Consider the following 288,358-nt stretch of genomic DNA (forward strand, 5'->3'; position numbering starts at 1 on the left):
AAATAACCACGGGGTCATAGCAGAGCGGTGTGTTGGTGGTGTTAGTGCTTTAGGGACACACTTAGGTTTAAGTTAAGAAGTTTGCCCAGTAGAATAGAAGGAAGGAAAGTCAGGTCATGGAAACACAGATACAGAAGCTGAGGCCAAGACTGAATGTTGCCCTGCTCAAGCAGCTGAGGGTAGCTCCAAGTAGGTGGAGTACATGAGGAGAAGAGGAGGATGTAAGACCAAGAAGGAAGATTTAGGCCAGGTTGCAAAGGGCTAGCCTTGAATATTGTGCCGAGGAGTCTAGACTCGAATGCGGAGACAATGAAGAACCAGAGAAGGTTACTTTTATGCACACCCATACCTTGATAGGATACTGTGAGTTCTTAAAACCATTATAGGGATTCAGTTATTCTTTCCTTCTGTCTCTTGGGTAAATTAATAAATGATTCAGAATGCGAGTGAATCTAAGTCAATCAGCAAGTTTAGGGCAGAATAGGAAGAAGCCTGTCTTAAAAACATCTTTCACTTGGATTATTGAAAAAGCTTTTTGTAACTGGACTCCTTGCTTCAGTCTGGTCCTTCTCAGATAGGTCTTCCTTTGCTGGTTCTGAGACATATTTTTAAAAGGACTGGCACACATCCTTGCTTAAAATCTTTCAGTGGTTCCCGGTAGTTTCCACAGAATGATAAAGTTTCATCCTAGCCCAGTGTGCACAGGTATTCATGAACTGGTATCATCTTAGTTATAGTAGTTTTTATTGCTTTTCTGTTTGTTGTTGGGTTTTTTGTTTGTTTGTTTGTGTAAACTAAGTTTATTTAAGGAAAATAAATGAAAATTGATTTGATGCAAGGAATAGGGGTGCAGGCTGGATACCCAAGAGAAGTGAATAATCAACTTGGCTTCAGAAAGTGTCACTCTATAATTTTCTATGTCTTTACTTTTTAAATTTTTCCATTAACTTAAACAAACTGTATTTGGGAGTACATTCACTGGCAGTCTAGTGGTTAAGAACCCATGCTTCCAGTGCACGGGGCATGGGTTTGATCCCTTGTCAGGGAATTAAGATCCTGAAGCTAAAAAATAATCGTAATAAAATTTAAAATGTTTTTGATGTCTGGAGAAGGAAATAGCAACCCAGTCCAGTAGTCTTGCCTGGATGAGTCCATGGACAGAGGAGCCTGGCGGGCTGCAGTCCATGAGGTTAAATGACTGAGCATGCATGTGTGAGGGTGGAGGGAGATGGGTTGGTAGCAATAAACTGGTAGAACTAAAAAAAAAAAAAAAGATGTTTTTCATGAAAATATTATGCATTCACATTGTAATATACTTCTAACAGTATGGAAGTACACAGATGACAATTGAGTTGTTTTTCACATGCCTCCCACTCTCTGTCCCCAGATGTAACTACTGTTAGTTACAGATCTATCCAATCTTCTATACATTTATGTGTCTATATATTTACACTGCTGCTGATGCTGCTAAGTCGCTTCAGTCGTGTCTGACTCTGTGCGACCCCATAGACGGCAGCCCACCAGGCTCGCCCGTCCCTGGGATTCTCTAGGCAAGAATACTGGAGTGGCTTGCCATTTCCTTCTCCAATGCATGAAAGTGAAAGTCAAAGTGAAGTCGCTTAGTCGTGTCCGACTCTTAGCGACCCCATGGACTGCAGCCTTCCAGGCTCCTCTACCCATGGAGTACTTTCCAGGCAAGAGTACTACATATATCTAATTTTTTGTTTTTCCTAAATGTAATTGTGGGCTTCTCTGCTGGGTCAGTGGTAAAGAATTCGCTTGCCAATGCAGGAGACCAGGATTCAATCCCTGGGTAGGGAAGATCCCCTGAAGAAGGAAATGGCAACCTACTCCAGAATTTTTGCCTGGGAAATCCCATGGACAGAGGAGCCTAGCAGGCTTAGTCCATGGGGTTGCAAAAGAGTTAGACATGATTTAATGACTAAACAACAACAACAAAAATGCAGTTGTACCATATGTATTTTAATCTAGCTTGCTTTTTTTCACTCAATACTTTTCTTAGCTTTTGTTTTTGGTGAGGGGTTGGGTATTTTACTAAATTTTTTAGACATTTAAATTATTTTGGAAATGTCCAACCTTGTCTCTGTGAATAAATAAATTTTAAAATGTGTGTTTCTATACCTGATTCAGGAAAGAGGATCAGGGTGCCTCTACTTTGGAGGTGCAAATTCTTCTATCTTTAGTGCCCAGAGAGAGATGGCCGAGGGAACACAGGGCCGTATCCTTGGGACTAGTATAAATTCTGGTCAGTCCTTAGCCAACATTTCTTTTCAAGTTGCTTAATATTTACTTTTTAAAAAACTGTTATAATTTGCCATCTGTTATCTCTTCAGTTAATTTTCCAAAGGCCTGGGCAGACTCAGTCTTCACGTTTCTCAAATTTGCACGATTCCTGGTTTCTAAACATCTCCAACTTCCTGTTGTTGAAAGTCTCACAGGCCTGAATAATCACCTCTCTCCCTTTCTTTAACCTAAATAATCTTTTCTCACAGAAGCCCCCAAACCTTCATCTGCTTCTCCCTGACAAGAATTCTCGAGGGCATAGGGGACTTCCTAGTCCATGACCCGTAAGACACTAGACAGCTGGGATTTTGGAAGTGGGAGCCAACATATCGGAAGGGTCCTCAGGCAATAATACCATTTCTCTTCATATTTGAGTCGTTTTCACCTTTCCAAATTTTCTTTCTTTTTTGAAAAGTTTATTTATTTACCGACTGTGCTGAGTCTTTGTTGCTGTGAGGGGGCTTTTCTCTAGTTGTGGCAAGCAGCGGCTACTCTTCATTGCCGTGCTGGAGCTTCTCATTGTGGTGGCCCTTCTTGTCGCTGAGCCTGGCCTCGAGGATGCGTGGACGTCAGTAGTTATGGCACGTGGGCTCAATAGTTGTGACCCATGGGCTTCATCACCCCAGGGCATATGGGACCTTCCTGACCCAGAGACAGAACCCGTGTGCCCTGCCTTGGTAGGCACTTTACCACTGAGACACCAGGGAAGCCCCTCTTTCTCTCCCCCTCCATAGGTAAGTTTTGGCATTGTTATACCCAACTCCCCTCCCACTGCCCCCAAATTTTCTTAGACAGCTTGTGCTGCTAGAACTGAATACCATAGGCTGGAAGCTTATAAACAACTGAAATTTATCGCTCACAGTTGTGGAGGCTGGAAGCCTGAGATCAGGGTGCCAGTAAGATCAGGGTCTGATGAGGATCCTCTTCTGCAGTGCAGACTTGAGTCTCACATGGCAGGCAGAGGGCCAGAGAGCTCTCTGGGGTCTCTTTAATAATGCCATTCATGAAGACTGCACTCTTGTGACCTAAGTATCTTTCTGAGAGCCCCCACCTCCTACCACCATCACATTGTGGGTTACGATTTCAACATAGGACTTTTGTAGGGACAAAGATTATTCAGTCCATAATACCAAAGTTATTAAAAAAAAACAAAAAAGGAACTCAGACAATGAGCTCTAATTTACCCTTTGTCTCTTAAAACACTTCTCTCTGTTGAATTTAAAGATAAGTTTTACAGGGGACATGGCTGCCCATCTCTATTTTCAGCTCTGGAGGCCCAGAAACTTTATGTGTTTATGCTAAACTAACTCACAGGAAACTCTTACAAAAGCTAAAATGCCAGCTTATTGGGAATTCCTTGGTGGTCCAACGGTTAGGACTCTCTCTCTTCCGTTGCAGGTGGCACAGGTTTGGGGAACCTCTGGTCCGGGAACTAAGATCCTCCAAGTCCAGTGGTGTGGCCAAAAGTTAAAAAAAAAAAAAAAGCTGTTTATTCAACTTTAGCCACTATTATCCTTCTAACTTAATATAAATGTAATTATGTTCGGGTCCCATTGCCTCTAGGTCCTATAGGATTAGGTCAAACTGCTTAGCCTGGTATATAAGGCCTTTGCAATCTGGCTTTGAACCAAGTTTCCAGTTGATTCTCATGTGTCCTCCATGTACTTTCTACATATTCTTCCCTCTGTCTGGAATGTCCTTTCCGACTTTTTACCAGGTAAAGATTTTATTTTTAACTGATGCTTCAGATGAAATAGCACCTTCTCTCAAAGTCTTCTCTGACCAGCCCTGCCCTTACAGCAGGGCATATTAATTGCTACCAACTCAGGGTAATTATGGCTTTTATTTTATTAGATTACAACTCATCATACTCAAATTGCTTGCTTCTCCCATTGGACAGTGAACTCCTTGAGGATCAGAAATCCATTTCATCTATTAAGATAATCCAGAGTATCAGCTAAACACAGGATCTCAATAAACGTTGAACTGAATTGAACTTCTGTCTTTGTACTTTTTGCAATTACTTCCTTTTATTTCCTAAGTTCTTATAAAAGTTAATTTTGAAAATGTCAGCCTGTCTCAGCTGTCTTTAGACGAAAGGAAGATAAAGGTGTTTCTTCATGCAGGGACTGGGAAAAAGCACATCCCTGGGGACCAGGAACAGTGACTGCTGTGGAAAAACAGGTGAAGGATCCCACCAAGACGGGAAAACACAGCAGAAGAAGCCAGGCCAAACCACAGCTATTTCTTTCCACCAGGAAATTACCTTTGGAGACCTTGTCTTTCCTCATAGTTGGAGATTTCTGTATATCAAAAATGAAGGGCCCTAGGACTTCCCTTGTGGTTCAGTGGCTAAGACTTGGTGCTCTCGATGCAGGGGGCCAGGGTTTGATCCCTATTTATGCAACTATATCCCACATGCCTCAACTAGGAGTTTCCTTGCTGAAACTCAAGCTCCAGCATGCTGCAGCTAAGACCCAGTGTAGCCCCCCCAAATTTTTTTTAGTGGAGGGCCCTACTCCCCCGTGTTCCTTTCTGTACAGGATGTCCTCTGGGTTTGTGTGCAGTGGGTGGAGGATGGCTTCCTAACTGGGACTGTCTCAGGTGGGATAAGAAGAATCAACACAAAAGGGTTGGTTCATGGTTGCCCAGCATCACATCATCCTTCTTCCAGCTAATCAGAAGGTGAGTGCGCTCAGCTGAGCAGATGCGATAGACCAGATCTCAGGAAACAGGGACATGGACAAAAAGGATACAGAGGAATGCGTCCGGTTGGACCTTGTTCTGGTGTCTCCAGATTTCATTCCCACAGAGCCATAATAGGGTGACCATGACTGAATCAATACCTCTGCTCCTCCAACTCCCCTTTCCTCCTTCAATTCCGAAGTGCCTTGCCAACCCTTTACATCTGCCCTGGAGAGGAACTGGGATCTGAGAGTGGAGGAAAGCCGTGGACCGGGAGCCCCCAGCCTTCCCCTATGGTCTGGTGTTTACCAAGTTCTCAACCTTGAAGTTATTTGTGGCCCTCTCTGCTTTACTGAAGAAAAATGGATTTTACCTCAACTCATGATTCCTGTTTAAATATTTAGTTTCATCAGCACAGGCCCAAGTGCCTTTTCCATTTCCCCTGGTGCCTGGGAGCCACGCTGACACCAGCATCATAAATAATGCATCAGATACCAGCAACATGCCACTGGCTGGGAATTGCTCCATCCCTCACATCTCGGGGCCTGCCCTCGACTGCAGTTGCTTTAGGAGAAGCTGGCTACCATAGAGAAGTCGGCATGGAACTTTGAAGGCTTCACCTCAAATCTTCTGGAGGCAATAATTGTGATGGGCAAGCAGTCCCCTACTCCAGTCCAGATCTGAGGGACTTTGTGGGGGTGTGCAGAGGTGTGTGTTGGTGGGAAGACTTGGGAACACCACAGTCACACAGTCCTCAGACTCTCTGCCTTTGAAGTTGCTCTTACCTAGTGAGAGACTTCAGGCCACCAACAGAAAGGGTCCAACCTCGGTTTTGTGTAAATGTGGAGAAGAGACTGGGGACACTTGACAGGAGGAGGCAGCCAGGTTTAAGGACACAGGAAGAAGACTCAGTGAAATGCTGGAACCTTCTCTCTCCCCTTCACTTCCAGAATTCTGACTCCTAACTGGGAGGAGGGCTCCACCCTCTCCATCGTCTATTCCATGAACACAGTCCAAATTTCACCCACCAAATCAGAAGCCTGTGGGAGGGTGGAAGGGAGTTAGGACTTCCAGTGATGGACGTTTCATCTCCTCTTGCAGAAAGCAACTAGTGATGGGATTTGACTGGACAGTTTCTGGGCAACCTTTACCAAAACTTCAAAAAGGTTAAGCTGCCTCCAGGTGCCCTCTATTTGAAGCCAAGTCTTCAATGCTCTGATTGGTGCAATTAAATGGGAAACATTGCATTAGTTGCCACTAATAATATGGTCCTGGCCTGGCTTTGTAAAAGAAGCTCCTTGGGGCAGCTCTGAACTACTCACGGTTTATCCTCCAAAACTTCACAGAGATAAAAGGAAACATAAACAACCATTTATTTATCCAGGAGTTCAAAGTTTCACTTTGAGCTCTCCAACATTTTCTGTCCTTTTTGAAATCAAGACTGCAAATAAACTTCCCTTGGTCTCTTGCAGAAAGGGCAGCAGCTACCCACCTATGAATAAAGATAACCGGGACTGATGGAAGAGCAAATTATAGTACTCAACTTTCATTCTGGGGGATTCATGAGCCTCTTCTCTGCTCTTTGGAGCCATCCGCGCTGTAGAATATCTAAGGCCAGACCCTACTAATTTGGTTCAAACTGCCTAGGATTTGGACAGTCAGGAATTACCAAAAGAGAAGACGGCAAGGGAGCTGGTCTCTGAAGACCACCATATTGTCAAATCCAGTGATCGATTGGTTGCTCTGGTTTATCACCATTGGACCCCACTATTTATCACATGGGTCCTGGAACCTGGGCTTCTCAGACTTTTTTCCTAGCTCCCTACTCTGTATTGAAGTATGTTAGCCTCGAAACAAGTCTCTGTGTTTCCACTCTCCACAGTGGAGTGTGGGTTTGTGTTTGTGTGTGTGTATAAACTTTCAGGAGGCTTTGTTTCAACCATGATATTTTATATAAGGCATCACTTATAACCAAGACACTTTATTTAAGATGAAAAAAATGCAGCAAGTGGCTCATATTCATGGAATTCACATGCTCCCCGTGACCCAGATGGAGTTCAGCTGAAACAAAGGAGAACGGCCTAGGAAAACCTCAGTGACAGTATTAGGCATGAGGGGAACTAACTACAGCCTACACGACTGGATGCTGTCCAATATGATTTGGAAGAGGATTTAAAAAGGTAGCCAGTGTATATTGTCATTTCTCTCACAGTCATTAATTATTAGCACAGGTCTCAGAACCCCAGTTTGAGTTGGAAGGGGTCTCTTTCACTATCACATCAAATGAAATACAGGAGGAATTTTGGTTTTCTAGTACATAAACTTCAGATTGGTGAGTTTTGAATCCCTAGTGCTCAGAGGAGGTTTGATGCCTCCAGAGAACACAGTCATGCTGCTTTGGTTTTTTGTTTGTTTGTTTTGAAGCTGTGGGATCTTAGTTCCTTGACCAGGTCCCCTGCAATGGAAGTGCAGAGTGGTAACCACTGGACCGCCAGGGAAGTCCCCAGGCATGCTTTTCTGAATTTTAAGTCAAGACTGGCCCCTTTCTATCTTGTGTTCTTCATGTTCCAGGCGATCTTTTAAAAACGTCAATCAGATTCCTGTCACTCTTCTGCTGAAAGAGTTGACTTAAAAAATATTCACAACATAAAAGTTGCAAGTTATGCTTTCTTCAGGGGAACTTGTTGGAATTCAGGCCCAGGAGACAGCACCTCAAGTGACCCTGAGAAAACTCTGAAGAGGCAGAAGGAGGAGCCTGGTTATTATATCGAAGTGTTGCAACAAAGGGCAGATAGGCTGAACATCAAAACAGTATTGTTAATTAAAGAAAACCAGATATCCCAAGTTAAGGAATTTAGTGCTTTTCTCTGTATGAGAAGATGCGGGAGTCTGGGCTTACTGAAATCATTCCTTTGATAGGAACCTCAGCTATCTGGGGCCAGTATCCTGTGTTTTTCAGGGTTCACCTTAGGGAGTGCCTGCAGTCTGGTGGCTACTAGATAGCAGGTATTCTTTCCTTCCTGAGTTCCCTCAGGGTTCATGAGCTTACCTTCCTTGGTGGCTGCAGCTGCTGATGACTCTGACATCCTTTGCTTACTGATATGGCAGGAAATATTCCATTTCTCTAAAGCCTTCCCAGTATGCTTAGAACAAAATTCAAACACTTTACCAGGACCTCCCAGGCTCTACATGGTTGGACCCTGCTCACTTCCCTGACCTCATCTCCTACCCACACTGGTCTTCCTAGGTCACAGTCAGGTCAGGCTGAGTCTTGCTTTCTGGAATTTGTGTTTGCTCTTCCCTTGTCATGGCATGTTGCTCCCCACATGTCCCAGCAGCTCACTCCATTCTATCATTAGGTCTCTTTTGAGTTCTTACATCCAAGAAGTCTTCTCTGACCACCATCATCATTTTTGGTTTCCCTATCCTGATTTACTGTTGGTAGTGCATTGATCATTGTATACTAGCACATCTCTTGATGGATTTATTATATCTGGTCATTCTCTGACTTCTTCACAAGAATATAAGCTCCAGGGGGCAGGTGTTCTGTCTATCTCCTTCACTGGTGTGTCCTTAAAGCCTTTAACAGTGCTCATTACTTATTTGGTGAATGAAAAGGGCATTTTTGTAGACAAGATTATATTCTTGAAAGCCCCTACTCTACTCTCCACTCTAGAAGCATTGATTGGGATCTGAGGAGCCAGAGCACTTCCTGACAAAGGAATGGAGGGGTAAATTTGTGTATTACCTTCTTGGTAATCTGTTACTGCTTATGGGAATGTGTGATACTCTACATGTGTGCCGGGGAAGGAAAAATGGAAGGGGAGAAGGATTATTCCACTGACAGCTGAAGGGCGTAGCATCTGGGTGTTCTTTTCTGTGAGCACTAAGGCAACCATGTCTAAAGGACTTGAGCAGGACTTAAGTGGAGTGGTGTTGGGCCCCTTCTCTCTGTGTAACTCTATCTTTTTAAAAAAAATATTTAAAATTTCATTTTATTTACCTATTTTTTGGTGTTTTGGGTCTTTGTTATTGCACAGGCTTCTCTCTAGTTGTGGCAAGCGGGAGCCACTCCCTAGCCATGGTGCTCAGGTTTCCCCTTGTGGTGGCCTCCCTGGTTGCAAAGCACTGCCTCTTGGGCACACGGGCCTCAGTGGTTGTGGCTCCTGGGCTCTAGAGCACAGGCTTAATATTTGTGGCACACGGGCTTAGTTGGTCCGTGGCATGTGGAATTCTCCTGGTTTCTCGGGGATGGAACCTGTGTCTCCTGCATTGGCAGGTGGCTTCTTTACCACTGAGCCACCAGAAAAGCCCCCTCTTTTATTCTTTTATTCAGCTTCCATGTTCCTTAGTCTCTGCATATAGTGCTCAGTGTTTTCTGGCTGAATCCATGTTTACTTAAAATCAAGGGGTGGTTACCATCTGCATGAGTTTCCTAGGGCTGCTGTAACTCATTACCACAACTTGGGTGGCTTCAAACAACAGTAACGTATTGACTCAGTTCTGAAGGCCAGAAGCCAGAAATGAAGGTGCCTGCAAACTTGATTCCTAAAAAAAAAAAACAAAACAAACACCTTGATTCCTCCTGGGGGCTTTGATGGAGAATCTACTCCACGCTTCTACCCCAGCATCTGGTGGTTGCCTGCAGTCTCTGGCGTTGTTTTGGCTTGTAGCTCATAACACTCATCTTGGCCTCCACCTTTCCACGCCTTCTCTTCATTCTGTTCCCTCTCTTCTTCTGTTTCACACAAGTACACTTGTTGTTGGCCAACCCTAATTCAGGATGATCTTATCTTCAGATCAGTAATTTCATCTGGAAATACATTTTGGCTAAATAAAGTCACATTTGCAGGTTCTGGTTCCAGGTAGACATATATTTGGGAGGACCACTGTGTAACCCTCTATGCCATCTTAGAGGCAAGAGGGTGAGGTAGAAAGAGACAGATTTGTTTTTCAGGCTGTGTCCTTTCCCTGCCCCCCCCACCCACGCCCCCCCGCCCCCCCACCCCGTGTTCTTTTCTTCCCCCATTCCCACCCTCCCACCCCAGCTGCTTTTTTCACTCCGAGAGCAGACTTCTCTTTCCCTAGTTGAGAATTTTGCCCGTGGCAGGTCAGCCCTGGGGCATGCCCCCTTGTCTTCACCATCTGTCCTGGTGGTGACTTGCGTGGCTCTCTGCCTACACCCTGCCTGTTGCACATTTGGACCTGGACTCTGATCTCCTGGACCGAGACCGGCTAAACCTGTTTTCTCCCAAGCTGAAGGATTCAGGGAACCTGCTTCTTCCCCTGGGGCCAGGGTTTGGCTTACTCCTCAGACTAGACAGACCGGGCTCTGAGCTGATGGTGACATAGAAGAGGGTATTTCTAGCCCAGATCAAACTCTGGGTCTGTTCATCCACCTCTTTTCTAATGAGGAAACATACCTGCATGTTTCCAAAGGCACCTGGAACACAACTTGTCTAAAATTGAACCTGTCAGCCATCCCTCTTCCCCCAGCTTGCCTCCCCTCCCAGACTGTCAGCTCACTGAATCACACCTCTTTCCACCCAGTTGTTACCTTTTTTAAGTCTCCCCAAAGGCACCAGATCCTGCATCTCCCACACCTCTGGGTTTCTCTCAAACCAATCCACATCTCTCATACCCCATGACCTCTTACCCTATTCAGCAGCCCTTTCCCCCAACCTGTACTCTCTACCATCTCCAATTCACTCTCTTTGCCCTTGTTGTAGTTCAGTCACTAAGTCCTGTCTGACTCTTTGAGACCCCATGGATTGCAGCACGCCAGGCTTCCCTGTCCTCTACCATCCCTGGAATTGCTCAAACTCATGTCCATTGAGTTGGTGATGCCATCCAACTGTCTCATCCTCTGTCACCCCACTTCCCATTCTGCCCTCAATCTTTCCCAGCATCAGAGCCTTTTCCAATCAGTAGGATCTTCGCATTAGGTGGCCAAAGATCTTTTTTTGCTGTGGTCTGTGTCATTCCTACAAAGGTTCCCTCTACACTTCCCATTGCCTTTTAGGATTCTACTTCCTGACCCCACAGCATATGCTGTTGCTATCTCCCATTCAAATCCACAGCACTCTAGTGCTCCATAGGTTAAAAAAAAACAAAAACACCTCACAAAACAAAAACACACTTAAATCATTTAGAGTACCCTTCCAAAGGCTCATCCCTGTCCACCTTGTGATTTCCAGTCCCTTTTCCAGGACCTGGAGGCAATGCTGAACCTAGAGAAGGAACCTCTTTGTGGATGCCACCAAATGGCTGAGCTTGCTCTCCTTTGAGACCATGAGAGCACCATAGACTCCTAAAATACGCACTTTCAAAAGTCAAGACTTTCTGAGATTGGCCCTGGGTTTTCATGTTTTTAGCCCAGAGGATCAATGGAAGAGGTGCCAGGACTGAAGAAGCTAGGAAACTCTGACTCTGGTTTTCTTTCCCTTAGGAGCTCAATTGCTTTGATTCTTGCTTTCTTCTGGAATAGTCATCTGCTGGTACAACCCGGGACCACCTTGCAATAGCTGAGACAGATTGGCATTTTTCCAATAGAATTTTGCTAAATAACAACATAAGTTTTATTATGAAAGAAAAGAAAGGAAAAATAAAAGAAGATCAAAGAAAGCACAAAGGACAAGCTATGGTACTTTATCTAAAGCCTGTTATCTGGTTCCAGATTAATTACATTCTAGACCCCCAGGCTCCTTTCTCTTTCAGGCTCCTTTCTTGAGTTCAATATCACAGAACTCCCAGACTCTGGACAGCCCTATCTTGTTTTTTTTTTTTTTTTCCATATATAAAAACTCCATCTTGATGTTGAAGCAAAAACTAACACTCTGTCTTATCTATAGCTTCCTTGCAGCATCCACTTTTTCAACTAAGCTGTGGGACTCTGGGGACTGACACAGAGAACATTCTGGGCCTTTTGGCAATCCCTTATCATGATTCTTTAATCACAGCAGTCATGCCAGGAAATTTTACCCATGGAGAGGCTGGACTTTTCCTGGAGTTTCTGGCACAATCTGAGAGACCCCTCTGTTTTAGTAATGAGGATGACTGGAATAGAGAGAAAGCACCTAATAAGTATAAAGCTTAACACGTGCTCCAAACTTTGTATATTTCACTTTTTAGTACAAGTGTTAGAATTAGGTGTCAGCAGCTAGTCGTGATTTGTAGAACTTGAGGATCAGAGGGGTCAAGCAACTTTTAAAGCCTAACAGCCAAGCTAGGAGTGAAGTTTGGGCTAGTTGGTGACGTTTGTGATCTGAACCATGCAGCCTGAGTAGGTAGAAGTGCCTGGGGTTCTTTGAAGCTACAGCTTATGCACCCTTCTTTGTATGGTTTTTTTTTTTTCTATGTACAAACATTTGCTGAACTCTTTTATATGCATACTTCTTTGCTATTTGGAAGTATAAAAGTTTCATAGACAAAAGTCCCTGCATTTAACTCTGCACCTGGTTCTCTAACTATGTTAAGTCCATCATTCATGGGCACTTATTCTTCCAGATACTGAGCACCTATTATGTAGAAGACACTGGCCCAGGAGCTAGAGATGCAAAAGGTTATACACACAGAATCTAGAGGAAGGAAAGAGCCTGGGTTCTGCCACATCATTACTTCCACCATCATTACTTCCACCATCATTAACTCCATTCCCCCAAATTTCTGAGGCCTTTCATGGGGGAATGGGGTGGGTTGGGGCTTCTGGATAAGGCTGTTCCTAAGGAGATCAGTGTGGATGGAAGACGTTTTCTTGGCACTTTTTGCCCATTTATTGTGGTTAGTATCCGGTAAGGTGCACAAAGCTGGGGAAATGAGACAGGCAGGCAAGGAACTATCAGAAATACAGAGATATTTTGAAGGGGAGAAACTGCTTACTTATTTAAAAATAATGGGAAAACCCTTTAATAGAGCTTGCAACCTATTGTTCCTTTGCAGTTTGTTTCCAGGTGGCCTTTCCACTTGGAGACAATCTTCCTGATTTAGAGAATTCTAGGCCAAAGGAAAGGGCTGAATTATCCCAACACTGCTGCCAGTTTATGGTTTAACTCCAGCTAAATTATGCAGCCTATTTACGTGTCAGCTCAGAAATGGAGAGAGTGATGTCAGATACGTCACAATATGTTTTCTGTGGAATCTCCAGTAAAGGGATTATGGTAAATAATAGCTATGCAGTGTGCATAACAGAACAGCTTTACTTTTTTCTCTAGGTCAAAAGAGTTGACGTGAGATCACAATTTGACTCACAGCGTAAAACCTTTGGGAATCTGAAACTTGCTTGAGTTTAAAAAAAAAGCGGCAGACACCTGTTATTTGCATAGTGCTCTTTGCTGAATGGTTTACAAAGCATTTTAAGATATAATCACAACTGTTCCTTACCCCACCTGTGAGGTGCAGTTAGTGTGTCCCCATTTTATACTTGAAGAAACTTGAGTTACACAATCAAGGTAATTCAGGCAAAGATGCTTTATTTTTTTTTTATTAAAGTGCTTTATATTTTATTTTTTGCTTTCCATTAGCTAGCCAGAGAACTATTTTCACCTCAATTTGTGATAATGACAATCACAAATGCCATCACCAGACAGAACACAGCCTTCTTTTCTGGGGACACTTCTCATCCACAACCGCAAAACCAGAAACTCCAAACAACCCACAACAGTAAGGGATCCTCTTCATGTTTATTACCCAACAATATCTGGGAGTAGTTCAGAATGGATTGGCTTCCCTAAAGAAAGTTGTTTGTGTTCATTTAGGGGACAACCAGCTCAGATTCAACTCAATTTGGCTCTTTGTTTCTGTGAGGGTCTGAAGGCTGAGAAAACAGGGGTTGTCTAGAGAATTTGCCTGGGGAAATAATAACTTTAAAACCATTTGGCACATAACCAGTTAACAGTCCATCATCAGCAAAGCTGACTGGCACCATCTCTTCCTTTGAGGAGTTGTGGTGACATGAACTGTAGGGCCCTGTTCCCCTAACGGCAAAGGAAGCCCCCCTCCTCTAATGGTCTCTTCTCCCAGCCGGGCTGCACTGCTTATATGGCCTGTCTAGAGGCAAGGCCTCCAGGTGTGGGGAGTGAGTTCTGTTCATCCTGGTTTTGGGGTGAACGCGGATTGGCACGCCAGTGCAGTTAGGGTGGAGTTGGAAGGGGGTCAGTTTTCCTAGTTCCACCATCCTCTAGGTCTCTGCCCTGAGAAGCTGCAAGCACTTGGCATCCCCATGGCTCCAGAGCCTTCGGGCTCCAGGCCGGTTGCCTTAACCTCACCTAAAGGAAGGCGCCCTGCTGCGAGCACTTATTTGCATCCAAGTGTTTGCATCCAGATTGATGCTCACGTGCTGGAGGTCACAGAGCCTGGAGGTCTCCAGGGACAGAGGCGGGGAGGGGAAGCCCAGTCTCGGGGTGGGCAGGTGCCGGAGTACGCTGGCTGGGGCGGCAGGCCTCAGCCTGGGCCAGGACCCCTGCCCTAGGACCCTCCACTTCCAGCAAGGTCCCCCCAAGCCGCACCCCGCTCCCCAATTCCCTGCTGGTCCCAAGCGCTCCGGCCTCCCCTGGCCGGGCAACTCGGCCCTCCCTAGCCCCGCGCTGGGGGCGGGCACCTGCCCCCACCCTTGGGCGTCCCCTCCCCTCCACTTCCCCCTCCCCTTGTTCCCTCCCTTCTCTCCCCCCCGCGGCGAGGAGTCGGCGGCGGCCGAGGCTGAGGCGGCGGCGGTGGCGGCGGCGGCGGCGGCGGCGGCGGCGGCGGCGGCGGCGGGCGGGGCTCGGCTCGGGCTCCGCGGGCGGGCGGGCGGACATGGCGGCCAACATGTACCGGGTCGGAGGTAGGAAGGCTCGGCCCGACCCGGCCCGTCTGGGAGCGGGCCCCGGGAGTGGGGGGGTCGGGGCGAGTTCAGCCTAACGGCTGGCAGCCACGGGCGCCCGGGCTGAGGGCGCAGGCGGCTGGGGGCCTGCGGTGGGGGCCGGGGCTGCCCGCCCCCCGCCCCTCCCCCTCCCCCACCGTGGCCCGCAAAGGGACCGGGGCCCATCCACACCCCCCGCGCCCCGCCCAAGGTTTTGGGGCCAAGCCTGTACTTGAGGGTATGAATTACCACGCACCCTACCCTCACCCCCCACCCATGAAACCCACACGGGGGTGGGGGCCGTCAAGCCCCTTAAGAGGGTGGTTCATCCTCTCGTGGCATCTAGGCATTGGGTATTTGGAGAGGGTAGAGGGACATTCGCCCCCTCCTGTATACCTCCCCTTCCTTGGGGGTGTGGGTGGGGGCGATGGGGGCCCAGCCAGGGGCACAGCTGGATAGGCCTGTTTGCGGGGACAGGGCCCTACACCTCTCCGTCGTCACTCTCCCTTCGGTTTCTTGTCCGGTTCCTCCCCGCCCCCCTCCCCTCTCCCCAATAATGGGGCTTAGAGGGGCCAGGGCACCGCAGCCTAGTCTGGGGAGTTGAGCTCTGCCTGGACGTTCGCTCTACTGTCTGCCTCCTTCCCAGCCTTCTGCAGAAGAGAGAAATAAGGTCAAACAAACTTTCTCCCTACTCACGACGCCCTCCTGTCTCTTTGCTGGTGAAATAATAATTCAGATAAGTGGCGTGTTTGTGTGTGAGACGTGCTCCTCTGCTCATTAGCCGAGCTTCTTGATGGATGGTGGTGAGAATGGCCTGGCTAAATGAGGCCACTTTGCAGAAGGGAGAAGGGAAAGAGCCGCTAAGATAGACAATACAGCTCAGCCTCTCAAATAAACACACAGTGGGGAGTTTCCAGTGAGCCTATTAGATGACAGGAAAAACCACACTTGAAAATTTTTATCCTTTTGGTTGAAGGGCTGCAGCAATTTCATTATAACAAGACCCTAAAGGGGTCTAGATTAAATTTGTTAAATGAGGTATTAAAAAAAACCAATATCACCTCCAGAGAGCTCTGCCTCTCAAAAAGTGACCTGTCTCCTTTCTCCCCGCCCCCATCCTCCTAGATAGAGCTGTGAAAAAGTTGGTCTGTGTGCTTCTCCTCTGCTCACCTGATTTTTTTTTTTTTTAAGTTGGTGATTGAAATGTGCTTTGGGCTGCTAAGCCTTTCAAGATGCTCTGAATTTGTCTTAGGTCAGTAGTTTTATGTGAGAAGCATACTCCAGGGCAAATGGATTGGAGTGAAAAGATGTGGAAGCAGTTACAGTATGAAAGACACATGTTTAGTCAGCCCTGACTAAATGATAAGAGGTGTCTTTTTGTTTATTATTAAAAATTTGACACATGTGGGACAAGAGTCTAGGAGAACTTGAATAAAACATGAATGGAAGTGAAAATGCCAGGAAAATAAGGATCTGTGAATGGTAGGCACAGGAGGGAATATATTAAGTTTGCATTACTAAGTTTGCTTTTACCAGGGAATGAATTATGGGCGTGCTTCATTTTGAATGTGAATTACCTAATATAAAAAGTCACAGATTGGCACATGTGAACTTTCTGTTGAAAAGATTAAGCTCTTTACTTCCTTTACTTACAGATTATGTCTACTTTGAGAATTCCTCAAGCAATCCGTACCTCATCAGAAGGATAGAAGAACTCAACAAGGTATACACCGAGTGTTCTTGATTCTAATATTAAGAAATACTTGTTTCCTATTGAAGGATAAGTGGGTAAAGGGCATAAGAGGTGATTTTACTTGCAGTTCCAGACTCTTTGAAAGTATGGATTTCAGATTAGAGAATTGTGCAGGATTCCAAATATTTTGCTTTTTATAATTACCTCTGATATTAAATATTGATATTGAATATATAACATCTGCAGATTTCTTTAAATTGCTGGGAGCTTCTCTGAGCAGGCCACTCCAGTAACTCAGTCTCTTTTTATATTTGAAGTCATAATTTGTGTTTCTCCCTTTTTAGTGAATTAATTTTTTCCTGTTTCAGCTTGAGAAGGAAGAAGTTAGGAAATAGAATATTTAAGGGAATTTGTAAAATTCTAGACTAGGCTAACTAATAAGAATTACAGTATTGGTATAATTATAAAGTGGCTTTTTTGGTACTGTAGGCTGGAATAAATAAAACTTACCCATTGTTTTGTCCATGATCAAGCGTGTCCAGGACAGCAGCAGCATAATGACTGTTGGCAATAGTTCAGCTTTTACAACGGAGGCACTTGAATAGTCATAAGTGACCTGACCATAAATTTCTGATGGTTTTGAGAGTTGCCTGTGTAACTGGTGAGGATTCTTGCGATCAAAATGTTTGGGGGCTATCTAGCTTATACTTTTCCCCCAAAATACCATCTGGAGACTGGTCCAGTTTTGAGTCCCTGGAAGCCAAGTCTGGCCAAGGGCATGCCTGACTTAAGAGCTTGGACGTCCTGGTTCACTTTTGGGGATACCCTGGTGATGTTGCATTTTAAAAACTTAGAATTTTGAGATTGCCAACCACCAAATGAAGCAAATGGCTGCAGGGTTAGGTCAGTCTGTGGGTGGAAACTGTTGAGATGTCTTCCTGAAGTGCTTCTCTTTTATGTTAATTGATGTAAGGTTTAAGAATTTAGGCAATTCCAGGAAATTCCTTTGTAGTCCAGTGGTTGGGGCTCAGCGCTTTCACTGCTATAGCCCAGGTTCCATCCCTGGTCTGGGAGGAAAGATCCTGTAACCCATGCAGTGCCGCTAAAAATTTAAAAAAAAAAAATTGTTTTAAATAAAAGGCTTAATAAAGATTTAGGCAATTCCACCCTGTTTACGGTATCAGTTTATTTAGAAAATTAACTAGGATTTAAAGAAAAATACTGGCCTGTGAGATTGCTATTCTCTGGCTGCTCCCTGCTTTGTTCATTTGGCTCTAAGTGGAGTAAACTCTTTCTTGCCTGATACTGTTTTTTTATGGCCACGCTGTGTGTGTGTTGTGGGATCTTAGTACCTGACCAGGGATTGAATCCAAGGCCATGGCAGTGAAAAGAGTCCTAATCCCTGGGCCATCTCGGCTCTTTCTCATAGGCACTCACCTTAGTACTGTCTTGTTGTTTCCAGTTCCCTGTCCCTTGCTTTTTCCTCCATATCATTTATAACCTTCAAATATACTTTATGTGTTTATAGGCATACCTCAGAGATATTGTGGGTTCGGTTCAGACCACTGCAGTAAGGCAGATATTGCAGTAAAGCAAGTCACATGAATTTTTTAGTTTCCCAGTGCATATAAAGTTTAGGTTTACACCATATTGTAGTCTATTATGTGTATAAAATGATGTACATGCAGGGATTTCCCTGATGGTCCAGTGGCTGACTTTGAGGTCCCCAGTGTAGGGGGCATGGGTTTGATCCCTGGTGTAGGGATGATCCCACATGCCACGATTAAGAGTTCTCATGCTACAGCTAAAGATTGCCACGTGCAGCAACCGAGACCCAGTGCAACCAAAGAAAAAAAGATGTGCATGCCTCATTGAGAAATACTTTATTGCTAAAAGAAATGCTAGCTGTCATCTGAGTCTTTAGTGACTCATAACATATATTAAAGGTCACCATTACAAATGGGTCATAATAATGAAAAAGTTTGAAATGTTGCAAGATTTACCAAAACATGACAGACACTAAGTGAACAAATGCTGTTGGAAAAATGGCACTGATAAACTTGCTTGACCCATCAGTTTGTAAAGAAACACAGTATCTGTGAAGTTGAGTGAGCCCAAGTGCAGTAAAATGAGGTGTCCCTGTATTTTCATTGCCTGATTTTGCAAACTAGAATGAAAGCCCTAGGTGTGTAGTGATCTTTTCTATTCACTAATGGATCCTAAGTGCTTTAGAATAGTGGCTGGCACATAGTTAAGGCATTCAGTAAATATTTCTTGAATTGGTGAATTTCTCAGATGTCTGATGTTAATACTTGTACACGGCTTTACTGGTTACAAGTACTTTGGTTCATTCATTTTACAAATGTTTATAAGAGCCTGCTACCTGCCAGGTACTTTTAGATACCCATTTTTAGGAACTGAAGAATGAATGAGATAGGTCTAGTAGTGAAGATGGACATCAGCCAGATAATTCCACAAGAAGAAGGAAAATTGGATCTGTGCTAAATTTACAAACACCAGAGCATGGTGCACTGGAAGCATATAATCCAGGGATTCAAGTTTGTCACCTCTTGAGCCTCACAGTACCTTAAACTTTTAAAGTAGATGCATCATGGATTGTTGGGAAGCACCCCATGGTTAAGTAACTTAAATGTCTGGGTTACGCATTTAGCTAGAACCGGAGTTATTTCAGACTCCATCATTATATTACTGTTTACTTTGAAAGTCCCTCTCCTCCTCCACATCCTCACCTTCTCCCTCTCCCTCTGCTTTCATAGGAAGTCGTTAATATACTAACAGTCCTTAGGGGACTAGGGGCCACCGAATTGTGAGAGATGAGACTCTATAATTTCAGAGAATGACAATTTGAGTGGATGGAGTATTGATTAAAAGGAACTGTGATTGAGTAATTAATTATTAGATATGTACATAGGACCTTTATTTCTGAAGGGATGTGAAAGATAGATTTCATTTTAAGTAATTCATTAAATATTTCTTGAGTTTTTATTATACAGCAGGTACCATGCCAGGCTCAGAGATACTGTGGTGACCAATATGGACATGGTCTTTGCTATGGACCTAGTCTTTGGTCTACGTAGTGTGGACCCACACAGGGTCTACATTCTCATGAGGGAGACACAGAAGAAGATGAATGCACAGGGGTAAAGAAAATGATTATAAATGGTGTTAATGTCTACAAAGGAATAAGCAAGAGTCTTGACAGAATAACAGATTGCTTCCTTGGAGTAGGGATTGGACTTTAAGGACATTGAAACTGAAGCTTAAAGGATGAGAAGGAGGTAGTCTTGGGATCAGGGCCATAAGAGTTCCAGAAATGCCCTGAGTGGGTCAGAGGTCAAGTTGGCCAAGTGGGGAAATTTAACACGATTGGAAAAATCCAAATAATGAATTTAAGAATGCTTGATACATTTTAATTGATAAGCTAAGAGAAAGAACATTAACCTATTTTATTAACTTTCTTCTAAATAGTTAGGATGTGTTTTAGGATTCTCTGGTCCAGTGGTTAAAACGTGGTGCTTTCCCTGCTGGGCCCCAGGTTCAGTCCCTACTCTGGGAACTTAAGATCCTGCAAGCTGTACAGCATGACCAAAGGAAAAAAAAGAAAAAGAAATATAATTTTTTTTTTAACAAAATTCCTAGGATAAGCGTTTGTCACTATTTTTGTATGAAATTCACTTTTATAGGTTGATAGTTCCTTTTTTAAAAAATCTTATTTGAGATGTTACTTGTCAGTTAAAAAGCAGAACTAAGTATTTTCTCTTTTTGAATTAGAGAATAGATTTTTGTCTCATTTTCCCCCCCCCCAGAACTTTCAGTTGCAAAACTAAATAATGGGTTGATGAAAACAGTTCAACATTGTTATCTTATTCCCTCTTTTCCTCTTCTGTAAGTTGTACTCAGATAGACTGGTGATGATCTTTTGGAGGAAGACTATAAAGTTAGAATAGAAAACAGCTTTGGGAAAATTTTAGTTAGTCAGTCTAGTCTGGGTGTTGCTCTTCTAAAGATTCAGTCTGCACACATGTTGAAAGAAAGCTTTGTGCCTGTAATAATGAGGGTACAGTCTCAGGAAGTTTTGGAAATTATGCTTGTGGGTAAATTTGATGTTATTTGGTATGGATATATTTTTTGGGTGTATTATGTTGTATAATTTGTGTGTATCTTCATATTTTGTATATTTTATTAGACATCCAGCTTGCCCTGAGATTTATTTTAATGTTTAGGGTCTTTTTTTTTTTTTTGGTGGGGAGAAGGGAGCCACCAACTTCTTTGAGCATCTAATCTTGTCCCTCATCCCAATCTATATTTGCACATATAAGATTTTACACATAATTTCAGGAGATCCCCTCAAAGCCCTTTTGATGGAACCCAAATTAAGGCCCCTCCTGACATTTAGGATTTGTTGGGAATAAGGAGAGAAATTGGGAAAAGAAAGTTCCTTTCCATTTGTTCTAGTTGAAGCAGACTGTGGACTTTCCATGTTGCAAAGTGTTTGGTTATTTTGTTTTTTAAGAATGTACTTTCTTAAATTGAGGATAGAAATGGACATGAGTATGAGGTGGACTCAAAGCCCCTTATTGCTGGAGGATGTTTTTCTAACCATGTTTGACAGACTAGAGATTTAAGAGGCTGCAACCTAAGTGGAGAAAAGAACATAGTACGTTGCTGTTCATTGTATGTTCTTCTTTATACCTGTCTCCACTTTTCCAACCCGGGGGTTTGTGCAGGTCTTTCTTTTTTCTTAGACTGCTCTGTCCTCCAGGCTCCACCTATTGGACTTTTCTTCTTTTCTAGCCAACTAAGGACCCTGTACTCCTTTCCTCCTCCTTGAAACTTCTGCTTTTTCCCCAGGAAAAAAACTTTTTCTGCTTTTCCCTTACTTCCTGCCTCCAGGAGTAAGAAATGGAGTCTGGAGGGGAAAAGAAAGGAGTAAAGGAAAATAGTGTTGGTAATTTGTCAGGAATGTTCTACTTTTATACTTAAGTTATGGGGAACTGGTGAAGGTTTCTGGGCGAGGGACATGATGCCCGCTGGGCTCTGGAAGGTTGGAGAGGAGGTGACATATGAACGGCCATCTCTGCTGGAGTGGAGGCTACATGAGGGTGGGCACCATGCAGAGGGTTGGCATCCCTAGTGCTTAGCACATGCTGAGTGAGGCACAAGAAGAGGGCAAAAGAGCTTTGGTGACTGTGTATACACCAGCTTTTAGCCTTGGTCTTCACAGCTGTGCTTCTTAAATTATTTGTGGTGGAGGAGTTTTAAAAATCTTCAATATCTTAGGCTGCTTTTGTAAAATTTAAATGAGAGTAGAAAAATTAAATTTAAAGTAGGCTTATAAAAATGAAGGCCTCTTTTTTGTTATTAGATTCAAGAGATAGGAAATTAACTCTCAAATACTATAATACACTTAATATCTGTACTGATTTCTGTTACACAGTAACAGTTGTGTACTGGGCCTTAGACTGCAGTTTCAGTAGTTCAGCTTTAGAGGAATTCTTGAAGGGTGTGTGTGTGTGTGTGTGTACATGCACGCACGTGTGTGTATAATAGAGAAGAGGAATGCTATAGCTGTAAACTACCTAATAGCCAAGTGTATACATGATTCAGGAGAGAATATTTGTTTTGAACTATGCCTGTCTACCACAAGCAGGTTTAAATAAGAATTTAATTGGCTTTATAGAGTATCCGTGTTGAAGGAACTCATCAGTGAGGCAGAAAAAATGTAAATCTTAAAACTCTTGCTTTAAGTTTTTAATATGCTTTTGTCTCAAAAAGAGAAAAAATGATAAAGTATGGGTAATTGAAGTCATTGATAGATTTTATTTACATGGAAATATTGGCCTGTTCATTTGGCAGACTGTGGGATCATTGCTTCAGGAGGATGTATTTGATCACAATATTGTGAATTATAGAAGCACTTTGGTTAGGATTTAATATGATTTCAATTTTAAGGGGCAATATTTCTACAAGACTATTCTTCACTCTAGAGTACTGCTGCTGAACTTCATAAAATTGACACATTTACTGCAGCACATACATATTCTTATTTCTTTGTGTCTGAGTATATCAGTTAGCCCAGAGAAATTCTGAAAATTTGTTCTCAAATTTGTTTGAAATTGGAAGTCACAGAGCATTTTATTGTAATCTGTGTGTTTTTACAGTGAACTTTGTAGTGAACGATTGACCTTGAAAGCTCTCAGAATTCATAAAGAATTGGAGGGTAGGAGCCTGGGCCCCAGCTGCAGTAAATTACAGCCTAACTGAATATTGATTGCATTCTAGACTGTAGTCAAAAAGAAATAAGCACTTCAGTGTTCATAACTCAAGGCTTTTAATACTTTCATATGTGAAGATAGACTAAGTTCTACCAAGAATATTGAGCATTATGGGTTCATAGACTCCCTTGAGCTGAGAATGCTTTCCCAAGCTCTCTGGTCCACCTCATCTGTTGACCTGCCCTGCACCTGCAGAGTGTCACCATCTGTCGAACGCAGGGGTGTCTAAGAGGAGGGGCTGGGTGACATTGCGCTTAGTCTGTGGCTCTGGGAGAGGGTTTGGAGGACTTACATTTAAATGTTTTAAGTTATGTTGTGGCTTTTTAAATTTGGGGGATTAGTTGCTTAAGGCTAATCAGAGTTAACTATGTCTGGCTTTAGTCATTAAAGCTGTCTGATCACTTTAGTTTAATTGATGCCAGTGAGTTATTTTATGTTTGACATTTCAGTTTCACTTGGAACTTTTACAAATGTTGCTAGTCCTTATTTGAATTTTTTAGCTCTCTGTCCTGCAGCTGTGGTTGGCACAGTAAGTGAGAGTGATCTTATAATTGTGCTGTCTCTAGTTTTGTTTTATAAACTTCTTGAGTCTAATATTCAGTCCAGATGACTTTTATTTTTCTTATTTCTTAGACTGCAACTGGCAACGTGGAAGCAAAAGTAGTGTGCTTTTATAGACGACGAGATATTTCCAACACGCTTATAATGCTTGCAGACAAGCATGCTAGTAAGTTAATTGTCTTTTTCTTGGAAAAAACTTAAAATGTGTTTTGAGTCTCTTTTTTTTGTGATATTAGGAAAAATACTGTGTTACCTGTAACTTTTTAGTTTCCCATTTGTTTTCCTCTTAGTTTAGATGGGAGTAGGTTTTTTGGGTGACTCTTGGTTTTAGTATGTATATTTTTAGGATGCAACATACATTTATTAATTAGTCAAAAGGTTGAAATAGAAGTCTTTGCAAATAGGCTTTAGCAGACAATCAGGGCAGTGTTTTCTCATCTCCCGTTTTTCACGGTGGTTTGAAGTTTTGAATATGAGGAAATGAATACTTCACTGGTATTTTGGAGGACTTTTTCCCCTCCTCTATGAAACAGCTGGGTTATATTTACAGTTTGTAAAATTCTGAGTGGTATTATATGTTTGTAGTAGTAGGTATGTGTGGGAAAAAAAGTTTGCTAAAGAAAGAAGTGCAAGGTGATAATGGAAAATTCTTGAAGATAGCAACTCTGAGTATTTCTTTGCAGTTTAATTTTCATTGTGTGCTCTCTCCTCCCAGTCAACAGCTTTGACACATCCTAGCAGCCCCCTGCCCCATTTTTTTTTAAAGCAACAAAGGATCAATAAAAAAGTGATTTAAATTTTAAAAACGAAGTAAAGTAGTTTAAGTACTTTGTCTTAAAAGCCATTTTCGTCCCACAAAACATGTAATGAGATCAGGATATGTATGTGTGTGTGTTAGTCGCTCAGTCGTGTCTGACTCTGCGACCTCATGGACTGTAGCCCGCCAGGCTGCTCTGTCCATGGGATTCTCCAGGCAAGAGTACTGGAGTGGGTTCCATTCCGTTTTCTATATGTATGTGTATTTTTCAGTTTAATACTGTGCTGTGTCAGACTCTGGTCTTGAGGATCCTCAAGCTTGTGAAGTGCTTTGGTAATGGGGGAAAGGAGGCTGTTGTGCAGACAGGTTGGTTCTCTGTCTGAGATTTCCCCACTGTGTTGCCAGTTTAACCAAGCAGATTGGTTGTCTGTAAGTTAAATTCCTACTATATTTTCTGCTGTAGTTTTATATATTTTTAAAAAAATTTCTTTCCATTTTTGTAGAGAAAGTGTTGATTATGATATGGGTTATTCTGTAGTATTTACAAATTATATATTGACAGATTCAGGGCAGTTGTATTTGTTCCTCATGTATGAGATCAGAATATTGCTTTTTAAAATGATGTACTAATCAGTTATTTATCTGTAGCTGAAATTTAGAAAGTCAGCATGTCATTAAAGCATGCAAAACTATTTGGATTTTATTCACCATTTACAACATAACGTTAAGAAACATAAAATGTCTCACTGATGTACTTTTGGATTTAGTTTAGCTTCTAATGTGATTTGTCATTGTAAAGGTAGTGAGGTGTCAAGATTGTTAGGGAGTCTGCTGACCGTTTGCGGGGGGTCTCAGCGTGGCTGCCTTTTGGAGCTGTCTATTTTAGGCTTGTAAATAGAAAATCAGGTTTTTCAGAATTGATTAGGCTCTTTATATTGGCTCATAGAAATGAAAATCTAAGAAAATTAAGAATCAGTCAAACTACACAGTGGTAGTCATGCAGATTAAAGCAAGACCTGGGTTCAGATTCTGCTTGGTTACTTGCTGCTTGCCTTGGCAAAAATTCTTAACTTCTCATTCATCTGCAGTTTCCTTATTTGTAAAATGAGGTTGAAAAAAAATCACCTCATTTTGAATTATATTTTTATCACAGTTAAGAAAAAATTAAAGGAGGGAATTCCCCGGCAGTACAGTGGTTAGGACGCCACGCTTTCATTACTGATGGCCTAGTTTGATCCCTGGTGGGGGAACTAGGATCCCACAGCCATATGGCATGGCCAAAAAAAAACAAAACTAAAATTGCATACTTTAAGGAAAAAAATTAAAGACTAAGGGAAAAATTATGCCAGCAATGATGTGATGACTCAAGGAATGACTTATAATGAGTGCTTAATAAATCTCGGTTTTTCCCCCTCAGTGATTTGTAGATCATCTGTTTGGATGGATTACTTCTATCTACATTTACCTGTTTTCTTCCATTATTTATTGATTTTTATTCTCCAGGTTAACTGTATATCCATGTAAAATAGAGTTAGAAGTATCAACTGTACTTTCGTTTCAATGTTGACTAAACCTTCACACGAAGAGAATAAAAATTGCCTGAATAGTTCATGCTTTATAAAGAGGTTTTTAAGGAGGGATTAATGGAGAAAACATATGAAAAAACAGAGTCCTGGATGTGGGTGCCACTTAATTTTCCTGAATCTTAGTTTTTCCACTTCGTTGTGGACTTCTTTAAAACTTTTTATTGCAGAAAATTTCAAACATAAAAGTACAGGTATAATACACCTGATGTTTTCCATTATTCTGCTTTACCAGTTATTAATACATGACCAATTAATTCATCTAGACCCCTACTTGTCCCATTATTTTGAGGCTTATCAGAGATATCTTACTTTTTTATCTGCCTATATTTCAGAATATATTTCTAAAAGATACAGCCTCATCCAGACTTTCAGGAAATGCCAAGAATATACAAGGAGCTTCAGGATGCTCTTGACGCAGATCCAGCAATTAACATTTTATCATCCTTTATATATATATATAATATATATATATTTCCTGAACCATTTGAGAGTAAGTGGAGACTTTAGAGTGTTTTTCCTAAATGTACTAGAATTCTTTTACATAACCACAGTTTAGTGTAAAGGTCTCAGGAAACCTAGTATTTACAACAAAACTATTATCTCATTCACAGTCCTTATTCAGATTTCATGTCTCAACAGTGTTCTGAGTAGCTATGTATTTTTCCTTAGTCTAGGATGAAATCCAGAATCACACAGTGTTTTATTGTTGTGTATCCTTGATAATGGGACCAGTTCCTCAGTCTCTGTGCTTTTTGACCTTAACATTTTTGAAGAAAGTAGGTCAGTTATTTTGTTGAATATGGTTCAGTTTGTGTTTGTGTAATGTTTCCTCGTCATTAGATTCAGGTTATGTATTTTTTTTGTAGGGATGCTGTAGTGATGTGTCCTCGATCCATAATGGTGGTATTAGGTTTAATTACTTGGTTAAGGTGGTGTTCCTTTGTATCCAGTAAGTTATTTTGAGGGAGGTACCTGGCAACTGGGCTTCCCTGATTCCTCAGTTGCTATCAGGAAAGAATCCGCCTGCAATGCAGGAAACCCCAGTTTGATTCCTGGGTCAGGAAGATCTGCTGGAGAAGGGATAGGCTACCCACTCCAGTATTCTTGGGCTTCCTTTATGGCTCAGCTGATAAAGAATCTGCCTGCAGTGCGGGAGACCTGGATTTGGAAGATCCTCTGGAGAAGGGAAAGGCTACCCGCTCCAGTATTCTGGCCTGGAGAATTCCATGTACTGTATAGTCCATGGGGTCACAAAGAGGCGGATGTGACTGAGCTTCACTTTACTTCACCTGGCAACTATGTAAATATCTTGCTTTTGGTCCAACATTAGCACTTGTTTTAGCATCCATTGATCATTTAGGATTCTGTAAACATTGGTATCCTCAAATACCTAGCTGGTTTTCACATTTTTTCCTTTACAGTATTTTTTCATTTTTATAATTTGTTTACATCAGGATCAGAATAAGGTGATTGGTTGGTAAGACTCTTAAGTTTTGTTTTTCCTCATCCATTTTAATAATTGATAAATACTTCATGTAGCATAAAATACAAGCTTTTAAACTGCACAATTTAGTGGTTTTCTCAAAGCTTTATAGCCATCACCACTGCTAACTTCAGATTATTTCCATCACCCCGAAAAGGAAGCCAGTTACTCCCTATTCTCCCTTTCTGTCAATCCCTGGCAACCTCTGATGTACTTTCTGTCTCTATAGAGTTGCCTTTTTCTGGACATTTCTTATAAATGGAATCATATAGTTTGTGTTTTTTTTGTATCTGGCTTTTTAGTTAGCATAATGTTTTCAAGTTTCTTCCCTTTTATAGTATGAACTACTTCATCCCTGTTTATAGCTAAGTAATATCACATTGGGTGGATTTACTACATTTTGTTTATTCACCAGTTGATGGACATTTGTATTGTTTCCTTTCTGGTAATTATGAATGATGCTGTTGTGAACATTTCTGTACAAGTTTTTGCAGGGACATCCCTAAGTCTTTTTAATCTATGGATACATATTATTTCACATTCTATCTCAGTATTTTGTGGAAGATACCAGGTGGTTCATCCTGTTGAGTTGTCTTTACCTTGGAGTTTGTTGACTGCGTCTCTGTTATGTCCTTTGCTATGTTTAGCAGTACGTGGATAGTTAGATCCAGATTCTAGAGGGTCAGAAATCTAGGGTTTTTCTTTTTTTTTTTTCTCTTTGTGGAATGGGAGTGGGGGTAAAAGATCACTTAATGGGTAGCATTGTGTACTTCTATTATGAGGTCTATAATATATTGTTGCCTGTCTCTTTTTAATAACATTTTACTTTGAAATAATCTAAGATTTACAAAAAAATTATTAAAAACATTACCAGGAATTCCATATGCCCTTCATTCAGATTCCCCAAACGTTAACAATTTTACTATATTTATTCCGTTATTCTATCTTGTTTATTGTTTAGCCACTCAGTCATATCTGACTCTTTGCGACCCCATGGACTATAGTCCACCAGGCTCCTCTGTCCATGGGATTTCCTAGGCAAGAATACTGGAGTGGGTGGCCATTTCTTTCTCCAGGGGATGGATCTTCCTGACCCAGGGATTGAACCTGTGCCTCCTGCATTGGCAGGTGGACTGTTTACCACTGAGCTACCAGGGAAGCCCATTAATTCTATGTACATATTAATATATTTGGATTGTCTGAAAATAAATTGATATATTTCCCCTAACCCCTAAAGATAACTTCAGTGTGTATCTTCTAAGAATGAGGACATTCTCTTTCCTAACACCAGCATGATGATATATGAATATACTCAGATTTTGTAAAATTTCCTACCAATGCCTTTTATAACAAAAAATAAAGAAATTTTAATTTTCTTATTTTGTGGAGATATAAAAACTGTGGAAAATTCTGAAAGAGATGGGAATACCAGATCACCTGACTTGCCTCTTGAGAAACCTATATGCAGGTCAGGAAGCAACAGTTAGAACTGGACATGGAACAACAGCCTGGTTCCAAATAGGGAAAGGAGTACGTCAAGGCTGTATATTGTCACGCTGCTTATTTAACTTACATGCAGAGTACATCATGAGAAACACTGGGCTGGAAGAAGCACAAGCTGGAATCAAGATTGCTGGGAGAAATATCAATAAACTCAGATATGCACATGACACCACTCTTATGGCAGAAAGTGAAGAGGAACTAAAAAGCTTCTTGATGAAAGTGAAAGAGGAGAGTGAGAAAGTTCGCTTAGAGCTCAACATTCAGAAAACTAAGATCATGGCATCTGGTCCCATCACTTCATGGGAAATAGATGGGGAAACAGTGGAAAGTGTCAGACTTTGTTTTTGGGGGCTCTAAAACCACTGCAGATAGTGATTGTAGCCGTGAAATTAAAAGACGCTTACTCATTGGAAGGAAAGTTCTGACCAACCTAGATAGCGTATTAAAAAGCAGACATTTCTTTGCCAACAGAGGTCCGTCTAGTGAAGGCTATGGTTTTTCCAGTGGTCATGTATGGATGTGAGAGTTGGACTGTGAAGAAAGCTGAGCGCTGAAGAATTGATGCTTTTGAACTGTGGTGTTGGAGAAGACTCTTGAGACTCCCTTGGACTGCAAGGGGATCCAACCAGTCCATTCTGAAGGAGATCAGTCCTGGGATTTCTTTGGAAGGACCGATGCTAAAGCTGAAAGTCCAATACTTTGGCCACCTCATGCAAAGAGTTGACTCATTGGAAAAGACTCTGATGCTGGGAGGGATTGAGGGCAGGAGGAGAAGGGGACAACAGAGGATGAGGTGGCTGGATGGCATCACTGACTCGATGGACATGAGTTTGAGTGAACTCTGGGAGTTGGTGATGGACAGGGAGGCCTGGTGTGCTGCGATTCATGAGGTCGCAAAGAGCTGGACATGACTGAGCGACTGAACTGAAATCATTGACTGATTGATAATTACTCTAATTCATTTATTCATCAAGGCTGTAAAAATTATGTGTTTAAAACTATCATTCCCTCATGTATTGGGTAGAATATTTCTGTAAAGAGAAATATTCCCTCTCTAAACTATCAGGTTGTTCTTCTGGTTTAGATCTTATGAGAAAGGTAGGTTAAATGCTTGATGAGGTTTTTGCCCTTTTTAGTTACCAGTTTTTCAAAAATAGTGAAGTGATTCCTGGGCTTCCCTCGTAGTTCAGCTGATAAAGAATCCACTTGCAAATGCTGGAGACCAGATTCGATCCCTGGGTTGGGAAGATCCCCTGGAGGAGGGCATGGCAGCCTACTCCAGTATTTGTGCCTGGAGCATCCCTATGGACTGAGGGGCCTGGTGGGCTACAGTCCATGGGGTTGCAAAGAGTTGGACACGACTGAGCAACTAAACACGCAGGACAAAGTGGTTCCTGGCATTCTCCAAAGATCACCAATTTACTTTTTTAGTTTCATCATGAGTGCAAGTGTTTGTCTATATTTGATATTTATTATCAGTTATCTTCATTGACACTCAAGTTGTCTTATCTTTAGCTAGTGGGGATTATTTCGGTTTGTCCTGGAGTCATTTTGAAATGATCCCAGTGGTCTTTATTATCTTATTTTCTGATATCATAAGATGTTTCAGGCTCATCTTTTATGCTTCTTGCCCTGAACGTTTGTCTCCAGAGTCCTGATTGCTTTTACTGGGAAATGGCCTTGGAGACCACAGTCTGAGCATTAAGGATGGATCTTTGAGAGAGGGTGGTGCTGTTCCTAGGTTGTTGTGCATTTAACAGAATGTGCTATTTTGTGGTATATACTTCAGAATCAAAAGAAATCCTACTTGAGTACTTGTTACTGATTCTTCTTTTCTAAGGTAATTTCACTGGAAGCTGGCATATGTACTTTTGAGTTTTAAAAGCAGCTGTCATTCCCTTAATCTAGAAGAAATGGAGTTTTTCATTAAATGAGTGATACCAGTTTGGTATTGATCTGGTTCTCAGGACTGATGGATTCTTTGAAAATGAAGAATTTCATCCATACTCTTTCACTTATTTTAGATATTTTTGACAAATTCTTATTATGTATTTTGATTCTTAAAATGTAAAGCTTTAAAAAGTTAAACTTTGTTTCACTTTCCTTTTTAACCTGACAGGCAAAAGGGTGAAGTGTTTTCTGTACTTTCAGCTCTCTTCCTTCCTTAGAGTTTTCTTCCCAACTCTTCAGTTGTGTCACTCACTCTGGGCTGAAGTTCGGACAGGGAAAAATGGCTCAAATGAGGACAGTTCGTTTACTTTCTAGTGCTTGTTCTGTTTGCCATTACTTTTCTACTCCAACACCCACATGTGTGGAGCTTTGTGGAAGGAGAAAAGGAAGGAAAATGGGAAGATTTTACTCTTACTCAGATTTGTAAAACCACAGTTAGCTGTTGGAGAGAATCAGGGAGTTGATCCTGCCTACCTTAAGTCCTGTTCATAAAGTTTATCAACTTACTGATATTTCTGACACTTTTTTGTTATTGTAAATCTAGTCAGAAAGCAGGGTTGACATTAAAGTTTTAAATAATAAGACGCTGTGGGATATGATATTGTTAGGCAGTAAGGTTGTGACTTGTTGAAGGTGAAAGGTGAGGTGACTTCTATACCTAGTTCTAATCACCACCTAGTCTGAGTCATATGCTCTTACAAAATGTTTTGGTGTCAGAGGGCATATTGGGAACTTTGTCTTTTAAGATGCATGAAGTATATGATTCAGAGTTATTAAAAAGATGTAGAATGTTTAGTGTCTTACAGAATTTGTGGACTAAAATGGGATTTTATTAAAAAGTTGACACTTCTTTTTAAAAGATTTAGAGCCAGTAATCACAATTGATTGTTACATGATAGTACCAAAATTGGATGTTTTAAATACATGACTTCTGTCCTTTCCAACTTTCTTTCCTGGCTTTAGCACACAGTTTGTGCATTCTGAATGCTTAGTGTTAAGTTTTTTAATGTTGAGACCATGGTTTTGGTTATCTTTACAGCGTTCATGGGTCTTGTTCATTATAGCTGCTCCAAAAGTGTTTGTAGCTTTGAATTTAACAGGGGAACAGATTTAAAGAACAGCCAGGCTACCAGTTGTTTTGATTTAGCATCTTGGTTGGCTGAAAATAATCTGTGGTGGTTTTAAAATATGGCCCTTAGCTTGTTTGGCATTCCTTCCATCGATAGGTGGAGTCCATGTCCTCTCCCCTTGGATCTGGGTGAGGTTGTAGAAGTAATGCTGTGTAACTCTCAAGGCTAGGTCATAGAAGGCCATGCAGCTTCTACTTGGTTTTCTTGTAATGTTTGCTCTCAGGATATTTCTGCTGGAACTCAGCCATTATTCTGCCAGTACATGGAGTCTGCACTGTACAGACTACATGGAGAGGCCATTTGTAGGTCCCATGGTTGACCTGTCTGAGCCCAGGTGCCACACATATGCCTGGAGGAGCCACCAGCTGATCTCGCCCCAGCCATTTGAGTTCGTGTGGAGGTCCCAGTCACTGTGAGCAAAGACAAGAATTCTGTGCTTGGGCCCTATCTGAATTCCTCACCCACTGAACATGTGAGGAAAGGAAAACGGTTGTTTTGTGCCATGAAGTTTTGGGGTGATTTGTAACTCAACAATAGATGATGTAACTGGAACAGGCTCATAATAAGTTTTCCTGTTATGGCATATTTTCAGGGACAGCTTAAAATCAATGTCTAAGCTTATGACTGCCTACTAAAAGTATTTAATGAATTATTAGTTTTCTTTACGTAAACTTCACTTTCTTTTGACAGATTGATTAAATGAAGAGATCTTGCCCCTGTGCCTTACTCCTTCCTTACAAATGATTTTTGGCCACACTGAGCACATCAGAAAAAATGCCCTCTTTATTATCCTGTAGTGAAATTTATTGATCATATAACATACCTATAATGTAAAAACAAAACTAAAACTCAGTATTATGTTCTAAACTTTAAAAGAGGAAAAATTTGTACAAATAGAATATTTTGTAATAGGATCACATATACTGTATTTCAATATGTGTGAATGCTGAGGCATGACAGTAGTGGAAGATACAATGAAATTGTGAAATGTTTGTACAGAATTACTAGCAATGCAGCAGTTATAAATTAGATTGATATTTTGTACTAGGAACTCTAATATTTGCTGAAATTTTTCAAAATGGTACTATTGGTATGTTCTGAACAAAACGAAATACAGTCTTTGCTCTTTTTACGTGACGGCTTTATTGCTGGAAAAGTCAGTTATATTAAAACCATACCTCAAATATTTTGTGTTCTCATATAGTCCCTGTAGCTTAGAGGGTAAAGAATCTGCCTGCACTGTGGGAGATGTGGGTTTGGTACCTGGGTTGGGAAGATCCCCTGCAAGACGGCATAACAACACACTCCAGTATTCTTGCCTAGAGAAAATCCCCATGGACAGAGGTGCATGGCGGGCTACAGTCCATGGGTTGCAAAGAGTTGGACATGACTGAGTGAATAAGCACATACATAAAATGGAATTTGCTCTAGTCTCAGATTACAGAATCGTGTTTTTCACTTACATAAATTCATGCAGAGGAACTTCCATGGCGGTCCAGTGGCTAAGACTCTGAGGTCTCAGTGCAAGGGACCTGGGTTTATCCCTGCTTGGGGAACTGGATCCCACAGGCTGCAACTAAGAGTTTGTATGCCACAAATAAAAATTACTTATGCCACAACTAAAAAAGATTCTGCATGCCACAGCTAAGACCCAACGTGGCTAAATAAATAAATATTTTTTAAAATGTCCCAAAAAAGAAAATGTCTAGAGGGACATTTCAAAGTCATGTGAATCATGGACTGTGCTTTGCTGTATTCCTATATGTCTACAGGATATCTAACATCCTTGTCTTCTGTCTATGAAATATTAATACTGCTCCCATTGTGATAGTACTGTCCACCCACCTCGCCCTTTCCAAAGGAGTCCTTGGGTTATGGAGTAGAACCATGGCACTAAACACATTTTCATAAAACAAAAGTTGTAGCTCATTGTTGACTAATATATTTGTTAATGTTCACCATAATACTGGAACCATAGAAGTTACTCGGTATGTACAAATTAAACAACAAAAAACTCTTAATATTTTCCCTAATTCCCCCAAATTAAAGATTAAAGTTGCAAACAGTAAAAAAGTTAAAGTTATTTATATTCAGCTAGGATTGATACTGTCTTGACCTAGAAGGTAAAAGAGAGTTTGGCAGTGCCTGGCAAATTAAAGCTCAGTGTTTTTATCACTGCATACTAATCATAGACAAGTGCCCAAAGAAGTGTGCCTTGATAATAACAGCAGCAACAGCAAAAGAGAGAAGCGAAGTGTCCAGCAGTAAGATATTAAACTAAGTAATAAATCAACTTTGTTTATATTCTGGAGTGCCTTGTAGCCATTTAAATGAATACATAGATTTGTGTGTATCATCATGGACAGATGGCACAGTATATAATTGAATTAAGTAGTTTAGGTGAATTTCTAGGATATAACTCTAGCTTTGAAACAAATATAAAGTAAAATTTTATAAACATTAATGTGTGAATTTCAATATATGTATGTGTGCATGGTATTCATGTACATATTAACCTTGTAAAACAAAAACAGTTATAAAGAATATTCAGAATAAGGAAATGTTTTGAGAAATTGAAATGCTTATTGAAATAAAATAGTGAATGAATAATAAATACTACTAGATTTAAGTAATAAAATGAGAGAAAGGAATAAATTATTAAAAAGTAGTACACTTCCCTAGAAAAGGGCAAGAATCTTTAGATTCAATGGATAAAAGAAAGATACTTCATTTTAGAACACTAAAGAAAAATTGAGGATCCTAAAGTTTTTATAGAGAAAGTTATCAATGAAGGAAGGAGGATCAGATTTCTTCAGTACATACTAGAAGAGCAAGTTACTTAAAGTTGAGAATTCAATAACTGTGAGTTGCCACATAAAGGTATTTTTCAACACATAAGTATTATATAAATCAATACTTTAGGAATAAAATTCTAGACTATTCAAACATTAGAAATGGGAAAGAGAAATAAAAGTCTTCTAAAAGTCTGACATTTTGAGAACAGGGAAGAAGTAAAAGTTTTCTAAAACTTTTCTTAGAAAGGTTTGAGATAGTTCATATTAGTTATAACTTTTAAGGATAACCAATGGAAGATGCAGATAAAATCATTTGAGGAACTTCCCTGATGGTCCGGTGGCTAAGAATCCCTCTTATAAAGTGGGAGATGTGGACTTGATCCCCAGTTGGAGAACTGGGATCCCACATGCTGTGGGGCAGCTAAGCCCACCCGCCACAACTAGAGAGGAAGAAGCTCATGAAGATCCCATGTACATCAGGGAAGATCTTGAGTGCTGCAACTAAATCTCAATTCAGCCAAATAAGTAAATGTTAAAATCATTTGATAAAAGGAAAATCACTTGAATTTACAATACTTCATCTACATTACTAGATTAATAGATGAGGGTAAAGTGAAAGTCAGTGAGTCTTGTCTGACTCTTTGTGACCCCATGGACTATAAGTCCATGGAATTCTCCAGGCCAGAATACTGGAGTGTGTAGCCTTTCCTTTCTCCAGGGAAGCTTCCCAACCCAGAGATCAAACCCAGGTCTTCCACAATGCAGGCGTGTTCTTTACCAGCTGAGCCACAAGGGAAACCTAAGAATACTGGGGTGAGTACCCTATCCCTTCTCCAGTGGATCTCTTAGCAACTGAGCTATCAGGGAAGCCCAGATGAGGTTAGTTCAGTTCAGTTCAGTTCAGTCGCTCAGTCATGTCCAGCTCTTTGTGACCCCATGAATCGCAGCACGCCAGGCCTCCCTGTCCGTCACCATCTCCCGGAGTTCACTCAGACTCACCTCCATCGAGTCCCTGATGCCATCCAGCCATCTCATCCTCTATCGTCCCCTTCTCCTCCTGACCCCAATCTGTCCCAGCATCAGAGTCTTTTCTAATCAGTCAACTCTTTGCATGAGGTGGCCAAAGTATTGGAGTTTCAGCTTTAGCATTGGTCCTTCCAAAGAAATCCCAGGGCTGATCTCCTTCAGAATGGACTGGTTGGATCCCCTTGCAGTCCAAGGGACTCTCAAGAGTCTTCTCCAACACCACAGTTCAAAAGCATCAATTCTTTGGCGCTCAGCCTTCTTCATAGTCCAACTCTCACGTTCATACATGACCACAGGAAAAACCATAGCCTTGACTAGACAGACCATAGTCGGCAAAATAATGTCTCTGCTTTTGAATGTACTGTCTAGGTTGGTCATAACTTTTCTTCCAAGGAGTAAGCGTCTTTTAATTTCATGGCTGCAGTCACCATCTGCAGTGATTTTGGAGCCCAAAAAAATAGTCTGACACTGTTTCCACTGTTTCCCCATCTATTTCCCATGAAGTGATGGGACCGGATGCCATGATCTTCATTTTCTGAATGTAGAGCTTTAAGCCAACTTTTTCACTCTCCTCTTGCACTTTCATCAAGAGGCTTTTTAGTTCCTCTTCACTTTCTGCCATAAGGGTGGTGTCATCTGCATATCTGAGGTTATTGATATTTCTCCCAGCAATCTTGATTCCAGCTTGTGTTTCTTCCAGTCCAGCGTTTCTCATGATGTACTCTGCATAGAAGTTAAATAAGCAGGGTGACAATATACAGCCTTGACGTACTCCTTTTCCTATTTGGAACCAGTCTGTTGTTCCATGTCCAGTTCTAACTGCTGCTTCCTGACCTGCATACAGATTTCTCAAGAGGCAGGTCAGGTGGTCTGGTATTCCCATCTCTTTCAGAATTTTCCACACTTTATTGTGATCCACACAGTCAAAGGCTTTGGCATAGTCAATAAAGCAGAAATAGATGTTTTTCTGGAATTCTCTTGCTTTTTTTAATGATCCAGCGGATGTTGGCAATTTGATCTCTGGTTCCTCTGCCTTTTCTAAAACCAGCTTGAACATCAGGGAGTTCACGGTTCACATATTGCTGAAGCCTGGCTTGGAGAATTTTGAGCATTACTTTACTAGCATGTGAGACGAGTGCAATTGTGCGGTTCTGAGCATTCCTTGGCATTGCCTTTCTTTGGGATTGGAATGAAAACTGACCGTTTCCAGCCCTGTGGCCACTGCTGAGTTTTCCAAATTTGCTGGCATATTGAGTGCAGCACTTTCACAGCATCATCTTTCAAGATTTGAAAGAGCTCCACTGGAATTCCATCACCTCCACTAGCTTTGGTCCTAGTGATGCTTTCTAAGGCCCACTTGACTTCACATTCCAGGAGGTCTGGCTCTAGATTATTGATCACATCATCATGATTATCTGGGTTGTGAAGATCTTTTTTGTACAGTTCTTCTGTATATTCTTGCCATCTCTGCTTAATATCTTCTGCTTCTGTTAGGTCCATACCATTTCTTTCCTTTATTGAGCACATCTTTGCATGAAATGTTCCCTTGGTATCTCTAATTTTCTTGAAGAGATCTCTCGTCTTTTCCATTCTGTTCTTTTCCTCTATTTATTTGCATTGATCGCTGAGGAAGGCTTTCTTATCTCTCCTTGCTATTCTTTGGAACTCTGCATTCAGATTGTTATATCTTTTCTCCTTTGCTTTTCGCCTCTCTTCTTTTCACAGCTATTTGTAAGGCCTCCCCAGACAGCCATTTTGCTTTTTTGCATTTCTCTTCCATGGGGATGATCTTGATCCCTGTCTCCTGTACTGTGTCACGAACCTTATTCCATAGTTCATCAGGCACTCTATCTATCAGATCTAGACCCTTAAATCTATTTCCTTCTTCCACTGTGTAATCATCAGGGATTTGATTGAGGTCATACCTGAATGGTCTAGCGGTTTTCCCTACTTTCTTCAATTTAAGTCTGAATTTGGCAATAAGGAGTTCATGATCTGAGCCACAGTCAGCTCCTGGTCTTGTTTTTGTTGACTGTATAGAGCTTCTCCATCTTTGGCTACAAAGAATATAATCAATCTGATTTCAGTGTTGACCATCTGGTGATGTCCATGTGTAGAGTCTTCTCTTGTGTTGTTGGGACAGGGTGTTTGCTATCACCAGTGCATTTTCTTGGCAAAACTCTATTAGTCTTTGCCCTGCTTCATTCCGCATTCCAAGGCCAAATTTGCCTGTTACCCAAGGTGTTTCTTGACTTCCTACTTTTGCATTCCAGTCCCCTATGATGAAAAGGACATCTTTTTTGGGTGTTAGTTCTTAAAGGTCGTATAGGTCTTCATAAAACTGTTCAACTTCAGCTTCTTCAGCGTTACTGGTTGGGGCGTAGACTTGGATTTGGATTATGGTTTGCCTTGGAAAGGAACAGAGATCATTCTGTCATTTTTGAGATTGCATCCAAGTACTGCATTTCGGAATCTTTTGTTGACCATGATGGCTACTCCATTTCTTCTGAGGGATTCCTGTCCACAGTAGTAGATATAATGGTCATCTGAGTTAAATTCACCCATTCCAGTCCATTGTAGTTCGCTCATTCCTAGAATGTCGATGTTCACTCTTGGCCATCTCTTGTTTGACCACTTCCAATTTGCCTTGATTCATGGACCTGACATTCCAGGTTCCCATGCAATATTGCTCTTTACAGCATCAGACCTTGCTTCTATCACCAGTCACATCCACAACTGGGTATTGTTTTTGCTTTGGCTTCATCCCTTCATTCTTTCTGGAGTTATTTCTCTGCAGTAGCATATTGGGCACCTACTGCCCTGGGGAGTTCCTCTTTCAGTATCCTACCATTTTGCCTTTTCATACTGCTCATGGGGTTCTCAAGGCAAGAATACTGAAGTGGTTTGCCATTCCTTTCTCCAGTGGATCACATTCTGTCAGACCTCTCCACCATGACCCGCCCGTCTTGGGTTGCCCCGCGGGCATGGCTTGGTTTCATTGAGTTAGACAAGGCTGTGGTCCTAGTGTGATTAGATTGACTAGTTTTCTGTGAGTATCGTTTCAGTGTGTCTGCCCTCTGATGCCCTCTTGCAACACCTACCATCTTGAGTTTCTCTTACCTTGGGCGTGGGGTATCTCTTCCCAGCTGCTCCAGCAAAGCACAGCTCTGCTCCTCACCTTGGATGAGGGGTATCTTCTTACTGCTGCCCTTCCTGACCTTCAACGTGGGACAGCTCCTCCAGGCCCTCCTGCGCCCTTTCAGCAGCTGCTCCTCGGGTTGCTCCTCCTGGCCGAAGCCCCTGGCCAAAGCCCCTGGCCTCGGGTGCCGCCCCTGGCTTCCCGCTTTGGGTGGCTCCTCTAGGCAGCCGCCCATCGCCTCGGGCGCGGGGTGGCTCCTCTTGGCCACCACTGAGGTTAAAATGGTCCTAAATAGGCCTCCACTCAACAGAATAAGGAAAGAGAACAGTTAAGTAACAAAAGAGGACCAGAATGAGTCCAAACATATTGGTGACAAAATATGTGCATGGCATGAATTCTCCTGTTAAGAGACAGACTGGTAATTCATAGCACTCATATGCAGAAGATGCCGAAAGAAAACCTTAACCAATAGTGAAAAGCAGGAACTACACACAGTTTTTTTTCCCACAGCCTCTACTTGTACGATCTTACTTAGTTCCTCAACTAGGAATCAAACCTGCACTCTTAGCAGTGAAAGAGCTGAGTCCTAACCACTGGACTGCCAGGGAATTCCTCACAAATAATATTCTGTTCAAAGGCAAGGGAGTAAAAAATAAAAGTAACAATAAAAGGAAAATAAGCTATGTTACAATCCAGTTTGGTAATTTCAGAAACATGTTTATGTATACCTTTGTGTTGAAGGAGAAATAAAACCTGCAATTGTGAATGATTCCAAAAAGAATGACAATAAAAATAGTTATCTTAGAAACCTCTGGGTTGAGGCCAGAGTCATAAGAAAATTCATAGCCTTCAAAGCAATGCTTGAATAAAATGACTAAAAATAACTATTAAGGCCAGGCATTCAAGGTAGAATTGAAAAATAAATGCAAAAAAAGGAGTTAAATATAAAAGCAAAAATTAATGAAATAGGGAAAAATGTAGACGTTACAAAATCAGAAGCTGGTTTTTTAAATATTAATTTTTCCCCAAATTAATCTGTTAGTTTAGGGAAATCCCAGTCAAAATCCCGGTAGGATTTTGCATGGAACTTGGCAAGGTGCTTCTGTCATATACTGGGAGAAGAATAAAAGCAGAAAGCTGAAAAGGTTTGTCTTGTTTTCTGGTAAATGCTTTTAAGGTTACATACAGGTTTTCTTTGAGAACCTGTGGTCATCTCCCCTAGGTTTTGCTGTGTAATGCTTTATCATTCACTTCTGAGTTGTCTGAATTTTTCAAACAAATGTAGAAGAGTACAATGAACCTGCATTTAATCATCACTTGTCTTCAACAGTTAATCAACATAAGCTTATTTCATTGACACCCTGCTCTCTCCACCTCAGACCCCAACTCAAATCTCAGCACATACGTTTTCTGTAAATACATCTTTTTTAACCTAATATTAATTTATATGAATAGGCTTAGTTTGTCTGTTCTAGTTATTACTAATCTTAATTATTTCTGTTAATTTTATTGGTCCATTTGTCCTTGCATTTCTAATAGATTTTGGTCTTGAAGTAAAGATGCTAGATGCTTAAAAAGTTTGGTCTTGAGATGGATTCTTTTTAAATATAATAGAAAATATTTTTCACTAATGCTTTTTACTTTGAATTCCATTTTTTTCTGTTATTATTTTGGCCATGTGCACTGAGATCTTTGTTGCCTGACCAGAGATCAAACTCGGGCCCCCAGCAGTTGAAGTACAAGAGTCTTAACCACTGGACTGCCAGGAAATTCCCTTTTCTAATGTTATTGCTATTCCCGTTTTTGTTGTTACTAGCATTTGTCTAGTTTATACATTTTTTATTTTTTATTTTTTAGGTTAAAAAATTAATTACTATTATTATTTTTAATTAATTAATTAATTTAAAGTGGAAGACAAGGGCTTCCCTGGTGGCTCAAAGGGTAAAGTGTCTGCCTGCAATGCAGGAGACCTGGGTTCGATCCCTGGGTCAGGAAGATCCCCTGGAGAAGGAAATGGCAACCCACTGCAGTACTCTTGCCTGGAAAATCCCATGGATAGAGAAGCCTCGTAGACTGCCATCCATGGGGTCGCAAAGAGTTGGACACGACTTCACTTTCACTTTCGCTTCACAAGATTGTGGTGGCCCTTGCCACGCATTGACACAAGTCAACCAGGGGTGCACATGTGTCTCCCCCACCCCCTCCACCGCCATCCTGAAGCCCCCTCCTGCCTCCCTCCCCACTGCATCCCTTTGGGTTGTCCCAGAGCACCGGCTATTGAGTGCCCTGCTTTATGCCGTGGAACTTGCACTGGTCATCTGTTTTACATATGGTGATATAAATTACCTGAATTCTCTTAGGTGTTTTTTTTTTAAGAATATTATGCTTTTTAAACCACATGAAGCTGGGTTTTTGTTTGTTTTTTATCTTTTTACACTTGTTCTGAGAATCTTGAACTTCAGTTAGAACATTTAATCCTTTTACTTGTAGTTACATTTAAATTCCTTTCTATGTATGTGTGTTTTCTCCTTCCTTCTGTTGGTTTTACCACATGGTCTATTTGTCAGGGAGGTAGTCATCCTATTTGTAGTCTTACAGTGTTCCTCACATTTTTATTAATTATACTTGTTAAACCTTTTTGCTTTTAGAAAGGTAATATTTGATTATGAATTGACAATTAAAAAGTACAAAAGTGGGGCTTCCCTGGTGGCCCAGTAGTTGAGATTCACCTGCTGATGCAGGAGACATGGGTTTGATCCCTCCTCTGGGCGCGTCCCACATGCCACGGGGACATTAGCAATGGCATGAAGCAGCTAAGCCCGTGTGCCAGAACGGTTGAGCCCACATGCCTCCGCTGTTGAAGCCCCTGAACCTCAAAGCCCATGCTCCGCAACAAGAGAAGCCTCCACAATGAGAAGCCCGTGCACCGCAACTAGAGAAAGCTTACGCACAGCACTGAAGACCCATCACAATAAAGAAATCTTAAAAAAAAAAAAAAGACGAAAGTATATTCAATGCAGAAACTCCCCATACCAGGTCTCCGAAGACCCAGTTCTCCCCCACAGAACACCATTATTCCTAGTTTGTAGCGTCTTTTCCACAGAAAATCAGTGTTCATAGAAGGAAATCATTCGTATGTGTATACACGTATTTTCCCCCAACTTTTTTCTTTTTACAGAAATGATTGTATAGTACAGTGGCTTTCATATTTTTTACTTTAGAATTTCCCTTAGTAATTTTAAAAAGTTTTATTTCCTTAATACATTTGAAAGTTGTCATCTAAAATCTTTCATCAAAAAATTTTAATAGTTGCAGAGAGAAAGTATCTGGTGTGTTGCAGATAGTGACATTTAAAAATGAATGACTAGGGAATTCCCTGGTAAGGACTTTGTGCTTCCACTGCTGGGGGCCTGGGTTTGACCCCTGGTCACAGAACTAAGATCCCACAAACCACATGGCCGAAAAAAAGAGAAAAACAATTTGCCCACTGTCACAGGTTTAAAAAAACAGCATGAAGAAGCTCTTAAACAGTTTGAAATTTTATGTGATCCGTTTGTCTCCTGAAGTTCATTTCCACTTTGCTTTCTCTGCAGAATTTTAGCCTAATGTATTTTGTGCTTGAAAGTTTTGTTTATATCATACTGTTTTCTGCAACAAAAATTTTACATTAATTAAAATTTAGAACCACTTTGTATGTCTTGAGTTTGTAAGACTCAGAGTCTTAATTTCTTTGGGACTTATTATAATTATAGTATAAATAATTACTAAAAATGTAATTGTTCATAATTTAAAGTTCATAATTACTAAACACAAAAGTACATTTTCATTGGAAATCAAGATGGGTGGGGGCTTCCTCTCACCTCATTCAGTTAAGGAATCCTTGCAATGCTAGAATGAGAGGTTTGGTATTTTGTTCCTGATTTTTATGTTTATAAATGTTGGTTCTGACAAATTTATTTCATCTAAATAGATGAGAATGGTGGCATTTTGCTCATTTATTCATTTTTCAAATATATTTTGAGCTCCTCCTACGTTATGGACATCCTTCTAAGCTTGGATGATAAGCATTGAACAAGCAGAAATCCCTGCCCTCAGAGTCTCTTTGTTCTTCTGAGTTGTATGTGAAAAATCATATAGTGGTTTTACATCAAAAGTTATTTTTAATGATTTAGCAGCTGACAATTCAATTATGTCCTCCTTCAGTCTTGTCAAAAGCAGGGAATTTGAAACCAGCGGAGTTGGAAGAGGTTTGTTAACCAGTCATCAGTTATTCACGGTCTCATTTTCTGAGAAGCAGAATGAAAAGGCTTTACCAAAGACCTAACAAATGACTGTTAATTATATTTCTTACTCTTTGACCTGTGTAGATATTATCACTTAGGGTCTACCAGTTAAACAACTAGTTGGAGATTTTACATATAGAAAAATATATAATATCCTATACACATAAAGTAATCTCCAGCTGGTTTATATAAATATATAAAGAGATTTGTTGCAAGTAATTCACTTAAATGATTGTGGGGCTGGCCAGGTGAAATGTTTTCTTTCTTACGGAAATCTGAGGTTTGCTCCGGAGACCTTTCATTTGATTGAACGAAACCCACCCAGTTTATTGAGGAGAATTTCCTTTACTCAAATTCAGCTGATGTTAATCGTATCTACATAACACTTTCACAGCAACACCTAGTTAGAATTTAAATAGCTAGGGACTATAGCCTAGCCAGTGTGACACATAAAACTAACCATCATATAGGAACCTTATTTAAACCAGTATGCTCAGAAGAGTTTGGGGAAGTTGAAATAATGTTCATTTGAGTATACCTTTGCATTTTAAATTTTACTCTGATAAAATGTTTGGATCTAATAACTGAGCACACACACGCACTGTTTGTACTTACGTGTTTAAATATATAACATATATTGATGAATAGAGCATAATATGATCTGTATTTAATGTATTTTCATCAGATCGTTGGAGCTGTGGATTTCATTTATTCAGTGGAAAATGACTACCAGTAAAACTTTAATGGCAAAGCCAGTCCTTATTGACAAAAACCAGGCAGCTAGATCACCCTTTCTGTCAGAAAGCCTCGTTTTTCCAATTTTAATAAATGAGTACTGTGCGTCCCCAAGGCAACCATCTCCTGAATTCTAAGATAGATTCCTGGTTTACACTTAGAGCCTTGTTGTGGTAGACTAAGGGCTTCAGCATTTTTTACAGACTCTTTCCCTCCCCTCCCCCTTGAGACTGTTTTCACAGAAGTGTTTTTTGTTTCTTTCTTTCTTTCTCTTTTTGGGGCTGCAACACACTGTATGTGGGATCTTATACATACAGTGTATATATACACTGTTCCCCTCTCTCCCCAACCAGGGATCACACCCGGGATCCCTATATTGGAAGTGTAGAGTTCAACTACTGGAACAGCAGGGAAGTCCCAGGAGTGGTGTATTTTTTGATTACCATTCAGGGGTTGGAGAAAATGAAGTCTTTTTAATTGTTCGTATATCCAAGAGCGATACTGTTGGAAGAGAGAAGGGAAAATACAGCAATAACAGAAAACTGTCCTGGTATTCAAAGAACCTTTTCTTGTTTCCAATTTTTGTGCTTTGACCACAAATGTTATTAGCAGTAATAAGGCTAAACATATTTGATTTCTAGATGTTTGTGGTATATTCTTGTGTAGTTTCACGATATGAGTACATAGCCCATAGGTCTTAGACTGTGAAGTATGTAGGAGCATATACCTCAGCCTTACACTCTCCTTTAAAAAAAAAAAATTTGGCCATGCTGCCTGGCATGTGGAATCTTAGTTCCCCAACCAGGAACTGAACCATCACAGTGTGGAGTCGTAACTACAGGGCTGCCAGAGAGGTGCCAGCACTCTTCTTTTTTGAACCTACATCCAAGTGTGGCTAATCTGAGACACTGAGTCCTGACTCCATCTGTCCCTGGAGAACCTTCTTAGTCTTTTCCAGGCAGCTACTACTGGTTGATTAGAGTTGGCACAAAGATCTATTTTTTGTCACTGCCTTAAAAGTAATAAACATTCGTTCATAAGGACATTTTTCTCTTGATGTTTTATAGTGTTTTTTATTTTTGTAAGTGACATTTTACAATTAGCAATAACGGCAAGTTTCTGTCTCATTAACCAGATTGTTATCAACTGTAAATATTACAGAGGTATATTGTTTGGCAAGTTAATTATGTTTTATGATACACATTTTCTTTTTGATCTGTTACCTTGAATGTTAATGGCTGCTATTATCTTTTTAAAGCAAGTACTATATTAATACTTTAAAATTGATGTCACGTTGCTTATTGATTATTAAATGAGGCATTCCAGTAATTAAATGAGGATATTCCAGTAATATCCGATAGATACTCTTAAACTTCTTTAAAGGCTTTGGGTTAGCTTAGTTTGTGGGCTGGAAGGATATAGACTTCATGTTTTATATTTTCATACAACTGGTTGAAGGAATATCATTTTTGTAGTCAGAGTAGCTAGAGTAGCTAATCTAAAATTTTCCACAGGTTATCTTTAAAGAAAAATCTTTCCACTGAAGTATATATATTGAATTCTGTAACTTCCTACTGCTATATCTATTTCTACTAGGCTTTTATCTTTATATATTGCCCTTTATTTACAATGGGACTTCCCTGGTGGCTGATTGATAAAGAATCTGCCTGCCAGTGCAGGAGACACAGGTTAGATCCCTGGGTCAGGAAGATCCCCTGGAGAAGGAAATGTCAACCCACTCTACTGTTCTTGCCTGGAGAATTCCATGGACAGAGGAGGACGGTAGGCTATGGTCCATGGGGTCGCATAGAGTCAGGTATGTCTTAGCAACTAAACAATGACAACATAGCCAGGAAGTTGGAAAATGGTCTCCTAAAGCCTCGTCCAAGGTTTTAGAAGTCTTATCAACAAGCTGCTGATGCCTGCTGCATTCTTGACGTCTAGGAACTTGGAGAATGGACCTTGCTTCATAAAAAGCCTCACCTTCTCAACATTGCTAATGGCTAAGAGTCTCAGGAAGATGGCCCCTGTCTCATAGCCTCCCACTATATCTTACCAGTTCCCATGCACAGCCTGGGGTGTATAGGAAGCTGGGAACTTATTTTAAGCTTTCTGATCTCTCCAAAGGGAGAGAAGGAGGTTGAGAAAATCTGAATATTTACTGCAGTGGTATTAAGATGGATGATAGTGTTGCTGGTGGATAAGGATTATTATTGCCATGGTTAGTATACCTCATTCAGAATAATGTATCAAGTGGTAACATTTTAGAACTAGAACTGGAAATTCCAAATCCAGTTATTTTTCAGTGGGCTGTGTAGCTTCTAATATTTTATTCTTTACTAATAAAATAATTCACTGAGCATCTCAGTTTGGGCAGGTGGCTGTTCTGGGTGCTCTGAATATTTATAGTGACCAGACACTGTCCCTGCTTTCAGAAAGCCTTAGTTCTGTGGGTTACAGACAGAAGCAGTTTTACTGCAGTATAGAAAATGCTGTGGTAGAGGGGACTTTCCCAGGAAGGACTTTGAACCCTGGTATAGCTTCAAATGCCATGTGATACAATATCTTAGTTCTAACCAGCTTCTTTGCCTTATCTTGGTTCTAACCAGCTTCTTGGCAGAAATTATTATTATGGCTGTGCCTCATGACATGCAGGATCTTAATACCCTGACCAAGGATTGAACCTGTGCTCTGTACAGTAACGTGGAGTCTTAACCACTGGACCACCTGGGAATTCCCATAATTATGTTTATAAAATTTCTCTCTTAGCACAGTTTTTCCCCCATGATCCCTTGGCTTTGTCTTTTGTTCCTTCTGGCTTCAACCCAGTGTATAAAACTTAAAATAATCTTTAAAGCTACATGAATATTTTTACATTGGTTAGCCAAACTTGCTTTACATTTAAGAGTATCCATAATTCATGCAGGTGAAACTGCAATTCCTGAGAGGAAATAATTAGAACTTGGCACCTAATTATTGAAGGTTATGGTGTTAGACATCTCTTGAGATAAATAAAATATTTTATTTCCTTTTTCTTTTTAATAATTGGTATTGCCTTGAAGGTGTAATATGGTTGACTCTTATTGAGTTTTCATAGTTCAAGCAGCAAATCCATTTGTTCTTTTGACATTGTTTTCAGATTACTCAGTATTCTATACAGTTGGAGGAATGTTTTCCCTATTCTTCCCTATTTTAACAGACTTTTTAACTTGCTTAAGATTGTATATCTTTTTGTATAAATTAGACATCACCAGATGGTAACACCGAAATCAGATTGATTATATTCTTTGTAGCCAAAGATGGAGAAGCTCTATACAGTCAACAAAAACAAGACCAGGAGCTGACTGTGGCTCAGATTATGAACTCCTTATTGCCAAATTCAGACTTAAATTGAAGAAAGTAGGGAAAACCGCTAGACCATTCAGGTATGACCTCAGTCAAATCCCTTATGATTATACAGTGAAAGTGAGAAATAGATTTAAGGGTCTAGATCTGATAGATAGAGTGCCTGATGAACTATGGACCAGGTTCGTGACGTTGTACAGGAGACAGGGATCAAGACCATCCCCATGGAAAAGACATGCAAAAAAGCAAAATAGCTGGGGAGGCCTTACAAATAGCTGTGAAAAGAAGAGAAGTGAAAAGCAAAGGAGAAAAGGAAAGATATAAGCATCTGAATGCAGAGTTCCAAAGAATAGCAAGGAGAGATAAGAAACCTTCCTCAGTGATCAATTCAAAGAAATCGAGGAAAACAACAGAATGGAAAAGGCTAGAGATCTCTTCAAGAAAATTAGAGATACCAGGGGAACATTTCATGCAAAGATGGGCTCGATAAAGGACAGAAATGGTCTGGACCTGACAGAAGCAGAAGATATTAAGAAGAGGTGGCAAGAATACACGGAAGAACTGTACAAAAAAGATCTTCACGACCCAGATAATCATGATGATGCGATCAATAATCTAGAGCCAGACATCTTGGAATGTGAAGTCAAGTGGGCCTTAGAAAGCATCACTAAGAACAAAGCTAGTGGAGGTGATGGAATTTCAGTTGAGCTGTTTCAAATCCTGAAAGAAGATGCTGTGAAAGTGCTGCACTCAATATGCCAGCAAATTTGGAAAACTCAGCAGTGGCCACAGGACTGGAAGCGGTCAGTTTTCATTCCAATCCCAAAGAAAGGCAATGCCAAAGAATGCTCAAACTACCGCACAATTGCACTCGTCTCACATGCTAGTAAAGTAATGCTCAAAATTCTCCAAGACAGGCTTCAGCAATATGTGAACTGTGAACTTCCTGATGTTCAAGCTGGTTTTAGAAAAGGCAGAGGAACCAGATATCAAATTGCCAACATCTGCTGGATCATCAAAAAAGCAAGAGAGTTCCAGAAAAACATCTATTTCTGCTTTATTGACTATGCCAAAGCCTTTGACTGTGTGGATCACAATAAATTGTGGAAAATTCTGAAAGAGATGGGAATACCAGACCACCTGACATGCCTCTTGAGAAATCTGTATGCAGGTCAGGGAGCAACAGTTAGAACTGGACATGGAACAACAGACTGGTTCCAAATAGGAAAAGGAATACGTGAAGGCTGTATATTGTCACCCTGCTTATTTAACTTCTATGCAGAGTACATCATGAGAAACGCTGGACTGGAGAAACACGAGCTGGAATCAAGATTGCCAGGAGAAATATCAATAACCTCAGATATGCAGATGACACCACTCTTATGGCAGAAAGTGAAGAGGAGCTAAAAAGCCTCTTGATGAAAGTGAAAGTGGAGAGTGAAAAAGTTCGCTTAAAACTCAACATTCAGAAAACGAAGATCATGGCATCTCGTCCCATCACTTCATGGCAAATAGATGGGGAAACAGTAGAAACAGTGTCAGACTTTATTTTTTTGGGCTCCAAAATCACTGCAGATGGTGACTGCAGCCATGAAATCAAAAGACGCTTACTCCTTGGAAGAAAAGTTATGACCAACCTAGATAGTATATTCAAAAGCAGAGACATTACTTTGGCGAGTAAGGTCCATGTAGTCAAGGCTATGGTTTTTCCTGTGGTCATGTATGGATGTGAGAGTTGGACTGTGAAGAAGGCTGAGCGCCGAAGAATTGATGCTTTTGAACTGTGGTGTTGGAGAAGACTCTTGAGAGTCCCTTGGACTGCAAGGAGATCCAACCAGTCCATTCTGAAGGAGATCAACCCTGGGATTTCTCTGGAGGGAATGATGCTGAAGCTGAGGCTGCAGTACTTTGGACACCTCATGCAAAGGGTTGACTCATTGGAAAAGACTCTGATGCTGGAAGAGATTGGGGGCAGGAGGAGAAAAGGAAGGCCCAGGATGAGATGGCTGGATGGCATCACTGACTCGATGGATGTGAGTCTGAGTGAACTCCGGGAGATGGTGATGGACAGGGAGGCCTGGCGTGCTGCGATTCAATGGGGTTGCAAAGAGCCAGACACGACTGAACGACTGAACTGAACGGAACTGAACTGAACTATAAGTAAGACAGATTCCCTGGTGGCTCAGATGATAAAGAGTATGCCTGCACAGGCAGGAGATCTGGGTTCAATCCCTGGGTGAGAAAGATCCCCTAGAGAAGGAAATGGCAACCTACTCCAGTATTCTTGCCTGGAAAATCCCATAGATGGAGTAACCTGGCAGGCTACAGTCCATGGGGTCGCAAAGAGTCGGACACGACTGAGTCACTTCACTTTCATTATATATAGGACAGGAAAGGATGACTGGATTAGATGAAAGTTTTAAAAATTATGAAACTCATTAGTGAAAGGCTTCCAGGAGGAGATATCCTGCAGAAATGTAGTTGTAATCCTGTATCCTGATTGATTCTTGTTTCTAGTTTGTCCATGCTAGACTATAAGTTTTCTGATACTTGGTTTCCAGACTATTAAAGTTTTGAAAGGATTATCCTATAGTATGTGATGGCTCATATTTCTTATATTGGCAATTCATATATCATATAATTTACAGTGTTAAATAACATGTACCATTATAGAATTATTTTAGATTATTTAGTAGTTGACAGGAAAATGGAGTAAAAGAAATGCGTGTGACTGGTCTAACATACATTTTCTTGAAGATACCTGTTTTTTCTCTCTTTACTTGGTGGAATGATTAGATCAGAGTGTGTGTATAATTCTTACGATTTTTAATATGTTCCTAAGGAGCCTTCCAGAAACTATGAATCGGTTTATTTCCATACTTCACTATCATTTTGTCCTTTCTTATATCTTCTTATGGAAGTTTCATAGGTTTCTATTTAACTATAAGTTTGTGATCATTTATAGTTGGTCTTTGTGTTATGGTGCAAGGCGCTCATGTTTAGGTCCTTTTGGGGGCGCTGCATCTGTGTTCAGTTGTTTCAGCGGTGCTTGTTGAAAAGACTATGTTTTCTCCATTGTATTGCTTTTGTGCCTGTGTCACTTCAGTTGGTTTTAAATATGTGCATCTATTTCTGTCCTTTCTCTTCTGTTTCTTTCCTCCACGTGTTGCTCTTGTTGCCATTTTCACCATCAACGGACTTTGGATTATTACATCTTTCTACTACTACTTGAAATCGAGTAATATTAGCCTTCCAACTTTCATTTGTCCTTTTTTAGACTTGTTTTAGCTATTCTAGATCCTCTGCATTTTTATATAATTTTAGAATCAGCTTGTCAGTTTTTACAAAAATAAATACTGAGTCTTCTAATCCATGAATACATGGATTAGTGGTTTCTTCCTTTTTATTGTTGAGTAGTATTCTGAAAAAGCAAAAAGATAGGACATTGAAAGATGAACTCCCCAGGTCGGTAGGTGCCCAATATGCTACTGGAGATCACTGGAGAAATAACTCCAGAAAGATTGAAGGGATGGAGCCAGAGCAAAAGGAACACCCAGTTGTGGATGTGACTGGTGATAGAAGCAAGGTCCGATGCTGTAAAGAGCGATAGTGCATAGGAACCTGGAATGTTAGATCCGTCAGTTCAGTTCAGTCACTCAGTCATGTCCAACTCTTTGCGACCCCATGAATCGCCGCACGCCAGGCCTCCCTGTCCATCACCAGCTCCCGGAGTTCACTCAAACTCGTCCATCGAGTCGGTGATGCCATCCAGCCATCTCATCCTGGGTCGTCCCCTTCTCCTCCTGCCCCCAATCCCTCCCAGCATCAGCGTCTTTTCCAGTGAGTCAACTCTTCACATGAGGTGGCCAAAGTACTGGAGTTTCAGCTTTAGCACCAGTCCTTCCAGTGAATACCCAGGACTGATCTTCAGAATGGACTGGTTGGATCTCCTTGCAGTCCAAGGGACTCTCAAGAGTCTTCTCCAATACCACAGTTCAAAACCATCAATTCTTTGGAGCTCAGCCTTCTTCACAGTCCAACTCTCACATCCATGCATGACCACAGGAAAAACCATAGCCTTGGCTAGACGGACCTTTGTTGGCAAAGTAATGTCTGTGCTTTTTAACATGCTATCTAGGGTTGGTCATAACTTTTCTTCCAAGGAGTAAGCGTCTTTTAATTTCACGGCTGCAATCACCATCTGCACTGATTTTGGAGCCCCCCAAAATAAAATCTGACACTGTTTCCACTGTTTCCCCATCTATTTCCCATGAAGTGATGGGACCGGATGCCATGATCTTCATTTTCTGAATGTAGAGCTTTAAGCCAACTTTTTCACTCTCCTCTTTCACTTTCATCAAGAGGCTTTTTAGTTCCTCTTCACTTTCTGCCATAAGGGTGGTGTCATCTGCATATCTGAGGTTATTGCTATTTCTCCCGGCAATCTTGATTCCAGCTTGTGCTTCTTTCAGCCCCGGGTTTCTCATGATGTACTCTACATGTAAGTTAAATAAGCAGGGTGACAATATGCAGCCTTGACGTATTCCTTTTCTATTTGGAAGCAGTCTGTTGTTCCATGTCCAGTTCTAACTGTTGCTTCCTGGCCTGCATACAGATTTCTCAAGAGGCATGTCAGGTGGTCTGGTATTCCCATCTCTTTCAGAATTTTCCACAGTTTATTGTGATCCACACAGTCAAAGGCTTTGGCATACTCAATAAAGCAGGAACAGATGTTTTTCTGGAACTCTCTTGCCTTTTCCATGATCCAGCGGATGTTGGCAATTTGATCTCTGGTTCCTCTGCCTTTTCTAAAACCAGCTTGAACATCAGGAAGTTCACAGTTCACGTTTTGCTGAAGCCTGGCTTGGAGAATTTTGAGCATTACTTTACTAGCATGTGAGATGAGTGCAATTATGTTGTTTTGAGCATTCTTTTGCAATGCCTTTCTTTGGAATTGGAATGAAAACTGAGCTTTTCCAGTCCTGTGGCCACTGCTGAGTTTTCCAAATTTGCTGGCCTATTGAGTGCAGCACTTTCACAGCATCACCTTTCAGGATTTGAAATTGCTCAACTGGAATTCCATCACCTCTACTAGCTGTGTTCGTAGTGATGCTTTCTAAGGCCCACTTGACTTCACATTCCAGGATGTCTGGCTCTAGGTGAGTGATCAGACCATTGTCATTATCTTGGTCATGAAGATCTTTTTTGTACAGTTCTTCCGTGTGTTCTTGCCACCTCATCTTAATATCTTCTGCTTCTGTTGTGTCCATACCATTTCTTTACTTTATCGAGTCCATCTTTGCATGAAATGTTCCCTTGGTATCTCTAATTTTCTTGAAGAGATCTCTCATCTTTCCTATTCTGTTCTTTTCCTCTATTTCTTTGCATTGATCACTGAGGAAGGCTTTCTTATCTCTCCTTGCTATTGTTTGGAACTCTGCATTCAGATGCTTATATCTTTTCTCCTTTGCTTTTTGCCTGTCTTCTTTTCGCAGCTATTTGTAAGGCCTCCCCAGACAGCCATTTTTCTTTTTTGCATTTCTTTTCCATGGGGATGATCTTGGTCCCTGTCTCCTGTACTGTGTCAGGAACCTCCATCCATAGTTCATCAGGCACTCTATCCATCAGATCTGCGCCCTTAAATCTATTTCTCACTTCCACTGTATAATCATCAAGGATTTGATTAAGGTCATACCTGAATGGTGTAGCGGTTTTCCCTACTTTCTTCAATGTAAGTCTGAATTTGGCAATAAGGAGTTCATGATCTGAGCCACAGTCAGCTCCTGGTCTTGTTTGTGCTGACTGTGTAGAGCTTCTCCATCTTTGGCTACAAAGAATATAATCAATCTGATTTTGGTGTTGACCATTTGGTGATGTCCATGTGTAGAGTCTTCTCTTGTGTTGTTGGAACAGGATGTTTGCTATCACCAGTGCGTTCTTTTGGCAAAACTCTATTAGTCTTTGCCCTGCTTCATTCCGCATTCCAAGGCCAAATTTGCCTGTTACCCAAGGTGTTTCTTGCCTTCCTACTTTTGCATTCCAGTCCCCTATAATGAAAAGGACATCTTTTTTGGGTGTTAGTTCTAAAAGGTCCTGTAGGTCTTCATAGAACCGTTCAACTTCAGCTTGTTCAGCGTTACTGGTTGGGGCATAGACTTGGATTACTGTGATATTGAATGGTTTGCCTTGGAAATGAACGGAAATCATTCTGTCAATTTTGAGATTGCATCCAAGTACTGCATTTCAGACTCTTTTGTTGGCTATGATGGCTACTCCATTTCTTCTGAGGGATTCCTGCCCACCTTAGTAGATATAATGGTCATCTGAGTTAAATTAACCCATTCCAGTCCATTTTAGTTCGCTGATTCCTAGAATGTCGACGTTCACTCTTGCCATCTCTTGTTTGACCATTTCCAATTTGCCTTGACTTATGGACCTGACATTCCAGGTTCCCATGCAATATTGCTCTTTACAGCATCGGACCTTTCTTCTATCACTAGTCACATCCACAACTGGGTATTGTTTTTCCTTTGCCTCCATCCCTTCATTCTTTGTGGTGTTATTTCTCCCCGATCTCTAGTTCGATATTGGGCACCTACTGCCCTGGGGAGTTCCTCTTTCAGTATCCTATCATGTTGCCTTTTCATACTGTTCATGTGGTTCTCAAGGCAAGAATATTGAAGTGGTTTGCCATTCCCTTCTCCAGTGAACCACGTTCTGTCAGTGGATCTCTGACAGGTCCACTGGTGGACCTCTCCACCATGACCCACCCGTCTTAGGTGGCCCCACATGGCATGGCTTAGTTTCATTGAGTTAGGCAAGGTTGTGGTCCGTGTGATCAGATTGACTAGTTTTCTGTGATTATGGTTTCAGTGTGTCTGCCCTCTGATGCCCTCTCACAACACCTTCCATCTTACTTGGGTTTCAGTTACCTTGGACGTAGGGTATCTCTTCATGGCTAGGTCCATGAATCAAGGCAAATTGGAAGGGGCCAAACAGGAGATGGCAAGAGTGAATGTCAACATTCTAGGAATCAACAAACTAAGGTGGACTGGAATGGGTGAATTTATCTTGGATGACCATTATATCTACTACTGTGGGCAGGAATCCCTTATAAGAAATGGAGTAGCCATGGGGTTACATGACTGAGCATGCATGCATGAGGGTGGAGAGAGATGGGTTGGTAGCAGTTAACTGGTAGAACTCAAAAAGAAAAAGGAACTGCAAACTCTTTTCCAAGGTAAATCTACTGTTTTACATGCTCATCTGCAATGTGGGGGAGTTATGGTTTCCTCACATCTTTGCCAACACTTCCTGAAGTCAATCTTTTTAATTTTAGGCCTCCTAATAGGCTTGTAGCAGTCATTGTAAATTTTACCTTCTTGTGTCCTGTAATTTTTATGTTACAGGATTTTTTATGTTCCTGTAAATCTTCTTGAGCCTTGTTCTGTGATGCACTTAAGTTACTTGGAAACAGTTTGGTCCTTTTGGTTGTTGGCTTTATGACTTAATGTGTATTTGTTAAGTGGGTACAGAGCAGTCAGTGCTCATTTGTTCCCTATTACTTAGCAAGACCTTTCTGTGTACTCTACCCAATACATCGTGAATTATGAGTTTTACGAGTGTAGTTGTTTGAAAACAAGCACTGTTCGTGGCTCAATGTGAGCACAGGACACTGTTCTGCTGATTCTTTCCCTAGTTTATGGCAGTTTCCTCACTTGCATTCACTGATGGGTTCTATGCTCGAGGATTATTGGCTGTGATCTCCAGGTTTTCTCACTGCGGTACTCTCATCTTCTGAAGGGTGATTACTTTGGTCTCCTTTGCCTCTCACCTTTTTCTCCTCATCTGGGAGTTACCCAGGCTCTGCCTCAGTTTCCCTTCCTTCACTGTTGCCAGGAAACTCTGCCAAGGCAATAAATAGGGCCAGTGTTAGGGCTCACCTTGTTTGCTTTCTGTCTCAGGGTTTACTGTTCTTCGTTGCCTGATGTGCCAGTGGCCTGATGCTCATGTATATTATTTTTGATTTGGGGAAGTAAATTTGTAAAAAAAAAAAAAACAAACCAAATTTATAAAATTTGGTTGTTTCAGAGAGGAGGGTCCCTATTACATTGTCTAGAAGGAAAGATCCTAGTTTTCTTTAAAAATATTTAGAAAGTCAAGGTATAAAATACAGTATAATATGTAAAGTGCAGGTCAATGCATTTTCACAGATGTATACATTTCTATTGTTACCACTCAGATCAAGATAGAAGACTCTGTAATACCTCAGCAGATTGCTTTGTGTTCATTAGTACCCTCTTCCTACTCAGATAACCGCTTCTCTGATGTCTGTTACTGCCTGTTAGCTTTGCCTGGTCTCTGATTTTGACTTCATCTCAATGGAGTAGCTATGGTATTTACTCTTTTCGCTTGACTTTTTTTTCACTCATTGCGGTGTCTGTGGGATCCGTCTATGTTATTGCTTGTATCACTAGTTCTTTGTTTTGGTCCAGTAGTATTCATTCTCATGTTGATAGACATTCAGGTGGTTTCCTGTATTGGCTCCTGTGAATAAAACTGCTGTGAACATTCTTTTGGTATACTTAAGCTCGCATTCCTCTCGGGTAAACACTGTGGGGCAGGTGTAAATACACTTTAGTAGTATATTGCAAACAGATTTCCACAGTGGTTGAACCATGTTTTCACTTCGTATGTGAATTCTTGGGCTATATTCTTGAAGAGACTTGGCATTTTCAGGCTTTCAAAGTTTAGCTGTTATGAGACAGCAGGTTTTCTTTTACGAGGCCAAAGCATAATACTTAGGTTAAGTAATATGAGCGCTGAAGTAACCAATTCTCCTGGTTTGCCTGAGACTGAGGGATTTTCTGCATGTAGGAGTTTAGTGTTGTTTTTTGGTGTCTCAGGTGGTAAAGAATCCACCTGCAGTGTGGGAGACTTGGGTTCGATCCCTGGGTTGGGAAGATCCCCTGGAGAAGGGAACGACTCCCCATTCCAGGATTCTGGCCTGGAGAACTCCACGCACTGTATAGCCCCTGGGGGTCACAGAAGCAGCCGCAGCAGCGCGACTCTCACTTCCGGTTTTGTTTCTTTATGGCTGTGCCGGGTCTTTGTTGCTGCGTGGGCTGTTGTCCAGCTGCACTGAGTGGGGGCTGCCCTCCAGTTGCTGTGCGCGGCCTCTCACTGCAGTAGCCTCTCGCTGCAAAGCAAGAATTCTAGGGAGCACAGTCTTCAGCGGTTGCTCTTCCCAGGCTCTAGAGCACAGGCTCAGTAACTATTGTGCACAGACTTAGGTGCCACGAGGCCAGGGATCGAACCTGTGTCTTCTGTATCAGCAGGCTGAGCCGCTCAGCCACCAGAAAGCCCAAGACTTCTAGTTTTAAAACCAGGATAGTTCCTTAAATGAGGCTCTCGGCGTATTTAGGCAGCAGACTGTGAAGGTAAAAGCAGGAAATTCACAGGGTCCAAGCCAAACCCAAGTACAGACGAGGCCCTACCCAGTGGTTGTGTTCTCTAGTCAGGAAAGACAAGGGTCCACTCACTCCACCACCTTTTCTCTTTCAGATCTCAGCTTAAACTGTGTTTCTTCAGAGAAGGGTCAACTGGCCTCTCAGGGCTGTTTCCTCTGTGTTAACTTCCTTTGTTGTATTTATGAAATACCTTATATAACCTTACACTTGGCATATTTTCATTTGAAATGTTTATCAGAGCAGGACATTAATGTCTTCCTCGTAGATATCCCCACAACATATTGGTAGGAACATCAATAAATTTTTTTTTTTCTTCTCTTGGTTGATAGGGTATGGTTGTTGGGGGGGAAGTAGGTGAAATATGGCAGTGCAGATCATTAGAAGATTTATAAACCGTGAGACTTCTTAAAAATCAAAGCAAGAGAGAAATGTGTTGTAGGAAGATGCTGGCTGCTGTGTCTGTAATGAATGGGAGAGGATGATGGGCCTGGGGTTCTGGAAATTTTGGTTACTTCTAAATCCTTTTGTTTCTTAAGTTTTAAAATTGATAGCAAATGGGAAAATGCATGGTGGCATTTTAAGGCTGCATAAAATTCCAGATGGACTTTGAATATGTTATAAGATTGGGCAGCCTTTGCCAGATGCAGTGTTCTTTGAATAAATAAATGTAAGGCAGAAATAGCTTAAATTTCTGATGGGATCCTAACTTGCTATAAAACAACTTATGAATCATCGTATCTCACTATGTGAAGTTAAAATTTCTGTGACAGGTTTCTTAAACCCAGTAAAGTAAAAGAGCTGTGTTTGAGCCAGTTCATGTTTCTCTGTTCAAGTTATACTTTGCGTTCATATTTCTTTTGGATAAGTCAGTTGTTCCTGAATATCTTTCAGGGTATATGTGGTGAAAACCATTTTTATGATAAGACTAAGCTGTCACTAGACGGTCTTCCTGATTCTCTCAGGAGTATATGGCAGAGTTTTTGCACTTGTATGACAAGTTGATGACATCACCATTCAGGATAATTCAGTATTTGCTTGTGATTTCCTGTGTTTTCAAAAATTTCTTTGTTTTAATTTCTAACACAATATTGATAGATATAACCCATGTAAGCAAAACTTTTTTGAAGTCTTTGATAGGACTGAAGAGATAAAGGAGTTCTGAGACTAAATAGGTTGAGAACAGCTGGTATAAGTATTCTGCGCTCCCCCAAAATGTTTTAAAATTAGTGTTTTATACTCTTTTCAATTTCATATGTGATTTTCTTACTTCTCTTAACTTTTCATCCACTTGCAGTATCTCCCTGTTTATGTCATGCATTTCTTTATAGGAGCAGTAAACTCTTGGTGCTTTCCTGGTTTTGAGCTCCAAAATAGGCCACTTTTCTGTTTTGCTCCTCTCCTTTTCTAATCTTCAAAACTCAGAAGTTAGTTGTGTATTTGTAATCATGTGTATATTTCAGAAATTAATGTTACACAGACTATCACTTGAATTTTATATTTTGGAAAGATGATAGAAAGTTGTAGAGAAGGAAATACAGATAATGAAATGATTATCAACTGCAGTGGTGGTCTCATTAAGAAAAAAAGTTTACCATGGATTAGAGTTGAGTTACAGATTTCCTTCTGTTGAGTCCTATTCATTTTTTAATTTTTATTCAATGTTTATTGAAGTTTCTAGGAACCAGAAAAGAGAATAATGTGCTAACTATGAACCTGCCAGCCAGCTTTGTCCTCTCTTGTAGCCCACATTTGCTTTAGATTCTTCGAGTGCTGTGGGCATCCCTTCCCAGCCCCGTTGCCTTCCTGCTTCCCCCATAGGTGGATTGCTATCTCATCTTTGGTGTATCTTTTTCCATTCATCTGTTTATAACTTTTACATATGTACGTATTTACCTAGAGCATTGTTTTTGCCTTTTAAAAAATGATATTTTACATATGTGTCCCTCTACAGATTGCTTTCTCGCTCAATATCAAGTTTTTGCAGTCCGTTGGTGTGTAGATTCACTCATTAATTTTTAACTGCTGAGTAGAAGTTCATTACATAACTATACTGAAATTTATTGTTCTTTTGCGTTTCATTTCCCTTCTGCCCTTTTTTCCAGGTTTAGCTTGTTCTCTTTTATATTATTCATATACCACATATAACTTATCACTTTGTTTTTGTTCATTTAATTTTAAAAAATGTTTGTTTTTATTTATTTATTTGGCTACACCAGGTCTCAGTTGCAGCACTCTGGATCTTCAGTTGTGGTATGTGAATGGTTAGTTGTGTCATGCCAGATCTAGTTCCCTGGCCAGGAATCAAACCTGGGCCCCCTGCATTGGGAGCCTGGAGTCTTAGCCTCTGGACCACCAGGAAAATCCCCACTTACCACTCTAAAAAGTGTACAGTTCAGTGGTTTTTAGTATAATCACAAATTTATGCAACTATAACTATTATTTAATTCCAGGACATTAAAAAAAAAAAATTACTTGACAAAGAAGCCCCATCCCCATGAGCAGTCCCTGCTCTAGTTCCTCCTCCGCTAATCCTCTGCCAACCACCTGTCTACTTCCTGTCTCTCTATTTGCCTGTTCTGGATTTTTCATATCAGTAGTGTCATGTAATATGTGACCTTTTGTGTCTTTCTCTTTTGTAATATTTCATTTAGTTTAATGTCTCAAAGTTCATGTTGTAGCATGAATCAGCCCTTCTTTCCTCTTTATGGCTGAGTGATAAATATGCCAGTGTGTGGATATCCTACATTTATTTATCCATTTATCAGGCATTTTGGTTGCTTCTACTTTTTGGCAGTTAGGAATAATGCTGCTATAAACATTCACATACCAGTTTTGGGTTGACATGTTTTCAGTTCTCCTGGGTATATACCTAGGAAAGGAATTGCTTGGTTACGTGTAACCCTGTTCAGCTATTTGAGGAAGCATTGAGCTGTTTTACAGTGCAGCTGCACCATCTGACATTCTCACGGATAATGCACAAAGATTACAATTTCTCTACATTTTTGCTTATTATCTTTTTGATTATAGTCATTCTAGTTGATGTGAAAAATCTCATGGTGGTTTTGATTTGCATTTCCCTTGTGACTAATGACGTTAAACATCTTTTCATGTACTAATTGGCTCTTTGTGTATCTTTTTGAAGAAATGTCTATTCAAATTCTTTGCCCATTATTTAACTGGGTTGTCTTTTTATTGTTACAAGAGTTCTTTGTTCCGGGTACTAGACCCTTATGAGTTACATGATTTGCAGACATTTTCTCCCATTCTATGGGTTGTGTCTTTGCTTTCTTGAGAGTACCCTTTTAATCACAAAAAAATTAACACTAATTCTAATTTACCTGTCTTTTCTTTGGTTTCTTATGATTTATTTAGGGGGAGTTGGTGATGGCCAGGGAGGCCTGGCGTGCTGTGATTCATGGGGTCGCAAAGAGTCAGACACGACTGAGCGACTGAACTGAACTGAATGAAGAAACTATTGCTTAGTCTAAGGTCATGAAGATTTACACTTGTGTTTCATTCTAAACATTTTATAAAATTTTTAGCTCTTGCATTTAGGTCTTTGACCTATTTTGAATTAGTGGTGTGAGAGTCCAGCTCTATTCATCATATGTAGGTGTCTGGTGGTTGTTAGCACTGTTCGTAGAAGAGTGTTCATTCCCCTGGGCTTTCCAGGTGGCTCAGTGGTAAAGAATCTGCCTGCCAATGCAGGAGACATGGGTTCGCTCCCTGGGAAGATCCCCTGGAGAAGGAAATGGCAACTCCTCCAGTATTCTTGCCTGGGAAACCCCCTGAACAGAAGAGCCTGGTGAGCTACACAAAGAGTTGGACACGACTCGTTGTGTAGAGTTGGACACGACTCGTTGTGTAGAGTTGGACACAACTGTCTGGAGTCCAGTGGAGTCACAAAGAGTTGGACACGACTGAGCAGCTGAGCACACATGCACCTTCATTCCCCCGATGAATTGTCTTGGCACTCTTGTCCAGAATCATTTAACAGGAAGAGTGGGCTTATTTCTGTACTGCCAGGTATATTCTAATTAATCTATGCCTGCTATTATGTCAGTACCTCATAGTCCTGGTTGTCATAGCTTTTATCTTTTATTTTTTGGCCACACAGCATGCAGGGTTTTAATTCCCCAACGGGGTTTCCCTGGTAGCTCAAACGATAAAGAATTCACCTGCCATGCGGGAAACCTGGGTTTGTTTTGATCCCTGGGTTGGGAAGATCCCCTGGAAGAGGTCTTGGCAACCCACTCCAGTATTCTTGCCTGGAGAATCCCCATGGACAGAGGAACCTGGCAGGCTACTGTCTGTGGGGTTGCAAAGAGTCGGACACAACTGAGTGACTAAACACACACACATAAAACCAGGGATCAAATCCTTGCCCCCTTCAGGGGATGCGTGGAGTCTTAACCACAGGGCCACAAGGGAAGTCACTGGTGGTTGTAGCTTTGAAGTAAGCTTTGAAATCTGAAAGTGTGAGTCCTTCTAAATTTGTTCATAGCTGTGGAGGATTGCTTATGTCCATATGAATTTTAGAATTAGTTGGCCAATTTTTGTGAAAAAGGCTATTGGAATTTTGGTAGGGGTTGCACTGAATCTGTAAATCAATTTAGGGAGTATTGCCATCTTAACCATATTAAATCCTCCAATATGTGAACATAGTTTTTCCATTTATTTAGGTGTCTTTAAAATTTCTTGTAAGAATGTTTTGTCATTTTTAGTATATGAGTTTTGTCTTTTGTTAAATATAGTCCTGAGTATTTTTTTTCCTTTTGACGCTATTGTAAATGAAATATCCTTAGTTTCAGTCTGAATTATTCAGTGCTATTGATGAAACTATCATTGATGTTTGTTTATTGATCATTTGCTTTTAGATTGCCAAATCTTTTCTTTCTTTCTTTAATATTTATATATTTATTTGGCTGCCTGGGATCTTCCGTCTTTAGTTGTGGCATGTGGGATCTTTCAGTTCAGTTCAGTTGCTCAGTCGTGTCCGACTCTTTGCGACCCCATGAAGTGCAGCACGCCAAGCCTCCCTGTCCATCACCTACTCCTGGAGTTTACCCAAACTCATGTCCATTGAGTTGGTGATGCCATCCAGTCATCTCATCCTGTGTCGTCCCCTTCTCCTCCTGCCTTCAATCTTTCCTAACATCAGGGTCTTTTCAAATGAGTCAGTTCTTCGCATCAGGTGGCCCAAATATTGGAGTTTCAGCTTCACCATCAGTCCTTCCAGTGAACACCCAGGACTGATTTCCTTTAGGATGGACTGGTTGGATCTCCTTGCAGTCCAAGAGACTTTCCAGAATCTTCTCCACCACCACAGTTCAAAAGCATCAATTCTTCAGTGCTCAGGTTTCTTTATAGTCCAACTCTCACATCCATACATGACTACTGGAAAAACCATAGCCTTCACTAGACGGATCTTTGTTGACAAAGTAATGTCTCTGCTTTTTAATATGTGGGATCTTTAGTTATAGGCATATGATGAAGCTCCCAGTTGCAGCATGTGGGATCCATTTCCCTGACCAGGGATTGAATCCAAGTCCCCTGCATTGGCAGTGTGGAGTCCTGGCCACTGGGCTACCCGGGAAGTCCCTGCCAAACCTTTTCTTTGTCTTCATTCGGATAGTTCCCTGAAAGCTCAACTGTCATAAAAATCCTTCTAATTTTATTCAACTTGCCTTTTCTTTTTTTCCCTCTTACCAGGCAGGCTTGAGTTGCATCAATACTGAGCTATTTTCAGTCAAATAATATGCCTTCAAACATTTTAGTACTTCTTAAATGTGTCTCTAGACAAAATTTTAACCACCTGCTTTCCTGTATGTTCTGTACCAGCTCACATCATCATTGTTGGCGGATAGTTCATTAAAATGGGGACTTGAGGATGTTGAATAACCTGTGGAAAACTCTCCTTCTACCTGCCCGCACCACACCCCCCATCCTAACTAGCATTTAGAAATTATAATTTTGATTAGTTCTGAAAAATACCCAGTTCAGGCAAACAAAGTGAAAGTCACTCAGGCGTGTCCAACTCTTTGCGGCCCCATGACTATACAGTCCGTGGAATTCTCTAGGCCAGAATACTGGAGAAGGTAGCCTTTCCTTCTCCAGGGGATCTTCCCAACCCAGGAATTGAACCGGGATCTCCTGCATTGCAGGCGGATTCTTTACCAACTGAGCTACCAGGGAAGCCCTTTCAGGAAAAGAACTGAGAAACAGTAAAGACGTTTCCTTGCCTAGGTTCTCACCCTCTTTGTTCAGATACCTAAACTGTCTGTTGCCTCTTCTGGCCCAGTTACATGTCACATGCTCAGTCTCTCTGAAGTTTTGCTTGAGTCCATGACTGTAACCTGCTGTGGAGATTGGTCTGTACCCTGTACCTGGATGCTCTCTTTCTTCACTACTCAGCTAGTTTGATTTCTTCTCTGACACCTGCTTTCTGGACATAGTTTTTGCTAGCCTTACCTAGCCCCTTTGAGGCTGTGTGTGTAGTGCTGACTTGCTGAGCTCTGCGGCCGTGGGTTCTTTCTCATCCTGCAGTCTAAAGCTTTGAAATTTGTAGGACCCTTGCTGGGTTGATCTCAGTTAAGTACAGTGATACTTATTTTATAAATAAATAAATTTGTGTTTATTGTTTGTTAAAACTTCACACAGTCCCTTGGTGTGGTTTCTTTCTGCACTCTGTCTCCAGTTTATGACCCTAGTGCCTTAGTGCTTAATAAACTGCCCTGAAGTGTTGCCACCTGGTGTCAGTCTCTTCTGTTGCTGTCCTGTTTATGTGGGACTTCTACTTTAATAACTTTATAAGGTAGCAAATTTGATATTCCGTCAAACTTGGAAAATGGTTTTAAAAAATTATAAATGTATTACCATGGACATGGTTTTTGATGATAGTCATATTTGATCTTTTAAATTTTTCATTGTCAAAATGTCAGTTTTTGCCATTATGGTTTGCATAGTGTTTTTTTTTATCTTTAATCCTATTTTTATTTATTTATTTTTTAATATTAATTTTTAATTTTTTATTTATTTTTTAAATATTTTTTATTTTTTTAATTTTAAAATCTTTAATTCTTACATGTGTTCCCAAACATGAATGAATGTTAATGGGATGGGAGTCATTCTTGTTCAGAAGCTAATATAAATTTATACAAAAATGTAAATGAAATTTAACTAGTAAACTTGAGAAAATGAGTTTTAGATGCTGTTTTGGTGACTTCTGTGTTGCTTAGATTGAACTTAAGAAATTTTATTCTTTTCACCCAATATCAAGAGATTGTACGAGAAAATAAGATTTGCTGTTGTTACCATTATCTGTAGAGTTTGCTGCTATTTTGGCCCTATAGGGTATACATTAGAATTCAGTTAGCTGTGTTTTATGGAACAACAATGTATCAAATCCTAATTAGGTAATGAGTATAACTTCCTATGTGGTATTTGCTGGTGCCAATGGTGCCAGTGCAGTGATAACGTCATTGATCTCCACTGGTGAAATGTTATTATACTTGCAAGTAAATGGCTCTTTTAGTGTTGCACTTCTATTTGAGTAGTTAATTATAAGGAACATTCAAAGAATTTAATTTAATTAAATTAATTAATTTATTTATTTTCACACTTGAAACAGTTTATTTGAGGGCTGCTTCCTCCCTCCCAGGAGGGCCGGGCCTGTGTCCCCACCCCCAGCTCTCGCACTGTTCCTGGGATCTCCCAGGGGCACCGGGGCCATCCTCACAGCAGCTGAGAGACTGGGACAAGTCTCCTCCTCTATGTCGCTGTAAAGATACCGCTGGGTTCCTAGAAGGGGCCGCTGAAGACTGTAGAGGGCTGCCCGGCACTCCTGGCCCCAGATGTCTCTTTGGCTAGCGAGACGTTCCAGGAGGACGGAAGCCACAACTTCCCGGGAGCCACGCCTCCCGGAAGGCAGGCAACCAGAAGCCACGCCTCCCGGAAGCCCCCAGTGGGGGTCTGATAGGCCCTGGTCCACTGTGGGGGACACCTCTGGTGCTAGCCTGGTCCTCAGGCAGGGCTATCGGTTGGGGAGAAGAGACTGGGTGGTCTGCGGTCCTGCCTAGAATATCCTCGAATATGGGGCAGCTCCTCAAAATAGCCGAGACCACCGAGGTCTGGGGCACTGAGGACTGTGGCTCTCACAGGAAAGTCAGGACCTCAACCTCCGGGATGTTTCCGGTCCATCAGGGTTGGGGGCGGGGAGGAGGCCCTGAGGCCCGGGTGGGTGGGGGTCAGTGCAGGGTGGGCACCAGCAGCAGCAGTAGGGCCCCGGCCAGCAGTGCCAGTGAGGATGGGCAGGCAGCCTGGTGGGCAGCATCCGAGGGACCGCTGGGGGGCTGAGGGTTGCAGTCGGTGGTGTAGGGCTCCACGCAGGCAGCAAAGGCCATGACATGCGCCATGAAGGTCTGCTCCTGCACGCCGTGCATCAGGTGTGCCCACGGGCCTCGTGCAAACACTGCCACGTCCTCACCGGCGTGGGTTTCGCTCCCTAGGGGCACTGCGGCTTGCTGCTGGTACTCGGGGTCCATGCTCTGCTTTTCATTCACATCGGGTCGTGAGCCCATGTACAGCCGGTATCCCGGGCCGTTGCCATAGAGGAGGGAGGTATAGGACTTGCCATCTCCGGCCTTGCCATCAGCCAGCCTGAAAATGGAGGTTCCACGAAGTGGGTAGCCACCGAAAGTGAAGACATGGGAGTGGTAGGCGGTGACGAGGGTCAGTGTGTCTGCTTCACTGGTGAGCTGGCTAGCCTTGGCGATGGCATTGTCGAACATGATCGTCTCATTCAGTGCCCGATAAGCTATGTTGGCATGATGTCCATGGTCAATGCAGCCTCCCTCCACGAAGAGGAAGAAGCCCCTAGGGTTTCTGTTCAGCACACGCAGGGCTGACTCTGTCATCTCCTCCAGGGATGGGTCCGTGGTGTGGTCTCGGAAGATGTCATAGGCCATTTCTCCTGGCTGAAAGAGGCCCATGGGGTGTGTTACACTGGAGTCACTGGCTACCTGAAGGAGCGCTGTGCGGTTCCACACATACTGGGCTCCCTGGTGCTTGGCCTGCCACTCCTGCACCAGGTTCCGCTTGTTCTTCTGGACTCCATTCTCATCTGGGTATTCAGGGTCTGGGGTCCCCTCAGGAAACATGTACTTTCGGCCTCCTCCCAGGATCACATCAATGTCCATGTTGTAGACGAGCTGAGTGGCCATGTCCCGGCAGCCATACCTCTGGGCATCGGCAGGCAGGTCGGCGTCAGAGAACCAGTCTCGATTCACAGTGTGCGGGTAAGCCCCGGCTGGGGAGGCGTCCTGGACCCTGGTGGTGGTCACCACTCCCACTGACTTCCCTGCTTTCTTGGCCCGGTTCATCACAGATGTGACCTCATTCCCACGTGTCATGTTGCACTGGTCGAAGTGGGGGGCTGCACTTACACCAATGGTCCTCATGTTGGTCTTGACCCCACACAGGTAGGTGGTGGACGTGCCTGCGCTATCGGGCACATCTCTGTGCACGTAGTATGTCTGGGGGCAGAGATGCCTTCAGCTCTCCATTCAAAGAATTTTAAATCACGTTATTCAGTTTTTGAACTTGGTGGATCTTTTTCTAAATCAGTTTTTAATTTTTGCAAGTTCATTTTCAATTCAGAGTTTTAAACGTTTGAGGGTAGAAAACATTTGATACTTAGTCTAGTCATTGCCCTCATACCATTTAAAAGAACAACAGCTAGAGGGTCACATATGATAAAATTTCTTGCGGTCCTGGATCCTTATGTAAGGAATTTGTAAGAAAAGGTTATGAGGAGCAGAAATGTGTTACTGTTGGTGCGTGTTTTGCCAGTCAGTGTCCAAAACTTAAAGCCTCTGGGGCCTCACCTTGGGCTTTACTTCCTGTGAGAGAAGCCAGCCACCCCTTCCTTGACTCTTGAGTTCTCAGTAGGTACACAGTCTGTCCTGTTCCCATAGATACACAGTCTGGTCTGGTCCCATAGATACACAGTCTGGTCTGGTCCAGGGAAGGCTGCGGAGCATCTGAACCTCTGCAGGTATGGATCCCAACAAACTGGAAGATTCTTAAAGAGATGGGAATACCAGATAACCTGACCTGCCTCCTGCGAAACTGGTATGCAGGTCAAGAAACAGCAGTTAGAACCAGGCGTGAAATAACGGAGTGGTTCCAAACTGCAGCATGTCAGGCTGCATCACCATCTCCCAGAGTTTGCTCAAACTCATGTCACCATCCATAGTGATTATGGAGCCCAAGAAAATAAAGTCTGTCACTGTTTCCATTGTTTCCACATCTATTTGCTATGAAGTGATGGGACTGGATGCCGTGATGTTCGTTTTTTGAATGTTGAGTTTTAAGCCAACTTTCACTCTCCTCTTTCACTTTCTCAAGAGGCGCTTCAGTTCCTCTTCGCTTTTTGCCATAAGGATGGTGTCATCTGTATATCTGAGTTTATTGATATTTCTCCCAGTAATCTTGATCCAGCTTGTGCTTCATTCATCCCAGCATTTCTCATGATGTAATCCGCGTATAAGTTAAATAAGCAGGGTAACAATATATAGCCTTGACGACGTATTCCTTTCCAATTTGGAACCAGTCCATCCATTGTTCCATGTTCGGTTCTAACTATTGATTCTTGACCTGCATACAGGTTTTGTAGGAGACAGGTAAGGTGGTCTGGTATTCCCATCTCTTTAGGAATTTTCCAGTTTATTGTGATCCACACAGTCAAAGACTTTAGCATAATCAATGAAGAGAAGTAGATGTTTTTCCTGGGATTCTCTTGCTTTTTCTGTGATCCAACGGATGTCTGTATTCCTAACACTAGACATCAGAAATGAAAAAAAAATTGTAAAGAAATTCATATTTATTTATGGGTATAATAATACATGCATTGATGATGAAGCAGCAGCAATATGATTCCTTATAGTAGCCTCCTGTGATTGTGATTGCTTCACAGGAACCTAGCCTATACTTAGGGCAAGTACACTATTGGAAACATTGTTGCATTAAAAAAAATCACTTACCTGTTATAATATGCTTATGAATAGTTTTTCCAAATACAGGAGAGAGGCCTAAGTGTTAGTCACTCAGTCGTATCTGACTGTTTGTAGCCACAAGGCTCCTCTGTCCATAGGCAAGAATATTGGAGTGGGTAGCCATTCCCTTCTCCAGGGAATCTTCTCGACCCAGGGATCGAACTTGGCTCTCCTGCATTGCAGGCAGATTCTTTACAGTCTGAGCCACCAGGGAAGCCCCAGTGTAGCATAATGAATGGTAATGTAATTCTTTGAAAGGAATGTTGTAAAACGCTAAGGAAACTAACATAGTATTAATTTTTATTAAATATCCCTCACCTTATGCCTGTGTAAGGTTAGACTAGTATCTGCATGTTTTATGAATTGATGACTGTTTTTATTAATTTCCTTGATATTTGTTTTTTCTTTATTTTTAAAGTTAATTGTTTATTTTTGGCTAGTTCTTTGTTCCTGTGCGAGGGCTTTCTCTAGTTGCAGCAAGTGGGGACCACTCTGTAGTTGCCGTGCAAGGGTTTCCCATTGCGGTGGCTTCTCTTGTGGAGCACAGGTTCTTGGGCATGTGGGCTTCCTGGTTGCAGAGCATGGGCTCTGTAGTTGTGACACTCGGGCTTAGTTACCCTATGGCATATGAGATTTTCTTGGAGCAAGTGAACCTGTGTCTCCTGCATTGGCAGGCGGATTCTTTACCACTGAGCCACCAGGGAAGTCCTTTCTTGATATTTCTAAGCTACCGGGTTCATCTGTAAATATTTTCAATTGTTGCAAACCTCCAGAAAATTTCCAGTATACTGTATTTAAGTCTAGATAAAAGTGGACCCGTTAAGGTCAAGCTCACATTGTTCAGAGGTGAACTTCGTTCAGTGATGCAAGTTTGACCTTGCTGTTTTCAGAGTTGATAGTTTACCATGTAGTTCTAGGTTGAATGTCATGTCTCCTCTTGGATGGCGCTGCTCTGTATCTTAGCGTGCGGTATTGCTGTTCATCTGTGATTCCAGTGCAGATTCTGGTTTCTTTGGTGTGCTTATACTTTGTTCCTATAAATGGTGGTAGTCTTCTCATGCCATTACTTAAAAAAAAAAAGTTAAGTTTGCTGGTAATTCAATCAGGACACTCATTCTTACTGGACACTTAGTAAGGGGAAATTTTCTTGAATCATTTCTTTGATAAGTCTTTCCTTATCCCCCTTCTCCCCTCCCTGCACCACTCCCCCTCCACACACACACACAAAAGACATAAGAGAGTCTGTTTTCTCGATTGTTTCTTTCTGGAACTTTTATTAGTTGGATGTTGGACCACATGAATTCTTGTTTAATTTTTTAATCTTTTGGTTTTCAGTTGTCTTAATTTTGGGGAGATTTCATTAGTGTTGTCTTCTAATTCTATTAGTTTTTTTTGTGTTAATCAAATTTGAAATGTGTTACACTATTTGTTTTCTGATTATACTATTTTTAAATGGAGTATTCTGGGATTCATTTATTGTGTTATAGACAGACTTTTGACGCTTTTCTCCTGCTTTTTTGATCTCACCCCACTTTTCCCTTCTCGCAATACTTGGCATCTTCGAGGACTGAGTCAGTACATGCCTTGTGCCACACTTCTCCACAGCAAACCTTTCTGTACACACATAGATTGTCACTTCCTCCTCTTGACTGTGTGTAGTGTTTTTTAATTTTTTTAATGTCTCCTTTCCATCTTCTAAAACTGTTATTGTTGAAAATCTTCCATTGTTGCTTCATTTTTTATTGTCATTGAAATGTTAGTATATTTTCATTGCTATTTTGGTGTGATTTCTTGGGGGAAGAAAGATACGTAAGATTTATGCGTTGTTTCATCTGCCATCTTAAAATTGGAGTTCTTCCTTTGAGGCCTAGGTAACTAAATTGGTTGTAATTCATATTACAAGTTAAATGTGTAAGCTTGAAATCAATTAGTTTGAACAAAGTATTGAATTAAAGCCTGATTCAGTCTATCTTAATAACCAAAATAGATAATACAGTTTGTAATAATGCCTTTTTTGAATTTTATTTGTGTAGAAGAAATTGAGGAAGAATCTGAAACAACAGTTGAGGCTGACTTGACCGATAAACAGAAACATCAGTTGAAACATAGGGAACTCTTTTTGTCGCGCCAATACGAATCTCTGCCCGCCACACATATCAGGTAAGAACTTTTTAGATGTTGGTCTGATGTTCTGAGAAATACTATGACAATTGAAAGAAACAAAACTAAAACAACCTTTTGGAAGCATTTTCCAAACTCAACAATCTTGCTCAAATCAGTTCACTAAGGGCTTCATTATGTAGTCTTATCTTGAAAATTTATAGTTTATATTAGCATTTTAAAGCCCTGCACATGTTATGCAGTCAAGTAACCATGTTGGCTTTGTTTTAATCTGGACTTTTCCAATCGTTTAAGTTATCTATTAGCGTATTGCAGAACAGTGTCCAGCAGACACCGTTTTGGGAAGTGCTGGTCTTCTCCAGATTCCTAGGAAAAAATACAGTTATTAGGGTCCAAGAACTAGAACCCAAGATCTGGTTCCCAGACAAGTGTCTCTTGACCTTGTAGGATACAGGACCTCCTATTTATTTATTTTGGAGGGCCTCTGGAACGAAAAATGCCTATTCTTTACTGCTCACTCACTTGAATCTGCTCTGTACATTGATGGAATGAAAAGTGAAATTCAGTCCCTGGTTTGTAGTTTGGGGAGAATGGTGGTGGTCTTTTTCATCTGCTGGTGGCAAGATTTAGGCATAGATTAAGGTCTTTGTAAGTGCTGTCTGCAGTAGGTGCATCTTAGAGGTATAACAGAATGTTTAAACTCAGAAAACAGGCAGTTACTGACTCGGTGTCAGGAAGGCTTCAGAAGGAGTTGGCATTTACTCAGTCTTTGAGAGATTGGGGGGCATCTGGTAAAAGGAAACAGGTGAGCATGAGTGTGGGCAGGGAGCAGCTTGTCTAGGGCGGTGGGTGTCGGGGAATGCAGTGTTTTTGTCCCCTTGTATTAAAGAAGTTCCTTCAACTTTTGTTCACAATCTTTATTCTTTTCTTCACCCTTCACTAGTTATGCTTGTCTTTAAAGCTGTTTATATACAGAAATAAAATGTAATAACTTTATTAAAAAAAATTGTCCCTTCCTCTTTAGTCCTGAACGTCTATATTGTATCTAAGTCTGTCTTCTTCGGGCTCAAACATGTTTGGAGACTTCCTGAAACTCTGGTTTGGTCTTCATAACACTCCACAATTCCCCTGACCTTTGTGTATCTTGTACTTCTCTTTTCAGAAATGGACACAGAGATCTTCTAAGACAGAAAATGTATGACAAAGATATTAGAACCCCTTTTTTCCAAATCTTTTCAGAGATAGCTTGATCCTCCTCAATAGTTAACATCATATATAATTGCTTTTCTTCTTTTTTTTTTTTTAGTTTTTTTAGGGAGCACTGTGCTTAGGTTGGTGAGAGTTAGTATTACTATGTTCTGTGTGACTTAGGGCCCTTTGTTAGAAAAGATAATCAGGCCAGATAATGTGGGAACAGTCATTTAAGCTAAAAATAGGGGTATTTCAAAAAATAGGAAAGTAAGTTACTTTTTGCTGAAAGAGATGAAACATGAATACATATTTTATAATTTTCTTAAAGATACAGGTAACTAATAAATGCTGAAGAGCCATATGCATTTATCATTTAATTGGAAGAAGCTAGAATATAAAGATTCATTTTAAGCTCAAAAAGTTATGTGGCCAGTCATAAGACTCTTGCCAGAATGAGAATCTGACAAATGGTTTTAAAAATGTATCCAAAACACGCAAGTATATTTTTAATTTACCCTCCTGATAGCTTGGAATCTGTTTATAAGAAATGTTGGTTTCCTTTAACAGATTGCTTGGAATGGAAAAACTAGTGAAGAATTTTTCATCTTTCACAAGGACTGAGACAGTATATTGCAAGGGATACATCCCTTTGTTGAACATGGAAATTACATAGACTACATGATCCTTCAGTCATGTTGAACACATTTTCTGAATATATTCTCAGTTAGGGAGCTCACTAACTGCTTGATTAAAAAAAAGACAAGGTCCCCAGCTTGTAAACTTAGGGAATTTACCCTGTGCCATTCTTTCGAATTATGGGAAAGAGATATAGACATTTGAGGCGTTTGTTTTCAGATTTTTTTTGTTCTCAGAGTTGAGGGGTTGTAGTGTTTTCTCACCTTTGGCTCTGATTTTCAAACAGCAGAATGAAATTAGGGGCAGTCTCTGGCCAAAGCATGGCACCGTGCTAACCAGCCCTCATGTTGATGTAGAGCAAGGGCAGTTTGGAGTGATGTTGACATTTTGCTAATGTTGAAGTCGTGCCCTATCTGTTGTGCTGTAACAGGAGAAAATTACTGAAGTCCCATTGTTCTTTGGCAGCAAAGAGGGGTAATTTGATGAATACTGGCTTTTTATTCTCAGAGGCATTGTCGAGTGCCCAGAATCTGCTTGGTGCTGTATGGAACAGAGGAGAAAACCTGACTGAGGCATTCCTAAGGTCTTTGTAGTTTTTGTGATCTATAATATTAGCCAGATGCTACAAACTTCCAAAGCGGCAGGAAGAGACAGCTTTTCAGGACTTCCTTTCCATTTTATTGAAAGAGAATGAATAGGACCAGGACAGTTCTGGGGAGAGTTAGCAATTCACCTTTTGTTTGTGAGATAGGTGGGGTTTGAACATGAGAATTCCTTTGGAACATTATTTGGGGAGTGAAGGCAAGAGATAGCATGCTTCCTGCATAGTGCCTTAGGTCACTAATAATAGATTGTATGCTGCATGGGTTATATAAAGCACTGTAAAATTTATTTTTATGCTAGCTAGACCCATCACAGTGTGTGTGTGGGGTGTGTGTGTGTGTGTGTAAAACACAGTGTTCAGTTATATACAGTCCATGTTTATTGAACTTGGCTTTTAAAAATTGTAATATTTATTGAGCCATTATGATAAGTGTTATTCCATTTGCTTTACGTGTATTTTATTTGATCTTCACGTTGAGTTTGTAACGTGCATATCAGAGACAGAAAGCAAGCTACGTTTTGGTAGCTTGTTGGGTAGAGAGGCTCTTTAATTTCCTATTTCTTTTTTCAAATGATGTTTTTGTTTACTCAAGTTGAATGGTCAGAACTGAATTAAAAACTGAGTTAAGCATAAACTATACTATTGTAGTGTTAGAGATATGAATAGTGACTGGGAACTAGCGACTTGATTTAGTGCCCAAGTTTGTGGATGTGCCTTGCATTTGGTCCAGTGTCACTTTTTCCTTACCTTGAAACCACAAAGCTTGTTTTCTTAAAAGCTAATTACAGCATTGTATATGTAGTGATTAATACCACTTCTCTGCCTCTAGTGTAGCCAGTTAGTCATATTTAATTAGCGCCAATCCTTTCCTGCTTGCCAATCTTGGGATCTGGATCACAGCCTTTGAAGTCATGCTTCATTGTGTCTTAAAAGGATTTTGTTAGGTACCTGTTGATTATTGGCTCCAACGCGTCCTGTCATAAGGGCTTTTGGGCTGGATGATTTCTCCAAGTCTTGTTATGAGCAGTGAGTAGTGACAGAGCAAGCATTATATCTGTGTTGTTAGACCTGGCCCTCGCTCAGAGCATGACTGGTGAGGATCCTGCCTTCCTCATTGCTTAACCTTGACAAAATCCAGAGAAATTCTTACAGAACCTAAATTTAGTGTCAGCAATGACACCCCACTCCAGTACTCTTGCCTGGAAAATCCCATGGACGGAGGAGCCTGGTAGGGGTCGCTAAGAGTCGGACACAACTGAGCGACTTCACTTTCACTTTTCACTTTCATGCATTGGAGAAGGAAATGGCAACCCACTCCAGTGTTCTTGCCAGGAGAATCCCAGGGACGGGGGAGCCTGGTGGGCTGCCGTCTATGGGGTCGCACAGAGTCGGACACGACTGAAGCGACGTAGCAGCAGCAGCAGTAGGTTTTCAGGGCTTCCCTGGTGGCTCAGTTGTTAAAGAATCTGCCTGCAATTAGGGAGACCTGGGTTTGATCACTAGCTTGGGAAGATCCCCTGGAGGAGGGCCTGGTAACCCACTCCAGAATTCTTGCCTGGAGAGCAGCCTGGGGGCTGAGGTCCATGGGGTCCCGAAGAGTCAGACACAGACACAACTTAGTGACTAAGCACAGGAGAACACAGTAGGTCTTAAAGATATGGGTGCACATAGTGTTGAAGCTGTCTCTTAATGACAGGGTGCTTCAGAGAAAGCCTTGCATTCTTTTTCCTCTTAAACAATTTCTAGCTTGGGATTCCAGAATGCGATTATGGTTACACTATCCCCACCATCATTGCCCCATAGAAGACTGGCTACAGCTACAGTTTATAATGAACTTTTCTTGGTTCAAGCAATGCTATGTTGCTTCTGCATTCTCACCTCCAAAATAAGGAACTTTCTTAATTCGGTTAAAAAAGTATGTTTCAGTTCAGTTCAGTTCAGTCGCTCAGTCGTGTCCAGATCTTCCCGGACCAGGGGTCTAACCTGTGTCTCTTGCCTGCTCAGGCCGATTCTTACCCACTGTCAGTCAGTTAGTCGGTTCAGTCGCTCAGTCGTATCTGACTCTTTGCGACCCCATGAATCGCAGCACGCCAGGCCTCCCTGTTCATCACCAACCCCCAGAGTTCACTCAGACTCACATCCATCGAGTCAGTGATGCCATCCAGCCATCTCATCCTCTGTCGTCCCCTTCTCCTCCTGCCCCCAATCCTTCCCAGCATCAGAGTCTTTTCCAGTGAGTCAACTCTTCACATGAGGTGTCCAAAGTACTGGAGTTTCAGCTTCAGCATCATTCCCTTCAAAGAAATCCCAGGGCTGATCTCCTTTAGAATGGGCTGGTTGGATCTCCTTGCAGTCCAAGGGACTCTCAAGAGTCTTCTCCAACACCACAGTTCAAAAGCATCAATTCTTCAGTGCTCAGCTTTCTTCACAGTCCAACTCCTTTAGCAGCTGTTAAACATCTTGGGTTTTATGAGTAATTTGTCTTGGTTCTTCACGTCAGACATCATCTTGGAGTGTAAGATTCTAGAAACTCATTGTCTCTTTTCTTTCTCCCGCTTGATGTGGAACACAGTACCCAACAGTCAGCCAGACTTTGAAGTTTTCATTTAATTTTGTTTTTGTCTTTAAGGAAATAAAAGTCATCAACAGAACAATCTTCTCTCAAGTACTCCTAACCTTCAATGAAGTTTTAGGTTGTGTGCCTTTCTCTGTTTGTGAAAATTAAAGATTGATGTATGGAATCCCAGGTTGCTCAGGACTCTGAGGGAAAGTGAGATATTCAGAGAGTCAACATCGAGCTTTTACATGGAGGGCTAGGCTGAGCATAGGAAGTCTATACTGTATACATATTATTCTTCACCAAACAAAATGAATTTACAAGCCATATATCGCAAGCATGAGAAAGGGGGAAATGCAAGAATTTCTAGCCAATAAGAGGTATTTGGGGGGTGGAATACTGAAGTTCTTGTCTTAACACCCAGTGATCATGAGGGTAGGGAGACAGATAACTCGTAGATATTTAAGTGTTAGTATAGTCAGAGAAATAAAATTGTAATGTGTGAATATCCTTTGATCGAGCAATTCCACTTTTTGATTTTATCTAACAGAGGCTCTTAGGAAAGGGTGTAGAAATATATATACTGATACATTCATTGAAGAATTACTTTGTGTATTGAATTTTAAAGATATTTGTTGCAAATAAATGAGATTTTCATTCCTAAGTATGAGTCTGCATCATAAATATAAATAGGAACTTGGTATTTGATAGATTTCAGGATTATTTTACTATCAGAAAATGCAGGCAACTTTCATATTTATGCTTTTCTATATTTCTACCTTTTTTGAAGTGAGAACATTTTAGGCATATAATGGAAGAAGTATTACTTAAAAATTTGTATATTAGATAGGGAAAATGCCAGTTTTCTGTTCCTTTTCACTCCATGCGTTGCCTGACAGCCTGGCTGGTTTTAATGAAGACAGAATAGGCAGGAATCTACTAAAACTAAACTCTTCTTTATCCCCCCCTTCCCCCGTAGTAGTAAAGTGGTAACATTAGCTACTGTTATATTAGCTACATTGGATAGCTGACCTATTTCTAATTTAGGGGTACATTTTCCAAATATTTTTTGCAAAATGCTGTTTCCCTTGAGAATTATTCTGTCAATTCATATTCCCATCACAGTACATTATGAATATGCCCATTTTAATGTTTTTTGAAAAATACTTCATATTAAAATTGCATATTACTACATATTAAAATTATAAAATAAACTTTTATTGTTTATTTTATGATAATTGAAGAATTATGATTTACTGTTGAAATGGGGGAAAAAAAAAAAACCGTGAAAAAAGATGCAGACACAAACCCCTGTAATCTCTCCACCCAGCAGCACTGACATTTTGGTGTATCTCCAGTGTGGTTTTCTTTTCTGACCTTGTGTGCGTTCTTTGGGTTTGGACTGTGCATTGTTGGGAGTTTCTGGGTATGCACACTCCCCAAGTGCAGCTTCCTCCCTTGTTAAGCGGTATTTATTCTTCAGTGCTGCTATTGTCATCTTTGCTCTTTCTAGGTTGGTTTGTTTTTAAATCTGTGAGAAATATGATTGCAAAATGAATGATGGAACAGTAGGAGGAGAGGGGGAGGACACTTAAATAAAGGCTGGAAAACTTCCATTCTTGAGACAGTAACAGACATGCCTGATAGGTTTGATATATCTGAAGTAGCAGAATGAGAGTAACAGTACTTTGGGCAACTCCCTGGCTGTCCAGTGGTTAGGACTTGGTGCTTTCACTGCTATAAGTGTGTCCTGGACCCCCCTCCCCTACCCCCGCAAAAAAAGAGAATACTTTGTCATTCAGAAAGACTGGTGCTCATTTAGAAACCAATCCAAGTGTTACTGTCTTGGACTGGGCCAAGATTTCTCAGGATCATGAAGATATTCTGTTTTCTTGAAGTTTTACTGTTCCACCTTTTATATTTAGGTCTGTTTTATCTATATGGTGTGAATAGAGGTCAGTTAAAAGCTAAGTTTAAAAAGATACGATTTACAGTATCATCAAGCAATGTCAAACACCTAGGAATAAATTATAAGGATGTCTTAAAAGAAGAAGAAAAGGAAAAGATGTATGAAAACTCCACATAGAAACTATGGAGTATTGCTAAAGGAATTAAAGACTTAGTAAAGTAAACGTGTAACAATATGTCTGTTTTCCCAAGCTGATCTAAAGATTCAGTGTAATTCCAAATAAAAGCTTAGCAGGGTCCTGTGTGTGTGTGTGTGTGTGTGTGTGTGTGTAAATTAAGAAGCTGAGTCCAAAGTCTGTGGTAATGGAAAGGACCAAGAATGTTTCAGAGCATGGTTTGTATTCTTCTGGGTGTCCCCCCGTACACATTCAGGAGGGGCCTTGTGAGATCCAAACTATCTTCATATCAACAGTAAGATGTTACTTACCTTTTCCCTGTATTGATTTTGCCAAAACAAAACCATGTGCAAAAGCAATGGTGGGTAACTGCTGGCACCAAGCCAGCTGTAATCAAGTCATTGTCACCAACCTGTAGTTAGCACTGTATTGTATGTATTTGCAATAAAAACTAAAGGGAAAAAGAGGCAAGTTACACTTAAGAATGTCCTTTGCCCAACAGTACAGTTTTTAAATTTTAATAAGTCTCAAATGCCTTTTTTTAAAAAAATTGAAGAAAAATTCACACAGCATATTAAATATTGTACAGTATACAGGGTATATTTCATTGGCATTCAGGGTACTGATAATGTGCAACCCATTGCCTCTCCCTATTTCAAGAGATAACACATCTTCATTTTACGATGTATCTAAGTCAAATCACTGTGCTCTACCCCTTAAACGTGTATAGCACTGTTGGTCAATTATACCTCCATAAAACTGAAAGGAACAAAAAGAGGTCACACATCTTTTTAGTGTTCCATGTACTGAAATGAGAAGTCTGCATGAATCCCTTTTGTTGTATACGCAAGCATGATGATTATCTTGAGAAGAAAACTCATGGTCTTCTTTGAAATATGAGCTGAACTATTAAATAGCCACCTTTGTCATGGAACACCATGTTTCCCTGAAAAAGCCACTGAGAGATGAACTATGTTTTTCTTTTAAGACATGACCATTTGGTGGATGTTTTTTGGAGATGAAGTAAACTAGTCACTCATGTGAAAACATAGTTGTCTGCTAAGCCAGACATTGAAGAGATTTGTACAACTGTAAAATAATGCCACTATTCTGATTAATTTTGGAGGAGAAAATATAGTAGTTATTAATAGCAAATATTTGCTAGTGTGTAATATTTATTTTTATTTTAAATTAGTTGATGTTAAATTTAAAATTTTAATATCTATCTAAGGTAAATATTGATAGATATAACCCACAAAGACAGGCGTTCTTTGAGGTCTCAATAATTTTTAGAAATGTGAAGAGATCTTGAGATCTAAAAGTTTGAGAATCATGATAAAGTCAGTCTTTAAGAATAAAAGTGTTAGAGGCTTATATCATTTGATATTAAGACACTTGTATAGCTACAGTCGGAGAAGGCAGTGGCGACCCACTCCAATACTCTTGCCTGGAAAATCCCATGGATGGAGGAGCCTGGTGGGCTGCAGTCTATGGGGTGGCGAGGAGTCGACACGACTGAGCGACTTCACTGTCACTTTTCACTTTCATGCCTTGGACAAGGAAATGGCAACCCACTCCAGTGTTCTTGCCTGGAGAATCCCAGGGATGGGGGAGCCTGGTGGGCTGCCATCTATGGGGTCGCACAGAGTTGGACACAACTGAAGTGACTTAGCAGCACCAGCAGCATAGCTACAGTAATTAATGTAGGACAGTATGGGTAAGTGGATTGTGAAATAAACCAGTGGGGTAGAATAGAAAAGCCAGGACTGACTTGCATACATAGCACAAGTTGATAATTTCACGAAAGCTCCATTGCAGTGCGGGCTTCCCTGGTGGCTCAGGGGTGAAGAATCCACCTGCAATGCAGGAGACCCAGGTTCCATCCCTGAGTTGGGAAGATCCTTTGGAGAAGGAAATGGCTACCCAATCCAGTATTCTTTACTGGAGAATTCTGTGGACAGAGGAACCTGGCAGGCTATAGTCAGCCCATGGGATTGTGAAGATTCAGACACAACTGAGTGACTGCCACACATATACACCTGGAATTCCATTAATCACAATTCGTATGGAGTGGTGATATTCTGATTATACTGTTCCTCTTCATATACTAGTTGGAAGGCTTCTGTGGTTTTTAGTTATGACTCTTAATTTTAGTTTTATATTTTAGTGTAAAACAACAGCTGCTGCTGCTGCTAAGTCACTTCAGTCATGTACAACTGTGCGACCCCATCGATGGCAGCCCACCAGGCTCCCCTGTCCCTGGGCTTCTCCAGGCAAGAACACTGGAGTGGGTTGCCATTTTCTTCTCCAATGCATGAAAATGAAAAGTGAAAGTGAAGTCGTTCAGTTGTGTCCAACCCTCAGCAACCCCATGGACTGCAGCCCACCAGGCTCCTCCGTTCATGGTATTTTCCAGGCAAGAGTACTGGAGTGGGGTGCCATTGCCTTCTCTGGTATAACAACAGCAGAGCTATCAAGTTTATCAGACTCAATCTCTGTTTTACATATTTCTTAAAACTTGATATGCTATTGTGAAATGAAATTCATAGATTATTACTACACATGTGGTACATAATTTGGCTTGGAATTGAATTTTGGGTTGAAGATGACTAACCCCATTGTCCTCAAACATCTATTGTCATTGAAAGTTTATATCACATAGGTTCTCCACACTCTGCATATTACCCAAATTTCCCTTCAAGGCTATGGTTTTCCCAGTAGTCATGTATGGATGTGAGATTTGGACTGTGAAGAAGGCTGAGCGCCAAAGAATTGATGCTTTTGAACTGTGGTGTTGGAGAAGACTCTTGAGAGTCCCTTGGACTGCAAGGATATCCAACCAGTCCATTCTGAAGGAGATCAGCCCTGGGATTTCTTTGGAAGGAATGATGCTAAAGCTGAAACTCCAGTACTTTGGCCACCTCATGCGAAGAGCTGACTCATTGAAAAAGACTCTGATGCTAAGAGGGATTGGGGGCAGGAGGAGAAGGGGACGACAGAGGATAAGATGGCTGGATGGCATCACTGGTTCGATGGATGTGAGTCTGAGTGAACTCCGGAAGTTGGTGATGGACAGGGAGGCCTGGTGTGCTGCGATTCATGGGGTCGCAAAGAGTCGGACACGACTGAGCGACTGAACTGAACTGAAAGCTTAAAATTCTCTTACCCATTGTATTCTGCAGTTTCAGCGATGACCTTGGTATGAGGTGGAGGTGGTGGTTTATTCGCCAAGTCGTGTCCGACTATTGCAACCCCATGGAGCCTGCCAGGCTCCTCTGTCCATGGGATTCTCCGGGCAAGAATACTGGAGTGGGTTGCCATTTCCTTCTCCAGGGGATCTTCCCAACCCAGGAATCAAACCTAGGTCTCCTGCAATGCATGCAGATTCTTTACCAGTTGAGCTATGAGGGAATCCCTGGTGGTGAGGTAGATGATTTTATTTGGAAGACAACTGTCTTTATAGCTGAGCTTTTTTTCCCCTAATATTTTATATATTTTTTTGTCTTTGCCAGTGGTTGTGGCCTTTTTTTTTTTTTTTAATTTAGTATAGCCTTTGTTTTATTACTATTTTTTTTCTTGAGATAACACTGGCATCTAACACTATATGAGTTTCTTATGTACAATATTATATTTCTACTTCACTATGCACTACAACGTGCTTACCACTGAAATTTAGTTTTTGTTACCATGCACTTGATTCCCTTTCCCGATTTCAGCCTCCCCAGGCCCCTTTCCCTCAGGTAACCACTCTTCTTTTCTCTGTATCCATGTGTTTGGTTTGTTCCTTTATTTTGTTTTTTTTGTTCATCTGTTTGATTCCACATATGAGTGAAATCTTATAGTATATTTCTTTCTCTAATTTATTTCACTTTCACAGTATCTTCAAAGTCCATCCATGTTGTTGTAGGTGGCAAGCTTTCATCTGTTTTTATGGCTGACTGGGCTTCCCACATAGCTCAGTTGGTAAAGAATCTGTCTGTAATGCTAGAGACCTGAGTTCTATTCCTGGGTCAGGAAGATCCCCTGGAGAAGGCAATGGCAGCCCACTCCAGTACTCTTGCCTGGAGAACCCCATGGATAGAGGAGGCTGGAGGGCCACAGTCCATAGGGTCTCAAGAGTTGGACACGACTTAGGACTGTCTTTCTTTCTTATGGCTGATTAATATTCTGTTGCATAAATATCATACATTTTTATCCATTCATTTGGTGATGAGCACTTCAGGTGTTTCCATGTTTCGGCTATTATAAATAACCCTGCAGTGAACAAGGAGTGGGGAATACACGTATTTTCAAATTAGTGTTTTTATAATCTGTGGATGAATTCCCAGAAGTGGAATAGCTTGATAACATGATAATTCTGTTGTTAATCTTTGAGGAATCAACATACTATTGGGTTGGCCAAAAAGTTCTTTCAGGTTTTTCCATAGCATCTTATGGATGAGTGAACTTTTTGGCCAACCCAAGATGGTAAAGAATCTGCCTGCAATGCAGGAGATCTGGGTTTGATCCCTGGGTCTGGAAGATCCCCTGAAGAAGGGAATGGCTACCCACTCCAGTATTTCTGCCTGAAATTCCATGGTCAGAGGAGCCTGGCGGACTATAGTCAGCCCTTGGGGTTGCAAAGAGTTGAACGTGACTGAGCAATTAACAGTTAACAGTTAATATTTTCCATTGTGGCTGCACAGATTCCCATGAACAGTGTATGAGGGTTCCCTTTTCTCCACATTCTTGTCAACACTTGTTATTTTTTGCCTTTTTGAGGATAGCAATTCTAGCTCTCGCATGTGTGAGTTGATATCTCATTATGGTTTTGATTTATTTTTGCCTAGTAATTAGTGATGTTGAATATCTTTGCATGTGCCTGTTGGCCATCTTTATGTCTTCTTTTGAGATTCATCTCCTCTGCCTGGTTTTTAATCAAATTGTTAAGTGTTTTTTTTTCCCTCAACTGTTTTTACATTAGATCTCCTGGATTGATTGTCTCCTGTTTTTGTTGTTTTGTTTTTTTATTTTTTAAAAACTTGCTTATTTGTTTTTGGTTTTGAGCCAGATCTTTGAATTTTATCGTCTATCTGGTGATGTTTTAATTTTGGAACCATAGTTTTAAAATTTCTCAACCTTTTGTCTTCTGCATGTTCCTTTTCAATACATCCTATTTTTGTTTTATGAATGTACTATCCTCACAAATTTTTTAAACATTCTGATTGTATCTTCAAATTTCTCTTTGTTTTGTAAGTCACCCCTGTTTCCTCTAGTTTCAGGTTTTTAAAAAAAAGTTTTTTGTATTTATCTTTTGTTCTGTAATGTTTTTGCAAATACTAAGTGATTCATAGTTGTCTATACTTTTTTTAAAACTAAGGGAATAGTGAGGCCAAACAGGAGCTACATTTATATGGACAGACTGCTGGTAGACTTCTTTCTGTTAGGCTATATAATGGGCTTTTCCAGGTCCTGTTCTTAAGACTGGACTTTTCCTTTCTTGTCTCTCTTTCTCTTTGTAAAAGCCCACGGTATTTGTTGGCAGTCTTGATGCTGAAAACTTGGCCTTTGTGTACTGGTGCCAAGTTGAATCTTGGAGACAGAGTTTTGGATAAGATAGAAAAGAATAGCCTTATTGTTTTTCTAGGCAAAGTAGGGACATGGGACTCCTGCCTTCGAAAACTGTGTGTCCCATCCTGGAAGGATCTGATGAGGGGTTTTATGGCAGTGGTTTAAGGATGGGATTGCTGACAAGATTAGGGTGTGGAGCAGTGCCTACATTCCTTTAATCTGGTCTCAGGTAGTGTCTTGATGAGCTGCTCTGATTCCTTTAATCTGGTCTCAGATGGTCTGGGGCTTCCCAGGTGGTAAAGAACCTGCCTGCCTGTGCAGGAGACACAGTTTCTACCCCTGGGTTGGAAAGATCCCCTGGAGGAGGGCCAGGGTCGCAAAGAGCTGCATGTGACTGAAGCAACTTAGCAGGCAGATGGTCTACTCTGGAATGAAGAATGCTGGCATTTTCCATTTGGGGGGTTTTAGTTCTGTAAAGAGCTCAAAAGTGATTTGTTACATATATCCTTTGAGGTGGAACCTGCCCCAAGACTGTGCTATTGTTTCTTGACTGTGCCTCCCTTGTCTGTGTATACCCTTCCTTCACTGATTAGCAACTGTTTGAATCTGCTCTTTGGAACTCAGGGAAGGTCAAGGAGGCTGGAGTCTGTTCCTGCAAACAAGCAACAGGGGACTCAGAGGCTTTTGTTCCCAGGAGCTCTGCAGAGCCCTGCTTTGTTCCACTGTCCAGTCCAAGGACTAACTAGGTTCAACCCTGTTTAGCTTCTGAGATCGGGTGTGTTTTGGGTGATATGTTCCTAGATAAGACTGGAATTTCTTCAGGGCTCTGCTGGGTAGATCAGTTTGATTTTCCCTAGCATCGGGTCACTGTGCATGGTTTGGACCTTGTCTCAATTGTTGTCTGTTGTCTGATTGTATTAAGTAAAATGACCAGTGCTATGTTTAATAGTAATGATGTTAAGTGGGCATTTGTGCCTTATTATGATCTTAGTGAAAATCTCTCTAGTGTTTTCCTAGTAAATAAAATGTTCATCCTGGGCTTTGGTTTGCTGTGCTCAGTCTGTCTTACCTGTCCATCTTTAAGAATTTTTTGACATCTTTCATGTGCTGATGACCTTCTTATTGTACTGATTTTAGGTTCTTTTGTTTCTAATGCTCTTGCTATAGTTTTAAAGGCATCTGAGAAAAAAGGAGATAAACCCCTGGGCTTTGTCTGTCATTAATTCATTATTATTGTGAGACTCCAAGTAAAAATACTTTGCAGTATTGGGGTTTATCTCCTTGTATGTCTTTGTGAAACTAGTTAGAAAATTGTTTTGGAAATGTTTTGTGACTCTAAGTTATTCAACATTAAAAAAAATGTTTTCATCCATTTTAAGAGGTGTAATCTGAAAATCTTTTTGGTTCATGCTTTACCTTGAGTAGTTAATTTTTGAAGGTAGACTTTTTCTCTAGGTGGTCATACATACCAGAAACTAATAATTGAACAGAAAACAGCTATATGAAGAATCTTTTTAGAAATAAAATAATATGGGGACTTCCCTGGTGGTCCAGTGGTTCTCCTACAGAGGGTGTAAGTTTGATCCCTGATTGGAAAACTCAGATCCCTCATGTGGTGTGGCCAAAAGACAAACAAAAACAAAAGAAAAAAAAAATATTCCAAAGACTGTAAAACTATAGTTAGTAGTGTTACCAAACAAAATGCAAACTATTTTGTATACCCAAAATAGTGGGGTGGAATAAAGGTTCCAGTTTGGAGCAGTGAAAGGTTTATTGTAGGGCCAAGAAAGGATAACGAGTGTGGCTCATGCTCAAAAACCCAGAACTTCCCAGTGGATTGTGGGGAGTTTTATAGCAGACTTTGGGGTGAGGGCTGCAGGGCATACAATGGTTTTCTTCCGAGTGGTTGATGGTGAGGTACCAGAGTGTTGGGGTCCTTCAATGGACCGGAACCTGGTGGTCCAGAGTCCATGATAAGAAAGTGAAAGAGAGAGCTGGAGGGAGGGAGGGAGAGAGGAAGAGAAAGAAAGACAGAAAGACAGACGGACACGGGGACCCAAGCTCTGATGGAGCAAAGGTGCTTTATTAGCAGAAATGTAGCTTATATATCTTTCATAAGATGGTTACTAAGCTATTACACAGGATGAAATTTTATCAATAGCCACATTATGGATAATCTAATACATACAAGGTCACTGACTCTGAAAAGAGTCACTGAAGGGAGTTACAGAAAGGAATCCAAGCAGATACCCTTTCTCATGATCTCAGTCCTGAGTGCAGCTCTACTCGTTCCTGGAATAGGAACTGATAAGGAACAGAGAATCCTTGAGAAACAGCATGTAGGAATCCTCCCATTAAACATTCCCTGGCACCAGAGCAGTGCTCCAGAAATCTTGCACTCAGCCTAAAGTTGCCATCCTCCACATGGGTGTGGGGGGCCTTGGTGCCTACAAAAGAACTAAAAAATACTCAAAAATATTATTGTATGTATTCCTTGAGGTGGAATCTGGATCCAAGGTTGCACTGTTGTTTCTTGACTGCTCCTCTTCTGATTCTGCATTTCCTCCCTTCCCTGATTAGCTACTATGTGGATGTGTCCTTTAGGATTCAGGGAACTCAGGGAAACTGAGCCATGCTTGGTTTCAGAAGATGGAAGTTGATGGTAATAGATTGTCATAGTGAATTTATGAATTACTGAGATTGGGCATAGTTACCCAATTTGGATTAATGCTTGGACTAACCTATGATCCAGAAGCAGTGAATTTGTTGTCAGGATTAAGGAAAACTGATTTGGCCCCCCATTTATAAACTTTAACATTTTGAGGGGAAGGGATAGGTAATGTATATAGTTCAGAAATAAAAATGTGGGGTAAATAATAAAATGTTCCTCTCCTATACAGTCCCCAGCTCATTAATGTTCCTAGAATCTTATGTTTATTTCTAGAAACAATGTGTATAGAAGCAGTGAGGTGTGTGTGTTAGTGTCTTGAAGTAAACAGTGAAATAAATTATGACATTGTTATGTTGTGCTTGTCAAGTCATAAAGATGTGTCTGATTCAGTCCAATGGCTGTTTTACATTTCTAATTTATTCTTGTTGTTCAGTTGCTCAGTTGTGTCCGAATCTTTGTGACGCTATGGGCTGCAGCATGCCAGGCTTCCCTGTCCTTCACCATCTCTGGGAGCTTGCTCAAATTCATGTCCGCTGAGTTGGCCATCCAACCGTCTTGTCTTCTGTCGTCCCCTTCTCCTCCGGCCTTCAGTCTTTCCCAGCATCAGGGTTTTTTCTAATGAGTCAACTCTTCACATCAGGTGGCCAAAGTACTGGAGCTTCAGCATCAGTCCTAATGAATATTCAGGATTGATTTCCTTTAGGATTGACTGGTTTGAACTCCTTGCAGTCCAAGGGCCTCTCAAGAGTCTTCTCCAACACCACATTTCAAAAGCATCGATTCTTCGGCACTCAGCTTTCTTTATGGTCCAAATCTTACATCCACACATGACTACTGGGAAAACCATAGCTTTGACTAGACGGACCTTTGTTGGCAAAGTAATGTCTCTGCTTTTTAATATGCCGTCTAGGTTGTTCATAGCTTTTCTTCCAGGGAGCAAGTGTCTTTTAATAATGTTGCTGCAGTCACCATCTGCAGTGATTTTGGAACCCAAGAAAATAAAGTCTGTCACTATTTCCATTGTTTCCCCATCTATTTGCCATGAAGTGATGGGACCGGATGCCATGATCATAGTTTTTTGACTGTTGAGTTTTAAGCCAGCTTTTGCACTCTCATCTTTCACTTTCCTCAAGAGGCTCTTTAGCCTCTTTGCTTTCTCATAAGGGTTGGTGTCATCTGCATATCTACAGTTATTAATATTTCTCCCGGCAATCTTGCTCCCTGCTTGCGCTTCATTTTAGTTCACTTTAGTCGCTCAGTCGTGTCCGACTCTTTGTGACCCCATGGACTACAGCACGCCAGGTTTCCTTGTCCATCACCACCTCCTGGAGCTTACTTAGACTCATGTCCATCGAGTCAGTGATGCTATCCAACCATCTCATCCTCTTCATCCCCTTCTCCTCCTGCCTTCAAACTTTCCCAGTATCCAGGTCTTTTCTAGTGAGTCAGTTCTTCCCATCAGGTGGCCAGAGTTTTGGAGCTTCAGCTTCAGCATCAGACCTTCCAGTGAATACTCAGGACTGATTTCCTTTCTGATTGACTGGTGGAATCTCCTTCATCTAGCCCGGTATTTCGCATTATGTACTCTGCATATAAGTTAAATAAGTAGGGTGATGTAAAGAATAAGCAGGGTGATAAAGCTGACCGCCGAAGAATTGATGCTTTTGAATTGTGGTGTTGGAGAAGACTCTGAGAGTCCTTTGGACTGCAAGGAGATCCAACCAGTCAATCCTAAAGGAAATAAGTTGATGATGGACAGGGAAGCTTGTGCAGTCCATGGGGTTGCAAAGAGTCAGACACTACTGAGTGACTGAACTGAAGCAAGATAGCAATATATAGCCTTGACGTACTCCTTTCCCGGTTTGGAGCCAGTCTGTTGTTCCATGTCCAGTTCTAACTGTTGCTTCTTGACCTGCATACAGGTTTCGCAGGAGACAGGTAAGGTGGTCTGGTATTCCCATCTCTTTTAAGAATTTTCCACAGTTTGTTGTGATCCACACAGTCAAAGGCTTTTTGGCGTAGTCAATAAAGCAAAAGTAGATGTTTCTCTGGAACTCTCTTCCTTCTTCTGTGATCCACTGGATTTTGGCAATTTGATCTCTGGTTCCTCTGCCTTTTCTAAATCCAGCTTGGACATCTGGACGTTCTCGGTTCACATACTGTTGAAGCCTGACTTGGAGAATTTTGAGCGTTACTTTGCTAGCGTGTGAGATGAATGCAGTTGTGTGGTAGTTTGAGCATTCTTTGGCATTTCCTTTCTTTGGGATTGGAATGAAAAGCTGAACTTTTCCAATCCTGTGGCCCCTGCTGAATTTTCCAAATTTGCTGGCATATTGAGTGCAACACTTTGACAGCATCATCTTTTAGAACCTGAAATAGCTCAGCTGGAATTCCATCACCTCCACTGACTTTGTTCGTCGTGATGCTTCCTAAGGCCCACCTGACTTCCGACTCCAGGATGTCTGGCTCTAGTCCAGTGATCACACCGTTGTGGTTATTGGGGTCATGAAGATCTTTTTTTGTGTAGTTCTTCTGTGTATTCTTGCTACCTTTATTAAACCTCTTCTTTTCTGTTAGTTCCATACTGTTTCTGTCCTTTACTGTGCCCATTTGCTGAGTTTTCCATATTTGTTGGCTTATTGAATGTGTAGCAGTTTCACAGCATCATCTTTTAGAACTTTAAATAGCTCAGCTGGAATTCTATCACCTTCACTCACTTTGTTCGTAATCCAATAATTGATGGATATTTGCTCCATTTTAGTCTTTTACTGTTACAGATAATACTTCAAAGAGCAAATTTGTGGGTAGGTCATTTCACATGTTGAATTATGAGGCTGTGTACAAATTAAATTACGAAGTGAAATAGTAGAAAATGTCTTAATTATGCTTTTTGTATTTGTATTTCTTTCTTCCTATTTCTATATTGGTCAAAGCAGGGGAATTGAACTGAAAGGATTTGTATTTTGTGAATTTATGATATCTCTGTGGAGACCTTTTTAAAATCTTCAGAGAAAAATTTTTACAGACTTGTGTTTATTGATAAATAAGTAGTAATGAAACTGTAACTCTGATTGGGATTTGAATTTACTGTTTTTTAACTGAGATCACGCACCTTGTATCAGGCTTAATGAAGCTGAAGTTCTTGATGTCTTGTAGCAGAAAGAATTCAGTGAGAGACAAAGTAATAGATAAGAAGTGGATTTATTTAGAAAGAAACACACTCCATTTCAGAAGGCAAGAGGGCCACAGAGTATGGGTTGGTCAGTTTTTGTGAGCGGGGTGCAGGGGGCAATGTTTCATAGGCTAATGAGTGAAAGGAGTATTCCAGCCATTTTGGCAAGGGGTAGGGATTTCCAGAAATTGGACCACCATGCAATTTTTGACCTTGATGGCTGACTTTGGACATGTCATGGTGCCTGTGGGTGTGTCATTCAGTTCACTCATGTGTTACAGTGGGCTTCCCTGGTGGCTCAATTGGTCAAGAGTTGGCCTGCAGTGTGGGAGACCTGGGTTTGATCTCTGGATTGGGAAGATCCCGTGGAGGAGGGCATGGCAACCCACTCCAGTTTTCTTGCCTGGAGAATCCCATGGACCAAGGAGCCTGGCAGGCTACTGTCCATGGGGCCACAAAAAGCTGAACACAGCTGAGTGACTGAGCATACATGTATTACAGTGAGAGTATGCTGAGGCTCAAAGTCTAGTGGACTTGGACCGTCTGCAGTCTTGGACTTGTTTGGTTCTAATCTGTTCATGTTGTGTCCTCGGGCTATGTCATTCTTTTAAAGGTTGTGCCCTGCCCCCTTCCCTCCTGTTTTAGTAATGTTAAGTTTAAAGTGTATAAGTAATAAAATAGAACTCCACTGTGAGTTAGCAATCTCTCTCTAGAGTTGACAATGTTAAAGAAACTAATAAAAGCAGTTTTCTTTCTGTACATTTCGTTGTGCCAGTATTTTTATTTTAAGATGTTAGATTTTTGCGGCTTTCTTGGTATCTGTAAACAAAATTTGAATTAGCCAAAAGAATGCTATTGAGACCATAAGTAGTGCTACTTAAGAGATGAATGTAGCATAAAGAAGTTACTTAGCGTGCTTAGGTTTTTAGGAGAAGCAGGACTAGAGGAAAAACAGAAACGAGAAAAATCATACCACAATTTAACATTTTTAAGTCTACGAGTTCAGCACATTTTTTCTCAACTGTTGTGTTTATGCTATGTAATCTTTTCTTTGGTGGTTGAAGTGTTTTCTTTTGCAACTAAAATGATAATGAAGAAAAGCACTGGGTATATACCACAGTGTAGCCTACATTTTGTACTGGTGTTCCACATGGTTGTGCAAATAAACGCTTATGAGATTTTCTTAGTATCAAAACAATTTATGGGTCATCGTGTCTTGGAGAAGAGGAACTTCCTAGTGCCTTTTGAACATTTCACTTTCTCCTAGTTATAAAAGGGAAGGTGGCACCAAGAGAGGATTCTTTTCCCTTAAATTTCTCTTTGAAAGTTTCTTTCATGTTTGTTATCATATCTCCAGGATCAGGGATTCATATCTTGTTGCTTTGGTTCTCTCCACATGCCATAAACACAAGGGGGCTTTCTAAAAAACACTGCTTGTCATGTTTCTTCACCGAAGCCACTGAGCTGTTAGATTAAGCTCAACCTTCGTTTCTTGGTTTTTGATTCCTTTAGCTCACCTACTCACAGAGGTGTTTCAGCTTTTCTGTTTTGTTTCTTGGGGGCCTGCTTTAACCTTTATTTGTTAACATCTGTTAAAGTAGTATTAACAATAGAAAATATATATTTGAATAGAAATACTTGAAAGTGTCCAGATTTCTTTCTCCTTTAGTCTCCTCCTTTTAATAATCCAAAATTGTATAAAATTATATTTTTTCGCTTATATAGGCAGTCCTTAAATATTTGTTAGTAAGATATAGTTAAGAAAACCATGGTTAGTCAATATCATGTTCTCATCCAGGAGCACTCTTGTCTCCCAAGGAGCATTTGACAAAAGTCTGGACAGTTTTGGTTTTCGTATCTGGTTTAGGACTCCTCTGTCATCTACTGACTCAGCCAGTGGTGCTGCCAGGCTTGAGAAAACCTGATTTAATGTCATCATAACTCTTGCTCCCTTGGTGTATGTACGCGCGCGCGTGTGTATATACACATAAATTTATGTACTTGATCTAATTAGGACCCTCCCCCTTCACTTTAAATATATGAATATGGCTGTCTAATATTCTCGCAGGCAGTTACGTGCCTGGTTCCCATTTTGCAGTTATTTCCAACTTCTCTAACACTGACTTTGGCGCTTATACTACTCTTACACTGCTACTATTCATTTTCAATTTTGAAAATGTCTCTTTGCTTCCTCTTCTCCATTCCCTTTTGTGTTTCCAGCATATCACAGTTTTATTTAACTTAATAATCATCTCTGTATTTTATGAGCACATAAATATTCCTCACATAATGGTCTCTTGTACAACCTTTTGTTTTCCTTGGAATTAATAATTGTTTTGCCTTTTTCCTTTTGCTTAATCTTCTAAAATGTAAAACATTTTAGTCCTTGCTTATCCGAAAATGTTTTTCACACTTGACTGATGATTTGTTTAGGGATATAATTCTGGTTTGGAAATAATTTCCCTCAGAATTTTGAATCTTTTCTTTTGTCCTATCTTACATTGCTGCTGTTGTGAAACATAATCTTCTGAAAGCATTTTGCATTTTTGAATTTCATTCTAAAATACTTGTTCATTGTGTTTAGTGGATTAAATGGTGTATAAAACTATTTGCTGAATTTCCAGTCACAGAATCAGGCATGATTCTTGATATGAAAAAATGTTCAGAATTCAGTTTGTGGCTAATAGCAGACTCATAAAATCAGTGACACACATGCAACTTTTTTGAAAGAAGGGAGTCTTGAAAAGTAAGCCTTTTGATTTGGGGTATTTTCTGGTTTGCAGACAAAGCTTCCAGGATGGCCCAGAGAGCGTCCATGTGCTCTCCACTCTGTTTCTGCTTAATGTTTGCAGTTCATTTAATCATGTCATCTTCATCAAAACTAAGAAATTTACATAGATATGTTACTGTGAACTAAACTCCAGACTGTATCCAGACATTAACCGTTCTCTCTCTGATGTCCTTTTGCCGTTCCCGGATTCACCCTGACATTGCATTTAGGCATCATGTCTTCATCATCTCTGGTCTGTAAGAGTGTCCCAGTCTTTCCTTGTTTTTCATGACCTTGATAGTTATGAAGAAGAATGTATATATTTTTAATAGTGACTGCATTGAGATACTGTGGTGGCTGAAGTAGTGGTCAGCTTGGCTGGGCTCCCGTCACACTCAGATGTCTGGTTAAAAAAACCCTGTATGTGTCCATGAGGATGTTTTCAAATAACCAGAAGAGGTTATTTGAATCAGTAGACTGAGTAAAGCAGATTGTCTTTCCCAGTGTGAGGGAAACCTCTTCCATACAGTTGAGGATCTGAAAAGAGCAAAAGGGTGGAAGAGAGAATTCTCCGTCTCTGACTGACTAAGCTGGGACCTCGGTTTCTTCCTCTCTGGGATTTATAGCAGCAGCACTCTTGATTCTCAGGCCTTTGGACTTGGACTAGAACTGCACGTTTTGTTTGCTCATTCATCAGTTGGTGGAAATGTGGATTGTTCTGCTTTTTGCCTATTGTGAATAATGCTGCTGTGAACATCTGTGCACAAGACTTTGTGTGGATGTGTGTTTTCTCTTCTCATGGTATTATACTCACGTGTGGAATTGCTGGGTCAGATGGCAGCTCTGTGTTTAACGTTTTGAGGAACTGCCAGACTGTTTTCTCAAGTGATTACACAGTTTTGTATCCTCACCAGGAAAGTGTTAGTGTTCCAGTTTTGCCACATCCATGTCGACACTTGTTATTGTCTGTGTTTTCCATTTTATTGTCTGTGTTTTTCATTTTAGCCCATCTTTGTGGTTCTCCGTGAACTGTATCTCACTGTGGTTTTGATTTTGCATTTTCCTCGTGGCTAAGAGTGTTGAGAGTCTTCCCCCTACCACAACAGCAAATTATTTCTTTACATATTTTAAAAAGTGAAATGTAATTGACATACAACGTTATGTTAGTTTCAGGTGTACTACGTAGTGATTTGACATTTGCGTACGTTACAAGATGATCACAAGAAGACTAGCAACTGTCTGTCCCCCATACCAAGCTACTACAGTATCACTGACCATATTCCTTATGCTCTATATTTTACATTCCCATGACTTATTTATTTTCTAATTGGGTGTTTGTACCTCTTAGTCCCCTTCACCTATTTGCCCCCATACACCACTGCCCACCCCCATGTACTGCTGCCCACCCCCATCTCTAACCCTGCCCCTCTGGCAACCACATGCTTGTTCTCTGTGAGTCTGTTTTCCTTTTGTTTTTTAAATTCCACATGTAAGTGAGAGATCACATGGCTATTTGTCTTTCTTTGTCTGATTTATTTCATACCCTCTAGACTATCTATGTTTTTGCAAATGGCAAGATTTCCTTTTTAAAAATGGAAAAATACCTTTCTTTAATAAAGAAATAATGGCTTTCAGTGAACAAGGCAGGTTTAAAATTCATGTTCAGTATGCCTAAGGATCACCTGGTCATGCTTGTTAACCACATAGATTCTTGGAGCCCTTCCAAGATATTTGGATTCAATTATCTTTGTGCGACACTCAGAATTTTCATTTTTCCAGGTCCTGGATCATTGTACTTCTGTGTGTTAGTGAAGGAAAGCCTACAGATAGATAGTGGGGGAAATGGATACTAATTTAAACTTCCACTTGTACAAATGGGTAGTAACATCTCTTGATAAGAGGAAAAATAACCTGGGTGCACATTTTACATAAGGTTTTTGAGTCCTGTGGGAGGGTACTAACATCTTGTTAAGGAAACAGCAGATTTTAGGCTGATCAGTACCTGCCATTAAACATGGGACTGTATTGTGTTGTAATAATTACATTTTTCTCTGTCCCTGTACTCTGCAGTTTCTGAAATAGAATATATATATATTTTTTGAAATAAAATATATTAAAAAAAACCATTTTGAATGGTATGTTGGAAAATATGTTATCTCTAGAAATTCTGTGCTTCTGTGTAACTTCCTGTCGAAAAGCAGTATGAATGATTATATGGGCCTTTCTCAGTGTTGCAGTCTTCCTGTGTTTTATATTGTTAATGTTTTGGTATCTTTGTTCCTTATGGTCTGAAGTGCTGTGGAAGAGACACAGGTTCATTGCTTGAGATTCAGGGTAAAACAACTGCGTTATCTATATTCAGAATTTGTTAATAGTTCCTTTAGTTTGCAGTTAGCTTAAAATTTATCATGTTTTTTCCTGTGAGCCAAGATTTGTTCAGCATAACGGAAGCCAACACTTTAAATCTCTTTTTAAACTACTTTATCAACATCTCTTGGCGTGGTGGTACATGTGTTAATTACATATGCATGTTTACTTCATAAAATAATTCTGACTCAGTCTCTTACTTTGTTAGCTGTTAATATATGTACATGAAAATTTAAGTGTCACATTTTTGTTTTTAATGGGGGGAAAGGTACAGTATAAATACATTAAAGAAAAATTATAAGTTAAAATTGTCTATTATCCTTTCCTTTTTGCATAAAATCTATATTTCCAAAGATATTTTACAGTTTAGATTGATTGGGATGGCTGTCCTTTTATTGATTTTGTAATCATCTTGGGCCTCTAAAACCAGTATAACCAATGTTTCCTTACCTCCTGATATAAATATGAAAATAATGGTTTACTGATTCAGTTTAGCATCTTTTTTCATGGACTTTCCTGGAGGTCCAGTGGTTAAGAGTCTGCCTGCCAGTGCAGGCAGGGGACAGCTGAGCCTGTGCACCTGTGCTCTAGAGCCCATGTGCCGCAACAAGAGAAGCTGGTACACTGCAGCTGGGGAGTAGCCCCTGCTCACTGCAGCTAGAGAAAGCCTGCACGCATCAGTGAAGACCCAGCATGGCCAGAAATAAATAAATAATTCTTAAAAAAAAATCTTTTATCATTTCAGACAGTATGGAGGCACCTTTATGCTGCATTCTTTTTATGAATTTTCAGTGTCTGTTATAAAATTCAAGTGATGCCTATTAAAATAACATTTATAACATCTGTTCCTCCCCATTTTGTTTTTAAACCTGACTATAGAGAACTTAAAAAGATTTTATGATTTCTAGGTGGAATAAGCCTTAAATGTTAGAAATACTGCTTTGTCAGCTGCTACTGAGGCAAGAGAAGTAAATGAAACTATTTTTGGAAATCCCGTTGGTTCCTTAAGCACTCTTGCATGCGTGAGCGCATATTCATGGGTCATAGAAGTTCTTCTATGGCCCTCCTAGATGTGCTCACAGCGGCAGAGCAGTTCCCCTTCTGGTAATTCTGTCCTTTGCATGAGCATATCAGGTAATTATTGATTTTGAGTGTTACATGCACTGAAATAATGATGTTATTTTTTCTGCTTCAGTACTGTGCACAAATAAAATACATGGGAAAAACAGAAAACCTTCATAACTCCCAGTAACCGAATTATGGATTTGACAGGATAGTATAAGAAGTACCACATGCTCTCAGAGAAACCTTTTGAAGTGATATCAACCTAAGATGATTAACAGAGAAAGATATTTTGATGAGAGGAAAACTTTTTTTTTTAATTTAAGTTTAAGGAACATGCAGTTGCAAAATGCTTAGTGTAGTTTTTGACTTACGCATTCATGTTTTACTTTTGCTTTTGGTAATTGTTTCCTTTGAACTGTATTTCACTCTGATAATCCAACAACAAACTTCCTATGTAATGTGCATTTGATGCATTTGTTTTTACATGTTAATTTGTGGGGAGCAAGTCGTGATTTTTGTTTAGAAAACCAAGTGATATTATAACATTTTAAAAGTATTTTGTGAGCCCTGACCAATATCTATAACTTGAATAGTCTCAGAATTGTGTCAAATTTGTAGCTGTACTGAATTTTTCAAACTGGGAAGATAATTTTAAAAGTGGTGTTAAATACCACTACGTGAATAACCATAATTTTTCTCAGGTCTAGACAGGCCTTTTTTAAACAGCATTTCATTTTCAAGTACACACCCAGCTATGATCAAAGGTAAATGCCATGAGACTTCAAGATCCATGAATCTGGCGATTTTTATTTGCCCCTTGCTCTATTGGAGTTCCTTGTGTTTAAATTTTAACTCATCTTTAGAGCAGTTTCAATAAAGGTAAGTTAGCAATAAAGGTATAGTTACATCAGGTAACCCTGATGGAAATGTGTATTTTTGTGTTCTTGTATGCAGTGGCTACTATAAAATTTGAAGGTTATTTTAGGCACTGGTTTACATGGTGATTTCTTTAAAAATCCCTTGTATAAAATTGCCTCATATTAACTCTTTACAGATTCAGAAGCTAACTTTGTCTGAAGATTACATTGTACTGTTCTTTCTTTTCTTCCTAAAGAGTTAGGAAATACCTATAAAATGTTTTATTTTATAAGGATTTGCTACCTAACACTGTTCCTTCCCCAGGTTAGCCTCTCAACAAATGTCTACAGTGTTATTTTTAGGTTCCATAGCACCAAGATGTAGAGTAAGTCCAAGTATATACATGTCTAGATGTTCCCAACTGCCATCTGGTTTCTTAATACTACCTTTACATTGTGAATATTCGTAACTTTGTGCACATCATCTCTGTGAAGGCAAAGTGGCTTTTCTTGCATTTATTCACTTTTTTTCTCTTTCAACAGGGGGAAATGCAGTGTTGCCCTTCTGAATGAGACAGAGTCAGTATTGTCATATCTTGATAAAGAGGTAATTCACAATTATACTTGTGTGTGTTTTTCCCTCTCTGTTTCGTACAAAGCCTATACTTTTGTATTATTTCTTCTTCTAACAAATTATTGCATAATGATAGCAATATTATGGTAAAAGTATCATGATTAGAATGTATTCAGGTAATTTCATTTTTCTGGTTAACTGAGATAAAAGTTGGAAAAAACTCCTACATCTGTCTGTCTGTCTTTGCTTCGTAATGAAAAGTTGGTAAAAGTATAGCCCATGATTGAATTGGTAGTGAAAGAACTTTTTTGTCGGGGAGAAGCTAAATTGGGCTTTGTGAAATAAATAAAAATACTTGGTCCTCTTCCCTTTTTTTGGCGGGGCGGGGGGAGTAAATAGCTTTTTTTTTTAGGCTCTTTGAAGATAAAATTTTACCATTGGTGGTCTGCTTTCTTTACTAGAATCCTAATAAACTTTGTCACCTAAGAAGAATTTTTTTGTAACCTTCAAGAGACGTCATAAATATTTTTATGAAATTGAATTAGAGCATGGACGCCATTGAAGGCAGGAAATTCTCATAAGCAGACTGTTCTACATTTTGCAGTTTTATGTGACTTTTATCAGTTTTATTGTGGGGAAAATACTATTGATGGTTCAGTATTTAACCTTTATAATTTCATAGTGTTTGTTTTCCCAGAATCTTTATTACATATATATTTTAAAAAGCAAAATTAAAGGGACATATTTTCTTTTAAAAAATAGTTTTCTATGCGCGAAAGTGTTGCTCCCTTATCTCAAATGAAGTAAAATTACAGAAAAAGACTGATGCAAACATGTAGAACTACTGTGTACCAGAAGCCTAATAAAATTAGAAGGAAAGTAAGTGTTTAAGGCAGAAAAAAAGGCTAATAGTCTTGTGAAATTTGGAAAAGAAGGGTTTATTGTCAGTCTGTCGAACAGAATGATAGATAATATGGATTGATGATGCTCAGAAATTATCTTTCATTCACAGAAGCAGAAATAAAAAGAAATAGTCAATATATTTTAGTATATTATATTGTATTTGGCTGTTCGGAGAGTGGATTTTTTTTGCTGCACGTGTTTGTGTGGCTTGCGAAATCTTAGTTACCAACCAGGGATTGAACCCAGGCCACTGAATGAAAGTACAGAGAGTTCACCACTGGGCCACTTGGAAATTCTGTGTTGTTTTTTTTTTTAAAGATGATATTTGTTACCTTCTAATTTGTTAACAATTTGTATCTGCTAAGGATTGTAGTAGATGAAAATTTGCCAAGTCTTTAGGATTTTTTTTTTTCCTATCCTCTTGCTTTTTAACCTCAGTCCTTTGTCAATCTACTGTTCTTTAATAGGCCCTTTCAGGGTTTAATACGGAGAGTCATGCAGTAGATGACCCTCACATCCATGGGGCAGGGAGGTTGGGGGGAACAAAAGGCAAGACTTTGCTGGTTCAGATGATTTCTAGTGGTTATGCAGAATTCAGCTACAGACTGGTGGCTATAGGTCATTTTATCCTTTAGGTCCAGTAAGTAGGGTGTTTGCTGTTTTAAGTGATCATGGAAAGTTAGGTAGTATGCTGGTGATGATAGAATGTATAGTTATGTTTATATGCTTACCCATATAGACATATGTTTTAGAATTTAAAGGACAACTGCAGAATTATAATTAATGGGTAATTGTAATTAAATAATTGTAATTAAGTGTATACAGTGTGACGTATTAGTAAACTGCATATAAACTAAGTTCTATCGTTTTAATGTGAAATGTGTCTACATTTTAATATTTTTGATAAAATGTGGGATGGGCACTCTCAAAGTAAGAGTGTCACACGTCAGTAAGGCACCCTTACTGTTTGGTGTGGACTTTACAGCCTTAAAATGATTACTGGATTTCAATGGTCTTTATTTGACTTTAGCTTAACTGTTAGAGCAATTAATGGTTTTCTGTTAGACTAACTAAACAAATAACAGTAACACTTTATTATCCACCCTGTTTTCATTTAATTTTATACTGTTTACCTGATGATAGTAACGTTATGCTCTCCTTAAAGATTTATGAATTTATTCACCAAGATGAAATTTTATGCTCTGTGGAGTTTTATGGTTTCATTATTATGACACTGGATTTATTGCTTTATAAAAAGTAGAAGGAATTACGTTTATGTCGCTATTTCTGTCTTCTGTCATCTTTTTTTCCAGGATACCTTTTTCTATTCATTGGTCTATGATCCCTCAGTGAAAACACTATTAGCTGACAAAGGTGAAATCAGAGTGGGACCTAGATATCAAGCAGACATTCCAGAAATGCTCTTAGAAGGTATGTTTTTCTTTGAGTTTCAAATCCTATGAAAACAAATTTCCTTGAAACTGGAGTATTTTCATCAGATGGAAAAAACAACTTTCAGGCCAAAGTTTAAAAGTAATGACCTCTTCCAATTTTAGAAATACAACAAGCAGCAATGAAAAATAATTTGTTTGATCAAGTATTCATTTTTCATTTCACATTTTCATGAGTTTTCTACCTGTGTTTTTCTTTTAAATACAACTTTAAGAGCGTTAATGTTGTTGAACTTGTATTTTAATGTGACAGACTCATGCTTTGAGATTTTCTGTGCCTTCACATCATCTATCTGAGCCATGGAATCTAGTGAGCACTTATATTATGGTGGGGATTTTGGCTGAACTGGGACTTTTAGACCACAGAGATTCAAAACTTTACATTTTAAAAGCATATCTTCCTAGCAAGACTTAATTTTTCTTTTTTCTGTCATATTTTTGTATACTTAAAACCTTTATTTTCTGATTTGAAAAGTAAAACATTCTTAAAATTTAAAAAATGAAACACAAAATAAAGTATAACATAGAAAATGAACACCACATCCTTTTCTTCCTTCCAAACCCGTGTTTCAGTTCAGTGTAGTCACTCAGTCGTGTCTGACTCTTTCTGGCCCCTTGGGCTGCACAGGCTTCCCTGTCCATCACCAACTCTTGAAGCATGCTCAGACTCATGTCCACTGAGTCGGTGATGCCATCCAACCATCTCATCCTCTGTCATCCTCTGCCCCTCCTGCCTTCGGTCTTTCCCAGCATCAGTCTTTTCTAAGGAGTCAGTTCTTTGCATCAGGTGGCCAAAATATTAGAGCTTCAGCTTCAGCATCAGTCCTTCCAATGAATGTTCAGGACTGATTTTGTTTACGATTGACTGGTTTGATCTCCTTGCTGTTGAAGAGATTCTCAAGAGTCTTCTCTAACACCACAGTTCAAAAGTGCTCAGCTTTCTTTAAGGTCCAACTCTTACATCCATATATGACTACTGGAAAAACCATAGCTTTGACTAGATGTACCTTTGTTGGCAAAGTAATGTCTCTCCTTTTTAGTATGCTATCTAGGTTGGTCATAACTTTTCTTCCAAGGAGCAAGCGTCTTTTAATTTCATGTCTGCAGGCTGACAAAACATGGTTCCCTGGAGAAGGGAATGGCAGTATTCTTGCCTTGAGAACTCCATGAACAGTATGAAAAGCCAAAACCCATATTTTATTTTGGTAATGGCTGTGGCTCATAGTCATTCAGGAATGGTCTTTGTGCAGTGGCAAGTTGCAGGTCACTCTGCAACTGCTTCTTTCAGTTAATGGTGCATCTTTTGCATCTTCCGGAATGAGCAGAGTGACTTCATTCTTTTTGTGACTGTAGAGTTCTTAATTCTGCATGGATGTGCCATAATTTATTTCCTTTACAAGTACCCCTGTTGATAGACATCTAGGTGTTTACATTTTTAAAAAATTTATTGTGGCTGCACTGGGTCTTCATTGCAGTGTGCAGGCTCATCATTGTGGTATTCAGGCTTTCCTAGTTGGGGAGCGTGGGCTCTCAAGTGCGAGGGCCTAGTTGCAGTATGTGGGATCTTAGTTCCTGGACCAGGGATTGAACTCTGGGCCCTCTGCATTGGGAATGCAGAGTCTTATCCACTGGAGCACCAGGGAAGTTCCTACATATTTTGAGCAAATGATAACTGCTAGAAAATCTTTACACATATTTATGCTGCATAAACATTTTTCAAGCATAGCTTCTTGGAAGTATTGAAAATGCCACTTTGCTCTTCAAAAATTTTTGAAATTTTTGTATGAGCAAATCAGATTCATTCACTGATAGATTATTAGCACCCCCATTTTGTTACATTTTTGTATTAGCTTTCAATTTGTTGTCACTTTTTTATTTTTTAAAATTGAAATTATACTTTCCATACTTAATTTTTAGCTATTCTGTAACTTTCTTGTGTATTTTCTATTTGGTTATTTATATGTATTGGCAAGGGTATTTTGCATATTAAAGGTAAACAAATATAGAAGTATTTGTCTGTGAGTATTACACCTGTTACCTCCTCACTTAAAAAATGTTAATGATTTTATATTTAAATGTTTTATTTATTTTTGTTATACAGAAATTTAGAATTTTTGTCATAGGTTTAGAAATTATTCCTAAAGTTTTTATAATTTGCATTCTTTACCATGCTTTCCTATAGGAAGTATATGCAGAAAAGTTAAATCAACTCAAGGTAGAGTTTGTGAACCATAGGCGCCACTGTGGTTTGTGGGTTATCATTGTCAGTGGTGGGCAGATGGGTGGCTGTGGATAACACTAGGTTGCAGACTTCTGCATTTTTATGAACTCAGTACCAAGAAAGGTCAGTCAGTAATGACTAAGCTTTGAGAACAGATTGCCATGTCTGCAATCAACTGTGTTTAGAAGTTTTGTTTTGTTGTGTGTGTGTGTGTGTGTGTGTGTGTGTGTGTGTTTTAAGAGATTGTAAGTAGTGAACTGGTTTATTATAGGCTGCTGCTGTTCGGCTCCTCTGTCCATGGGATTTCCCAGGCAAGATTACTGGAGTGGAGTGCCATTTCCTTCTGCATTATAGGCTGAGAGATTACATTTATTGGCATTCTGATCTGTACAAATCAATTTGTGTTCCCAAAATAATTTCGGATATTTATATAGTCCTTAACGTTTGATCTTAGACTTCATTGTTTTATTTTTGAAAGCATTTGATTTTTAAATTTTACAAAAGTGCACTGAGTATCCTTTCAATTCAGTTCAGTCGCTCAGTCGTGTCCCCATGAATCGCAGCACTCCAGTCCTCCCTGTCCATCACCAACTCCCGGAGTTCACTCAGACTCATGTCCATCGAGTCAGTGATGCCATCCAGCCATCTCATCCTCTGTCGTCCCCTTCTCCTGCCCCCAATCCCTCTCAGCATCAGAGTCTTTTCCAGTGAGTCAACTCTTCGCATGAGGTGGCCAAAGTACTGGAGTTTCAGCTTTAGCATCATTCCTTCCAAAGAAATCCCAGGGCTGATCTCCTTTAGAATGCGCTCAGCCTTCTTCACAGTCCAACTCTCACATCCATACATGACCACAGGAAAAACCATAGCCTTGACTACATGGACCTTAGTCGGCAAAGTAATCTGTCTGCTTTTGAATATGCTATCTAGGTTGGTCATAACTTTTCTTCCAAGGAGTAAGTGTCTTTTAATTTCATGCCTACAATCACCATCTGCAGTGATTTTGGAGCCCCCCAAAATAAAGTCTGACACTGTTTCCACTGTTTCCCCATCTATTTCTCATGAAGTGTTGGGACCGGATGCCATGATCTTCGTTTTCTGAATGTTGAGCTGTAAGCCAACTTTTTCACTCTCCACTTTCATTTTCATCAAGAGGCTTTTTAGTTCCTCTTCACTTTCTGCCATAAGGGTGGTGTCATCTGCATATCTGAGGTTATTGATATTTCTCCCGGCAATCTTGATTCCAGCTTGTGTTTCTTCCAGTCCAGCGTTTCTCATGGTGTACTCTGCATATAAGTTAAATAAGCAGGGTGACAATATACAGCCTTGACGTACTCCTTTTCCGATTTGGAACCAGTCTGTTGTTCCATGTCCAGTTCTAACTGTTGCTTCCTGACCTGCATACAGATTTCTCAAGAGGCAGGTCAGGTGGTCTGGTATTCCCACCTATCCTTTACATAATGGATAATTTTGTACTCTGGATATAACTGGAAAACATGTTCCAAGAAATGAAATTGCTAAGCTGTAAGGTGGTGTGTCTGAAATTTTATACAAAATGACAATTCGCTTCCAAGTAATCATTTACGGATTTTTTTTCCCTTGTTTCAGTTAAGGTATACTTTATATGTAGTGCATTTCTCCCAGTTTTGTGTGCAGTTCTCTGAGTTTTGGACAAATGTATAGCTCTTTGTGAGATATTCAGCAAGTCCATCTCCACATAGACCAAGAGCCAGGGCACTCCTGCATTGTGTCAGCCACACCTGGCCCACATTCTCCACCCCCTCACACCCCTTTGTTACTCCTCCCTGAACTCTGATCTTTCCTCTTTTCAAAACTATGTAGATTGTGTTGTTCGTGTAATCTTTTGTACTATTTTTATTATTTGACTTTTTTTCCTTTTTTATTTATTTTAATTGGAGGCTAATTACTTTACAATATTGTGATGGTTTTTGCCATACTTGCACATGAATCAGCCATGTGTGTACATGTGTTCCCTAACCTGAACCCTCGCTCCTACCTCCCTCACCATCCCATCCCTCGGGGTCATCCCAGTGCACCAGCCCTGAGCACCCTGTCTCTTATTTGACTTTTTAAAATGTAGGACTGTCTGAGCTACTGATTGTGTGGCTCTTTTTCTCTCTTATAGAAAAAATTTGAATATATTTTATGACGTATAGTTGATTTACAATGTTGTATTTTTAATTTCATCTTAAAATTTGTATATATATATTTATTGACATATTTTAATTTTTTATTTTAATCAGTTAATTAAAAAAAATTTTGGCCACGCTTTGGCTTGTGCCATCTCAGTTCCCTGACCATGGACTGAACCTGGGCTGTGACAGTGAAAGCTCAGAATCCTCACCATCTGGGAATGCTCTAATTTCTTTCTTTTCTTTTTTTTTTTTAAGTGTATGATTCACTCTTGGGCACTGAGCATAAGCCTAAGTGTATAGAAAGCCTAGAAAATTTTATGAATTGCTCATGTAAAGATAAATGCTGAAGCAAGTAATAAAGTTGGGATATGTCAGGTTATAGTGGGCAGAAAAATCAGCTCACAAAATCTCATGAGTTCCCACCTACGTGAAAAACTTTTAAATATGATATTGCCCCTGAGATGCATAAAGCTGGTTAGAGTTGTATAATTGGAAAGCATATATACCTAGCTTAAAGTAAAAAAAAAAAAATTTAAGGAAATAAAATCACATATAAAATGCAATAGGTTATTCTACAGTATATCGTAGTGAGGATTTGAAGTTCTTGAGGGTGAGAATCTTGAGGTTCTTGTTTCAGGTAAAAGGAGTGATTCTGAACAGCTTATGGCATTTGGGGAGTTACACCAGTTACCTGTCAAAGGCATTCTTTGTATTTAAAATGTGATGAAATGTTCATTAATATAATAAATCTTTTAAGTCATTAACAAGTATTAATTGCCTTTAATATTGTGTTTGTCTTGGTAGTGTTTGGGTGGTTGGTATACAAACTTCATTTAGTTAATAGAGCCCTTTCTTACTATACAAGGTCACCTTCAATAAGAAAGTCAGGTTGTTATGGGTGACATGGAAGAGATGGGCCCACTGAGTCAATTCGAAGGCCATATTCAGTACTTCACGTCTCTTAGAATCCCATTTCTTTCTCTTGCATTCCTATACACTAATAGTGAGAAAATAGAGAAATTAAGGAAACAATTCCATTCACCATTGCAACGAAAAGAATAAAATACTTAGGAATATATCTACCTAAAGAAATAAAAGACCTATATATAGAAAACTACAAAACACTGGTGAAAGAAATCAAAGAGGACACTAATAGGTGGGGAAATATATTGTGTTTATGGATCAGAAGAATCAATATAGTGAAAGCAAGTATACTACCCAAAGCAATCTATAGATCCAATGCAATCCCTGTTAAGCTACCAACAGTATTTTTCACAGAGCTAGGACAAATAATTTCACAATTTGTATGGAAATAGAAAAAACCTCGAAGAGCCAAACCAATCTTGAGAAAGAAGAATGGAACTGGAGGAATCAACCTGCCTGACTTCAGGCTCTACTACAAAGCCACAGTTATCAAGACAGTGTGGTACTGGCACAAAGACAGAAATATAGATCAATGGAACAAAATAGAAAGCCCAGAGATAAATCCTTGCACCTATGGACACCTTATCTTTGACAAAGGAGGCAAGAATATACAATGGAGAAAAGACAATCTCTTTAACAAGTGGTGCTGGGAAAACTGGTCAACCACTTGTTAGATCACTTTCTAACACCACACACAAAAATAAACTCAAAATGGATTAAAGATCTAAACGTAAAAAAAAAATGTTAAAAAAAAAAAAAAAGATCTAAACGTAAGACAAGAAACTATAAAACTCCTAGAGGAGAACATAGGCAAAACACTTTCCGACATAAATCACAGCAGGATCCTCTATGATCCACCTCCCAGACTACTGGAAATAAAAGCAAAAATAAACAAATGGGATCTAATTAAAATTAAAAGCTTCTGCACAACAAAGGAAACTATAAGCAAGGTGAAAAGACAGCCTTCTGAGTGAGAGAAAATAATAGCAAATGAAGCAACTGACAAACAACTAATCTCAAAAATATACAAGCAACTTATGCAGCTCAACTCCAGAAAAATAAACGATCCAATCAAAAAATGGGCCAAAGAACTAAATAGACATTTCTCCAAAGAAGACATACGGATGGCTAACAAACACATGAAAAGATGCTCAACGTCACTCATTATTAGAGAAATGCGAATCAAGACCACAGTGAGGTACCACTTGATACCAGTCAGAATGGCTGCGATCCAAAAATCTGCAAGCAATAAATGCTGGAGAGGGTGTGGAGAAAAGGGAACCCTCCTACACTGTTGGTGGGAATGCAAACTAGTACAGCCACTATGGAGAACAGTGTGGAGATTCCTTAAAAAATTGCAAATAGAACTGCCTTATGACCCAGCAATCCCACTGCTGGGCATACACACCGAGGAAACCAGAATTGAAAGAGACACGTGTACCCCAGTGTTGATCGCAGCACTGTTTATAATAGCCAGGACATGGAAGGAACCTAGATGTCCATCAGCAGACGAATGGATAAGAAAGCTGTGGTACATATACACAATGGAGTATTACTCAGCCATTAAAAAGAATACATTTGAATCAGTTCTAATGAGATGGATGAAACTGGAGCCGATTATACAGAGTGAAGTAAGCCAGAAAGAAAAACACCAATACTAACGCATATATATGGAATTTAGAAAAATGGTAACGATAACGCTGTATGCAAGACAGCAAAAGAGACACAGATGTATAGAACAGTCCTTTGGACTCTGTGGGAGAGGGTGAGGGTGGGATGATTTGGGAGAATGGCATTGAAACGTATAATATCATATGTGAAACGAATCGCCAGTCCAGGTTCGATGCTTGATACAGGATGCTTGGGGCTGGTGCATTGGGACGACCCAGATGGATAGTACAGGGTGGGAAGGGGATTCAGGATGGGGAACATGTACACCCGTGGCGGATTCATGTTGATGTATGGCAAAACCAGTACAATATTGTAAAGTAATTAGCCTCCAATTAAAATTTAAAAAATTTATATTAAAAAAAAAAGAATCTCATTTCTTCATGGCACAGTCAGAACCCCCAGTCTTCACAGTTAGACATGCTTATGAAGTCTTTTGGAACATAGTATTGGAAGAACCTCCACTGTTTTCCCTTTTCTTCTTCTCATTTTTTAAGTCTTAAAATTTATTTTATTGCAAGCAGTATGAATTATGATAGAAAATGTAATTATACTGGGAACAAAAAGTAGTAGTCCCTTAGATCATCCCTTTGATCACCCCTTCTAACCCTCTAGTAACCAGTTACTAATTTAACATGATCTCACAGACTGTTACATAAATATGTTTAGACACCCATGAAATTATGTTCTCTGCAGTATTCCATCATGTGATAGAGCCACATTTGTCTGTTTCGTGTATGTTTCAAGGTTGGGCAAATTTTCCCTCAATTGTTCTTTAAGATTTCTTGGTTGTGTGTGGGGGGAGTGTGGGCTCTCATGTCATAGTTTCTTTTCATACTGTTGAAGTTTATCATCAATTTTTTCAATTTACTCTTTTCCAGATTTCATTAGGATTCTAATTGAAATTGTATTAATATTAATGTTACTTTGGGAGGTGGTTTATTATTTTATATATATTTTGCATTATATGGTTCTACTTCTTAGTTTTCTATTCTATTACTCTGGTCTGTTTATGCTCTAATAACTCACTGTTTTAATTATAGAAGCTTTGTAGTATGTCTTAATATCTGGTGAGGCTAATTCCCCCTCTTACTTTTCCAAGCTTGAAAAAAATAAAAAAACTTCCTTCCTAGTTTTATGTGAGTTGCAGTTAATTTTTAAGTTAATTTAAGGAAAACAGACATTTTAATGATTTTTGAAATGTCCTCTGTTGAACACTACTTTTGGATTTGTGGAAGTCTTTTGTTTGGTTATAGATTTTATCTATTTCTTATTAAGTTTAATATTTTAAAGTTTGTAACTTATTAGCTTTATTTGTAAGTACTCACCTTTTTCATCATAAATAAAAGTCACTTTGGACTCTTATTTCAACTGGAAGCATTTAACATATCCAAAATGTTTATTTCGCTTGTCATCAGACAACCAACTAGATGCAAGATTTGAAGAACACACTGTTTAAAAATATTTATTTTGGCTGTGTCGGTTCTTTTTGGGGCATATGGGATCTTTTGTTGTGGTATGCCACCTTCTTTCTGCTTGGGCTGCATGTGGCTTAGTTGCTTCTGGGCATGTGGGATCTTAGTTCCCTGACTAGGGATCAAACCTGCATTGCCTGCATTGGAAGTGGACCACCAAGGAAGTCCTAAGAACCTCCTTTTTCTAATTAATGTATTTTCTGAGGAGGAGTTAGGGTGGCAGATAGATACACTGTCAGTTAAAACACATTTGAAAAACACAGACATTGCCATCATAGAAACTTCCATTCACAGCTAGTACCTATTTGCAGAGAAATCAAGTAGTAGAAAACATCATGTTTAAGAACAGATATTTAGGGCTTGATGCAGTCTGTGCTTACTAATAACCCTTTTGCTCCTCTTAAGTGGGTATGTTTAGACCAGTGGCCAGATTCCAGTATGCATTGGCATGGGATGTAGAACTTGAATTAATATCCTAAGTAGGTGGAAGCGTCAGCCACATGTCAGAATATTTTACAGGCTTGCTTTCTTTGTGAACGTGTCCTGGTGAATTTTAAGAAATTGTTGTGGTATTTGTCTCAATGGTGAATATTTCTTTTTTGTGGCTTCAGAATTTAGAAATTCATTTACGGCTACCCACTATCTAACAAACTCTGGAAACGAACACTGTCTAACAAGTTCTGGAAAAATGAGTATGTAGCTTGCAAACGAAGGTGAAAGTTGCTTTTGAGATTTAAAATCTTTATTGAGTTTGAATAAATACCTAAAGAATTTTCCAAAGAAAAAGATGTCATATGTAGTAAGTTTTGAATTATTATTTAGATGTATTGTAACACTGGAATTTTAAGAAAGAAATTGAAAAGTATTATAACATTAAATCATTAAAGAAAAATGACTTTGGATTCACAATTTTGGGTGAAATCTGACTGCACTATATTTTAGCTGAGTAACCTTGGGAAAATTATTTAACCTCTCCAAGTTCCCATTCCTTTTTCTAAAACACATCAGAGTGCTGTGGTGATAAAGGGAAGTAACTCTGGTAATGCATTTAGCACATCGCCCGTTGCTTAGTGTTAGCTACTACAGTTGCTTCTGCTGGGCCACCGCTGCCTGCTGCTACTAAGTAAATAGCTCTTGTCTATATTTGGGAATTTAGGATGTGTCCTTATATGCTTTTAAAACTTGAATTAACCCATATACAGTCAGTCAATAGAAAAGTATCAGTATAGTGTGGAAATGATGTCAGTTATCTGAGGCCTTTCCAAGCAGTTATTCTCACAGGTGAAGAGTGTTTAAGAAAAACAAAGATAAAATTCTACTAAAGTACCATCCTCCAGTGCAAGTAGTAGCCTCAAAGACTGGGGTGCTTTCACTGTGTTGAAAGTATATGTGTCATCTTAGAGTTACAGATGGATGAAAAATATTTTCCCCAATTTTTGTAAAAACCTTCACCCTAGATTTTATTTTCAATTTTGCTGAAAGTGTACACAGTGACCTACATCTCAGTGGAGGAAGTAGAAGTCCAGGGTTTAATGAAATAAAGGACTGACTGACCTTTGTGCTTGGTACAAATGTCAGTAGAGATTTAAGTGTGTTGGTATTTTTATTATATGATTGCTACTTTTTTTTTTAAGTGCTCTGGTTACCAAGTTCATAGGTCTTTAAAGTTTTGTCCTATCTTTTCATAAGCGCTATTATTTTTAAGTGTGTAATTTTGCAGAATGTATTTCCTGTAGTGTGGTGGATGTTAATCAACTGGAAAACATCACACCATAACAAGTAGTGCAGGTAGATAATTGGTTGCAACTGTATAAAAGTACTAATTTGTAACCCAGGACAATTTTGTCTTCCATGGGACATGAGATGATGTCTATAGATGCTTTAGACATTTTTGGTTGTCACAGCTGGAGGATGGGGAGATGATACTGGAATCTAGTGAGTAGAGATCAGGAGTGCTGTTGAATATCTTCTAATACGCAGGATTACACCCACCCAACAGTTATTGTCCTCCCCCCCTAATTCACTATTTACAGAGAAACTCTATTATAAAGGGTTATGGGGACGTAGTAAGCACAAAATAAATGTTGTTTAATATTTACATAATTATAAAAATATTTAAATTTTCAAATATGAATTATATGACCTGGTTTATTTCTGTGGGTTTTGATTCTATCTTTGTGCCAATACAACATGGTTTGGTTACTGTCGATGTATATTATAATCCCACCCAGTTTAGATAATCTTTCATTATTTCTTCCAGTAATGATAATATTCTTTGTATGTAGAGATTAATATTTGAATTATTTTATTGGCTTTCAAAACTAAACTTTGTTAAATTTAAGTTGAAATACTTGTACAAAAACAATAGCCTTAAGATTTTAAGTTTGCCCATTCCAGTCCATTTTAGTTCACTGATTCTTAAAATATTGATGTTCACTCTTGCCATCTTGATTCATTGACTTAACATTCCAGGTTCCTATGCAATATTGTTCTGTACAGCATTGGACTTTACTGCCATCACCTGTCACATCCACAGCTGGGCACTGTTTTCGCTTTGCGTCTGGGCTTCCTTGGTAGCTCAGATGGTAAAGTGTCTGCCTGCAGTGTGAGAGACCTGGGTTCGATCCCCGGGTCGGGAAGATCCCCTGGAGAAGGAGATAGCAACCCACTCCAGTACTCTTGCCTGGAAAATTCCATGGATGGAGGAGCCTAGTAGGCTACAGTCCATGGGATCGCAAAGAATCAGACACGACTGAGCAACTTCACTCTGTCTCTTCATTCTTTCTGGAGTTATTTCTCCACTGATCTCCAGTAGCATATTGGGCATCTACCAACCTGGGAAGTTCATCTTTCAGTGTCCTATCTTCTTGCCTTTTCATACTGTTCATGGGGTTCTCAAGGCAAGAATAGTGAAGTGGTTTGCCATTCCCTTTTCCAGTGGACCACATGTTGTCAGAACTCTCCACCATGACCCATCCATCTTGGGTGGCCCTACACAGCTTGGCTCATAGTTTAATTGAGGTAGACAAGGCTGTGGTCCATGTGATCACTTTGATTCATTTTCTATGATTGTGGTTTTCATTCTTCCTGCCCTCTGACTGATAAGGATAAGAGGCTTATGGAAGCTTCCTGTTAGGAGAGACTGACTGTGGGGGAAACTGGGTCTTGTTCTGATGGGCAGGGCCATGCTCATTAAATCTTTAATCCAGTTTTCTGTTGATGGGTGGGGCTGTGTATCATCCCTGTTGTTTGATCTGAGACAAAACTATGGTGGAGGTAATCCTTCAAAAGGTCCCAAAAATGCACAGACTTCAAAAGGTTCCTTCAAAAGTGCACAAACTCCTGCACTCAATGCCCGTGACCCTGCAGCAGGCCACCTCCAACCCACACCTCCCCTGGAGACTCCTGGACACTCACAGTCTGGGTCAGTCTCTTGTGCGGTCACTGCTCCTTTCTCCTGGGTCCAGTTACGCACCAGGTTTTGTTTGTGCCCTCAAAGAGTCTGTTTCCCCAGTCCTGTGTGGGTACTGTAATCAAATCCCACTCCAAAGTCAAGTTACCTGGGGGTTCTCAGTCCCTTTGCCAGATCCCCAGGTTGGGGAATCTTTTGTGGGTCCTAGAACTTTTCACTTTCATGCACTGGAGAAGGAAATGGCAACCCACTTCAGTGTTCTTGCCTGGAGAATCCCAGGGACTGGGGAGCCTGGTGGGCTGCCATCTGTGGGGTCACACAGAGTCAGACGTGACTGAAGTGACTCAGCAGCAGCAGAACTTTCTTAACAGTTCAGGAGTTCTCTTTGGTATAATTGTTCTGCAGTTTGTGGGTTGTCTTCTCTCAGCAGCACTATGGTGGGGTTAATGGTGACCTTCTCCAAGAGGGCTTATGCCACGGGCCATGTGACCAGGTCTCCTGCAGCCAGAGCCCCTGTCCCTGCAGCAGGCCACTGCTGACCCGTACCTCCACAGGAGACACTCAAAGACAGTTCTGGCTCAGTCTCTGTGGGGTCTCTGGGTCCTGGTGCTCACAAGGTTTTGTTTGAACCTCCAATTGTCTCTGGCAGGTAAGGGGTTTGATTCTAAACGTGCTTTCACCCTTCCTACCATTTTATTGGGGCTTCTCCTTTGCCCTTGGACGTGCGGTATCTTTTTTTGGTGGGATCCAGCATTTTTCTGTTGATAGTTGTTCAGCAGCGAGTTGTAATTTTGGAGTTCTTGCAGGAGATGAGTACACATCCTTCTACTCCACCATCTTGTCATGTGGCGAGAACGCACTGGTCATAGCAAACACCCTCTTCCAACAACACAGGAGAAGACTGTACACATGGACATCACCAGAGGTTCAACACCGAAATCAGATTGATTATATTCTTTGCAGCCAAAGATGGAGAAGCTCTATACAGTCAACAAAAAACAAGATCAGCAGCTGACTGTGGCTCAGATCATGAACTCCTTATTGCCAAATTCAAACTCAAATTGAAGGAAGTATGGAAAACCACTAGACCATTCATGTATGACCTAAATCAAATCTCTTAGCATTATACAGTGGAAGTGACAAATTCAAGGGATTAGATCTGATAGAGTGCCTGAAGAACTATGGACAGAGGTTCATGATATTATATACGAGGCAGTGCTCAAGACCATCCCCAAGAAAAAGAAATGCAAAAAGGCCAAATGGTTTTTTGAGGAGGCCTTACAAATAGCTGAGAAAAGAAGAGAAGGAAAAGGCAAAGAAGAAAAGCAGAGTTCCAAAGAATAGCAAGGAGAGATAAGAAAGCCTTCCTCAGTGATCAGTGCAAAGAAATAGAGGAAAACAACAGAATGGGAAAGACTAGAGATCTCTTCAAGAAAATTAGAGACACCAAGGGAACATTTCATGCAAAGATGGGCTCAATAAAGGACAGAAATGGTATGGACCTAACAGAAGCAGAAGATATTAAGAAGAGGTGGCAAGAATACACAGAAGAAGTATACCATAAAGATCCTCATGACCCAGATAACCACGATAATGTGATCACTGGACTAGAGCCAGACATCCTGGAATGCAAAGTCAAATGGGTATTAGGAAGCATTACTACAAACAAAGCTAGTGGAGGCAATAGAATTCCATTTGTGCTGTTTCAGATCCTAAAGATGATGCTATGAAAGTGTTGCACTCAGTATGCTAGCAAATTTGGAAAACTCAGCAGCGGCCACAGGACTGGAAAAGGTCAATTTTCATTCCAATCCCAAAGAAAGGCAATGCCAAAGAATGCTCAAACTACTGCATAATTGCACTCATCTCACATGTTAGTAAAGTAATGCTCAAAATTCTCCAAGCCAGGCTTCAGCAATACATGAACCAGGAACTTCCTGATGTTCAAGCTGGATTTCGAAAAGGCAGAGGAACCAGAGATCAAATTGCCAACATCCGTTGGATCATTGAAAAAGCAAGAGAGTTCCAGAAAAAACATCTATTTCTGCTTTATTGACTATGCCAAAGCCTTTGACTGTGTGGATCACAATAAACTGTGGAAAATTCTGAAAGAGATGGGAATATCAGACCATCTTACCTGCCTCCTGAGAAATCTGTATGCAGGTCAAGAACCAACAGTTAGAACCAGACGTGGAGCAATAGAGTGGTTCCAATCAGGAAAGGAGTACGTCAAGTCTGTATATTGTCACCCTGCTTATTTAACTTATATGCAGAGTACATCCTGCAAAATGGTAGGCTGAATGAGGCACAAGCTGGAATCAAGATTGCTGGGAGAGATATCAGTAACCTCAGATATGCAGATGACACCACCCTTATGGCAGAGAGTGAAGAAGAACTAAAGAGCCTCTTGATGAAAGAGGAGAGTGGAAAAGCTGGCTTAAAGCTCAACATTCAGAAAACTAAGTTCATGACATCCGGTCCCATCACTTCATGGCAAATAGATGGGGAAACAGTGAGAGACTTTATTTTGGGGGGCTCCAAAATCGCTGCACGTGGTGACTGCAGCCATGAAATTAAAAGACACTTGCTCCTTAGAGGAAAAGCTATGACCAACCTAGACAGCATATTAAAAAGCAGAGACATTACTTTGCCAACAAAGGTCTGTCTAGTCAAGGCTGTGGTTTTTCCAGTAGTCATGTATGGATGTGAGAGTTGGATTATAAAGAAACCTGAGTGCTGAAGATTTGATGCTTTTGAACTGTGGTGTTGGAGAAGACTCTTTGAGAGTCCCTTGGACTGCAAGGAGATCCAACCAGTCCATCCTAAAGGAGATCAGTCCTGGGTGTTCAATGGAAGGACTGATGCTGAGGCTGAAACTCCAATACTTTGGTCACCTGATGTGAAGAATTGACTCCTTGGAAAAGACCCTGATGCTGGGAAAGATTGAAAGCAGGAGGAGAAGGGGAGGACAGAGGATAAGATGGTTGGGTAGTATCACTAACTTGATGGACATGAGTTTGAACAAACTCTGGGAGTTGGTGATGGACAGGGAAGTCTGGTGTGCTAGAGTCCATGGGGTCGCTAAGAGGCAGATACGATTGAGCACCTGAACTGAACTGAACTGAGGGTTTTTAAATCTTCTGTACTTGTCATCTTATATTTTCTGAAGGTCTTGTAATTTCTTTATATAAACATGAGCGCTGAGTGCTAAGTTGCTTCTGTCATGTCCAACTTTCTGAGAGCCCAGGGACGGTAGCCACTAGGCTCCCCTGTCCATGGGATCCTCCAGACAACAATACTGGAGTGGGCCATTCCTTTCTCCAGGCAGTCTCCTGGACCCTACGGTTTGAACCCATGTCTCTAATGTCTCCTGCACTGGCAGATAGATTCTTTACCACTAACACCACTTTCAATTTTCTTTCTTACTGTTTTATATTTTTTTGCCATAATATATGTGATTTACTTATCTAATTTTTTTTTTTCACATTTTTGTTTTCATTCTCTTTGGAATGACATTCAGTTTTATATATTCATTTTTTTTTTCACTTTTCTTATAATTTATTTTTAAAACCTATTTTTATTAAGATATAATTGTCATATAACAGTGTATGTTCAATGTTTTCATATGATTACATTTATATGGTGCAGTTTGATTACCACCAAAGCATTAGCTATCTATCATGTCATATAATTATTACTTCTTTTTGTGGTGGTAACAAAGATCTGAGAGGGATTGAGGGCAGGAGGGGAAGTGGACAACATAGGATGAGATGGCTGGATGGCATCACCGACTCGGTGGACGTGAGTCTAAGTGAACTCCCGGAGTTGGTGATGGACAAGGAGGCCTGATGTGCTTCAGTTCATGGGGTCGCAAAGAGTTGGACATGACTGAACTATTGAACTGAAGAAAGATCTAGGCTCCTAGCAACTTTGAAGTTTATGTTGATAATAAAAGTATTACTGTCTGTACTCACTATGCTGCACATTACGTACTGTGGTGTCTCCTGAAGCAAAATCTCCCTTCTCCCTTCTGCCCCCGTTCCAGCCCCTATCACCACCATTCTACTCTGTATTTATGAGTTTGGCATTTAAGATTCCACATAGACGTTATATCACATAGTATTTGTTTCTAGTAACTTATTCCTTTGATGAATAACTTAAAACAATGCCCAGAACTTTTATAGCGTTAATAAAAATGGTGATAAATGGCATCTGTGTTTCTGAATTGAATATAATATATTCTGATGGTTGTTGTAGAGAAAATGAATTATATTTAGAACAAAGAATATCTCTAATTGTCCGTCAAAGGATGTGTAAGATGCCATCTTCATACAGGCTTAGTTCTTCCAGTCTTTGAAGAACATTTTGTGCTCTTCGGGGGCATTTTTAAGAAGTAGTTTGTCATTACTTTCTAGAAATCTTAAACTGTAGTTGAAGGGTTAGAGCGAACATTTAAAATCATTGCTGAATCTATATTTTTTCAAAATTATGAAGAGGAACATATGAAGCAAAAGATAGGATGCTTTATGTAATCATGTAATTAGTTGGTAAATACAGTTTGTGGGAATTCACAGATTAGAGAGATCTTCACGGGTGAATGTGGGACCGGAGCAGATTGGAATTGCCCAGATTATCATAAACGGAGGAGGAAAGTGAGATTCTTGCAGTGACTCGAATGGACATGGCCAGAGCATAGAATTCATGTTGGTTCTGTCTCAGGCTCATAGTACGTTCCCCAAGACCTTTCTCCAGCTTGCTGTTAGCTTTGTTGAGTATTTGGTTATACAGATTCTAGAGCTTCTTAAAAGATTTTCCCTTGTGAAAAGGGATTAAACTGATATAAATGTATTATGTGGTGAATCCAAAATGGGGAATTCTCTAGAGTGACTTTAAATAGAACATGCTGTATTTTTGTTGTTCTTGTTATTTTTGTTCCCATCCCATGGTATTATATGTTTCAGTTATTAGTAGAAAGATACTCAAGAGTGTTTTATTATTGTTTATAGCAAATTTATTTAGAATTCTTATACTGAATTCTCTTTATTCTGTATGCTACAAAATGTATGGATAGGATTGAAGTTTATCAATTTAACTAACTTGAATTTGAAAAGTCAATATCAGTTTTATTAGCCTTACATCCTGGAATATATAATAGAAGGGGCTTCATATTGAATATCATCTTCATTTCATTTTATATTATTTGAAAATATAGATTACAAATGTAGATTTAATATATATATATTTTACTGTTACTGTTGATCTTACTTAAAAATGTGTTTATTGAAGATACAAGGAAGTAAAATTGCTTTATTTTTCTTTCAAAAGTTTCATGTTTACAGACTTTTGGGTTTGTAACTGGTTTTTTAAAATGAATCAGTTAAATGTTGTAGCTCAGCATGTGTTGTAAGAAAAAATAATGAAAACCAAAATCCTTTTAAATACCTTGTATGTCTCTGGACTAGTATTCACCCTGGTCTTTTTGTGCTTCTTTTGTTGGTGGTGGCAATTTACTTTTTGGTTACCTACCTGCCTTTGAAAAGGGAGCGAGATGGACAGGCCTGCCCCCACACCCTGCAGCTGAGAGCAGTGGCTGTAATTAGGAGACTGCAGATGGGTGGGTGGGGATTCTGCTGTCCCCCTTTCTCCTTCTGAACGTCAGCTCCTGCTTCCTCCTGGCCTAGGAAGGAACCCATTATAAGCCCATAGCCTGCATTCATCAGTCACCAGGGGATGTTCAGCCTCATAGACTGTCATTCTGCTTGATATTAAGATGCCGTGATCAAACCCAAAACAAAGCCCAGACCAGCCCCTAGCCCGATAGGAAATTCATAGCTGTAAATTAGAATCCAGTTGTCTGCCAAGTCCATTACTCTCCTTTGTCCTAACATGAAATCTTGCATGATGGTTCTATCTCCCTGTGACACATTCCTAAAAGAAAGCATCTTGTATTAGCCTCAGTCTTTTCCTCAGTCTCTTGATTGTTCCTTCTTTCTGTTAGTGCCAACCCCGTCTATGTAATTCTCAAGACTGGAAACCTTCCCGCGATACCCGTCTGTCACTGATGTCCCTAAATTTCTCTCTGGGCTCTTTATTGTCACTGTCAATACCTTGTCTCTCTGTCTGTATCACGTATCTGTAGAGGAAATCACTCCATTGCTAAGTGTGAGATGTGAAATTTGGCTCTCGTTTTGACACTCTCCTGCTAAGAAGGCAAGGGCTTCGTATTACTTCCAAACAGACATCTATCCAGAAAACCTGTGCAGCATCTTCAGTGGTATTTTTATAACCCACTTCTTAAAGCTATATCTCTCCTCGTTCCCTTTGATACACGCATTCCTGACAAAGTTTGCTACTTTTCTAGAACATCTTAAAACCCCACGACTTTGTTCCCATTCTCATTTACTTTCAGTTCTCTCCCCCTGCCTGTGCATCCACACCCTTCAGTTTTTTAGTAGGAATGCCTCCTCCCGCATGACATCATTCCCTAGCTAGCCTGAAATGATTTCTCTCCTCTTCAGAATCTTGCAATCATATGTGTATGTCTCTGTGACACCTATTCCTATTCGTTTGTATCATAGTTCTTTATGAGTAAGTTTTACCGTTGTTTGAATGTCTTGCAAGAGAGCTTTCTTTTCTGTCTCTATCTCCCTTAGCAAGGCTTGGAGTCTCACACATACGAATACTCAGGAAAGACTAAGTGAAGACATCACATGATTAGTTTGGTTGTGTTATCAACATTCTCTTTACAGAGTGTTCTACATCTGCTATCTGAAGAGATGTACACAGACCATGAACATTTACCTTACAGTTTTAGTGTCGTGGTGACCACAGTCATCAATCGTATGTGACAGTGTATGTGCCTTAGAATAATAAGACTCCGTTTTCTTTGTTCTTGGACAGGAGAATCAGATGAGAGAGAACAGTCAAAATTGGAAGTGAAAGTTTGGGACCCAAATAGCCCACTTACAGACCGACAGATTGACCAATTTTTAGTTGTAGCCCGGTGAGTATGGCACTGTTTAGTCAAGATACACATACACACAGACACACACATATGTGTAATATAAAAGAATTCATAGAAAATTTATGAGTTTTCCTTTCTTTTGTGTTCTGCTTTTTTTCATTGGTTGTATTCTTCTATGTAAGAAAGCCTAACATGTATCACATTACTTCCTAAATACTATGATTTATTTATTTTGATAATACTGATTTATTGGCATTAGTTTTTGTTTTAAAAATGAAAATAGATTTTTATTAAGAAAATAAATGCCCGTTGTAAAAATTTCAGCACTAAGAAAAATTATAAAGAAGAAATTCAACAGCTGAAATCCCATATCTTTAATTAAAGTAGTGATCTCCTTTAAGCACATGAGGGACTTTTCAGGTATAAATAATAATGTGACCCTCTGATTGCAACCACATGTGAGTAAGGTGTGGGTTAAAACCCTAGTTGGGGAGTTAAGATCCCACATGTCTGTCACCAAAAAATTAGAAGCAATATCGTAACAAATTCAATAAAGACTTTAAAAAAAGAAAAGTTTACAGTATGCAAACAATGGCGTATTATTTCATTAATGGGCTTATGTATGCACGTGCATATTATGTATGCATGTACGAGTTCTGGGAATGTATAGGGGGCTCTAACGAAATTATAGTATTTATTTCCTTAATGAATGAACCAGATGTGGCAAAATATTATCTTTTTAGCTTAGTTTTTGATTTATTTATTTTATTGAAATATATTTGATTTACAATAGTATATTAGTTTCAAGTGTAAAACACAGTGTTTCAGTATTTTTATAGATTATATTCCATCTAAAGTTATTACAGAGTAATGGCTGTATTTCCCTGTACTGTACAGTATACACTTATTGCTTCAAACATGGCAAAATATTAGAATGAGGTAGATCTTGTCATGATTCTAATCATCTCCATTATATTCTCTAATTTTTTTGTTGACTGTTTGTCATAATGCCAAGGACAGAAGCCCTTAGCCATCCTTTGTACTGTTGACAGTGTTGGTCACCATGGAAGTTAGGCACTGTTACTGGTGGCTAGGCATTCAGACTCCAGAGCCCACGTGCCTGGCCACTAACTGATTAGGTGAAGAGCCTTGGTTAGTGTACATTGCTGGGGAGGAGCCAGTCAGTGAAACAGACGAGACTGAAGATTAGGGACTGAATCATTGGTGGAGTTGCTGGAGTCTCCAGACAGGTTACCTGGAGTTTGGTTTATTTAGTAGGCTTTGCAGTTTCAGATTTATTGTTCTTTCCTTTTCCTGATTGCCAAGGGCCATGATTTCTTTTTTTCTTGAAGCCAGCATGAGAGGCACCAAGGAGATACTACCAGTATCTTTTTCAAGTTTTGTTTAAAAAAAAAAAAGAAAACTAAGTACAAATTAAGACCCAGTTAAGGACCACTGCACATTCCAGTGCCAAGCATTGGTGAAGAGGTGGGGCAACCAGTACCCACATATCCTATTGGTTGTAGCTCAAGTTGGTATAGCTGCTTTGGAAAACTGTTATCTAACACACACATCCCTGAAGTTTCCGTCCTAAATATATACCCAGCAGAAATGCGTACATCTGTGTGCCAAAAGATACGCATACAGATGGCAGCAGTGGTACTATCTGTAGTAGCGGTACTGTTCAGCTGTGCTATCGTACTCTTCATCAACAGTAGGGTTGGGGTGGGACACCAAGCCAAGTAATGCTCCACAGCAAGGAAGATGAATGAACACAGCTACAGCCGGCAGCACGGCTGAACCCACAAACATGGTTTTGAACAAAAGTAGCAGGTTATGAAGAGTGCACAGTGCGTGTTCTGTTCAAGTTCTCTGTTGAGCAAAAGTCGTCTTGGGTGTTAGAATCTGGGATGCTTGCTCCCCTTGGGGAACCGTAGTGACTGGGAAGGAACACAAAGAGTCTCTTGAGTGCTGTCAGGATCCGGGTCTCGACCTGCATGCTGGTGACGTGGATGCATTGACTTTGTGGTAACGAAAGAGTGGTACAATGTGTACTTTTTGCACGTGTTTTATATTTTAATTAAAACCTTAAAAAAAAAATCCTTCCTCAGCTAACGTGTTAAAGCGTAGACTACAAGCAGGAAATCTTCTCTTTATGTTTTATTTCTTGAAGTTAGAGTTCTCTATATATGGGAACGCCTTCTAAATCATTAAATTTAAATCAGTACTGTGATAATTGTTTTTCTTGGAAATCTTTCATATTCCCCAAAGGAATATGTAACTACAGTTGTAATAAGTTGCTACAGTTGATAATATCTCATTTCAAGGGAAAAACATTACTGGAATTTCACCATTTGGGCTAAAAAGGTGGTCACAACTTGCTTTACAGTAATAGTCAAATTCTGCATCTAATATATTTCTCATTTTTGAAACACAGTTGTATACCAAATTGTTAACTACATGAAATTTCACTATAGATCTTTCCCTTGTTAATGCCACACAAGCTTAATTTAATTATAATGACCTATAATGTATAGTGAATTGGCTTGTCATTTCTTAAATTGTAAAGAAGACACTTTTTAATCTGATATTTGATTCTTAAACATCAAAGAACGTGTTTGGCTATTACAATTGTTCATTTACTACCCAGATTTTTTTTTTTTTTCCGAGATAAAAGAACAACAGTGCCTTAACCTTTCCTCTTTGTTGTTATGGTTTATCCAGTGCTGTTGGGACATTTGCTCGAGCCCTTGATTGTAGCAGTTCCGTAAGGCAGCCTAGTTTGCATATGAGTGCAGCTGCAGCTTCTCGAGACATCACCCTGGTAAGATGGTGTTTGAAATTTGGGGCTTATTATTTCTTCTGCTGCTTGTTTAATTTAAAAGCTGATATAGCAATGTTGTAGACCTGAGAACTTCCCGGCTCTAAGCCCTGCTGTTAGGTTGATTTGGCTTGGTTGGTCACTTAACTGGGCTGTCTCACTTCTAAGTCACCCCCTTCTGTTTGTGAACTGAGACAAGCAAGAATGACTATTCACTGAGTGGGTACAAAATGATTAAAAAAAAGAAAAAAACATTTTGGAGAAAACAGTTCAGTGTTCTAATCCACCTGTCTCGACTTTTGTGCTTTTTTGATGTATTGTGTCTGTGTACATAAATGGTTGTAGCTCACATGTAGTGCTTTACAATTTTTTAAGTGAAAGTGACCATTTCTTGAAACCATTGCTGTAGGAATCCTTTTGTTGTGTCATTATTTAGTATCAGTATTTAAAGTTCATTTATTTTTTTTGGTCTGTTCATTAACAAAAAGTTCTGTTTTCATTATATTATGGTTGCTATCTTTTAAGACTATTTCCTTTCTTCCCTTGGTGATCAAATGAGGCTTTCCACATTCAGTTTAATTATACCGCTGATGCCTGCTATGGCTAGAGCTTGGCACTTGCTTCTTGCTCTGCACCCTCCAGCAAAGCAGACCTGCATATTTTTGCCTGTTGAACTTCCTTACTGTATTGATTTCCACTCCCCCTGAGATAGGCATGGTATGATATTCATGTTATTAGTACAAATGGGAAAACTGAGGTTTGACAAGGTTAAGTTGTTTGATATTCATTACAGAAAATAGAAGTTAGCATTTTGTTTTCTGATGGAGTACAATTGCAGGTTTTATTACTTTCTCGCTATACTCCAATTTCAAATGTTTTACACAAAATATTTATCATGATAATATAAAAACTTGTACTAGAGTGTGCGACAAATTTGTTTCTTACAAAGCTTTCCTATGTTTTTGTACAATTAGAGGTGTAAACATTAATAGTCTATAGTCTTTAAGGAACCTTTTTCTTCTTTATCCTTTCTCAAAGACTAGAATATTGTTTATAGAAAAGAGTTTTGTTATCTTGTTTCTACATTAATTTTTTATGAAAATTTAGGTGTTTCAAGATAGGCTTGTATTTTGGTTGCTTAGCACCTTTAGATGCAAAAGTATATGTGTGAGTTTATGTGAATCAGAACTGCATGGAACCTAGTCACTATCTGTACATGTAAAATTTTCCCCAATTCTGAAAAAATTCAAAAATAAAGTACAGCAGCAACCAAAAAAAAAAAAAAGTTTTGTCCTCATTACCCAAAGTAGAATATTCTTATCATTTTGTTATGTTTCCTTTCAGCCACTTTCTGTGCATTGTAAACAATATACTAGCAAATTACATAATAGTACAGAGGATAAAATAATAATAAAATACCATGCAATGCCACCTAAAGCAGATGTTAGTATTTTATTTAGATCTTTGGAGTAAACGATTTTTCCACCACTGTCAGTCAGTTCAGTCGCTCAGTCGTGTCCGACTCTTTGCAACCCCAGGACTGCAGCACACCAGGCCTCCCTGTCCATCACCAACTCCTGGCGCTTGCTCAAACTCATGTGCATCGAGTCGGTGATGCCATCCAATCATCTCATCCTTTGCTGTCCCCTGCTCCTCCTGCCCTCAGTCCTTCCCAGCGTCAGGGTCTTTTCCAATGAGTCATTCTAGCACTATATTATTGATGAAATCTCTAATATTCTCTCCCTCATCTTATTCCCCATCCTCTCTCTGTACCTCTGACCCTGATCATCACTGCCTCCTGAGAAGAGGCAGCTGCTGTATCAAGTGTACTGTGTATCTAGTCCTGTTTTTCTAGTTGTGCTATGTATTGATGTTTCCAAAAACAACATAAACATTGTCTTACATGTGTTTACATTTACTTTGTTACATTTTGCTATTTGTTTATTGATGAGATGGCACCATGTTAATAAATATATACCTCCATCACTCACTTTTACTGCTTGGTAATACTTGCAGTATACTTCCACAGAATACTACTCCATATTATATGTTTATTCTTTTACCAATCAGTGGACATCTGGAGTGCTTGAAAAGCATTTTCTCTTTGCTGTTACCCATGATGCTGCATTGGGAATTCTACCACATGTTCTTTCTGAGCATATGTGCCAGCTTTCTAGGCTGTAATTAAAATCGGAATAATTATTCATAGTGATTCATAGGGTAGTGCTCATTTTGAGTTTGACCACAATCAAAATTATTCTATACACCATACTAGAAATTTGTAATCCTGTAAACAGTAAATGACTATACTTCTTTCTACCTCCATTTCCTTACATTGTCTTCAACGCCGGGACACTTGGTATGTTCAGACTAAAATTTTTTACTAATCTCATGCTGCTGCTGCTGCTAAGTCGCTTCAGTCGTGTCTGACTCTGGGCGACCCCACAGATGGCAGCCCACCAGGCTCCACCATCCCTCGGATTCTTCAGGCAAGAACACTGAAATGGGTTGCCATTTCCTTCTCCAATGCATGAAAGTGAAAAGTGAAAGGGAAGTCGCTCAGTAAGCGTCTGACTCTTCGTGACCCCATGGACTGCAGCCTACCAGGCTCCTCCGTCCATGGGATTTTCCAGGCAAGAGTACTGGAGTGGGGTGCCATTGCCTTCTCCGAATCTCATGCTATTTTATTTTAATTTATATTTCCCTGAGTACTTAATGAGGCTTAGCATGTTTTCATAATGACTCTTCAGATTTTTTTCTTTTTGTATTTTAGATTAATGTATCTTTTGTCCATTCTTCACTTATATTATTATTCTGTTTTTTTTCTAATAGTTTTGAAGGTTTTTTTCATATATAAGACAAATACATTTGGAGTTTATATTTTTATGAATGAGGTGAGGTAGCAGTCTCATTTTTTTCTCCATATGGATAATTACTTATTCCAGCATCTTTTATTGAATTTGTTGTTGCCTCAGAATTTTGTAATGCCTCTTCTATCTTATTTCATGATCCTAAAAATGCTTAGGATTCTTAATCTCGTCTCTCGTTTCATTGACCTATTTGTCCCTGTGAAAGCGCCATATTATAATAAATTTTGATACCTGATAATAAGTTCCGCATGACTTTGTATTTAACATAGAGTTGAAGTCATTTAAAAAGAGCGTTTAATACTGTGCCTCCCTTCTACCTCGTGTTTTTCCTAACACTATAACATAACACTGTTTCATATAAGAATCTGCAAATTTTTTTTCTAAAGTTGCATGATTTTGCCTTGTATAGAGAAACTGTTACTTATGTAGTCAGTCTCTTGTGATTTGACAGTGTTCTTATAAGATAATGGTTCCCAGATTATTAAGGGGGAGGGGGTGCTATCCCTGTTGTAATCCAGCAAATTCCCTCTACACCGAGGAGTGAGAATACAAAGCCAGTTCCTGAGATGGGACAGAGCTCTTGTGATAAAATATAGCTGGGGCTGGGATTTGCCTTAAGTTCACTCCGACAGGTGAAGAGCAGGTGTGGGGGCTCTTGGCTCCCAGCTGCGGCGACTCTCTGCTTCCCACTGCTGGTAACTGGTGGGACAGCGTATGAATTTCTTTTAGAAGAGGGCAGTCTTCAGGATTCAGTATTTGTTTTTGTTCAGTTGAAGGTCACTGTAAAAAGAAACATTTTAAAGGGAATACAATCTTTATATCTTAATTAGTTTAAATATATGGTATGTATATGGTGGTTTTTTTTTTAATACTTGCTTATTATGTGTCATCAAGGTAGGTACTTTCCTACCCTCCAGTTGTTATCATCTCTTCCTTCTTATTTTGTTTAGTATTTAGCACTTTGGAGTCACTTTTTAATTACATTATTATCTTAAATTATGTGTTATATTGTAAATTTTTTACGCATCAGTATGCTCAGAGGCTTAGGAAATTGTGTTTGTAACAGCTTGTTTGTACAGCTGGTTTCAGAGACAGGATTTGGATCTTGACCCCTTCTGAGGTCAGATTGCTTCTTCTGCTTTGTTCTTGTTAAAGTAGCTTGAGTTTAAACATCGTCGTTGTCTGTCTCAGATCAGGCAGCACTGAAGACTGGTTCTTTTTGTCTACAACATTTATGCGTCTTGGTTTCCCGCTCTACCTGGTCTAGCTTCAACTTCACTTGGACTTTCTGTATGTTCTTGTGTTGAGATTGTATTACTTTCAGTTGCATGAAATTGACATCTTTTAGAAGTCTTGAAAGCAGGGAGAAGTTACTGCCTCTTGTTATTTCAAAGGTCATGCCTTCACCTTTAATCCTGTTTGCCCAGTGGTATCTGGGCCTACTACTTTGATGCTAAAATACGAGATCTTAAGGCATTTCTATAAAAATGAATGGCAGTGGTTTAAAATTAATATTATGTTGATAATAAGAGTTTTGCAGATTGTTTCCAAGAATAATGTGCGAAAGGTTGCTAAGTTGTTTTGTGCCGTTAAATGAAAATGGCTTCATCATTTAGTTGAATTTGAAGAGTTGGGTTCTCCTTTTGCTTTCCTTGTTCACAGAGCCAGAGGTTGGTACCTTTCTCTGTCTGGTGACCAGACCGTGGATCTGGAGAGCACAGAGCAGGGCAGGGTTGTGGAGCTGCTGCGCCCTAGGCACCCTGTTCAGGTGTTTTCTCTGTGACTTGTCCTCTGAGGACTACAGTTAGCTTTCAGGGGACACATCTGCTTATCCAAGGCAGTGTATGCCGGTTTATCAAATCACCAGTAATATTTTGGGAGCAGGTAATTGTGCTGCCTGCAGGACTGTTGGATCTAACTTCCTCATTTTGAGACCTGTTACAAACATAGCTGGGTTGTGAATTTCAAACCCTACTAGTCTAAGCCATATAATATTTATATTTGTTAAAAACATTGACGTCGCAGAGGCCTCATAGATTTCACCTTCGTTTCACTAAAATGTTAAATATATTTAGTATAATATGCAGAGAAAGAAAAAAATCAGTTTACAACAATCCCTACATTCACTCTCCTTTCCTCCTGCATTGTGGATGCAAAATTCCTTGAAACAAAGTAAACTAAGACGTGGCTAGTTAAGTAATAGCTGGTGGACGTTCTAGACTGCTACTTTCTGCTTGTGGCTGGGAGGGCCAAGTGCCACGTGCATTATTAGGCAGCCATTGCTGGAGTAAAGCCTCTGTCTCTGAGAACAGGTATTTGCAGAAGTACCTGGGTTTCTCCTTTGTCTGGACTCTGAGTGCCAAAACAGGTGAGAGAGTAGGACTCAAAGCTTTTTCAGTTTTAGGGGGCCTTAGTGTTCTTGCCTGGAGAATCCCAGGGACGGGGGAGCCTGGTTGGCTGCCATCCATGGGGTAGCACAGAGTCGGACACTGAAGCGACTTAGCAGCAGCAGAAATCTTTTAGAATGGACTGTATTAGAGATAATGGTTAAATAACTTACATAAACCTAGAAACTTAGGTTTCCTGATGCTAAAGTCTGGTTCTGAGAAAGGGTTGACTTAGTAGGGAGAAAATCACATGTTGGAACATCTCTAATTTCTGTATTATTTCTGATCTTTTAAAAATGCAACTTTGATTTTGCTGTCCCTTATCTTATATAACATAGTGTCTTTATTTACTTTAGTGTCTTTTCATTGCAGTTAGTGTAAAAACCCAGATCCTTCACACAGTCCCTAGGCGTTGGCAGTCACCATTCTACTTTATATCTCTTTGAATTTGATTACTCTAGGTATCTGATGTAAGTGGAACCGTATGTTTGCCCTTTGGTGGCTTGCTCAGCATAACAATCTTCAAGAGAATTCATCCATGTTGTAGTATCTGTCAGCATTTCCTGCCTTTTAAGGCTGAATAACAATCCATTGTGTGTATATATTACATTTTGTTTATCCATTCATCTGTTAGTAGGAACTTGAGTTGCTTCTACCTTTTGACTATTGTGAATAATGCTGCTATGAACATGAGTGTACAAATGAATGTGCTTTTTTTATTCTTTGTTTTTTTTCCCTCTAGACCTATAGCTTTTGGTCCAGATAGCCATGTGCAAGTTGTTTAACCTCACTATGTCTGAGCTTGCTCTTTCTGCCCTGAGGTTATAGATTGACAAGAAGAGGGTATGCAGACAATGCCCCTATTATTTGCTGATATATGTATCCAATCATATAGAAGTTGATGGAGCTGTGTTGGCTTGCCAGAGTATACCTTGGGGCTGGGCCCGGGCCCCTGGGTATAGAGCTTGAGGGGCATAGAGCTCACCGTGTCATTAACTGTCCAGATTGGGTGGAAGCAACTCATTTATTGCTATGTCACAAGTCTTTTTGAGCTTCTATCAGTCTTCCAGAAGTGATTGTGTTCAGCAGTTTCTGCATCTTCATTTAAGGTAATATTCACAAATACTGAGCTCATCTGGCTCTTGTAGCCCCGTCTTCACTAGAAGAGAAAGCAGGCGATGCCTCAGTGTCCTCCTTCAGCCTCCAGAAAAGCCTGTCTCTGACTTACCTCGTGGCATCAACTTGAGGATTAAACAGGATAATATTTGTAGATCATTTAGAACAGTGTCTGGCACATTATAAGAGCTCAGTAAATATTAGTTGTTATTGTTGAGCTGATGATGCCGGTGATGCATTGCCTTCTCCCCATCTTTGTTGAGTCTCATTTAGTTTCTTCTGATTTTATAGCATTATTGACTGAAAGGGTTTTTTTCATGCCATATTTACTGTCATTGTAGTAGATTATCAAGTTTGAACGTGATCATTAGGCTATGATTAACCATACATTTAACCATTTTAACATAATTGTTACAAGGAAATCACTTATAGTTTAGAGATCTTCCGCTTAAAACAAGCTATGCTTTTTACAAAAAAAAAATTTTCCCATCAAGAAAAACTTAGAAAAAATAACTTATTTTTCTGATAGGAGAAAGTTTATTTAAGCAACAATAGTTTTATCCCTCAGATACTCCATTAAAATGCCAGCTGTTGACCATGCACTTCACTATTTGTTTGTGATTCCTGTTCACATCAGACACTTCATTTAGGGCTTTGAGGGTACTGGGAATTGAGATCAGTTTGGAAAGCACAGTCATTACATCATTTAAAGAAATTGTACTCAGTACAATATATAAATCTAGTGAACATTTTAGGCATCAACTTACATTAAAAAATCTAGTCTTCACAGTGAACATAAAATTGATTAAATGAGAATTCGTATAATTTTTAAAACTCATTTTGCTAAAACTTACGAGTACTTCTGAGTATCCATGTATCCGAGACTAAAATTAGAATTTGAACCAATGGATTGCCACTGCAGTGAGACAAAGCATGAAATTTCCCTTCTTTCTAAGTACAGCATTAAGGCAGTACTTTAATACGTTAAACACGTTTTCTTTTTGTCTGATGATCTAATGCAAGTAAGAATTTTAAGATTATATAAAACGACCTTAGTTCAGTTCAGTTCAGTTCAGTCGCTCAGTCGTGTCCAACACTTTGCGACCCCATGAATCGCAGCACGCCAGGCCTCCCTGTCATCACCATCTCCCGGAGTTCACCCAGACTCAGGTCCATGGAGTCCATGATGCCATCCAGCCATCTCATCCTCTGACGTCCCCTTCTCCTCCTGCCCTCAATCCCTCCCAGCATCAGAGTCTTTTCCAATGAGTCAAATCTTCACATGAGGTTGCCAAAGTACTGGAGTTGCAGCATCATTCCCTCCAAAGAAACCCCAGGGTTGATCTCCTTCAGAATGGACTGGTTGGATCTCCTTGCAGTCCAAGGGACTCTCAAGAGTCTTCTCCAACACCACAGTTCAAAAGCATCCAAATGACCTTAGAGACACTGCCAACTGTCTTGGGGGCAATTGCGTCCTTGTGTTAAGCATCTGTTTATCCATCTCTTTTTTTCTTTTAAATTTGAGCTTAAATTTGTTTTTATTTTTTGTTTTCAGTGTATGTTGCCTTTTACTTGACTTTTCCTCCCATGCATTTTACACTAATATAAGAAACATTAGAAAATCACCGCACAATTGAACTATAGGGAAATATAGTGAAAATTGGTTTGACTTGTTTGTTGAGGGTTCATGGTAAAGAGATTTTAATTTATAAGTTTGTGTTAATGGAGGCTTGCTGTTACATTTCTTAAAACTTTATTTTTGTATTTTGAGATAATGTGAAAATAGCACTAAGACTTCCTGTCCTCCCCTCACCCTGATTCCCCAATATTAGCATTTACCATGTTTCCTTTATCTTTCTTTCTCTATATTCATATGATTATTTCTGAACTGTTTGAGAGTAAGTTTGGGCTTCCCTTGTAGCTCAGTCAGTAAAGAATCTACCTCCAGTGCAGGAGACCCGGGTTTGATCCCTGGGTTGGGAAGATCCCCTGGAGAAGGAAATGGCAACCCACTCCAGTATCCTTGCCTAGAAAATCTCATGGACAGAGGGAGCCTGGTGGGCTGCAGTCCATGGGGTCGCGAAGAGTTAGGCACGACTGAGCAACTAACACTTACTTACTTACAGAATAGATGTACCTTTATTTTGAAGTATTTGAGGAGGTATTTCCTGAAAGAACAAGGATTGTTTCTCACTTAACCACAGTACAGTTTTCAGACTCAGGAAATGAACATTGTTATAATACGGTTATCTAATCTAAAGGCTTTAGTCAGATTTGCTAGTTGTCCCAGTAATGTCAGGAGAAAAAAATTTTCTTTCTCATCCAAGATTTACTTGAGAATCACTTACTGCATTTAGTTGTCTTATCTCCTTAATTACCTTCAATCCTGAGCAGTTCTTCACTCTTTTTGTCTTTTGCGACCATGGCACTTTGAAGAGTATAGGCCATTTACTTTGTAGAATATCCCTCGATTTGGGATATGGTTATAATTTGATTAATAACTAGAGTAAGTTTTTAATTCTATCCAAGTCCTTTGGTCAGTTACATCAGGAGATTTTCCATTTTTCCTTAGGTTTTCAAATTTAGCAACCTAATCTTTCATAGTAATTTTGTTTTTGGCCATGCTGTGCAGCTTGTGGGGTCTTAGTTCCCTGACCAGAAATTAAGCCATGCCCTCTGCAGTGAAAGCCTGGAATCCTAATCACTGGGCCACATGGGAATATTCCTGTTATTGTTATGTGTCACATTTCTCATTTTTTTCCTTGACAGTTTTGCCAGAAAATTCTCTTTTTCTTGTCTAAAAGAATGAGATTTTAGGTTAGTTGATTTTCTTTATTGTATATTTGTTTTCTATTTTTTATTTTCTTCCTTCTTTTCATTGGCTTTACCCTGATATTCCTATACCAACTTTACAAGACCAGTTTTTAGCTCATTAACATCATTTATCTAGTTTTCTGTTATTAGTAATTAGGATTATAAATGTCCCTCTATATCTCATATTTTAATATGTAGTACTTTCATTATCACTTGGTTCTAAGTATTTCCTAATTTACTTTATACTTTTGCAGTTGATTGGGAGTTAATGTCCAAGGAAATGCAGTTCATAAATCTATCTTAATTGCTTTAGGGCTTCTGATCAGAGAACATGTATGATACCAATTATTTTAACATATTGTAATTCTCACAAATACATGGAATATCCAATGGTTTTGCTCCCTCGGAGGTGAAAGTGGTCTTGCTCATTTTCACCTTAGCGTAGTACGAAGCAGACTGGTCTGTTCTCTTTTGTAGCAGTTTAGAAAATGCCCTCTAGGTGAAAGCTCAGATCTGTGTGGAAGCTCGCCTCTCATGCCTCCTCCTGCTGAATTATCTTAGGTGTCCCCACACAGTTGTATCCTGTGTTTGTCTGGTTTGTGTCTAGAATCAGAGCCGGGGGAAGACCCCACAGTTTTGCTCAAAGTAAGATTGGAAGTGACATTAGGGCCGTGGGGTTTCAATCACCTGCCACTCCTAGAGCTTTCTCTTGCTAATAATGAAAGTATGAGTTCACAGAAGAACATGTCTCTGGGTGTCTTATAGATTGATATGAGTGAATGACAACCAGGTCCCCACAAATCTGATTATGAATGAAGGCTTTTCCTTTGAGGGCTGTGCACTGAAGCAAAAGTTAATTGGATAGCATACTACTTACATATAAAAAATTTTGCCTTGATCATGGTTTGAGGTTTAGTCATGAGAATTTCTGTTTTCTTCTTGAAAAAAAAATATGCTCATTAATTTTAAAATAGACTTGATAGTCTGAATGGTCTATATTGTGCTGGAGTTATACATATAAAATTTTTGTAAAACTCTTAACAAATCAGTAGTTAGTGCTGAATATATATGGGTGTCATTTTGTCATTGCCAAAATGCTACATGTTGGGTACCTGGGAAACAGATTCTGTGATGAGATTTGAATGCTGGAAATGCTTAGGGAGCACTGTTGGGATCTACACCTGTGGAAGAGAAGGGAGGGAGGCAGAACTGAACAGAGGGAGGAGGTGGGCTCTGATGCTGTGTGAATGGAGGCCTCAGCCTGTACACTCCTGCGTCACTGGGTGCAGGCTGCCCCGGGAGATGGGGGAGATGAATCTTGCTTAAATTGAGATCATTCCAAAGAGGAGCAGCAGCTGTAGGCTGTTTGCTCTGCTCACAGCGCTGCTAGCACTGGGTGAATAAGCTCCTAATTCCCCAAAGGGAAAAACAAGGGTTAAACTGCCCAGAATTTCATTGCTTTATAAACAACAAGCACTAATATCTTGTGCACCCCTCTACAAATGACCTCGGGTTCTGCTGAACTACACTGGGCTGATTCAGATGTGAAGCTGTAGGTTGGGTCCTGCTGTGCATCTCTCTCCTCTTCTGTTGGCAAATACCAGTAGCACAAGTCTAAATGCACAAACTCGTGTCAAGGCTCTGTTATGTCGCGCAGCGTAACATCCAGTTGGCCACACAAGTCACAGTGCTAGGCCCAGCCTCAACGGAGTGGAAGAATACACTCCCTTGGAGGCTCACAGAGGGAGTGGATATTTGCTGAACAATAGTCCGGTTTACCAAAATGGAATTCTCTTTGATGAACAAAAGATGAGAATTCCACTGCCAAGATTTCATTGTCAGTCTTTATCCTAAAATAGTTCTGTTTGTCATGTCCATCTGTTTTGAATGAGATGAAATGTGACAACACCTTCACCACTATTTGGCAGAGAGAAAAGCTTGTGCTGAGCTGTTAAGATTTTTAAAATTTAGTTTTGAATGGATTCTGTATCTGTATCTGTGTGCATCTGTACCTCTATTTAGAAGATGGTGTCTTCACAAAGTATTTAGCTTGAGGGAGGATTTTCAGTTTTAAATGCTTTATCTTATTTTCAATTGAGATATACATATAATAAAGTATATTAAGTACACTTAGATGCCAGCTTATAAATTTTTGCATGTATGTACATGCATATAACCACCACTTAGATCTAGGTGATGAACAAGGATCCCTTATGCTCCTTCCAAGTCAGTGATCTCCTCTTCTCAGGTAATCATTATTCTGACTTCTCTCACCATAAATTGTTATTTTTCCCCAAAATTCACATAAATGGACTCAGCCAGTATGTTCTCTTACATGTCTAGCTTTGAGTCTTTATCTTAACTGATAAGCAACGGGCTGTTGGTTATATGTCATGCTCTTATGTCTTTTCTCAGCTTATTTCTGTGAGTCTTCACTGGATATTGTCTCCACTGTTTTAGTATATTTTGTGCTTCACTTGGCTTTTTAGGGTTGGATTAAACTATACAAAATTTCATTCTGAAGATGCTTCTATGTGTGTCAGAAAGATGGCATTAATATGGACTCAACAGATAATATGATCCTCTGGTTTCCTTTGTGATCCTCTCTGGTCATTGATTTTAATGGAATTATTCCTTAGGCATTCCACAATGCCTGTGTCTCATGGGATGTTTATTTTCTTCACATAGTGATCATTAACTGCACTTTCCTCTGGGCTGTGGTGTAAATATGGGCTTGGAGGTTTCATAGCTATGGTCAGCCTTAGTCCAACCTATTCTTTCCAGTTGATTTGTGACACAAGGCAGGAGCTAGTCTTCAAAAGTAAAGCTTTGCTTCAGTGTTTAGAGATATAAACACATTGTAAAGAACAGAATTTTTAAAACAACCTGATCACTTGGGATTTGGGTTACTGTTATTTATAGAGGCCAGGATGTTTTTCATACTTTGAAGCTTTATTAGATACTAGCCCATCATCATTTTAAAAAGTACCTATAAGAAAGGCATTTTCATTCATCTAACATGAACAAAATGACTGAAAATCCATTCATGCTTTGAATGGTTGGTATAATATCAGCTGAGAGAAACTCATTTAATTCTGTGACTTCTGGTTTCAGAGCACCTGTGTGTTATAAAAATCACTTGTACCTCCTGAGGAATCTCAGCAACAGTTAATTTGTAGAATTATTGATTTTTGAATACCAATAACTTTTTTTTTAGTTATGCACTATAAATTTTGGAGTTTTAAAAATCGTTTATGGGATATATTATTAACTGAAGAGATCCCTAAATGAAATTTGTCTTTACATTTTCATAGATCAGTTATCTAGAAACAATAGTTTTTTATTTTCAAGGATGATGTAAGAGTGAATTAACAGTGTATGGACAGTTAAATTGCTGAATCTGTCAACTGAAAGGTTATCTAGAAAGGTGCAGTTGAGTTGATTTTGAAGTTTGCAGAACTCAAGTGAAGAATCAAGATCAGTTCCAATATTTCTGTAACCCCTGCTGCAGAAGAATGAGAAGAGAAGAAATTCGCTTGCAGGTTGAAGTTACTATTCTGTGACTGTGACAGAGCAAAAGGCCACACATGGTCAGCGTGGTCTCAACTGAGATAATAACTAGGAAATTGATGATGAAATCTCTACGTGTTTTTGTTGTGTAGAATACAGTGATTTGAGGGGAGATGTTAACCCTTGTAAAAGCAGTTAATTACCGTTCCTAATCATGTCCTAAATTCCGCCTGTTCTGTCAACAAATTCATATTCCATACCCTATTCAGCATCTTAATGTTATCACAGTGTTACATATTTTTTAGTCATATTGTAGCCAATTTTTTTCTCTTTAATAGATATCAGCTGCTATTTGAGCTTACTTTATGCTTTTGTACCAGTAGGGAACTGTCTACTGTCCCCTACCAGTTATTTCAGGACCATAGCTAAATTTTAAAAACATCAGTTCAATTCAGTTGCTCAGTCGTGTCTGACTCTTTGCAACCCCATGGACTTCCGCACACCAGGCCTCCCTGTCCATCACCAACTTCCGGAGCCTACTCAAACTCTTGTCCATTGCATCAGTGATGCCATCCAGCCATCTCATCCTCTGTCGTCCCCCTCTCTTCCTGCCCTCAATCTCTCCCATCATTAGGGTCTTTTCCAGTGAGTCGGTTCTTCGCATCAGGTGGCTAAAGTAAAACATAGATGTGGCTCTATCCCCATTTATAAAATTTTTAGTTAATTATCAGAAGATACTTTGTGTAAAAGGTGTAACACATGGCCTTCACATGTTAGAAAGCTTAAACAGGATTAGCTCCCATTTGGCAAGGATCTGACCACCAACCACATCTGCGCCACACCTACATGCTAATCTAGACACAGAGCTGACTGTCCTGTTCTGAGTTTTCCTCCTACTCATACAAATATGTGTGCATATTGTGAACGGATCTTTTTAAAATAAGCTAGACCCAAGGTACTTTTTGAAAAAAGCTAGTTATATTACCCAAATTTATATTTCCTCCCTTCCTAATTACTTTTCAGCCACTCACCTTTGGAATATGTATGAAATCCACACTGGCCTAGGTAGCTGTTTCAAGCAAGCCTGGTCATGTGTTTTTGGTCTTACAGAATTTCAGCCAAGTAACTATTTTTACGTGGATATGTTATTTTGTTTTGTTTTGTAAAGCGTCTTTCTACAATGCCGGAGACCCAGGTTCAATCCCTGGGTTGGGAAGATCCCCTGGAGAAGAAAATGGCAGCCTACTCCAGGACTATTGCCTGGAAAATCTCATGGACGGAGGAGCCTCGTAGGCTACAGTCCATGGGGTCGCAAAGAGTCGGACACGACTGAGCGACTTCACTTTCAGCTTTTGTTTTAACATGGATGTGTAATTTTGTCTTAACCATCATTCTCAGCTTCATGGTGTTTTTTCTTCCATCTCTCGTTTCTGGTATATCATTCTCTTAATCCAACCTGAAAATATTTTTTCTCACTCTCTGATACATCCTCTGTATTTTTCCCTTGTTAAAGAAGGCTGTGCCAGCCTTATACGATAGCTAAAGTAACTCTGGCACTTTGAACCAAAAGGATGGTGAAACTTACTGGGTTCCCATTTTAATTCCTGGAGGTCCTAGGTCTTCATGGTTAGAAGATCTAGCCATTTGTTGCTCTAAGAAAATACATTAAAAAAAAATACATATCTTAAAAGATACAAATCATCATTTTCTTAAAAGCAGTATGTGATGTCTTAAATAATTGAATAATCTGTTTAAATTTTTCTTAATTACGTTACTTAAAAAATACTAAGTATATTGTTGTTAATTAAGTCCATCATGCATTTTAATATCTCTGTTCTTAAATAATCAAGAAAATTTGCCTTTCTGGCTAATTTCTTCTCTCATTTTCCTTATTTTTTTTAGTTTCATGCTATGGATACGTTGTATAGGCACGGCTATGATTTGAGCAGTGCAATTAGTGTCTTAGTACCACTTGGGGGACCTGTTTTATGCAGAGATGAAATGGAAGAATGGTCAGCCTCTGAAGCTAGTTTATTTGAAGAGGCATTGGAAAAATATGGCAAGGACTTCAATGACATACGTCAAGACTTTGTAAGTAGAAAATTGTGAATTAAGTAAAATGTTGGAGTGGGAATATTTTATCTCTTAAAAATTTGGTAAACCTTAAACTATTCATTAGCAAGCCTTGTCTGCTCAGTATAGAATGCAGGTCAGTATTGTGGAGAGAGAAATTGACATTTGTCCTGAGAAGTAATTGTAAGACCCAGATTCTTGTTATAAATGTCGGCAGTGTGAATGCATTCTCTTCACCTCTCTCTGAGTTCCAGGTTTAATTTATGCACAGCTTTTCTAACCATTTGTACTAGATACTTCTGATCTTTGCTTTTTAAGCTTGTTGTTCTCCTTTAGACTTTGGGTATTTTTCTGGTTGTCTTACTAATCATTGAGCCTGAATTTGATACAGACCTCTAATACAGAAACAACCAGTACCAAGCAAAGCAGGAGGATTTGCTTTTTGGGTTTTCAATCTTTATTCTTCCTGATAATGTACATGATCTTAACTTGTGTTTTAAACACTAGGTAATTGTGTCTACTATTGTGTACTTGCTTTGTCTTATGGAATTGCTATTTTTCATTAAGCTTACAATCTCTTTGAAATGGAGAAATTTCTATTTGTGAAGTTCATAAATAGCTTTCTATAGCAGTCATTTTTTTTAAATTATAAAAATAGACTCTTTATAATAGACCATGAAGTATATAATGTGAGCCAGTATCCTGTCTTTTATGTTGCTGCATCTTTTTAAAATTATTCTGAAGGAAAATTTTACTTATCAATATAAGTTGATATATTAAATCCCAAACGTGATAATTAAAGCTGTTAGTGTCACTGGCATTTGTTTTGGCAAAACTTCGCTCACACCCAGATTGTTATATGTCATGGTTTCAGTTTATAGGGTGTGCAGCTGGTAATTTAAAATGCATTGGTGGCATTTAGCTTCAGATGGCCAGTGTTACTAATGTAATATACAGTTACTACACCACTAAGTAGAAACCACAAAAACAGAACCCCCTGAAGAACAAAGTCTGCAGATCTGATGGAGGAGAAGACGAGGAGCACCGAAGTGAAGCTGATTTTCCCTGCGTTGGCTGTGGCATGCTCAGTTTATGTCCTGGTAATCATTCTGAACTCAGTTCAGTTCAACAGATGTGTGTTGAGCACCTGCAACACACTAGGCATGCTCAGAAATGCAATGTGGACCTTACCTCAGAGAATGATTTGCGGTCGTGATCAAGAGATCGAAAGATAAGCCCTCAAGTAAAATATAGTGTAATCATTTCTTCCAGCTGTAAGGACAAGTATTGTGAAAGTGATGGGAAGGGAGCTATCAGTTGTGCCAGTCAACTCAGGAGCCTCTTCAGGGAGTTACCGGCATTTCAGCTGGACCCTTGATGTGTAAAAGGAGAGAATAGCAGATTGACAGGTGTACACTGAGGTGTGAAACTTGTAGACAGGCCTCCTGGGCACTTAATACAGGACTAGGAAATAACGCCCAACAGCAGCTTAATGAAATATACTTGGACATAGAAGCTGGCATTCATAGGTAAAATAATGGTGTGAAAATAAGCATAACAGCAACAATGCTGTTAGATGGGTTTTTGTGACCTTCATGACCTAATAAAATTCTTGTAAATTTGTTGCATTATATGTATTAGTTTTTCTGAAGGTAGGTAGAATGGTTGTCAATGAGCCAGTCCACGTTAGGATCGTTGTATTTTGAAGATCGGAATTAGCCACCAGTGTCAAAAACCTTGGGTTTCCCAGATGACTCAGTGGTAAAGAACCTGCTGCAATGCAGGAGATGTGGGTTCCATCTCTGGGTTAGGAAGATTCACCAGAGGAGGGCGTGGCAACACACTCCAGTATTCTTGCTGGGAAAGTCCTATGGACAGAAGAGCCAGAGGGCAGCGGTCCATGGAGTCGCAAAAAGTTGGATACAGTCAAGCAACTGAGCATGTCAAAAACCTAAAAGAAGATAGACCATCAGGAGCCAAACTGTTCAAAGGGTTTTTGTTTAGTGTAGTTTTGAATAGTTTTTTGTAGTTTTGGGTGTTTGTTTTTAATCATTGTAGCTTTTGCCTTATCTTTTTGTTGAAATATAGTTGATTTACAATTTTACTTTCTGTTATTATATATATATATACACATACACATTTAAAAATATTTTTTCCCCTTATGGTTTATCACAGGATATTTTGAATATAATTGCCTGTGCTATACAATAGAACCTTGTTTATCCATTCTGTATATAATAGTTTGGAGTTGTTAACCCCGTCTTGAGTGTTGTTAACTTATTATCTCTCCCCTCCACCACCCTATACTTGAAATATATAAACTTAAAGGCCATATATGACAAGCCTCCAGCTACCATCATCATCGGTGAAAAGCAAGTATGTGAAAAGGTGTTCACCATCACTAATTATCAGAGCAGTACCAATCAAAACCACAACGAGATGTTGCCTCATATCTGTTGCTGCTGCTGCTGCTGCTGCTGCTGCTAAGTCACTTCAGTCGTGTCCGACTCTGTGCGACCCCAGAGACGGCAGCCCACCAGGCTCCCCTGTCCCTGGGATTCTCCAGGCAAGAACACTGGAGTGGGTTACCATTTCCTTCTCCAGTGCATGAAAGTGAAAAGTGAAGTAGCTCAGTTGTGTCCAACTGTTAGCGACCAACATGGACTGCAGCCCTCCAGGCTCCTCCGTCCATGGGATTTTCCAGGCAAGAGTACTGGAGTGGAGTGACACTGCCTTCTCCGTCATATCTGTTACCTATTATTTTTTTTAAATGAGAGATGACAGATGCTGGTTGGGATGTGGAGACGTGTTGGCATGAATTCTTCTTTAAATGTTTGGTGAAGTCATCTGGTTCTGGGCGTTTCTTTGTTGGAAGATTTTTGATTACTGATGCAGTCTTCTGTTCACATTTTCTATTTCTTCATGATTCAGTCTGGATTGTATATTTCTAGGAATTTATTCATTTTTTCCTAGATTATACAATTTGGTGAGGTGTAATTGTTCATAGCAGTCACTTAGGATCCTTTTGTTTCTGGATGTCATTTGTAAGGGCTTTCACTTCTGATTCTGTTTATTTCAATCTTCTCTTTGTTTTTTCTTAGTCTAGCCACTGGTTCGTAGATTTTGTTTTATTTTTTACTTTTTTTTTTTCCCCAAAAACCAGCTCTTATTTTGTAGATATTTTCTGTTGTTTCTTTGTTTCTTCTTCATTTATTTCTGATGTGATCTTCTTTTTCTGATAATTGGAATAAATTTCTTTTCATTCATGTTTTTTTTTTTTACTCTTTTCCTCCTCTGACTGGATTATTTCTAATGACCTGTCTTTGAGTTCACAGATTCTTGATCAGGTCTGTTGTTGATGATCATCATTGTGTTTTTCATTTAATTCTTTGTATTCTTCAGCTTTAGAATTTGTTTGGCTTTTCTCAAATGATTTCTTTCTGTTGAACTTCTGGTTTTGTTTGTACATTGTTTTCCTAATTTTCTTGAATTTTCTATCTGTATTTTTCTTACAGTTCACCCAACTTCTTTAAAACAGTTCTTCTAAATTCTTGGTCATGGAATCCTAGATCTCTGTTTCTTTGGGGTTAGTTTCTTAGAAAATTACTGTTCCTTTGGGGGTGTCATGTTACTTTGTTTTCATGTTCCTTGTAGCTTTGTGTCAATGTCTGTGCATCTGACTGAGCGGATACAGCAGACTTTGCAGACTAGCTTTCGTGGGCAGTGGGTGCAAGGGCACCAGTGAGTTCCAGCTCCTGGGAAGGCCCATTGGTGTAGCACACATCCCGCCCCATGAGCTGAAGTCAGAAGACTGCAGGTGTCAGTGTCAGTAAAGATTGCAGCAGCTGAGAGTGAAGGTGTCTACAGCAACAGAGAGGGCTGTTGGGGACCTCCTGATCTCTCTTTCTCCTGCAGTGCTTGTCATGGGCAAGGGGCTCCCTCTTGGTGCTGAGTCTGTCTTTGTAGTGCCTCCGTGGTGGCAGTGATGCCTGAGGTGGGGGCATGCTTGGATCACTGAAGCTGGGGGTGGAGTGTCTGTGCTTACAAAGTGACTGAAGCATGTGTTCTGGTGCATGGGATGTGAGCTCATGTGGAGGAGTCGGGGGACTGGGGTATGCATGTCTCCTGGGAGGGGTGCAATAACGTCTCCTCTAGGAGGCTAGCAGCAGCGGTGCTGTTGGTGGCAGAAGCTGCCAGCTTTCTCTGCAGAGGAGGCTGCTGAGGTTCACTCCAGCAAACACTACAGAATCCTCTAGTGTGCAAGCTGCCCGTATTCCACACTGCTGAGGGGCTGCTGAGCCCTCAGTGACCAGGGCTGTCAGTCTTCTCTGCAGAGCAGGCTGCTGGTGACTGCAGTGGTATCTGCCGTGTGGCTTACGCCGATGTCCTCCACCCTTCGTTGTTCTTCACCATTTCCAGATGTCTCAGCTGAAGTCCGTCTCCTCAGTGATCCTTCCGGTGCAGTCATCCTCCACTCGTGGCTACACTGTGTTGTTGCAGGTTCTTATTTGACTCTTGTATTCTCTTAGGGCAAGTTCCACTTGTTGCTAACTGTGTAATTATTGGACCAAGACTGGTACATCCTCCCCTCTCTTGCCGGCATCTCTCTCTCCCTGTCCATTTTTCTAGTTTGTTGTCATAAAGTTGTTCATAATTTTATTATACTTTTAAGTTCTGTGGGATAGAGTTGTTATGATGTCCCCTGTCAGATTGCTGATACTGGTAATTTAGCTCTTCTTTTTTCATCTTTAGTTTGGCCAGGGAAGTTATCAATTTTATTGATCTTTACAAAGAACCAGTTTTTGATTTGATTGATTTTTTTGTTTTCTGTTCCACTGATTTCTGTTTATTATTTCTTTCCTTCAGCTTGCTCTGGGCTTATGTTCTTTGTGTTTTCCTAGGGTGTTTTTTTTTTTTTTTTGTACACTTGGAGTTTAGATCATTACTTTGAAACTTTTCTTCTAATGTAATCATTTATTTAGTAGTATACTTTAGGCTGACAGTGAATTCAGGTTTGACCGAGAATTGACCCACTTTGTTTGAAAAACTTTACTGTCCCTTTTGAAAAGATATTAAATTTTTTTTCTCTTTAACTATTCTGAAGATCTCTCTATCTGGCTTACATAGCATCTGATGAGAAGTTCCTATGTATGTAAAATGTTTCTTTTTCCTTGTGCGGAAGACTGTCTCTTCACTTTGGGTCCGTAGCAGGTTTTGCTGCTGCACTGTGCCCTTGGCAGGCTTTTCTGTATACTTACTGTCCTTGTAGTTCACTGAGTTTCCTAGAGCTGAGCTTTGCTGTCTCTGTTAGTTTGTATAGTTTGTATTGATCTGTCTTCTAGTACACTAATTCTTTTTCTTGGCTATGTCCAGTATACTGATAAACTTGTTAAAGGAATTCTTCACGTACGCTGCCATATATTCCTAACATTCACCTTTTATTTTTATGCTTTTTGTCTTTGCATAAATTCCCTATCCGTGTATTGTCTACCTTTTCAGCCAGATCCTTTAGTATATTAATATAGTCTCTTATTGGCTAGGCTTGGATTTCCTTACTATTTGGCTGCCTTCAGTGTACTGCTGTTGTGCAAGGCCTAGTATTTCATGTACCGTCTTTGAACTCCACAGGACCCCAAAAGCTTAACTGGATTTCCCCTTTCTTGCCAGATATGTCCCCCACCCAGCAGGAAAGGGTGAGGGCCATATGGCTCATGCACCTCATATGGCTAATGGACCTAGCACCCCACCCCCAGCCTTCAACCTAATGGGCTTCATTTCCCTGCCAGCAGGCAGAGTCATTGACACAAGCCAATCACATCCTTGTGTGGGAGTCTTCTTCCGGAACCAGGCATATCTCACCCTCTCGCCGCACCGCATTCCACAGCCCTGCTGGACTCTCTAGTCCCAGTCCCCTTCATCTTGTAGTGTCCTCTTCCCCTGGGCTGTGAGTGTAAGTGACTGCTGTCAGCCTTTTGGTCTCTGGTGTCACGTTTGTATGTCTGGCCACCTTCCACTGTTTGAGGGTTAGGTCTCTCCCTCACTAGAAGGGTGAATGGGGGTGAACTGAACACCCACAGACTTCAAAGTCTTACCTGTGCTTAATGTGGGGCCTGGGCTTCCTGGGTGGCGCTAGTGGTAAAGAACCTGCCTGCCAGTGCAGGAGACATAAGAGACGTGGGTTTGATCCCTGGGTCAGGAGGATCCCCTGGAGGAAGAAATGGCAACCCACGCCAGTATTCTTGCCTGGAGAATCCCAGGGACTGAGGAGTCTGGCAGGCTACAGTTCATGGGGTCATAAAGAGTTGCACACAACCGAGGCAGCTCAGTAGTGTGGGGCCTGGAAAGCAGAGAGTTTTTTGTTTTTCAGTGTGCCTGTCCCATCCTCGGCAGGTCTTGCTCTGTGGAGCCTTTCTCTGCCCTTTTGCCCTTCCCCCTGTGGTAGGGTGGTGGTGGTGGCCCATGGCAAGGGTTCAGGGTTTCTTCGCTGTCCTGTTCCTGCCCAGTCCTGTGCCTGTGTTTCAGTGGTGGTGCTCCCACAACAGTTGTGCTCTTTCTCCAGCTCCCTTGTGGAGACCAGTCTCTGCCTTGGGCAGCCTTTTGTTAGCAGGGGTTCTTGGATGTGAGCACATTTCCAGTCCCCCTCCACTGGCCGGTACATGTTGCCTGGGACTGGGGGGCGGGTCTAGTCCATCTCCAGTGGCAGATGCTCTGCTTTGTATGAGTGCAGGATCTGGGAAGCCAGGGGCTGTCTTGGCCAGCGGCAGCAGGTCGCCGCTGTGCACACCCACACCACCACCGCCGGCAGCTGGCTTGTCCTGTCCCAGTTCTTTCTGCCGAATATCTGATGGAGAAAGGGGGTGTGTCAGTTCCCTCTGCGCTGTTACATTTAGGTTCATCTTAGAACGTTTGATAAATTGTATGTTCAGTTTCATTTCTTCATTTTCCCTTATGGTTTCCTTTTTGATTCATGGGTTATTTAGAATAAGTTCCACATACTTGTAGGGTTTTTCCCCCCGTATATACTTTTGGTTGTGAATTCCAGTTTAATTCTGTTGTTTTCAGAAAGCATACTTTGTTAAACACGCACACACAAACTTTACATCTTGAAGATTTGATTAGCTCTGCCTTCGTATATGGTATGTTTGTAGTGTGTAGTATATGGTGTAGTATATACTGTATATGGTGACTGCACCGTGTGCTGTTGAAAAGAATAGGTATTTTGCTGTTAGGTATAATATTCTATAAATGTTACTTGGGCCAGGCTTATTAATAGTGTTGTTCAAGTCTTCTGGAGAGTTCTATTACTTGTTGAGAGTAGTATTAAAATTCTGTAGATAGAGTTGTAGATTTTTCTAATTTTCTTTTTTTTTTTAATCATTTATTTTAATTGGAGGCTAATTACTCTACAATATTGTAGTGTTTTTTGCCATGCATTGACATGAATTGTATTAGGTTTTTGCTTTAAATATGTTGACTCTCTGTTGTTACGCACATACACTTTTAGGATTGTTATGTTCTCGGGATGAATCGACCTTTTACTGTTTACATTATGCTTCTTTATCCCTGGGATAATATTCCTTGTGGCAAACTCTGATTTTTCTCCTATTACTATAACCATTCCAGCTTTGTTGTTTACATGATATATTTTGTTTCCATCCGTTTTACTTTTATGTCCAAAGTGGGCTTTTTGTACACATAATAAGTTAAATCATTTTTTCTCCCCCCAACCAATCTAACAATCTCTGCCTTTTACTTCAAGTGTTTAGACCAGTTGCCTTTAATATAATTGTTAACAATATAATTAACTGTTTAAATCCATCATTTTAATGTGAGTTTTCCATTTGTCCCCTTTTTCTTTTCCTTTTTTTAATAATTTTTTTATGACTCCCATTTTATCTCTACTAGTGGCTTACTAATTACACTTTTGTTAAGTGGTTTACAATATATATCTTTAATGTACCACAGTTTACCTTCAAATACCTTCAAATAAATACTTAGATTACATAGATTGGAAGAACCATGAAATAGTACATGTCCAGTTCCTCTTTCCCATTCTTACGCTTTCGTTACCATACACTTTATTCCATGTTCTGAGTTCCACAGTGAATTATTACTGTTTCTTGCTTTAGGCAATCAGTGATTTTTTAAAAGCGATTAATCCCCACAATATTTATTTACTTACTGTTACTTACATTTTTTAAATTCACCGTTTCTGCCCCTCCTCGTTTCTTTGTGTGATTCAAATTTCCACCGCCACCAGTGGGGGGCTTCTCAGGTTTCCTGCTCTGGCTAGTTCTTTCTCATGAACAGCTTATGGAGATCTGTGGCAAGTGTGTCTGAATTCCCCTTCCACAGATGCTAAGTGGTTGTTCTAGCCCTCTATTGACCTTTAGTAGTTTGATAAGTTTTTTCTTGTTCTTAACCTTTATTTTTGCTCATCACTTGTTTCTTTTATGCGCTGCCAAAGTAAAAATATTTAATGAGTCCCATCTCTCTTCACAGTGGCTTGGGAATCTACCTTAGTTCAGCTGATTGTCTTGTCATAACTCTCTGATGGTCTAAAGAGTTGGTATGGTTTTGAAAAAATTTTTTGTTTTTTCCCTCATCTTTAGAGTGGGGATGACATTCTCTTGTGGATTTCTACATCCTAAACAGGACCTGAAATATGCAGAGGAACTGAAAAATCTGAAGTGCAAAATAGCAAAGTCCATCCCCCTTCATACAGTGGAGTCCTTTGCCATAGAAATTCTTTTCATTGAAGGGTATTTACTGGCTATTGTATCATTTAAACTTCAGTTGCAGATAACAAAATTATAAGAGCTGTTTTAAACTGAATGGTGTTTAATTTTAGAAATCAGGTATTTAAAATCATTGATAGAATTGGAGAAGGAGGCTCAAGCTGGATCTCAGAATAATCTCACAGAAACGGTCCCCAAGTGAGCTGTTACCTCTGCCCACTATGGGAATTGAGAAGCTGCTGGGTTAACGTCTGAGCCAGGGTCACACTGCTGTAAACCTCTGGGAGACTCATGGGGTCTAGAACAATTCTATGCCTCTTACTTTTGCTGCAGCAAGATGGATCCCTCGCTATGCACCATCCATACTGTGCCTGCTTAATTTACTTCTGAACTTGTCTTATACATATACATCTGACTGGCAGAAATGAATCACAGGAGAGTCTTAGAAATACTGTGTTTGGATATCTAGCCTTGGTAGCATAAGAAAGTGAATTAGCAGGAAGTTGGAAAGGATACCGAGCAAGTCAAAATTAGAGACAGTAGAATCCATTTGAGTGAGCCCATTTGAGGAGGAAGAAATTTATTAAAGGGTGTCAGAAAGCTAACAGACCTCCAGAAGGGCCAGGGATCCATGTTTCGATGCTTCATAGCCAGGACTGCTGAAGCCAGCAAACCTACCTGACCCCACAATGGTCACCCTTCAGCAGGAATCCCCCCAGCCCCCCATCATGTCTACTGCCTCTGCCCACCCATCTTGCTTGATTCTCTTCTACCCTGACTCTGTTAGTAAGTGCCATGTATCTCGGCTCTATTCTTAGAACACTACTTTTTACCGAGTTTTGTATTACAGTATTTTTTATTATAAGTGAGGGAAACTCAACCTCACCTAGTTTAGAATAAAAGATAGGTATTTTGGTTATATTAGGATTCTTAGTTGCCAAGTACACAATTCACTACATCTGATTTAAGCCAAATGGCATATAGAATATTAAGTTCTCATAAAGTCTCTGGGAAGACTAGAGACCTAGGTTTGGATGCCGCCCACGCCCTCTGCTATTTGAAAGAAAGACCAACACAGCATCTTAGATGATCAGAGTTCATCTGGTCTGGTGGGGTGACCCAAACCTTCACTCCTGCAGATTCTGAGTCCCAGGCTAAAGGCAGTGTTCTGTGGAAATAAGTCATTCATAAGTCTGTGTATGGTATTACTAGCCAATGCATTTCAGGCAAAAAAGGGAAATCGTATCTAGAATAATTGTCCATTAAATAAAAACAGATAACTGCTATTCTAGGATGCTGAGAGTCTAATCTAGCTGACGGTTTACTAGGAATGGTCCCATGCTGGAGGCCCTGTGTACTTTGTTCCTTGCAGGTTAGACACTTGGAGGAATCAGATCAGAATCGGTAAGAGAGATCCCTGTGGTGGCTTCCACATGTGTGTCTGTTTTGTTTGTGTCCTTTGAGCAGTCATTGGGTGTCTAGGAAAACAGGCTGGCTGGCAGCCATAGAGGGGATCATCTTGGCCAGCAGGTGAATGAGAAACCTCCTGTGCAGAGGACCTTTGTGAGCACAGGGACTCAAATATCCTCACAGCCAGACCCCCTCCAGGGGTCTGTCCCACAGATCTCTTTTCTAAGCCTCATTGCAACCAGTCCTCTAATCTGATTCCTTTAAAGTCTCTGATCATTGTGTCAAAGAAATGACCATTGTCCACAGGTGGATGTAGATTAGTACCTCTGGCCTTCTCTCTTGCAATTCAAAGTACAACATCAGATGTCCACTCTAGTGATCTGCCCTCCACAAGCGTCTCCCTTCTTCACTGTGCTTCAGGCACTCCTGCCTGGGGCTGAAATGCTGCAGAGTCTAATTCCAGTTGGTGCCAGCATCATGCGGAGCCATCTGTTGCATTTGGATTTTTTCCTCTTCAGTTGGCATATCCTAGGGAACTCCCATGAAGCCAGAGTGAGGGTTGAGGGAGAGATTATACTTCATCAGGAGTAGACACAGACATGACCTACACTTCTTGATGAGAGGCTGCCTGGTGGTGCTGACCTTAGATAAAATGGTGGACTTAGATAAAATGTGGCTCATGAGGAAGCTTGGGTTACATGTCACTTGGTTTTCTTTTTTCAGACTACCAGGTAAACTGCATGCCAGGGGCTGTTTCCCAAAAGAATGACTAGGAGATAAGAAGTCTTGCTTTGCTTAAAACCCTAGGAGACTATGCCTAGGGTTTTGCTGCAGTCAGCTCCTTAACACTGCCCCTCAGACCCCTTCAGCTCCATTAGATTGCTTTATGTTAAATTGGAGAAAATTATATTTGCTTTAACTGCAATTGAGACGGCAGCTGTGCCGATCTGTTCCTGTAAGGAGACCACATTTGTTGAAGGTGGCACCCAATTAAACTTAAAAATAATTTCATTTTTCTAAACTCCATTTATTTTTCTCTTCAGGCCAAACAGGTGAGTTAAATATGGAGGTGATAGGAATGTCATGAATGGTGTTCATGTTGGTTACAAACAGACCTCTAGCTGCACTGGGGTCTGGGAAGAACTGTTTAAAGCCAGTGGTACATTAGAGCAAGCTCGATGAGAGTCAGAGGGTGCTGACTCAGCCATCAGTAAATCTGCCTCAACAGCTAACAATTGAATGTTACCATTCTGTTTGAAGTGCCCTGATTGGCTTCTTGAATGAATAACAGATTTCCCTTTACAGAGGGACATACTCAATATTTTCTTCCATCTTGGGTATCATAAGTAGAAGCTCATTTGGCCATTTTTGAATAATTATGGAAAAGAGCAGACAAGCTTCCTGCTTTTCTGATATGTACCACACTTGGCTGTTTTTTGGAGACTTGGGTTTTCATTTTATTTACAGCAAAATAGATTAAAGTAGAGCAGTTTTTGAAAAGGTGAGAGGTGCTACACTACAGACCAATGACCCCTAGCTGTGGATGTCATCTTTGGAAGTTAAAGAACTCAGGCGAGACTTCAAAATACTATTTCTAAAAATTATACTTCAGCCTCACTCATAGCCCGAGAAAAACTGATTAAGTCATGAAATGTTATCAGTCATAAGGTTTATAATTTTAAACAAAATGGGGGCTGAGAAATGTTTTGTATCGTCACCTCTAGCTGAATAGAACTTGTTTGGGGACCCTTTGCTCAGAATTAATTTCAGTTTTCTCAAACATTTCTATTAGATTGCGTCTCCCATGTAGGTTATTGCCTCATTATTTTTAAGAAGTGGTTTTAAAGGAAAATAATTTCCTACAGTAGCTTGTTTTCATTATCATGTTACATATTTTTTCAGCTCCCTTGGAAATCACTGACTAGCATCATTGAATATTATTACATGTGGAAAACTACTGACAGATATGTGCAGCAGGTAATTTTTCATGTTGCTACCAATATAGTTGCATTAAAATAAACTATTTACACATTAATATTTCTTAGCAATATACTTAGTTTTAAATTTGTTTTGTTTGCTTTATCTTTTCTAGACCACTATAAACTATATAATTTCATATCTTTAGCATATCATTTTAAGATTTTAGTCTCAATATTTTCTTTACTTCAGATTCCATTATGATAAATTTTGAAAAGATAGCAGGGAAAGATCCACCAGAGAGGTATTATTTTCCTTGTACGTGCCTGGTGCTTCATCTCTTCGTTGGTATAGTTCACAGAAATGACTTCAGATGTGTAAGAGTTCTTCTGAAACCTCCTGGACATTTGTGTGATTATATCAAGTGTTTGACCTTAAGTGTAGTAGTTAGTCTTTGCTAGTTTAATGTCTTTACTATTTCAAGTTTACTGTACATAAGTACAGAACTTTCCCCAAAACATTATCTCTAAAAGCAGAGATTAACTTATTTTTTAACTCTTTCCCAAATGTCCCAAATTGAGGTAATTCTCTCAATTACTACTTTTGGAGGAAAAGTATATTTTCCTCAGGTGACCTAGTATATTATATTCTTCTAGATCCGTGTCAAAACTGGTAGAGACAAAGGGGCAAATAGATTTAACAGGCACTTTTTTCCCTAAGTATATGATCACCCAATGGCAAGTGTTAACACGCTGTAAAAATACAATTTAAAGGATCACTAAAAAAATTACCCTAATGAGTTGTTGAGGTTGTGAATAGTGAATAGATACCCATGGCTTATTGAAAACTGTCCAGTGTTATCATCATATATAATTCAGAAAGTGCTTATTTCAAACTAGCATCCAAAACCAAGTAAGATGGTTCTTTAGAACATTTGTCTGCCATCTTCTCATCTGTTGTTGACTTTCCAAATAAAGTTTGCATGCGTGCCGCCCACCCCCACCTCACCCCCAGCGTCTACTTAGGTAGATGTGAAGACCATGTGCTCTGGAAATCTGTGTTATTCAAAGTGAAAAGAATTTCTAGAGATGGTGGCAGTGATGGCATCAAGGATGGTTGAAATGTGTTTGAATTAAATTATTTCCAAAAATTTCAACTCCTTATTTGAAAGTTTTAAGTTGTCTCCTTTTTTATTTCCTGCTCATTGAGAAAATGGAGGTTTCCCTTGTATTCTGCTTTGCCGTAATTTTGAATATCCACCATACATTGTTTTCTTCCCTTGTGTTCTGATTTGCCGTAATTCTGAATGTCCACCATACATTATTTTCTTCCTTGTGTTCTGATTTGCCGTAATTTTGAATATCCACCGTACATTGTTTTCTTACCTTGTGTTCTGATTTGCCGTAATTCTGAATGTCCACCATACATTATTTTCTTTCTCGATTTGCATTTTCTGTTGTGGTGATCAGTCTCTGTCTTTGATTATGTAATCTTTTCACCATGCCTTTCCCCGCATTTGGCTCCTAATTGGTTCCTGAAAATCTGACATGAGTTCAATCAAGCTTTAAAGTTTACTGCATACCTCCCAAGATTTTGAGGGTAAATGCTTATTTAATTGGACTTAGTTACTGTCTCTTTCTTTTGCATAGACTTTGGAAACTAATCATCTCTGAGTAATTTTCTAAAAGCAAAGATCATTGTTTTTTATCCCTCCCAGAAAGGCAAAAAAGAAATAAAATAGAAACTAAATGTGAAAAGTAAAAATGATTACTTAAAAGTTTGATTTATCTGCTTCTAGAGGAATGGGAAATGGAGTTGCTCATTGCATTATTTTTAAAATTTGTGTCTAAAATGTTTTTAATATCTGTTCTGTACCTCAGAATCTAGTGATTTTCCTTACAAATTTCTGCAGTTTCAGAACATGTACATGAAAGAAAAACTCATCTTAAAAAGGCAGTTTTTGAATTATGTTTTAATGTTTTATTTTCTTGTGAATTTTTTTAAGACAGATGAAGTGGTAATAATTATTTTGACATTGTGTGTGTAAAATATTTCATCTGTCTTTTCAATTAGAAACGTCTAAAGGCAGCAGAAGCTGAGAGTAAACTGAAACAAGTGTATATCCCAACTTAGTAAGTAATGGAAATCTTATAAAATATTTGCCATGGTATTAATTCTTTCCAAAACAAAATATTTACATTTTTGTCATCTTCAGCCAGATTTGAATTTCTTTGTGTATCTTATTTTCTTCCACTACAAAGCATAATTTGCTTTCCATTTTAATGCCACTGCAGTGATTTTATTTTAGGAAGAAAAATGGCTCGTGGGGGAATCCCCAGCTTGACTTAACAAAAGGACCAGAGAGCAAAAATGCCATCAAAGCTTCAGGGAAAGTATTAGAAAACGAACTTATGAAAATATTATTTGAAGCAAATGTGTTTCAGAAAGCTAGCAACTTTTGAGACTTCTGTATTGTATAATGTATTTTATTTGGGTAATGTGCATTACCCTTTTGAGGATTGTTTTTATTTTATGGAGGATTTTACATTGTTTGTTTGGGGAAAGTTAGGGAATGTAATTAGAACCAAACTTTGTAAATATTGGATAAATAATAAATCGGTCTTGATTGTTTCAGATGCCTAGCATTCTATCATTATCCTCTGGGTTTAGGAATTATTATATATTAAAGTGAATGCCAGTTTTCATTTGCTACATTTTAAATGAATTATCTCTTTTTTTTGAGGTCAGAAGTTTGACAATTTATTTGTTCAAGCAGATTTAGTTTATTGAATACCATGTATATAGTGCTATCCTAGGTTCTTTGGGGATTAAAATGAAGTTCACTACAAAATTCTATGTACTGATTCAAACCTTTTCACTGTTTTGAGTTCAGTACAGTTATCATATACCTAGCTTTTTCTTTACTGAATTTCAATACATTAATACATATTTTAATACACAGGAGGCCTCGTTTTTTTTCTCAAGGTAGATAACATGTAATTTATAAGGTCCATAATTTTTATTCAGGGCTATAATGTCCTTTCTGCAGAGTGGTTTCTAATATTTTAAAAAATTATATGTTTTATTTGACTGATCTATATAAGAGCAACTCCCCAAAGAAAACAGTATTGTGGTTCATGTGTCTTAGATTTTCAAAAGCAAGCACATCAGCATTCCTCTACTTTATAGTGCTGTCAGATTACAGGAAAAGTGGCTAGTATTCACCAAATACCATAGTTTTGGTGTTTCTATTCAGTTTTGCATTGACTTTGGAATCTTGATCTAAGTTGAAGACTGGTCTGTGGGTCATATCTCACCTGCCAGTTTTGGTAAATAAAGTGTTTACAGAACAGCCATGTTCTGTAAATCATATATGTAAATAGAAGTTATGAATCTGTATTGTTGAGTTGGATAAGAAGCTGAGTTCTTTGAACAATTTCCCAATTAACTCTGAAATATTATTTTAAAACAGATTGTAGGTTAAGTTGGTTTTTTGACCACACCACATGGCTTGTTACACCCCAGGGGTTGAACATGAGTCCACACCCGCAGTAGTGAAAGCACTGAGTCCTAACCACAGGACCGAGAGTTATTTTTCACTCTTACTTGTTTAAACCTGAGTCTGCTATATGCGAAGCACTGTGTTCAGTACTAGAAGTTGGTCACTTAGGAAGACAGGTGGTCTTCTGGAGCCTGCATTCTAGTGTGGGGGAGACAGAGGCCAAACAGCTAGTCACCCAGTGTGACGAGTACTGTGGTGGAGAGGAAGCGCTTGTGTGAGAGTTTATCCTGGGACCACACTCAGGTGATGCTGTCAGGGAAGAGTCCTTGTGGAGGTGAGTTTGAGTGAACTCTAGGCAAGGGATTAATTGGGTGATGGGGGCTTTCCGGGCTGATGGAATCATGAGATGGGAAGGGGCAGAACATAGTTAAGGGGCAGAGAGAAAGGCAGTGTGGCTGATATGAAGAGAGTGGTGAGCCGTGGGAGGCCAGTATGGTGGGCAGGGGCCAGGGGTTAGCCCTCTGATGAACGCTGGAATTGGATTTGAAACAAGGAAGTGTCATCAGATTTGTATGCGCTTTAAGATGACTGGCTGTATTTTGGAAAATGGTTTGGGGAGTCAGGGGAGTGGCTGTAAGGACACCAATTATGAAGTTCTTAGAGAAGAAAGATGATAACAACTTGACCTAGACCTGTGGCCTGGACAGTGCCTGCTACTTGGAGGTGATTGACGTGTATGGAGGGGAGGAGGGGAGATGTTGAATCCCAGGTTTCTGGCTAGCTTAATTAGGTGGATTGCTGTGCTGTTCACCATGATGAGAAGCTGCAGCAGAGAACCAGGTTGGGTCATTTTGAGTTTGCTTTCTTCAAAAAGAGGTGTTGAGTATGTTGTCAGATATATTGTTCTTAAACTCAGAAGAAAGTTCTGGGCTAGAAGTCCAAATTTGAGCTTCATTTGCATAGAATATTGTTCTTGAAACTACAGATTTCTTAGAGTAATAAGAAGTTGAGCCTTGGACCAAACTTGAGGAAATCTAGTATTTCTATATCAGATAGATATTGATAGCCGAGAAAAGAATAGCCAGGTGAGTGTATTATCACACAGCCCGAGAGAGGAGTATCTTTCAAAGAGGGAAAGAGGTTAACAGTGTCAAATGCTAGTGAAAATAGCCAGGGAATGTAGCAACATGGAGGTGGTTGGTGACAGTGAAGATTGGCAGCTCTCAAGAAAATTGGCTGAAAAGGCAAATCCCTGGTGTTGAGGGTTGAGTATGGGTAGAGTAATGGAGGTGTTTTTTTTTTTTTTTTTAATAGGAGAGATATGTTTCCATGGTAAATTTGGGTCCAGGAAAGAGAATCAAGTGTACAAAGTTCTCAAGAGGGCAGGAGGGCTGGAGTCTGGAGCACAGAGGAAGGGAGGAAGGATTTGGGCATTAGCTAGAAGGAAGGGCAGCTTCATATAATGCAGCTTTTAAAACTTTATTAAAATCATCACATTAGCATCAACCATTTGTCCCCTGAGAATTAATCTATAGGTTCTTGGTTTTGAAAAGCGTATGTTTAGTGGTTGACCTGTCTATATTCCACCTTTACATACTCATTTTCCTTTTGTGATTATTATAATTAAAGTCAGTGGTTTATTCAGCCACATAACATTCTAGATTAATTTGAACAACTGAAGTTGTGTTTACTCTCGCTTTTTTCAGGCTGCTCAACTGTAAATTTGTATTAGCTCTCTTTTAACACATATATATTTGGCCCTGTGTTAAATGTCAGATATTTTCATATTTAGAGAAAATCTTCTGAAATTGACATTATCAGCCATTTGACTTCAAGGGGTATCATTTCTGACTATGCATAGTAGATTTTTACAGACCTTTGGAAATCTTAGTCATTGTTAATCACCACTTTTAATTTTGTGTTTCCAACTGAAATCTATAGAGGAGAAATACTTTTTGTCTGTTTTAAAATGTGTTTTTAAAACCAATTTGTCTTCAAAATACATTGCTGGCACAGATAAGAAGTATAAATAATAGCCCTGTTTATAGAATAGGGCTTTCAGTACACACACAGGTTAGCTGGTTTCACTTAAGAGTTACAGTATCACTGGCAGAAAGAAATCTTAATTTGTCATCAGGTAAAGTTTACATATTAGGCTTTCACTGGTAAATGTAAGTGTGGGAATGAGAAAGAGCAAAAAGGAAACTCATGAGTCTACTCTCTGCTGAAACTTCAAATGTCTTTCTTAATAGCTGTGAGCTCTCTTTACTTCACTGGCCATAGGAATATATGTAGTCCGCATGTAGTCATTCAGCATTCATTGCTAACAAATAATTTGCTAACTTATTTTATTTTCTGCCTAGCATATAGACATGAAGGCTCCTCTAGAATGAAAGTTGCTTCATGTCAGCACTTTTCTTTACTGGACCCTGAATAAATATATGTTAGGTAAATTAAGAGTGTACTTGAGGACATACTGTGTACACCTAGGTGGACAGTGTTCTTGGGCGTGACTGATAAGCAGGGCAGTTAGGCTGCCCCAGATGGGAAAAAGTAAACCATGTTGGCACAGTAAATACCAAAACAGTCCAGGCTACATGATTCTGAGGAATTATGACTTCTGGAAATCTGATAGATATTGCCTTTTTCCTCTTAAAAAGAAATGCCTCGGATACATTTAGTGGTTTTTCTAATTTCAAGTGCTCTGTAATCATCTTCATAAAAATTCAAGCATAATAGAAATGATGAGCGGTCACAGTCTCCTGAAGTGCTTTTACCTCTCACAGTAAGCCCAGCTGATATCCGCAGTGTCACTGTGGACATGCAGCTTTTGTGCAGTTCCCTGAGAGCCAGTGTGGGGTCAGCAGCTGTCACTCCAGCAGCAGGATGGGCAGTGGTTTTCCCTAAACACTGCACACTGCTTAATTTATTTAATCCAGAAATTATTTTGTCATGATAAGTAATAAAATTTAATAACTTGCGTCTTCCAAAATTTCAGACAGTATCCTAAGGAAATTGTGTCTGGGTGAGGAAGAGATATGACTCTACTTATTTTGTGAGTGTCATGCTTATGAGATTGGTTTTTACATAGCCTCGGTTTGTAAAGATAAATGGTTTGGGTTCATTTAAACACCTTATTTTTATTTCTTCTTCATCAAACATTCAAATGTTTATGTGTGGTTAAGATAAATCAGTAGTGAAATGTAGAGCCTTTTACCTTGTTACACAAGTCATTTTTATCACTTCACTTTATATTTCATTGAAAGCAGCAAACCAAATCCCAACCAAATATCCACCAGCAATGGCAAACCTGGTGCTGTGAATGGGGCTGTGGGAACCACGTTCCAGCCACAAAACCCTCTGCTCGGGCGAGCCTGCGAGAGCTGCTACGGTGAGTTTTCTCCAGCAGGGCTTATTCCCCACTCCAGCCCCTACTCCCCCAGGGACCGTGCTGGCGGCATCCTTGGGAGGTGTGGGAGTCAGCCCTGCATGGAGAGCAGGATAAGGTAGCCTCAGAGTGAATAGATGCCCATCCTTATCTTCCGCTTGGATGCTCAATTTAGGTGTTAGGTTCCTCTGATTTGCTTCTGTGGTGTCCTGGGTTTGTTGAGTATTCCACAGCAGTGCATGCTAAGCTGCATTCAGAGCTGTTACTAGCTTTGTGTAAACCATGGTCCCACGAAATATACCAATATACTTTTGGTGTTTCTCAGTATATTTTGACAAATTAAAGGCTCCACATAACTTTGTAGGAAGGACTTACTGCTAGAAACTGGTATTTATAGTCCTCAGACCAGTTCCCTTAGAGCACTGGCTTGGGAGATGCTGTTTATGATACTCTTGTGTTTATCAGTATTTATCCTTGTTAAAAAAACTACCTGATGCTGGCGCATTATATTTGCCTTGAATGTTAAATTGAGGTGGTGAGACGAACTGTTAAGTAGTCGATGCTTTTTCTGCTTTTTTTCTTTTTCTTTTGGCTGCACCTCTCTGCATGTGGAATCTTAGTTCCTTGACCAGGGGTTGAAGCCACGTCCTCTGCAGTGGTGATGCTGAGTCTTAACCACTGGACTGCCATGGAGGTCCCAGATACATTTTTTATATTTCTTTAAAACCTCAAACAACAATATAGTCTCTTAAACGGGGCTATGGTGACACAATCATCCATATGGCCTTCCAGTCAGAGCAGCTTGGTGTGGAAGAAGGAAGGACACAATATTGACTAAAAATCATCCATATGTCCTTCCAGTCAGAGCAGCCTGGTGTGGAAGAGGGAAGGACACCAGTGTTGACTAAAAACATCTACTTGGTGCCCAGTTTTTGACTCTCCTCCATGCCCCATACCAGGCTCCGGCATTAGGAAAGGCTTTTAAAGCCAAATCATGTAATTATCTTTCCTACAACCAAGGAAGGTGTGAGCCAGATGGATTGCTGTCTTCATAGAAATAGCACATGCCTAACCATTTTCTGTACCACGAGAGCGCAAAGGGAAACACTTTGTGGAAAATTAGATTCTTTTGGTCACAATTTTACATGGATTGCATAGCTATTTTTGCATTGGGGGAAATCTTAGATTTTGAACTTCATTTATATTTAAATGAAAGTAGAAAGACTCCTAAAGAAATGCTAGTGGCTTGATGTGTCTTATAAACCCCCTTTCATCTTATATGTAGTCTCACATATCCCTTTAAATAATTATTCCACCATTTTTATATGTGCATGACAAAAAAGCAGTTTTAATTTTATAATCTTTGAGGTCCATGTATTAAATTACTTATTATAATTATATTTCAATATAATATACATACCAAATTTATCTTTACAGAAAGAATTTGATGTTTTCTGTTTGTCAGTCTTTAATTGAATTTGAGTTAATTGTATAAAGAGAAAGGCATTTGTTGACATATTAAAATGATATATCATGATTAATTTGGATAAAAATACTTTTTAAAATACAAGTGAAATTTTATATTCAGAATCCAAAACAAGTCCATGCCTAATATTTAGGATTCTTAAAATTTGCGTTTTAAAAAACTCAGCTTGACTTATTTGACTATTTGGTTTTAAATTACAAGAGGGAACATTTTTAGGTTGCTGTTTGCCAGGAGTCCCCCCAGAATAACACATGATGGGGTTCATAAGAAGTAGTATGACTATAGTGATCACTGTGTCTTCCCTTTTTGACAGTGTCTTGTGAAGTGTTAGTTGATAACCCTGATGTGCTGTTCGAACATGTTAACCTGATGAAGGCAACGTTGCAGGTCAAGGGCAGAAGATTCAGTGTTTTCTGTCTTAAACTTCAGATCCATTGTGGGAGTACTTAAATTGTTATATGGCAGTAATTTAAATTTCAGAGCAAAATAACACAGGTCTGTAGTGTTTGGCTCAGGAATAAATCAGCTGAGCTCTCCAGGCTTAAGCATGCTGCGATCTCTGCTGCACGTGCTCACTTGATAGGGACTTACAGTCTTGAAACGGATTCCATTTCTAAAGAGAGAAGAAGTAAAGTGATTGTTTTATCTATTGATTAAAATAAAGGAATGAAAAACAGATAACCTATTTCTGTCCAACTTCCACCTTTATCTGTGAGAGTCCCTTTAAGCACCTTAAACCCTGAGCTAGTTTCTGAACCATAGGTTTGGAAACCAGGATTTAGTTTAATACCTTCCTAATAACTTACCTCCAGAAATGTACACAATAGAGGATGGTTTTAATGACCAACAAAAATTCCTTCAGCAGTATAATGTGTAATAGAGGGCACTTAATAAGGGCATTTGATATATAGAGAAATAAATGGCTGAATGAATTCTGACTTGAAAAATACATGCATGTATCAGACATTCCTGTTTGCTGGGTAAACTGGGAGAAGAAAAATAAGATTGTAAACTAAAGATGGCTTTGGACTGTTTTTCAAATGTTTGTCTGTATATGTGTTGCTGTTACAAGTTATATCACATTCTTATTTTACTTATTTTTCCCTCCATCTTTAGCTACACAGTCTCATCAGTGGTATTCTTGGGGCCCACCTAATATGCAGTGTAGGTTATGTGCAACCTGTTGGCTCTATTGGAAAAAATACGGAGGCCTGAAGATGCCCACCCAGTCGGAAGAGGAGAAGTTACCTCCTAGCCCAGCTACCGAGGTACACAAGCAGTGGTCTTTTTAGTGTTGAAAAATGGCACGTTTTTCAGCGCCTGAATCACTCCTCGCAAACGGAAGTAGAGTATAGGCAAACTTAAGCAAAGCTATTAAAGCTAACCATAGTACTGAAATGTTCAGGGTAGGTGTGGAGAGAGGGGCAGGGACAAATCCAGTTTTTTCAGGTATTCAAAATATTGGTCTTGAGAGATTACTCAGACAGAAGAAGAACAATGTGTGTGGGAGGTGTTAGCATGAGAAGAGAGCCTATAAATTAAATATTGGTTTTAATGGCTTTTTTGAAACAGTTTGCAACCTTTAGCATGTTGAAAATGCTTTATTGCATAAAGTAATAAATACAAATTGATCATTCTTCCTGTTCCTGAGCTATCATAGGTATAACAGGAAAGCATGGACTCAATCTTGGGGTGAACAACAGTTTAACTATGATTGGTAAAATTCTCATAGATGGCAAATAATGGGTATTTACCTATTGAGAGCTAACAAGCCTTAAGGACCCTCACTTCAATATTTGGGACTTCCCTGATGGTAAAGAATCCACTGTAATGCAGGAGACCTGGATTCAGTTCCTGGGTTAGGAAGATCCCTGGAGAAGGGAATGGCTACCCACTCCAATATTCTTGCCTGGAGCATTCCATGGCCAGAGGAGCCTGGTGGGCCAGTCCATGGGGTCACAAGGAGTTGGACACAATTGAGCGACTAACACACTTCAATATTAAAATAATAATAATGTTACTCCTGGCAGTTTTTCACTGTTGTGAATATGATTTGGGATTGCTAAGGTCAGTTCAGGAGGAAAAAGTATAGGCTCGCAGACACCCCACTTCCACCCAGTTTCCTTCTCTAGTCCCCACCTCCTACTCCAAAGGACACACTTTAAAATGCTCTCCCCCTGTATTAAGTCATATATTCTTCAGTGAAAGACGTAAAACTTGCCCTTTTCTTTGAGCAGAGTGCAAGCAGTATGTATGTGACACATTCTGGTCTTCACACATCTGTTTGTCTGATTTACAGGACCCGCGAGTTAGAAGTCATATGTCTCGCCAGGCCATGCAGGGGATGCCAGTCCGAAACACTGGGAGCCCGAAGTCTGCAGTGAAGACCCGTCAAGCTTTCTTCCTTCACACTACATATTTCACAAAATTTGCTCGGCAGGTCTGCAAAAATACCCTCCGGCTGCGGCAGGCAGCAAGACGGCCGTTTGTTCCTATTAATTATGCTGCCATTAGGGCAGAATGTAAGATGCTTTTAAATTCTTAACCTTATATGTTGTGCTTCTGACCATCTTCTCTCTTCCCTCTCTCTGTTTTTATTTTTGTTTGCAATAAACATAAGTTCTTGTGTGCAGCCTTTTATTTGGTTTTTTTTTTTTCTTTTTTAACATTGTTTTGTCTGCTGCCATTTGTATCACGCCAACCTGAAAAGGAAACATTGAAACTTCTGCCATCTTTGTGAGAAAGTAGTGCTCAGCAAAAGATAGGTGGGAGGTGATCCTACCCAATGGGGTTTTGTGATGGAGTTGCCTAAAAGCCCTTATTGGGGAAGCACCTTTACCCCTAAGGTAGAATAAAGCCTGCCAATTTGCACTAATGACAAATTGTACGTCTTTGTAAACTTCTCAGTTTCCCACAAACCCTTTACAGTTATATAATATTCTGGAAATTCAGTGTTTCATAACAAATTAGAAGATTTAACAAGCTATAAATGAATTTTAAAGTCTTTTGGGTGAGTTTTCTGAAAAACATTTAATTTTTACAAGCTAGTATCTGAATTTGTGGTTGAGCATTCTATTTGTCCAGTTTGGCTTCCATTTCATAGTTATACACCATATGTATTAGTACGTAACACATCATTTTATTACTCACATTTTCAACACATTCAGTCTTGCTTATGTTTGTTGTTGTTAGAATAAATGTCATATGTTCCAATGAATTGCAGGTTGCTCTCATATTACCGTGTACCCCTAAACGTGTCCATAATTTGTCTGTGAGCTATGATTCTAGCCTTGTTACTTTTAGTTACGTTCCTGGTTAGCATGTTAGAGCCATGCACGTTTTTTCCCCTATGGGATAAGAAAACTTGCTGTGTTGCTTAATAGATGGGAAATCTTAAAGAAATTCTGTAGATACTTCATCGTGAGAAATTTATGATTTTGAGGCATTCGTTTTGATTTAAAGAAGGTATCTGTAAAAGGAGTGATGATTGAAAAGTGGTGTTTGTTCCTGAAGCTAATTTTCAGCAGAACAGTTGAAAGGCTTTAAAACATACAGGTAAAAGCTTTAAAAGAAGAAGAGTGCTTTGTAACGGGAGTAGAAATTGGAAGTAATCTCTGCGTGCCATAGAGGGCAAACCTCGCTACACGAGACTCGTATATTGGAGAACTTAGGCATATATACTGACGTTTCGTGCTATTTTTGTGCTAGTGTTTCTGAGTTCATGGATTTACGTTATTTTCTTACCATTTTAAGGAACTAGAAAATATTTATATCTACCTAAACTGCTTAGCTGGTTTAAAAGCATATTTTTATAAGTAATTTCTTAAATATAAGGAATAAAAAATGTTACGGGAAAGAAAATGAATGGAATTCTCCCATTAAAATTGGCCAGGCTCCAAGATCATCTTTGTTTCTATGAATGGAAAAGAAACCATCACTAACTTAATTGACTTCTGAGAAAGCCTTTTCTCATTAAGCTTCTGTTAATTTCTCAGTTAATTTGCAAATTGTCTTTATTTTGATGATTCTTCAGTGAAGTACGTTTTCTTCTGTCACCTCATTTTGATTTGTTGCAGTTGAAAGGCTGTGCCACTAAAAAGGGTCGAGATTAAATTACCTGTATTATATTTCTACAAACATAGCTATCATAATGATGATGATCATAATAAAAGTAAAGGGGTGTTTTTTGTGATGGAATTCAAGGGGCATATTTTATTTTGTAGTTAGCTTCATTGAGCAAGTTTATAGAATCAGATTCTCAGAATAATTTTACCGTACAACTTAAAAAGTAAAAGTTTCACCAGCCGTGTATTCAGTCCTGGTCCCTGCAACCAGCAAGCAGCTAATGAATTCTTCCTAGCATCTAATTGCTTCTTGCATCATCTTCTCATATGTGTACCTTGTTACAACCTTTTTAGCAGATTTCTTTGATCTTGGCTTGTTAGTAAGATTAGGTGTTAATAACCTGATGTCTGTACACAACCATGTTTGTGGTCCAATGGGAGGGTAAAGCTATATCATTATTATTTTTTTATATAAACTTTTCTTGGTTTCTCAAAGGTAGTGGTGACCCTGTCCCTCCCCATAAAAGTTAAGTCACTATGATGCAGTATGAATGCACTTTCAGATCAGGTGAAAGTTTATAATTCTAAAGGTGTCGATGGATCAAGAGCTCCAATTTATATGTTCAGTATAATTCTTCATAATGTTGGAAAAGAAAAATAGTTTTCCCTGTGAACTTGAGATTCTTCCTCTTGTAAGAACTGCAGAAGTTGATGCCTGTGGCTTCTGGCCTTGGCAGCACCACTACAGCAATATCATAGCCAGAGTTTATGGGATGACAGATGGCATAAGAGTGAAGAAGTAGGGAGCTGAATAGATACATTCTCAATTACATGAGAGAGAGCATAGTCATACCTTTGAGTTTTCACAAGTTAATTCTTGTGTAGAGGAAGTTTTGTTGTTAACAGCAGCACTCTCTGACTTTTATTTTCCTTAAGAAACAGGTGTCAAAGACTACAGTAGAGTGAGTAGGCGAAATCTTTGTTTGCATGTCCATAAAGTATCTCAAGGAAAATGTAAGAGTAATGTCCTCGGAAAGGAAAACTGGGAGGCTGAGGGAAAGGGGTGGGAAGGAAACTTGCTACTGTTCATCTTTCTAAACGTTTTCAATTTTGAGTCATGGGAATATATTTCCTATTTAAAAATTTTTTTAACCTGAAATAAACATATGGTATAACCAACATGTGTTTTATAGATATAGATATAAAATGATTTATAATTCCAAACCCCCAAATACCTATTTATTTTAATAATATACCTTTACATGTGATTATGTAAGTCCGTGCTGAAAATTACTAACATAAGCACAGAGCCTGAACCAGTTCTACCGTGTAAATAGTACAAGTACAATAATACAAATGGATTGCAGGACCAAAAACCAAACCACTTCAGAAAAAAAGTGTGATGTCCTGGACGAGATTCGCAGACCGACTGCATGGTTGTAACACAGCATCAGCTTTCAGATAGCCTGTCTCTTCTCCCTCTTGACACCCCTCCCCTCATTAAAAAAGTGCCATGACGTAATGATGATGGTGTTCCTCCTTTGTTACTGTTATCAGACATCACCACTGAGTTTACTGGATAACTTGTTAAAAATATGTAAAATCACCCAACACCTGGTGAGCACATGGTTTCTATCTGAGACTTAAGATACAGAGACTGGGGTTAAATATGAGCAATATGTTAGCAGCTTTCAATAGATGAAGCAGAAGTTCCTAGAGAAGTGGATCCAAATGACTTAGGTGCCCCCTCTGTAGCTTACATGAATAATTAAGTAGTTTTTGAGTTGGTAACACACTGGACTTTAATGATAGCACCATTCCCCAGAATGAATGTCTTCAAAGGGGAACCTGGAGCCCTTTTTCTCTGAACATGCTAATTCAACTTCAGAAGTATCCCAGGGGCCCATATTCAGAAGAAACTTGTTTATACATATTTTGAGTTTTCTAGAGGTTTCTCAGCAAAAGTTACTATTAATAATTATATAAAGTTTTTGAAATTTTAAGTTCTAACTTTAGGAGAGAACAGTTCTGGCTTATTTATTTTGATAGTCTGTTATTTTAGTAAAAACTTATCTTCGAATGGATGTTTTTAAATTTTTCTAAAGGAACAAAATGGCTACAAGTCTTGGGCCAAATCAACACCATTCTCGTTCATACCTTTTTTAGAGCTAACCGTTGTCATCAGTGTCTAAAGTGTCCAGAGATGACATGTGTATCTCTAACAAAACTAGGTGTCTTCTTTGTTTTTGTACAGATGTTAATGTCTACATTGCTCCGTACCTTGCCTTTTTTACTTGATGGATCTTGGAGACCATTCCATTTCATACCAATTCATTGAGAGCTACCTCTTCTTTTAATCAGCTGCATAATAGTCTACATTTTGAACTTGAGCCAGTTCCCCTATTTTAAAACACTTTAGGTTGTTTCCAGTCACTATTATAAGTAATATTGCAACAAATATTCTTATATAGATACCTTTTAAGACTGGTGTATGTACCTTACAGGTGTGTGTGCATGCGTGCGCAGGCGCTCAGTCATGCCCAGCTCTTTGCAATCCCATATGATCCCTAACAGTAAAACATCTGGGTCAGGCAACGTTCACTTTGAATTTTAATAGTCACTGCCCAGTTGCCCGTAGAAAGACTATGATTCACTCTCCCACCACCGTGTCTGCAGAGTGCCTGTTTCTCTAGAGCCTTGCCAGCAGTGTTATTGATCTCTGAAACCCTTAACTAGTTGGTAAGTGACATGTAAGTTATATCAGCTTGCATTTCTCATTTTGAATAAGGTAAAACATTTTGCATATTTTTGAAAAACATTTGTATTTCCTTTTTCGGTCAGCTGTTTCTGCCCTGGCCTGTTTTCTGTTACAAATCATACCAGCTTGTGGGAACTTACTGTATTTTAAGGTAGTTAGCTCTTGATCTGCAATTCAAATATTGGGTTGGCTAAAAACTTTGTTCAGGTTTCCCCATAAGAGAGTATGGCAGAACCCAAATAAACTTTTTGGCCAACCGAATATTTCCTCCGTTTTGTCCTTGATTTTGTTGATGCTGTGTTGGCCAAGCAGGTTTTGTTTTGTATCTTTTTAAGTAGTTGAATCTTTTTTTTTTTAAATAGCACATCTGTTTTGTATCTTGTTTGAAATGCCTTTATAAGAAAATTTTCTTATAAGAAAATTCTATGAGTGGTCTTACTATGATAGCAATTTTGAAGGCCCATGCGGGAGACCTGGGTTCAGTCCCTGGGTTGGGAAGATCCCCTGGAGAAGAGAAAGGCTGCCCGCTCTAGTATTCTGGCCTGGAGAATCCCGTGGGCTGTGGAGTCCATGCGATCGCTCAGTGTGAGCGACTTCCACCTTCATGTGAGACAGTTCTGTGAATTTTGATTCAGTAGGTACTTTTTGCAAGCTTTCTATTTTCCCCGGTAATATTTCCACAACATCTTAGAAAGATAGCCATGCGTTGCCCAGAAATGGGTAACTTTTCTCCACGTTTACCTCAAGGAAGTAGAGCTCGGCCTTCCAGAAGCCATGAAAACACGCCTCATGCTTGGTCAACTGTTTCGAGTGAGATGAGGGTGTTCTCGCTCTGGCTGGATTTTGATTCTTTCTGGTTTCTTTGGGCATTTCTCTGTTTGCATTCTTTCTCTGTGTGCTTTTAATACATACTAATTACTCCTCTTTAGATAGAGTTAGGTGAGTAACTTGAGAACAAGGCTCCACTGGCCTGGTCTTGAGTACAAATGACAATGTTTTATAACCAGCTGAAGTGTGGCCCTGATCGTCTATGTTTATGATCACTTCCTCCAGACAGAAGCTTTTTCTCTTTTCTGTTGGTTTTCAGTGTAATCGTTTAATGGTTGCAGTTTCTATGTTAAATAGTCTTAGCACCCACCTTTCATCTTGATTTATTCATGGTTGAGACTGATTTTCTTGCCACCAACTGCCTCCTTTATAATGATGATTGATGAAAGGTGGATCCTTCTGAAGAGCTTTGATCTCCCACTCAAGTGCTCTGTAAATTGCCACTTAGAACACTGCATAATTAATCCTACTAATTTAGTGAGAAATTAAAAGCAGATTAATATAAAGTGAAATGGTCTTTGGGTATTGTGTTGGTGACTCGTGATGGGTTTTTTTGATTACTGTCAAGGTGACAGTCATGTGGGAGTTTATTGCTTGGAGCCACTTTGGCAGTTTTCCTCTGGGCCTTAGAAACTGGAGTAAAGAGTGAAGTTAATCTTACTACTAACAATACAGTAATGGTTTTTGTCCAAAACATTGAGGAAATACTAAGATGATTCATTGAAACTTTATTTTATCAATAGAATATTTTCCTCCTGTCCTCTTCCTAAGTAGAACTTGAATTTTTGGTGAATTAGTAATACTAGGAAAGAATTATTACTATTAATTCATAGTGATGTGACAGGTGTTCAATCCTTGCAGGGTTTGGGCTGCGTGTTAATGTTTGTTTAGATTACTCCTCCAAAATAGGCTTATTATATTTCTGCCTGTAACTTCACTATTATTCAACAACAGGTGAAAAGCTTCATAACTTAGTAATTTTATTTTATTTTTTCTCAAAGGAAATCAACTGAGTAGGAGGAGAAGAAATTGGACCATTTATAGTTGTCAGTGGTTGCACAGTAATTAGCCAGTGCTTGGGATACATATTCAGATTCCAGGCTCTGCGTTATGTGCTTTGTCTATTTCAATATTTTAAGATGCTACTTTCCCACCTTTTTCTGTTTAGTAGTTATTGGAGAAGAATTTCCTTGATGAGAGGGTTAGAGCTTATGAAAAAGTTAATTTTTAATTCTAATTTATTTGAAGTTCCAGATTAAATTATACATTTTAACACTAATTGTGCAGAGAATCCCTGTAGATGTCAAAGAAAACTTCCTGTGTATAGGGCTAGAAATGTGGTCTCAATCACAGAAAATCTATAGGGACATTTTTGACAAAGGGCATAAACATGGCAGAATCATATCTGCTAAAGCTACTCTGTTAAGCTTTATGACAATAGGTGCAAATTTAAAAACCATTTCAATACACATTTTTTGGTCACTTCAAACTCTGTAACTTAACTCTTGTATGAGGTGCAGCCATCTTTCACATCTATTCTTCATCCTAATGACAGCTAATTAAAACAGAGAGTGTTTGTGTTGTGTGCTTTATTTTTCTCTGAAATGACTGTGATGTGAACTTTATGAACAAATCCATTTGTTCCATTACAGTATTTTACTGTTGGATGAAATGCCTGTCTGCATACAGGAAACCTTGTCAGTCTCAGTGCTAATGACATCATGATAGGATATGAAGGACAGAAAACTAGTGATAAAATCAAGGGTCCCATTTTTACTTGGGGGAGGCTCATCTAATGGAACTGAAAGTTAATTGAGATAGATGAAGGCTCCTCCATAGAGATTCATTCCATCGAGGTCAGGGCTGGTCATGTCTGCTGCCTTTGTCAGCCATCATTTCTGTCTTCCATGCCAGATCTATCTTACATTAGGACTGATAACACCTCATATTTTATGGAAGCTTTTCTGCTATAATGTAGAACTGGCATGGCTAGACAGGAAGCATATTTCCACTATTTACAGATGTATGAACACGGAAAGAAAGCATGTGCATGGAAGATGTGTTAGCTGTTTCATAAGGGACTTTAAAGCGAGTGTTCCAAAGGTAAAACCCCATTCAGTAATTTGGAACCAGAACTGGAACCAGTTTATTCTTAAACCCCAAAGAAAATTATGAAGGAAACTGGTGGATGATTTTTGTACTGTTTTCCACTTGCACCTTTTATTTCTGTGGTATGTGTAGCATAGGCAGAGAAATCAGCCTCACTGGTTGTCTCCGTGTTTCTTTCTCCTCAGATGCAGACAGACATGCGGATCTATCTGGAAGTCCACTGAAAAGCAAAAGCACTAGGAAGCCTTTGGCATGTATCATTGGGTACTTAGGTGGGTATTTTTTTAATAGAAGAAGAGCTTGGAGAACAGTATCTGTATCTTATCACCGGCTACTCAAAATGAACATACCCATGTTAAATGTGAGCCTTTCGAGTAGCTGAAATTGGATACCTTCATATGAATAGTCCATTTATTTTATGTGAGAAATGTTTGATTACCAGACCACACAGAGAACATAGTACAGAGTTAGAGATAGGTTTACTTTTCCTAAAAATATAATTGAATAAAAATGTGATGTGTACTGATGTATATAAATACAGATTAAGCAAGAAGAGGAAAATGAGAATCACTAAATTATTAGAGGAGGAATATTCTTTTTTTTAATTGAAATATAATTGACTTACAATGTTATATTAGTTGCAGGTGTACCACACGAATGATTTGGCATTTATACACATTATAGGATGATCACCATGATAATTCTAATTACCATCTGTCACCATCCCAAGTTATCATAAAATTAAGGATGAATTTTTTTTTTTTTTTTTTGGCTGCATCACATGGCTTGCAGGGTCTTTTTTTACTGACCAGGGATTGAATCCAGGCCCAAGACAATGAAAGTGCTGAGTCCTAACTACTGGAATGTCGGAATTCTTAAGGGTGAATTTTTTTTTTAAGATTTTTTGATGGGGACCATTTTTAAAGTCTTTATTGAATTTGTTACAATATATTCTGTTTTATGTTTTGTTTTTTTTGTCTCCAAGGCATGTGACATCTTAGCTCCCCAACCAGGGATTGGACCTGCACCCCCTGCGTTGGAAGGTGAAATCTTAGCCACTGGACCACCAGGGAAATCCCAAAGATGAATATTTTTAATATTTTGATATAAATCTTCCACTATTTTCAAACCCACCTCACCCCTTCCCTTAAATAGAGAAAGATTCATGTACTTTTTTTTAAATAAAAAGAGGTAAAACTGGTGTTTAAACCACCTTTAAACAATATTTATAGTTTTGATGTGCCAATTATGGTTACTTGAGAGGGGAGCATTAGTATTGCTTTCTGGTTTTTATCCTGTTATTTAACTTGAAAATCACCAAATATGGTAGTTCCATTTATATCTTGAAATATAATAAGAATAATGTAACATTACCAAGAAACAAGTTTTTTTTGGCAGAGTTTTAAGATAAATAATTTGTGAAATAATGGTTTCTAAAATGGTTCCTATTATACTTAGGAGCTATAATGGCATGTGTTTATGCTTCTAATATTCTTGCTTTTTCATCTTCTCAGTAAAAATTAGGTATGTGCTCAGAGTTGCATTGAACCTTATTATTTTGTCAGAAAGATTTATACTTATGAAGTGTCCAGACTTAAGAGGTCCAGTCTTTTAAAAATCAAAGTGTAGCCTTAAACTTAGTATATTATCTGGTCCTTATCAGATCATCCTAAGAGTCAGGGTGCACAGCTTCCTCTTTGATGTTACTTTGCCACCTTATTTCCTGTTTTATTCCTTCAGGGCCTAAAGATTTGCTTTGATATCCCCCTAAAATATCACATGGTTATCACAGGTACGACCTAACTCGTGGTGATCTAGTCCATGAAGTTTTCCAACTATGTTCCCTTGCAGGGCCTAATCCTAGAAGCCTCTCCCGCCTTGCAAAGGAAAGTATCTGATCATAAGATGATCATAAGAAATAGAATATGACATTGCATATTAGCATTTCCATAGGTAATTATATCTTCTTATGGGCAAACTGGTCTCTGTCTCTACCAGACAAACCCACAGCGGGGCTGTCCTTACTAACTGAACCACTTCCCTACAGAACACATTTCTGAGTATTTGCTATGTGCAAGACACTTCACTAAGTTATTTAGGGAACACTAAGATGAATATGGCCTTGGAATATGGCCTTTCCCTCAAAAATCCTCCTCTAGTGAGGAAGGCATACAGGTAGAGACAGTGGAGCTCTTCCTGAGTTTCAGTACATAAGCCTGATATCCTGGCCCTCGCCTGGGAAGACGGGGTGGCTTGTGCACGGTTGGCATGCTTGGTGGCAACTCAGGGTCAGTGAGCAGGTTCAGCTTTAGAGAAGAGGTCGCCTGGTTTTAGTGGTAGACGGAGGTCCTTAAATCCAGTTTCTGCAGTGTTGCAATTTATGTCCGTCTACTTGATCCAAAAAGTATTAAGTAGCGCAGGGCTATGTGACTGATAGCAACATACTTCACGTAAACACACATGCAGCACACACACCTTACAGTTTTGTGATATATCCGCTGTCAAAGCTTTCCTTCTGTTACTTCTTAACACTAGTGTTTGAAGTTCGGTGTCAGATTTCATTTGTATCAAACTGTTTTTGGCCGGGCGTGACTGACCCTGGTATTCTGGTTGCAGAGCCAGAGGAGGAATCCTGTTTTCTCAGAAAGCTGCCACACACCAGCTGTGCTGCACGCCTTGTTCCTAGTGTGATGGAGTGCAGAGGTAGTTTTCTGTGAGGCTGCCTCTCCAGATAGACTTTGAATTTCTAATTCCTTCAAGAGTCAGATGCCTTATTCCCTTAGTAAACCTTGTGTTTAAGTGACCTTCTGAAGTGGCTTTTTTTTTTTTTCCTTCTTGTACTCACAACATGAAGCGCAGAGCTTCAGCTAGCAGGGGCAGAACCAGCTCCCTTTCGATAAACAAAGCCATGGAAACAGCACTTGACACTGATTCATTATGCAAGTCCTTGGGAAAACAGGCTGGTCCGTAAGGAACTGGCTCTCAGCTCATTAAGAAATAAGATGTGTGCCCGTTAGCTGGTGGTAAGTGCACACAGATTTTTAATACCATGTTCTGAGTTGAGAAACCTTTCTTCCCCCTGTCAGAGATCCATCCTTCGAAGAAACCTAATGTAATTCGATCTGCACCAAGCCTGCAAACCCCAACCACCAAGCGGATGCTAGCCACCCCGAATCACACGTCTCTGAGCATTTTGGGGAAAAGAAACTACAGTCATCACAATGGCCTGGATGGTATGTAAGCCCAGGAATTCTGGGGGCTGATCCCATAGGCCAGGGCCTCTCTGCCCTTGACTGCTCTGGAGTGTCGGCTGCCATGTACAGGAATGTATAACAGACAGGTTCTTCTTCCCTCTGATTGGACTATGTGGAAAGGGGGATATAAGGGAAGGCTGCTGTGTGCCATAGTGAAGACATTTTGCCAACTGCTATTTCTCCATCTTCTCAGAAGGGACCTTTTTTGCTCCCATTTCCTTTTAGGAGGCTGATTTGTAAATGAAGTCTGTATTTAGCAGGTTGCCTCTGCTGGATAATAATGCTCTCACTGTGATGCACACTCACTGCTCACCTCTGTTTTCTTGAGCAGAAGGGATTATTTTGCCTCGTGTCTGAGACAGCAGTGCTCTCTGGGGGGTTCTTTGGTGTTCTGCGGATCATTTTGAATTTGGCATTTGTCCCTGACTTCATTCACCTTATAAATTTTCTTAATTGCTCAAGAGTACTATAAGTCATGAAAAGAATTACCTAGGTGATGTCCTAAATACAGAAATAATAATTTGTTTGAAATGGGAAAACTGAGAAATATCACCTCTTATCCAAAGTACTTCTCCTGGGCTTGGCCATATAATGACTTTTCAGGTGGAATTGAATTATCTTCCCATTCGGACTATAAACACAAGCATTATAAATCATCTGGGCAGTACATATTGTTCATTTCAATAGTCCTAGAGTTTGAAGCTGTCTTGATTGTTTAAATGTTGGCATTTATTTATGAATAAAACTCCAGGCTTTTCATGCCTTGTGGGACTCTAAATTCCGTCAATGGCAGTAAGTTATTTATAATGAGGCCCTAGAGCAAGGATGTGGAGGAGACCTTCTAGTAATAATTTCCCATGGTTGTTTTCCTTCTGTATGACTTTTGATGGTCATAGTGATGTCAAGATGAATAAAAAATTGAGGGTGAAGAGTTTAGTTTGCATTTATAGGGTATCAATGTGCTGCAGATATGGCTTTCAAGAATTTAGCTGCACAGTAGTCTTGCAGAAATACTTCCTTGTTAATGAGAACATCAGCCATCCTTGCCTCAATATGCCTGATGTCTAGTCAGCAGAGGTCCAAGGAAGGATTGTGTCGAAATGTGGAGACGGGATTCCGTTCCAACTTGTCCTTGCCTGCAGCATGGGACCTTTAGATTCAGCCTTAAATGGAATCAAGAATCTTTCTTGTCCATCTTATCATCTCCCTGGACAGTCTAGGTATGTAGTCCTCCTGCAGAAAGTAAGTTCTTGTTTATTTTATAGTTATATATTCTGTATGGTAAAAAGAGTCTTGTGTGGCTGATGTTGGAACAGTGGCTCTTTAGTGTCTTTCTCCACTCACCCCTCATGGTGATGGTCATTCTGGGCCCCAGTCCTACCCCTGCGTTGTAGCTCCTTCTGTTCTTCCCTTGTATCACAGGACCTTGTCTCTTTGGAATTTCTAGAAAGTGCCGCCATGTAGTGTTCCCTGTTTAGGGTCATTCGTCCCGTTTCCTTCTGAATGGATACTGTTGGGAGGGCACTGATTCTCTGCTCTGAACAGGAGGCACAGACAAGCGCGCCCAGTGAATCCCCGGGGTTATGTTGCTCGAGACCTTCAGCCTTGTTAAGGAAAAGACACTTGTCTCAGTTTCAGAGGAAACGTAGCCGTTGCACTTTTCTCAAGACCCATTTGTGTCTGTTTCCCTGTCGTGGTACAGAGAGGAAGGCTGATTACCTGTGCCTTACCTGCATTATCTCATCTGATTCAGTTGACAGAAGGTTCCAGGTCAGGGGCCTTGACTGTTTTGCATACCGTGGTATCTCCGCTGCCTGGCATAGTGCCTGGAACTTAGCAGGTAATCAGTTAATGTTAGTTGAATAAATGAAAGTGATTGAGAAAAATGAGACCTGGAGAGGTGAATTAAATTTTCCAAAGTTACCAAAGTTGCATAAATGGGCTGGGGTTCCTATTTAGGTGTGACTGATTTCAGAGTCTGCTCTTTTACCCACTGTTATAAATGAAGTTGTGGCTCTCAAATGTGCTGTATTAGCAAAGTAGAGATGACATAAGTTATTTTAACAGCTCATTTAATATGAGAAATCAATATGATAGATGTTGAAGGACAGAATGGGTAAATAGGGAACACTGTTGGACAGTGGGGTGGGGAGAGGAAACAGCCACCATCACTAGAGCTGGGGGAACAAAGTGGAGAAGTTGGGGTCATCACAGCTAGAAGCCCAAGGAGCTGGGACCCAGACCCTTGAGGAAAGAGCACTGCTCTGCTGGTGCTGGCATCTCTCAGCAAGCGCGATGAGGCTGCTTCTGGGAGTGTGAAGTGAAACTGGGAACTGAAACTCACTGCTGCCGACAGGAACAAGAAGAAGCAAGTCTCCTGCCCAGCCTTGCAGGTGCCCTCTAGCCCGCCCCCACTGGTGTAACAGGGATCTGAATGTCACAGGAGAAAAGCATTTGCAGAGTCCCAGCTCCACCCCGCATCACAAAGCCGAGTTTAAGTAGGTGGATGTGTAGCTGAGAGGCAAGAGGGTAACACAAATACATACTTTAGAAAACGTCCCCATTTTTTTATTCCCAGTGGACGTTTTCCTTGGGATAATGGGTCTATTTCTTACTTCCTTAGGATATAAGACACTGACTAACCTGAGTTTCCAAGGTGAACTCGAAAGTACTAGAAAAAAATCTTAGGCTAATAGTGAATTTTCATGGGAGAGTTAATACCATTATACACTGGAATTGATAGGCAGAAATTCATGGAAGAGTCTTACCCTGTGTGATTCAATAATAAAATCAATTAGCATTGCTATGTAATTATCAGCATGTCAGACAGATGAGCACACCAGACAGGATGCTGGTGGACAGAACTAGTCCAACTAGGAGCAAAACCTGATTGTTCTGAAATATCCAGCCAGGCCTCTCAGCTTTGGGGCTTCCTGTCTGCTTCTTCCTTCTGCTTCTTGCTCCCTTTGCTCAGCCTCCACCTTCAGTTGGAGGTTCTTCATGGTGGGAAGAGTCTCTGAATTCCTGCTGGTAGACAGTTTTTTCAGTTCAGTTGCTCAGTCGTGTCCAACTTTTTTGCGACCCCATGGACTGCAGCACACCAGGCTTCCCTGTCCATCACCAACTCCCAGAGCTTGCTCAAACTCATGGCAGTTTTTTACCTGACATTAAAAAAAGAAAGAAAAAAAAAAAACCACGAGTGGGCAGCTTCTTCTTATCTTCTGAAAGTCACTGTCTTTCACCTGGCCTTGGCCCCTTAAAGGCCCTGGTGTGACTAGGGCCTGGGAGTCAGCATTCTGTATCTTCTTAACCCATGGTACCCAGCCACCCACAGACCTCTGTGACTGTCCTAATGGAACTTAGATTCTAAGGGTGAAAACAAAACCTGCACACATAAAAAGCCTCATATTTTGGAGTCAGTGCAGACCTACCCAGATCCATATCAATGTCCCTTTATTTTAGTCTTTGTTGTCAGGCGGTAGTTCCAGTGGTGGCCACATGCCATCAGAGTGCTTTCCAAATCCTGCCCCCTTTTCTGACTTAGAGATGACAGTCTTATTGCCAGCAAGCCAGACGCCTGCCACATTCAGCTGACTTGGGGAACTCCAGGGGCTGTGAGAACAGAAGGCCCTAAGACCAGTGGGGAGAGAAGAGGCCTTACTTTCCATGTCTGGGAGCCCCAAAGGGAGGGCAGCAGGGGAAATGGGATTTGTCTCTGCCGTGGAAAAAAGAACATCTGACTGTTTGGAGTGAGATGGGACGAATTGCTAGCATCTCTGATTATTTCCTGTGTGGCTTTGGGTAAATCATTTGGTTTCCATAACCATTTTTTTCTTCTCTTCTGTAAAATACAGATTTCATTTGCCTTAACCGAGTTGTTACAATGATTAAAAAATTTCACCTGCTTTATACCACTCGGTCTTCCAAACACTTTATGAGGTAGATGTTTTAACCCTCATTTTAATAATAGAAAATCCCAGGTTGAAAGAGGTGAAGGGATTTGCCCAAAGTCACCCTGCTCGCAATTAGCAGAGATGAGATTTTAAACCCCAAATCTAAGGTTGTTTCCACTGGGTGAATAAGGATCCCTGATCTGTGTGTTGAGTACAGCACGTACCTGGGAGACATTTCTGTTTTTTTGTGTGTGTATCAAAGCTGGGTTTGTATTTGTAAACACAGAGAGGAACATAGAGGGCATTTTTCTTTGCTCAGATTGTGAACTATAAGCAAAGCCGTCAGCTCTGTCTCTTGCTTCTGCACAGCTCCTCTGCCTGTATGCTGCTCCCTCCTTTTTCTGGAACTTAGGGGTAGGAGCTATATTAGTGTCTGAGAGAGGGGAGAAAAAAGAAATAGAGAAAACCCACAATCACCTAAAGGTGAGATGTGTCTCAGTTATATTTCCAGGATCGACTCTGACACATAGTGAGTGTTCATTAAGTGTTACCCTGGAGTAGGAAATAGTAACCCACTCCAGCATCTTGCCTGGGAAATCTGAACAGCGGAGCCTGGTTGGTTACAGATCATGGGGTGGCAAGAGAGTTGGGCACAACTGAGCACGCACGCATAACATGAAGATTTCATCTCCTCCTTTAAAGAAGAGCCGTTATTGTTTATTTTGAAAACTGTTAAGTTACCAATCAAAGTTTTTATAGTCATAAGTGAATTGTATATGAATAATGTCAATGCTTTCCTTATAACTACGTTCATTTCTTACCTAAAGGTATGATTCTCAAAACAGTGACTCTTGGATTTGCTTAAAGGTAAATGGATATGTTCCAGTGTATATTTGCACATAGACAGGGCCAGTATTTATAAAGAAAAACTGCCCTTGTTTAAGTTATTTAGAAAAGCATTAAAGATAAAATTTAGTTTATAAAGAGGGCTCATTTAGTTTCCTGTGGGTTCCTGTGGTTAGAGGCCTTAGAGCAAAGGGGATGGAACAGCATCATCCTGAGACAGCGAAGTCTTTCTCAGAGTGAAGGCTGAGTCAGAAAGGACTCCAGGACTGTACAGGTATTTCAAGAGATGCCCCAGGACCCCCTCCCTGCCTAGGCTCAGATGTTTGTGTGTTGGTATATCAGCAGAGCTTCCATTGCACTGCACGGGCACACGGGGACTTCCTACTGTGTCTCCATCTTTATCGCATGGGGAGCTTTGAGAACAGCTTCTGCTGTATAGTCACACAGACCAAGGGAGCGTCAGCTGGAGGTGCTCTTAACCTTCTTCTGAGATGGCATGGCTTTTGTCCCAGGGGTACTACGGAAACAGGACTCAGTGTGTCAGTAAAACCAAAGCAGCAGGCTCAGAAGAGAGGTGAGTTTTCAGTGGGACAGAGTCAGGGCATGTGAGCCAAGGAAATGATGAATTGTACAATAAACTTCTTTTTAATCTGCTCTCTTCTGGCTTATTTCCCTTGAGGTTTGTGAGTATACTGCAGGTTGTTATCTTTCTTATTTGTTTGCTGTGTTGAGTAATATCATTTCTCAATGTCTTTATGCAATGAAGGGAGTATCTGATGGGGATGCCTCTAAGTATAATACTATGATCTGGTATGTGAAGACTGTCCTTTTGATGACTTACTTCTGAAATCAGTGATTCAAGAGTTCCAACTGTTTGCTTCCCACCCTGGGAAATGGGTGGAGGTGAGGCCATTGTACCAGTGAGAGAGCTCTGAAAATGCATCTGCTGTCTTCACAAATCCCGATAAAAATAGGCTGCCGGGAGCAGCTGATGGCACTCCTAGGCATGCTTAGGCCCGGGCTGCCTTCTGTCAAACATTTTTATGTCATTTCAAAAGACTATGATTTCTTTCGAATCTTCTGAAATATTTTTTTTTATGGAAGAACGTTGAGTGCTCCTGGACTCACCTCTGGTCTTCTGTTCTCAAGCTATAATGTTAAAACCTGATTAAATATATTAAAGGACCTTCGAGTTTCTTTTTTCCTTCAGTTTTTATAATGGATTATTATGGGCCCAGTTTATTGAACGTGAAGCAGTTATAGAAGATTATCTAATGTGTCTGGAGAGTCTCAGGACGGTTAAAGCATTATGTGAGGGCAGCGGGTGTTCTCTCACATAGGAGTAGGGGTTCTGAAGGAAGACCGGCCCAAGTACCTTAAGTGTGAGTAATCAGTACCTTGGTGTTTTGGTGTATTCTGGAAGGATGGCAAACTGGCCACCTCAGGGTCCATTGCTGGGTTTACTAGTAAATATCACAGTTTCTCCCAGAGAATACTCTTCTATCCTGCCTCTGAGGAAAATGCTAGTGCGTGAGCCTATAAGTGGTCTAGGTTTAAGACCCTTTCAACAATATGGGGGGCTTCCCTTGTAGTTCAGTCAGTAAAGAATCTGCCTGCAATGCAGGAGACCCTGGTTTGATTTCCTGGGTTGGTAAGATCCCCTGGAGAAGGAAATGGCAACCCACTGCAGTATTCTTGCCTGGAGAATCTCATGGACTGAGGAGCTTGGCAGGCTACAGCCCACGGGGTCACAAGAGTCAGACACGACTTAGCAACTAAACCACCACAGCAATATGGAGATTTTAGAAGAGAGACCCAAGTCCTTGGTAGTTACTCAGAGGTCAACGGCTGTGAGAACCAGCTCTGGCTCCCTCAGTAAGTCTGTTTACCTTCAGGGGTCATGCAAGGAAACCTTTGTAACCAGCCTATCCCTGTGAGCTCCCATCCTCAGTGACGTAGAGGGGGAACCTCTGAGAAAGGAAGTAAACCTCTGACTGAAAAACAGTCCCTATTTTGAGGGGTAATGGTAGATGCTTGGGGAAGGAGAGGGAGGAAGTCAGCAGAGGGAGGGAGCTTCGTCCCTGAGAAGTGAATCTTCCTCAGCAGAGAGTGGACTCATTCACCCAAGGAGCAGTCCATGCCTCCTTGATGCTGGTTTTGTGAAAGCCAGCGGGATGTCAGCATTAGATCTAGATGCCCCAGGAAAGTGAAGCCCAACTCCAGAAGCCAGCTGATTTAGGCATCCCCCTGCCCAGTCTTTTCAGATCCTGGTGAAGAAGTGAGGAGAGGTCTTCTGAATCTGCAGAGTCCCCAGGGCAATGACTCCAGATTACTCACAGCCTCCTTGATTGGGAGACTCCCACTGGGTTCTTGTTAAGCTTCCCAGCCTAGCTCATTATTTTCGTTCAGTGTTTCTTGTTTTCCCTTCCAGATGACTGAGCATTCTCTAAGCTCAGAAAACATCTGAGTTATAACGTATAGCATTTTCCTCCCTCAACCAAATATTTATTTTTATCTGCAACTATTTACATATACATGAATATGAAAAGTCATTAATGTAAAACTGAGGAACAAGCTTGGAGGCAGCTTTGTTAGATGAGCTCCCTAAGATGTGTGCAAAGACCCTTCCCACGATGATCTGGTTGCAGCTTCACTGAGGGCCTACAAGAGCTCTTTGGGGGCAGTTGTTGAGCAAGGCCATGAGTGAGTCCTGGGGAAACAGGGCGGTTACATTTAAGGTATCTGGGACCAGACAGCAGGAAAAAGGATCAAGATACTGGATACTGGACCTCCTACATTGCTTTCTGATTTTCTTCTTGTTTTCCTCCAGTTTTCTTCCCCTGTGTCTTTTTACTCTACTTTCTGCAGAGTACTACTTTACCCTACTTTATATTCCAACCAGGCTTGTCTAATTTCTCCCTAAAAGTTGCCAATTTTTACTTCATGTAATTTCGAAATTGTTATTGGATATATATGTCGTTGGACTTTTTTATGTCTTTTTGACCTTTTTATCACTAGGAAATGATCCTTTTTACTTCTGTTGATATTCCTCTATTTTGTCTGATATTAAAATGAATGTACCAGTTTTCTTTCTCCTTTGTTTTTAGTTTTTTAAATGAATTAAAAAACTAAAACTAGAAAATGTTTCTAGTTTTAGTAAACTCCGAATATAATGATTCTTAATGCATCTCTAAAGTCAGCACAGGTTGTTCTAGCACATATTTTAAATACCTTATAAAGCTATTTTCCATTATCATTTAATTTAAAAACAGCTTTGCTGAGGCATGATTGACATTCAATAAATTATACATATTTAAAATATTCAACTTGATAAGTTTAACATACACACACACACATACCAGGAGCCATCACCACAATCAAGATAATAAACTTGCCCGTCACCCTCAAAAATTTTCTTGCTCCTTTATAATTGGCCCTCTTGTCCTCCCTATCACCCCCACATCATCCCAGGCAGCTGCTGATCTGCTTTTTAGCACCATAGATTAGGTTACATTTTCTAGAATTTTATTAAATGGAGTCATGCAGTATTTACTCTTTATTTGTCAGTTTGAATAGTGTTTGGAGATCTACAAGTTCGCTGATTATTTTTTCAGCAGTATTGAATCTTCTGTTAATCCATCCAATGAATTATTCATTTCATATTTTGTATTTTTCAGTTTTAGAATTCCCATTTAGGTCTTTGATATTTCTCCTAAAATATACCATATTGTCCCCCACACATCCATCTTTTCCAATGTATTTTTAAGACATAGTAAATATTTTAAGTCCATATCTGCTAATTCTAACAACTGAATCATCCATTAATCATCTTCCTACTGACTGTTTTTTTTCTTTTGATTATGGGTTGCATTTTCCTGTTTCCCAGGTCTAACAGTTTTTAATGAGTACTGGTCAGTGTGGATGACAAGTTGTGGAGACTCAGGATTCTATTCTTTTCCTCAATGGAGTTTTTTGGTTTTGTTTTTCTGTAGAATATTCAGATATCTTCTAGCAAGCAATTAAATTTGATGGTCACCTCTTAAGTCTCCTGCATTGGTAGGAGGGCTCTTTACCACTAGCACCACCTGGCTTTATTAGGGCTTGTCTATTTCAGTTATGCTCCTAGTTCCATGAGATTTCAGTGGAAAGACCAAGCTGTTTGCCCTGTCCTTCTAACTCGGTAGAATTTGAATTCTGAACTCTGTCTTCCCAGCACTGGACAGCTGCTGAGGTTGTTGCTTAGCCTCTTTTAACCTTTCCAGTGGGCTCCTTGGAGTCTCATTTTGTGTGTGAGCAGTTCTGAAATCGGCCAGTGATTTGAGAGGAGTGTGTATGTTGATCTGGGGACTCCCCCTTACCTGTGTCCTTCCTTTCAGGATCTCTTCCCTCAATTTCCAGCTGTATTGGCAGCCTTGAACTCTGATCTGTTCCTGATTCCTTAGCTCAGTCAGACTGCAGCTGTCTGCTGGAACCATATCCCTCTTGTACGGCATGGAACTGCTCACAGGGGTACTGTTAACAGTGAATCTCACCTAGTCTCGCCTTTTTTCAAGTCATCTCTCTTCCAGTTTATGCTTGATTTTGGTTGCTCTCCACTATCTTCAAATACTTGCTTTTATATTTTATATAGAATTTATCACTGTTTTTGGCTGGAGGGTTAACCCAATATAAATTAGCCCACCATTATAGGAAGCAGAAGAATTGAGCTTTTGAACGGTGATGCTGGAGATGACTCTTGAGAGTCTCTCAGACAGCAAGGAGATCAAACCAGTCAATCCTAAAGAAACTCAACCTTGAATATTCATTGGGAGGACTGATGCTGAAGCTGAAGCTCCACTACTTTGGCTCACACCACTTGGATGTGAAGAACCAACTCATTGGAAAAGCCCCTGATGCTGGGAAAGATTGAGGCAGGAGGAGAAGGGGATGACACGGGATGAGATAGTTGCATGGCATCACTGACTCGATGGACATGAATTAGAGCAAGCTCTGGGAGATGGTGAAGGACAGGGAAGCCTGGCATGCTGTAGTCCAAGGGGTCGCAAAATGTTGGACACAATTGAATGACTGGACAACGACAATAGGAAGCAGAACTCTTCAGTCCTTCTCTAGGCTCCCTGCCAACTCTGTTGGTTCTCTCAGTTTATTTTGAAATACTGTACTGTTTGTGTCTTGTGGACACTGTATCTTTCCTTACCTGTCTGAGGATATTAATGATAGTGGTTTCTGTTTCTTGAGTTTTCTTCTCCATGAATAATCCATTTCTTCCAATTTGCATTTTTCTCTGTTTTGGTCTCTAACGTTTGTGTTAGAGGTTTCTTCCTGATGACCTTTGGTTGTGTAATAGTGTTTAAGAGTAGGAAACAAAAATCAGATGAAAGCTCTGTGCTTCAGCCTGCAGTGCACCTCGCAGAAAGGATATCAGACCAGGCTGCTTGTTGAGTGGCCCAAGGGTCAGTATCCTCAGGTCCTTTCTGTGGGCTGGGCAGATTTCCCAAAGATGCTTTCCATCTATCTTAGTCCATTCAGGCTCCTGTGACAAAATAGTACAGATGGGTACTGTAAACAACAGAAATTTGTTACAGTTCTAAAGGCAGGGAAGCCCATGACCAGGGTGCCAGCATAACTGGCTTCTGATGAAGGGCCTGTTCTGGGTTGCAGACTGCTGTCTTCTTGCTGTGTCATCACATGATGAAAGGAACTAGGGAGCATGTGGGGTCTCTTTTATAAGAACATTAATCCCACTCGTGAGCTTCCTAGGAGCTGCTAGTGGCAAAGAATTCATCTGCCAATGCAGCAGACACAGACAGGGGTTTTACCCCTGGGTGCGAAGATCCCCTTGAGTAGGAAATGGCACCCTATTACAGCATTCTTTTTTTTTTTTTTTTAAGTCTTTATTGAATTTGTTACAATATTGCTTCTGTTTGTTTTTTTGGCTGCAAGGCATGTGGGATCTTGGCTCCCTAACCAGGGATGGAACCTGTACCCCCTGCATTGGAAGGCAAAGTCTTAACCACTGGACCACCAGGGAAGTCTGCCTATTACAGTATTCTTGCCTGGAAAGTTCCATGAGCAGAGGAGCCTGTTGGGCTATAGTCCATGGGGTTGCAAAGAGTCGGACATGACTGAGCACAGCACAGCAGTCCCATTCATAAGGGTTATGCCCTCATGACCTAAGCACTTCCCAAAGGTTCTGAATTCTAATGCTGTCATATTGGGCATTAGGACTTCAACATATAAATTTTGTGGAGACACAAACATTCAGAACACAGCATAGTCTCTTTTTCAGAGGATAAAGTTCTGGCTACCTGCTTTCTGGGAGCTCAAGGGGAAGAAGGCTGGAGGTCTTACCATTCAATGGATATATGCTCACGTGATCCCTCAGTTTGGGGACTGGCAGCCCTGCTTGGTGCCTTGTGCTCCCTAGGCCTGCAACCCCCTATTTGGTCCTCTTTAGAGAATAACTAACCAGACCTGTGGGAGGTGGGCAGCTGCTGAGGGGTATGGAGTCAGGAGCACTTCTAGGAGTCCAGCAACCTCAGCCTTCAACTGATCTCTGCTGCAGTCTCCCCTCCCCCGCCCCCCTCGAGGTGTCTGGTATCCATTCCTGAGCTATTTTGTGCACACTGGACTCGCAGCTTTTCACACTGCCAGCTTCAGGTTTGGCTTTCTTGAATGTGTGGGCTGTTATCACTTGTTTATCTGTTTTCCAGACTCCAGAATCCTGATGGTGGTTTCTCCTCTGGGTTTCAGAAGAGGAATAAATTAACTCAGATACTGGTAGCTGGAAACCTTAAAAAAAAACAAAACAAAACAAAAAAGATTGTTTCTGTTGCAGCAGTTGGTTAGAGTAAAGAACCTCCAAGTCCAGGGACTTGAAGTACTTGTGTGTGTGTGTGTGTGTGTGTGTGTGTGTGTGTGTTAATTGCTCAGTTGTGTCTAACTCTTTGCGACTCTGTGGACTGCAGTCCACTAGGTCCCTCTGTCCATGGAATTTACTAGGCAAGAATACTGGAGTGGTTACCATTCCCTTCTCCAGCAGATCTTCCCAACCCAGGGATCGAACCTGGGTCTCCTGCTTTGCAGGTAGATTCTTTACCATGTGAGTCACCAGGGAAGCCCTTCAAGTACTTATTAATAGTCAAAGCAAAAGGGAACTTTTTGTAAAAATAATAAGTGCTTATAAATTGGAGTTAGTATAGACAAAAGTAGCAAATGTAGATTGATGCATATGATAATTTATTTATAAGTGTAAACCGAAATGATCTGGGCTACATCATCCAGGAAGGAGACCTGAGAATGGGCGCCGATCTCTTTCTGGGGCCCTGTGCATCTGGGACCCTTCACGTAGCTCTGGTTCCCTGCTTCGAGGAAATGCAGCGGGGCTGAGGAAGCTTTGAGCAGGGAGACATGTTGGTGTTGCAGGCACAGGTGGTAAGCACTGGGATGCTTACCAGAATGCAAGCCCAGAATGCAAGAGGTGCCATATCTCAGCTTAAAACCATGGCCAGTGTGGAGAAAAGCAGGTGTGAACCTGGGTGCCAGATCCTGAGCTGGTGGGAGGAGAGGGTTGCTCTCAAGCCTGGAGCAGGTAAGTTTAGCTCAAATAGAAGAAAGCACAATTTACCATGGTAGGCCAGAAACTTTGGGAGCAATTTACAAGTGACTCTTCTGGCAGATGGCTTAATTCCATAGGTGGGTGGATAAATGAATGGCAGAGTTGCCCCCGCCCCCCACCTCTCCCCCAGCACACACACACACAAAAGGAGAGAGGCTTCTGAGAAATACTGGTGATACTGACACACACAAAACCCGTAATTTAGACACTGAAGAGAGCCGTGTGCTCTCACTGGGATGGATGGAGAATGGGGCAGCTTAGAGTAGCAGGGAAAACTCTACCTAAATTAAGAAGATCTGAGTTCAAATCCTGACTCCTCAACTTACTCGCCATGCAGCCTTGAGCAAGCTCCTAACCTTGCTTACCCTCACAAGGTTCGGGTGAAAGCTTGTTCCATTACCTATGGAACAAAACAGCTTAGCCCAGTCCTGAACTGAACTGGCTGGGTTTTAATTGGACACATACTTGCTGAGCCCTCTGCAATACCAGGCTGTGTGCATCTATCTCCCCATTCTAGAAAGGCTCATGAAGTGAAGGTGCGGCTGTGCTCTATCCTGCAGCCCTTCCTCAGGATGGAGGGAAGCTGTGAAGGTGAGCGTCCCTGTCCCCTAACCCCGTGTCTTCTCCTGGTTGCAGAGCATGTGACCAGAGAGAGTATCCAGGCCCTGCCTCGGCCCGAGCCCCTGATCCCGTCTCAGCAGACACCCCCCAGTTCCCTCCTAGCCACTTAGCTAGTAAACAAGCAAAAGTTTTCACAGGCTACTGGGTGACACCAGATGGTGCCAGTCTAGTTGGCTGGCACTTCTGCCTCTCATTCCCCTGTTTCCCTTGAGAGTCTCTAGATAACGCAGCTCTGGAGCAGGAGAGCTGAAGGTTTGAGGGGCAAGTGGAGGCACTGGGAAAGAGGGGCATTGTGACACAGTGGGTGTTTGGGGTCACTCCCCTCCTACGGAAAAATATGTCCCTAGCTTCCGAGTGCCTGCACCGTATGATTAATTATGGTTACCTGAGATCAGGGCATGCCTCCTGTAGGCCTGTTGCGTTCCCCATTCCCTAGCGTCCGGTCAGAGAGGTTCCACGACGTTGCTCCGGTATGCATGTCAGCACTTGCCTGCCTGGCTGCTGACCACTGCACCTGCCTTTCCCAACTCCAGCTTTCAAGATACCTCAGTGTCACTCACAGATTTTCGTGGCCTCAGTTAAACTTTCCTTTGGTCCACCCCTCAATGACATTGTGAGCGTTATTTGAATCAGTGCCCAGCCTCCTTTCCTTGAAGGCTGTGATGATGGTGGTGGGAGGTCTGATCCATCCTTCCTCTCCCTTCGCCTCTGCCGTCAGCACCTAACTTTGACCCTGTTTCTTTCCTTTTCCAGAACTCACATGCTGCGTGTCAGACTGAGCTATTGCTGTTTAATCTTATAATCCAAGACTTGCTACACTGTCCTGCTGATGTCCATAGCCATGCCTGGGAAGGAGGCAGCCCCATTCCCAGCGTGTCCCGGGGGAGACCTCCTCGTGCACCCCACGGAGCCTTGACCAGGCCGGGGAAGAGACTGCAGGAGCACCCGTCCCCGAAGCTGCATCTCCTCTTGTGAATCAGTGTCCCCTTGCTTTCCTCTAGAGACCTCGCTGCCCCAGAATGGGACCTGCCTGGGGAATTGAGGGGCTGGGGGAGCTACTCCGAGACCTCCTTCTCCGGCGCTCTGAACCCCGGGCACCGCGGCTCCGGGGCAGTGGGGCTGCTGCAGGCTCAGAGCCGCTGCCGCCCTGCATGTGCCAGCTTCTCTCTGTCGCCGGCTGTGTCAGTGTGGACTCGAGGGATACGGCATGTTTCTAAACGGATTTTTCTTAAGAAATGTGCCAGTGTTGATGTAGTTCAGGATGTTCCCCCCCATCCCAGCTGTCACTGTCCCTCGGCGTTTTCTCAGTAGGCTTCATTCCCCATTTTTTTAGTGGGGAAATTTTGTCCTCCACCTCCTGCATCCTGTATTTGTCCCCCTACCTTCATCCCTCCCAGGTACAGAGTTACCTGCGGTTCTGACAAAAGATAAGCAAATCGTCTTTGGGAAGCCTGTGGACTCTTTATATCATCCGTGCTTTGTTGTTGGAAAGAGGCTGGCATTCTCTTGGTTCTGCTTAGTCCCAGGCAGTCCAGCAAGAACAGATATTAACGTGAGCTGAGCATGTGTATCATGGTGACCAGCTCTCATGTCCTGCCCTGTTCTTTCACAGCCAAACCAGCTGCTGCAGCCAGGTTGGTCCTTCTAGGACTCCCATTCATCCAGGTTAATTTTAAGCAGGTGGAGTCTGTGTGGCCTGTAAGGGTGAAGTGAGAGAGCTGTGTTTGCAGGTGAGTCTGTGTGGAAGCCCTGCCTCCGCCACCCTGGCAACCCAGCCGTTTCTGTGAGCACCTGTGCCTAGACCCCAGGAGACCTGTCTGTGACCCTGTTTCTGCTGTCTGCCCTGGTACAGGCCCTGCTGGCGTCACAGGTGGGCCACTCTGCCACTGTGTGTACACAGCTGCGGGGACAGGAAAACCTTAATGCCCCGTTTGCTCCCCAAGCAGATGTGAATCTGCTGCTTCCCTGCCTTTGTTTGCAGGGACAGGCTGCAGGGCACAGGGTCACAGCACCGTGAAAGACAGTGGGAGTGTGGCCTCCCTGTGGTCCCTGGGGCGTGCGGCCGGGAGACAGCTGGGTGGCTGACAGCAGGTGCCTCAAACGGCCAGCTGCTTGCAGGACAGAGTGGCTCTGAGTGAGCTGAGTGCCCCCGCCCCCCCTCCAGGCCGAGTGAGGTTTCCCTACAATGACCATGATGCTCCAGATGTCTGGTCGTCGCAGGCTGGGCTCAGCTCAGCAGAGGACGTGATGCGTGATCACTGAGGGTGACGCTCAAAGCACAAGCTGCCTTTTCCTTTTCCAGCCTCGCAGGCACTGTGGCTTCTCTCCCCAGGAGGGGTTGGTTCTCGTCTTAGTGTTTGAGGGATGATCCCCGGGACATTCTCACCACTGCCAACTCTTGGAGCTGTTCCAGGTTTTGGCTTGGGGCCCCATGAGTGGGTCTCAGTGAGCCGGGTCGGGGGGCAGACATTGCCCTCAGGGTCCCAGAGAGAAGCTCCTTCTGTAAAGCCCCAGGGAGAGAGAAGGCAGCCGGCTCTTGCCTCACCAGCCATGTGCCACGTCTTCTAAAGAAAGAGATGCAACCAAGCTGTATCCCCATGCCCTGCCCTGGATTTGCTGTGCGATGGATACAGATCGTGGAATGATTCCTTCACCTTCTCCCTGTCCTCTCCTGACCCACATGGAACCATGACTTGTGGTTAAAGGAGCCATTAGCTGCCCGTGACTTTTCTGCCAGCTTGTTGGGGAGAGGCCCTCCTTCCCCAGGCGAGGAGCTTTGGAGACTGGGGCCAGGCCAGGGCTGCAGGAAGAACAGGGAGGCCCAGGCTGGCTCCAGTCCATGCTTTGCTGTGGGACAGGCGCACTCTGACAGCTCTCCCTTCACTATGTGGTGAAAACTCCCAGTTCTGCAGCCCCGCCCTCCTGTAGGAAGGTTGCTGGCTAAGGCCTCAGGCTCCCACTTCATCTCGGGAAAGTCCCCCCAGCACTGAACCTTTAGGGACTGGAGGATGGATGCCAAGGCGCCTCTAGCATCTCTCTTTGCCAAATGAGCAGTTGGTGCCGAGAGGCCCTCCCAGCCGCCCCCCTTTCTTGGGGCCACAGTGTCACTGTTGTGGGTGTCAGTGGTATGTCAGCACTGTGAGCAGCGAGCTTGTGGGGTGACATGCAACGCCCATCTGCACGTTTCCCAGCAGACGTGCCCAGGGCTGCTGTGCACCCTCGGATAAGGACACTGAAGCCCGAGAGTCGTCCTCCCCCATCATCGCCCGCCCACCCTGAGGTGGTGCAGGAGAGGCCCCAACTGCTTTCAGCTTGCCTTTCATGATTCTGCCTTGTCCACAGCCTGGTTTCTATCAGTCAGCATCCAACCAAGAAAACCAGAAAAGTCTATATATTTAAAACAGAGGGGTTTTAATCCAGGAAATTGTTTAACTGAGAAATAAGAAGACCTGAGATGCCACTGAGGGGTAACCGGAAACAGGGAACCACAGAGCTGGTGGGACCAGATCCTGGGGGTCAGGACACTGGGTGGAGCCTGGGTCTGCAGAGGGCTATGTGGTGGGAGCTGAAGCCATGAGGAGACCTGGGCCCTGCCAGAAACATACCCCCCCACACCCCACCCCAGGCAAAGCGGGAGCGCAAACAGCCTGGCTTCTCCCTTCCCCATGCCTTCCAGATTTCTGCGTTAGCTAAATGCAGCTGGAAGCCAGCTGACCTGGGAGCTGGGGACAGGCCAACTGCAGTCAGGCCCCTGCAGTCAGTCCCCAGAGCAGAGCAGGGGAAGGCGAGTGGTGGGTCAGAGGCCAAGCAGTCCCAGGACACGCGTGGCCCTGGCCCCCTCTCTGCCATGTCCAGGCCCACTGTGCATTCCCCGTGCTGTCCTAAGACCCCGGTGAGTGGAGGTGGAGGTAGCTGCCCTGGTGGGTTTCTGTAGGTTCTCTTCACTCTCCCTGGGAGGAAAGTGCTTTGGGGAGGTGGGGGAGGGGTTTTATTCATAACAGTTATCCCAGTTCTTTGGGGGAATTTACTCATTTAGCAGCCCCACCTCGCCTTTCCCCTCAGGGAGGCTGTGTCCCAGTTTTCTGTCCACCCTGGCCCATTCCTCTTCCCCCAGTCTCTGGTTTCCCTGCTGGAGAACACCCACCCAGACCACGCATCAGTGGTCATGAGTGTTTCCCCAGGATAATTCATTGAGCGTGTGCTGTTACAGAGTGCTCTGTCTGTAAGTAGATGTCATCCACTGATCAATTTGTATCCTGTTTCCAATAAACTTCTAGAAATTCTGCCTGGTTTTATGCTGCCCTTTGTTGGGACAGTGGCTCAGCTATAAGGCTGGGCCCAGGGGCAGGCCCCCCACCCCAGCCCCCAGCCCTAGGTGCTTTCTCCCCGTGTGGCTCTGGGGCCAGGCCCATTAGTCTGACATCCCCGCCCCAGCTACATGGAGGTAGGTGCTCAGAGGCCTTTCCCCAAGGTTGGCACTTTCTTTTGCTCTCTCATAAGCCATAGCCTGAGGACATGGCGGTTTCATGAGGCTGAGCTGCACCAGGGGTGGCTTTGACCCTGTGTCCCCTAGGCCTGGAGGTGGGAGAAGCCGCAGGCAGACCTCTCTCCATCAATCCCTTTCGCACTGCTGTGCTGGAGCCAGGTGGCGGGGACGAGTGCGGGGCCACTCCCACGGTGAGCTAAGGGAGTGTGCTGCACTCCATCCAGGGGGTTGACAGGAAGGCCCCCGTGCCAGTGAGGTGGGTGCAAGAGCTGCAGGTGACGCAGATGAAGCCCAGGGCCCTCTTCTACATCCAACCCTCCTCAGCTCTGAGAGCTGGAAACCAACATGTCTGAGTTGCCCTAAAAGGCATCGGGAGCCTGATCTGAATGCCCAGCATCCTTCAGTGTTTCCCAGGCCCCCGAGTGTGAAACCAGCTTGGTAGAAATTACTCTCTGTTGAGTATTTTACTGGTTTGACTACGGTGTAGACTCTGCCTCAGTGGCTGTACTGGGGCCATCGTTGTAGGCTCCCTGGGCGCCTCCAGCCTGTGTTTGTAGTGTGCCTGTTTGCAACCCTTGTTTGCTGAGATTTGAGAGAGAGGTTTAAAAAAAAAAGACATTGAATTCCTTCAAGAGTTTCATTAGAGAAGCAAGACATCCATGCGCGAGGTTACAGGACCCTGGAAAAGGTTGTAGAAGAGGCAGGGCCCTTCCAGTCCTTGCAGAAGTCCCGAGAGAAGCGGGCTCAGCGAGGCCGGATGCCGCAGGGCGGGCTCTGTGGAAGCAGAGGGGCCCTCAGAGTGCAAGCCGGCAGCCTCGTCGCTGTGAAATCCCTAATGCCCTGGTTCTTGGTGTCTTTTTATTAAGATTTAATCCTGACTCGAGTGTCTCCCTCTTTCTGGAAGCTCACCAATAGAGTGTCATGTGCCCTGTCTTTCAAGGGGTGAGAGCCTGAAGATCCATTGCCAGGACTGGGTTTTTATAGCCAGACTTCTTAAGAGGTTTCCATTTGCTCTGCTCTTGCTCCTGGACTAACTGCAGGGGGTCACTGGAGGAAACCATTTAGCCTGCAGGGACCACCCCAGAGATGTGAGCGCCCCCCTCACCAGGCCTCTCTGGGCTGCTTGCTGAGCTGGCCCATTTATATGTCCTTTAGGAGCTTTTTTTCTTATTCCCAGAACCAGCTGTTCTAACCCTTGGTTACCCCTGAAGCTCTCACCCGCTGAGGGCCAAGTCTTCTAAGAATCCCTTCACCTGTGTTCCCCTTTTACTGCAGGACCTTCCACCAGCCCGTGGAGGTGCTCTTCGGCCTCTGGAGAACCCTCCTGGTACCCACACGTTGGATCGTTTCCTGGCCCCCACCTCCTTAGAGGCTTGCAGTAGAGTGCCCTGACTCAGGCCAGACTGCCACTTACTACTGGATCACCTTGGGCAAGTTACTCAACCTCTCTGTGCCTCAGTTTATTCATCTGTAAGATGGGATCATAGTATGTACCTCACAGAACTAACTAAATTAGTGTGTGTAAAGTGCTTCGCATGGGGCCTGGGACAGTGTTTGTTATTGCTCTGTCATCATCCTCTGCCCGCTGCCCTCATCTTCACCCTCTCTCCCTTCTCAGGCCACTTAAACTTCCCCATCCAGTCAACAGAACAAAACAGGCAAACCACCACAGGTCCTCTCTTAGCTTTGCCTGAAGCTCTTGTCTTATCTCCCTTTACAAGCAAACTTGTTTAAAGAGGAAAGACTTGTCCGTTTCTTGAAGTCTCATTAATTTCTCAACACAGTACAGTCCTTTATCGCTTCCATTCTGCCCCACCCCAGCCACCCACTGAGATTGCCTTCGAAAGGTCACCAGAGACCTCCTAATTGCCACATCCAGCCCGTCTTGCGGTCACCCTCTTTGAGCTTTCTTGAGCACTTGACATGGTTGCCGTCATGTTACTTGTCTTTGTTATTCTTCATTGCACTCTCTCCTTTATTCTCTACCCAGAACAACACTGAGCCACATTCAGATATTACTTAGAGCCATTTCCCAGGATTTTTTACAAAGATAAATTTCAGAATAGTAGTCCCCTGTGTACCGCCTTTCCATGTTCCTCCGTTTTAGAAGAGAGCACTTTCCTTAATTTGGTGTTTCTCAACCCAGTGTATGATTTTATACAATGACTACATATGTATGAATCCATAACCAATATGGAACATTTTGCATATAATTAAATTTTATGCAGATGATAACCTATCACTTCTCAAAAAGCTATTTTTAATAGCACAGACCATGCTGTGTTAATCCAGAGTGTCAGTACAGGAAGCTTGACCAGACAGTGTCAGACACACACGTTGGTTCTCACATCAGCTTTCTTCAGCATGCAATTAGGACTTTTGAAAATACTGAGGTACTTTGCAGCCTGTCTGGGTATTTTATGTTCAGCTTTTACCCTCATAAAAGATGGCTCTAGGATATTCCTTTTTTTTTACTTCTTTCATGCTCTTTTTAAAATTGCTGCATTCCTGATTTTCTTCCTATTTAAAGGTTCCTTCTGGGCATTTCACTGGGTCTTCCTTTGTGTGTCCTTTACTTGTGGGGATTTTTTTTTAAAGGATGGTTCTTTGTCCTCTTCACTCTTCCCCAGGTGACCTCATCCATTCCCTGTAAGAGGTCAGCTCCCGTTAGCAACAAGAGTCTGAAATGCTGTTTCCAGCCCTAAACGCACTGCTGTACTTATTTGCCTGCAGGTCCTCCAAGCTCCTCCAACTTGTCTTAACTGTATCTTCTCCTCTGAACCTGCTGCAGCCCCTGTTTCTTCAGTGTGCACTCTCCACCCATCATCCACAGTCACCTCTCTTCCCGACCTGGGCTGTGCCTCTGTACCTGCGTCCTGTGTGCCGCTGCCCTTGCTTGGAACACAGACCATTTCCTACTCAGGTTGTCTTCCCTTACCCCTCACGAGGCTGTCCACACTGTTAGCAGAGTAACTGATCAAAATGTAAGACCGGGGTTTCCCTGGTGGTTCAGTGGGTTAAGAATTCATCCGCCAACACAGGAGACACAGGTTCGATCCCTAGTCCAGGAAGATTCTGAAATCCTTCGAGCAGCTAAGCCCATGAGCCGTAACTACTGAGCCCATGCCCTAGAGCCCATGCTCCACAAGAGGAGCCACTGCAATCAGAAGTCTGTGCCCCGCAACTAGAGGATAGCCCCACGCTCGCTGCAGCTAGAAAAAGCCCGAGTGTGGCGTTGAAGACCCAGCCAAAAAGGAAAAGCAGCAAGGCTGATCATCGTCGACTTCTTGAAAACCTCGCACACACTTGCTTTCCTGCTGGACTGTCCTGAGCCTGCAGGGCCCAGCCCGCCTCTCCCGCTGTCTCCTAACTCTGTCCCTAGGCTTCCCGCTCCCTTGGCTCATTGCTCCCCTCACCCTCCCCAGGCCCACCAGCTCCTCTCGCAGCTCCGTGCCCTGGTTCACGCCCTTCCCTCTGCCGTGGATGTGTTCCCTTAGCTCCTTTCCTCATCCTCCCCGTTCAGCCCACACGCACCCCCTCACTCCCGGCACTCCCACCCCAAGCCTGTGCTGTCTGCTGTCATTGGTGTGTTACTTCCTCGGGATCCCGCTGGCTTGGGTTGCCTCTGATCCGTTTGCGGGTCTGTCTCTCCCAGGCTTGGCCTGGGGGCACTCAAGGTCAGAGGCGTATCATCTGCCTTTGTGGCTTAGGGTCTGGGCTATGGTGTGTGCCTAGCAAATGCTTGATGAGTGGCTTCAGGCCTGTGAGCCCCATCATGCCTGCCTGCCCCCTGCACACGAGTCCCTGGGGTAAAGTCATGGAAGCCATTTTTTCATCCCTTAAGGTGTCAGCAGGTCACATGAGAAAGAGGAGTGAGACGTACTGCCTAACATGTACACTGGAAAGTGCAGTCCACCCCAAGGGACCAAAACGCTGCTTGGAGCCCAAATGCAGGAAATAGGGTCTTTACTCAGCCTGTCCCCAGCCTACCTTATACCACCATGGCGGCTACGCTCCCATCTGTAGAAAACCCTGCCCTTCAACAGTGCGCTCTCTTCCCCACCTCCCCCATCCTTTCTTACCCCCTTTCCCTTCCCTTCACCCCCATAATAACTCTAGTACTCACTCAGTGCTCAGCATATGGGGTATTTCCATCTCCAACCCCTGGAGTTGAGCAAGGGCCAGGATCACTGTTCCCATGTCACAGATGGAGAACCAAGTCCAGGAGAGGGGTTTACTGTGGGTTGGGACCAAGGTTAGGACCAAGGGGTCCTTTCATGCAGGGAGACTGTGGAAGAAGCCTGAAGCCCTGCTTCTGTCTCTTGTGGGGACACCCAGACCCCCTTTAGAGAGTTCCTTGTCAGTGGGGAGAGCAGTCATCAACTTCAAGGTAAGGGGCAGGGAGGATCCAGGGCAGATTCGGGGTTGTGGGCCCAAACCTTGTGATCAGCATCTACCTGGGACTCCTCGAGGAGAAGAGACAGCAGTGACAGGCTACGGGGACCATCAGGTCATTTCTCTTAGATGAAGTCAGGCGAGTGAGCCCAGCTCCTGAGGGGTGAGAAGGCATGGCGGTGTTGAAGGGAAGGGTCCCGGGAAGGAAGGACCAAGGAAAAGGAGGCACAGAGAGCCCTGTTGGCCACTAGGACTGCTCAGCAACCAGACAGGTGCAAACGTGGGGAGAGATGGTACCGGAAGGAAGGTGCCGGGTGTTCACTCAGAGCACAGTATATGTTAATGCCCCCTGGAGCTGGGGGCTTCACGAGAAAGTGCTTAAATCCCAGACTCCAGGAGCATTTGGTCTGACTTAGAAATGACGAATCTCAGGCCAAGGTTGGCCAGCTCCTTCCCGTGGCAGCAGAGGGTGGCAAGGTGGGGAGTTCCTAGGAGTGGCTCTACAGTGAGAGGCAACAGCAGAGCGGAGGAATGGAGCAGGGTCCATGTAGGGCAGAAATGCCCGAGGAGTCCCTTGGAGGGACCCAGGTGGCTCAGCCCTTTCCATCACTTGGTTTGGGTTCTCAGTATCTCTGTGGGTTTCTGACAGTAGTTGGTGAGTTTTCAGGAATGGGAAAAGTGGATGGAGACACACCAGGAGGTGGCTTTTAATACCCACCCAACTTGTTCCCCAGGCCATCACCCCCTGCCTGACACATTCTATCTCCCACCACAACATCCATATGGCATCCATGTGCCTCCCTCCTGGGACATGGGTGACTCTCCTGGGCCTGACCCCCACTCTTGAAAACTTTTAACTGAGGAAGGGCATCCCTGTCCATGATATCAGAGGGCTGGGCTGAGAGGATGAAAACAGGTGGGGAGAGGGGGCTTGTCCCCATTGTCAGACCCTGTATCTGAGGGCCAGGGGTCCGTGACTGGGGTGATGAGTAGGGAACCTATCCCAGGCCCTTCTGTCCCCCTTGGTGGGGAGAGGGTGTGTATACTGGGGGCAGATGTTCATTCTCCTGAGATGGCTGGGGCTGGGGACGCATGGGGTTCAGGAGAGGCATATTTGGGGCTTTAGTGACCTCTGAATAGCCCTTTGGAAGCCTTGAAAGCCATGCACCCAAAATGACTTCCACTGTGGACAGTAGGGAAAACCACTACACATGCCCCACCCGCAAAAGGAACCCTTAATTCATGCCAGGTACACACCTTGTGCCTGGGGAGCCCCAGGTCAACAGATGGGTTAGCCCAGATGGTCTCAGTCGCTGACACAGGCATATCGAATAGAACAGGACGGAGGAGAGGTGGGCAAGATGGCTCCGGTCCTGAGGGACGGCGGTGAGCTGGCTCTGGTGACCGGAGGCCCCTTCCTGTCCAGGTGGGTAGCAGCCACCACAGGTTCCAGGGCCAGGGGAGGGTTCTTGGGGCTAAGGAAAGCCAGGGGAGGGGGTCCAGGAGCCTGACCTGGGTGGAGATGATAACCTCCCAGGCTGAAGATCCCCACATCGTCCCAGAGGATAGCAGGGTGGGGGCCTCCTGGAGATCCAGGTGGGCCGCCCATCCTGGGAGCATGAGGACCTCTCCCGGGGAGTGTTCTGACTTTAAGGATATATGGGGCTCCAGGATTCCTGTGGAAGGATGGTGCCCTGGACAGCTTCTCCACTCTGTCCCCAGAGTGTCCCTTCATCTTGGGGAACTCACTTTGAACCCTCCTGATGCCAGATGAACCTGCAGATACTTACTAGTTTTCCTTAGATCAGTTGAGATAGGCTTGCATTTTTCAAAAGGAAGTTTATTAGTATTGGGGAAAAAAAATGGGAGATAATAGAAAAAACAGCTGTACGATTTCAGAAAAGACCCTGATGCTAGGAAAGATTGAGGGCAACAGGAGAAGGGGGTGACAGAGGATGAGATGGTTGGATGGCATCACTAACTCAACGCACATGAGTTCGAGCACACTCCGGGAGACAGTGAAGAACAGGGAAGCCTGCTGTGCTGCAGTCCATGGGGTCACAAACAGTTGGACATGACCTGGCAACTGAACAACAACAAAATTTCTAAAGCAAGACTTCTGCTCTCACAGATCCCTGGCTCTGACCTGGGACAAGGCAGCTGTGGCCCTCTGCTGAGTTGGCAGTCCCTGGCTGTTTCCACCTGCCAAGGTGCTCTGTGCTGTCGGGACATCATCCCCACAACATTAGACACACGACTCCAAGCCCAGACCCTCTTCTCTCCCTGCCACCCACCTGGCTCCTGCAGAGGTCCTTTGTCTGGTTGGTTGAGGGACCCTTGCTGGCCCTCCAGCCCAGAGCCAGGCATTCCTCCGTCCTGAGGCACCCGCAGCAGAGTCCAAGTTCTGGGAGGGGCCTTCCTGGTCAGTCCTCCTCCGAGACGTCCACCTGCAGCTTCCTTGTGGCTGCCACCTTCCCAGAGCACGACCTGCGCCCGGCACGGTGGGTGCTTTTGTCGCTCTCTGAGCCTTGCCAGCCCTGGGTGAGGCCCAGCAGGGCCCGCGCCTGGCGGAGGAAGCTGGGGCTGGAGAAAGTCGAGCACGGGGCCGAGCACGCTGTTGAGGTAGGCGAAGGCCAGGGAGCCGTGGAAGAGCTGCGAGCAGACATCCAGGGCACGGCAGGCACGCAGGCGGAAGGCCGCGACGGAGGCGACGCCGAAGACCACGCTAGGCAGGAAGCAGTCGGTGTAGACTGCCACCACGGCGGCGAGGACGCACACGGCCCTCCGTGGGCCCGCCTGCCCGCCCAGGCCGCGGCGGCGGGCGGTGAGCGTGATGCTCACCAAGGCAAAGAGGATGAGCGCCAGCGGCCGGAAGAACTGCACCACGAACAGGGCCTGGTGCCAGAGGAGGGAGGCCGAGGGTCTCGCGCCCAGCTGGCAACTGAGGCAGGGCCGGCTGGAGTGGGTGCTCAGGAGCAGGTGCCCGTTGAGGAGCAGGAGTGCCCCCCAGAGACCCCCGGCCATGCGGGCAGCGCCCCCAACCGAGGCCCTGCTCAGCGCGTGGTGTGGCCAGGCCACCTTCAAGTAGCGGTTGAGCGCCACGGCCGTGAGCAAGACCACGCTGGCCGTGCGGTTGGTGGCGATCATGAACAGCTTGACTTTGCAGGCGGTGTCCCCGAAGCGCCAGGTCTCATGGAGGAAGTAGGAATCCACACGAAGGGGCAGGTTGAGGATCAGGAGGAAGTCCGCGACCACCAGGCTGACCAGGAACACGGTGCTGGGCGTCCAGGGCCGCATGCGCAAGCAGAAGATGAAGAAGGCCAGGCTGTTCCCCACCAGGCCCAGGACAAACTCCATAACCAGGACTGGCGCCAGGATGGCAGACACTATGGGGGAGGAGGCCTGGTGGCAAGAAGCAGTGGCCTCTCCAGGTGACCCCAAGGCAGTGGTCAGGGCAGAGGGAGAGGAGGAGGAGGGAGAGGAAGGGAGGGAGAGAGGGAGCCAGGAGGGAGAGAGAGAAGGAAGGGGAGAGGGATGGCTCGGGTTAGGAAATCCCATGGGCTGCTTGGGCCGTGGACCTGAGAGACGTTTCTCCAGCTGTCTGACCCCTGTGCAATTGCACAGGGGTCAGTGCTGGCTATCAGCTGGCCAGCACAATGACTCAGTATCCTGGGGGTTTCATCATCATCCTTGCAGCCACCAAGAAACACCCTGTGTTCCAATTGCAAGTGAAGAGGAACCCTGCTGCTCTCCCTCCCTCTCCACCTCCCCAGAGTAGAGAGTGGCCAGCCTTGGACTGGAATCTGCATTGCCTCTGGCACACCAGAATGAGGGCTCAGCAAGGTGAGTGGAGGCCCAGAGGAACCCTGAAGCGGGAGGAAGGCCTGGCTGGGGTGTGGCTGGGGAGTGTGTTTTACAGCCCTGAGTGGTCAGACATTTGCTTGCCTGAAGGCAGGAGCTGGTCCTGACAACTCACAGCTCTGGAGACCATGCAGGCCACCCTGAGCCCCCACCCTACTCCCATCACAGATACAGACTGCCAAGTTTTACTGCCATGCCCTGGGGACCTGGGGGCTTCTCCCACAAACAGAACGATCCTGAGAATCCTCGAGTTGCCCTGCCACTGTTCATCCCACTTGATGGGCCATCACCCAGTATTCACTGCAGAGAAGGGAGCAGGGGGCTAGGGCTGGTTTCAGACAAGGTCTAAATCCTGCTCTCCCACTGCGTGGTGTTCCCATGAGTCCATGGGGCCAGGCCTGTGGGCAGAGATGGGGTAACATGGGACAGCACCAAGAAAGGCTGTGGTTCCAGGCTCCACGATCTGGCTCCCCCTCCCCTGCCCCGCTGCCCCTGTGCCAAATGGCTGTGGTCAGCAGGATGCCCCGTGCTGCCAGCTCAGTCTAGAGTCTTGGGGTTTCAGACAGTGGATGCCGGCCCCTCTCCCCAGACACACCCCAACAAGCCTCTCCCCTGCCCTGGGCTCCCACTGGCCAAGGCTGAGGGCAGATAGGGTGTAGGGTAGTGGGACCACCAGCCTGAGCTTTGAATGCAGACAAGCCTGGGTTGGAAACAGAGCTGCCTGCCTTCCAAAGCTGTCTAAGCCTCAATTGTAAAATGTGGTGCCACCACCTTCTTGGACAGTTGTAAGGATTCAATGAGGTCATTTCTGTAAAAACTTCTGGCAAATCCCCTGGCACAGAGTTGGTGGTCAGAAAAACAGGGAACCTAATTTTCATGATTTTCTGTCTTGGATTAGACACATCCTTGGAACTAGGGGGCCCTTCTTGTGGCCATCTGGGCACACTGCCTGGGGCTGCCTCTTGGGACATTGATGTTCCCTCCTCAGCTCCTGTACAGAGGAACGTGTCACTGCCCTAGAGTGTGGCAGGAGAGGAAGTCCTCTAGAGGGGTGGTGGGTGAAGGTCTGAACACCTCTCAGGGTCTTTCAGCAAAGTCAGGGTCTCCTTTGCCGGTTTGTCAGTGGAGGGGATCCAAGCAGTGAGCTGGCAGGCAGGGATAGGGGAGGCAGGGTTCAAACCCAGGTTTTCCAGAGGAATCCTAGACTCTATCCAGTGACCTGTTTCGTCCAGACATAGCTTCAGTTACCCCAGCAAGCGACCCCTCATCGACTTCTCCTTGAAGCCCCAGGATGCTGAACCCCAATCTCCTGCTGCAGCTTCCATGATTCATCTCGACCCACTGCTGCATCCTCAACTCCCAAACTCCTGGGCCCCACGGGGGCCTGTACATAGGGAGGGGGGAGCAGGGGGAGGGGGCCAGGTGGCCCTCCCCTACCACCAAGCCCCTCGGAGGCTCATCACAACCTTCATGTATTAACCGTGGTTAACTCCACCCAGGGGATTTTGTGTTTTTGTGTATTTCTACGTTTTTTACAATGAGCACAAATCATTTCTGTTCTTGGGGAGAAAAATCCTCAACAGATGCTATTTCTTAAAGTTATGTAAAAAGAAAAAGTGAGAAAGAGGCAGAGAGACTTCAGCTGTGCCCCCAGGACAGGCATAGGAGCACGCATGGAGGGGCGCACACAGCACGAGCACTTCTCTAAACATGCAGGGGGCTCGATCCCAGACCTTCCACACGCCCATGGTCAGCTGGTGTCCAGACCCCCACACACATAGTCATAGGAGCACTCAGTGTCTGACAGAGACCACAGGTCGTGTGTGTGCAGACCCGCAGGCACCTGTCGGCCAGCAAGCCTTTATTGAGGGCTTCTTGGCGGCCGGCAAGAGGTGCGCTGAGCCTGTGGATGGAGGGCAGTGAGGGGCCGGCCCCCAGCAGCAGTCCACCCGGTAGAACCACGCAGGGCAGTGGGCTGAGGGCTGTTAGGGGAGAAGGGGAGCTGCGGCCCCCAGGAACCTGGCAGCCTAGCCAAGAGGACAGGAGGAGAAGGGATGATGATCGTCTCCAGGGCCCAGTCCAGGGGATGCTGAGTCTCTGAGCAGCAGTGTACGTAGAAACAGTGGGGCTGGAAGAGTTACTTGGCCAGGGTGGGTGCTCTGGGCCCACAGTGGGAGGATCAGTTATCCCAGGGACTTCTTGCAGGCGGGATCCTGGGTCACAGACAGGGCCACGGAGCCTTGCCCTCGCTCCCAGCCATACCTGTGGAGATGCAAGTAGGCAGGGTCAGATAAGGCTGGGGCCCCAGGGAAAGGAGGCCAGGTCCACGGCAGGGGGTAGATCCTCCCTGAGGACTCACAGAGTCCCAGCTGGCACCAGGAGGCTGTCATCAGGGGTCAGGCTCAGGCGCTGTCCCTCCATCGTCACCACTGAGGAGCCCTCCTGGGAAAGAGGAGTAGGAGAAGTAAATGGAGCCTGTTGGGCCACAGCGCCTGTCCGAGCATCCCTGAGTCAGCCTTGGCAAGGAGGCCCTGGGAACTGGTCCATACTGTGGGCATCCAAGGCCCCAGAGCAGCCCGGTCCCCAGATGCAGGCAGGAGGCATGCCACCCTCTCCCCAGACCCCACTTGCCAGCTGCCACAGCCACACGTCCACGTCCCGTCTCAGGCCTTTGCTGCTGCCTTGTCCGTGGATCATCACCTGGTGGGAAGTGACACGGGTCTTTCTGGTGCATCCTGCCCCACGCAGGAGAGGGCTTTGAACCTGGTCCCCAGACACCAGCCCTGTGTGGGCCAGGTCGGGGGCCCACAACGCAGCCTCTCCGTATGCAGAGCAGAGGCCTGGTCTTAGAGAGGAAGGCTGCCCAGGCCACAGGCCCTGCCACCCCGATCCCGTCCCAGCCACCTGCTATTGGGGGTCACACGTGCCTGCCCTTCACACACACATGCACATCTGCTCCCTCTGACACTCGACACAACTACTGCTGACCCGTACGGAGGCACGCCTACCAGGGAGACACTAGGCTCGTGTGTGAACGTGGCGAAGGGCAGAGCCCCAGAGGATGCCCTCCTCCCTTCCTCTGTGTGATGCCAGGAGTCTGACCTAAGGAGGTGGAGGGAGTTGGGAGGGTATGAGCAAGAGGGAGAGGGAGGCTGAGCCTCTCGGACCTCTATCACCTCGGAAGCCCACAACCGCTGTGTGGGCCATGCTCCTGCCAGCCCCGAGTGGGCCTCAGTAGCTATCTGCTGGAGTGAATTGAAGCAGGGAGGAGGAGGGGGTGAGAGAACAGGCGGGAGGGGCTTGGTGGGGCGTGCTGGCTCTCATGGCCCTGTGGAGCTCAGGGCTGGGCTGGCCAGGCCTCTTGGGGCAGGTCTGCACCCAGTGAGTGTCCCTCCACAGGGGTGTCTAAGGCAGCCTCCCAGGGACGTGACAGTGACCAGCTGTAGAGCACGAGCAAGCGTGAGCCCCGTGGCAGGTCTCGTTGCCACACTTGCCCTGCTGGTCTGGGCCTCACACAGGCTACAGTGATCTTTCTGAACTACCACTAGTCTGATCACCCGTCCTGCTTCCACACTTCGATAAAACTCGCTTGTCTCTAGCATAGTCCTTGCACCTTGCCCAGCCCAGGGGAGCTGCCAGCACATGGGCACTGCCTGCTACTCTGGCCATCTAGCAGTTGTGCCTTCTGCCTACTCCCTTGTCCTGGTTCCCCAGCCTCAGCTATCTTCAGTGCCAGCCTGTTTCAAGCCTTCGTGCCTTTACTCAGGCTTCTCCTTCACCTGGAATGCACTTTCCATCTCCCTTTCTTCCTTTTGCAAATTCCTGCAATAGGTTTAAAATTCAGTTTATACATCACCTCCTCCAGGAAGCTGTCTTCCCTCACAGCCTGGTTCCTCCTTTATCGTCCTATGACTTCCTGTAGCTTCTCTACCACAGAACATATCACATGATCATGGCAATCGTTTATCAGACCATACACACTCTGAGGGAGTGACTCTACCTTATTTTCCTACTAAAGCCTAAAACATAATAGACACTCAGTAAATGTTGAATGAAGGGAGACCAGCTTTGGGTCTCTGTGCAACTCTCCACCTAACCCTCACCCCCAAATATCTCTCTCCCTCCCGGCTCCCAAGGCTATGATTGGCCAAAGGCCCAGAGGTCCTGGCAGGGGGATGACCCCAGACTCCCAGGAATCCCTCAGTGGATGAGGCAACCCCCTAATCCCCATCCTGAAGGCAAAGAAAGATTGCTGGGGACCATGTAGCCTCCATGGGCTTCTACTCACAGCAAAGCCATCATTCTCGGAGTCAGGGAGGAAACAAGAAGGCCTATGCTTGTGTCCACAACTAGACTGTGAGTGTGAGTTTGTGTATGAGTGTGTCTGTGTGTGTCCATGTGTGATTGATTAGTTCCATTACCCAGGGCTGACTCCCTGGGTGACCCAAGGCTGCATTACCTGGCTCTCATAGGTGTCCCCAAACAAGCTGAGGGGTGTGCCTGCCTGCAGCTCCTTGCGGTGGCCATCCAGCCAGGCCTCCAGGCACATGGGCTCCATGACGGATCGTGTGCTCAGGGGGAATGGTGGTTCCTTGAGCAGCTGGTCTGCACCCACGGCACAGATGTGGTCAGTGTCCTCTGGCTCCACCCAGTCCCAGCAGGCTGGGGTCCCAGCTCCCAGTCACTGGAATGGGCTTTGTCTCCAGCCCAGGCACCAAGTAGCCATGTGGGGGTATATTTCATGCCATCTTCTTGTGACTTGAGTACAGGGCAGAGTACTCGAAAGGAGACTCTGTGGTACAGGGGCCAAGACCCACCCTTCCCTGGGAAAGGTCGGGGGAGGGAGAGAGAGAAAGATGGTTCCCAGGGGCCTCACCAGGGTTGGGCTTTCCCGTTCTGTACTGCTCAGAGCTGAAGAACCTGCAGGGACAAAGGGGGAGGAGAAGGGGGCTAAAGACATATGTGTGCGCACACACACACATACACACACGTACACACACACGCACACACATACACTCCGAGGTGCAGGAGCCCACACACACTCATGGCGCCCTCACACGATCTGTTGTATATCCACCCTCCTTTCCCCTGCCTCCACTCCGCAAGGGGCTTTCCAATCTGGGGCCCTACCATCCCGGGAGGGGCAGACTTTCTCCCTAAATCCTGGGCATCATTACTCCAGGCTGGTGGATGCTCCCCAGAGCCCTGCTGGGCTGGGTCTGCTTGTCCCCAGCCAGAGCATAGGCCCTCCGGAGAGCAAGGGGCAGGGGCTGGGGGCTCACTCCTGGATGATGGGGGCCAACTGTGTGCCGAGGTCCTCGCAGTAGAACCACTTCTCAAACAGGACGTCTGTGGTGTCCCCTACGTAGTACCTGCCAGAACAAAGGACAAGCACCCAGCTCTTCACCTGGGCGTCACAGGGCAGCATCCCTGAGGCCTGGCTCTGCTTGTGGACGACTGGGCCCGGCTGGCTCCGCGGAGCTGACCACCTGCCGCATCCTGTTAGTGCGACCTAGTGGCCGATGCGCCCACCCACACCTGGCTCTCCCTGGAGGCCCTGTGTGGCCCCAGCGTGGGAGAGCTGTTAGCCACCCCACTCCCATAGCTCTTCCTGGTTCGCCAAACATGACCCTTTACCAAGCAGATAGAGCTCTGAGGTTCAGCGGGGAACTGTGCAACTTGGCAGGAATTACACAACCTGTCAGTGGCCAAAACAGGACTGGAGACAGTCCTAGAAGCCAAGAGAGCATCAGTGACAAGTGTTTTTCCAAAAGAAGAAGCTGAGGCTGAGTCCGATTCTGGCCCTGCAGCTGGATTCCCACCAGCCTGCTGGCAGGCTAGGTCAGAGCACACGAAACCTCAAGGATCCAGCATGCCACAGATGCCCCCGAGATGGGAGGGGTCCTTCTCCTTTGGGGGTCATGGATGCCTTTGAGAACTAGAGCAAAGTGCTGTATCTCTTCTCCGGAGGAAGGCCCGTATGTCTCTAGCAGGCTCCCTGGGCCTGGAGAACCCCATGGGCACAGGAGCCTGGCAGGCTACAATCCACAGGGCCACAAAGACCCCACAAAACCCACGGACTCAACTGAGCGACTTGAGCATGCACACAAGACTCCCTGAAGCCCACCCAGGCCCCCAGCCCAGCTTGGCAGGCAACTCCACTGGCCTGAGGAGTATCTGGCACTGGGGCCGGGCCTCAGGACCCTGTGTAGGTAGTGCATTTACTGACTGGATGCCTAATCCCCAAACTTAGGTCCCAGGACCAGGCCAGCTCTGCTCTTAAGCTCCTCCCAAAAAAAGAAGTGGTTCTGCTTACAGACAACAGTTCATAGACACACAGTGCATCCACCCCACCTGACATCCTAAGACCTATCCTGGGATGGAGCTGGCTACCAGAAAGCCTCATAACTGGGCCTCAATGCCCTCCAGGAAGTGCCTTCAGAGTGGCATTTTAATGTTGAGCCCCTGGCTTTTATTAAAGGTCAAAAGCAGATAAGATCTATTATTGACTTTGCTGTAAAAATGTTCCCGAAGATGCTGTCTTCTCCATTACTAAAGACTCCCTATATAAAGCCCCACTGAAAATTTTATTTTCACATTTAAGGACAGGCAGCTATTTCTGCAAGACTATTCTGCAGTAGGTTTGCATGCAATCATTAACATTGCGGTTTTTGCAAAGCATTTAATAGTATGAGAAGTACTCATGATTTTTTTTTTTAATGTAAAAAAAAGCAAAACTCAAACCCATACTTGCGATAAAACTACAATGTTTTAAGGAACAGATATGCATGGAAAAAAGATGATATAGAAAGTGCTTTGTTAGGTTTCATTGGTGGGAAGACTTTTTTTCTGTGTGTTTTCTCTTTATTTTTGTTTTATTGAGATATCATTCACATACTATAAAATTTACCCTTTTCCTGACAAGTGATTCTAATTTTGTTCATTTTGCTTTCTTGTATTTTTCCAGATTTCAAGGGCAAACCTGTAAGACTTTGGTAATTATAAAAAGGGAAACATTTTTTTAAAATGTCCTTTATAACAGAAGATGTGGGGCAAAGTATCCTGATTTCAGTAGCTTGTTGGGAAATTTTAATTTTCCTAGTTAAAAAATACCTCAAAAATTGCTTAGCTTTTGGAATAATGAGCCACAGGTTTAGTCCTCCTTTCAGAAGATATTAATCAGGTAACTGACTGGAACCAGGTGTGAACTCAGCTGTATAAACAGAGCACCCGTCTCTGCACCCACGTTCGTCCCCTCCTAGGTGCTGACTCACATTGCCTTCTTGTCTGTCCTGGCCCAAACTCTGTATTTCTCTACAGCTCCAGATGGGCCACTTTCTAGCAAACTCAACTTCCCTGGGCTCGATTTCTTCATCTGTGGAGTACAGATGATAACAGTACCCGCCGGATAAGGTGATAGGAGTGTTGTGAGGATTAAAGGAATAAACAAAGTGGTGCCCGACAGTTAGCAAATGTTATACAAATGTCAGCGCTGAGTGTGGAATGAGCTGGGGTGGAGAAACAAGCAGAAGGCCACACTAATGGAGACTGACTAAACTCTGGAACTGGAGGCTGGGAGAAGCAGCAGTGTTCCAGGCTGCCCTGGCGTCCCGGCCCCAGCCCTCCCCCAGCAGACCTCAGTGCAGAAAGCATGGGTTCTGGGACTTCCCTGGGCATCCGGTGTTTAAGACTCTGTGCTTCCAATGCAGGGGGTGTGGCTGTGATCCCCGGTCAGGGAACTAAGATCCCACTCGTTCTGGGCCTGGCCATAAGGTATCAGGTTAATGGGCCTCCAGGGGGTCACTGAGAATACACCCTCCCCTGCATCATCAGACCCACCCTGCTACCTACCCAAATCCCTCCCCATCCGCCAGCAAATGCAGGATCTCCATTGCTACCAACCCTCTCAGTGGTGGTGGAGTGGCTTTCTTGGGTCTGTCTAGGATCCTTTCCCCTCTAACTCTGCCCCAGACCTCCAGATCTGACCCATTTACCTGAGCCCATCTAGTTCTGTTTTCAGCCGCCTCCGCTCAATCACCAGCCCCACTGTGTTGGCAAACCTCTGCGGCGAGTGGGGGACCCCAGCAGGCAGGAGGAAGATCTGCACAGGTGGGAACAAGGTGCCAGCAAGTGTATGGTCTCCACGGAGACCTCAGTGCTGCAGCGCCCCGGGCCTCCCCAGCTGACCACGGTCCGGCCCAGCCCCCACCCCAGGAGCCAGAGAGGATGTCAGGCTGGGCTGAGATGGGCATGAGGGAGCGCCTGAGGATGGGGCTGAGGCAGCTCGGGCAGGGAGGAGGGCAGGAAAGTGGGAAGACAAGACTCCACCAAAGCCAGGAAAGTGGGCACTGTGGGCTCCTGTTCCAGGGCCCAGCCTCACCTCTCCCTGCCGAATGACCACATCCCGGTGTTTCCCTCGCTCCAGGACTCGGAGAAGCATGTCCCCCTCCAGCTGGTAAAATACCTGTGAGACAGGACAGCGGACAGGCTTTGACCTCCCCACTCCCTCTTCCGGGTCTTTGGCCTGAGTTCTGCCCAGAAAACCTGAGAAACTTCCCGAAAGCCTCAGAGTTTATGAGCAGCTTGGTCACCCCTGCCTGAGGCCCCAGCTCCCCCGACACAGGCCGTAGATAAACATGCTGGGGACACAAGCGTGTAATACTCTGACGTTAAAGTGACGACCAAGGTACCCAGGACATCACAGGTGGTGTCTGGCTCGGGGGCAGGAGGCTGGCTGAGATGCCCACTGGGTAATTTAGGGACCCATTACCCAGGTAAGGAGAACCGCCCCTTCACTGTGTCCCAGGGGCTGGGCCAGCACGTGACTGACAGACCTTGTTTTATTGTGCTGTGCTTTATTGCATTTCCCAGATATTGCCTTTTTCTTTTTTTAACAAATTGAAGGTTTGTGACAACCCTGCACTGAGCAAATCTATTGATACCATTTTCCCAACAGTATTATTTCTAAATTAAGGTATATATATCGTTTTTTTAGACATAATACAATTGCACACTTAATAGACTACAGCATGGTATAAATATTTACATGCGCTGGGAAACCAAACAATTCACATGGCTCACTTTATTGAAATATTTGCTCTCTTTCAGTGGTCTGGAACCAAGCCTGCACTATCTCTGAGGTGTGCCTGAACATTATCAGAACTCTTTATAACAACCTCCAAAAATATTGTTAGCCCCATTCTGCAAAAAAGAAAAAGAGAGGCCCAGAGAGTGAAGTGACTTGCCCCAGGTTTTACACAGTTGGTCCTGGAGCAGCCGTGTGGGCCTGAGTGTAGCTCTGGAGCTAGGGCTGGCTCCTCTGGCCACAGTGAGCCCTGGAAAGGGGTTGGGCTGCGTCCAAACCCCTCTGGACATCGGCTGGCCATGGAGATGTTGGGCTCAGTGCTGGGAGCTGGGATATTCGAGTGGGGGTGGCAGGGGCTTTGAGGATGGAAGCCCTCATTTCCTGCTGTCTCCCTGGGGTGCAGCCCGGTGGCGCTGCAGGGCTCCTGTTGTGCTTGCCCTCTTCCACCCTAAGTCCCTAATTGATGTGTTTACTGAGACCACCCATGGCACTGGGAGGAGGAGGAGGAAGACACATTTTCTCTCTACCAGTCACACATTGCATGGGTGTTAAAGACCCCAGCCAAATAGTTGAAGGATTGTTATTAATAATAACGATTACTATCATCATGTAAGGAGTTAGAGGAGATAGAGGTTCTTTCCCAGAGTCTACTAAGAGAAATCAAGTGGGCTCAGGAAAACTAGAGAAATGTGGCTTTACAGTCTGACACACAGGCAAGCTGACACAACACCCCTGAAGGGCAATTTGGCAAAGGGCAGAAAGAGCCTTCACAGCTCATGCCTCTATAAGGATTTCTGGGATGCCAGACCTTTCATGCTGAAACTGGGAACTTGACCTAGTCATTCCATCTCTAGAAAAGTGGCTTCAGTGAGTCAGAAATGCATCTGCCTGGTGGTGGACATACATGGCTGTTTTATCACGGTGTGTGGTAGTTTAAGGCATCACCTGGTCCTCAGCTCAGCCAGTCACCATGGGCCTTTGGCCAATTCAGTTAGTCTTTCTATGCCTCCATTAATTTATCTATAAAATGACAGTATCTACTCAGAATGTTGTCCAGGATGCTGTATACAAAAATAGACAATACATAGCACCTAGTAATCTCTAGCTATTAATATTAGTGATGGAAAGAATAGCAAAACTAATGCTAATAATAACAATAGGGGAAATCGCATTATTTTATGATAGAGACAAAATATGGAACATTATGCAGCCATTAAAAGCTACATTTTTGCATAACTGTCAGTAAAATGGAAAAATGCTAAAATTATCCAGTTAAAGCAAGATTCAAAATGACACCAGCAAGATTCTATTTACTGTTGTTGTTTAGACTATGTCTGAGAATTCTAATTACATAGTGTATAATACATGTGTAAACCAGTCTGTGTTCACGGTGCTCCCATGAGTGGTGGGATTATGAATGAGGTACATATTTACATTTGTCTTTTCTGTATTCTGCACATTTTCTACAATAAACAATCTTTACTCTTATTATTTAATATAATTCATGCAAGTTATTTAAAACAAATAAGAAAAAAACCTATCAGTCTCTCTTAGGGAACAATTCTGCCAACTCCCTCAAACCCCTTCAGCTAGGAGAAAACCTCTATGTGTATGTATGTGGGGAGATGTCCTTTCATGGTTGGAGGGAGAGGAGGAAGAGCCTAGAGAATTCTAGAGAGAGGGCCGTAGCCCTTAGGCCCTGCAAATATCAGGGAAAACAGGAATTGGGGTGGGGATGGGGGGCTGGGCCAAAGTCAAGCCCTTTCTGGCAGGCTACAAGGTGTTGGTGGCCATTAAACAAAAACATAGAAAGGAAGTGGAATTTTAGAGGCCTGCGTTGTCATGGGTGGGCTTCCCTGGTGGCTCAGAGGTTAAAGCGTCTGCCTGCAATGTGGGAGACCCGGGTTCGATCCCTGGGTCGGGAATATTCCCTGGAGAAGGAAATGGCAACCCACTCCAGTACTCTTGCCTGGAGGATCCCATGGAGGGAGGAGCCTGGTAGGCTACAGTCCATGGGGTTGCAAAGAGTCGGACATGACTGAGCGACTTCACTTTATGGTCATCGGTGGGCGGTGGAGGGGCGGGGGGGCGGTGTTCCCTGGTGGCTCAGCAGTAAAGAATCCACCTGTCAATGCAGGAGACTCGGGCTCAGTCCTTGGGTTGGGAAGATCCCCTGGAGAAAGAAATGGCAAACCATTCCAGTATTCTTGCCTAGGAAATTCTGTGGACAGAGGAGCCTGGTGGGTTATAGTCCATGGGTTCACAAAAGAGTTAGACACCACTGAGCAACTAAACAATACCACAACCTATGGTGAGGGACAGGCCTCATCAGCAGAAGTGCAGATCCTGAACAGCAAAATATCCCAAACAGCCATGGGCAATCCAAAAGGAATGATGCTCTATTTGGAAGTAAATGATGTTTGGGGCCTGGGGCTAACTAGAATATTAACTGTACCGGCTCAAGCTGCTGCTGAATCAAATCTGGCCTGCACAGCCTGGAAAGGCCTTACAGGCAGGCGGGGCCAGAGAGGGGCTAAGGGTGCCGAGAACCCAGGCACCTCCGCTCTGTGCCAGGCTCTGTGCACATACCCTATACACACTGCATCCTTCTGCCAGGCAGGGCTGAGGTCCCCCATCAGCTGCAAGGAAACTCCTGCAGGTTCAGAGATGTGGTGTGCAGGTGTGCTCAGATGTGCCTGACTCTGGGACCCTGTAGACCATAGCCCACCAGGCTCCTCTCTCCATGGGATTTCCCAGGCAAGAATGTTGGAATGGGTTGCCATTTCCTACTCCAGGGATCTTCCTGACTCAGGGATCAAACCCAAGTCTCCTGCAGTTCCTGCATTGGCAGGTGGATTCTTTATCCCGCTACCACCAGAGAAGCCTCCTGGTGATGGGAGGTGAAAGAAAGTGAAAGTGAAAGCCGCTCAGTCATGTCTGACTTTTTGCAACCCCATGGTCTATATAGTCCATGGAATTCTCCCCACCAGAATACTGGAGTGGGTAGCCTTTCCCTTCTCCAGGGGATCTTCTCAACCCAGGAATCAAACCGGGGTCTCCTGCATTGCAAGTGGGTTCTTTACCAACTGAGCTATCAAGGAAGCCCATCCAAATCACATGATTGGTAAGAGGCAGACTCCAGGCCCACCTGACTCCCAGCCCAGGCTCTCTTGCACCTCTTCACTCCAAGGGAAGGAATGGGCTAAGTGGAACGTGTGTGGTGGTTGAAGCCTGGGCACCTGAAAGGCAGAGGCCTGAGCTCAGCCAGGAGAAAAATTCAGCTCAGTGGCTTCCCTTCCCTCACTGGGAAGAGGCCTGGCCCCTGGAGTCTCCTTTGTTCCAGCTGGGTGAGGACAGACAGGGACAGCAAACACACTGACAGTCCTGTGGCTTCCAGGGTTTGACCTGTGGCTGGCCCTCTCCCTCACCTGAGGCGGAACCAAGCCATCAAAAACAACCTCTAGCCAAATTCCTCCCAGCCGCCTGAGTGTCCCTCCAGGGTGAGACACCTGCTCAAGTCATCCCTCCTCACGAGCTAGCAAGCCAGCAGTCAGGGCTTGGTTTAGACCCCTAAGTGGATATTCGTCCACCAGAGTGGGTGGGGTGGAGTCTGGTGAGCAAGCTGAACCCTGGACCTTGAACCCTAGCAGCAGGTCCTCCGAGAAGATAGGCGCCCCCCAATCATGACGATCCTTTGCCACCAGAGATTCTGAGAGCTGGGAACCCATCTGTGTCTCTCAAGGGGACCCATCTTTTTACTTTTGATTTACTTTTGGTTACTCACTCAGAAACACAGCTCAAAATTCAAGGTACAAAAGGGTATTCAGTACAAATCCCCCTTCCCACCTGCGCACCCCTTCATCAAATAGCTCCCAGCAACTGACGTGCCTTGCGCCCTCTAGATGAGGAGGGGGCCCTCCCAGTCCTAACCCTTCTCAAGGAACTTGGCTCCTGGGACCAGAGTGGAGCGCCCAGGTCCCTCTCAGCATCTGGGTCCCATTTTGGAGGCCAATCTTGCATTATTTAGGTTTGGGGGTGAGGGGACTTGGGCATCCCCTTGGACCATGGATGGCCCCTGTGTCTGGGGGCTGATGCCCAACAGCTGGAGCCTCTCACACCCGCAAAGCCTGGGCTCTTTCCTGTGGCTTCCCCAGCGGGGCTCCTTCGAGGACGGAGCTATCAAGGGTGTCGCTGGTGCCCACAACTTCCAGGCAGCAGTTCCGCACCATGGTTTCAGTTGTGCCCCCCTCCCCCTCATCCACAGGCTCTGGTCCCGGCAGGGGAAGTCACCCTCCCTCAGGGCTGGGTCAAGGGAGGGGGCAGTCCGCAGGCCTACCTCCTCACCCTCCTCGATGTGGTAGTCCTTCCTGGTGTTGGGACCCCCCACGAACATGATTTTGAGCTGCTTCTGGTGCCTGCAATGGATGAGGGGGGTGAGGTCCTCAACTGGCTCATGGGAGAGAACAGGAGGGTTGCAGGGGCCTGTGGGGGTCTGGAGGAGGCCCACACTTGGGAGAGGGAGAAGGCTATTTCTGTGGCACTGTCCCCGAGAGTCTCCGTTTCCATCTGCGTGTGCATCCGAGGGTCTGTGTGTGTCTGTGACTGTGTGTGTGCCCATGTCCTTCCTCTGCTCAAAACCCTCAAGCCTGGGACTTCCCCGATGATCCAGTGGCTAAGACTCCACGCTCCCAATGCAGGGGGTCTGGGTTTGATCCCTGGTCAGGGAACTAGATCCCACATGCAGCAACTAAGATCTGTTGCAGCCACATAAATAAAAGCAACCTTCCAGCAGCTTCCTATGTTTTCTCTGCCTTATATTCATTCATATGTGGAAATCCTAACCCCAGTACCGCAGAATATGACCTAATTGGGAACTAGGGTCATTGCAGGTGTAATTAGTTAAGCTATGATGAGATCATACTGGCATGGGGATGGGGGGAGTGCTCTAACCTAATATGACTGGTGTCTGGAAGACTGGAAGATTTAGACACAGTCACACTCATGAGGAGAATGCCATGTGAAGAAAAAGGCAGAGAGCAGAGTGATGCTGCAAATGACAAGGAGTCCAAAGACTGCAGCCAAACCTCCTGGATCAAGGAGAAGCTCGGAGCAGCGTCTCCCTCACAGCACGAGGGGACACAGCAGCCCTAGTGGGCTTTCCCCTTCGTTCTGCTCTGTGGCTCACCACGTCTGCCTGCCTGCCTACCTGCACCCCTTGTTTGTTTCTACGTATTGGCTGCCTCCTCCCACCAGAATGTCCGCTCCACCAGGAAGGGGCTTCCGCCAGTTTCTTCCTGTGTATCTCCGGGGTCCAGAACTGTGCCTGGCATATGGTTGGTGCTCACATGCGCACATCTGCTGAATGAGTGAGGGGAGGACCTGCACTTTGTGGTTACTAATATCAGGGCAGTGCTGGAGAGCGCGGTGGGGGCCTGGAGGCTGCTGCAGCCTGGAAGTGCCCAGGGTGATGAGGGTGGAACCACAGCAGCGGCGTGGGGCTGGAGAGGAGCGGGTGAATGTGAGTCACCATGAGGGGGAGAGGTGGAGGACTGAGGATAGAGATGAAGTGGAGGAGAGAGTTGGGGGTGACAAAAGTACTAGAAGAGACAAGGTTTGGGGGTGGGGGATGTTGACTGTTACTGCAGTATTGCGCAGTCACAAGAGGGTGGACTTTGGAGTCAAACTCTTGCATGGGCTTGCACCGTGCCCCACACTAGCTTTGTGACATTGGCAAAGTTCCTTGTTAAGATTCCCTGCCCTGGACTAGGACTTCCCTTGTGGCTAAGACTCCATGCTCCCAGGGCAGGGGCCTGGGTTCGACCTCTGGTCAGGGAACTAGATCTCGCATGCCACAACTAAAGATCCTGCAGGCCACAGATCTCAAGTGCTGTAACTAAGACTCAGCACAGCCAAATAAATAAATATTAAGAAAAAAAATTCCACCTCATAGGGCTACTGGGAGAATTACATGAGACGATGTGAAAACGCCTGGTAGTCTCCAACTAGTCAAGGTGTTAGCGATTGGAGCTGGGCGGTTTGAAAAGCTACCTTGTTGATGTTCTGTGGACCCAGCAAACGTGAGACTGTGACCCTGGAGCTGGGAGCGCAGAAGGCCCCACACCCCAGGTGACTGAGGGGGAGGAGGTGAGGAGGCCACAGGGAGGGCCTGAGGCCTCAGCTGGAGGAAGACTGCCGGACCAGGGTCAGCCCTGTCGGGTGCTGGAGGCAGAGGTGGCTAGGGAGGCCTGGTGGGAGTCTGTGTGTGCGCCCAGCTGCAGAGGGGGCCAGGAAGAGCACCAGAGAGCCTGCCCCAGGAGCTGACCCTGACTTCACCCTCCGCCTGTAGCTTCCTGGGCCCAGTAGGGGTGTAATACTGAACAGTTCCCAGACCTCGGTTCTACTATAATTCTGGGGTATCGACCTCCCCGCCCCCCAATTTCTGAGAGGCAGCTGGGGTTGGAGCGCTGTTTCTCAGCCCTGGAAGGCAGGGCTACCACTTAGCACCTGCATCTCTCTAGTCTCGGTAGGTCACCCAGCTTCCTCAGACGACAAGGCCCGTCGTCTCCACGCAGTCACCAAAAAGAGGAACAGAGGAGGGTGGGGAAACCCGTAACAGTCCGTCCTCACCCTCCTGTGATCACGAGGACGGCATCCCCCTTCTGCAAGCTTCTGGGAGGAGGAACTCGGAGGTTGAGGGGAGCAGTTGGAGGATGGCAGGGAGGTGAGAACAGAGGGCAGGAGGGTGGGGGCGTGCGTGCGACTCACAGGAGCTTGTTGCAGACCGGGGGCAGGAAGGAGCCCCGGTTCTCCTCCACCCACGCCTTCACTCTCACTGGGCGCTCCATGGTCTCCCGGGAGCCGCACTCCGGAGCGTGTCCTCCGCTCTGTCGAAGGGGCGCGCCTCTGCCCGGCCACCTATTGGCCGCCTGGTTAATAAGCATCCTGAGGGTCAAAGGGCGGGGCAACAACCAGGACTCTCTGTGGCCCCTCTCGGACTTTGGTCTGGGAAACTCCCCCCCCCCTCCACCTCGCGCTCGGTGCCGCCCCGCCGGGCCCCTCGCCACATCCCGGGCTCTCTGCCCACCCGCGTGAGAGTGGAGCGCCCGATCCAGGCTTAGGACACGGGATCCAGAACCTTCCTGGCCCCTTGTCCCCAGACTTTCCGCCTGGGACCCAGGGAGACCCCCTAAGAAATCCTGTAAGGAGGAGAAGGCGGGTTTGGAAACCCAAGCGCCTGACCACTGGGTTGCTGACACTGGATTGAGGCCTCAGTTTCCTCATCTGTAGACTGGGAATGCCGGGGTTGCACAGCGGCCACCGTAGGCCCCGATTGATGTTGGTCCCCTGTCCGGTCACTAGGACAGAGATCAGGCCAGAGCCCGCAGATGTGTTGGGTGCCATTTGCTCGGCTCTGTCAGTGACTGGTGGGAGGGAGAACGGAGGAGAGGCAGGGGGCGCACTGCTGGGAGACCGTGATGCTAGACAGGGACCCGCCAGGCCGGGCTTGGGGTCGGCCCCTCACCTACGCTCGCAGGTGGCAGGCAGAGCGCAGACAGGGTGCCTGGCGCTGTTCTGAGCTCCTGTCGTGTCTTGGGGCGTACTCAAGTCACACCACAATTTACGAGGAGTTTCACAGATGCAGACCCAGGCACTGGGACCGGGAATCTGAGGTGAGGTGGGGAGGGCGGACAAACCTAATGCGCTGATGATTCCAGCCTAACCTGGATCCTCGCGAGCGGGCGGAGACGCGAGGCTGGCCTGTGTGGGTGCGGAGGCGAGGAAGACCAACTGGACACCTGCTTTCTTCTTTCTTCCAGACCCAGAATTCTTGGGAAGACTGCGCGCGTTGGAAGAGGGCCGGGAGGGGAGGCGGTGGTGGCCAAGAGGAAAAGAACAGAGCTGACACCAGAATCTAGACTGGAGAGTTTAGAAGAAATTCGGAACTCCTCCGACTCCTGTCGCGCACCCCATCTTGGCCCCTCCCTGCTACGTAGGGTGGGCGGGTTTTCTCAGCGTCCTCCGTTGCAGCGCTCCTGGTGCAAATGAAAACCCAGTCAGGTAGCAGGCAAGATTCCTGCCCTCCCCCGCTGGGCCCCTCCTGTTTCCTCTCCACGCACCCTCTTCCCTTTCTCCCTCCTTTTTCTTTTTAGTTATTTATTTAGACCTTTTTTTTTTTTTTTTTTTTGCTGAGTGTTTCTTTCTAGACTCTTGTTTGGCACCAAAATAACTCAAACCATCTTCTTTATCCTTCTCATCTACCAGTAAGCAGAGGAGATGTAAACAATGACACGTGAAACACCAAGGATCTAGGATGTGTGGGGTTTGCTTTGGATGTTTGTTAAATGGAAGGGTGGGTGGGTGTGTGGATAAAGGCATGAATGAATTCCCACTAAAAGGGGAAGCAAAACCCAAAAAACTCCATGATTTCAGCCCAACAGATGTTCTGATATGTAGTTCAAGGAAAACAATGACAGTTTTCCTGCATCTTATATTTTAAACGTTTTATTTTATATGGGAGCATAGTTGATAAACAATGTTATATTAGTTTCAGGTGTACAGCAAAGTGATTCACTCATACATATACCTACATCTATTCTTTTTATAATGCTTTTCCCATTTGTTATATAATATTTTTTAAAACCTCTTTGTTTTGTATTGGGGTATAGCCAATTAAAAATGTGATAGTTTTAGGTAAACAGCAAAGGGACTCAGCCATACATATACATGTATCCATTCTCCTCCAAATTTCCCTCCCACCCAGGCTGCCACATAACACTGATCAGACTTACATGTGCTATGCAGTAGGTTCACCTTGGTTATCCGTTTCAAATATAGCACTGTGTACCTGCCAATCCCAAACTCCCTAACTATCCCTCCCCACCACTCTTCCCCTGCCCCTGGTAACCATCTACAAAATTTACAAACAGCTTAATATCATCAAAAAAAAAAACCCAATTAAAAAAAACGGGCAAAAGACCTAAACAGACGCTTTTCTAGAGAAGACATACAAATGGCCAAGAGGCACATGAAAAGATGTTCAACATCGCTAATGATTAGAGAAATGCAAATAAAAACTACAATGAGATATCACCTCACACTAGTCAGAATGACTATCATCAAAACCGCCACAAATAATAAATGCTGGAGAGGGTGTGGAGAGAAGGGAACCCTTCTGTACAGTTGGAGGGAATGTAAATTGGTACAACCACTGAGGAGAACAGTATGGAGGTTCTTTAAGAAACTGAAGATAGAGCTACCATACAATCTTGCAGTTCTACCCCTGGGCATGTGTCTGGAGAAAAATATGGTTTGCAAGGATACATGCACCCCAATGTTCATTGCAGCACTGTTTACAATAGCCAAGACATGGAAGCAACCTAAATGTTCATCGACAGAAGACTGGATACAGAAGATGTAGTCCATACATACAATGGGAAATTCCCCAGCCATTAGAAGAGTAAAATAATGCAGGGACTTATATGAATTTAGAGATTGTCATACTGAGTGAAGTAAGTCAGATGAAGAGAAATGTCAATTGATATCACTTGTATGTGGAATCTAAAAAAAAGACATACAAATGAACTTATTAACAAAACAGAAACACACTCTCATTTTAACCTAACTAGTCAAACAATATGGATAATTGAGGCTACAATTGATTGTTTGAGGTCTAAACCATCGAGATGAACCTTAAATACAGGCTAGATAATTTGCCACATGGTTTCTGTCAAATATGCCATTTAGTTTGTGCTGCATAGATAAAACACCATGTCCATTCAATTGGCAAGCCTCCTAGCTTGGGTGTTCGGCACCATTTGATCCAATGTTCAGAAAATCAATTTTTATTGATTTTCAACCATTCAAATTTTATTTGAATTTCAACAATTTAAATTTTATCTGCGTGTTCTGGCATTGTTTGGTCACGGTCATCTGGACTGCTTCCAGCTATTGACCCATGAGTTCCTTCTAGTTTCTGGATCTTACCTGCTCATAGCAGCCATCTCTCCCCTCTGCACACAGAAGTTCATTGCACCATGGTGTGAGAAGCCGTCTCTGCCTTAGGACCAGAGCTCATCAGAGCCTCTCCTGGTTGCTGGTGCCTGGCTTTGGTCTCTGCTGGATGGCAGCTGCCTGCCCAGATCACTAAAATCAGTAGACGCTTCTAGGCTTTACTAAGTCTGACTGCTGCTAACAGTCTCTTAATGAACAGAAGTTTTTTCTCCAGCCGATCCTATCTGAGCTCACCTTGATCTGTCTCTGTCTTTCTCCCACTTTCCCTCCCTTTCATATAATTCGGCAACTGTTTAAGAACAAACATGAGGGCTAGATCATGAATTGTACTAGTTATTTGGAAATTTGGGCTCTGGTCCTGCAGTCTCTTTTACTTGTATTACTGACAAATGCGTTTACATTTTTAGTTACATGATTGGTTTGAGGGATTTTTGTTGTGTTTTGTTCAGTTATCATTTTGTTTGTAATTTTTAATTTTATTGCATTGTGGTGACTGAAGATGGTCTATGTATTATTTGGGGATGGGGGATGTGTTAAAATTTCCTTTGCAGCTTAGTCTATGGTCAGTTTTTGTGAATGTGTTTTTTTCTGCTTCAGTTCAGCTCAGTTCAGTCGCTCAGTCATGTCCGACTCTTTGCGACCCCATGAATCGCAGCACGCCAGGCCTCCCAGTCCATCACCATCTCCCGGAGTTCACTCAGACTCACGTCCATCGAGTTAGTGATGCCATCCAGCCAGCTCATCCTCGGTCGTCCCCTTTCCTCCTGCCCCCAATCCCTCCCAGCATCAGAGTCTTTTCCAATGAGTCAACTCTTCGCATGAGGTGGCCAAAGTACTGGAGTTTCAGCTTCAGCATCATTCCTTCCAAAGAAATCCCAGGGCTGATCTCTGCTTAGAATGTAGTTATAAATGTTTCTATTAGCTTAACCTTTTGTGTTATGCAAATAATCTCTTTCCTAATTTATCAAGGTGCTCATGGGTGCAAATAATAGGGACCCAGTTAAACAGGGGCTTAACCATGAGAAAGTTGAACTTGTGTGACTGGATACTCAGAGGCAGAATGAGCCTGTGACCTAGTGGTGTCATCATAGACCCTGTCTTTTTCCATTCCTCAGCTCTGCTATCTGCAGCACAGCTTCTTCCCAGGGCTTGCCCCCAAGGGGTCAAGAGATGTAAACTATCCACAGTCTTTCCTTTAAATAAGGGGTTTTCAGCCTTGGCACCACTGGCATTTCGGGTGGAAAGTTGCTGTGGGGGGCTGTCCTTTGCACTGTAGGACGTTTAGCACACTTATGGCGTCTCCCAACCAGACGCCAGTGTCTTCTCCCCAGCTAGGACAAACAACGTCTCCAGACATTGCCAGATCCCTGTGGGGTGGGGGAAATTGCCTGCAAGTGAGAACCAGGGGTATTTATTGGCAATAAAGGTTCACATACCCCAACCTGAACCAGTTCCTGGAGTGAGAGGAGGGATGTTCTGATTGATTTATTCAAATTAAAATTTGTACTTGAAGCTGGAAGCAGAGTTGGCTTCCCTCAAAGTCTGTGCGCACATGAGAGGGGTGGGGTAGTCACACAGTCAGGCTCATGACTGAGAGGCAGGGAATGATGCTTGGAAGGTAGCGAACCATGTCTGCTACTCTTGGATTTTACTGTTTCCTTAGAGCCATTGCCCCCTCTACCTTCTATTCCAATGTGTCTAGCATTTATTCTTAGTTGAAAAAACTTGTTTTTTTTGGCCATGCTGCAAGGCATGTGGGATCTTAGTTCCCCAATCAGGGATCAAACCTGTGTCCCCTGCATTGGAAGTGAGGAGGCTTAACTGCTGGACTGCCAGGAAAGTCCCATAGTAGTTATTCTCTAAACGTGCATGAATGTAAACTTGTAATTTCTAACATGTACTGTTAACAAGCATCTGTATCCACCCCTAGATCAAGACAAGAACAAAGGAATCTGGACAAGATTTAACTCCCTGCTGGAATTCCCTACTGGCAACTTCTATGCTGATATTTTAAATTCTTATTTAAAAGTTTCATACAGGCAATAGTTAGATATGCAGAGTTCCAAAGAATAGCAGGGAGAGATAAGAAAGACTTCCTCAGTGATCAATGCAAAGAAATAGAGGAAAACAACAGAATGGGAAAGATCTCTTCAAGAAAATTAGAGACACCAAGGGAACATTTCATGCAAAGATGGGCTCGATAAAGAACAGAAATGGTATGGACCTAACAGAAGCAGAAGATATTAAGAAGAGGTGGCAAGAATACACAGGAGAACTGTACAAAAAAGAGATTCATGACTCAGATTATCACGATGGTGTGATCACTCACCTAGAGCCAGACATCTTGGAATGTGAAGTTAAGTGGGCCTTAGAAAGCATCACTACGAACAAAGCTAGTGGAGGTGATGGAATTCCAGTTGAGCTGTTTCAAATCCTGAAAGATGATGCTGTGAAAGTGCTGCACTCAATATGCCAGCAAATTTGGAAAACTCAGCAGTGGCCACAGGACTGGAAAAGGTCAGTTTTCATTCCAACCCCAAAGAAAGTCAATGCCAAAGAATGCTCAAACTACCACACAATTGCACTCATCCCACACGCTAGTAAAGTAATGCTCAAAATTCTCTAAGCCAGGCTTCAGCAGTACGTGAACCATGAAATTCCAGATGTTCAAGCTGGTTTTAGAAAAGGCAGAGGAACCAGAGATCAAATTGCCAACATCTGCTGGATCATGGAAAAAGCAAGAGAGTTCCAGGAAAACATCTATTTCTGCTTTATTGACTATGCCAAAGCCTTTGACTGTGTGGATCACAATAAACTGTGGAAAATTCTGAAAGAGATGGGAATACCAGACCACCTGACCTGCCTCTTGAGAAACCTATATACAGGTCAGGAAGCAACAGTTAGAACTGGACATGGAACAAAAGACTGGTTCCAAATAGGAAAAGGAGTATGTCAAGGCTGTATATTGTCACCCTGCTTATTTAACAGAGTACATCATGAGAAATGCTGGGCTGGAAGAAGCACAAGCTGGAATCAAGATTGCTGGGAGAAATATCAATAACCTCAGATATGCAGATGACATCACCCTTATGGCAGAAAGTGAAGAGGAACTAAAAAGCCTCTTGATGAAAGTGAAAGAGAGTGAAAAAGCTGGCCTAAAGCTCAACATTCAGAAAACGAAGATCATAGCATCTGGTCTCATCACTTCATGGGAAATAGATGGGGAAACAGTGGAAACAGTGTCAGACTTTATTTTTGGGGGGGCTCCAAAATCACTGCAGATGGTGACTGCAGCCATGAAATTAAAAGACACTTACTCCTTGGAAGGAAAGTTATGACCAACCTAGATAGTATATTCAAAAGCAGAGGCACTACTTTGCCAGCAAAGGTCTGTCTAGTGAAGGCTATAGTTTTTCCAGTGGTCATGTATGGATGTGAGAGTTGGATTGTGAAGAAAGCTGAGTGCCGAAGGATTGATGCGTTTGAACTGTGGTGTTGGAGAAGACTCTTGAGAGTCTCTTGGACTGCAAGGAGATCCAACCAGTCCATCCTAAAGGAGATCAGTCTTGGTGTTCACTGGAAGGACTGATGCTGAAGCTGAAACTCCAGTACTTTGGCCACCTCATGTGAAAAGTTGACTCATTGGAAAAGACCCTGATGCTGGGAGGGATTTGGGGCAGGAGGAAAAGGGGACGACAGAGGATGAGATGGCTGGATGGCATCACCGACTCGATGGACATGAGTTTGAGTGAACTCTGGGAGTTGGCAATGGACAGGAAGGCCTGGCGTGCTGACTGAACTGAACTGAACTGAATGTATTAACCAGTTATTAACTGTCAGCCCCAAATTCACTTTCTATACTCTGCATTATAATACAGGGGCTGGCATTCTGCAAACTCCATTTAGGCTTTACCAGCTGGTTTTATTAGGAAGGAAGTTTTATTAGCAGGAAGTTGATGTCTCCTTGTCACCTCAAAGACGGAAAGTCTTCGGGTAGACATTCACTGGCTAGCTTTGCTATGAAATTTCAGTTTGGCCTATATAGCTGCTGCATTTCCTTCTTCTGACTGAGGGCCAGTGAGCTCTCCCTGCTCCCTTTCCTCCCTCCCTCCTCTTGTGGAGATGATATTTATTAGGTTTTATTTTTACCTTCACTGCAAAGTGGAGGGAATGGAGGGAGACTGTGGGAATGGAGGAGGGAGAAGGGACTCGCTCTTTCCTGACTGCTTCCTGTCTGTCTCTGGTCTGCCTGTGGCTCCTGGGCTCATCACCTTGGCTTCTTCCTTTAGCAGTTTCTAAATCCAATTTGCAATTTTTCCAGTTTTCACAGAATCAGCTTTAAAGTGACCCCATCAGAGATACAAATTCCAGAGGCTGGAGTGACCTCTCAGAGGTCTGAGTTTCAATTCTGTGGAAGTCTTCCTCCACCTTCCAAGATTTAGTAATTCAACTTCTTTGGTTCCCTCAGCCCTAGGGGATAGAAACTGCTTCTTACAGTTGCTACCTCTGTGATACTGCAGATTTTTTGTTTTACTTTTTAGTTACTAGTTAGCAAGTTTAAACCTAGTTAACAATTCTCTGTATTACATTCTCTTTGTTAAATAACTGGCATGATTTCTGTCTCCTGACTGATATACTTTAAAAAGCCTCATTCTCTATATTAAAAGACTTCTTTATGGTTGTGATTTGCAACTCAGGGAGGGTTGCTGCTGCTGCTAAGTCACTTCAGTCATGTCCGACTGTGTGTGACCCTATGGACAGCAGCCCACCAGGCTCCTCCATCCACAGGATTCTCTATGCAAGCATACTGGAGTGGGTTGCTATTTCCTTCTCCACAGGGAGGGTTAGGTTCTAAGATTGGGGCATCAGATCTTAATGGGGCTAACCCTCCAATATAGTGCATCTCTAATGTGATCAAAGCTGGCTGTTGGCCCTGGGATGCAGCCTGCAACCTCAGCTAAGACCCCACTGGACAGGGAAGGGCAGGGCAAGGCGACTGAGAAGAAAATCCTCCTCCTCAGTGCATGGTGGTCACTGTTAGTTTTCAGGGCTGCAAACAGAGCAGGAAGTTGGTGTCTCCTTGTCACCTCAAAGACGGGGTCTTCGGGGAGGCATTCACTGGGCAGCTCTGCTGTGAGATTTCCGTTTGGCTTATATAGCTGCTGCATTTCCTTCTTCTGACTGAGGGCCAGTGAGCTCTCCCTGCTCCCTTTCCTCCCTCCCTCCTCCTGTGGAGATGATATTCTCCACAGGGTCTTCTTTTCCCTCTTTGCCAGGAGCCACAAATAATGCCTCCTTTCAAATCACTCTGTGTTAGACACTCCCACTGCCCTCTTCCCCCATCCCCCAACATCCTGGGGCATCTCCCTCATTCTTCCAAGCATGGATCTCAAGCCGTGGACAGGAATAGACATATGTGGGCTCTTATGAGTCCAGGACACTGTGGACAGTGGCTGAACTTGGCATTTCTTGTAGCCCAGGTGTCATGGAGGAATTCATACTTACTACCTACAGAAGAGGAAACAGAAATATCAGCCACTCCTATAACTTAATTTAAAAAATGATCAAAACCTCCAAAACAAAAAAAAGACAAAAACAAAACGAAAACAACAAAATGATGGGTGAAAGATTTGAACAAACATTTCATGAAAATTCACAATATCCAATAAGCATTTCAAAAATGCTCTATACCATTAATCATCAGGGATATACAAATTAAATCTACAATGAAATACTATTACACACCCAATAGAATGGCTAAAATTAAAAAGATTGCCAATACTGTGTTGACAAGTATGCACAGCAATTAGAATGCCCCTCAAAATTAAACACTTTTGTGCATCAAAGGACACTATTAAGAGAGTGAAAAGGCAAACCACAAAATGGGGAATATTTGTAAATAATATCCAAAAGAAGTGAAGGCATGACCTTGAGCAGGTATTTGTGTACCCACTTTCATAGCAGCAAGATTCACAATAATCCAAAGACGGAGGAAATCTGACTGTCTATTGACTGATGAATGGATAAACAAAATGTGGTATATACGTACAATGGAAAAAGAATGAAATTTTAACACATGCTACAACATGGATAAACCTTGAAAACTTTGTTAACTGAAGTAAGCCAGACACAACAGGATAAATGGTGTATGAGTCCACTTATATGCTGCTGCTGCTGCTAAGTTGCTTCAGTTGTGTCTGACTCTGTGCGACCCCATAGACGGCAGCCCACCAGGCACCCCCGTCCCTGGGATTCTCCAGGCAAGAACACTGGAGTGGGTTGCCATTGCCTTCTCCAATGCATGAAAGTGAAAAGTAAAAGTAAAGTCGCTCAGTCATGTCCGACTCTTCATGACCCCATGGACTGCAGCCCACCAGGCTCCTCCACCCATGGGATTTTCCAGGCAAGAGTACTGGAGTGGGTTGCCATTGCCTTCTCCTCCACTTATATGAGGCACCTAGAATAGCCTGGAGAATCCTATAGACAGAGGAGCCTGGCAGGCTATAGTCCATGGGGTTGCAAAGAGTTGGACATGACTGAAGCGATTTAGCAGCAGCAGCAATCAGAATAGTGAAACTTGTAAAGACAGAGTACAATAAAGGTTATTAGGAGCCGAGGGAAGGGGGATGGAAAGTTTACTGTTTCATTGGTACCAATTTTTAGTTTGGGATGGTGAGAAAGTTCTGGAGATGGACAGTGGTAATAGTTGCACAACACTCTATTGGGTGTGTAATAGTATTTCATTGTAGATTTAATTTGTATATCCCTGATGATTAATGGTATAGAGCATTTCTGAAATGCTTATTGGATACTGTGAATTTTTAATGCCACTGAATTGCACACTTTTCTTTTTGGCTGCACTGCACGGCTTGCAGGATCCCTGACAAGGGATTGAACCACAGCAGTGAAAGCGCTGAATCCTAACCACTGGACCACCTGGGAACTCCCTGAATTGTGCACTTAAAACGTTTAAAATGGCAAATTTTACGTAATGTATATTTTACCATGATTTAAAAATGCTTTCAAAAACTATACAAAAATCTATCTTACAGAAAAATGATACTGCTGAACCTATTTGCAAGAATAGACTTGTGGAATGGACATAGAGAATGGACTTGTGGAACAGGGAGGCAAAGAGAGGGTGCGGTGAATTGACAGTGTACACTACCATGTGTAGGATAGCTAGCTAGTGGGAAGTTGCGGTTTAGTACAGGGAGTCCCCTGGTGGCTCGGACGGTAAAGCGTCTGTCTACAGTGCGGGAGACCCGGGCTCGATCCCTGGCTCGGGAAGATCCCCTGGGGAAGGAAATGGCATTCCACTCCAGTACTATTGCCTGGAAAATCCCATGGACAGAGGAGCCTGGTAGGCTACAGTCCATGGGGTCACAAAGAGTTGGACACGACTGAGCGACTTCACTTTCACTTTCACAGGGAGTTCAGCGGGTGCTCTGTGAAGAGCTCGAGGGGTGGGAGGGAGGCTCAAGAGGGAGGGGATATGTGTATACTATGGCTGACTCATGTTGTTATATGGCAGAAGTCAACACACCATTGTAAAGCAATTATCTTCCAAATAACAAAACAAAAAATCTATATTACGACCCAGCAATCTCACTCCTGTTATTTACTGAAATGAAAACAAAAGGACTTGTAAAAGAGCGTTCCCAGCAGCTTTGTTTATAATAGTTCCAAACAGGAAATAACCCAAGATGTCCATCAATAGGAGAATGGCTAACCAACTGTGGTGTATATATGTAAAGAAATATTACTGAAGCCACTCAATCAATTGGTGGCTAAACAGAGATATGCACAAAGGTGGTTTACTCCAGTTCCTTACCTTTTTTCAACTTCACAGGGTGAATTTTCCTACTTAAACTCCAAAATTTTGACCTAAGGATATCCCTGAATGTTTCTGAAACCCCAGAGTTCCACAGCTGCCTCTGCTAAGACTCTGCCTTCCTCCTCTCAAAGGGAAGACTCCCTGCCTCCCATCATTATCTGTGCTTAGCTTCTAAGACCTGACATCCTGTACCTGGTCCAGTAGGTCTGGGTTCAACTGTTGCCAGAACTGACAGAGGAACTCCCTCATCTTCTTGGCAGGAGGGCTTGGGGGGGGGGGGGCATTTATTTGGGTGCCCAGCATAGCTGGATGCCAGTTTTCATCTCTAGTGTCCCTAGCTTTACCTGGTCTTTCCCATATTTCTAGTTGGAACCCTTTGGCCACCATCATGCCATGACTCTGTGAGCCCTGATCGATACCTCTCTTGAGGGTGACCCTCTCATGGGACTCTTTCTCCAAGGCACAGTGAGCACTGTACTCTGTAGAGTGGTGACGGTATGGACGCCTGAGCGATACAATTCCTGTTCTACCACTTACTAAGGTAACCTCACTGTGCCCCAGTTTCCTCATCTGTAAAATAAAATACTACTACTACTTACATCATAGGATTGGCATGAAGATTAAACTGGTTGATAAGCTATTGAGTTCTTAAACACTGCCTGGCACATGGTAAGCACTGTGTGTTATTATTTTTTTTAACTGACCTGCCCCCATGTTCTCCATATTTTTTGAAAGATTTTGTTCTCATATGACAAGTGAAAGAAATAATTAGGATCCAGCCAGAATCCACTCAGGATGCAGTAATTTGAACAGGGAAAACTCAATATAAAGAGCTGTTAACTACTAAGTGGGGTAAAAGGAATCCTAACGGATACAGGAATAACGGAGAGAGGGAGCAGCCTCTACCTCCAGAGATAATAGAGAAAACCCACGGAAGGATAAACTTGGAAAGGGCCCTCCCTCTCCACCGAAGCTGAGGCTCGGAACTCTCTGGTGGGTGCGTGGTGAGGGCTCACTGGATGGCAGAGAAGCTTGCCGAGGCGCTGCAGGCTGGGGTTGGCAAGCAGGAAGCTGTGCTGGGAGGATGGCAAAATCTAACTGGAAGCCGCCCACTGGCAGCTGTGCTGTAGAAGGAGGAAGAGAAGACCCTTCAGCGTTCTTCTGGCACCTTCCATCCACTGATGGGGCACAACAGTGACGCTGGCTGGCAAGACCACAGGGCAGAGATGGTGTGTTTCAAGCAGAGAAGCATTAAGTTAACAACTGACACACACCCTGTTTACATTCTCATAATTAGACATTTCATAGGGAATCCTTTCTATCTGTGTTTTATGTGTTTATAGCCTGGTAGCTCAGTGGTAAAGAATCTACCTGCGAAGCAGGAGACGCAGGTTTGATCCCTGGGTCGGGAAGATCCCCTGGAGAAGGAAATGGCAATCCATTCCAGTATCCTTGCGTGGGAAATCCCATGGACAGAGGAGCCTGGTGGGCTACAGGACAAGAGTCAGACACGAATTAGCAACTAAACAACAGGCAGTATATAGCAGCCTATGGTTAGGACAGCCCTGTGCTCCTAGTGGTTGGCTGCAGTCACCGTCATACCGATGTTATTACAACATCCCCTTTCACTCTAAGGAATGTCCCTGTTTGGAGGATAAAAACGTGGTCACAGGAACTCTTTACATACTATTTTCTGTCAAACTATTCCCACTGGTAACAGAAACACAATAGATACAGATACGCAAATCTGAAGACAGCCCAGGTATGGAGGGGTCCAGATTCAGGAAGAAGTGCAGCCTGAGCTGCTTTGCTCCGTGAAGCATTGTTCAGTTTGTAGGTGGGAGAAACTAAGAGGCTGAAAAGCTGAGCCAAAAGAAATAGTTCTCAAGAGTGATATATGATTTTTAAAATGTACGTCTGGGTTTGTCTAAAAGAGCTCTTTTAATACGTACAAAATAAAAAGTCTGATATGAAAGCACAGTGTTGTTAAAATGGCGGCATCTTTTCTTTCTCTAATATCACATAAAGTCATGGTACATTTTATAGGATAAGGCAACTTAGATTTGATGAAATATGGTATATTTGTTCCCATGTTTGAATGTCTCTGTGGCAGAGATTCCTGGAAGTGGAACTGCTGGGTCAAAGGACATGTATTTGATAGATTCTGCTTAACTGTCTTAAAAAAACAAGAAAACTGAACAGTGTTCATTTCCCCATACTAACACTGAAATGCCATCAGTCTTTAAATGTTTTTCTCCTCTGATAGGCTCTCACCATGTCTTTTCAGCTTCAATCCAGAGTGAGGAGAATCTGTACTTTCCCAAATTATCATGTTCCTCTCCTGTGTGTAATTGGTTCAAATCTGCATCACACTTCCCTAGAGCTTGGGCCATAAGACCAACACATCTTTCTCCTCCAAAGGGCAAATAAAGGGTCATTCTCCATGTGGTGCTGCTAAGGATCAGGGACTATTAGGATAGGAAGGATTTTAGGTATTGCCAAACCCTAGAAGTTCTGAAAGACATTCAAGATGGTTCTCACTGTTACAGGTGATAGAGCATCTTCTCTATTTCTACTTAGAAAAATAATAAAATAATTCTTCATTCAACCTCTTGCCCCATGAATGTGAGATCACTCTGGGAACATCTGAGGCCTGCTGACCAGCACCTGCAGTGGTCCCTGAATACCAGATGTGTGTTTATGATTCAGCAGCAGTCGTGGGTCCTAAGTGGTGAGTTTTGACTCCTCTGTAGCACCTATCTAAAATCATATATTGCTTCATATACAACCATAATGGAAAGCTGGCTAAAAACATAAAATATAAAAAGTTTGCTGAAATAAAGTAAAAGAAGACCATAAAATGAAAATTCTACAAATCTATTTCAAGATGGTCTTCATTTACTTGATATGCAAATTGCATTCGGCTAATCAAAATGTTTATCTTGTATGTCAGAAGCAAAAACCAAAAAGACAAAATATGGTGATCATTATATCCAATTTGGTCTTTCATTATTAGGAATAAAGACCAGCCACGCCCGCTTCATGTTATTTGCAGAATGGTGCTTACACACAGCAGCCGGAACCCTTCTGTTTTAGCTCATCATTTAGACACAAAAAAAACATGAAAGTAATAAAAATAAACCAGTTTTTAAAGTGCAAAAAGCATAAATTCTAAACATTCAGTTAGGAAAGCAGTTTGTGTCTATTTTCGATGCTACAATGAGTCATTACATTTCATACATTTTAATATACATTTGTCCTAAGACCAGTATATGCTCTTTTAAAGACTGTTAACAAAGCATGCTTTTCCCTTACATAATTAAATCAAACATTTTGCATTACATGGTAAATGGGAAGTTGAAACTAGTCTTATGATACTATAGATATTACTCGTTTAATATCATACATATATCTAAAATAAGTTTTAAGAATCACTTCTTTGTTCCACATCACACATATTATTACATGATTAAATCAGCACAAGCTGTTGTTAAGGGTATACATGGTAAAAGGAATTCTCCAGGCAAGATAGGATAGCAAACTCTGGTTTAGACCTCAGTTCACAAATGAGGAAACAGGCCCAGAAAGGGTAAGAGATTTACTTAAAGTCACACAACCGGGGAGGGCCAGACTCAGACTCTTCGTTCAGTGCTCTTCAGGATGGGTGTGTATGAGGTTAAGTGATTTGAAGGTCTCAGTATACTTGTTCTTGCTGAAAAATCTCTCTAGTAGCACAGGTTCTGACACTACCCTCGCTAGGTTCAGCACTGCCCTCACCAGATTCCTCCGTTAGAGCCCTAATTTCCTTGGGGATTAAACTATTTCAGTTCTAAAAGGCTGTATTAGGTGTTGCCTTCCGTTCCTGTGCAACCATGGTCAGTTAATATCTGCTGAACCAAAACTGTAAAGGGTCTCACAGAAAGCAGTATCTGCTTGAACCAATACAAGATCTGAAAGTGAAGCGTGGAAAGGGAAGTTGGACCACCAGGGGCTATCTTTGCTCCATAGAGTTCACCAGAAATATTCTACCTGAGGAGCTAGGAGCAAGAAAGAGCAGACTCTGCAAATGCTACTGGATCTGAGGAGATGCTGTGTTTGAGTCCATAACTTATTTTCTTGTCTTTCAGGAAATTAACCCCTTTCAATTTAGGGGAAAAATTATTCCCACCTGTGGGCAAATCATGCCTTTATCTTTAGAGTTTGTTCCGTGTTTTAGGAGGGACTTATTTCAAAGGCTCAGTCTGCTGTCCTTGATTTACCAAGGACCCAGCAAAGTGGGCTCCAAGGAGCCCTAATCCTGGCATTTTGTAAACAGCTCTGCATCCACCATTAGCCTGAAGAGATCTTGCAGGGGTGTTGACCATCCTTCCAGAGCTCTGGATGCCTATCTCCCATAGTTCACAAACCATCCGGAGAGGCTTACCTATCTCCTTTCCCTGGGTGCACACCACAGTATGCACAAAGCACTGACCTTCCTGAAAACACCCCCTTCAGAGGCCCCTCCCTTACACAGAGCCTGTGTCTGTCACCTCAGCCTTTGCCTGATCATTCCAGTCTTTTCTGCTCCAATTTCAAGGCTTTTCTACAATCCTACTCTTGACTTCATCACCCAAACACAACCTGTTAATGACAGTCATCACCATCAATGTGATTGAGCTTCCCTGGCGGCTCAGACGGTAAAGGTTCCAGCCCGCAATGTAGGAGACCGGGGGTTCAATCCCTGGGTTGGGAAGATCTCCTGGAGAAGGAAATGGCAACCGGCTCCAGTATTGCTGCCTGAAGAATCCCAAAGACAGAAGAGCCTGACGAGCCTATCCATAGGGTCGCAAAGAGTCGGACATGACTGAGCAACTTAACACTTACCTTCCCTTTAACACGGTGATTATGCATGATCATTATTCTGCCCCCATCCCTTGCTCGTGATGGTTCCGAAATTTATTGACATAGTGTTCTCTTGTTTGTTGTCCTGGCTCTCCCAGGAAAGCAGAGGTCATCAAACAGGGTGACCAACATGCCAACAGAGGCGCCGGAGACAATCGACGGAGGGAATCTGAGAGGGAAGGGGTCGGGGGACTTGGTGGAGGAGGCTGCTGATAAACTCCCAGAGGTCCCCACTAGAGTTATCAATCAAGGATAACAGACACAGTGCCTAGAACTCTCCAGAATGTTTACATTAAAATTTGAGATCAGAAAAAATATGATAATAAATGTAACGATAAATCCAGCCTGGATTATATTTGTGTTTTATAGCAGCAAAACATAATTTAAAGAAAATTTTTTTAAAAGCATAAAAGGGCCCACAAAGACGAAGTGCATAAGGCGCGGGACAGTCATAATTCAGTCCTGCGTACGGTTTACTCTTTCCGCTTTAAAAATAGAATGGATATCCAGATATTTGTATGAGACCTCTTGATTTTACGTATTAGGAACTCGCTTTAAACAAAACATACATTGTGTGGCCCAACAAAAGACGTGGAACCTAGCCTGCAGCCTCTTGAAGACTCGGGCTATCATCGTGTCCCCGGAACGCCCGTGGCTTGCCAAGATTTCGGGGACACTTCTTCAGCCTGAGTGCCCGAGCACCCCACTCAGGACAGAGTAAGGGGCAGTAGAAAGCCTTCGGGACACAACAAGGGTCTGACGGTAAAATCCCCGCCCCGTCCAAAATTCCTGTGGGGTTGTTGGATCCTGTTTCGTGGAGGAAAAGTAAGTGGACTATAGCGAGGTGCTGGAAGCTCGAAGGCCACTTCAGCCCCGGCACTCTCTGGAGCCTCAACCGGCTTCGCTCTTTCGCGGGTTTCCCGGCTCCCACCGACTTCCAGGGAGCGCAGGTTAGGGGGTGGAGTCTCCCCGCTCACCAGGCAGGCTGGAGCAGGGGGCAGGGACAGTCGTCCGGGACATCTACGGCCCCGGAGCCCAGGCCGCCCCATCCCTCGCAACAGGGCCCGCCCGCCGGCCGCAGCCTGTCTCCTGGGTGAGACCGGCTCCTCGCGGGGTCTGCTCCCGGCAGGGGAAGCTCCACACCGAGGACTCGGAGGTGGTTTTCAGACCGCCGCGGCCAGGGCTCCTCCTCCCGCGCTGCTCAGGGAGGCGGGCTGAGCTCTTTACAAGGCCCGGCCACACGACCCCGCCATTCCAGACGGAGACTTCCGCAGCCGCCCCGCCTTAACTCGGCCGGGAGCGGCTGGACCGGAAGCTGCGGGGTCTCGGGGCCCCGGCTAGTTCCCGCCGTGCGGAGCCGAAGGTGCGCATGCTCCGCAGAGGCCCGCACGGGGCCTGAGTAAACCCTGATAGAGCCATCGCGAGGCGGGGTAAGCAGAGCTCCAGTGGCGCAATCGGTTAGCGCGCGGTACTTATACAGCAGTACATGCAGAGCAATGCCGAGGTTGTGAGTTCGAGCCTCACCTGGAGCATGACCCTTTTGGATACCCGCACGTTTCCCCACTTTTACCTCCGTGCTCAAGGAAACGAATCAGTCTCTCTTTACACTCCTCAGTTCCTGTCTCTTGACTGCTCTGCTTGCGTGTTTTGCTCCGCTGCAGGCAGGAAGCCGCTCGTATCCGCTCCTCTTACTCGCTTTCCAAGCTACTTGTTGCCCCCGCGAACCATCCAGCCGCCCGAACCCGGACGTTTACCTGCTGCTCCCTCTCCCTAGGCATTTCCTTTAACGGCACCCAGTCCCGGATCCCGGTACCGGGGATGTGGACCGCAGGGGCGCTGCACCGGTGATGGGGCCCTACCTGGGTCTCGTCATCGAAAAGTCCGGCGCCCTCTCTACGGGGCTTGCCCGAGCTCCCGGAGCCGGTTCCCGGGCGCTGCCCCTCACCCAGGACCAGGAGCGGCGGGGTGCGCGTTGGGTGGCGGGGCGGGAGCCGAGCGACCACTCCCGCGAAGCCCAGAGCAGGAGCGGTCGCTGTCCTCCTTTTTAACTACTACTAACTAGTCGTCGCCCCTCCCTCGGATCTAGAGCCCCTAGACGGCGGGCCCTTCTCCCCTCCTCAGGCCTCCAGGCCTCCCTGGGCGGATCTGCGGAGTTTGGGAAAAGTGCCTGGGCGTTTTCCTCCCTATTTGTGCCCGTTCTCCTTGGTGTCAGACAGGACGGGTGGAATTCGCTGGCAGACGGGAGAACAGACGTTTTCTAGGGATACCCTTTCCTGCCCGCCGCACACCCCATGTCCAGAAGTACCCCCCTCTAAGCAGGATATCTGCCACCTGGATTTGGAATGTTCCAGCACGTGAACGCACCCCTGAGGCACGGGGGCCGCTTTGCCTGCGGATGGGTGGGCGGGGGGCGCCCCACATCCCCGGGAGGTGGGGCGAAGTGGAGACCAAGAGTAGCTGGGATGAGAGGCCTCCCGGACACGTTCTCCCATACGCGTGTTTTCAGCTGTTTTTATGGGGTGTGCTAGTAAACTCCTGGGATGGAAATACTACCGGGAGTGCTGAGAAGAAAGACCTGGAAAGCTCTGAGAAAGTGGGCGGAGCTCTTGTCTGTCTCCTCGACTGCTAACCCCAGCCCCCGGTTCCGAAAGGGAACCCCCGCCCCACTTGGAATGTGAGAAAGTCCGCCCACGTCACCTAACCTGGCTGGACCAGACGCTTCCGCTCACAGGCTCATCCTCTGCAGATGGTGAGGGCTCCCCTTTAGAAATCTAGCCAGCCTGGAAACATCTGTCCGCCACCCCGACACAAAAAATTGGCTTATTTTTTAAAAAATAGCTTCATCGAGATATAACTCATATACCCTACCATTCACCCACTTAGTTTGCAGTTCAGTGGATTTTAGTGCTTTCACAGATAGGTGCAACCATCAATCACCACAGTCAATTTTAAAACATTCTTATCAACTCAGTAGGAAATCGTGTATCCTTCAGCTATGACCCCACCCCACCACTAAATAATCACTAATTTACTTTCTGTCTTTACATTTCCCCTTTTCTGGACCTTCATATGAATGGAATCATAATGTGTGGTCTTTGGTGACTGGCTTCTTTCAGTGTTTTCAAGATTCGTCCTGTCCTACCTTGTATCAGTACTTTCTTTTTTTTTTTTTAATTTATGGCTGGATAATATTGCATTGTATGGATTCTTTTCAATTTTGAATAGAGAAAAGGCTGGCATTTTAAAAACATTTGCTGAAAAATTTTTAAAAAGGATATTAATGTTAAAATGTACAAAGCGTAAAAACAGTCACATTTGCCAAGTGTGTAATTTTTAACTTTCAGAGGTTATCATTGCAAGAACTGGTCAGATATTTCCAAGAGCTCAGCCAAGAGTTGAGCATGAAGTGGGCCCCCAAGGTGCACAGAAACAAATGAAAGAAAGATCATTCTGCCCAACCACCTGTCCACATTGGGAATCCCTTCTACAAAACCCCAGCTCCTATTTGAAAAGTGTTAGCATCAGCATGCCATTTCTTCTCAAGGTGGTGCGTTCCGCTTTCTCTCAACTCTAATGGTTAGAACATTCTGCGTCTTAAATATTGTTTCTGTTCCTTCAGGTTATTGCTGGAATGATGGTGGTTTGGGGAACTCTTTTTCTGGTGAGGCGGTGAAGTGGGAAGGTAAGCTAAATTAGTTGTCTTTGTTCTATTTAAGCTAGAAATCACCAGATAGAGTATTAGTGGATTACAAACAAACAAATAGACCACTGGCAGATTTGTAGGTCAGTGTCTTAATGTGAAGTTGATAGGACTTTTAAAGGTTGTGAAGGGTGATAAAGATCAAGTCAGAAAATTGTGGAAACATGCTATAAAAACCATTAAGTACTACATATACAGGTATAAGGAGGTGGCATTCCTATCACCACAAAACTAGTGGATTAGACCTGTATGGAGGGAGGAAGATGGATAAATATGAGGTGGATAAACTCAGAAGGCAGGGTGAATTTATAGCTGAATATCTGTAGACGTCTAGCTGGAGGGAAGCCTGACCCACCCATTGAGCTCCACTGAACTATACACACAGGTTGACATTAACTTTGTAGATGGCTTTGAACAGGCCAATTAAAATTGTGTGTGATAGAAAGAGCTGGAAGGGAGTGCAAATTCAGTAGAATTTGAAGCTAGAATAAGAGACAAATGTTTCTGACAAGTGACAAGATGCAGTTTGATAGAGATAATTGTAAGCCTGTGTTCAGTTCAGAGTTCAGTGTGGTCAGTGCCTGGCTTGACAGCTGTTTGCATATAAAGAATCTGGGCATATCGGATATGCACAGCCTCAGTCGTCCTGGCCCTGTGATTCAATTGCTGAGAATATCATCCGATTATTAACGCATTACTACATAATGCATTACATGGTGTGGTGTCAGAGATCATAAGACAGCAGTCTGTGGAACAAATCTAGCCTCCAGACAGGTTTTATTTGCATTTCTAGCGCTGACTTGTAAAGTGTTGAAAAAATTATAATCATTTGCCTATACATCCGGAGATTTTACTGTAATGCCTAGATTTCAAGTTTTCAATGAAAAATTAGAAGACTTGTCCACCCCGAGCCCTTATTCCCACATGGCAACATTTTCCTCCCCTTTGGATGAGCATGTTTGTGATCTTCCGTTTGTCACAGTCCTAAAACTCCCCACTCATCCCAAACACAGAGGTGGGTACCAGCTGCCAGTGCTCTACCCACTTCACTTGCTTTGCTCTTTTCTTCACCACTGACTCACTCCTCTCATTTGTGACCGACAGTCATTGAGGGTGTGGGTAAAGATAGGGAATACTCATGCTGAACTCAACCTGATGGCTATAACCTGTGTGAACACAACCTATTTAAAATTCAACAAACAAAATCCCCAGTTCTTTATTATGAAAAATTTCAAACATATCCAAAGTAGAAAAAATAGTATATTTAAAAGTAGAGAATATATATATGTATTTAATATATATCCATCCATCACTACTTTCGAGAATTGTCATTTATCCCATTCTCACAACAATTTCCCCTATCATAGTCACCAAAATATTTTAAAGGAAATCCCAGCTATAGTTTAATTTGACTTGTAAATACCTCTCTGTATACCCAACAGGTAGCCACTTTTTAAAAGAGCATAACCACAGTATCATTATTATACCAAACAAGATTAATAATAGTGCCCCTACATCATCTAACACCTTGTCTGTGTTCAAATGTCTGCACTTAGCTCTGAAAGATATTTTTACCATTGGTCTATTGGAATCAAGAGCCAAGCGAGGTCCACACACTAAATTTGATCAATATATCTTAAATATCTAAATCTGTCTCTCTTTTTTCATTTATACTAATTACCCATTCTCTTTTATGATGTTTATTTATTTTATTTTAAATTATTGGCCCCGCAGCATGTAGGATCTTAGTTGTCCCACCAGGGATTGAATCTGTGTCCCCTGTAGTGGAAGCCTGGAGTCTTAACCACTGGGCTTCCAGGGAATTCCCTGATATTTGTTTGTTGATCTATAGAATTTCCCACAGAATTTGGCTAATTGAATAACAAGGCGTCATTTCAAAAGTTCTTCAGTCCCCCTGACATTTAGATCTAGAAGCTTGGTAATGTTAAGATTCAATTAAAAAAAAAAGATTATAGGTGGTACTATATACTATTGTATCACAAGAGGGCAAGTACATAATGGCTGGTTGTTCTGCTTTTACTGACGATTTCAGGTGTGGTCAGCCTGGTCCATGCATTACGAAATGCCACATCAGCCTCTGACCTAATGATTTTAGCAGCTGTTGATGCTCTGTCTAGATTTATTATATTAAGGATTATTCAATAATGTTTTCTAATTCTATTATTGCCTCTGTATTTGTGACTGTGATACCTTAAAAAAAACAAAAAACCTTTTTTTCCATTGAATATTTGGTTTTCCTAAAGCACAATTCACATAGAAAAGGTTAGATAATATTGCTGGATGCTTCCTTTTTCTACTAATCTTTAGAATAATCTGTTGGTGCTCTAACAATTCCCATAGGCGACCAATTAGTTTTTATTTCACAGCTTTTTAAAAAATGTATGTTTGACATACAGTGAACTGCATTAATGATGTTGAGTAGCTTTTCTAGTGCTTGTTAAATATTCAGATATCTTCTTTGGTAAATTATCTTTTAAAATCTTTTGCCTGTTTTTTATTGAGTTATTCATGTTTTTATTATTGAGTTATAAGACTTTTGTATATTCTAGATATAATTCCTTTGTTGTGTATATGTTTTGTAAACAATTTCTCTCAGCTGTGATTTGAGTTTTGTTTTTCTAAATGGTGTCTCTTGAAAAGCAGACTTTTAAATTTTGATGAAGTTCAATTTATCCATTTTTTTCAATTATGGGTGATACTTTTGGTGTTAGAGCTAAGAAATTTTTGCTTAACCCAAAGTCACCAAGATTGTATTCTGTGTTTTAGCTCTTACCTTTAGGAGTTCACTTTTGTGTATGATGTGAATAGAGGTCTAAATTTTTCTTTTTTGGGGTATGGATATCCAATTCTGGCACCATTTGTTGAAAAGCATACCCTTTCCTGATTGAACTGACTTCATAGCTTGTCAAGAATGGCAATCAATGGCAATCCAGTCCAGTACTCTTGCCTGGAAAGTCCCATGGATGGAGGAGCCTGGTGGGCTGCAGTCCATGGGGTCTCGAAGAGTCGGACATGACTGAGTGACTTCACTTTCACTTTTCACTTTCATGCATTGGAGAAGGAAATGGCAACCCACTCCAGGGTTCTTGCCTGGAGAATCCCAGGGACAGGGGAGCCTGGTGGACTGCCTCTGTGGGGTCGCACAGAGTTGGACATGACTGAAGCGACTTAGCAGCAGCAGCAGTACTGGTCTTTTGCTGGACTTCATTCTATCTTACGAGCTATATGTCAGTGTGGTGTCACGTATTGGTTACCGTAATCAAATACATACATACCACATATAAAGTTATATATATTTATATGATTATAGTAATCAGCACATAACACTATATATACACATACACACATTAGGGTTAGTGTGCCAATTTGTATGAAAATATCCTGGGATTTTTACAAGGAATCTGTTGAGTGAGAATTGCCTCCTTAACAATGTTGAACCTTCTGATTCCATAAATAAGATGTGTATCTTCACTTATTTAGGCCTTTAATTTCTTTAAACAATGTTTTATAGTTTTCAGTGTTATAATGTTGTATTATTTCTTCCTTAAATATTTGGCAGAATTCACTAGTAAAGTACTGTGGGCCTGCAGTTTTCTTTGTAGGAAAAATTTTTTAAAACCCCACAAATTCAGTTTTTGTTTTTGTGGGGTTTTTTTGATAAATATGGGGGCTATGCAGGTTATTTATTTATTCTTAAATGAGTTTTGGCATTTTGTGTCTTTTAGAAAAGTTTATCTATTTCATTAAATTTGTTGAATTTATTGGCATAAAGTTATTCATAATATTTACTTCTTGTCTTTAGGATCTGTAGTGATGTCCCCTCTAACTTCTGATATCGATCATTTGTGTGTTTTTTTGTCCTGATCAAACTCAGAAGATGTTTTCCACTTTTATTTATCTTTTCACATATCTAGTTTTTTGTTTCATAGATTTTTTTTTCTATTGCTTTCCTGATTTTCATCTGATTCTGGTGCACTTGGAGAGAATATAGACTGTGCTGCTGTTGGGCAGCATGTTCTGTTGATATCAATTGTATCAAATTGGTTATAGAGTTCTGCAAACGTTCAGTATCTTTGACTTTTCTGCCTACTTGTTCTAGCTATTATTGAGAGAAGGGCATGAAAATAACCAACTGCAATGATAGATTTTCTTGTTTCACCATTTAGTTCCATCTTTTCCTTCTTCATGTTGTTGGAGGCTCTGTTACTGGCCTTATAAATGTTTACAATTGTTGTGAACTCTTGATTCTGTTACCTGACCCTGTATTCTATAACTGACCCTGTTACCATTGTTGATGCTTAATTTGTCCCATATTTGGCCAGGGTAAGTCCCATTAAGTTGGCTCCTAGGTCTTTGTGACATAATCTTAAATCTGAGATATGATATGTTTCTGGCATAACAAGATATTTCAAAGTGCATTTTGCACTTGTCTTCTCTCAATCCTGGAATTGGCCATTTCTCCTAAGAGCGTGGTTCTTTTTGGTGGGAAATGTTATTTAGGTGAGCACAATCTGTGTGCTAGAGTTCCTTACTGCTACTCTGTGGTTGTCATATTTCCAAGCCTTTCCAAGAGACAGAACTAGGACATGCATATTTTTTTAAAGAGAGAAAAGTAGGGATTTCCCTGGTGGTCCAGTGGCTAAGACTCCACACTCCTAATGCAGGGGGCCTGGGTTTGACCCTTAGTCAGGGAACTAGATCCCACTTACCACAACTGTAGATCCTGCGTGCCACAACTAAATATCCCACAATGAAGATCGAAGATCCTGCGTGAAGATCCAACTGAGACCTGGTGCAGCCTAGATAAATAAATAAATATTTTTTAAAAAGAGAAAAATAAAGCTCGCGTTTATAGTGATATTTCCAATTCAAATGTAAGATTACAGAATTTATACACTTTGATTTTATATTTGTACTGCTTTTCTCTTGCTCTAAAAATACTAGTTCTTTACAACTCTTACATAATTATTTATTTGCTATATCGTACCACATAATAGTTTAAAAGTAATATTATATGTTATTTCTCATAATAAGATTATTGCTTGCAGTTTAAGATTCCTTTGTGATTTCTTTTGTCCTTAGTTCGTATTCAAAATACAGTATTTGAAGTATTATGCTTAAAGTAATTTTTCTCTGTGGCTATGCTCTCAACTTGATACTCAATAAATACCTTTTGATTGAGTTTGTTTTACATTTTTAGGAATCTCTTTTTTTAAATTTTTGATCGGAGGATAATTGCTATACAATATTGTGTTAGTTTCTGCCATACATTAACATGAATCAGCCATAGGTATACATATATCCTCCCCTTTTTTTCTTTTTATTTATCTAAAATATTTACATGCTTCTAAACTCAAAACTACAAAACAAGGTTTATTCCAAGAAGTCTAAACCTTGTCCCCTAATGCTGTTTTCCTCTTTGTTTTTTGGTATAGGTGATAATTTAAAAATTGCTTTCTTGATACATCGTTGGAGAAGACTCTTGAGAGTCCCTTGGACTGCAAGGAGATCCAACCAGTCCATTCTGAAGATCAACCCTGGGATTTCTTTGGAAGGAATGATGCTAAAGCTGAAGCTCCAGTACTTTGGCCACCTTATGTGAAGAGTTGACTCATTGGAAAAGACTCTGATGCTGGGAGGGATTGGGAGCAGGAGGAGAAGGGGACGACAGAGGATGAGATGGCTGGATGGCATCACGGACTCGATGAACGTGAGTCTGAGTGAACTCCGGGAGTTGGTGATGGACAGGGAGGCCTGGCGTGCTGCGAGTCATGGGGTCGCAAAGAGTCGGACACAACTGAGCGACTGAACTGAACTGAACTGAACTGATACATCTTTCCATTATTTATTCTTAAAAAACATAAACAAAGACATGTCTGTGTTTGTATTCCACTTCCTCTCCTTCTTTTTTCGAAAGCTCTTATATTCATTGCTGATTCCACAGGTAGTGTATTCTGATTATTTCAAAGTTGTAGATAGGACTCTTCCTCACTCCTTATCACAGTGCGTAGTATTCTATTCCTGTGGATGTAGCATTGTTTGTTCAGCCAGTCCTCTACTCATGAACAGTTGGATGTTTTCAGTCTCCTGGTTTGGTAGATGATGCTGCAATAAAGTTCACAAAGTTTTGAATATTTTGCTATTTTATCTTTGAGATAGATTCTATATGTGGGATTGCTGGTCTGAGGACTGGATATCTATAAAATATAAATATGTATGATTATATTTAATTTTATATATAGTAATTTATATATAAAATGTAATATCATACATATATTATATAGAACATATATAGGAACCTGGTGGGCTACAGTCCAAAGGGTCACAAAGAGCTGGATATGACTGAGCAACTAAGCATAATATGTATATAAAATTACATATGTAAAATTATCTTTAAAGAGGGTTTATGATATGATGGTCCATGTGTATGACGCCACTAGAATTCACATCGTAAGAGCAATGGTTGAAGGACCTGGGCCAAATGATGCTATATGGGGCATTTTCATGTCCTCCAGTTCCAGTTCCAGGGGAGACACCACTTAATGCCTCTCCCCAGTGGTTATTTAAGGAAGTGGCATTTACTGGAGGCCCTGACATAAGGCATGGCTGGCCGAGGACCTCACCTTACAAGGCTGCCCTGGAGAGAACCCAGGCTTAGAAAAAGTCCACAAGATTCCACCTTCTGACCCTTAGACGCTGCCCTGCTGCCTTCAGCTTAACCCATCTCTGTTGAGTCTTTTAGTTTTATAATATTCAATCATTTAAAAAATCATTTTATTTAGCCAATTATCATTTTATTATCTTCATATTTCCTAATTATTCTTATCTTTAAAAATTTGTTCTGTCTTAACTATTTCATTCTTTTAAATACTCTGGTTAATGAGTAGATTTCCTTCTCTAACTTTTATTGTACACCCTTCCCTTCATACCTGGTCTTTGCATTCATTTCCGCTTAGCTTTCTTTCAACTTTTTATTCTAAATTTATTAATCTTCTGCTATCTGTTTTTTGTTTTTTTAATGTAAACTGTAAAACTGAATTCTCTTTAAGTGTTTCTGTGTTCCCTGTTGGTTGGCGGGCCCTTTGGAAACAGAACCCCGAAAGCCTGGTGGGGTGAGGATCTTTCCCCCTCTTTTGGCTCCCTGCCTTTCCCCACGGAGCCTTTGATGACTCCTGACCTTAATGATCCAAGTGACTAGATGTTCCTCTTATTTCCCATAACAATAAGCCATCAGTGATGACTAGGATTGAGACTCCAAGGAATATGGGTCCCAGAGAAGAGCAGGCTGAAGAGGGATATATGACTTTCTTTCAAATATTCATGAAAGGAGTAGACATATTCAGTCTTTTTAAAAAAAGTCTTTAAGTTTGTTTTAATATTGTTTCTGTTTCATGTTTTGTTTTTTTGGCTGCAAAACATGTAGGATTGTAGTTCCCCGACCAGGGAAGGAATGGGGGATAAGAAGCTGCCTGCCAGTGAAGGGAGTGGGTTTGACTCCTGGTCTGAGAAGATCCCAGATGCCATGGAGCAACTATGCCCACGTGCCACAGCTACTGAGCCCACACTGTAGGGCTCGTGAGCCACGACTACTGAGCCCAGGCACCTTAGAGCCTGCACACTGCAGCAGCTGAGCCTGAGCACCTGGAGCCTGTGCTCTCCAACAGTAGAGGTCACCACACTTAGAAACCCGTGCACCGCAATGAAGAGTAGCCCCTGCTCGCCGCAACCAGAGAAAGCCTACGGGAAGCCACAAAGACCCAGTGCAGCCAACAATAAAAATAAATTAATAATAATAATAATAATAAAAGAGGTCTGCTAATGTTTGAGTCTCTGATTCTGAAGATTAGCTTCATGGATTCTCTTTCCGTGGTTTGAATGTTCAAGCTAAAAAAGTGCCCCTTTGCGATGGCCAGTTAGATTGAGTTTTTCACTTGTAACCAAAAGGGATTTTGACTCTTGCAATTATTATGGATGTTATGTACAAAACATCCTTTTATATTGATGACTGATTTTTCAAATTTCTTAATAAGAATTCCTTTCTGAGGGAAATGGCAGCATCCAGTCATTCAAGCTCTTAAACTGGCCTGGGGATGAAGTTCATAGATACTCTGCTGTGCCTTTGCACAGAGCCAAGGCCCCGCTACCAGCACACTTGCCACCTCCACTTGAGTGACTCATCCAAAGCACAACACTTGGGTTTTTTTTTTTTCCTCCCAAACCTGCTCTCTTAGTCTTTCCCATCCCACAAATGTTCCTTTCATCCATTCATCTGGATTCTAAGTGAAAAGCTTAGGTAATAGCCTTCATCATCCCCTTTTGCTCCCTCTAGATCTAATCCATCAGCAAGTCCAGGATCTCCCTCTACTCAGTATACTGGGCCCTGCCTTTCTCTCCATCCACAGTTTCTGTTATCTCCTGCTTGGACTCTGCAGTAGCTTCTTAAACTGACTCCCTGCCTTTACTTCTTAGCCTTCTCCTGTTTCTTCTCCACACTGAAGCCCAAATGGGCCTTTAATTACACAAATCAGATCCTGTCATTTCCTCGCTTAAAACCACCAATGGCTTTCCAGTGCCTGCAGAACAAGATGCATAGGCCTACAGTGGTCTGAAAGGCCCCAGCTGTTTTTATCAGACCCTGCCTGCTTCTCCAGCCTCAGTTCCTAGCACTCTGACCCCGCTTACTACATTCCAGCCATAGAGTCTGTCCCTTGTTTGTGCCTCAGAGCCTTTGTAATAGCCATTCCTTCTACTGGAACATCTTCACTCAAATCTTAGGGAGCTGGCTCTATAACCTGCAGAGCTCAGTCAGATATCGCCTCCTCAGGGGTGCCTTTGAATTCACTACTATCTAAAACTACTGTGTTTAGGGACTTTCTCCCTTGGCAGTCCAGTGGTTGAGACTTTGCCTTCCAGTGCAAGGCATGCAGGATCAATCCCTGGTTGGGGAGCTACAGATCCTACATGCCTTGCAGTCAAAAAACCAAAACAGGAAACAGCTGCAATATTGTAACAAATTCAATAAAGACTTAAAAAATGGTTCACATCAAAAAAATCTTAAGTTATTTTGTGAAGTGGCAATTGCTTATTTCCTACCGTTAGGATATTAATTCCCCCTGTGCTGAGCTAATAGGTACTCGATAAAGAATGAATGAATGAGTGAATGAATGGAAGATAGTAGAGGGGCAATACATGGGTGTAAACTCTGAAGTTGCATAGAGAACATGCTCTTGTTGCTGCTAGATTACTGTGCAGATTCGGGTCTGGAGCCTGGGTTTCAGACAGTTCTCTGGAGTCTTTCCAAGGTGTTGTCACTGAGTGTGTGCTGTGCCTCAGGCGGCTTCCCGTCTAGCTGATGAGTAGCGTTCCCACCAGAAGCTGATGAGAAAACACAGAGCGGGTGCGGACAGTGACTTGTGTTTAGAATAACCAAGGACTTGCATTTCTCCCTCCTTTGGTCTCTTATAAGTCCATTACCCCTTTCTTTCTTTCGTTTTTGGCCACTAGCTGGGTGTGTGGGATCTTAGCTCTCTGACCAGGGATCAAACGCACACCCCCTGCCTTGGGAGCACAGAGTCTCAACCACTGGACCGCCAGAGAAGTCCAACTTGGTGTTTATGAGAATCACCTTGGGGATGTTACAATTTAGATTCCTGGGCGATAGCCCGTGATTCTGGGAAGCCCTAGAACTGGCCTGTGTGAGGAGGTAAGCACTAGGTGACCAGTGCATCCATGCTGGCCTGGGACACCCCAGTTTTAGCACCTAAGGTCTCTTTCCCGAAAATCCCTCAGTCCCTGGCAAACCAGGTGGGTCAGTCACCCTCAACTGAACGTGTTCAGAGAGAGGCAAATGGCAGTCGACGGAATCGCTTGGAATGGCTTCTTGAAGGAGCTGAGATAGAAATGTTTCCTGTCCTAGACTTGGATGTTGGCTGTCTCCTTGGCCCCGCCTTTGGGTAAGTCTAGGTTTCCTAGGCACTGAGCCCAAACAGATAGGAAAGGAAACCACTATTTTTTGAACACTTGCAATAATCTGGCCGCTGCTGTAGGGCCTTTGTTATCTAATCTATTCCTCGGCAGCCTTTATATTACTCCCATTTTAGAGGCAGGACACTGAGGCTTGTGAAGTTACGTGATTGAGCTCAGACATATTCCAACCAGTGGAGATGGGAGTGATACAGTTGCCTGACGCAGAAGCCCAGGCCCTTTCCTCGTGTTTTGCTATGTGTATGGGTGTGTGTGTGTGTGTGTCAGAGAGATGGCTGGGACCTCAGCTTGACAGTCATCCATCAGCTCTCAGGATGGGGCTCTCCTGGGATCTAGGGAAGAACCCCAGGGACTAGACTGAAAAGGAAGAGGCACCCAAGAGGCGTCTGGGCTGGCCCTGACCTAGCTGCGCTGATGGCCCTCTCCCACCAGGTGGCGCTGTGGCTCTGTGGTAGAGGACTCCCCTGTGGCAGAGGGCTCCCCCTAGTAGTGGCACTCGAGCGGGACCAGCCACTGAGCTTTGTTTTTATCTGCAGCCTATTGGGCAACCTGGGGCCTGTGCAGAGCTTTCTGCCTTTCCTGGACTCTGGCAGGCCAAGAAGAGAGGGGAGGGAGGGTCAGGAGGTCTGGAGAGGAGAAGGCTTGGACCAGTGCAGAGTCATGGCTATGAGGGTGTCAGTTGAGCGCAGCTGTCAGGAGAAGGGGCGGGGACTGTCTCCCGGGACTAATGGGACACTGACCCAAATCACCTCCCAGTGTGCACAAAACACATTGGGAAAGGGGACTTGCCCCGCCATGGTGGGTGCAGGGGTAGGGCTTGGGCAGAGAGAAGGTACTTTTTTCATCCTACAGACTGTTCTGTCCAGTGAAGGCCTGGCCTGGGGCCAGGGATGACCCCCAGTCATCTGCCTGTCAGCCCCCTGCTGACAAAAGATCCCAACTGTCCTCTGGCTGCCCCTGCCATTTGGGAAACCGGCTCCTAGGATGCTGGCCCTTGCGAGCTGATCTGTTATCACCTGTTTCCTATGTAAGGACTCATCCAAGGCTCTGCCCCAGGGCTCAGGCCTCGAGATTCGCACCAAAAGACAACATCACTGAGACAAACTTTTAATTCTTCTTCAAAGCCCACACTAGTGCCAGAAAGCCAGGTTTTGCTATGTATCAGCTGCTTAGGATATGGCAACCCAGTCCAGTGTTCTCGCCTGAAAAATCCCATGGACAGAAGAGCCTGGCGGGCTACAGTCCAAAGGTTTGCAAAGAACCGGACGTGACTGGGCAAATGAGCACAGGCACAGCTGCTCAGCAGTGGGCTGGGCAGGAGGGTCGATGTCAGAACAGAAAGTAATGTCTGAACTCAGTGTCTGCCCAGCTTTCCTCCTGCTCCTTAATGCTTTCCCAAGTGGGCCGCCTGTCAGTCCCCACCCTCCTCAGTCCCCCAGCCTGCGTCAGTTTAGCAAAGCCGCTCTGAGAGCAGATTGTGAGGGTGGCGAAGAGGGAGGGAAGGTACTGGGGGGCTTTGGGAAAGAGGGGTGCTTAGAAGTGGAACAGGGAGCAGAAAGCAGAGGGGGGCTGTTGGAGACAAACTTAATCACTTTTGCAGTTCTGCCATTCCCAGTTGTCTGAGCTGGGGGCTGGGGCAGAAATTCCATTAGGATTTTTATTTTTGGATGGCTACACGGCTTGTGGGATCTTAGTTCCCTGACCAGGGATTAAACCCAGACCCCAGAATTGAAAGTGTAGAGTCCTAACTACTGGACCACCAGGAATGTTTTTAAATATTAAATTTTCATTCATCAGCTGTTCGTGTAGACTCAGTGAAAATATTTTGTTGGATTTATATTTAAGATGCCATTTTTTTTTTAGTCATTAGGTAATATAATCAAAGTTTCAAAATTCAAAGGTTTCAAAATAAGTAAACTTCTGTTTAATAGATAAAAGCCCAATCTAATGTTTCTGACAAAAAGGCAGCATGGATGTTAAAAGACATAGGTGGAAACGTGTTAAGGGTATGGAAAACTCTTCCCCTGAGTCCTGCTTGCCTTTTATTTTGAGATTTTTGGGTGTACAGAAGTTTCAGCGTTTTCTTAAGTCACGTCTTTCCCTGTATAAGCTTTTCTGCCGGGAAAGTCATTGCCCTTCCTGATATCCGCTCCCCATTCTTTTTCTTCAATTGTGTTTTCATGGCTTCCTAATTTGTCCTCTCAGCCACCTCAGAGAAACTTCAATTAGTGCTGTGGTTTTGAGATGGAGCCGAGGGCTGGTGTGGCTACCTGAGGGTGGTGCCTTTCAAGGCTATTTGGCTTAGACTCCAGCCCTGTCTCTGAACCAGTCTCCCCATTTGGCAGTTACTCACGGCAGGACAAAGACAGAGGGGCCAGCGTCCTTCTTGCTGGGGCAGAGGGCCTGGGGGAATTGGCCCTGCCGTGGGGAGAACCTGGGGCATGGCAGCGCCAACTCTGGCCACAGTCTGGGCACCCTAGTCAGCTAGTCTGAGATGCAAGTGTCCTCAGGCATAGCCGAGCCAAGTGTGGGTACTCTGGTGGACACTCTGAGACTTGGGGAGTCCTGCCCACCAGCAGCAATGCAGGGCTGGTTTCCAGGTCCTGAGGACTGGGGATCCAGGGAGGCCATGAAACTCAGAACTCTGAACAGGGACCGTGCAGATGGGGTGGGCCCTCTGAGATACGGAGGAGCCCAGTTAATCAGGACAGGCATTGGTCCTAGTAGCCAGCATGCTCCTGCGGCGTTTCAGAAAATGGTGCCAGAGTGGCTGAAACGATTTGTGTGATCATGTGTGTGTGAGTCCTTAAGCAATGCATCGCGGTAGACATGTATCAGGCACTGAGCTATTCCAGGGTCGTTATTACTACCTGCCGCTTTAGTCTCAGCAGGGACATGTACACGCCCCCTTCCCTTACACCCTCTCCCTGGATGTTGGGGTGGTCCAATCAACCTTGTTCCTAAGGGGGCTCTTCTTGTTTCCCAGGACAGCCTGGTCTGAGCACTGAGCTGGGGACACAGCTCTTGCCTGGGTAGCTGGAGGTCAAACGTCGTCAACCCATCCTCAAGTCTTATGATGTCAGAGATCATTCTGCTCTTTCTTGGGTATCAGTTTCCTCATCCATAAAATGGGATGACTGACATTGCAAACCAGATGACCAAATGGAGGAATAAGTGAGATACAGTTCTGGAAAAAGGAAAGAATCATCCGAGGCCAGGGCTCTGCGGTGGCCCACCACGGGCCGTGGACCACCGCTCCTCATGCTGTCCCTCTGGACTCCAGCAGGTGGCAGCATCGCTCCTCTCACGTGCGCTCTTTGTCCCGGTGGGCCGGAGCTTGGGCCTTACTCAGTTCACACCCCACGTTCCCACCTCCCAGAGGAAGTGGGAGGAAGAGGAACAGCCTCTGAGACAGCGGCCAGGGCCAGGAGCCCAAATGCCCTGGGTGGGAAGGGCCTGGAAGGAGAATTAAAACCTTGCTCTTTCTCTCCAAAAAGCACAGAGGGGCCAGGGGGCTGAGTCCCGTTGTGTGTGAGCCCAAGGAGGTTAATGTGGGCACTCGGGGTGAAGGGACCGTTCTGCCACAACCCGTCCCACCCCACCTGGAGGAGGCCAGGACCTCTTCTCTGCCTGGGTCATGATCTGCAGTTGCACAGGCCAGCTGGCACTTCAGTGGGAATGGGGAAGATCCTCTATTTGTGTGTGTGTGTACTAGGGTTGATAATATCGCTCACACTTCAATTCGTCTGTGCGGAGTAAAAAGTCATTTCTTTATTTATTGTATAATTAATCTGGCCTTTCCCCCAACTCCTATCTGATAAGCAATGAGAAAAACAATGAAATGTCCCACTTTATTTAAACTTCTTGGGACCTGAGAGTTTAGCCTGTCCTGTTAAGTGATTTTCATTCTGCTTAGAGAAAGTGTTGTTTTCAAACTGAAACACTAAGTTTCTCCCACCGATGCAAGGTGGAGGTGTGTGGACAGACAGGGCAGCTTGTGTGACAGCTGGCAGCAGCCATGTGTTGGGATCCTGGGGTGTGGTGTCCTTTGGTTTCCAGGCAAGGTAGCTTGTCCCTGCTGAGTTTGTAACTCATGGTCTGGTCTCGCTTGTCCATCCAGAGCCCCTGTGGTGCCCCTGGCTGCCTCCCACAGGGCCTCTCACTGACCCAGTGGTGCCCCCTCCCTTCCTGTGGCATCTCATTGTTGAGTGGCCATGACCCTGGGTGACCTGCAGGCTCACAGCTTGGTAGGTAGGCCTGTGGAAACTGAGGCTGGCCTGTGAAGCTGAGCTTCCCAGGCTCCTTTGCCTTACCCGGAGCCTTGGTGTTGGAGACAGAGGCAGGTAGGTTCAGAGCAGCTTGGGAGATGGGCAGAGTTGTCACCAGGGCCCCTCTATTGAGCAAAGCAGATGGGACTTCCTCCTCTTGCCCAGGCATCCCTTACATAAAATGCCTTGATCACACCCAAGAAGAGAAATGAAAGCATCCAGAAAATATGCTCTCAAGAGCATAGCATGGCTTAGAAGACTTTTGACTTACCACATAATCATATTTTGCAGGTCAGATGCCGAACATTATAGCATTTTTCTTTTGTGCTTTTTGTGTCAAAACTCCATCCTCATCTCTCCTCAGGCAGAGAGGATGCCTCGGGCTAAGGAAGATGAAGGTCATGTATTTATAAAGGCAAGAAAGAAAAACACATTCATAGATTTTCAAATATCCTTTTATGCTTGAAATGTTAACAACATTGGATAATGGACCCAAAGGATACATAACAGGTAAAATGTGAAGGCTTTTTCCACGGGGATAATTCACTGTCTTGCTCGTGTTAGACTCTGTCCTTTTAGGGAGGATACACAGTGAGTCAGAAGTAGATGCCACTCAGCAAAAAAAAAAAAAGGAAAAAACAGAAAAAAAACCCAGCACACAATGTGAAAAGATGGCTCAGCCCAGCGGGAATCCTTTCTGAGCTCCTTGGGGCCAAGGTAAGACCAAGGTAGGCATAGGATTAGAGGAAGGCTGTGATTGGTGGGCCTCTCTCCAGACTCTGCCATCACCCTCTCCTATTGGAGGAAAGAAAACAGGATTCAAGCTAACTAAGAGCCTGGGGAAGAGGGTGAGTGGTGGGTGTGATTTTCTGCCCCCAACTCAAATGCTGTGGGCAGGCAGGCGCTGGTGGGAGTCTTCATCCCTCACACAGCTCACTCAGGAAGGAGGTCTCACCAGGCAAGGCTAACAAGCCACACTTGCAGGTATTTACCAACATGTGTCTGCAAAAGTGCTCAGCTGTTCACATTCACGTGTGCTTCCATGTGAATACCTGTAGAACTCTCGGGGGTAATGCCTGACACAGTAAGCACGAAATAAATGCCAGCCATTATGATCACTGGCCATGCAGAAAGGTCTCGTTCATACACCCAAGGAAATACAAAGAGACACATTCACCTAGATAGGTATATTCTTCTACCCAAAGACATATAGACACCCTTAAACCTTTTTGTAGAAGTACTTGACTCTGTATCTGTAGACGTGATATACAGTTATGCATGGTAATTATAGACTACTAGAAAGTTCTTACACTCTGGGCATTGATCTAATGCTATACAAGAGGATGACAACAACTTCATGAAGTAGGTATTGTTACTTATCCCAATTAACAGATGAGTGAACTGAGTCACATAGAGGTCACAGCTCAAGGTCACAAAGCTGATATTAATAATTGGTAAACTTGGGATTCAAGCCCAGGCAGTCTGGCTTCAGAGCCTGCACAGGTAACCACTGGCTAGTCTGTTGTTTTTCTCACAGACACCCAGGACTCACTACAGGCTTTCCTACAGATGTGAAGACACCTCCTACACACAGGTAGATGTACTTCCACAAGACATGTCACAAGGCGTGGAATCGCCACCATGTGCATGCCGAACCTTGCAGAATGGTCCAGTTTCCTGACTAACTGACCTAACGTGAGGGTGTTTGTTCTCAGGGAATGGACTTTCATATGGCTCTGATCTTGGTACCTGCTGTAGTGTGTGTGAGGGGGTGGGGGGGTTAGCATGGTTTTGGGAAGGAAGCCAGACTTGCCTTCATCTCCAGAAGCTAAATCAAGTTTTAGCCTTGCCTGAGATCTCAGGACCTCTCCCCATCCCCTTGTCCTATGTGAGTGCAGGACACTGGCCCTGGGTGATGGTCTCAGTTTCTCTGCATTTGCCCAAGCCTGGCTCTTGTTCCTCTATTGGCAAATGTTGACATAGGCACTTCCTGTGAGCCAGGCTCTGTTCTTAGCGCTTCACCCAGTACTCATTTAATCCTCCAACAACTGTCATCATCTTCATCTTGCTCTTTTTCACTATCATCATCATCTCCATTTTTCTACATTAGGAGACTGTGGTACAAAAGGGTTAAGCAAGTTACCTGAGGCCTCCAGGTTAGAAAGGGACAGAATGAGGACCCAAACCCAGTCAGTACCCCCTCCACACCAGAGCTGAGTCTGGACTTCCAGTGGAAGGATCACCCTTCATCCCTGGCTGCTCCCCTAGACAGTTCTGAGAGTCTCATCCCCACTGGGGCCTCTCTCCATGTGATTTCTCCAGTAGGGTGGTTGGACTTCCCAGATGGCAGCTGAGGACTCCCAGAAGGGAATATTTCAAAAAAGAAGAAGAGGAAACTGCCAGTCCCCTTAAAGACTACATCCAAAACTTATGCAGTGTATATCCAGTGCGTTCCACATGTTAGCATGGGTCACAGGTCACAGGTCAGATTCAGTGCGGGAGGACCATACCAGAGGTCTTGTTCATGGGGCCTTCTTTGGAGACTGGGCACCTCAGTGCTGTACCTGAGTAATGTAACAAAACCCCTAAAGCCTGTGGTTTGCTTCGAGACCACCAGAGAGCAGAAGCTGAAGAGTGCTGAGGAGTTCCTAAGAGCTTGGAACAGTAAAGAAACTGTTATTGGAGATTGGAGAAGAGGGGACCTAAGACAGTCTGTCGGGCTTCCCTGATAGCTCAGTTGGTAAAGAATCCTCCTGCAATGCAGGAGACCCCAGTTTGATTCCTGGGTCAGGAAGATTCACTGGAGAAGGGATAGGCTACCCACTCCAGTATTCTTGGGCTTCCCTTGTGGCTCAGCTGGTAAAGAATCCACCTGCGATGTGGGAGACCTGGGTTTGATCTCTGGGTTGGGAAGATCCCCTGGAGAAGGGAAAGGCTACATACTCCAGTATTCTGGCCTGGAGAACTCTGTGGACTGTATAGTCCATGGGGTTGCAAAGAGTTGGACACAACTGAGCGACTTTCACTTTCAAGATAGTCACTCAGAAGGCTTACATGAGAATGGGGAAGAAAAGAAAGGGTACCTAAGAAGTGATTTCCAGGCAGAAGATTGAAAGTGCAGAAGGTTGAAAATGCCCATTGGCTTCTTCTAGCTGACTCTGAAAACGGGAAAAGGTAGGGATGAACTCAAGGAGCTTTGGAGCAGAATAGAGGAAGTCGAAGGAGCACGTCGACATTCTAAGAATCAGTGAACTAAAATGGACTGGAATGGGTGAATTTAACTCAGATGACCATTATATCTACTACTGTGGGCAGGAATCCCTCAGAAGAAATGGAGTAGCCATCATGGTCAACAAGAGTCCAAAATGCAGTACTTGGATGCAATCTGAAAAATGACAGAATGATCTCTGTTCGTCTCCAAGGCAAACCATTCAATATCACAGTTATCCAAGTCTATGCCCCAACCAGTAACGCCGAAGAAGCTGAAGTTGAACGGTTTTATGAAGACCTACAAGACCTTTTAGAACTAATACCCAAAAAAGATGTCCTTTTCATTATAGGGGACTGGAATGCAAAAGTAGGAAGTCAAGAAACACCTGGAGTAACAGGCAAATTTGGCCTTGGAATGCGGAATGAAGCAGGGCAAAGACTAATAGAGTTTTGCCAAGAAAATGCACTGATCACAGTAAACACCCTCTTCCAACAACACAAGAGAAGACTCTACACATGGACATCACCAGATGGTCAACACCGAAATCAGATTGATTATATTCTTTTCAGCCAAAGATGGAGAAGCTCTATACAGTCAGCAAAAACAAGACCAGGAGCTGACTGTGGCTCAGATAATGAACTCCTTATTACCAAATTCAGACTCAAATTGAAGAAAGTAGGGAAAACTGCTAGACCATTCAGGTATGACCTAAATCAAATCCCTTATTATTATACAGTGGAAGTGAGAAATAGATTTAAGGGCCTAGATCTGATAGATAGAGTGCCTGATGAACTATGGAATGAGGTTCGTGACATTGTACAGGAGACAGGGATCAAGACCATCCCCATGGAAAAGAAATGCAAAAAAGCAAAATGGCTGTCTGGGGAGGCCTTACAAATAGCTGTGAAAAGAAGAGAGGTGAAAAGCAAAGGAGAAAAGGAAAGATACAAGCATCTGAATGCAGAGTTCCAGAGAATAGCAAGAAGAGATAAGAAAGCCTTCTTCAGCGATCAGTGCAAAGAAATAGAGGAAAAGAACAGAATGGGAAAGACTAGAGATCTCTTCAAGAAAATTAGAGATACCAGGGAACATTTCATGCAAAGATGGGCTCGATAAAGGACAGAAATGGTCTGGACCTAACAGAAGCAGAAGATATTAAGAAGAGGTGGCAAGAATACACAGAAGAACTGTACAAAAAAGATCTTCACGACCCAGATAATCATGACGGTATGATCACTAATCTAGAGCCAGACATCCTGGAATGTGAAGTCAAGTGGGCCTTGGAAAGCATTGCTAAGAACAAAGCTTGTGGAGGTGATGGAATTCCAGTTGAGCTGTTTCAAATCCTGAAAGATGATGCTGTGAAAGTGCTGCACTCAATATGCCAGCAAATTTGGAAAACTCAGCAATGGCCACAGAACTGGAAAAGGTCAGTTTTCATTCCAATTCCAAAGAAAGGCAATGCCAAAGAATGCTCAAACTGCCGCACAATTGCACTCATCTCACATGCTAGTAAAGTAATGCTCAAAATTCTCCAAGCCAGGCTTTAGCAATACGTGAACCGTGAACTCCCTGATGTTCAAGCTGGCTTTAGAAAAGGCTGAGGAACCAGAGATCAAATTGCCAACATCCGCTGGATCATGGAAAAAGCAAGAGAGTTCCAGAAAAACGTCTATTTCTGCTTTTTTGACTATGCCAAAGCCTTTGACTGTGCGGATCACAATAAACTGTGGAAAATTCTGAAAGAGATGGGAATACCAGACCACCTGACCTGCCTCTTGAGAAATCTGTATGCAGGCCAGGAAGCAGCAGTTAGAACTGGACATGGAACAACAGACTGGTTCCAAATAGGAAAAGGAGTACGTCAAGGCTGTATATTGTCACCCTGCTTATTTAACTTCTATGCAGAGTACATCATGAGAAATGCTGGACTGGAAGAAACACAAGCTGGAATCAAGATTGCTGGGAGAAATATCAATAACCTCAGATATGCAGATGACACCACCCTTATGGCAGAAAGTGAAGAGGAACTAAAAAGCCTCTTGATGAAAATGAAAATGGAGAGTGAAAAAGTTGGCCTAAAGCTCAACATTCAGAAAACGAAGATCATGGCATCCGGTCCCATCACTTCATGGGAAATAGATGGGGAAACAGTGGAAACAGTGTCAGACTTTAATTTTGGGGGCTCCAAAATCAGTGCAGATGGTGACTGCAGCCATGAAATTAAAAGACGCTTACTCCTTGGAAGAAAAGTTATGACCAACCTAGATAGCATATTCAAAAGTAGAGACATTACTTGGCCGACTAAGGTCCATCTAGTCAAGGCTATGGTTTTTCCTGTGGTCATGTATGGATGTGAGAGTTGGACTGTGAAGAAGGCTGAACGCTGAAGAATTGATGTGTTTGAACTGTGGTGTTGGAGAAGACTCTTGAGAGTCCCTTGGACTGCAAGGAGATCCAACCAATCCATTCTGAAGGAGATCATCCCTGGGATTTCTTTGGAAGGACTGATGCTGAAGCTGAAACTCCAGTACTTTGGCCACCTCATGTGAAGAGTTGACTCATTGGAAAAGACTCTGATGCTGGGAGGGATTGGGAGCAGGAGGAGAAGGGACGACAGAGGATGAGATTGCTGGATGGCATCACTGACTTGATGGACTGAGTGAACTGAGTGTCTGAGTGAACTCCGGGAGTTGGTGATGGATAGGGAGGCCTGGTGTGCTGCGATTCATGGGCTTGCAAAGAGTCAGACACGACTGAGCGCCTGAACTGAAGGAGCCAGGTCTATTGTTCCAGCCAGCAAAAGGCTAGAACAGCAAGAAACAGTCTCAGAGCAGAGAGAATGTACAGGGTGCTGACAGTGAAATGTGATCTCAGGCAGAGTCATTGTTACGGCTGTGAGACCCTTTAAAATATGGAAGGGCGTGCCTTTAGACCCTTTGGGTAGACCAAAGGACTTCTAAGAATGCCAAGGATCTACCTCTTAGGTCTTCTGTATTGAAGAAGAAGTGAAGTGAAGTGGCTCAGTCGTGTCCGACTCTTTGCAACCCCATGGACTGTATGTAGCCTATTACACTCCACTGTCCATGGGATTTTCCAGGCAAGAGTACTGGAGTGGGTTGCCATTTCCTTCTCCAGAGGATCTTCCTAACCCAGGGATCAAACCCAGGTCTCCCACACTGTAGGCAGACGCTTTACCATCTGAGCCACCAGGGAAGTCTGTGTTGAAGAACAGCACTAAAAATCCCCCAGCAAACTCACAGGTGACTTCAGATAGGAAGGGCTTTTTTCTGGAGATTATTGGGGTGTGCCTTTTGTCTAAAGGGGGGTTCCCTGGTGGCTCAGTGGTAAAGAACCTGCCTGCATTGCTGGAGACCCAGGTTCTATCCCTGATTTGGGAAGATCCCCTGGAGAAGTGAATGGCTACCCACTCCAGTATTCTTGCCTGGAGAATTCCGTGGACAGAGGCATCTGGTGGGCTATAGTCCATGGGGTTGCAAAGAGTCAGACATGACTGAGCAACTAACACGTTCACATTTTTGTTTAAAGGATTAGATTATCATTTGATATATAAAGGCACAGATGTTTAATATAATTTTTTCAGCTTGGATTAAAAGGGACAGAGAGAGTTCCAAGTGGAGAGACCTTTTTTAAAAAATTTTTTTTAAGTTAAAATAAATATTTTTGGTCATGCCACATGGCATGTGGGATCTTAGTTCCCCCACCAGAGATTGAACCCACATCCCCTACATTGGAAGGGTGGAGCCTTAACTACTGGTCCACCAAGGAAATTCCGAAGAGACCTTTTTTTATGGTCAGGATGCAGGCTGAGAAATCAGCTGCAAACACCAACTATTTCTTTTGGAAAAGGAAGGATAACTCAGAGAGTGGAGAGTCACTCCCAGAGCGCAGGACCAGGCCCTAATCAATGAACTGGCTTGATTTGCCAACTGCTCTGTGCAACTTTCGGAGAAGGCAATAGCAACCCAACTCCAGTACTCTTCCCTGGAAAATCCCATGGATGGAGGAGCCTGGTGGGCTGCAGTCCATGGGATCGCTAAGAGTTGGACATGACTGAGTGACTTCACTTTCACTTTTCATTTTCACGCATTGGAGAAGGAAATGGCAACCCACTCCAGTGTTCTTGCCTGGAGGATCCCAGGGACGGGGGAGCCTGGTGGGCTGCCCTCTATGGGGTCACACAGAGTCGGGCACGACTGAAGCGCCTTAGCAGCAGCAGCAGCAGCAGCTGTGCAACTTTCTCCTCCTTTTTTTGAGTGAGGGTGTCTATTGCAGTTGTCCTGTGCCGACCTCCTTTTGTGTGTTGGGTTTGGGGAGATGGATAACTTGTCTCTTTAGTTCACAGATCGTCAAATCACACCTAAGCCTCATAGTCTCATTCATGGATGAGACTTTGGGGGTCTTAGACAATGAGTGTGAAGGATGTAACTCACTGGGGGCCAGAGGGCAGACTGCGGTAGCTAGTCTTCGAGACCAGCCCCCAGTGACCCACATCTCCAGTCTTCATGACTTTGTGCAGTCCTCTGGCTTGAATCGAGGCTGTCCCTGTGACTCACTTTTTACCAGTAAAAAGCAGTAACAGTGATGTTGTGTGATTTCTGAGGACAGGTCACAGGAAGCCTTTGGGCTTCTGCTTGGGTCTCTTAAGATGCTCATTCTGGGATAAACCAGCCATCATGTAGGAATTCTGACTCCTCTGAGACTGCCGTGCTCCAAGGAGGCCACGCTAGCCATGTGGGCAGGTGACAGGTGACAGGTACATAGTCAACCAGACTCCACTTGTTCCAGCCATCCCAGCTGATGTGGGAGTAAAGATGTTGCCATCTTGGACTTATGGTCTGGCTGAAGCTGCACTGGACTTTAGACCTTGTCACCATTTGTACCCACACAAGAGACACCCCCTTTCCAAGTGACCCCTGAGCCAGCCAGTTCACAGAACTGCAGGAGAGAAAAAAAGTTTATCTTAAGCTACCAAGTTTTAGGATTGGTTATATAGCAACAGACAACAAATGTGAAAGAAAAATGACAGATATTTTAATAAAAAAGGCAAATTAACTTGAAAGAGAGCAAAACTTCAAATGCCTTTTTGTGTAAGTTTTACTTTTTTCTAATATTATTGATCTATTAAAATTAAAAGGCAAATATAACTAATAGTATAGCTATTACATTTTATCTAATATGTGCAAAAATTTTAATGAAATATTTATAGCTGAATTTTAATAAAGATTTTGAAAATTTAGTTAAATCTAGTGGATATTTTTATGAAAATATATCATTCACAGTTGTAGGGTTGTACCATGTCTGTCTAGTTGCCAACGTAAAGAATCTGTATCACACTGCATGCATGTTAAATCTTGACCTGCATATGTACAAATGTAGGAGAAATATTAATTACTTAAATTGGAAAGTGTTCCTCAGCGGCCATTTACAGGGGTAACAACTGCCGTATTAATTTACGAGCCTCGGGAACCACAAAGTGAACCAAGAAAATGCATGCTTGCTGCTGTTGGGATGTGTTACTTCTGTTGCAGTCTTGTTCTGAGAGGAAGGATTTGGTCAATCAGTGTGTCTCTTCTCTTACCTAAGTGTTTCGACCATCCAGCCCTCCCTATACTCCAGAGCAGCGTCCATCTCTGATGTCAGGAGCAGCATAGCCCACATGTTGTTTAGCATTTAGACACAGTCTCCTTTGATTCAAGGACCAAATCTGAATGATGTAGAGAAGCATTTCTGTGGGGCCTGAATGGTGTTACCCAGGAGAGTGGGCGTCCAGGGTTAGAGATCTCCTGTGCAAGTGCTGAGCGCAGATCCCAGGAGCAGGGCATCTGCGTGTTCTGTAACTGTGTGTGTGTGTGTGATTGCTGCCCCCAGCTGTCCTGCACAGGTCTGGCAGGGCCCTGCCTCTCTCCTGAAGTTCTGCAGAACTCTGACCCTTGAAAGACTCATTCTCACTCTGATTTAGTTCTTCAATTTGCAATATGTCTCATAGTCAGTCATTAGCCTGGGGTGTCAGTTGAGACATTGTCAGCGGCAAGTGACCGAAGACCAGTTCAAACAGGCTTCAGCAAAGAGAGAACACGTCAGCTCCCACAGTCGGGGAGTCCCAGGGCAGAGACAGAGTGCGCCCATGTTGTTTTTAGGGGTGGGGGTTTGGGAGCCCTGCGAGCGATGGCTCCCATCACTCCTGGAGTTAGGGGGTGGGGGACGTGAGCATGGGCCCCTGCCAAGGACGGAAAGGCCTCCAGAAGGCAACATGCCTTCCACACCTGCTTATAACTGTTTGCGAAATTTGGTTTCTTGGTCTATTGTGCTGGGCACCTGGGCCAGATTTCTCAAGGAGCCCAGGTAGTAGGCACTATCTTCGGGAAGCCAATGGCTGCCTGAAGCAGATTCTTCACCCACTCCTGTTTCAAAGCTCTCCATCTCTGGCCAAGCCCCTGGGGCAGGTGTGACAGTCACTAGTAGGGCAGGAATGCCTGAGCCCAGTGAAGGCAGAAGGCTTTCTAGGTGGGGGTTACCATTTCCTCTGGCCTATTTGAATACTCAGGGGTCCTCCAAGGATGGCTCCCCCAGACTCATGCCACTGCAGTTGTGCCCCATAGAAACGTCTGTACAATAGACATGAAAGATACCGTTTCTGCCAGATAATGAGGGGGTCATTCCCCATCCCTAGAGCTCTACTGACAGGCTCTCTGGATGGAGGCCCCGTGGATGGAGCAGCTGTGTGAAGGCTCATAGTACTTCATACGGCTGCCCCTTCTCATGGACTCCCCTAGAAGCCTGGCTGAAGCCTTACTCTTCCCAAGGCTCTAGAGGGTCCCTCCCCAGCCCTCCCCACCCCCCATCCCCTTTCCACTGACCCTCTGCACTGAATGTAGCCGCTGCCCCTTCCTCTAGTCTCCCCCATCAGCCCAAAGCCCCCAGTGTTTCCTGACCCACACTCCCAAGGTTCCTCAGAGTCTGCTGAAAACTAACCCTGGGAGGAGAGAAAGGAGGAATGGGATGGCACAGCTTCCGGGCTGCCTGCCCAAGCTCCATTAGGCCGGCTGCCTGCCGGCAGTGAGTCTGGGAACCTGTGGTGGCCGCACCTCGGGCCAAGACATTCCTGACCCCCTGCTCTGCTCTGTGTGGTGTGTCTTTCCCTGCTTCTTCTCTGTCCCTCTTCTTTTCTCCTTTTTCCTCCTTAGATCTCTCCATAGCCCTCCCTCCCCTCCTCTCCTGTGCTTCCTCTCTCTCCTCCACCCATTGAGCCAGAGTACATCCAGACTACGAACATCAAAAGCCAAACTGGGTTTTTAAGAATATTTGTTGCCGTGAACCTACCTGTGACATATTGTGGAGGGGGGAGTGCTCATAAGGCATTACAGGCCGTATGAACTTGGTTTTCTAAACCCTCCCCCGACCACAGACAGTGCAAATCACACAACACAGTCATATATACAACACCAGAGTGCTCACTTTCTTTCAACTCTGTCCTTTGGGGTCTAGGCCTTGTCCCTGGGTCAAGGCCGTTAGGAGCCCTAAGCCTTGGCAGATTCCGTCAGAGCTGGGAATGCATTTCAAAGGCGGGTCCATCCCTCCTCCCATGCCTGCTGTGGTGTTTGTCGCTTCCTCCCCTTGGGAGCATCCGCAGGCCCTGGCCAAGCAGACAGATGAAGGCAGAATTTGTTGGGTCAAAGTCCAAACACATAATAAAGGCATCTCCCTGCCCACCTAAGGACATGATAATAATGTGCTTTACCCCACACACAAACACAGAGCACGGGGCTGGTGTGCCGTAAACCTCTCATTACAAAGCCAGAATCTTTTCCATCTGTGTTTAAGCTGCAGCCTATGAAATAATGTCTATAAAAATAAGATTGGAAGCAAAAATATCGAATACAATAAATTATGGCTACATTGTGTTCCCTCCTGAGGGATGTCCTGGCCGAAGAGCCTTCAATATTTCTATCTAGGGCTGTGCTTTGTATATTCTCATAAAGTATTCCATTTGTTGACAGGAAGAAACAGCCTAGACAGCCAAGATGGACTCAATAGAGCTAGAGTGCTTGGCTGTCTGTACCTGCCTGGCATCCTAATTTCTCTTCCAAAGCAACAACAGCTCTGTTTGTTATGGAACGGCAACATGAAAGCACAAAGGGGGACTGCCGGGGTGGGGGCCTTGCTGGCCAGTCTCCATCTCTCTCATCCCACCCCACCACCACATCTCCACCACTGTCACGACCATGAGTCCAGACGGCATCATTCCTGGTCATCCTTCATGGATGCAACACACCTACCATCTCCCAGGCATTGGCTAGGGTTTGGGACAGAGGGAGACCTGGGAAATCACCATGACAGAAATCTGAGATTTAGAAATCTCCAGGGAAGGACTCCCCAGGGAGTCCAGTAGTTAAGACGCCACACTCCCAATGCAGGGGGCTGGGGTTTGATCCCTGGTCCGGGAGCTAAGATCTCACCTGCTGCAACTAAGATCTCGAGTGCCGAAACTAGGATCTGGGGCAGCCAAATAAATAAATGAACGTTTTAAAAGATTTCCATGCGGAATGGCCCAGTGTACAATTAACTTAGAACAACAAGGAGAGTCAACGATAAGGCACCTACAAACGCTGCTAGAGTTCAAAGGAGGGAGAGATGAAGCGGCTTTTGAACTGAGGCTGGAAGGATGGGCTGGATCTACACCCTGAGAACTGGAAGGAAAAAGCCTTCTTGGAAGAGGGGTTGATGTAAGGGAAAGTGCAAAATTGTAACACGTGGACGGGGAGGAGAGGAATGAATCCAGCTGGGTTGGACCCCAAAGTGCCTGAGGGCTAGGGAGGGAAATCAGGCTGAAGGGTGGCGTGAGAGTAGATCATATATGATGAATAAAGAAAAAGGCCACTCAGTCCAAGGACGCTGGCCTTTTATATGGTGGGAAGGAGACCAGTGGAAAGTTACTGAGCTGTGGGTGGACGGAGCTGATTTTAAGCCAATCATCGTGATGCGATTTTGGGGCCAGTGAGCATTCTCTTCCTCCTTCCTGGAAAGATCCCAACCCTTCTCCCTTCTTGGCCAATTCAAAAATTTAACAAAAATGTTGAGCATTAGCCATTTGCTTTAAATCCTACCATTTCATATGTTGTCCCTTTGCCTTAAGCATTTGTGACAGAGAGGAGTGTGAAGGGTAAGAATGAAACACACAATTGACTGGAAGGACTGATGCTGAAGCTGAAACTCCAATACTTTGGCCGCCTGATAAGAACTGACTCATTCGAAAAGACCCTGATGCTGGGAAAGATTGAAGGCAGGAGGAGAAGGGGACGACAGAGGATGAGATGGTTTGGCACGATTACTCATCAGTTCAGTTCAGTTCAGTGGCTCAGTCGTGTCCGACTCTGTGACCCCATGGACTGCAGCACACCAGGCTTCCCTGTCTATCACCAGCTCCCAGACTTTGCTCAAACTCATGTCCATCAGGTCAGTGATGCCATCCAACCATCTCATCCTCTGTTGTTCCCTTCTCCTCCTGCCTTCAACCTTTCCCAGCATCAGGGTCTTTTCCAAGGACTTAGTTCTTTGCATCAATTCTTACTCATACCTCCAGGCAAGTAAGTACACCAGGTGCTTTCTAGAGAGCAGATTTTGCTTGGGACAGGTGAGGCATGTGAGGGTAGCAGGTTGGATAGGCAGGAACCATGGGAGAAGGAGAGATGACAGCTCATGTCAGCTCAAATGACCTGTTTTGCCTTCTTTATGGGATCAGCTCCATGTGACTCTGAGGTGTTCGACTCAGAGGAGAGACCCCCAGGGCCCAAGGCAAGGGTATTCCCAATGGGAGCCAAGGGAAGTCCTCATGGATAGATGAGTGTGTGCCACCTTCTGCTGATTTTGTCCTTGGATGGAGAGTGGCCCTGCCCTCATTTCACTTTCTCCCTGATTATGATGGGACCCACTAGAGTTGCATCCAAGAGGCATTTTCTTTGTAAATTCCTTACTTCAGTTCAGTTCAGTTGCTCAGTCATGTCTGACTCTTTGTGACCCCATGGACTGCAGCACGCCAGGCCTCCCTGTCCATCATCAACTCCCAGAGCTTACTGAAACTCATGTCCATGACTCGGTGATGCCATCCAACCATCTCATCCTCTGTCGTCCCCTTCTCCTCCTGCCTTCAATCTTTCCCAGCATCAGGGTCTTTTCAAATGAGTCAGTTCTTCTTATCAGGCGGCCAAAGTATTGGAGTTTCAGCTTCAGCATCAGTCCTTCCAGTCAATATTCAGGACTAATTTCCTTTAGGATTGACTGGTTGGATCCCCTTGCAGTCCAAGGGACTCTCAAGAGTCTTCTCCAACACCACAGTTCAAAAGCATCAATTTTTCAGTGCTCAGCTTTCTTTATGGACCAACTCTCACATCCATACATGACTACTGAAAAAACCATACCTTTGACTAGATGGACCTTTGTTGGCAAGGTAATGTCTCTGTTTTTTAATATGCTGTCTAGGTTGGTCATAGCTTTTCTTCCAAGGAGCAAGCATCTTTTAATTTCATGGCTGCAATCACCATCTGCAGTGATTTTGGAGCCCCCCAAAATAAAGTCTCTCACTGTTTCCATTGTTTCCCCATTTATTTGCCATGAAGTGATGGGACCAGATGCCATGATCTTAGTTTTCTGAATATTGAGTTTTAAGCCAACTTTTTCACTCTCCTCTTTCACTTTCATCAAGAAGCTCTTCAGTTCTTCGCTTTCTGCCGTAAGGGTGGTGTCATCTGCATATCTGAGGTTATTGATATTTCTCCCGGCAATCTTGATTCTAGCTTGTGCTTCATTCAGCCCAGCATTTCGCATGAGGTACTCTGCGTTTAAGTTAAATAAGCAGAGTGACAATATACAGCCTTGAGGTACTCCTTTTCCTATTTGGAACCAGTCTGTTGTTCCATGTCCAGTTCTAACTGTTGTTTCTTGGCCTGCATACAGATTTCTCAGGAGGCAGGTCAGGTGGTCTGGTATTCCCATCCCTTTAAGAATTTTCCACAGTTGTGATCCACAGAGTCAAAGGCTTTGGCATAGTCAATAAAGCAGAAGTAGATGTTTTTCTGGAACTCTCTTGCTTTTTCGGTGATCCAGCAGATGTTGGCAATTTGATCTCTGGTTCCTCTGCCTTTTCTAAATCTTATTTTTTTCTTATTTTACTTAATAAGGCAGTTGCAATAACATCCCCTGTTCCATTCTATTCTGTGTAGAGGGAGGAAAGCAGAGCTGTTGTCTGCTGTGGCTGGACCTCGACCCTCCAACTCTGGAGGCATTTAGGATGGAGCTGGCATCCCTCCCTGCCCCCCCCCCCCCCAACCCCAGGGTGCAAGCACTGAGTCCAGGAGCTGGGACTATGGGAGGGAAGGTGCTTGTGACCCTTCCCCTGTCTTCCTGCTGGCTTTTACTCTGAGGACAGGGGAGAGGGCTGTTCCAGGCCTCGCTGGCAGCCAGGCCAGTGCTTGTGGTAGGCGGTGTTTATATGAATGCGCAAATGTTTATGTGAGATTGCCAACCGGTTCTTTATGAGTCTCTCAGCCCTTCCCCAATAAAAGCTGTTCCCTCAATGTTCTGACAGGCCCCGCATCTGTAACTAATGTGTCACTCGCTCAGCTAATGCAGTTCACTTGTGTTTATTTTTGCACAAAAGCAATTTATCCAGCCGCTCTGGGGGAAAAAAAAAAAAGAGCCCTGTAGGAGCCCTTCTTTGGAGCAAAATGTTTTTCCTCAAAAGATATTCCAAATGCTCGCAAGGCAAGGCAGACTTCTGGTGTACATGCCTGACTGTGTCTGTGGGTCTGTCCTGAGTGTGGGGGAGTGCAGGGCACCTGGTGTGGACAAAGGCTTTGTCTCCGAGCACGTGGCTGTGTGTCTTTGTGCCCCTGTCTCGGACTGAGTGGCTCTGAGTGTTTACCTCTGAATCTGAGTTCTGCTGGGTGTGTTTGGGTTCCTTTTTGAAAAGGCCTTGGGGGTGGGGCTGGATCTAACTTTGCATTCCCTCTGGTGGAGATAAATCAAAGTTGGGAAAGTGAGTTGTTGGCAGTTAAGACGCCTGGAGGAGGAGGCTTGAGCAAGAAGGAGAGGGGGGCGAAGGTTAAAAGGGAGGATGACTGGCTTCAGAGCAAAAGGAACATTACCGCTTGCCGGCCGAGGACTGTAACTATAAACTGTGGAGGAAGGCCCAGGCGTCCCTTCCTGCGGTTGTAAATTTTATCATCCCCACTCTGTTTCCCTCCAGTATTGGCAGAAAGACTTCAGCATGAAAAGGATGCTCTGCGGACTTGTTTGGGGGCCGCTGTCAGGAATGAGGGAGCTTGAGAAGCCATTGCCTGCTGCACAAGCAGGTCTCTGGGAAAAGGCGCCAACCACTGGGGTGGGGAGGTTGGGAGGGGCATGTCTCCATGAGGGTGGGGGTCACCAGAGTGGGGGTCAGGGGCCCTCAGCACCACTGAGTGCTTGGGGTCTGCCAGAAGGGAAAAGAGGTGCTTTGGGCTGGGGAAGGACCTGGTGGACTCTGGTCCTCAATCTCCTCCCAGTGTTTGTCACTCTGACCTTCGTCAGTCAGTGAACCAGTCTGGGTTGGGCTGGAGAGTCCAGAAGACTCCATGTAGACCCCTCCCACCGCTGGGAAGTTTCCAGGATGCCCATGGCCAGTTGGCATGGAGGGGGTGGCCCTGATGGCAGATGCCTTTCATGTCATACCTAAGTGTCCCAGCAATAGTAATGGCGTATGAGGACAGTGGTTCCAAGACTGCATGCCTGAAGAACCTTCTCACTCATCACCTGAAGCAGATGTCTTCTCACCGCTCACACCAAATCTTGGCTGCCTTGTCCAGATCTGCAGGAAAATATTAGGTTAACATTTTGGAGTTCTTCCCTCTTCAGTTTTCCTCCAGTTAAGTCTTCATTAAATCTCTGGTGCCTGCCAAATGATAAGTCAGCTGATATTTACGTAAACATAGAGAAACGGACAACTGTGCTTTGCCCGAAGGCTTGTTTTTGCGAACCTGGGCTGTTCCAATGGTGATTTTGTCTGGCATCCACGTCCTAGCTGTGAACTGGGGTGGTCAGGGGAAGCTGTCCATTTGTCTCATGGTTTCTCTGGCCAGGTGGCATTCGCGGTCATCCCTTTGTCTCCCTGTGACCTGAGAGAACTTGGCTTCAGGGCCTGCTCTGTCTTGGCCGGGGTGTGTGCACGGAGGAGGAAGGCGAGAAGCAGAAGGATGTCAGTCAAGTCTGGACTCTGGTTTCCAGTAACTGAATTCAGATTGGATACACGTGAGGGTAGGTCAGTGGGGAAGGCATCTGAAAAATCAGTGTTTCCCTTTTGAGCTCAGTGTCTCCGTGGAACGAATGTCCTGTTCTCAGAGCAGGCCTCCCTGCCCCATCCTCATGCCCTTGTCTGTGTGTGTTCCCTCGGCGCCTGCCCTCAGACCCTCCGCTTCCTCCTGTTTCTGCTGGTCACCCTGGGATTTGAAACTCCTTCTTGCAGTTAAATTCACTCCTCAGCTGGTGGCGGCCCCTTAGTGGCGAGCAAGCCTCCCAGTCACCTGTCTGGGGAGCCTCTGGGGCAGGCTCAGGCGTCGCCTGGGTTGTAAGCCTCTTGCTTCCCTGGGCTGGGGGACTAGGGAGAAGAGGAGGGATATTTGGGCGTGGGGGCAGAAGCACCAAGGAGGTGATCTTGTACTCTGGAAGGAGGCTTACTTTAGAAAACAGAGACACAGATGTAGAGGATGGGCCCATGGATTCCAGGGTGGGGTGGGGGAGATGGAGTGAGGGATGGAATGACGTATGAACACTGCTGTGTGTAAAATCCGACAAAGAATCCACCTGGAGTGCAGGAGATGCTGGTTCAGCCCCTGGGTCAGGAAGACCCCCTGGAGGAGGGCGTGGCAACCCACTCCAGTACGCTTGCCTGGAGCATCCCCTGGCAAGAGGGGCCTGACAGGCTACAGTCCATGGGGTCGCACAGAGTCAGACACGCCTGAAGCAGCTTAGCACACAGCACACATGCATAAAATAGATAAACTTATGAGAACCTACTGTGTAGCACAGGGAACCCTACTCAGTGCCCCGTGGTGACCTAAATGGGAAGGAAGTCCAAAAAATAGGGGATATGTGTACACATGTAGCTGATTCACTGATTAGTTTCTGCTGAACTTTGCTGTGCAGCAGAAACTAACGCGACATTGTAGAGCAACTATACTCCCAGAAAAAAGAAGAAGAAGAAGAAGAAGAATCCAAGAGAAACGCCGGCTCGGACCAGCACAGCTATCCGAACGTCAGGCTCACCAGCCTCAACTCCCTGCATGACTGAAGACTGTGGCAAAGCTGTCCTTTCTCGCTGTGGCCTTTGGGGTTGCCCAGCACCCAGGCTGGCTCTCTTTCCTAACCAGGCGGCTCACCTCCCACTTTGGCTGCTGCAGGCCATGGAAAGCTCCATCCCGCCGAACATATGGATCAGGGAGCCATAATATCCCACCAACAGAATGTTCTCACATGCTAAAATGAGGATTCACAAGCCCCACTGCCCACGCGGACCCTGGAGGGGGTGAAAGGAGAGGAGGGGCGGGACCCAGGGTTGGGCATCTGTGAGGAGCGGTGGCCCTGAAGCTCCTTGGAGCACATACTGTGTCCAGGGGGTGACCCTTCATAGCAGGAAAGGGATGCAATTTTTGAATGCCATCCCAGTGAAGCCAGCTCTTCTATTTTCACATCTGGACTACTATGTGGACTCTCCTAATGTTACGTGTTGGCAACAAAATCCAACTTAAAACATGGTGTGGGCCAAGCAAAACACGTCTGCTGGCCAGTCATGGCTCGGTTGCCCCTCTGCTGGTGTGAAACGCTGAGGATATTGTGCTGTGGGTGTTCGGGGATGTATGCTGAGACATCAGGCCTCAGGCCTGAGCTCACTGGGGAATCCCGGCGTCAGGTGCCATGAAAGCTCACGTGCCTTGCTGAAGGCTGCACACAGCCTGTTTCCTGAGAGCTCGATATGTTGCCTACACTGTCCTGGGGTACATAGGCTTGCTTGGTCTCCAGACAGGGACGCAGAGCCCTGCTCTTCCACTGGGCACTGTCCTGAGGGAGCCCCTCTAGGGAGCCTGGGGCACGGAGGATGGGAGTGGCCACCCTGGGTCAGGGAGCCTTATCCATGCAGGTGACAGATGGATGTCAAAGACGGCTTCCTGGGTTCTGGATGTGATACCTTCTCCAGAGGGGGGGACTGCTGGAGAATCACTGTGTTTGCGGGGAAGAGCTAGGCATCTCTAGGTTTTGCCCCATGTTCTTAGGTTGGAAGAAAGGGAGAGGGTGGCCTTTGGCCTGAGAGGGGACATTTCTGCTTTGCTCTGTGTGTGGCCACTAGGGTGAGAAGGCATGGAGCAAGGCCCAGAGCCCCAGTCTTGTCCCAGAGGGTGTTCTTGGGCTCAAACTGGGTCCCCAGGGACAGCCTGGCAGTGACCACCAAACTTGGGAGGGGCACTCATGTTGGCTCCAGGGCCTCTGAAGCTTCTGGGATCATCAAAGGGCAGGGAAAGAGCTCAGGCCTCAGCTCTGCCCTTTATTAGCCTGTGACTTGGGCAGTGATGTCACCTCCTAGGTATTAGTCCTTTGTCTATCGATGGGTCTGTCTCGTTGGTCTGTAGCCTTCATCTAGCCTCCAGGTTCTCTGAAATGACTCTGCTGCCATTGCTCCATCTGATGTATCTTTCAGAGCATGGATGGAGCTGTTCCTTCACCCCCGACTCCCCAGCAAGGTGCAAGGCACACCACAGGTGCTTAGCATGTGTTTGTTGAATACGTGAGCAAGACCAGCTCCCTGGCAGCAAGCAGCAGGCCACCCACAGGCACAGAATGAGGCAGGCAAGAGAGCTCTGGGGCATGGGCCCACTCTTTCTGGGACTTTATCCTGGGAGCAAGGGTGCTGCAGGCCGAGGGCATCTTCTACAACATCAGCTGACCACTTGCCCAAGTCCTTTCGTGTCTCTGAATGTTAACACTTTAAAATGCAACCCTCTGGTGACATCACAGGGAACAGCTGGGCTCTGGGGTGGTGGGGGTGAGCCTTCAGCCAGCACATGCTCGGCCGCCAGTTCTGCCGCTGGAGGCAGGTAGGAAGGGGCAGGCCAGGCCCCGTCTCCTGGTTCTGGGAGGAGCAGGAGCGGGAGATGACTGTGCCTGGGCCCTCTGGGTGGTCTTGCGGTTTGCAGCTGCACCGGTGGCCCAGGCCTGGGTTCTGGGCTGGAACAGTTATATGGACCCCAGCTTTACCTAGGAGGCCTGTGTGGAGGGAGGGGAAAGTCTAGGGGTGTGAGGGCTGGGCCATCTGGGAGAATCGTTCTATAGGGTGCAGTGGTGCTCTGGGATCCCAGGCAGGAGCCCTCACCCCAGGCCTCGAGCACAGTGGGGACTTCAAGTAGCTTGCTATCACCCCACTGCCTGAGGCCGCCTCTGCAGCAGCCAGAGATCTCTCCTGACTGCGTCACCCATCCCGCCCGCCCTCATCTGTGAGCAATGCAGGCGTGAAAGGAGGCCCCAGGTCTGGCTGTAGGCGTGTCGTCACCCTCCACAGGTGTTGCTCCGAGAGTCACTGAGTCACCGGGAGAGCTCCTCAGGGACTCTGGATCTAGAGCTCGCTGGATGTGAAGCTGGAAAATTTTCTTTAATCCTCCACTGTCTTCAGGCCTCATTCTCCTGAAAATACCTTAATGGATGGTGAGCTAATGCACACCTATGTAGACACGTACTGGTGTCAGAAATACAATTAGAAACGCAGTTGAAGGCCTCCGTGAGCACCTCCCAAACACACCTTCCTTCCACTGCACTCCCCTCCTCCCCAGGAAATAATTGTGTGTGTGCTAAGTCGCCTCAGTCGTGTCCAGCTCTTTGTGACCCTACGGACTGGAGCCCACCAGGCTCCTCTGTCCAGGTAGATTCTCCAGGCAAGAATACTGGAGTGGGTTGCCATGCCCTCCTCCAGGGGATCTCCCCCACCCAGGGATCGAACCTTGTCTCTTACATCTCCTGCATCCGCAAGCAGGTTCTTTACCACGAGCCCCACCTGGAAAGCACATTCGGCATCACAAATTTCTTTAACTTTTGACTGCATATGCATGTTATCTGAAAGTGTTTACAGAGTTGTTTTGTATGCTTTGAAACTCTGTATAAATAATGTCATTCTAATATGTATTCTTGTGCAATCAGTTTTTGCCTCTCAATATGTTTAGGGATTCCAGCATGTGGACATGTGTGGCTGTGGCTTGCTCATTTCCTATGCTGTGTAGAATTCCACTGCGTGACTGCATCACTTCTCCAAGGAGGCCTTCTCCCAGCCCCGCAGGGTGGCTCTGCTCCTTAGGGGTTCTTCCTTGTGGGAGGAACTCCAGGTTTGTGGATGCATCCCCACCCCCACTTCCGCTACCCCACGATAGGGTGCCAGAGCCCTTCCCTTACTCACAGAGCCATTGCTTCACGGAGGAGGAATTTGAATGGATTTCAGGCAACCTTGTGTTTTCCATAAATCAGTGTTAAAAGTGAAACCCCAGCCCAGTGGGGCTGCAATTGCAACCAGCTGAGTGCAGCCGGATGGGCTGATTTGAACCTGGATGGAAGGAGTTGTGCGCTCCACACGGACAGACCCTTTGAGCGGGACCTGCTGGCCAACCTCTCTCCAGTGCACAGGGGAGATCGGGTGCGGCTGCTGCCCCCCAGGCCGAGCCCTGTGTTGCCCCTGGCTCGAGACCCATCCCCCTGTCTGCCCTGACCACTCTTGCTTTGCCCAGTGGCCTCCAGCGTGGGTTTGGCTACGTGGATGTGAAGATGGGTGTTGTTGGACCTGCTTTGGGGAGGGACCGTGAGTTTCTGGAACCTGCTGGGGGCAGCCTGTCCTGAAGGGGCTTACATTTTAGACCCTTGTGAAGGAGAGAGGCAGCAAGTCCCCACACTAGTTCAGACCCCAACCCTTAACACCCGCCGCACAATGACTTCTGTAAGCCTACGTACTTCTCCCTTTGTGGCCCCTTCCTCCATAATAGGATATGATCAATAATACTTGATGATTGCCTTACTACAAAGCCTATGGTAGGCACAATCCTGGCCCTCAGTGATATCTGTGTCCTACTCCCTGGAACCTGTGAATATGTTCTCTTACACAGCAGGTGTGGTTAAGCTAAGGATCTTGAGATTGGGGATCATTCTGGATTATCTGGGGGAAGGGCAATGTGATTATAGGGTCTTCAGAAGTGGAAGAGGGGGCAGGACATTCAGAGTGATTACGTGTGGGGACTCAGCCCACCGCTGCTGGCTTGGAGATGGAGGAAGAGACCCTGGAATCAAGCAGTGGTTAAGTTAAGTAGTTACGTGAAAGTCACTCAGTCATGTCCAACTCTTTGCGACCCCCTGGGCTATAGAGTCCATGGAATGCTCCAGGCCAGAATACAGGAGTGGGTATCCCTTCTCCAGGGGATCTTCCCAACCCAGGGGTTGAACCCAGGTCTCCTGCAATGCAGGCAGATTCTTTACCAACTCAGCTATGAGGGAAGCCCTATCAAGCAGTGGTGGCAGCCTCTAGAAAGCTCCTCCGTCCATGGGATTCTCCAGGCAAGAATACTGGGGTGCCTTCCTGTATTGCCTTTCTCTCCTCCATTGTCCTGCCTTCTTCCAGGGGATCTTCCTGACCCAAGGATCGAACCTGTGTCTCTTAAGTCTCCTTCCTTGGCAGGCAGGTTCTTTATCACTAGCGCCCCCCGGGAAGCCCGACTTGTTAGCAGAGCAATAGAAAACAAAGACAGGCAGCAAGTCCTACACCAGTTCAGACCCTGGCATTCAACACCCGCTGCGCCCAGAGCTTCTATGCTTTCGTGAGATACTTTCTCCATTTAAAAAAAAAAAAAACAAAAAAAAAAACTTAAAAATTATGCTTAATTTTAAATAAGTAATATTCAGACTGTGCTGGTATAAAGGTGAATATAATCGGGGCTGAATTCATTATTATGCTTGTTTTCCTATTCCTGGTTTTAAAAGAGATGAAAACATTTGAGGGACCCCTCAAAGAATCGTGGGCCCAAGGCCCTGGACCTAAGAGCGATATTGACCCCGATGGCTGCCAGGGAGCCTCCACACTGTCCCTGTGGGGACAGCAACCCCTCTCTTCTGCAGGACACTTTCGCTGCACTGGTGGAGGCGAGGTGGCTGTGGATTTCCTCAGCCGCAGTCTCCCCAGGCCTCTTCTTCCATCGTGGGGGCTTGGGCGCCACATGAACAGAGGGCTTGGTGCGTGGCCTGCCTGCTAGAGCAGAGGGCAGCCTGAGTTTGCTACACAGGACCGCGGGGCAGATCCTTCTCGGTGCCTTTGTTTGGTATTGAAGGGTGACATCTCCAGATCAGTGTGCACTGGGACTGTTAAGACTGCAGCCAACGGCGTGGGAGCTGTTGGGGACTGTGCGTGGTGAGAGTGTGACGCTTCGGGGTATAGGACAGGGCGTGCTAGTCTGCGTTATCGGGGCTATCGGATGGCTCCCCCATCCCAAGGGGTTATCTTGAGGGAAGCCCTGATTTTTGTCCTGGGGACAGAAGAGGATGTATTAGCCAGCTCAGGCTGCCGTAACAAAATACCACTGACTGGGTGGCTTAAACAACAGAAGTGTATTTTCTCGTGGTTCTAGAGGCTGGAAGTCCAAGAGCAAGTTGCTGGCAAGTTGCATTTTCTCGAGGCCTCGCTCCTTGTCTTGCAAGTGGCCACCTCTCTTGTGGCCTCTTTCCAGAGCAGGCACCCCTGGCGTCCCTCTGTGTGTCCAGATCACCTCCTCTTAGAAGTTCACCAGTCAGATTAGATTGGGGTGAACCCTAAGAGCCTCAGTTTCACTTCATCACTTCTTTAAAGGCCCTAAATTTTAGAAACCAGTTACATTCTCAGGTTCTGGGATTAGGGCTTCAGCACAAGAATTTGGGGCACAATTCAGCCCTTGACAGGGTGATGGAGGCCAGAGGTGGGGCTGCCGCAGGATTACACAAGGGCGCCACACCTAAGGGGCTCAGTTCATAGCACAGACAGTTTTATTATTTGGAATTCTTTTTCATTTTGTTATAATAATTTTATTGACTCCAAAGTTGGACAGTTTGTGTATTTCTTAAGGCAGGTGGTGCTTGTTCTAACCCTAAAGTATATTATGATAATTTCCTGACTAATGGCAATAAAGTATCCTGAAAGGAAAATACCTTTTTCTACATAGTCTCGATATTTCGGGATTGACAGTGGCTGGGCCACATGATTGTCCAGAACTCAAGACTGGCTTAGAGACCTCGGTTAGCCATGTTGACGAGTCTGAGCGGGGTCTTGTGATTGTCATACTTTCATGGACTAAGCTGAGTGTGTGTGAGGGAGTCATGTGGCTCTGATAACCTTTTAGCCTGGGCCGATCATGTGGCAGTGGCTTCTCTTGGTCTTGTAATGACCGTATTCTTCCTAACAATGACAGAAACTACTCCTAACGCCTCTTCAGTCTACAGAGGGAAATGTGAGGGGTGGTCTTGAATTTTCCCTGTTCTGACCATCTAGGAACGTCATGACTGGGAGCCCCATGGCCAAAGCTGGGATGAGCACCCGATCCTCCTCACTGCCCCAGGAGATGCTGGAACAACCCACCCACCTCTGCTAGAAAGCTCTTTCTGCACATCTCATTGCCCCATGCACAGGGCATCTGATTCCTGGCGTCTCCATTCGGGGACTGGCTCTTGCAGGGGAGGTTGGGAGAAGGAAAGGATGAAAGGGAGTAGTCTGGGAAGCCAGAGTCGTGGAAATGCCAGTGTGAGCCAGAGGGGGCTGGGACGGCTGGTGGGCTGGGGGCGGTGGGGGCTGGCCCTCAGGGAGCACAGTGCTCCCTTTCCTCCCCGAGCTGACCTGCAGCCCTTGGCAGAGTGCTGTGAACCGGGAGCACAGTGGTGTCCTCCTGGCTTGTCCTCTCTGCCGGGTCCACAGAGGGGCCCTTGGGGGCTTCTGAGAACTAGGGCTGTGGAGGGGAGAGTAAAGAGGGTGAAGTTTCTCAACCACTTCAGATTCTGCCGGAGAAGGGCATGACCCATATCTACAGCCCAGAGACCGCCACTCGCCTGCAGTCTCTCCAGGCTGAGTTTTCAGCTCCCCGAATGCCAAAGATCTGACTTGATATAATGCAGGTTGAAGTCAATGCTTGTGAGGCTCCCCTCCCTGCGCCACCCCACAGCCCCTCTGAGAGGCGGCTACTGTCATCCTTGATTCACAAAACGGCAAATGCAGGCCAAGGGCAGGTGGCCTGCCCCAAGTCCCATGGCCAGTCGACAGCAGAGCAAGATTGGAACCCAGGCCCGTCTGACGCTTCCCCTTGCTGCCCCCAGGCTGAGAGTGAGGCCATTTGGTTCTGCACCGTCAGAGCCTAAACCACACGCATCACTGCTGCCCCGTGTTTACTTGCCCGGCGCCCTGGCCCCTCGCTCGCCCTGCTGGGTTTCAGAATCGTGGATGAGAGCTTCCCCCAGCTACTCCTCTGGTTCTGCCACTTCCCTCTGTTCCAGAGGCAGGACCCCCATGTTCTCAGTTCCAGGATGGGCAGGCAGGTGGCACCCAAGTATCGAGCAGATCTGTGCTAAGTGACAATGAGAGCCTTCCCCTTGTTGCTCTCCAGTGGGCAGGCATGGGCCACTGCAGCCAGTGTGTTCCCGGAGTCCAGAGATGTGTGGCATCCGACCCGTCCACTCCTTTCCACCATCCCTGATCTGTTTCAGTCCCTACACTTGGCCGCAGATGGGGGCAGGGTGACTGGGATATTTTTATTTTGTCTTTGCTGAGAAGTATCTCTGGGGGCTGAGGTTGTTTGGAAGAAAGCAGTGAAAAATGATCTGACCATGCCTCAGATTGGGTTTTGGCCCTTTCTGACTTGTTCTAGGGAAGGGAGGGATGGGCTTTTTGCCAGAGATTCAGCCCTCTCAGAGGTGGCTGGCCCCCTCGCCCACCAGCAGCACCACCAAATGTGGGTCTGTATGTGAGTTTGTGTGCACACATCTCTTTGTGTTTACACGTGTATTCCTGTCTGTGCATATGTGTACATACAGGCATGTGTGTGTGTATGTGGCAACATGTATGCCTGGGTCTGAGACCACGTGCTTGCTCATGCGTGTGTTTGTGTGTGCATGTTTATGTCTGTGCATGCGTGTTTACCTGCATGCTTGTGTCTGTGCACGCGTGTGCCTATATACGCTTGTGCAGTTGTGTGTGTCAGTGTGTGCTTGCACGTGAGTATTCTCTCCAGATGAATGGCACAATGAGTACCAGGCATTCAGCGGCTGAGGAGAGTTTTAGGTCTTGATTCGGGTTTCCAAATGGCCCCACGTGGGAACCCTTCCCCCTCCTTTGTGGCTGTTGAGATCTCTAACCCCAGAGACAGAAGAACTTGGCCTTTGGAACCCAGAGGCCTCACTGGCTGGGGAGGGCGAAAAGCTACTTCCAAAGGCAAACAGGATCCATGTTGTGCTGTGGAGCCTGGAGCCAGCAAGACCTTGTTTAATTCTGAAGGAATGTGCGCGGTTGCCGCCCAGCAGAGCAGGCCGCGGCCTGACTGGGAGCGTGGAGCCTGGGCCACAGTGGCTGCCTTTGGAGGAGGCCAGGGACACACCTTCCAGGGATGGAAGGTCACACAGTCTTGTGCGGCTGGGGTGCAGGAGGGCTGAGAGAGGCTCGCAGAACCTGGGGGGCGGGTAATGCATATGATACAGAGAAGGGGCAGAGGAGTGGCCCCCGGAGACAGTGGTCATCAGGCAGGCTTCTCAGGACGGGGGTTTAGCTGGGCCCTGAAGGGTGGAGAGAACTCAGAAAGAGGCCCTTCAGGAGGAGGGAAGGCTTTGTGAAAGATGCAGAGATGGAAAAGGGCAAGGCCTTCACGGAGTGACAGAGCTGAGACTGTTTCCGGAGGGGTCTGGGAAGAGAGAAGAGGGAGCTGCTACTCCTGTCCACAGAGCGCTTTGAATGCCAGCTGGAGTTCATCCTGAGGCCATGGGGATCTAGTGAAGATTCCCGAGGGGGACGTGGCCTGCCGAAAGACTGGCTGGATGATCAGACCACAGGCTAGGTGGGGGTGGAGGCTGTGAGCAGAGGAGAAAAGAGGTGGGGGTGTTTGGAGTAAGGAAGCCTGGGGTCATGGGTGGGGTCAGATGTGGAAGAACTGAATCCACTTCATATTTTCTGACCCTCAGACACTCTTCAGATCTGGTTTCTGCATTTGGATCCCCTAACCCGAGAATACTGTCAGCTGGGGACAGCGCCTCCCCACAGGCCAGTGGGTCCGGGAGACGGAGGCCAGGCCCCGACCCAGCCCAGGCCCCGGCCTCTCCTTCAGCACCTGCCCATCGTGGCCCTGACCCCTGCAGTGGGCCTCTGGGTGTCTCAGCCACCTACACCCAAGAGTGGCATCTGTCACTGGGGGACACGTGTCGCCCCAGGGCAGACAGAGGCAGGAGACCAAGGGAGACCCTGGGCATGAATGAGGCCAAGCGAATGTCAGTGTGGCCCAGCCCAGGTATGGACATGAGGGTGAGCTCCATCCAGTCTTTGCAGAGGGTGTGGGACACCGGCCAGCCCAGGTTTGTAGGTGTACAGCAGTCTGAGTGCACACAGCCTGGCCTGCATGAGCCGGGGGTCTAGCACCTCGCGGGTGCCTCTGTTTGTTGAGTGAATAAGTGTGAATGTAGGCTCCGTGCAGACCCCTGGGGCAGACAGAATTCCAGAATCAGCAACTAAAGCTGTCCTCAGCAGAGGTCTGCATCAATTAGGGTAGGACTCCCTGGCCTCCTCAGTGGGTGGACACCGGCTCAAGTGTCCCTAACCGCCCACCACCCACACGGGGCAGGCTTGGTGGTACATTGGGCTGAGGCCATGACACCACCCTGTTCCTCCCCGCTATTCCCTAAAGGAGGAATACAGCCTTCTTCAGCCATTCTGAGCCTCATGCTTCCTGTAAATTATGAAGTAAAGCATCAAGAACATCCTGGACACTACCCTGGCCTGGAGGTGGGGGGAATGCCTGTCGTTGGGAAGGTCCTGGAGCAATGGGGGCAGCAGTCCACTCTCTCCCTAGTCTGGTTGAGCAGACACGAGCTTCCCTTCTGGAGATGAAGATGATTTCAGCCTTCAGAGTCGTGAGCTGGTTTGAATTTTTCCAAGCTGGGAAAGTGAACCTTTCTGGCAGGTGTGGTGATGGGATCCCTGTGTGTGTAGGAGCCTCAGGGTCCTAGACTCCCAGGGCCTGGCCTACCATGTGGGCCAGACTTTGAGGCTCCTAGGCCAGGCTCCCCTGGGCCCATGGCCTGCCCAGCCTTTGGTGCCCACCCATCTGTAAAGGGGTCTCTGGAGCCAGGTGTTCATTCCTGGAGGTGTCTTGGTGGCCCTGGGGGAGATGGAGGTCGCATTGGTGTTTGACAGGAACAGTTAGTGTCTTATCAGGCCCAGCCCTGCCCGAGTTATGCAGGCAGGTCTGAGCAGGCTGGAGGTGCTGTGGGGAGGAGAGAGGAGGCTGCCCAGCATGCTTCCTGCTTCTCTCTTTCCCCGTCCCCTTCTTCAGCCTCATTTCTGATCCCTTGCCCCTCTGCCTCCCCCTCCCCAGGGAGCTGGAGTATATAGCCCTCGTCTGGCCAGTTGGCTTTTCCAGGTTCCAGCTGCTTTGGGGCTTCATGGGTGCTGCTACATAGACAGCTCGGGCCTCTGCAAAGCTCATCATCTGGCTGGTTGTAGAGTCTCCTTAAATTCACTCTGAGCTGCCTGCTCCATCATCCTCCTGGCACATTGAGGAGCACCTTCCTGCCTGTGATGGTCTAATCCTGACGTAGAGTCTACGCAATGCTGGGCTCTGTTGTGTTGCAGTCTGAAGCAAGAGGAAAAATTAGTAATGCCGAATCTGTCTTTACCGAAAAATCTGGTATTTCATTCATCCATCATGGATAGTTTGCATTAGTTTTATTTTATTTTATTTTTATTTTTTTTAGTTTTAGTTTTTAAAAGTGTTGCATTAAGGGACTTCCCTGGTGGTCCAGAGGCTAAGACTCTGAGTTCCCAATCCGGGGGCCTATGTTCGATCCCTGGTCAGGGAGCTAGATCCCACATGCCACAACTAAGACCCAGTTCAGCCAAATAAATAAATAAAAAGTATTGCATTAAAATATGAGTTGTCTTGCCTACTGAGTATTTTGGTGTCCCTAAAATCTGGCACCTAAGGTGAAGCCAAAGAGACAGGATTCCGTGGTCCGGGCCCTGAAATGTACTAGGTTTGAAAGTTGACCTCTTCCTTTCCAGGAGTAGCTTGTGAAGTCTGGAGGGTATGGATGTATGTGAAGAGGAGAGGAACGAAGGGAGAGAAAGATGACAGATTCAGAGTTTCTGCTAATGTTTCCATGGTGCTGAGAAGCAGGGCCTGGGGGAGGGGACCCAGCCCAGGGTTTCACTGAGCAGGAAGGTGGGTTTTTGTAGTGGAAAGATTAGCAGGGAGCAGAGTTGGGATGGAGGGGGAAAAAATCATCTGTGAAACAAAGTGAAAAGAATTCATTTCTATAAAGGCAGTCAGGTTTGAGGGGATGAGATGGGGAAACGTAAAAGCTGGGAGGCGTTTACAGAGCCACAGGGGATCATTAAGCCCTCCATCACGCACCTTCAGTGGGGTTTGCTCCACACACACTTGCCTTGTGCAAGTGGGTTTTTGGCGGGGGAGTGAAGGAAGGGGGTGGATTCCAGGGTTTGAGCCTGTCCATGCAGAAGTGGTGGGGCTGAGACTATGGGGCAGGATGCTCTTTGCCCGCTGAACTGTTCAGCAGAAGCCAGTGCTGAGAGGTGAAGCAGGGTAGGGCAAGCGTGAATGACAGGATTTGGGCCTGTTCTCCTGGAATTACCAAGGGCAGGCATCTTGGCATGAGCATCTACGTCTTGTCAGTTTGAAGACTGCCAAGCCCCTGGCTTGCTGCCCGATTTGAGACCTCTGAACATCTCTCCTTTTCCAGAGGGTCGACGGGAGTGAGCGGAGGAGTCACAAGCTGTGGTAAAAGGGCCAGGGCAGATGGCATGGGGCCTCAGATGGGAATGTGTGCTCTGGAGAAGCCATTCCTGCCTTGTTGGGACAAGGGTATGCTAGACCCAGCCTGAATCCTCAGCTCATAGCCCTACTTGGGCTGCACATACTCACACAAACACACACCCACACAACGCCAGGGTCCTAGAGCTGTGAAGAGCGTCAAGGGTGCCTGACCTCTGCAGTCAGCTTCCTCGACTTGGACTCTTAGTCCCTTCTCCATCTTGGAAGGGGGTGGAATCTCTCCTTGGAGAGGGTCAGGGAACTGAGAGCCACCCAGCTCCCAGCACACTAGCTACATAGAGGTCACCTGTGATGATCCTACAAAGGCTGAAGGTGGGTCAGTAGTGGGGAATTGTGGGGGCCTGACTCCCATCCCCTCTGTCTGGGGTCTGTGGTTACATTCACCTAAGAAAGCAACCTTACCCTGAAGTCTCCACCCTCCCCCTCCACGTGGGAGCTCCTTCCTGGCTCAGCAGAGGGGAGGGGAGGACCCCCTTTCTCATTCCACGCTGTAACCACCCTCCTTGTTGGGCTTGAGCCACAAGGGCCTGCCTCCTGCACGAGGCAAGTTTAGGCACATGTGACCTCTCTGGTCCACAAGCTCACCAGCCCTTGTTTATTCTGGTGTGTCCCCGATTATAGAACTCACATGCTAATTGTAGGAAACATGGGAACTTGCGACAGCATGAGGCAGGACACCTCAGCGGTGTAGGCCCGGGTCTTGGAGAACCACACCTCTGCCCACGTGAACACCACCATGTCTGAGTTTCTGCTGGTTCTGGGTGCCCTTCACTTGCAACAGCACTTTCCTGTTTTTGTCACATTCGATCTTGTCACACAGCTTTGTGAAGGGTCATCAGCAGTCACCATTTCCTTCTTTTTGTAGCTGGGAATTTGAAGCAGAAAAGTGAGACTTGTTCCCATGTGTACCCTGCCTCACCCCACCCAGGCCTCCTGAGCGTGCTGTCCCACTGGCTTCTTGAACTGGCTCAGAAGCCTGAGCTGGGGGCTGTGAGCCCCTCTCCATGGTGGGCACCCTTTCCAGCCCCCTCCCGCATGCAGTCTTCCCTGTGGGGCTGGCTTTGAGCCCCACCGGTCTCCCTGGGGGACGATATGTAGTTAAGGCTCAGGGGGAGGCGGTGGGGAGGCAGAGGGAGGGGCAGATTGCAACGGCGTGCCTCTTGGAAACCACATCAAATGGTGCAGCTAGGAATTAATAAATAAGTTTGGGAGACAAGTCAATTACCCTCCTTCGGTGCCCCTGTCCCTGGGGGCAGAACAACGGCATGTGGTTCCCAGCCCGAGCACGCCTTCCCGGGGGCAGGCCCAGCCAGTGCTGCAGCTGGCTTCTGTCAGATTAGCTGGGCGAGATGTGACAGGCCTCTGTCCTCTGGGGAAATGGCTCTCTTCCTGGGAGGTGGTGAGGACATTCCCAGGTTGCTCTATTGCTGCCTTCCCCCCATGCCCCTCCGCGCCTCACTGACTCCTGGGCGTCCATGCCCCCCCCACCGCCCCAGGCTCCTGCTCAGCTAGTTGCAGGCCCCGAGTTCTACCATGATTGCTGATCACCATGATGCCTTCAGAAGGTGCTCGTGAAATACATTCACTGAGGGAGGCCCACCTTGTTCGTTTCTTCTGACACATTGTGTGTGTGCTAAGTTGCTTTAGTCGTGTCTGACTCTTTGCAGCCCATAGACTATAGCCTGCCAGGCTCCTCTGTCCCTGGGATTCTGCAGGCAAGGAGTGGGCTGCCGTGCCCTCCTCCAGGGGATCTTCCTGACCCCTGGATCTTCTCTTACACCTCCTGCATTGGCAGGTGGGTTCTTTACCACTGGCGCCACCTGGGAAGCCCCATTAGCACCGCAGTTATTGTTTTAAACATCAGACTTGTTGCCTTAGAAAACATTTATTTACTCAGCAAATAGTTTTAGATGTTGCTTTGTGGCAGATTGTTTTCCTAGTTGTGGAGAAACAGAGAAAAGAGACACATCCTCATCCTCTAACAACTACCAGTCCTGTGGGGAAGTCAGACATAGCAGACAATAACTGTGCAGGAAACTTTAGGAGGAAAAGTGGGGGTTTTCTAGCCCAGGGGGCTTCTCAGTAGGTGATGTCCACCCAGGCTGAATCAGAAGGCTGAGTTGTCATTGAAATGGGGGCAGGGTGGGGGGGTTGGGGATGGGAACTGCTGTTCCAGATGAGGGAACAGCATTTGCAAAGTCTGAAGGAGGAGAGGATCTTGAGCTGGATCACAGAATGTGAGGGGAGCACGGGTAAGAGGAACAGCAGGGGCTAGCTCGTGTGCAGCCTTGAGCTATGTATATATATCTGGGTTGCATGAAAGAGGGGGGTGTCGTATAAACTTTCCTTAAGTCTTTTTAAAGTGATTAGATTATGGGTTCTTATTAACTTTATGTGTGTGTTGGGTGAGTGGGGTGTTGTTTTTCTATTTAGAAAACAACTCAACTCCTTAGAATCCAGCAGACTACAAAGAGAAAGCAGTGGTCTTCAAAATATAACAGCAGCAGCATGGAAAAACGAGTCTCTCCTCTGACTTTTGTTGCCCCTGAATTTTTTGTGGCTGCATTAAGTTAGCCATGTTCTTTAGATTAACGATCCTCAAGTTCCAGTGTGCGTGTGGCGTTTGGGATCTGTCCTGGAGATTCTGAGTCAGTGGGGTCCGACAAAGTGCATTTTTAAGAGGCTTCCATGGTAAATCAGATTCAGTACGTAGACCATGCTTTGAAAAGCACATTTAGGACACTGACATACATTGACATTGAAGTCACTCAGTCGTGTCTGACTCTTTGCGACCCCATGGACTGTAGCCTACCAGGCTTTTCAGTCCACAGGTTTTCCAGGCAAGAGTACTGGAGTGGGTTGCCATTTCCTTCTCCAGGAGATCTTCCCGACCCAGAGATCGAACCCGGTCTCCCACATTGTAGGCAGACGCTTTACCATCTGAGCCACCAGGGAAGTCACATTTCATTCACATACTGGATCTGATTTACCATGGAAGCCTCTTAAAAATGCACTTTGCCGGACCCCACTGACTCAGAATCTCCAGGACAGATCCCAAACGCCACATGCACACAGGAACTTGAGGATCGTTGATCTAAAGAACATGCCTACTTAATGCAACCACAGAAAATTCAGTGGCAACGAAAGTCAGAGGAGAGACTCGTTTTTCCATGCTGCTGCTCGTGTGTTTTGAAGACCACTGCTTTCTCTTTTGTAGTCTGCTGGATTCTAAGGAGTTGAGTTGAGCATTTAGGAATTTGCTTGCAATTCAGTAGGATGACACCAGATGGCAGTAGTGCTTTGTAATGAATTTCAGCAGAGCCTTCTCCCCACCAGCCCCCAACAAGGTTTCTGGAGACACAGTTCTTTATTGCAAGAATGCATAGAAAATAATTGCTTTAGATAATTTCTAAAATATTGGTAATGAAATATGAAATTTCAGAGCTTAAATTTAAATTTACTCTTCAAACATTAGAGTTGAACTGTTGAATAACATATGTGACTTTTGAGCACCTAAAATGTTAGTCTGAACTCAGATGTGCTGATAGGGTAATAAACACATTGAATTTCAAAGACTAAAAAAATGAAGGTACCAAAAAAAAGGAGTGTAAAATACCTAGTTAGTAATCTTTGTCATGATTTCATAATGAAATTATAATATTTTGGATTAAATATAAATTTAATTGTTAAAATTAATTCCCTCATTTCTTTTTACTTTTAAAAGATACTAGAAAGTATAAAATTACATACATGGCTCATATTTTATTTCTGTTGGACAGCAGTACATGAGGAATCACCAAAATTAATTTCTTCATTTTGAAAATGAGGGAATTAAGGCTTAAAGTTTGATGGAAAAGTTCCAGACTTGAAGTCAAAAGCCCTCCACTTAAGTTCTAGACTAAATACTCACTGCGTGCCCTTGGGCATGTCATGTACCTTCACCTGGCCTCCGTTTCATCATCTGTAAAGAAAGCATAATTATAACAATCCGACTCACTTAGAAGACCTATGCAGTGATGAGGCTGAAGGAGCTTGTGTAAACTCTAAAGCATCACAAAGAGATCAAATTACAATTGCTGTGGTTACAGATAACCACTAAAACCCAGGTCCTGTAGTTTCACAGTTCTTGAAAGCACTCCTAGCATGAAGGTCAATGGATTGGGCACTTCCAGACTCTTAGGAGTCTACAACTGAGTTCAGAAGTTACTCCATACACTTAAGAAATGTAAAATGACAAAAGAACGGTGACTCAAGTAAGTAATGGGAAACGCCGCAAGGCACATAGGGTTAATAGTGAATCTTTTTTTTTTTTTAATTTGCATTTATAGAGCTGGACAATAGGACTGCAAAGTTGGAGTGGGGGAAGAGACAGTCCTAAAAAAGAAAAATATTTTTTCTCTGTTTGCAAAGAGGTTTATCATCTGAGGGGGCAGAAAGGAGACACAAATGATACACGAGCCTCAGAACCTCTCAATGGAACATTAGCATTAGAAATGAGTGACAGAGGCTGCCAGTTCCTGACCAACTCTACCCTTTTCTTTTCTTCCTTATTATATAGCATCTGGACTCTTTGGGGAGTTGGCAATTAGCCCAGCTAAAATACTACATTTTCCAGCTTCTTTTGACGCTAGGGGTAGCCACATAAGCAGTGTTGAACAATGAGATAGAAGCAACATATAGTTACATGGGAAAGGGGCTTCTTAAAGAGTTCTTGACCCTCCCTCTTGCCTGCAGGGTAGGGGTAATGGTAGTGACTCCAGCAACCACTTTGTGATCAGGAATATAGAAGTCATACTCTAGTCACTGAGGAGAAAGCTAGAAAGAGCCTGGGATCTGGACACCACAGTGGGGATGCTAGACTGTCCTGAATTTCCAATCTTTGATCTTCTCATTATCTGAGAGAAAAATGAGTCCTATTTTGTTTAAGCCACTGTCAATTTGGGTTTTCTGTTCTATGCAGCCAACCCAATGCCTGAACGACACAAAGCATGTTAGTGTAAACGTCAGGTCTCTTGAGTTTTGTGTGTCTGTGGCAAGGAAACTCTTGGAGATTTTGTTGGGACCAGAGAGTCACATGAGATGTCGAGGGCCACTCTTAAGCACTAACCGTGAAGGACAGGTGGTGTTGAAGTGTCTATGCCCTTCCCAGAAGAATGTGGACAGTAATAGCTTGAAGAATCTCAAAGAAGGAGAAGACAGGAGCAACATTTAAGAGAAATGCAATTTAGATATTTGGCCCTTCTTATCTCCTCTGCAAATGGGTCTAGGTGATGTAAGGGGAAAAGTAATTGGCAAAATACACTGAGCTTGAACTGATTTCTTTTTTTTTTTTGGTAAAAACACATAGTACAAAAATGGATTTCTTTTAAATATTGCTCTTTCAGTCATATTTTCCTGCAGCTTTCACCTTAGAATATGAGCCATCAAACTCTGCCATAGCGAAGGTCATCTTTGGGGCCCAAACTGGCTTTCTTGACCTCATTATTGAGACAATGGTGTGGAAATCCAGGCTTTGTGGAAATAGAGGGATGGCTAACAGATCCTCCTTTAGCATATTCAGGTTGGGCTTCATGGATCAGATAACAGAGTTTATCTCTCCCCAGGTGGGGAAGGCTCAGGTGAGGACAAAGAGGAAGTAGAAAGCCACTCCTTCCAAGCCCAGGGATTATGGAGGAAGTTTTGCAAGAGTGAGGCAGAGGGTGAGAGGTGTGCTCTGATTTCTTCTACTCTGGCCCACCTTTGGTCTGGCTGAGGGGATGCTCAGGGTAGAGGGGTATTACTCTGCCTCCTGAGGGGTTAGAGGAGGTCTGCCCCCTGCACCAAGCTGTGGGTGGCCACATCAGATTAAATGTGGAGGCCCAGTGTGGTTAGGCAGAGGGAGAACTTGAGGGCAACTTTCTCCAGCTGCCCTGGCATCTGTGCTGGGTGGATGGGCTCTGGAATGTCCTTGTGAGCCCAAAGGAGGTTGGAAATTAGCTGAGAGTGTGATTGGGAGGATTACAAGAGGGGTTGTGGCAATAAGAGTAAAGTGCCCACCTGTGCTGGTCATTGGATGAGAGTCATATTAGACCTTAGGGGAATCATGGGTGAGGTGAGGACTCTACCCAAGACAAAGAAAGCAGAGTAGGATTTTCTGGCCATGGACTTCAGCCAAGGGGGCCAGAGGTATTACTTTGGAGGATTTAAAGGAGGACAAGGCTTGTATCAGTCAGCTATGTAAGGCCTCAGTAACAAACAGCCTCACATCTCCATGTCTTAAAACACAGCAATTTGCTTTGTAGTCATATTACTTGTTAGTGGCTGCGGTTGGCTGGTCTCTGCCCCACATATCTTCTTTCCTTTTTTTATCCAGCTTTGGCTCTTAACGCATCTGCTTGGGCATGGCACAGGTCATCTTCCCTCAGGTGCCGCTGGTCAAGGTGAGTCACACAGTGGCCATATCAGTGGCATGGGGAAGGATGGTCCTTCCATGGACGTTGCTGCCACGAGCATGGGGGTATCATCCTCTTCTAGGAAGGGAGAGAGAGTTGTTGAGGGTAAGAATAGACTCTACCACAGGACTAGGTTGCTTTTCCATCAACATGAGTTCCTATCAGCAGCAATCCCACAGTCCCTTCCCCTCGCCTTGGTGTCTTGGGGAGAGCAATGGGAACTGAAAGACAGAGTTTTCCTGCAGAGGCTGAGAGAACAGCTTGGGTCACAGAGCTGGGCTCCGTTTTGCAGGGCTGGACGAGCTGTGGGGCGAAGAATTTGTGAAGACCAGATCCCTGGAGAAAAAAGCTGTGTGCCGTTGGTTGACCTTGGTGTGAGTAACTCTTTGTCTTCATGCTACAGCGCTGAAGGTGCAGGACAGAGAGCTGCCCTCGGGCCCGGGGCTCTGTATCCCCTCGGCCTTGCCATTCTCTGCCTCTGGTGAGCACACACATTCACAGATGCCTCTCACTGTGGGAGATGTACCCCCCCACCCTACCCGCCCCCGCAAGCTGTTAGGATCAACCTGTTCTTTACCTCAAGCCTGTTTCTAAAAGGACTTTCCTGTTGTTCTGTTTTTTCTTTCCTTAATTACAGAATATCTTTATAACCTACTTTGAACAGAATAAACAGAACCTAGCAAAACAGTTATTAAACAGCTATAAAACGGTTTCCTCACCCTTGCCTTCTTTTATTTCTTCCTCTTTCGGGTGGGTGGGGCTTGGCGGGGTCCTGGTGGATGATTCTGGGTGAATGAGCTGTGAATTAGCGAGGGGTCATCTGACAAAGTGTGGCATGCATCCATCCTAGTCTAAAGGAGCTGGGACACCCCTCCCCCAACCCTTCTGGCACATTCTCACTCAGCCCTGTGTTGTTAATTTATAGGCTGCAGAATGTTCAGTTCTCAGGTGCTGGGGCCACCAGGCTGGGATGATGTTGCAGCAGGTGCAGGTGGTCACACTCAGCGGATGTGAGGGGAGAGGGAAGGCTTCCTTCCACCACGTCACCCTAACCCTGCTTTCACGGTGCCTGATCTCCCACTGGTAGAAGCCTACACCTTTCGGCCGAGCATTGATTTGGGGAATCAATGCTCACATTAAGCAGAAAAGAGCTCAGTGTAATGAGTCCCCTGTGACCACTAGAGCCTCCAGGGCTGCAGGAAGGCACTGGGGACTTGGGGAAGTGAGGACAGGTTCCTGGAGGGACAGGGGCACAGAAAAATGAGGGGAGAGGGACTCGAGTGGGAGACCAACCCCACCTTCCGCTGCTCTTGTCTCTAGTGGGCCTGGGCCACCCCCAACAGTTGCAGGAGAAAAGGGTGCAGTCCAGAATGGGCGCAAGAATGACCGTGCCTAACTTGTGTCCCCAGGCAGATGGAGGCCAGGAATGGGAGCACCCGGGGGACGGGCTGGGTCTCCTTGCTCCCAACCAGGCCCCCAGAAAAAAAAAAACTGCCCTGCACCCCTAGAGTGTCCTACTGGGGGTTGGGTGCTCAGGGAGGAGGCCCTGATCCCAGGAACACTTCCTGCCCAGGCTAAGGCCTGTGTGGGATGTGTGAGTTGGGGATGGGGGCTGGTTGTTGGGAGGAGAAGAGCTCTTTCTTGTTCCCAGTTCACCCCTTTCTTAGAACTCTCAGAGTGCAGAACCAAAAAAAGAGCTCCCCAGGCCTGGAGACACCATGTTGACCATCTCCTGTGTGACGCATCCTGTGGATTTCATCAAGGCAGGTGCTGGACGCTCTCTGTTGTAGATTTTCCCCGAGTGGCTGATAAACTTGCTTACTCCAAGTAACTCACGATCAATAATGATTAGAGGTGTGTGTGCCTTCCTAGGTGGATAAAAGAGGAACAAGACTCACCAGAAGCTGGACTGCCCATCCAGGGAGGAGAGGGAGATAATTTGAGGCCAGGAACCTTTCTGCTCACTCCTATCATGAAGGTAATATTCATCAGCCCAGCTATTGGTATAATATGCTAGAATTTGCAAAGCCATTTCACATAGGGTGCCTTATTCGATCCTCCCATCATGTGATTGAGGTGGACAAGGAGAGGATTATTAACATCATTTTTGCAGATGAAGACAGAGATTAGGGCCCAGAGGGCTCAGGAACATATCCAGGGCTGCACAGCCAGATGGTGGCAGAGCTGGGACAGGGAATTAGTCATTCCTTTCCCTCTAAGTGAGGTCTTTTCTGGGATGCTGGCCTGCAGGGTCTGGGCGCAGGAGTCTAGAAGGGGCAAAGTCCAGAGAGTTGCAGGTGGTGGACAAGGCCGGAGGGTTGTAAGCAGAGGTCCTGTTTCAGGATCCAAACTTCATCTCTTTCTTGAAAGTTAGTTACCTTCCCAGAGCCTCAGTTTCCTCACTCATCAAGTGGGAATAACAACCCTTTTCTACTCTCCCAGGGGGGTTACTGTGAGGCTCCCAAATGAGATAAAGCGATTGAAGCCTAGTTGCAGACTGCAGAGGCTGCCCAAGGGCTCCATTCCAGGAAGCTGGGGCTGGACTCTTTCTATGCTGTTCACACCCTTCCTTTGGGGAAAGCAGAGGATCAGAAATAGCCTTCAGTTTCTATCCTCTCTGCCTCCCCCGGGATCAGGGCTGAATGTTTTCTTCTTGGAAAAACAAAAAAATCAAAGCCGTTGCAGAAAAACCAACAGTTCATTTCTGCTTCCCCTGGGCTTCCCTCCTGCTCTTTGGGGCCAAGAGGAGAGGAAGTTGCTGGAGGTCTGGGCTCGGCTGGGGGCCTTTTAGAGTCCTCGCTGCCCTGCAGGGGCCATGGGGATAGGACTGGAAAGCATTTGTCTTGTGTTCAGAGGCCGATGCAGGTAGCGCTCTGAGGTGGAGGACCCTGAACTTTCTTGAGAGATGGAGCAGGGAGGAGAGGAGCCCAGCTCTTCGAGGCCTGGCTATCATATCCTGCAAGCACCGGAACTGCCTGTACAAGCCAGACAAATGTGGCCTGTCCTCTAAACCAGAAATAATAATTCATTTCAACCGACATCTTTCTGGCCATTTGCAAAATGGAGTTCAGAATCCTGTGGGGCTTTTTTCCCCTTTAATGATCGGCAGATGAGTTTTCAGGGTGTGTTTATCTTTTTCAAGAAACAAGGAAAGCCTGGTTTAAGAGGAGAAACAGAACCTGTAGCCCACATATGTGTGGCACAGCTGGGCGACCCCAGATGAGTGTAGGCCAGGGCCTGGCCCTCTGCCCAGAGGTGGTGGCTGCCGACGTGGCTTCCCATTCCAGACCCAGGATCTTCACCTGAGATGGTTAGGTGGGCCCACCTGTGTCTCCTAAACCATGTCTGGGGAAAAGGGGACTTTACTTACAATTTCATAATGGCAGCAAAAGAGGTTTGTTGAGAAAACTTAAGCTATAGTATGGATGGACTGTATATGGTTTTCTAAACAGGTAGTCATACCCACAGCAATCTCAGACAATGTAAGGTATGTGTCTGACATTAGTTTCCAATCCCTCCTCAAGGAGGGGCTGAGAAAGGAATGTTTCAGTCCATGTTCTGGACCAGGTTTCAGGCAGTATCTTTCTTCTCTCCTTTTGTTGCAAATCATTTTCGGTTCCATGTGTTGCAGGCAAGCTGTTCCCTTTTCTCTTCGGGAGCCTAGGGACTGTTAGTTTCTCTAAGTTCCCAGGGTTGCACCTAGCGTGCACCATCTAGGAGGCATGGTTTCATAGCTCTATTTCTTTGCTGTTTGCTATAGCAGAGGCTTTTCTGGAGACCGAAAGTGGTGGATGGGACTCTCAGCAAGCGTGCTCTGAGCTCAAGAATCCGGCTGTACCATGAGCCTTCTTCTTGCCGCTGCTGAGGTTGGTGTCATTCTACTGTCAGCCTTGGGTTTTGAAAGGATGGGAAAGGCACAATTTCTGATTATATCAAGGCCTTTTCCTCTCCTTTACAATAAAAATAGTTTCTAAACTAATTACCACATGGCTATTCACTATCATCTGTCTGTATACAAACCCACATGTGTTCTGCAACATACTCACCCCAAAGCCCAGCATGTGGTGAAATTAGATGCTACAGGCTTGTCTCCCAATGTGTGTTATAAAGGCTGGGTATAGGGTTTCCAGTGAGGATCTGGGAAGGCTGATCATGTAGTTAGGGGATTTTGTTTGAGGGGCAAAAATGACTGCCCTAGGGCTGAATTACTAGTGCTGTGCCGTGACTTCATGCATTGGCTTTGGGGTTTAGGTGTTAAGATCCTAATCTCACCATGGTGGTTGGTTTTAAATGACTCAGGTGGCATCTGCCCTTCCCCTACCCTCTCCTTTTCTCCATCTTCTTCTATACAACCTTGGAGTTATCCTGCTTTTAAGTGAGCAAACTCAAGACCCTCCTCAGGGAAGACCCAAGTTCTGGGGACCACCATCCTAGGGCCTGCAGGTATATGATGACTCTCTTAGGGCTTCCTTTGGCTTGTATGAAGGATCCAAGGTCATAGAAGCAGGCCTCCCAACCCATCTCCCAGATTTCTTCTCACCCCTTCCAGGGACACTGACTGTGTGCTGCAGGGCAAACAACAAAGACACAATCTTAAAGGCAGGCAGAGAGAAAAAGAGCCGGAAGACTGGTGACTGGCTTCTCAAATGAAACAATGGGAGCCAAAGACAGTAAGGTAGTATCTTCAGAGCCCCGAAAGAGAGGAACCACCAAGCGGAAGTCTACGGAAGCACAGACATCCTTCCAAAATAAAAAGGAAAAAATAAACTTTTAGGGACTTCCCTGGTGATCCAGTGGCTAGAAATCCACCTTCCAATGCTAGAGACACAGGTTCAATCCCTGCCTGGTCGGGGAACTAAAATCTCCCATGCCACAGGGCAGCTAAGCCCATGGGCCATGTACTAAGCCCGAGTGCCACAGCTGGGACCCAGCACAGCCAAATAAACAAATGTTGTATTATATACATGTATATATTTGTAGAAAGCAACACTTGCTAAATCTCATCACCGACTGACCTGCTCCAAAGGAAATGCTAAAGGGTGTTCTTCAGGCAGATGGAAAATAAACTCAAATGTAATCTGAGAGATGCAGGAAGGAGGAACAATAGAGAAATGTAGATATGTGTGTGAATGTAAATGAATACTGACTGTATTTACAACAACAGTGATCCTAACTTGTGGGGTTTTAAATGTGTGGGGAATTAAAATGTGCGAAATAACATACAAGAATAGCAGCTGCTGGAAGATGATGGTAGAGTTAAAGCACTCTGAGGTCACTGCATTGTCCAGGAAGTGGTAGGAGTACTTATTGGTATCAGAATTTGATTAGTCAAAGATAGATTTTGCAACCACAGCCCATGAAAAAAAAAAAAAAAAGGCCAACACTGCAAAGTGTATTATTCTCAAAAGAGTGAGTCAAAATGGCACTATAAATACATTGAATCAATCCAAAAGAAAGGACTATAGGACAGGCAGGATGAGTATAAAGCAAATAAAATGAGTATAAAGCAAACAAGGTGGTGGATTAAAACCCAATATGACAGTATTCCATATAAAATGTGTAATTGTCAGAGCAAATAACAAAACAAAGCACAACTATATCCTGCTTATAAGGAAAAGGAAAGGAAAGTGAAGTCGCTCAGTCATGTCCGACTCTTTGCGACCCCATGGACTGTAGCCTACCAGGCTTCTCTGTCCATGGGATTCTCCAGGCAATAGTACTGGAGTGGCTTATAAGGGGAAGGTTTCAAATTTAAGTATACAGAAAGATTGGAAGAAAAATGACAAACTATACAAAGAAAGTTGGGGTGTTGTTTTTTCCCAGGCAAGAATACTGGAGTGGGCTGCCGTTTCCTTCTCTAGGGGATCCTGACCCAGGGATTGAACTCACGTCTCCTGCATTGGCAGGCAGATTCTTTACCACTGAGCCTCCAGGGATGCCCCATCAAATGAAATAGATTTTAAGGAAATTAAAAAAGAAATGCTAGAGTTAGTGATACTTATAATAATACAAGGTTCGATTAACCAGGAAGCTAAAACAATTGTAAAGAGTGTGAATCTAATAATATTACCTCAAAGTAAAGAAAGCAAAAAGGACGGAACTAAAAGGAGAAATAGAAAATCCACAATCATGTATGTGAAAGACTCCTTTAGTGAGAAGTGTATGAATCAAGCCCAGTATGGATACAGGAGATTTGGACAGTATCATTAACAAACTTGAATTAATTGATGTACATCGAACACAGGTTCCAACAACTTCAAATATACAGTTTTTACAAGTGCAGATGGGATATTTACAAAAATGTCCTATGTGGTATTGACCCTATGTGAGGCCATAACACATATCTCAACAAGTTTCCAAGAACTGAAATGAATATATTCACTGACTACATTGAAATTAAGCTTAAAACTAGCAACAGAAAAAACAATTAGAAGATCCTCAAATGTTTGCAAATTAAACAATATTTTTTTCCATGTAACTGATGGTCCAGAAAGAAGAAATCACAATTAAAAATTAGAAAGAATTTTGAACTGAATGGCAATAAACAGACTACATTGCAAAATGCAGGATGCAGTTAAAGCCAGACTTAGAAGAAGAGTCATAGTTTCAAATGCTTACATTAGAAAAGAAAGGTGGAAAATCAACTGTTTAACTATCTAGCTCAAGAAGTTAGGAAAACTAAGCCCAAGACAAATTGAGTCCAAGGGAAGTAGGATGACAGATATAATGAAGGTGTGAGCATAAATTAATGAAATTTAAAACAAGCAAAAAGTAGGAAGAATGCACAAAGTTGATCTTCGGAAAAGGCCAGTAAAATTAACAAAACTTCTGGTCAAATTAATGAGAGAGAGAGAGAAGCTAATTGATATCCACAGTGAGAAAGGAGACTTTAACACTGATTGTACAGATTCTACAACAAGAGGCTTTGCTGGACTGTAGGCCTCAGGGTTCCTGTCCTGATTGACTGGCTCTGGTAGGTCAGGGGATGGCCAGCCAGCACCGGCTCCCCACACCTCTGCCACTTCCCTGACCTGCTTTAGGGGGCAGTCACCGTCCAGTTGCTCACCACTCACAGGACCCCAAGGCTCTCCCTGTGAGCAGGGGGAGGGAACCTTAACTTCAGGAAGGGCAGGAAACAAGCTTAAAAAAAGCCACATTCCTTGGCAGGTTAAAAAACATTTTTTTTTTCAAGTGTAAAGACTTAACCTTTGCTAGGAAATGGTTGCGGTATTTTCTTTAAATGAAAAGAGACCATTGTGAATCGAACTTTGGAAAATACACAACATCCTGGTGCTGTTCTCCAGGGCGGTCTCAGGCAGCCCTTGTCAGGCCGGCTCTGCCCTTCCTCCAGATGGTCTCTCCATGCACAGTTGAAGGGGCTGGACCAGGGGACTGGTTCCTGGAAAGGTCACGAGAATGCTGAGCCCCTCCCCAGCAGGGGACCTCGGGCAGAAGGGGCTTCTTGTTTCCTGCAGTGGCCTCCATTCAGGACCAGCTCCACATTTGTGGGCCCAGTGCAAAAGGAAAATACCCTGGTTCCAAAACTAATAAAAATTTCAAGATGGCAACAGCAGAGCATTAAACCAAATGTGAGGCCCTTCTGGGCATGGGCGCTTGTCAGGGAGGGAAACTTATGAGCACACAGGCCTGGTTGCCTCTGATTCTGGCAGATAACTTCACACTCATTCTGTGGACTCAAGTTTTGAAAAATTTCTCTCTTGGGCTATACCTCCAAGGCTAGACATGGACCCCAGATGACACAGGGCAGGACTCAGAGCTTCCTTTTGGGGTCCCCTCCCAGGATCACACATACCACAGCTGGCAACGATTTCCTGACCTGGCTTTTTGCTCAGATTTCTGCCTCGTCACATTTCATAGGCCAAGCTCCTCGATCATGAAAACACTCGGGGTTTAATCTGCGCTTGCTTGTAACCTGGGGGCCGGGGGTCATCAGAGAACACAGACCTGCTGCATGGAGCGCTGGGCTCCTGGAGTTGTTTACAAGCCTCTGTAGAGGGCCTACTGTAAATAGGAAAGTACAAACACATGCCGACTTTGCAGCAAATGGAAACCATCCGCTGCTCTCCCTGAATCCTAACACACAGCGGTTTGTGTTTATGCAGGAGTTACTCCCTTGTGTGCTTCTTGCTGCTCTCTGCTAAGCCAGGCCTAAGCATGTGTGCCCTCCAGGGTCTGGGAGGCCCATCATATTCTAGAGCCTCATTCCCAGGGTCAGCTTGACCTCCCAAGCCCAGCCCTTCTTCAGAGCTGTTCTGTCCAAGATGACGGCCACCAACCACCTGCAGCTCTAGACTGCTTGAGGTGCAGCTAGACTGAGCGGAGGGGTGTTAATTATGGAGATACACACTGGACTTGGAAGGCTTAGCACAGAAGAGCGCTCATTCATTATTTTCCACATCAATTACACATTGAAGAGACAACATTACTTCTATAGCAGATAAAGTAATTTATTAAAGTTAATTTCTTGTTTCTTTTTCCTTTTCTAACGTAGCAACTAGAGGTTTTGAAATGATATCTGTGGCTTGCACCTGTGACTTGTGTCACACAAGTCTATTTCTATTGGCCAGCACTACTCTAAAGCGCTTCCTTGTTGTAACTCCATGTCCAAGCCTATGTAGGTTTCACATACATACATACACACATACACACACACACACACACACACACACACACACACACACACACCCCTGAACAACTGGTAGAACCTTGGAAGGAAAACCAGGCTCAGTGAGCTTATGTAACTTGTCCCCAAATGCCACCTTCTCCAGGAAGATTCTACAGGATGTCCCAGGGCCACCTCACACCACCAACCCAAGGGGCTGGGTTTGGCCTTTGGTGAAGTCAGAATGTGGGTTCCAGAGTCGAGATGACCTGGATTCTAATCTTGGTTCTACTATTTACATGTGCTCTTGAATGAGTGACTCACCATGTCATGCCTCAGTTTCCTCATAGGTAAAATGGGAACAATAACACTCTAGTGCAGAATCA

General features: G+C 43.5%; 3 protein-coding genes, 1 long non-coding RNA gene and 1 other non-coding gene across 5 annotated transcripts; 3 read left to right on the forward strand and 2 right to left on the reverse strand.

Annotated features, from left to right (window-relative positions):
• The first annotated feature begins 14,773 nt into the window (after positions 1-14,773).
• On the forward strand, positions 14,774-183,023 carry MTA3 (metastasis associated 1 family member 3). Its single transcript, XM_052648380.1, has 17 exons — positions 14,774-14,806; positions 16,480-16,547; positions 23,447-23,540; positions 69,664-69,790; positions 95,819-95,882; positions 98,066-98,183; positions 116,957-117,059; positions 119,745-119,844; positions 134,441-134,629; positions 146,662-146,736; positions 148,750-148,808; positions 153,445-153,569; positions 156,169-156,320; positions 157,352-157,574; positions 164,997-165,083; positions 167,898-168,044; positions 181,797-183,023. Exons 1-17 carry the CDS (start codon positions 14,779-14,781, stop codon positions 181,820-181,822), a joined length of 1,785 nt encoding a protein of 594 aa, XP_052504340.1. The 5' UTR covers positions 14,774-14,778; the 3' UTR covers positions 181,823-183,023.
• A 9,324-nt stretch (positions 183,024-192,347) lies between these two features.
• Positions 192,348-193,536, reverse strand: OXER1 (oxoeicosanoid receptor 1). Its single transcript, XM_052649722.1, is given in 2 exon segments — positions 192,348-192,519; positions 192,521-193,536. Coding segments are annotated over 2 exon segments (1,134 nt in total). The 5' UTR covers positions 193,483-193,536.
• Positions 193,537-195,968: 2,432 nt separating this feature from the next.
• HAAO (3-hydroxyanthranilate 3,4-dioxygenase) lies at positions 195,969-210,654 on the reverse strand. Its single transcript, XM_052649532.1, has 11 exons — positions 210,592-210,654; positions 209,636-209,812; positions 207,207-207,285; positions 202,166-202,249; positions 201,780-201,886; positions 199,068-199,157; positions 198,662-198,705; positions 198,245-198,390; positions 196,417-196,485; positions 196,145-196,227; positions 195,969-196,047 (listed from the first exon to the last, which is right to left on the reverse strand). Exons 2-11 carry the CDS (start codon positions 209,809-209,811, stop codon positions 195,969-195,971), a joined length of 957 nt encoding a protein of 318 aa, XP_052505492.1. The 5' UTR covers position 209,812; positions 210,592-210,654.
• A 16,259-nt stretch (positions 210,655-226,913) lies between these two features.
• Positions 226,914-235,300, forward strand: LOC128056883 (uncharacterized). The gene is made up of 3 exons (XR_008200183.1): positions 226,914-227,029; positions 229,219-229,281; positions 234,756-235,300. It is a non-coding gene; the product is annotated as an uncharacterized LOC128056883 (long non-coding RNA).
• Positions 227,039-227,131, forward strand: TRNAI-UAU (transfer RNA isoleucine (anticodon UAU)). Its single transcript is given in 2 exon segments — positions 227,039-227,076; positions 227,096-227,131. It is a non-coding gene; the product is annotated as a tRNA-Ile (tRNA).
• Positions 235,301-288,358: the final 53,058 nt, after the last annotated feature.

The sequence above is a fragment of the Budorcas taxicolor genome, chromosome 11, assembly GCF_023091745.1.
Source record: "Budorcas taxicolor isolate Tak-1 chromosome 11, Takin1.1, whole genome shotgun sequence".
In the NCBI taxonomy this organism is placed as follows: Eukaryota; Metazoa; Chordata; class Mammalia; order Artiodactyla; family Bovidae; genus Budorcas; species Budorcas taxicolor.

Bases quoted from the DNA above. Each gene is read 5' to 3' on its own strand.
- MTA3 (XM_052648380.1), top strand. From the start codon at position 14,779: ATGGCGGCCAACATGTACCGGGTCGGAG. The intron at 119,845-134,440 runs GTAAGATGGTGT...TATTTTTTTTAG, and splicing joins CTTCTCGAGACATCACCCTG to TTTCATGCTATGGATACGTT. The intron at 148,809-153,444 runs GTAAGTAATGGA...TTTCATTGAAAG, and splicing joins CAAGTGTATATCCCAACTTA to CAGCAAACCAAATCCCAACC.
- HAAO (XM_052649532.1), bottom strand. From the start codon at position 209,811: ATGCTTATTAACCAGGCGGCCAATAGGTGGCCGGGCAGAGGCGCGCCC. The intron at 202,250-207,206 runs GTAGGCCTGCGG...CCTGTCTCACAG, and splicing joins ACATCGAGGAGGGTGAGGAG to GTATTTTACCAGCTGGAGGG. The intron at 198,706-199,067 runs GTGAGCCCCCAG...TTGTCCCTGCAG, and splicing joins TTGGCCCCCATCATCCAGGA to GTTCTTCAGCTCTGAGCAGT.